This window comes from Nyctibius grandis, chromosome 24 (assembly GCF_013368605.1).
Source record: "Nyctibius grandis isolate bNycGra1 chromosome 24, bNycGra1.pri, whole genome shotgun sequence".
Lineage (NCBI taxonomy): Eukaryota > Metazoa > Chordata > Aves > Nyctibiiformes > Nyctibiidae > Nyctibius > Nyctibius grandis.
In genome coordinates this window covers 968,168-1,216,621 of record NC_090681.1, presented here as the reverse complement: position 1 = coordinate 1,216,621, position 248,454 = coordinate 968,168, and the positions used below count along the sequence as shown (strand labels likewise).

Below are 248,454 nucleotides of genomic sequence, written 5' to 3'. Positions count from 1 at the left end.
CTCGCGGTGCCCGACGGTCCCGGTCCCTGGGGAAGGGACGGTGGCTGCGCCCAGCACCCTGCGCAGAACCGGCCGCTCAGCAGCTCGCAGTTAAAGTTCTGCTTCGTTACCTATTCTGCGGCTCGCCCTCGCTGCCTTAGTGTGCTGATCAGGCGGGCTTGGAGATGGGGAGGGGGAAAAAAACCCAGAAAGGGAAGAGAAAGAGCAGCCCAAGGCTCCAAAGCAGCTGAGGTGTCAAAGACAGAGATTTAATGAATGTGCCTGAGGTTCACCTGAACAGATGAGCACAAGCTAGAAGGAGAGAAGGAAGAAAATGGAAAAAAGAAAGGATCATTTTTCAGATTGGCAGCTCCCCTCCCAGACATCTTTTAACAAGAGGGGAAAAAAAAGGCTTTAAAGGGCCAGCCATCTGCTTCCCTCCACCGCAGCGGGGACCGGGCACCCTGGCTCCCATCGCGGGGGTCCGGCTGGGTTGGTGCTGTGGCTCCCAGCCCCCCGGCCCACCTCGGGGACCGCCGGAGGAGCAGGGTGCTGCAGGGCCCGCGGCAGAGGAAGGGCTGCGGAGACGGCGGCGAGAGGAGGCGAACCCGCTGGCCCATCCATCACCGCGCCAGACCCTGTTTGAGGGCGAGCAATAAGCGTCTGCCAGCAGAATAAATCTGTGTGCTGAACAAGTTAATAAACAGAGGGGGTTGGCGACAGCCAGCCCGGGTCAGCGGCTCTTGTGCCATCCGGAGCCGCCCTGGCACACTGTAGGCACCTGCACGAACCCCAGCAGAGCCCCCCGGCTCCGGCACTTGGCCCTGCCTCGGGACGTTGCACGGGGGAGCCCGGGAGAGCTTTGGCTCTGGAGTTCCTTTGCAGTTTACCAAAAGAGAGACTTTCTGGGCAGCACCTTTTCCGTTCTTTGTAACCATGTCCCATGCATAAACTTACCCTAATCGGTGCCGTGTCCAAGCAGCTGGCCATGAATTTTAGCCAATGTTTCTTTTTCAAATGCCTAGAGGGAACTATTTTAATGAAATTGTATTTAATACAAATGTAATGTGTCCCAAGCCAGCAGCTTCCCTCTGCTCCTCCATCCAGTGAGGGAAAAATTAAAAAAAACACACAAGAATATCCCTTAGAAAAGTCACGGCCACAAAGGGAGTAGCTGGCTCGGGACGGGGAGCTGGGGCACCCCATGGGACAGTGGGCAGGGACCTGCTGCCACCGGGGCAGTGTCCCCCTCCGAGGAACCGGGGCTCTTCCTGAAGCCCAAGGAATCTCGGGGCGAGCTCTTCAAAACTGGTTAACAAGAAGCTCTCGCCTGTTCCCAACCAGCCCGGCTCCTGAGCGCTCCTGACCCACCCCTGAGCATCCCACCGGCGTGCAAACCAACCGGCAGCAGACTGAGGGCTTGTTTTCCCTGCGCCTCCTGCGGCCGCACGCTCAGGCACTGGCAGAGGCGGCTGGTTCGCAGGTGGCCAGTGCAGCCCCGCTCGCCCTCGCCCACCCTCCGCACGAGGACCAGCACCGCGCTGCTCACATGCACGTGGCTCCCGACCACCAGGGGCCAGTGGGAATGGGGCAGGAGCACTCCAAAAGGAAGAAAAAACCAAACCCAGCATGGCCCTGGTGTTCCTGTCCCTCCCAGCCGGTTGCTGGGGCCTTGGGGTCCCCCCGAGCCCGTCCCCGCTGCGCGGCCGGAGCTCGCTCCCGTGCTGGCTGCCGCGGTTACGGCTATCCGGGCTTCTCCGTAGCTGCAGGACAGCATTTTTGAAGGCAGGACTTTGATCTTATTGCCTAAGAGTTTCTCTTTCCCTTCCTTTTCATGTGTGCTTTCCCTGGGTTTGGTCTCATTACCCGGGTGCAGGCTGATGTCCCCCAAGGCGGCCGTGCCGGAGCCGCGGTCCCCACCGCAGCCTCGGTCGCTGCGACCCGGGGGCACGAGGATGGGGCATCATCCGTCTGGGAGGGAGCTTGTCCGGGGGCCTTCCTGGGCAGAGGCTGCCAATTACGCTCAGTAGGGCGAGCTCTGTCAGCTTGGGTTCTTGTCAGGGAAAAACGCCGCGCCGGGGTCCTTCTTCTCCCTGTTTTTTCTCTGTGGTTGCTTTTTTCTTGATGTTTTTAATGATTTTTCAAAGGAGCCTTAACGATGGAGATGAGGGCACTGCTCATGCGTCCCCAACTGCTGGCCCTGGGGACCGTCACCCGCCGGGCAGGCGATGGGAACAGGGACAGCCCCGCATCCCAAGGACCAGGCGGCCATCAGGAGGCTGCCAGCCCCTCGGGATGTGCTGGCTCGGCCCCACAGTATCCAAGGCAGTCCAGATAAATAAATAAATAAGTAAATCTTGTCCCCTGAACTTTACTATTTCTTCCTAAAACAGGCCCAGCCTTCTCGTAGCTGTAATCCTCCCCAACGCCAATCTCTGACTAAAACTCCAGTGTTGAGTGAGTCGTAATCCTTGCCACCTCAGGCCCATTTTATTATTTTTTTTTTTTTTATTTTTTTTATCCATTAAAACCTGTTTTCTCTAAATGAAATAAAACAGGGGCAGATATAGCAAAACTCATTGCTTTGTCATATATATATAAAAGAAAGAAACATTTTGCATTCAAAAAAAAAAGTTAATAAATGGCCGAGCCCCAACAGATGGGGGGGGGTGCGGAATTTGCATTTTTCAGATTAACATGCACGAGCGAAGATAGAAAATGCACTTGCCCCAGGGAAATAATTTGAGAAATCTTTGCATATTTTATTTAAAAGCATGCCGCGTTAGGCAGGGTAATAATGCAGAGCGATGGTGATTAGGTTAGGCCTGGAGGGATCGCAGCCTGGGACCCTCCCTCCTCTCTTGCTCTGGCTCATCCTCCCTCCGAGCCCCCCTCGAACCCTCGGTGTCAGCCCCCAAGCCCCCAGCCCCGTCGGGGGTCAGTGCGTCGGGGTGAGCCGTGCCGATAGGATTTAGCCCCCGGGTTTGGGGCAGCGAGGCACGGGCTGCTCCAGCCCCACACATCAGTCCCTTGAGGAAACCCTCCCTGTGCGTTCAGCAATCCCACGCGTGAGGCACCTCCCGGGGCTCTGCAGACCCCCTGGGCTGGGGTCCCAGCACCCCGATCCCGCGGGCTGCCCAGGGAATCCCGGCCACCGAGTCCAGGTCTGGCAGCACCGAGGTCCTGCAGCATTTGTGCCATCGTCTCCATTTGGGGTCGGGTGGTAAATCGAGGCTCAGCCCTTAAAGTGTGTCTCAGCCCGGGGACGCTGTACGTGCAATATGCTTTGGGAACGCACGGCCTTCGTCGTGGGGATTGGGGCGGCTCGGAAGAAATGGGGTGATGTCTCATAAAGTGCTTCCTGGGTCTGAAAGTGCTGGACAAAGGTGTTTTGTCTCCCATCCCGCAGCAAGGGAAGGCAGCAGGCCCGCAGCTGGGTGCCAGCAGCCCTCGGAGCACTTTCCCCCTGGGGCTGCGGCGATGGGCAACCGTTCCCCGCTCCGGGGTTTTGCCCCACGGCATCAGCTCACAGGGACTGCGCCGCTCCGGTCCTTGGGGCTTCCAACCATCCTTTGGGTTCCTCCCCGCTAATTAATACCTCGCTCTGGCAAAGGCGCGGGCAGATGGAGGTGCCCGTTGAGGAGCCCACCCCTGGGCAGAGCAGGGGCTGAGCCTCCGGAGGGTGCCGGATCCTCCAGCTCCCATTAACGCCGGCGGTGTGAGCTCGGGTTGGAACCTGCGGCGCACGAGTCCCCGCAGCTGTGCAGTGTAACGGGGTGATAATTGGGCAGCGGGAGGGGAAGGAGCATCAATGGGAGGCGCAGCAGGGCCAGGGGCTTTTGCACTGAGCTGGGGGGGGCTCAGCAGCTGCCCCTCCAGTCTGGGGGTGTCTGCAGGGTGGGGTGCTCCTCTGCTCTGCTCTTGCGGGACGGGGAGTGGGTTAATGGTGCAGATCCTACAGGACATCCGTTCCCAGGGCGCTTATCCAGTTCCTGCTGATGGAAAGGTACAGGAGGGAGAAGCCTGGGGGTCTGTCCTGCTTGGAGGGGAGCAGAGCTTTGCCTTCGTGCCCAGCTGGCCAAGCCTGCAGCCTCCCCCGGGGCCGGGGTGCTGGGCCGGGGCCGTGCGCTGCCCACCTTGCTGCCGGACGCAGCCAGACGCTGAGCAGAGCCCAGCAGCGAAGGCAGCCCTGAGATGGGCTCTGCACTCCTACCTGAAAGGGATAAAAGCACCAAAGCCAGGGCCAGGACGCTGCTTTAGCCTTGAAAAATCTTAATCTCTTCTTTAATGTGGGCCTCTCCGTTCTGGCATTTAAAGCTTAAGGTCTCGTTTGTCAGCTTTCTCCAGGTGATGAGCTCCTGCAAGCATTTAAGAAATTCTTCAGCTGGGGGCTGTGAGGAAGACTGTCCCGTGCAGTGCAGAACAGCCCGGAGCAGCCCTGGAGCAGCCAGCCCAAGAGCCAGAGCTGCCTGTCCCTGCCCAGCCATGTCGGGGAGTCCCAGGGGCTCAGCAAGCCTCGGTGCCTCAGAGCATCCCATCCCCTCGCTGCCCACTGGCAGCTTCTGCACCCTCCAGACCCACCTTGAAACATGGCAAAACCCCTCCCCGGCAAAACCAGGCCCTTGGGAAGCTCCTGCCGCTTCCCTGGCTCTGAAACCGGACCCCGAGCCTGGCTCGCTCCCTGTCTGCTCCCATCATTAATAACCTCGGAGGGCTCCCTTCTGTCCCTAATGAGATTAGTGTGATTTTCATGCGTTGCTGCAGGGCAAAGGACTGAAAAAGCGGCTGATCTGTAAACTAAAGGGTGCTAATCTATAGAGGGTGGGTCCCCGTTCTCATGGCCTCGGGCGCTGGGTGAGAGTAATCAATTAAAAGAGGGGATTAGAGGTGCCGTGGTCACCTACTTTATTGAGGTCACCCTGACACCCTGCCTGGGTGTGCTGTGCCGGGTCCAGCCCAGTCACTGAGGCTCTTAGAAGGAAAAAAGAGCCTTAATCACCAGCCACGTTTACATGCTGGGCCCAAAGGAGCAGTGGGGGAAAATCTGTTGTTAATATATTAATGGGCGCAATTTGCTTAGCGGGTCTGTCTGGGCTTTGTAAATTAATGCTAATTTAAAGCACAACCTCACATCCCAGCCACCCCGGGGGTGTCCCAGCCACCCCAGACGCTCAGGGCATCCATCGCCCACGAGCCGAGTCGTGCTTTCCATCGCGGATGAGCCGTGCCCTGACCTCAGCGGGCACGGGGTGCAGGGCTTGGGCAGCGGTGCCAGTTAGCGGTGCCACAGTTGTCACCCGCAGACACGACTTGGTGACGTTGTGCTAATGCTCACCCGCCCCGAGCGCTGGCGAGGAGCCGGTGGGACGTGTCGCTGCCACCGTAACGCGTCCCCCGACACCCCGCGGCGCCTGAGCGGGGTCTGACCCCCCCAGCTTCCCAGCGAGGACCCTCCGATGCTTCTCTCCTTGCTTCCACGCGCGAAAGGGATGTCGGTTTGGTTTTATCCCAAGCCCCGTTACTGTCTCGGTGATAGTTATGGGGTGCTAAAGGGATTAGCAGCCCGTGCCGTCTGCTGCGCGCCGGGCGGGCACGGCGCCTTGCTCCGGCACACAGCGCGGGAGTGGAGACTGCGAAAATAATTACCTTAATTTCAAGATGAACTGTAGACAGAGGAGAAGCCTGGTGCTATGGGGAGAGACGGATCCGTTCCCGAGCGCTGGGGTGAACGTCAGGCCCAGGGAAAGGAGCTTTTCTCAGAACAAGGGTGGGCAGCGTGCGCTGGGCGCGGAGCCTGTGCTGGGCACTGTGGGGCTGCGGGTCTCGGGGTGAGCAGGGAGAGGCGTGTGAACCCCACGTCACCGGTCCTGGCGGTCACAGGATGGCTGCTGTCGAGGGGCTGTGGCTCACCTCATCCCTGCCCTGGGGGGGGGGAAATTCCCCCCACCATATTCTTGTGTCGGGGCGGTCGGCGCCAGCTCCTGGTGCGGCACCGAGTCGGGAGCGCGGAGGCAACAGCCATGAGGGAAAACCAGCCGGTCCAGTGGCTTGTGGCACGGCCCTGGAAGGCCTTGAGTTGGGCAACTTAGCAGCTGCCCTTCGCTGTTAACACTTCATAGGATTCTGTGTAAGAACAGGAGGAATAAAGGATTTCTTTGGGACAAGCAATTAGAGGCCAGTTGTGTGTCAGCAGGGGCTGTGACCCACCATGACCAGCGACAAACCTTTATTACCCTGTGTCGTACCCGAAGGGCACCCACTGCCCATCCCACGGTGCTGAAAGGTCTCCCAGGAGCACGACGGGGCTGCAAATGGCCACGTCCTTGTGCACTTTTTTCACCCCTTGACGCAGCTCCGTGCAGTTCCTTTTCAGCTCGTTCATGTCTTCATGCTTTTTCTTTCTCCTGTGTGGCATCGACGGCCTCACCGTGGGTGCCCACAGATGGGCAGTAACGAACAGCAGCAGCCACCTGGGATGGGCCGGGGAACCCCTGGGTGCGGGGTCTGGGCTGTGGGGGGTCTGGGCTGTGGGAACCCCTGGGTGCAGGGTCTGGGCCGGGGAACCTCTGGGTGTGGGGGTCTCGCTGCAGGACGTGGCTGGGGCCGGATCCTGCTCTGCGGTTCCCTGGGCTGTTACAATTATTCCCCGGGGCCAGAGAAGCCTCTGGGGACATGGTGGCTCCTGCTCCACCCTCAGCATCGCTGCTGAGCCCAGTTGCATCAGTGGTTTTGCACCCACACTCGGCTGCCCCCGTCCCACCCCCAGCCTCCGTGGGGTCCGCACCAGCCCCAGCCCCTCTCCCCCAGGAAAGGGGGGCAGCCGTTCCCCCGCTTTGCCTCCTCTCCCACCTCCTGCATCAAGCCCCTGGGAGGGGATGGCCGCCCCGGAGGGCTCTTGCTGCCAAAAGCCCCTTCTGGTGGACCGGGGCGGGGACACGACGCCCCTCCAGCCCCGCTGCTGACCCCCCCCCTTGGCAGCAGGTTTAATCCGCGCAGCCCCGGTCCGGGCTGCATTGCCGTGGGCGCTGGATTAGGGCCCGGCCCCGCAGCACGCCTTTGTCCTCCCTATTGTGGAGCATTTTGCTCGCCTCTGCTGTAGCCCTTGTAACCATTTTGCTGCCTTTTAAAACCGGGCTGAATAGGGGGTGGGATGGAGAGGGGTGGGGGGCAGAGGAGCCGGGGCTTTGAGGCTGAAGAGAAGCATTCAGCCTGCAGCTGCCCCGTCTCAGCACATTCCCCGTGACCCCCACGGGCACCGCGGCGGCCACCGAGCATCCTTGGCAACTCGGCCGCGCCGGGACAACCCACCTGCTTGCTCGGGACAAGCACTTTCATGCCTGTTGGGATTAGAGATTTTAAGTGTCGTTCCAAATTGTGCGGATAAACAGTCTTGTGGAAACTTGTTATCGTGGCGAGAAGGCCCCCGCCGCCACCCTTGGTCCTGGCCTTTTGTTCGGGCAATTTTTATTGCCGGATTGGATTTGATGAGGTTTAAGGTTTATTCTTAGGACTCCATTGAAGAGCTGATCCTTTGTTTCCCGCCGCGGAGCGTGAAGAATATGAAACGTAGGCAAAAATAAATCTGCTTTTCACACACATTAGCCCCGGTACACGCAGGGACCACCAAATGCAGCTGAGAGCAGCAGAACCCCCAGCCCTCCGCCCCTCCAGGGTCTGCTCCGGGCTTGCCGGGGCCATCTCGGCTCCACGCCTTCTCCCCGAGTCCCCTTGGCCCCCTCTGAGCAGGGACAGACCCCACGTGGCAGGTGGCCACAAATGGATTTCTCCCAGTGCCCTCTGAACGGCAGGAGCCAGGTAGGGGTACGGCAATACCGATTTAGGGGGTGCCACGTCTGCAAAGAGCCCAGACTGCAGTGGGGGGAGATGAGAGCATCCCTCCCTGCCCACCCCCTCCAAAAAATTCCAGCCCCGCTGGCAGGTCAGTCCCGTAATCGCTTCATTTATCACCAGTCACTTCGGGAGAGATTAATCAGCTGGGTAATTCCCGAGGAGAGGTTGCTGCAGGGGCTGCCTCTTGTTCGAGAGAGTTTCACCTTTATCGTGGGGAACCTGCCCCAACACGCTCCACGCCAGCGCTGGGGATGATCCTGCACCCCGGGCTCCGTCCCCACCTCGACCCGCAGCCACGGGGCTGCTGCCGGGCACGGGGCAAGGCTTGTACCCAGGCTTTGAGCTGGTGGCTCCCGAGCAGCCCCTGGGGCAAGTTTGGCAGCTCCAGGAGCCAGCAGCAGGCGCCTGGCACGAGCTGAGAGGCAGTTTCTGGAGAACCTGGAGCCAGAGGCAGAAAATCATGCAAAACTTGGTGGATTGGGCTGGTTCCAAGCAAAAAAAAAAAAAAATAAAACCCCAGGGCATGTAAAACCTGCTCAGAGCTGAACCGGAGCAGGGCTGGCCTGGATGCAAGATGCCCTCGGTGGATACCCACTGCCTGGGACAGCAGAGGAAGATGGGGACAGGTTAGGGGATGCCCAAGCCAGTGCTGCAGACTCAGGACACTTCTTGTCACACTGTCCCACTGGGCAGCCCCGGGCAGGGTCAGCATCGTGCTGCTCTGGGGGGTGAGCCTGTCCCCCATCCACCACATCGCTTCCCACTCTGATGATTCCCGAGATACCCAGTGATGTTCCAGCTCCTCCTGTTTGGATAAAACAGCTGTAATTACACGCATGCCTAATGTGAATTATCTCCAGAGCGCAATCCTGGTGCTTTGGACCCCCCCAGCCCACCACCCCGCAGGTCCCTGCCCGTGCCCCTGGGCAGCGTTGGCTCCGCATGGCGGGTTTCGTGCCGTGCGGGGGGCTGTGCACCCCTCAGCAGCCTTTTGCTGTCACTTTGCATTATTTGCTCAACAAGAAGTGACTGATGAACCTTTCCCCTGCCTGCAAAGCTCCCAGTAGCTGCCCGGCATCTCCAGGGCGCAGGAGGGGGACGGTGGGTGTGGGGACCCCAGACCTCAGCATCCATCACTGCAGCATCTCAGGTACTGGGGAGGGATATTATACTGGGATTGAGAGGTGACATCTCAGCTGGGTTTCATGTCCTGATGCCCTCCGAGGGATGGTGCCCAGGTGGGGAGATGCCCACCCTACAGCTGCCCGCTGCTGCTTTTGGGGCTGAGGGTCCAGGCAGGGCTGAGCCCCTCGTCCATGGCACAGCAGCCCCCACTGCATTTCCCCCAACACTTAACTCGTTCTCCATTATTTCTGCCTTCCCTCCCTCCCCCTCTCAGCTGCCTGATGAATGAGGGATGGGTTTTTAAGCCTTTTTCACCCCCAAGGCCCGCAGCGCTGGCTCGGCTGCTATCGCTGGGATAAACGCAGGCTTTTCGGCCCGGAGCAGCGTCGGCAGAGCCGCGCCGGGTTATCAATCCCCGCTCAGCATCGCCAGTGCCAAGCTGGGTCCTCTCCACTGGGAGCCCTTTTCCTACCCTCTGGCCACGAGAAAGACCAGGGTGGCTTAATTCTGCACAGTATCAACACCAAACAGACTCAGCCCAACGCTACTGGCTCCTCTTAATTCGTCTTTGTATTCCTCATTTTTCATGAATTTTTAAAAAGTTCCCATTTCTCTCCACGCCTCCATCTCCTCCGCCAGGTTTGCCCGGGTGTGCGTGGCTCTGCACGGGCTCTGCAGCCCCCTCCTCACCCTCTCCGAGAAAACCAAGGGGAGGGGACGTCACCTTGGATCTCTCCACCCTGGGAAGTTTTTGGATGTCTTGAGAAGTAAAATCTCCCGCAGCTTGGCAGCTGGAAGGGCCCGTGGGGTGATCGGATCCACGCTGCACGATGCTCCCCCTCTCACCAGCATCCTCCCACCAGCACCACTCACACGTAAAGATACAGCTGGTGCCACTCGCAGGGCAGGGCTGGAGCTGTCAGAGGGAAGGAGGCTTCTGGAAGGCAAATTAAAATTATCCGAGCCCTCAACGGACTTAAAACAAAGCCAAATGCGTTTATGTGTTGTTTTGCTCTAGTGCAAAACGGAGCCTTCATCCATAGCTGGGAGCTGGAGCTGCCTTCTCCCTCCTGGCCCCATCCAGAGAGCGGAGAATTTAGGGCAGGACAGAGAAAAATGGAGACTCCAAGATGGAAAACACAGATAGAGCCTGTGAAGGCAGCCAAGCCAGGGGTTTGGTTTGGATCTAAACACAGATGAGCCGGAGTCTCCCTCCACCCACCCTGACCTGAGTCTCCCTCCATCCTGGGCAGCCCCCAGAGGGGTTGTCCCCCCCATCCCAGCCAAAAGCAGCTATCAGACCTTTGCGGCAAGTCCCGTTTGGGGCTGGGTGGGTGTTTCTCGGCCGTCCAAGCAGACCCTTTGTTTTTAAGCCCTCCATCAAACGCTCACAGACAGCTCGCGTGGTGCTTGGATTGTTGTCCCCTCAGAGGAACAGAGTGCAGCATCGAGGCTTCTGGGATCCAAACCAATGGTTCCAGGGCTCCAGAGCTTTCAGTGCTGATGCTCAAAGCCAGGACAGCATTCCCTCAGGCGAGACAGCCACTGCATCACGCGGGGAAATAATGATGTACAGCCAGCCTTGAGGTGCTCTGCAGCTTGATTGGCCTCAATGGCAGGAGAAAACCAGGAGTTTATTGCTTCTCTTCTAGTGATCTTTACTCCCAGCTGTTTCCCCACAGAGGCCTGGATCCCCGTGCCTCACCCGAGGAGGCATGGGGTGCTGGCAAGGTGCTGAGAGCAGCTGGTTCCCAGGACGGGGCTCTGCCATCGTGGGGTGAATCCCTGTGGGAAAATCCCCCCAACCTCTGCCCGAGGCAGGCAGTGGGACGTGGTGTCTTCATTTAGTCCACACCTGGGGATAAACACTAGCAGTTATTCCCCTCACCCAATGTCCCTTCCCCAAATGAGGAAGGGAATTGGGAAAAGGAGAGGGAGACTTGTAGGATGAAGTTAACCAGATTTAGTGAAATGAAGAAATCAATATAAATGACAACACAAACCAGACAAAAGTATACTTATCCAGAGAGCACTGGCAAGTTCCTCCAGCAATCATGATGAGGAAGATAAGGAAGGAGAGGAAGAAGAGCCCCAGCTCTTCTCAGCAAACCCTCTCATTTATACTGAGCTTGATGTCAATGATATAGAACACACCTGTGGGCCAGCCTGGGTCAGCGGCCCCGGATTTACCTGCTGAGAGCCTTGATCACCATGGCTGGCCATAGACAAACCAAATCCAATGAAACCAGGACACCTGGGCATGTCTTGGACCCCTTTTGCCCTCCTTCTGTGGTTGCGGCGAGCTCCTGGAGCAGCATCCAGCACCCCTGGCTCCAGCACCCAGCACCCTTGGCACAAGCACCCTTGGCTCCAGCACCCAGCCACACCGCACAGAGAGCCCCCGGCTGCTCGCCCCTCCGCACCCCATCCCCTTCACCAGCCCCTGAACCACCCGGGGTGCTGCACGTGGGCAGAGTCCCTATGACAGCAGCGATGCCCATGAGCCGATTTCTGCCACCGAAATCCTGGCTGCCTGGGTGGGAAAAGAGCATTTCCACGCAGAGAGGTGCTGGCGATGCCCCGGTGCCCTTTGCGGAGGGCAAAGGTTAGATGGTTGCAGGTGATTTTTTGTGTCCCTTTTCTTTCGAGGAGCCGTGCTGCAGATAGCCTGATTTCTACGATTTCTCGATCATTAAAATGTAAATGAAAACAGACACGAAAACAATCTGAATTTCCAGCCGAGTTGCTCTTGCTTAATATTCTACCCCGAAGGGGGATGTGCGGAAGCAGCAGCATTTCAAAGGGAATCATTAAAGAAGGCAGCTCAGACCGCGTTTCCATCAGATACCGGGGCAGAGCCGAGCACTCGGGGTCTTGCCCATCCCGACGCTGCTGGAAAGGGCGAGTGGGAAAGAGCTTTGGAAGAAAGACACGTCGGAGACACCTCCTGAGTTTTTAGGGACGCCCTGGAAGGGCAGCAGGGTTTTGCGATGCGCCCTGACCCGTCAGCAGCGCGGGCAGGGGAGGACCCCGACACTTCCCTACCCTGCCTGCACCCCCTGCCACCCCTCGCTCTCAGCATCTCACGCTTTGTTCTGCTCCAAGCAGGAGGCTGAGGCGACTATATTTATACCACCATTCAAATTAAGCACATTAATGCACATTAAGTGTGTTTAAAATTAAGTACAAAACATCAGGGAGTGAGAAGAGCCTGAAAAACAGCATGAATCTCAGTCCAGCCGCACACCGGAGCCCACTGCTCGGTGCCACGTACCCAGGGCTGTGGGAAAACGAAGCGTGGCTGGGCAAGGAGCATCTCTCTGCTAAGAGGCAGGAGCAGCAGAGGATCCTGCGCTCAGGGCTCTCTCCAGGCCGCCCATCCCACGGGCGATGCTCGCCAGGCAGGGGCAGGGCAGGTCCCCTCCTGCGCTGGACCTGGACCCCCCCCTTTTCCCCCATTGCCCCCATCCATGTGGAGGGGCTGCAGGCTCCGTGCCGGACAAGGGGCAGCGTGGAAAAGGCTCTCAGCTCCTGGCTTGGGTGCCTGCAGGCGGGATGGCCGAGCCCTGCCCTGGGCGCAGCGAGGACAGACCCCTCTGCTCCCACCACCCTCCCGGACCTCCCACGCAGCAGCAGGTGCTCCCGGCACTGTGGCACATATGGATCCTATAAGGGCTGAGATCATCTCTCCGGGCAGCGTCGCTCCTCCGTGCATCGGGGAGCAGCGAGGAGGGACGGTGGCGGTGGGGAGGGACGGTGGTGGCGGGACCCCGGGGCTGCCTGGGGGCACGGAGCCCCTCGCTGCGCTGGGTGCTGCCCGGGTGCAGTGTTTGGGGTGAGGGGAGCAGCCCCGGCTGGGCTCACCCTGCCAGCCAAGAGCAGAGGAAAGCCCTTGTCCTGCTGCACGCCGAACACGTGAGACCTGGAAGTCTCCGAGACAGGGGATCCCGGGCTGCTTTCGGTGTGTCCCAGTCTGGATCTCGGCGTGTTAATGGCCCAAGATGATTAATTTTCTTTTGTACTTCCATAGCATCAGTCATCACATCATTTGATTTTATTTTTAAAGACTTTTTTTAAGCCCACAAAATACTGGAACGAGTTAGAACGGATTCAAATTACAAGGTAAAATATTTCCCTCCAAAGCTTCATAAATATTTGATTTTTTTTTTTAAAATGCTCTTATTTTAACTTTCAAAGAAAGGCAACGTTTGCCAAATCTTGCTTTGCGCAGTAAAACCAGTCCAGTGTTACAGGGATTTAATATAATAATAACAATAAACTTTCAGAGGAGACCTTAAAAACAAAGGCCCCTGTCTGCTGTGCATGGAAATTCAAGCTCACACGCCCCAGGGTCCATAGCTGGTTCCCCCCCGTGCTGGGGGAGCGATCCCGTGTGAGCCCCCGCCCCGCACCACGGCCTGACCCAGACCCCGCTGGCGATGCTCCATCTCCCCACCGGCCTGGGCGGGTTCTGAAGCCAGAGCATCTCCTCCGAGCCCCCGAGCACCGCGTTACCCACCTGCGAGCTGAGGAGCCAGCCCCTTATTCACCAGGAACTGGAAATCCCTGAGGATGGGGATGTGCCCGGTGTCGGTCCTTGGGCACATCCCCGTCCCCAGCCCCGAGCCGGTGCCTGCCCGTCGCACCCATCCTGCAGGGGGGTCGTGGGGTTACAGCCTCCCAGAGGGGTCCCCGCTCCCCCCATGCTGGCCCGGGCTCAGCCTTGCAGCGTTTTGTGTCTTTATTGTTTTTTCCCCCTGCAGTTGGCCGGGTTTTTAATTCATTCCCAAATCTCATTTGGGCACCGGAGCTGGTGGGGGTGGAAAAAACCCTCTGTCTGAAGTTGATTTTGCAAATCAGCACTGGCCATCTCACAGCAGCTCTCGGGGCACAGGCGTCGGGGCTCCCAATACCCGAGGAGGAAGCCTCTTGCTCGCGGAGCAGATCCGCCGCTTTGATGTGCTTCCGCAGTTATTCTTTCATTTCTTGAGCAAATAATCTGGATTTTCACAATATTTACCTTGGAAATAATTATTTGTGTAAAGCATTTGACCAAGATAAACAGAGAATCGCTCGGTCTCTCTGCGGGGCTGGGAGGTCTCGTGTTCCCCCACCCGAGCGCGTGCTCGGCGGGCAGCGGCCGAGGTGGGAGTCGGGCCTTGAAGCCGAGCACACGCGTGTCCCAGCGCACCCCAGGGCTGGGGACAAACCCCCCGGCTGCTGGGCACCTACAGGGGTAGGAACTGCAGCCACTCTGCCCTCCCCAAACTGCCACCGTGTCTGTACGAGGGGCGGCTGAGACCCTGAATTCCCACAGAGTCACAGGCTGCAAAGAAGCAGGAGGGGGGGTGAAAAAAAAAGGTGAAGGAAGGTTCAAAGGCCTGTTACAGCTCCGGTTTTTCATCTCTGGTTAATCTCTGCGAGGCCTGAGGCAAAGTCACCTTTGGGTCAATACTCAGGTGTTTTTATCTGCCACCCCCATCTGCCCGGAGCTGCCTCCCCGTCCCTCCCGATCAGCCGGGGCCACAGGGCAGGGCGGGCGCCCCGGGAATCTGCTCCCCCTGCTTCAAGCCGGGCTCTCCCAGGGCGGGGGGTAAATCCTGCACCCGCACTGCACCCCAGCGCCAGCTCCCTGCCACCCACCACCCTACAGCCACAGGGACAGACGGGAGGAGCGTCACACTCGAGGTTTTAAAAGCAAAAAGGCTTTTAAATCGAGCATGAATTAACTGGTGGTGTCGGTGCAGCACGTCGCCGGCCAGCGCGTGCCCAGGGATGGGAGAGGGGTGCCCAGAGCCGTGCCCTTGACGTGCCGCTCGCCCACGCTCCTGCGGTGGGCTTGTGGAGGGCAACGAAGGCACAAATCCACACGGGGTCGGCTCTTTCCTCTCCAAGGCTTTTATTGAGGTGTGCGACATGCCCACGATCACACGGCGTGACACGACACGAGCAGGGCTGGACAGGAGCGCGCGGGAGGGCGGCGAGGGGGGGATGCTGCCGGACCCCTCCAGCTCCCAACGGGCCCCGCGTGCCCTTCGCCACCACAACGTCCCTTTCCAAGTGGCTCCTTTTTAATCTCTATTTAAGACGACTGTTCGCTGTACTCCGTATGCAGTCCACACCGGATAAAATGCAGATTAGAAAAAAAAATAATATTCTCTTTGCTTTCGAATGATAAATTAATATAAACACCCACAGCACAACTTTGCAAGCAGCTTCCTGATCATGCACCGTGTTAAAGCATCTCCCGCGACAGACAGATGTGCACATACACACAGTGGCTGTAAGGAAAAATCTAAATTAACTCTAATACTGAATCTAAAAAAAAATATATAGGATTTGAATCGGTTGACACATTTTTAAGCATTCTGAGGTCACTTTTCAGAATGATTTTTTTTCTCTCTCTCTCCCCATCTCTCTGCGTGAGTTTAGATCTCATCTGCACAGCTTGTGCCCACGCTTCCTTAGGCCGTGCAGGGGGTGAGTCCCCGGGAACAGCTCAGGACACCTCACACACCGACAGCGCAAGCAACGGTTGAGGTGGGCTTGGGCTTGTGCCCGAGCACCGCTGTAAAAGCTTCACTGCCCTGAGGCCCTTGCTGCCGCGGGGAGCTCCCCACAGGGCCCGTCCCGGCACACGTGTGGCTCAGCCAAAGGACCGTAAATCAGATTTAAAAGAGGAGCCTCGTCACCCCGGGCTCAGCAAACCCCAAGGTCTTGAGGTGCACCCAGCTCGACACCACACGGTCCCCAGAGTGGAGGAACACGGTGTAGAGGGAAAATTGAGATGAATGGTCTGGGGATGCTCAGCTGCACTGGGGAGAGATGGGGAGGGCAGGGTGGGCGCCCGGCGAGCGGCACGGAGATGCCACCAGCCAGCCCTGCACCGGCCGGGAGGGCGAGGGCAGGGACGGGGCAGTGGTGGCACCTCAGGGGCTGGGGGCGGCCGCGCCGGCGGGGCACGCCGGGCCGTGCTGCATGCGGCGGATGAGCTCCTTGCGGTTGTCCAGGATGGTGTCGAAACTCTCCTGCAGCCGGTTCTGCTGGTCCACGACCTTCTGCTGGAGGCCGTGGATCCAGCGCAGCAGGGCCAGGCGCCGGTACATCACCAGCTGGATGTGGTGCTTCTCCTTCTCCCGCTCCTTGAAGCGCTCCTTGTCCTGCAGGTGCTGCACGGCCTCTGCCAGCGCCGGGAAGAGGGTCCCCGGCTCGGGCTCAGCCGCCCCCGGCTCGGGCGGGCTCCCGGGGAGGGGGACAGAGGCAGGAGCATCCCAGGAGCTCCCGCGGGTGCTGTCGGGGCTGTCGATGCTGAGGGAGCTGCTGGCGTAGCCGTTGTCCTCCACGGGGGAGCTCAGGGGCTTGCCGCGTCCCCCGGCCGGCTCCTCGGCGGCGGCGTTTTGGCCCCCCGCCCCGCCGACCTCCGCTCCCTCGGGGGGGCTGCGCACCCCCTGCTCGGGGAGACGCGGCTGCGCGGCGCCCGGGCTCGGGGCGGTGTCCCTAAGCCGGCCCTCGACCATCTGTCTCTGCATTAATAACAGCAGATTATCGGACGGATTTGCCGTGTTTTCGCTCCGGCTGGAGCCCTCCTCTGGCGGGGACCCCGGCGCTGCCCAGCTCCAGTTCTCGTTGCTGTCACACACCTCCCCCACGAAGTTGGAGTTGGAGTCGTGCCCGTGCCCGGCCCCCGGGACGGCCGTGCCCAGCGCCGGGCCCTGCCGGAACGGGCCGTTGGCCGGGGCACCGGGCGGGCACACGGCAAACATCTCGCCGGTCTCCTGCCTGCAAGAGAGACGCGGAGCCGTCAGGTGCCTGCGGGGCACACGGGCTGGCACAACCAGAACTCCGATCAGCTACAGCGAGATAAAATATTCTCTTACTATTTGCCTCTCCCTAAAGCTGCTGAGCCCCAGTCACGGGCCAGGCCAAAACCCAACTGCTCGAGGCAGAAGGGCTCGGCCTTTCCCCGGTGCTTGGCCGCTGCTCTCAGCGTGTCCCCAGGCAACACCGTCCAGGGGCAGCTCCTCACGCGATGCAGAAGCTCGGGGCAGGCACCCCCCACCCATCCTCCTTCTCTGCACGGCTGGGACCAGAAAAGGAAAGGTTAACCCAGCATTTCTCGCTGGGTCATTGGCAGTGAGAGCCGATCTCTGAGCTCTCTCCCAGCAAGGCCACGCTCACAAGAATCCCATGAAGGAAAACCCATCGAGCGTCCCGGTGTCACCCCTGGAAAGCAGCACAGAGGCAGGAGGGGTCCAGGGCGCAGCGTGCCCAGCTCGGGGCGTGGGACACGGGCTGCGGCAGTGACGTGGGCCCAGCCAGCGGCAGGGAAGAGCCGTGTAGACACACCATGGTGTGGCACAACCGTGGTGCCACCGCCCCAGCTGTGCGCCCCATGGCTGGCTACGTGGGACATAGCCGTGCCCCGTGGCTGGCTGTGGCCGTGCCCCGTGGCTAGCCATGCCCCCCAGGATGCCCGGCGCAGGCCAGCTCAGCCCCAGACCTGCTGTTGGCAAGGGCCGGGATGGCACCAGCGAGAGGAGGGCGACAGCCTGTGCGTGGCCAGGGGCTCCCGACGGCCCGGCCCCGCGCCCCCCGCCCCGCAGCCCCCCACACTGTCCCCGGCCGCAGCCACGGCGCTGCCCAGGGCTGGTGCCACCGCCATGGAACCGCCCCCCACCCCCGCACGACCGAGGATGTGCCGTGGGAGGACGCGTGACAACGGCCGCGGGTGGGGGGGGACGAGCCGAGGGGCGGCGCTGGGTGCCCCCGGCCGAGCCGCAGCCGCACTGCGCCGGGGATCGGCGGGGAGGGGAAAGGCGGCGCTGGAGGGGGGGGGCTGCGACCCCCGAGCCCGCCCCGCTCCCCCCGCCCGGCCCCCGCACTCACCGCCGCCCGGGCCCGGTGCGCACCCGCCGCCGCCGCCGCCGCGGGTGGGAGCGGAAGAGGCCCCGCGTGGGGAGGGGTCACGGCGGCGCTTCCGACGGCCCCGGGGCCGCGCCGGGGGGAGGCCGGGGCTGGCGGCTGCGTGCGCGCCCGCGTGTGAGCCGGGGTGCGGGTCCCTACGTGCCGCCGTGGGCATCCGGAGCGTCCCGCGGGCGAGGCACGGGCGGGGTGCGGTGGGAAGGGGCCGCTGGGGACCGTCCCGTCCCACCCCCGGCCAGAGCAGGGTCACCCAGAGCACGTCGCACAGGGTCGTGTCCAGGCGGGTTTGAATATCTCCAGAGAAGGAGACTCCCCCCCTCCCTGGGCAGCCTGTGCCAGGGCTCTGGCACCCTCACACCAAACAAGTTTTTCCTCATATTCAGGTGGAACTTCCCGTGTCTCAGTTTTTCCCTTGTCCTGGCGCTGGGCACCGCTGAGAAGAGTCTGGCCCCATCCCCTTGACACCCCCCTGAGGTATCTGTGAGCGTTGATAACATCCCCCTCAGTCTGCTCTTCTCCAGCTGAACAGCCCCGCGTTCTTCTGCCCGGCCCGGGGGGACAAGGGGAAAATTCATCCCCGGCCAGGGAGAAGGGTGGGAGAGGCTCCGAGGGGGCAGGGGGCCGTGGGCTGGAGCCCCCCACCACCCACAGCCCCGGCGTGGGGTGGGAGCAGGGCCACGCGCTGGGCTGGGTGCATCCTGCCAGGGGCAGGGCGGCCACGTTTGGGACACGCCGACTCCTTCCCAGCCCCGGCCCCGCCGGTCCCGTGAGCCTCAGCAGGTCCCCGTGGGGACGAGGGGGACGGCGGGACCCGCGCTCTCAATGGGGCCTTTATTCCCCTCGCCCAGAGCCGGGGTGTCCGTGTGCTGGGAAAGGAACAGGCCCAGCAACATCAAACGGCTCCCACGAGCGCCGGGCCGGCATGGGGGGTCACATGAAGCACCATGAGTGTTTCGGGAGATAAAGAGGCTTTGTGGGGCCGGGGTGCGTGTTGGGGGGCGGGTGGGTGAGATGCACAGCGGTGAGGCTGGTGGCCCGGGGCTGGGAGCCGGGGTGGGGGCAGCTGGGGTGCTGCAGACCCCCTGTTACCCGCAGAGCTGCCCTGAGCCGGGATGGCCTCGTCTCCTGCTGGGTCCCACCAGCGTCCTGTGGTAGCTCTGGGATAGACGTGGCACAAGCACAGCGCTGTCACCCCAAGGGCTCCACAGCCCAAGCCCAAAGTGAGTCTCGCCGGGGGCTTGGCATCTCCCACCTGCCCCAGAGGAAGAGGAGGAGGGGATGAAGGTGCTTTCAGGGTGCACAAAGATCCTCTGTGAAGCTCTGGGCTGTTGGAAGTGGGACATGGAGAAGAAACACCGAGAGCAGATGTTCCCCCATGACATTGCAAGGGTTTGGAGCAGTGGAATAATGCTAATAAATGATAAATAAATTCCTTTAACTTCCCATCTGCTTGACAGGCCCTAGGCAGCCTCTCCTGCTCCGGGCCGCTCCAGCCCCAAAGGCTTCGACACCTCCATTGAGGAGAAATTGGTGGGGTAGGACCGAGAGCTGTAACTGGGACACTGGGGCTGCAGCATTCCTCCTAGGGAAGCCTGAGATTAAAGAAACAAAACCTTCCCGTCGCACCGGAAAGGCAGAAACTGACTCAGACACGTCTGTGAAAGGGCAGGAAAAAGAGTTTGGGTGAACAATGGGCTCAGCTCTGCTCTGCTCTGCCTTGAGCTGGGCGTTTGCTTGGGGCCTGGCCTCAAAGCAAAGCGAAATATTCGTCACTGAAAGCAAGGAGGAAAGTTTCATCCGTTCGGGGACCTTCTCGTGCAGTTAACTGAGAGGAGGCACCTCTGAAACAGGCCTTTGGCATCACCGGTTTAGGCATCAACAAGCAAAAGAAAATGACAAGTTCAGCTGAAGTTTGCAGGGGTCTGTCTCGCTGGGGTTGGTTTTGCACTGCTGGGACTCAGGATCAGCCCAGCACCCCCAGCCCCGGGATTATCTGTATCTGATGGAGACCAGGGGGATTTGCTGCTCGCAATGAAAACAGCTCCCTGCGAGCCAGCCGTCCCCGCAGCCCCGCAGCCCCCCGGCCCAAGGACACTGCAGGGGGACGGCTGCGGGGAACCCCGACTCGGGGCGCAGGAGAGAGGGGACGGGGGGACACGGGGAGGGCTGGGCTGAGCCCGCCAGGGGCAGGGGGAAAGGGGAGGTTTGGAGGTGGAGGGCGCTTAGCGATGGATTTCAGAGTCATCTTCCCCTTCCCCCACTTTGTTCCAGAAATAAATTAAAAGCTCTCCCTCCAGGAAATTAAAAATTATTTAAGAAGACTGAGCGCAGGAGCTGATGCGCTGGGGTTTCAGAGCTGGGTGAGATGAGCACAGTGCACCTCGGGGCTCAGAGGGGAGCAGGGTGCTGGGGTGACCCCCCGGAGCCACTCCAGGAGGCACCGGCACCAGGTTTCTCCACCAAACCAGCACCCTGGATGCAGCACCTTCCCCTGGGCTCAGTCTGTCCTGGCTGCGGGACACCCCTCGCACCCAGGGGTCTTCCATGGCCGTGGGGACCTCGCACCAGCAGAGACCTGGCACTCCCGCGGGGAAACGCCGGAGATGGGAGCCTGGCACTGGCCATGGTGGAAATCATCCTCCAAGCCCAGCGCGCGGCTCCCCGCTCCCCACACTTGCCCCATGCGCAGGGCAGGCCGCCGTCTGCTTCTCATCTGCCGTGCGTCCCGCTAACCGATGCAACGTGCCACGGGCTTTGAACAAAATTGGTCCCAGAAGGAGCCCTCGTGCTCGTCCCCGTGCTCGCGTGACGTCGGCCCCGTGCCCGGGACGTGCCGGCGGGTGCCCGACCTCTGTGCCAGGGAGGTGGCACCAAGGCTGGGCTGGGAGAGCGGGCGAGCGTTGGTGTGCGGGGAGGCTGGAGGCTGCAGCGCTACAAGGAAATGAATCATGGTTTTGGGGAGATTTCCACATCGTTTCCAGGCTCCCATCGGTTCCCATCTCCAGCCCTGTCCCGCGCGGGCACCGGCCTGGCTGCGCACGCCGGGAGCTGGGCAGGGCCCCTCGCGTGGGTGATGGCCGTGGTGGGGCCGTGCTCGGCCGCGCAGCGATGCTGGGATGGGCTCAGCCAGGCGCCTTCATGGCCGGGAGCACGTGGGCACCAGCCTGCCCGGGACACAGGTCACCCAGGAGCCACCGTGCTGAGATGGGGAACCCGTCCCGAAAGAGTTAAGGGTGAAACATCCCAAAAAAGAAAAAAAATTATAAAAGAAAGAAGTGCCCTGAACCACATGCGACCTCACCTCCCCAGCGGCTCATCTGAGTTTAATAACGGAGGAGGGAAATCTCCCAAAAAGCTCTCGGAGAAATTAAAGTAAACAGCGCGCTGACCTCCAGCCCCGCGCTGCCCCGGCACTGACTCGGCCCCGCTGCGGCGGGCACCGGCGGCTCCGCGCTCGGTGTAATTGTAAACACATTCGGGTAAATACGAGAGGGGGGTCGGGGGGTCTGGGGGGAGCAGCGCTCCCAGCACCCAGCACGAACCAGGGCCGAGCGTTGGGCAAAGACGTGGCCGTGGGGGATGGCGTGGGCTGATGGCCCCGGGCTGCGTGGCCGTGCCACGTCCCTGGCTGTGAGGGACTTTGGGTCCGACATCGCTGGTGGGAGCAGGAGCCACCGGGAGCGTCACACTGCCCTGTGACTGGAAAACCAAACGTCAGGAGCGCTGGTGGGTTCTGCGATGGAAGGAGGAGGAGGAGGATGCTGTAAAGGGCTTCTCCTCTTGGCCTCGCAAAATATAAAAACAATGCTCTTAATGTCATAGATCCTGGTCATTTTTGTAGGCTGAGGGAAAGAAAAGCAGCCCCAGGCTGTGCGAGTGCTGGTGCTCCTCTCCGGGGAGGGACCGGCAAAGCCACCGGCCTCCGAGGGGGGAAGCGGGAGCTGAGCATCGCTGCCAGCCTGGCACCCCCAGCTGGCACGCCAGCTCCAGCCCTCCCGGCAGAGCGGGACCCCGAAATCGCCGTTTCCTCTCGGCCTGTGAATCGCTAATAAACTCCAGACAGAAAGGTCTGATGAGGAAATTGTTTGGGAAATGGAGAGGAAGGGGGAGGGACGCCTCGGCCGGTGGCTCTGGGCAGCTTCATCCCTCAGTGTCACCCCCCCTGCGCCACGCGACGGTCCCTGCCCCGGGGTCCCCGCGTCTGCTCCGGCCACGGGCCGTGTCCTAAGCCCGGTCCTTGGGCTCCCCAAGCCTGGCCACGCAGCTCACCCGTGGATGGGTTTGTCTGGCTGCGAGGGTTTGGGGATGGAAATCACCAGCGCTTGGAGCAGCACCATCCTCGTCCCGTGCCGGTCCCCAGCCACCTCGTCCCGCAGCACAGACCCCAGGGCCGTCCCCTCCCTCCCCGCGGCAGCGCAGCTCCCCGTGCCCCCCAACTGCTGCACACTTGTCCCGAAGCACAAAGGCTCCACATTTGGACCTCATAACGCAGAGAACTTCAGGATTTCTGAAATTTCGCTCTTGGACACAAATCTGATACATTCCATAAATGCTTTAATTTATCCCTTTGTCACAATATTCGATAAAAGGTTTCATTTCAGCTGCCCTGCTTTGATTAATAACGGTAACAGCTTCTAACCTGAAGGAATCATCTTATATTGCATTCGTGGAAATTAAATGTTTCATTGCACATAGTCAGAATTTTCTGATGTGGAAACTGCTCCACTGGAGAACTTTGAACAAGCTCTAATCAAAGAACACTTTGGGTTTTTTTGTGTTTTTTTTTTCTCAGCTTCCCCTTCACCTACAACAAGTCAAGACATCTGTTAAAATTCAAGCAGAGCAAAACTGGCTGAAAAAAAATTAAAATTCGGAGTGTACAATTAAATGTCTGCCCACATTGCAGCCAGGTGGGACAGCGGCACGCAGGGTCTGCACGCAGGGTGCGGGTCTGGCCAGCACGGGGGCCACCGCCCCAGCCCCTCCTGCCCCGGCACCGGCTGCCGCCGCGCTCGTCCCTGTGTCACTGTGAGCTGCACGGTCCCACCGGCACCTACCGGGGACACCACGGTTGGGGACACCACGGCTGGGGTCACCACGACAGGGGATGCCACGGCCGGGGACGCCACGGCCAGGGACAATAGTGATGGCCCGCCGGCGGCCGCAGGTTGCCAGCCCCGGTGCAGCACCGGGAGCCGCTCGGCACGTGCCGGTGCTGCCCAGGTTCCCCCCGTTGGGAAAGGCCTTTGCGTCAGGATGTGCCTTTTGAGCCGAAAAGGCCGTTTTCCTCATGCTTGACGTCCTCTGCTTTGTAATAAAAATAGAAACACTGGAATTCCCGGGTTGGGGGCCTTTTCCATCCTCTTTCTGCCTTTTCCATGGCAGGGTGAGGGGTTTGAATTGCCCTGAGCCATGAGAAGAGGCAGAGGGATGGAAAGCAAGAGGGAAAACCAAACTCCCAGCGGGGTTTGGGAACAGGAGTGCTTCTCTGTGGGGAGGGTGTGAGCAGCCACTGCCTCTCGGTGCTAATCCCGGCCGCAGCCGGGCTCAGCCGTGCCGCAGGTGCCCCCGTGCCGGGCAGGGAGCGGTGGCACGTTTTTGAGGTCAGAAAGCAGAGTTTTCAGCAATTAGAGCGGCACGCCAAGATAAACCCCCGCTTCCTGGCGGGGCCGTTCCCATCAGCCTGGTTGGGTCCCGGAGAGGCGCTCTCCTGGCAGGGACAGCCCGGCACGTTCTCTCTGCATGGGTGACATTCCCTCCGCTACCGCGGTTGTTATCTCCGAACAGGAACCAGCAATATCCTTTCATTTAGGCACTAATGGGAACAACGTGCGCCGGCCGGGGGAGGAAGGGCGTGCGCTGCTCCGGAGCCTTTGAAAAATCCAGGCGGGAGCCAAAGCAGAGGGAAAACAAAACCCCGCGATGGTGCAAATGGCTCGGCGATACGGGGCTGGGGCTGGCGCTGCCTGTGCAAAGGGTGACGCTGGAAAGAGCATCCCCATCCCATCCCAATCCCCATCCCCATCCCAACCCATCCCATCCCCATCCCCGTGCCCGGTGGGATGCAGCATCCCATTCCCCCTGGCTGCCCTAGTGCTGGTCCCTCCTGGGCGAACGCCACGGGGGTCAGCAGGGGAATATGGGGGGATTTCTGCTCTATTGACTCTTAAAGTGCAGCCGTTATGAATACTCACACCCACGTGGGGAGAGCAGGCGCGTTCCCCAACGGGGATATCAGTTGGAACATCATCTAATTGATTACGTGGAAATCACTCCTGGTGGGAAGGGAAGCCCTCACCTCACTTGCCGTGAATTAATTTACCTTGTGCCGTTCTTCGCTGTGCTCAATTAATCTTGTTAAGGTGATATGATTTTAGCTCGCACTCCCCACACAGGGTATCAGGGGGGCTGATAATGACGGGAGGTTCATTACTGACGGGCTAATGGGGGCTCGGTCCCTTCATGCAGGAGGGACAGCGGTGGGAGAGGGGCTCCTGCCCCACGCTGCTGCCCCTCGCCCCACTGTGCAGGATCAGCCCTGGGACTGGTGGGACCCCGGGGTGCCATCCCTGCCAGGGTGCCGGGGCCACCGGGATGCTGGGTGCCGCGGTGGGGGACGTGCCCGGGCTCTCCCCAGCTCCATGCCGAGACAAAGAGCGTCAGCTCCTGCGGCCCCCCGGCAGCTGGTGCGGGGGGACGTAATCCCACAAAAGTCCTGCTCCGGGGGGATCAGCGGGAGAGGTGGGGGGCACAGCGAGCCCCCAACGCCCCTGCCCCTGTCCATCCCCGCCATTGACTGCCTAAACAGTTCTTTGGTGATTACAATGTAAATATAGCTTTTCATGGAGTAAAGGCCTTTTATGGGCTCCACACACACTTAACCACTTAACCCCGGCGACAAAAAGAGCAGTGAATGAGCTGTTTAGAGGCTGCTCGTGCAGAAAAGCGGGGCCTGAATAGGATTTGGGGAGCTCTGTGTATCAATTGCTATGCTTGAGGGGCCGCAACGGGGCTTTCGGCGTTCGAGCATGTGCCAAAGGGCTCGCGTGGATGGGGATGGAGTGTCAAAAAAAAAAAAAAGAAGAAAAAAAGCAGCTGCTTCTCTGTAATAAAACAATGATTTATTCATAGCGACTTGGGGAAGGGGCGGGGGAACACGGGGAAGTGCCAAAGCGATGCTCGCCCTGCTCCGTGCCTGGGAGAGGCTGCAGGGCTGAGCCCGCCTGGGGAGTGGGAGGCACAGGGACCCCCGAAACAGCCCATGGGGACCCCTGGAGCAGCCCAGGCGGCAGAGCTGGCTCCCACTGCAGCCCCAGCCACGTGGCGGGGGGTCCCTGGGGCTCTGCTCCCTCAGCCCTGGGCACCTTTTGGGGGGTGCATGAGCCAGGGGAGCAAAAATCAAGGGGTGCGGGGACCCTGACATGGCCCCTTGGCAGCGCCGCTCTGCGGCACCGGAGGGACACCAGCGGGTGCCGTCCCCTCCTCGCCAGGCCACAAACAGGACCTCGCTGCCGTCCTGAAGGGCTGACGAGGAGCAGATCATCGGGCTCCGGCCCTATTTTTAGGCCTGTGCAGATGGAGGGATGAAAGCGGAGGGGGAGGCAGGGCAGGAACGGGAATGAAAGACAAACAAACGCCGAGCAGATGTTGGGAGCGGGGCTCTTCCCCTCGCAGGATGCGTGTGGGGCTCCCAGGACAGCGGCCTCAGCCCCCAGAGCCCAGGGGGGGCCGTGGGGACACTGGGGCAGAGCAGGGAACAGTGTCCCCTCCTGCTCATTCCCCCGGGGCAGTGGCACCACATCAGCCCCGCGCCCTTGTTTGCAGCCCCGGGCAGCATCCCCTGGGAAAACAGTAATGAGAGCCGGGCTCATGGGGTGCCCCGGGGGATAATGGGGCAGATCTGGTGCCCAGCTCACCCCCAGGCAGCAGCCTCAGCTCTGCCAACGCCAGCACATCCCTGCCTTGCCCTTCTTTGATGCCTGATGGTTTCTCAAGGTCTTGCCAGAGTGAGGTTGTCACCAGCCCCACGATGAGGCCTGTTTTTGTATCTCCAGTTCCCATTCAAGCTGGAGACAGCAGCAGCGTCGCTCCCAGGCTTTTATCAGGTGCCACAGACAAGACGCAGCCAGGGCACAGAAAAATCCCAACCTCTCCAAACTTCAGTGTGATCTGGGGCCTCCCTGAGGGCTAACGAGCATCAAACCCAGCTCCTCCAGCCCCGCTTTTGGCCCCTGCAGATGTTCAGGGTCTTTGCCAACTGTGTTGACCCCATCTAATCTTTTCTTCCTTCCTTTTCTTTTTCCTTTCCAGGAGAAGGGGATGGGACGAGGCGACCGTGGCGGGTCGGGCTGGGGGCTGGCTGCAGGCGGGCAGCAGCACCTCGGGAGCTGTTATCATACTTGGGGGCTCATGTCAACCCGGCTCTGAAGATCACACACGCTGAGCAGAGCCGTAGGTGGAGCGAAGGCTACCAAAGTAAAGCCAGCTCTGCCTGTGAGATCATCTGCCTCGCTCAGAGCTTTGTACTGAGAGCGTCGCCCTCACATCATGCAAAATAGGGAACACAGGGCAGGTATAATTGCCTGTTGCTTTAATTACCTTCTTTCCATCATGGTTTTGCGTTGCCTTTGGTTGGAGCGTCTACAGCCATGGCTGGTGTGCTCATCACTGCTCTGCTACCAGAGCCGGGATGGGAAACGTCCTGGACACCAAAAACCTCTAGGTCAGTCTTCAAGGGGGCTGCTGCTGCGGGGCAGCTCGCCGATGCACCCCCACCCCACCAGCCAGCAGGCTCAGGGCGCCTCAGCGAGCTGTCCCACAGAGGCTTCAAGGAGCAGCACTGTCCCCTGCCATCACCGTGCCAGCCTGGAGCTGTGACTGGGAAAAAGCCACGCGAAGCAGCAGCCCCCGCAGCAGGGATGGGGATGCACGGACTGAGCACCTGCGCTCCATCGAGGCTGGCTGGGCTGGGGAACAGGAGGGAGGAAGGAAAAGCCATTTTTTTTTTTCTAATCTAGTGTTTAATTGTGAAGGGTTGGGGGTTTTCAAAGCCTTCCTTCAGGCTTCGTGTAAAACAGGAATGTGGAAATACCACCTCTGCCTACCCTGAGCAGGCAGGGAGGCGACGTAAGCGCCTCAGCAGTCAACTATTCTTCCTGCACAGAAATTGGTCTCCGTGAACTGTGGCTGCTGGAAATCAGGCAGTGCAGAAAGATGCTGCCGTGCTGGCCCGTGCCACCCTCCAGCCAGGACCTCACTGCAGAGCATGGCATGGCACAGAATGGCATGGCATGGCACGGTGGCCACAACCACCCACGCCAGGATGCAGCAGGATGCTCTGAGCAGCATCCCCCGTGGCAGAGGTGAGGGCTTGGGTGCTGCAGGCGGCTTTCGGGGTGCCGGGTGGGTACAAGGACACACGTGCACGTCTCGCCCTCCCACAGGAACACGCCTCGCGGGTGCTGATCCCCCATCCCCGCGTGCACGAGCATCATCAAATATTGAAAATCAACGAGTCGCCGTGAGGGAAGCGGCACGGAGCGTGTTGCATGAACACAGCCTTGAGGAGCAGAGAATAAAACATATTAGCTAAAAATAAAATTAATCTCTTGCAAAGCTGTAAGATTTGCTTCTCACCCCTCCCCCCTACGCTGCAATCTTTTATGTCATTTTCTTTAATTACAGCTGGTTTAGATCTCGCTGCCTGGAGAAGCGGAGCTGGAGGTAGCCATAAATTGGGCTTCTGGATGATACAAGAGAAAATAATAACCCCCAAGGACTGAACATCTGTCCGCACGGAGCACACGCAATAATTAATATTAATGACTGATAGTTAATATAGAATGAAACTTTTGCTTTCCAGGCCACCTAATAAACCCAGCCCCGCTGCAAGCATCAGAGCTCTTTTCCACGTCACAAGTTGGCCGGACCCTGCAGAGCCAGGAGCCGCCGGGCTCCTGTCCCGGGGGCAGCGGGACCCCCAGGGAGGGGGCGCTGCTTCAGGTGCAGCTCTCAGTAATAAAGCAGCAACCAAGGCATCCCCAGCAGGTCCTGGGGAGGGAAGGCCTCTGCTCAGTTTCAATTTCCCAATTGATTTCAGATCATTAATTAAGCACGGGCACCCGAGGGGTGCGAGGGCTGGTCTCATTGCATTTCTGTATTTCTCAAATTATCTACCCCGCTTCGGTGAGGCCACAGCCATTGCTGCTGCTCTGTCTTCTGTGTTTCCTTTTCTAATAACAGAGAACCCAAAGGAAAAGACGCTGAAAACATCACCTGATCCACTCCAAAACCAAGCGCAGGCCACAGACGTTTTCATGGGCCCAAAAACGTGCCCCATTCATCACTCCTGGAGAAAGGCTGCGCCGGCTCCAAGCACGGAAAGCCAGAGAGGGGAAGTAATTGTGACACGGCTGCTCTAGAAGACACCCCCCGTCCACCCTTGCGTGGAGGCCTGGGGGTCTTTTTGTCCTTTAACCCTCCTATCGGGTCTGGGACAACTGATTAAAGGTCCAGGACAGACGAGGCGCAGCAGCTCACGTGGTGAGCGCACAGCAGCCACGCAGCAACGCTGCTTCCCCTGTGTCCACTCTGACATAATTTTTCACATGTTGGAAATACAGATGATTTTAGCCTGGGTCCATCTGGTTTCCCAAATAACCTGTCTATTTGATAAATAACATAAATTAAATTAGACAAGACAAACAAATAGTTTTTTTTCTCTCCCACTTTCCGTCTCTTGGCAAAAAGGAAAAAAAAAAAGGAAAAGAAAACATAATTCAGTGACTGCCTCGAGCCCCCGAGGAGCCGTGAGGCCGTGAAAGCTATGATTATAAACGTGTCTGCAATGTTAACCTTTAACACGGACCAAATGCCATTCCTTCCTCTGCTTTTAAGTTCTTTTTTAATTTCTTTACTATCATTTAGCTTCCTCAGAGTTCATTCTCTCTACAAACCCAGCAGGTAATACTGCAGACGAGCAGCACTCCTCTCATTGAAGCTCCCAGGGTAGGATCAGGAGCTCAGATCCAAAAGGGTTTCTTCCTCCTCTCCCTTGTGTGAGTAGGAGAAACTGAGGCACGGAGACGTGTGCTAATTACAGGTGCCTAACGCAGATGAAAGCCCTGGTGTCCCACCAAGGAGCAGCCACTTTTGCATCATCTCATGCAGAGCTAAAACCAGACCTCACCGATCCCGACTCAGCCGTAACTGCTAGGAGTCAGCCCAGGATACGATTAGAGGGGAAGAGCAGCGAGCGAAGCAGCAGGAGCTCTTCCATCAGCCCAGGATGGCCCCACGGGGACCCTTGGCACTGCCCCAGGGCTGTGCACAGGACCCTCATTCCCACCCCCCTCTGCCTCCACCCTTAGTCACCCCCTCCCTCCCAGCCAGCCCGGCCAGCCCCACACCGCTCCTGGCACTTCCAGCAGCAACAAGGGGGATTTTTCTCCCCGTTAACACAGCGGCAGCACCTCAGTGCCAGGAGGGGTGAGCTGAATCGATACCTGAAAATGAGAAGCGGAAGCCGAGGTGATGTGCCAGACGGGAGGTGGGGTGGGGGCAGCCCTGGGGGAGCCGGCCAGAGGGGTGGGATGGGAGTCTGGCACAACAAGCAGCAGCAGCATCTCAGCACGTGTTCAACCCCTCCAGCTGCTGAGATTTCAGCTCCTACAGGACTCGCCCCTGGCCTCCTGCCCCTGCCCCCTCACAACACAGCACGGAACATACTCCCATGGAATGAATTTCTGGGGTGTGATGTAGTGCTTACCAGTGGCACTTAGCAAACCCCGAACTCCTGAAAGGTTGTTGTGGGGGAAACGTTTACTCTGAACAACAGTAGCCAGAAATCTTCCCATTCTCTGTATTTCAATTTATCAGCTCTTCAGGCCCAACAGTATTTTTCTACTCTTGGCTCTGGAACAAGCAAAATGTAATTTGAAGGGAAAATTCTAAAGGGAAAGCAAAACAAATGCCATCGTTGTGGCCAGCGTAGCCTGAGGAGAGGCTAGTAAAACCACTAGGACAAAGCCAACCCTCTAAAGGTGCTCCTCAAGCTACTACCTTCTAATGCAAAAACTCAGCAATTATAGGTCTGTGTAAATTTAATCCTTTGCACTACCATAGAGCATGGAAAACTGTAAGTTTCCCCTCGAGTCAAGCATATAGTTTAAGCTTTAATCGTTCTTCCTTCCCCTTGTGCTAGAGGAAGAGCACTCTCTTGCTGCTCTCTAGTGGCAGGCAGCATCAGCAAAATTAAGATGCTGAATTTTGCAGCTTCAATTGTTTTTGCCCAGTAAATCTGTGCTGAATTAGTACAGCTTACAAATCAGTGCAAACAGGGTGATAGAGAATTAACTGGATATTCAGATCTCTTATTTCACTCATGTTGTTCTTCAAGAAACATCTGATAAATGACCTTTCCTCTTTCATTCTCTTCCCTAAGCCTCTCATCCCAAATCCAGGTATACTAATTATTAAAATTACTAGAATAAACTGAAATAAGCACACCTCAAGCCAACAATAAAGGAAGTTTTGTCTAGGAACTAACAAAACCAAAACTAGTGAAGCAGTAAAAAGAAACATATTCTTAGGGCCAAGAATTTTATGCAAACCTAAGCAGAAGATGAGAATTTACACTCCAATACACACAGGGGAGGTTGTTTTTGTTGTATTCCAATATTATTGGCAGCTGTTCCTAGTGAAGGGCTTAGTTGTGGCTACAAAAGAAAAGCAGCAATGAAAAACAAAAGAGACAGACAAACATTTTGGAACAAAACCCCCCCATACAGACAACTGAGGGAAATCCTGTGAATTAATTCCAACTGCCTCCAAAATTAAAACCATGTTTTATTGTAAAGTTGTACTCCAATTAGTACCATAGTTCCTTATAAACATAATATACAGTAAAATATTTTACATGTAGCACACCAGGTGTATGCTTGTGATGTTACAAAATTTACAGTTCAGGATACTCCTCCGACAGAGTCGGCAACCTACGTATGTGACATCAGGTCCTAGAAAGATGTTTCCTCTTACAGAGGAGGCCACTGTCTTACCATCACCTGGCCTCTACTTTAACACATTCAACATATAATCAGAAATGTTGTATATTCTGCCTCAAGTTTCTTTTATACTATTTAGACTAGTTGTGAGTGATGGTTCCTTATCGTCTCATCTCCTCATTCTAGAGGAGGCCTTTCTAGCTGTGCAGAAATGGATAGTTTCCCTTGGATGAGTGCAGCTTGCATGAAAACAACGGAATGGATGATTTAAGAGAGTATTCAGTTGGGCAAACCAAACCAAACAACTCCCTCCTAAAAAAACAAATAAAAAACCCCAACACACCTCCTTTTCCTCTCCCACATTTGTTATTCACATTCTTCCCTCTCCACGCACACACATTCATATGCACGTGTAAGAATATAAAGACTAATAAAAACTTGGAAAGAAATCCATATCATACTGCCTCATAAAAGACTGGGACCTTTTTTAAAAGTATACATTTCAAATATAAATTAGAGCTCCTAAAAATGTCAAGCTGATAAATGCTTAACATTAGAGAAAATAGGACACTGGAGGAAGCCATAGCTACCTTCATACTGCAAGTGTAAACAACAGATGTCCTGCCACAGCCAACACTGCTTTCTTCTTACCCAAAACTGCAGAAATACCTCCTTCAGCTGTGCTTTAAGCTAACTGCTGCATTTCTGCGTCATACCTGTCACACAAATGCTATTTTCAGATGGAACTGATACCACTGAAACATGTGAGGTTCTGTGAGGACCCTGTGCAGTAGTGTAAGTTTTCTTAATGCTTGGCAAAGACCAAGTCAGCGTGTCATTCCAAACCAAGCATGGATTTTGTGCTCTCATTTGCCACGGAGCACTGAGAAAAAACAAAGGGGAACAAACAAGACCATTGCCTGGAAGTTACTGGAACTTGTGAATTAAGTGTCAGCACGAGAACGTACAGCAGTTTGTTTACCTTCCTGATGATTGCTGGCAGATTTGCAAAACAAACCGTAACTGGCAAAGAGGGGAGATACAACCCCTGGTCCTAGACAGAAATATTCAGCTCTCCAAGTACTGGAATATGCTTCGGCTTTGACTCGTTTCCTCTGTGCTGTCTACCCTGGGCCGCTTGGCCAGAGATGTTATCACTGCAGTAGGACCTCTTTTCTTCACCTACAGAGGAGTAGGGTACATTAAGAATACACAAAATCTCCAAAAAGTTTGAATTCTGAATTATCATAGAATTATTTGGCGTGAGAGCACATATTAGGAAATCATAGAGAACATTTAAAACAGCAACACTCTTAACTACTTGGCAGTGCTTAGTGCCTGTACATTAAATAATCTGCACAACTGGCAGCACGTGCCACACAAATCTTTACCTGAAGTTTTGATTTCTCCTTTGCCTCTTCACTCTTGTCTGGGGAAAGTGTATGAAAGACAAAATTCCTTGAATTTCGAGGTGCATTTGGATTAAGATCTGACATTGCTGCTAGTTTCTGAAGGACAGCTTTAGGCCTGTTCAAGAGAGACCCATTTTTTATCTGAAGAACAAAGAAACGCTGTGTTAAACCACTCACATGAACAAGACAGCTCTGTTAGTAGGTTACTCTCAAGAGAAAAGACTACTCCCTACTAAAATGTTACTCACTACCCTACAAACCAGAAATGGCCAGAATCTAGGGTCAGCTGACTGCTGCGTTCTACAGGTGCACTCTGGAAACACCATTTTTCAGAGCCATCACCAACCTGGACGTCACTGGCAGGTCTGAACGCTTCAAAGGGGTTCCTGGGTAATAGCGGTGTGTCTGGTACCACCACTGCTGGGCTTGCTAGAGGGGCAAAGAGGAGAACGTCAGTCTCTGAACTTCATTTGAGAGAATATAATTTTATATCAAACTGAAGAATTTAGAATTGATAACAGACTAAACACTGTAGGCAAGAAAAAATCTGCATCAAATTATACTATGAGCCATATAACTGATGGATGACTCTGGCAATTAGTTCTATCAGTCAGAAGGGAAATTTGGTGTTGAAACAGCTTTGCACACTTGGAGTCATGTTTTTGCTGCAACCAAGGAAAACTTAAATTTATTTTCACATTACATAGTTTTTCCTTAAGTAGCTAATATTTGAAGAAGCTGCTAGGCTGAATGACATTTATAGTCTACCTCGCGAGTTAAAGTCAAGCAAATGAAGAATGAAAGACTAAACAAAGATGTAGAGGGATTTATTTCCACTCTACAACATTTTTTTCAAGAAGTAGCATACTGTTTTATTAAGTAAATACACACAATTATCATCAACCTTGCAGCTGCATGTTTTCAATGCTGTTATACATTTAGCTTTTCAAGTTCTGGAAGACACAAGCTCAGACTGGTGTAAGAAAACTAGACACTGGAGTTTTCTGATCCATGGCCTGCTTCACGGGAGACCATGAGTGATGACAGGAAGTTAAACTTACTTTCTCTTATTTGATTGTCACTTCAATAAAAAGCAAGCTTACCTTTCTTCTGAAGGGACTTAGCAGTTACTTTTTTTGCTAGTTTCATGAACTGGCTGTCTTCACCGATTTCTTCCTCCTCCTCTTTATTTTTTTCCTTCTGTAGCAGAGAGAAGAGACTTTGTAAAACTGAAAAAGGTCTTATTAAGAATGAACATTTCATTCAGCATTTCATTTCCTTGAAGCTGTTACCTGCTCACGAAGCCACTGTTCTCGCTCAAATCGCTCTTTCCTCCATTTTGCTTCTGTCTCATCAAACTGTTCATTTTCATCATCATTATCTGAATCTCTCTGAAATAAGTCAATCTGTGAAGCATAATCTAGACAAAGAAAAAAAAATAGCTATCAATTTTAAGAGGCATAAAATATGCAGACTAGTAAAAAAAAAAAAAAACCCAAAACAAAACAAAGAACCCAAAACCAGAACCCCCCCAACCCAGTTTATTTCTGAAAGACTTTATTTACTTCTGAAGGACTACTAAGTGCTATTTCGTACACAAGCACTCTGTTTCCAAGCCTTCACCCCCATCTATTAACTACAGATCAGAAAGGCACCATCTATCAATTATGGATCAGAAGGGCACCTATGTTTTTCCATCTGAATCTCCTCACTCTGCCAGGCCCATCGCTATGCAGGTCGCCATCAATGAGGTATCGCTCCTGGTACAAGCGTAACTGACGCTTGTCATCATCCAGCATTGCCTTCCTATCAACACAGGAGAAAAAGAGGGTTAGACCAGGTTATACCCAAGAGCCATGACTTCTCACACACAAATATACACTAATACTGTCACTGACATGTGTAATTTCTGTACTTGATTTTCTAATTCCACTTCATTAGGGAGTTCCTCATCATTAATCTCTTCTTCATATTCGTTCAGGTCTTCACCATCATATTCATCCTCGCTTCCCACATCACTCCCTGACAGCTCTGCCTCATCTTCCAGGAAATCCTGCAGTTTTCTATAAAAGAACGTTAAAAAGAGTTCAGTTTGGTAGATCAATAATCACCACACAAATCTTCTGAAATCAAGATTTATCTTTTGACATAAAATTAACACATATCCTAAATGAGAAATTAGGATTCATCTTTATTTTTTAAAGGACTAAGACTTGAGTTCTTGCACATTTCCGTACAGAGCCTGCCAAAATACAAACCCCAAATTATTATCATCCACCAGATTCCTTGCCGGGTGCTTACCAAATGTGATGGCAATGCTAACTGCCAACTGGATGTTTTACTTACTAGAACAAATAAGGATCTCAAGACATGAGGAATGGCAGCAATACCCCTGCACTCCTGCAATTTTTGGTCAAACAAATCACAGAATGGACCATATGAACATTGCATTGCAATCATTGTGGCCTTTTGATTTCCATCTATAATGAAAATTATAATGGAAATCCTCTATAACCCACCAGCAACATAGTTAAACTCATGCAATGCGACAGCACCAAAGGAAAAAAGCAGCCACAGCCAACACTATATAAACATTAGCTACTAATGCTGGGGAGGGAATAATGATAGACTAAATTTCTAGTGCCATTAATATTATATTCTGTCTGGCAATTGTGATACAAAAAACATGTACTTACAGTTTTTTCTTCAAGCCCTGTCTGTGTCTCAGCAGTTCTTCTTCTTCATCATTCATTTCTGCTCCTTCAGCGTCACTATCTCCACTTTTTTCATCCTGTCAAAGAAAAAGTTTTCAGAAATTAAGGAATTTCTAAAAGTGGATTGCTTTGTAGTGACAGCTCCTTCTGTTCTTCAATCAATAAACACAGACTAAACCACCACAGATTTTTCAGAGGATTTGCTATGCTAAGATGCTTTATCCAGTATATCATAATATTAAGGAGAGATTTTAAATGATCCAAACATTACTCTTAAATGTTCTAGTAGCTTGTTCTGGAACTCACAATACTTTGCATCAATGGTTATATTAAAAAACTAAGTAGATAAATGGAGTTCTCTTCGTCAGAATGCTACAGATGCTTTGCTCCATCAGTTCGTACCTCTTCACTATCAAAGGCATTATCATCTGTTAAAAGCTGAAATTCACCAAGTTCTTCTTGCTCCTCCTCATCCTCCTCTTCCCTAGGGGAAAGTAAATGAAAAATTCACGTTTTCATTTCACCTCCCACGATGGCTTCACAATAATTCAAGGCAATATTTCAACCTTCATGATAGCTGGTCTCAGGTGATTATCTGTGAGTGTTCAAAGAGCTACAGTCTCTCAACAGCATTTAGCTTTAAATGCCCAAAGTCCCCATTAGCATTGAGGTTTTAATACCTCAGGTCTTCACTTGCAGAAACCATGGGGCAAGTATTAAATCCTGAGTTTGTTTCACTCTAAAATTCCTCTTGTACCCCCCCTAACATTCTCATTTGTTAAGCCTCATTATCCTTTTGTCAGGCAGCCGTGCACCTTTCCAGTTTAACCAATAGAGAAAATGCAAGTGCCAACATTTGGTTACGGTTCCTGTAGCCTGGCAACAGCCCAGAACAGAACCCAAAAGTCCTACATTCTAACAACCTTTTCTCAGTTTCATGAAAGTTCTTCAACACATCTTTCACTATCAGTGAAAGACAAAGAAGAATTTTCCTTCACAGTAGCTGTGGGAAACAGTATATGCTGCCAATTTAGAGAGTGATTGCTGAGCAATGTGCAATATTCCTCCCCTTCACCTCCAAAACAGACCACACCTCTGCTTACAGCATCTTGATGTCAAATAAGAAAACACATTAAGAGCGAAACAAGACAGCTACCACTATAAACTTTTGTAAATTTTAGGAAGAGCAGTGCTAACCTGTCTGTGGGAAAGGAGCCTGAACAGAGCGCTAGAGCTTCTGCCATTGGATCTTCTATGTCACTGTCTTTTTCTGCCTTGGAAGATACCGAAGATGCCCATGTTGGAGAACCTGCTACAAAAAGTATTAAAGATGGCAACTTATTAGACAGATATATTTCTACTCTTAAAATGTCAGAGAGCATCCTAGAAATGACACTTTGCATGCTCCCACAAAAGCAACAAAGTGTTAGAGCTCTCTGAAAACTCAAAGTTCCACATTCCGCATTAGTGCCCAGACCTAAAAGGTGCCTTAGTATAAAGCTTATAAATCAAGTAACCAGCAAAGCTGAAAACAGAATTCAGGACATACTCTGAGACACAAATTTTCCAGAACAAAGATTAAGCAATTCTTCCATGTTCTGCTTCTTATTGCTGCTGGTACTTGGCACATGTTCAGCTTGACTGCTAAACTGTCCAGAACACAAGTCCAGTAATTCATCCATATTGGCATCCATGGCATTCTCATCCATACTAGCCAGAGTCAGCTGATGCTTTGAGGACTGGTATTTATTCCTATGTTGTCCAACATTCAAGAACCTGAAAGAAAGCCCGTAGTTAGAAAATTCTTGCTCATCTGTATGTTCTACTTCTGTTAAATGGCACAAAATGTCATCCTTTACACCTATCACTTACCCATCTGCATCAAGCAGCTGGCTCTGAGTGTCATCTTCCAGAGAAAACTGGAAGTGTGACTCCCCAGCCCCTGGAAACAAACTCTTAGGCTCAGGAGAGGTATTATACAGGTCCTGGGAATCTTCTATGGGAAGAGAGGGCTCAGACGCCTTTCCTGAGCTCTAGTCAAAGGAACGTAAAAATACACGAGTTATTTGTTTTGCAAGCCTAGCAGTCAAAAGCAAGAATGGGATAAAACATTTCAGCTATTTTAAAGGATTAACACCACGCAGGTGTCGAGTATGTCCACACTGCTCTGATAAATCACAGGAGTTCACTGACATCCTATGTGTAAGCCCACGTAACTATGCTTAAAAAAAATATTTACAATGTACATATTTTAGATATCAAAACCAGTTATAGCATGTTTTCTTTGATGTTTTAGAATATAAGTTTTTATAATGTCATTTTTATCCATTCCAATGCAGAGACATTTTAAACTCCAGGGACAGTTTGCTTTTCTGAAATCTTACTCCTATGAAAGCATTTGGCTACATGCCTTCTTCTGGTGTTATTTTTTTGATAGATATGACAGTCAGGATAAAATACATTGATTCACTACCCACTGTGTTAATATACGACAGGAACAGGACTGAGAACCTTACCTTGGAAGCAGAGCTGACAAAGCTTGTTTTGAAAAAGCCTGGGGAAGGTGACCTGAAGCCTCCAGCTGCAGATGAGTTCCCTCCACGTGACATGTGTTTGTTAGAGGGCTGATATGATGGAATCATGGAGCCAATCAGCTCAAAGCTGCTGTTATGGCTATTCTCTTTTGCTGGTGTAGGTAGAGAAAATGAATCATCATCCTCTGAAAAGAAAATAAATATGTAAATACAGTGCTTAATTTCTTTTTTTTTTCAATCCAGTAAAACCTCAAGGTACTATTTTGCAACACTGACACCTTGCTAAAAAGTCATTATTTTGCCTTTATGTTGGATCTCTTTCATAGAGGATGCGCAGTACATTTTTTTACTGAATTTCATCTTATTGATTTCTGACTGTTTCTATATTTTTCCAGTAATTTTATTTTTATTTTCCTCTAAACTTTTATAATCACACTGTATAACTATACAGGTGATGAAATAACTAAAATATTGAACACCAATCTCAAACAGAAACTTCTATGTGTGCCATGGGAAAAAAATGCTGCCTACGATAATAGTTCTACTTTACCTAACTTGGTAGGTCCTTTATCTGCAGCTTCTTCCATTTCAAGTTTCTCATCAGGAAGAGAATATCTGCAATTCATTAAATAAAATGTATTTGCCAATATATACAAGATGAATTGCTATTGTCTGTCAAACCTAATTGCAAAAAACCAAGGTAACACACAAAAATACATCTAGTACACCTTGATTAATAAACAGATTATTCCACCAAACAACAATTTCAGTCATTAAGTTTTTTTAAAGAAGATATGCATGAATGCACATATGACTACTGGAACAAGACAGAAAAAAATACTTATAAAAAGTACTTTAAATCAAAACATCTATGTGTATTGATCGAATTTAAAATTGCTCAGGCACCATTTTTAAATCTTGGTTTATTTACCCCATTTTTGAGGAGCTGTCCTTAAAAAGCATCAATGTAGACTCTGTTGAAGGTGGTTTGGGAACAGAATCACAGTGCACAGATTTCTCCAGCTTTTCTCCATCAATTGATTCTTTGTCGGTTTCTTTATCACCATCTTCAACGTGTTTCTCTTCTGTATCTTCATTATCTTCCTCTGCTTCGTCAAGCAGAAATTCCACATTCTGAAAACCACCCCCCAACATAGCAGAGAGATGGTGATTACTGCTTTGATCTGTCAGCTTCCTTGCATACTTTTCAAGAGAATGTTTTAACATACAGAGGATGAAGCTGAGTGACATTCCCAGTTCTTACATGCACCTATTCCACTCTGAGACAACTGACAGAGGTGCTTGGGACAGCCAAGGTATTCTGATCCTTTTTAAAAAGGGAAGGCCATGGCAAACCCTACCCCAGATCAGGCAGGTGACCTCAGTTTGTCCCCTGCTAGCATTGAGCCAAGGACATATAAAAAGAGAAAGTGGCACCAGAATCTTTTATACATTTATATTGTTTTTAAAATACTGTTTAGACAAATAAATAAAATACTAATAAATTCAGTTTTAGACAATCCAAACGCTGAACATGCTAACTGTAGCAATTTTTTAGCTTCTAGGAAGAATTCTTGACAATTTCCCTAATATTAATAGTGTACAAAAGTCTAATTTCATTGGGTAGAAACCACAGAATTGAGAAGCTGGCTAGGTTATGTAAACATGTTGCACACAGACCTCATGATTGCTTTCTTCCTCTTCCTCAGATTCATCTGTCATCTCTTCCTCTTCCTCCTCCTCCTCTTCTTCCTCCAACATGTCCTCATTATCCAGTTTAAACAATGCTTGCCGCTTTTGGCGTTCCTCAGTCCTGCGGAGTTTCATGGCCTCCTGGAGTTTAGCCTTCAGCACTTGTAGCTTTTCACCTGGGTAGAAATGAATAAATTAATATATTAGATGTACTATAGTGAATCCTTAACTTCACTGCTTTCAAGCATTCAATCTCATGTAACTACATACATGAAAAGGGAATTAAAAAATTTCTTGTTTTTAAATGTTTTTATGAATTGATCTGCCAGCTGTAAGAGCCAGAGCAGTTAGTTTCAGTGAGCGCAGTTATGGACACCACACAGCCTCATGAATTATCAAGATTCCTCATTATCCATAAATTACACACACCAGTGCAGCACTCTGAATGAGAACAGGGTCTGCTTCTCCACTGCGTCTTTTGGGAACAAGAGCATCCAATTGAATCAAAAAGAATCAAGATTCTCTTTTAGAGAAAGGCTATCCACTAGAGGGAACGTACCTACTAATTTCACAGATGAAGATCCCTTCATCGGTATTTCATAGGGCAGCATTGGGAAAGGGGGAATGAGAGAGGAAAAAAAAGACAAAGTGTTTTCCAATTCAATCATCATCACTTCTTCTCCCAAACCAACCTGGCTTTGTGTGGACTGTTTCATCCAGGCTCTCTGCAGCTAACACTGCTGGTACCACATCTGCTTTCAGTTCCTCTTTCCCTTCAGATGTTGTCTCTTTACGAATAATGTTCATGTTTATGGTCCGCTCAACTTTGGATTTTGCCGTTCGAAGAGTGTGCTTCAAGAAACGTGCTTTCAAGGCTTCCAATTCTTTAAACACATATTAATTAAATTTTAAAATGCAAATTCAATTAATTTGATAGCATTTAAAAGCATTGAGTGTTAGTGTTGTATCAAGAGCAGGTCTTGAGAATTTTTTTTCAAAGGAAGTTAGTTAAAAACTCAAAATCTTTAAAATTAAAATACTTGCAAAACCATTCTATTTGACTAATAAAACAATAAACCATTACAGAATATTTTTGCTGTAATTTGTACTTAGTTGAGATTAGCTAATATTAAATGACCTTACCATTGACTATGATTTACCCACAAGACCTCAGTTCAGTTCCACTCATGCCTGACTGTTCTACCACCTAAACGTTTCTCAGAGATCTTCCAGTTAAGGTCAGATTAACTCTGCTCACTTGGACAGCTCTGACAGGCTTACAACAATAAAAGTGATACCTTTATTTGAATCAGATTCATCGAGGTTTATAAAGGATTCATTGCCAGAGCAGATTCTTGGCTTGATGGACAGGTCTATTCCCAGTTCACGAAGTTTATCCAGCTTGGACTTCCTCACTTTTTCAGGCTGTGCCACCAATGCAGGCCCCACTTCTTGATTGCTTTTTTCACATTGTAAGTCTGGCGCTGTTTCGTCTCTTTGCTGAAGGGCATCTCCTCCAACTGCTAAAGAAATTTCATTCTCTTTTTGTTCACTACAATCAGTGCTTAAGAAGTTAGAGTGCTGCTGTTCTCCTGTATTATTATCAGCTGTTACAGTCTTAACTGTACCAGAATCATCACTGTCCTGCCTGGGCATTTCAGCACAGTCTTCTGTCAAGTTCTTCCCCAGATCAGCGAGAGGCTTGGTCACAGTAGTAGCAACATCTCTGCCAAGGCTTGTTTCTGGTTCATTAGCTGCTGCTTGATCACCTTCTGTTTGCCCATCCTTGCAATCCGTGCTCAAGTTCTTAGTGTCTGCAGACTCTTCATTTAGCGACAGCTGGTATTTAGTGGACCTAACAAAGGCAGAAAGAAATATATCACCCATGGCTATTATGAAAGGGGAGAAGGGGTTGAGAACAAACTCAGAGAGAAATAAATCATTTTGTAATTGTTGTCATTAACGTGTGCGAAGAGGTGAAGGACAGAAGTCTGGAAAACTTCATTCTGAGGAGATAAGGAAGCAAAAGTAGCGTTAAGAGTTTGTACTAGTTAGTTACATTAACACAGTATAAAATTCCTGAGAGATTTTGTGACTACAGTAGTGTAAGTATTTTACTACACACTACTCAAAAGCAGAAATAGTCCAAGTAAAATGTTGTGGTCCAGTCTAAACCACATTAAAGTAACTTTGCATCAGCATGTTACTTCATCTGGAGTTACTACAAGGCCCTGATTACTTCAATAGTAGGACTGCATTGAGTGCAGCATTGCCTCATGGTAACAGTGACATACTCTAAATTTCCAGGTGTTCACAGAATTAAAGGAGCCTGAGAAAGTTTCTTAATAAAACTTTCCAGCCAAAGCAACAGCTAAAATTAAACCAGAAAAAAAGTTGTCACTGTACACAGAGCAAGTGTGTATGCCTCTAGCATGCAAAAGTCTGGTTATCCTCAAAAGCAAAGCTAGGATATCCTCAAAATTCATGAAAAAAATATGAGGAAGGTTTAAGTCCTTACTTCAGCAATGCCATGGCATTTCCTTGACATACTGGTCGAGGTCTACGCTTGAAGAAGTCATGAATGCTTTTGGTCTCAGGCACGTGATATGGGAGAGACACAGACGATTCTACCAGAGAAAGGAGACGAGAGAAAATTTAAAAAGTCATCCGAGGCATTTATTTGATATCTTTGAAATTCAAAGAAGCTTGACACAAGTATTTTGCAGCAAAGACATCTAACTAGCCCCAAACAGCACAGCTTAAATACAGCAAACACGGCTGTTTGGGAAGGAGTTCCAACAGCAACAGTCTTGAAGACCATACTTGCAACATGTCCATGGATTCATCAGGAAATGAACTGTGATGTTAATATCAGAATGGCAGGACCACTTTCAATTTTATTACATGCCTATCAAACTCTCTAAATACTGCAGTAACTTTACACAAGTTTACAGGCTCAAGTGTTTGCACAATTTTTTTTCATTAGTTACAAAGACATCTTTTAACACATCCTTGAATAAAAATGGTCTTGCACCTTTTCACCCTAAATAACCAATGCTAGGTGAAAGAAGGCTCTAACCTTTCAGCTAAATTCTTTCAATTTCTCCCTTCAATTTTTAAATAGTTTTCACCACTCTACATACAAAGAATTTAACTTTTACCTCTAATAAGTCGTTGGGTTTCACTGTGTAGCTGTTTAATGGCTTCTTTACTTAACCTTGCTGCTTTCCGCTCCTTAATGAAAGAAAAGAAAAGCTTCTGAAGTCAGAAAACAAAATATGGGACTCTAGCTATACTTTCTAAATAGCTTATTTTTCCCTTTCAAACAGAAAGTAGTCAGAATAAAGCAGCCAGTTAAAAAAAGCTTAAAAATAGCAAATCAACAAAACATTGGACAGTGTGCATACAAAAAACATTTGAGTCACTACCACAAACAACAGAGAGCTTTAAAAAGTAGCTTTAAAAAGGATACTACTTCACCTTCCTTTTCGGTTCTTTTAATACAGGTTCCTCGTTCTCCTCATCAAATCCATGTTTGTAGCCTTCACCCTCAGAAAACTGTTCTTTGTTCTACAGTGCATAAAGAGAGACTCATTTATTTGTCTAGATACACAGGCAGTACCAATGGCAAACAACTCACAATTGAAAAATAATTGTACAGAATCATCACTGGTCAGAAAACCAGCAAGTATTCTCTTAAACCAACACAAATCCCACATAATACTTATGGTAGATTTCCAAAACTCCTACTATAGCATTATCTTTATAACTTTCCAGGACAACAACCCTCTATCTTTAAGAGCAAAAACAGAGAACTATTCTCCCCTCTGTCATAGCAGAAGTGCACCATTGTCAAGAAGAGTTTTAGTACACACTCAGGTACAATACTTCCCACTATTAACCAATAAACTTGTATCACTATGAAATGTTACCTTGTATTTTTTTATTTTATTTTTCACTGCCGCTCGTATTGATTCTATCGACTCTTCATCCTCTGGGAGGCAATCGTTTTCCTCTTCTAAGCCATTATCAAAAAGTTCTTTGTTATCAAGAAGACATCCGCTGTCGTTAAAAGGATACCTTTCACCACCATCTACCTGCTTGCCATAAGAATAAACTATTTGTGTAATTAATTTCAGATGGTCCCCTCCAGTCTTCTGACATTAATTTAAGATTATTGTCAAAGAAGTTAGAAGTACATGCCACCTTTAATCTAGCATCTTGTGTGTCCTGTAAGCCAGTCATATTCACTTTACAGCACTGCAAAGCTGACCAGGTAATTCATGGAGCAGTGTTTCCCATGTCTATGATAAGCAGTGAATTTCAGTAATTACTGAAGACCAAAATGGCTCAGAGAGAATAAATTAACACTTGAAATACACATTTTATAAACAATATGCAACCTCCAAAGCAGTGTCTTCGTTTAGCCTGCACCTGGGGCTAGACAATAAGCAGTTATTCTATCACCCAATGTCTCTTCCCCAACCAAGAAAGGGAATGGGGAAAAGGAGGGAGACTTGGGGGTTAAAATTTAAACAGATTTAATAAAATAAGAAAACAAATATCAATGGTAATACAAAACACACAAAATTATACTTAGCCCACAGCGTGGTGGCAAGTCACTCCAGAGACACCAATTGTTGAGAAGAAGAAAGACCGAAGGCAGAATAGGACAGAACAAAAAAGAACCCACCCCTGCCCAGCAAGCCCTCCCTTTTGTAGTGAACCTGACATTACTGTTATAGAATACACCTGTGGGCCAGCCTGGGGCAGCTGCCCTGGGTTTAATTGCTAATGGCCTTGATCACCATGGCTGCCCACAAATTTAGGTTAGTTGAGAAAACATCTGAGACTTTCTGCCAAAATATATACCTCTGCTCTAGGCTTCTTTTCTTTTTTCAGCTGTTTAATGGACTCAATTCTTCTCTCCTTCTCCTTTCTTCGTCTTGATTTTCCGACAGCTTTTTTTGCTGTCTCTTCTTCAAAACCATGTTTATGTTGTTTATGTTGTCTGTACTTCTTCCCAGATTTTAGGGGTCTCTCCTCTTCCAACTCATTCTCAGGCAAGCCAGGCTTTCTGCTTGTTTCAAGGTTTTCAATCTGCAATCGGTCACCAGTGTCACTGTCATCACTATCTAGCAGACCTTGGCGAATCCGACGAGATTTCTTGTTCCTCTGGACAGGGACATTTTCTTTTTCCTCTCCATTTTCCTTGTCTCCACCCAGAGTATCGTTCTGCACAGAAGAGCCACCATCCTCTCCATCTTCGCTCTCACTGTCCTGAAGCACCTTCTTGCTTTTTGCTTTTTTACATACAAAAATCTCTTCCTCTGAATCTAACAAAGTATATCAAAAGAAAATAAATTATGTGTGCCACAGAGAGGAAAATTCCACAGGTTAATTAACAAACAACCAGTTAAACAGAAAGTTACATATCTGTTAAATTTCACAGATGTCAACATCTATAGCAAATTAGCTTGAACTCAAGTTTTCAAAATCCATTTCTGCTGTAGTGCAGTACATAATTGACCCAAGCTGATGTTACAGGTTTTTAACCTTTAAAAAAAAAAGGCAAAGCTGAAAATCTTTCACTGATAATTAGCAACTTGCCTTGAAATTGTAATAAAACACACAGTAAGTAAATAAGCAAGTACATAGGTTAAACAAATCATAAAAAGAAAGGAAATGAGCAATTAAGACACTCACATCCCATTTACTATTTCCCTGTCTGTACCTCAAAAAACACTTTTCAGAGATTTACAGGTGTCTGCTCACATTCCAAGCAACAAAAAAGGCAGCTGGGATTCCTACAGGTCAAGCAATGACAACATTGAAGGCAATGACCACGAGGCACAATTCATGGAAATATTACAGACCTCTGTCATCAAGAGACGCTGTCTCCTTGCTGATGTGACCAGGAGAGACTGTTCCACAGCTGCCCTGTCCGCTGTCAGAGTCACCATCAAGGGTTTTCTGCAAGTCTGAATTCAAATCTTCTAATGGAAACTACAAAGCAAAATGAAATTTTCCTTCCTGTGATAAGTGTTGTTCATGTAGTAATGACTCTTGGTGTCTAACTTCATTCCAAAACCATGGCTAACCCCTTACACACAATTATAGACACATACTTTATCACTATATTTTAAGAATTAATTGGTATTTACGTGAAGGGAGAGTACATTAAATCAACTTTTATTAGTATTTAAAGGTGAGCTTGTGCACAGGAAAAAAGAGCATCAACATACTGGCTGATCTCCACTGATTATTATTCAAAACCATTAGAATTAAAAGAACAATAAGAAACATAAAATTTTATTCTCCCATACCGGCATTTCACATAAATTAATTAAATAGGAACCAGAGGCACCCGTGTGGGGCCCCTCCCGGCATGCCCCGCGCCCGCCCGTGCCCGCTCCGCCTTCCCAGCATGCCCCGCGCCCACGGCCCGTGCCCGCACCGCCTTCCCGGCATGCCCCGCGCCCATGAGGATAGGCCGAGCGCAGCCTTCCCAGCAGGCTCCGCGGCGGCAAGGCGGAAGGGCGAGCCGCCGGGCATGCTGGGAAGGGTAGTCTGCGAAGAGCGGAGCGAGCCCGGTGACGGCGCGGTGCCGCCCGGCCTCACAAGCGGCTGAGGAACTATCGCTGCCGTTACTGCCGCCACCACCACCACCAGCTCGCTCGCTCGCTGCCCCTCGCTCTCTCTCCCAGCCCTCCACCGCTCCACGGCCAGAGCAGCCCCAAGGCCGCTGACAGGTCGCGGATCGCAGCCACCGTCAGCCAGCCGGTTGCGCGGAGCTGTAGGACTCACCTCAGCGGGGGCCGCCGCCGCCATGGCCTCGGCCCGCCACAGCCCCAGCGCTCCCGCCGCACAGGAAACCGCTTCGAGTCTTCGCGCGCTGCCTCAGCCCCGCCCAGCCACGGAGACAGCCAATGGCTGCCCAGGGCTGCCCCGCCCAGCCCCTCGCCTTTTTATTGGGGGATTGTTCCCCGTAGCCCCGCCCTCTCCCCCTGGCCCAATCACTGCTCGCGCTTCGAGGCCACCCGCACGCCTTATAAGGCCGCCCTGTGGCAGCGCCCTCACTATAGGCGGGTAGAGCGCTCTGGTGGTGGGGGCCGTGTGGGGGCGGCTGAGGGCGGCTGGAGGCCCTGGGCTTGTGCCCGGACCCCGGGGGCCTGGTGGGCGCGAGCAGGTGTGCACAGCCCTCCTGGTGCGGCACTAGGCTGCGCGAGTGTAGCAGGAGTCTACAGGCCCGGCTTTCCTGAGGTACGCTGGCCCCACAGAGCTTGGGCTGGGCCGTGTCCTACCAGGGCCTGTGCTGTGAGGGCAGCTGGGCCCTGCCTCCTCAGCCAGTGTGAGCTAACAGCAGTGCCTGGGGCTGCGTCACCTGTGGGGGCCGCAGACCTGCTCCCGGGCGTCTTGCAGACATTTGCTAGTGGGAGCACAAAAGCCTTCCCCTTGTGATTGGGGCTGGTGAGTATGGATGACTGAGCAGAGAGAAGTCTCATTCCTCAACCCATTTCTCTACATCTGCTCCATATAAAGTGCTGCTGCCATGTGACACCACTAAGCCTGTGGTATGTAGGGCCCTAATTCTGCCAGTGAGGGGAAAGGATGGCAGGTTGAGCTCAACCCTGATGCTCAAGAGGCTTTTCCACAACTGTAGGAAGTTGTGGAAAAACACAGAATGGTTTGCTCAGGTTTAAGTGGTCTGTGAGGTGTGTGTCACCTCTTCTTTCCCTCCCCAGAACTTGGAACTTCTAGGGGTGTCTGCAACCCATATCCTACTGCTGACAGCTGGAGGGAGAGCAGGCAGCTGGGGTGAGTGCCAGGGACCTTGTTCTGAGCTGGAGTTATGGGTGTTTGGCACTCTTTCATCATTACGTTTGCTTTGTAGAACGTACTGCTACAGTAATGTTTTTTTCTTCCAAGTCAAACAGCAGTAATCTGCTGTCACTGAAGGCAAGCCTAGAAAAAAAATGTGTGTTCTGGAGTGTTTGGTACCAGCCACAGTTTTGTGGGGGTTAAGGAGCAGATGGACTAATCTACTATAATAGTTCCCATAGAGCCAACGAGACTGAGAACAGAAGTGAGAAAAGCAAATGTCCCTGAAATCCACTGGAACCATCACAGTACGATTCTGTTTTCCTGTAGCTGCTACAGGAGCATCAGTAATTCAATAATTATTACTTAGTAATGGGGGGGACAGATGCTGGCTCTACAAAACCACCATTAATCCATATAATTAAGATACTGCCTCTAACCTACTACATAGAGTCAGAGAAATACGAGAAAAAACAATCCTCGATTCTAGTAACAAACAAAATTACCTGCTTTTAAAAAAGGTGTTCACTTTTGTGAATAAATAAAACCTTGGTGTTTTTAGACTGTTGTGCAAATGTAAACAAAACATACTCAGCTACTATTTAAGGCTATCTGTCCTTTTTCTGCAGAACACACTGTTCCTTGCTGAAGAAGCAGTAACTGTGCAGAGCTTTGCTTCCTGATGCTGTTCTCCAACTGGTAACTGGCCGTGCAAAGAGGGTGGTGGCATTGCACTGGGAATTCCTGGAATTTGGGGATCTTTCTAGGTAGTCTGCCAGTAAAAAAAAAAATACGAGCAAACAGTTTATTGTACTCACTCAAGGCTGTCATCTCATTGCTATGTTAGGAGTAGTTTTGAGAGTCAGCTGGCAAGAAAAAGGTGGTAAAAAGCTTAGCTACCTGCCCTAGGAGGTTATTTCTGATCCCGAGTTCTGTTACAGCTGGCACAAAGGCAGTTTCACGGAATAGGTAACTCTTGGTAAACGTTTGCCATTAAGGGGATTCTAAACTAAATTCAAGCTTTTTTTTTTAGCACTGGATAAAGTACCATATTAAACCAGTCATTTTTTAAAAGCTAGTTTGTTAATCTATTTTTTACTGAATAACATACTCTTTCCACAGCTTCTAGCAGGCAAGATGTTTAGAAGCAAATCTTCAGAACTGAGCCTGTCATAACTATTTTCTGTCATAACCAAATTAGGTCTCACCACTGGAAACCCGTAGCTGTTTTCAATGTAAGGGGGGGTTAACATATTGAAATAAGGTTCTGACTGCTTGGGCAGTCAGGGTGCCTCAATGTGTACATAATATTTATCAAGTTAATTGCTTTGCTGACTTTTTTGAATTTATAATGCAGTAAGTATAGGCTTGAGTTGTCATACTCAGCATCTTACAGGACCAAGCCTTTGTATTGCAGATTTCTTGAGGTAGAGATTGTATCTTTGTTTTTTTTTAAAGTACTATTTGCGTAGCTCTACATACATGGTTTTTATACATAGATATGCTGAATAATAGCATGGAAATGTTGCCAGACATCATGGGGTTTTGTTACTGGTCTTGTAAAACTGGTGTTTTTAAGTGTCCTTAAACCCTTAAGTGTCAACTGGTGTCAGGCAATTGTATGGGAATCTCGGATTTCATTTAATTTTAAAACAGGGTTTTGATGTTTCGACTTCGAAAATATCAACCCTGCAGGTTAAAAAAGGCAAATAAAATGGACTCGGCATTTATTATTTATAAAATGTTTTTAACTTCTGACCTTCTTGTGAGTCAGCTGAGAATTGTTGGCTAAACAGAACCTGAGGGGCGTGAAGGGAGCAGCTCACTAAAACAGCATAAGCTGCTTAAAAAGGCGAAAAGTCAGCAACTCCCTTGTTTAAGGGCTGTTGGCTTTTTTTAAAAAAGACAAATTTATTGTCTGTGAGCCCCCTCCTTTGCCGGTGCTGGTTGAAACCCAGCCCAGGGCGAGCGACCGCAGCGGGAGCAGGGCCCGTGGTGAGGTGATGCCCCAGCCCGCGGGGCCGTGCGGGTCCAGGTCAGAGCCCTGAGGTGGCCCATGTCCAGCGATTCGCCCGACTTTCACAAATGCTGTATTTTCAGGTGGTTTAAATCGCGTTAGGGCTGGCACAGGAAGTTGTTCAGGCGGTAATTAATTAATTAAGCTGGGCGAGTTCCCCATTTCGGGGCTGGAAGGCGCCCGCGGAGCTGCTGTCGCGGCGCGTGCCCGAGCTGCCCGTCACCGCTCGGTTAATCATTAAACCTGCGAGCAGATGTCGGCTTCTGGGAGCGGGGAAGAGAAGGAGGGGAGCGACCGGCACCGGGGGAGCGACCCGGGCCGGGGCCGCGCCTCCCGCCGCCCCCTGAGGCGCGGGGCGGGGCCGCGCGCGGGAAGCCGCCGCCGTCACTGTCACCTGTTGCCGCCGCGGGGCCGCGCCGGCGTGGAAAGGGTGCGGGCGGCGTGCGCGCCCCCGCCGGCAGGGGGCGGCGCGCGTGCGCGAGCCGGCGGCGCCGGGCAGCGTGGAGGGGCCTCTTCCTCCTCCTCCTCCTCCTCCTCGGGCGCGTGCTGGCGGCGGCGGGGGCGCGCGCGGGCACGGCGGCGGCGGCGCAGCGGGGGGATTGTTTGCGCCGCCGCTCGGGGAAGCGGAGCGCGGGGACCGCTCCCCGCCGCGCCCCCCCCTCCTCCTCGTCCTCCTCCCCGCGCCCCGCCGCCGCCGCCCCCGTTCCCGCGTCGGGCCCCCACCCCGGAGCCAATATTCCCGAGATCAAGCGCTACGCGGCGGCGGCGGGGCCGGCGGCGGGGCCCGGGGCGGTCGTCGGGGCCGGGGGGGACCGCAGCGAGGCCGCCGCCGCCGCCATGGAAGCGCTGGGACCCGGTAAGAGCCGCGGGGGCGCGGAGGGGGCGGCCCGCGGCGGGGGGGTGGCCCGGCCGGCCGCGGCCTGGCGGGTCCCGGTCAGCGCCGGCCCTGTCAGGCGCGGGCCCGGCGCCGCCGCCGCTGACCCGGCTCCGGGCCCGGCGGGCCGTGACAGCGCGGGGAAGGAGGCGGCCGGCCCCGGCGGGGGCTGACCCCGCCATCCGCGGGCGGTCGCGGCCGGGCCGGCAGCCGCCGCGGCCTGGGGCGGGCGGACCGGGCTGTGCCGCAGGCCGGGCCGCGGGTGGCCCCGCAGCAGGCCTCCTGCGGCGGCTGACACGCGAGCGGGCTCGGAGGCGTTTTGGCAGCCGCCGGGCGCTTCCCTTTAAAGAGGAACTGCAGCAGGTCGCTGAACTTGCCGAGAGATCTGCGTGTGCCTGGAACGCGCCTGCCGAGCTGGTCGCTGCCTGCGGTGGCAGTGCCCTGCCCGGGCTATCGGGTGACTTGCCATCCCGGCAGTAAATAGGACGCGGCCTCGGGGGCGGCGGGGCTGGGCACGGCTGGTGAGCGGGACAGGGCAGCGAGGAGACGGGGAGACACACGCGTGTCTCCAGATGTACACGGCAGTGTGCTCCCTGCAGCTCCCTCCTGTCAGCTGTGCGAGAGTAAGTTTTATTTTTGACATTGCGCCGTTATTAAGAGCTTGAGGTGATGCTTTCTGAAAATACGGACGTTATTTTTTTAGCAGACTTTGGTTAAATATTGGTGGTATTTCACATGTGCCATTTTCCTATTTGTGTTTTATTCCATGATTGTTCTATCAAATATCTGCAAGATATCACTTGACCTAAGTGGTCTGCATATCTTATCCAACAAGTTGCCGTTCAGACTGCTGGTGTAATCGAAGTAGCGCTAATTTTGGTGCGATAGGAAATGTTTATTGACACAAAGGTGCAATTCCAGAAGAATCCAGATTTTAAGATAGCGGAGGGCTGACTCGGAGGGTCTGCTGTATGTGTGTGTGATGGAGCGTGTCCTCGCTGACTTCCAGCTGTAGATCCTCTTTTAGTTTTGTACAACTGCTTCCTGTCTGAAGTAACTTGGTTGAGGGTGCTTGGTACATAATCGACACAGAGTAGACGAAAGAGTAACAGCACATATAACCTGAGTCAGGCTGATGAAGTAAAAATCCTGATAAAATCCGTGTGACTTGCAGGGCAGCCTGGCTTCAAATGGGAAAGCAGCTCGTAGCTTGTTCTCTGGAATCCGCTGAGAAATAACTTTAGGAAGGAGATGATGTCAGGTTTTTCTCCTTTGATCAAAACAGACCGAGGTCAGCGTTGCCATGCCTGTTTACAGAACTTGTCAATACCGAGGGAGGAAAATGGGTAAATATAGTTGTCATTTAATCTCTTGCAGGAGGTCAGTGCCTGCACTTACTTCAGACTAATTAGCACGGGATTAATGGATCATCTCTCTAGTATCCAAACAAGCACAGCAAACTTTGATTGCCCTTGATGCTTCACGCTTGTCCAGACAGCTGTAGTTTTTTACAGCACTAACTGTACCTCACAACCGGTTTCACTACGGCGTCGCGAGCTCCTCCTGGATGCCTGCGATTAGTCAGGCGGGCGCGGAGCCCGTGATGTGCCGCGTGGGCTGTCTGTGGCCCCGGCAGCCACCCTGCTGCTGCAGCTGTGGGCAGCTGACGTGTGGAGTGGGCTGCAGCTGCCTACACACTCTGAGCGTTACTTCTGCTCAGATGTGTTCTGGAGTTAGTGTCCTCAGGCCGGTAAGTTTAACTGGTAATGTAGCCTTTGGATGGCTTGTAAACCCAGTGTAGGAGGCTCCTTGGATTTGGTCCTGGGTTTAGTTTAGGATTGTGTTAAAAGTTTATTGCTGCATCCTAAAGTGTACCCAAGTAGGAGTTTCATCTTCCCCTTGTCTACCTCTTCCCTCCTGGTATAAACTCTGAGCCTTTGACTGAAATGGGTGCTGGCAGGCTGACACAGTCTTGTGATACTCAATTTGCCCTAAGTTTTATGATTGCTTTATTATGGCATTCTTGTGTTGTAATACTTTTTCCCCCTCCTTTGCTGCTCTACAACAGAGGGAAGAAACTTAGATCACACCAAGCACTGGCAGATACAGACAAAACCCATGAAAATACACAAATTCAGTTTGCTTTATGTGCAGTGTCAACGGAGGCTGTGATAGTTTTTTTTTAAAAGTGTTTAATCTTATTAACATGTATCACAAATCTTAACACTTTGAGGAAGTTAACTAAAGACTTAACTAGTGATTAGCTTGCATGTGAGTACTTTTTTAAGCCTCTTAATAATTTCCTCCTTAGAACTGTTCCTGAAGCTCTTACTTTTGTCCAAATAAGTTTTCTCCACATCTGTTAGGAGTCTGTACCTTTCTTTATACTTTCTCCCATACTCTTCTGTTTAGAAGAAAGCCTAAACCTTTCCTCCTTTCTTCGTGTTGGAATTTTAAATTGGCTGAAATTGCACTCTAGGGGAAAAGTATTTCACTATTAACAAAAGTGATGTGTTCACAATGTAAAGGAAACGACAAAACTCTTTTAGCTTAGATTCAATACGGAAATATGTTTTTAATTTAGTTTAGAATAAAAATATCCCTTACCCATTTCCAGGTACTAACAATTTTCAGATAAAAATTGGGGATGTATGTCCTAAGTATGCCAAGAGTGACAATCATTAACATCTGAACTTTAAGCCTATAGTGAAAACAATGAAAAAATGTGGCTGGTGTGGCTGGTTGTAGAAATGGTGGTAGGAATATATTTATCTTTACATTACATAAAAATACATAATATGTAAATGGTTGTACCCCATCTCAAGGACTCTCTGAAGTTCATAACCACAGTCGTGAATAAATGTCACTAAAATTTTGAGAATGAATATGTGCTTTAGGGGACACGTTTTTTTTTACCTGGAAAGTCCAAGCAGCTGGAAGGCTGAGCCACCTGGAACACCTCCATTTGCAACCTCCGAAAGCTACTGAAGATTTCTTTCTGCCCTGTCAGAAAGTCAGCTAAAGTACACCTGGAAGGAGACGGCACTGAACGATCAATTACATCTCATACCTGTTTGTTTGACTTCCCTAGGGCCCCCGGCAAGCCTTTTCCAGCCACCCCGTCGCCCAGGCCTGGGAACTGTTGGGAAGCCCATCCGCCTCCTGGCCAATCATTTTCAGGTTCAGATCCCCAAGATTGATGTTTATCACTATGATGTAGATATCAAACCAGAAAAACGCCCCCGAAGAGTGAACAGGTATGAGTTGTTTAATAAAAAAAAATTAAAAAGTGAATGTGCCTCAATTTAAGAAATCTACATCCTCGAAATTCCCCGTCTGCTGAAGGCCAGGGGAGGTTTGTGCTCTGGGCAGCAGTTGCTTTTCAGTGAGCTATAATAGAATATTCTCCTTGTTTCACCTGTATGGTGAAACTTAGGTGTCTTAATCTGGAGGAGACTTTTACAACTCCTGATGTTGACTTGTTGTTTCTCCTACCTTGCTCATTTAAGAAAATGTGAAAAAGGAATTTTAAACTGTATCAGACTGTTGCTGGATTTTCTGTTCTTCAACCTAACTCGATAAATCCCTCTGTAGAGAGGTGGTGGATACTATGGTGAGACACTTCAAGATGCAGATATTTGGCGATCGGCAGCCTGGATACGATGGGAAACGGAACATGTACACTGCACACCCCTTACCTATTGGCCGGGATAGAGTAAGTGTTACTATAAGCAGCTTTAAGTTTCTTTGGGAAACTGTCACAGTGTCATTTGAAAAGTGTTCTTTTCTTGACATAAACCCAAAATACTGTCACGAGTTTTAGTATAGTCTTGGAACTGACAGGCAGTGCCAGTCAGGGATCTCTAGGAGCTTACTGGTGTTTTACTGAAGTTTGTCATCTTTGGGTTCTGGTTGTTGCTGGTACAGTGCCACGAGGAATGTGTAAAATGAGTTCACGTTTACGCTTTGGGCTGATGTGGCAGAATAATCTCAAGGACTGTGTTAGAACTCTGAGATTTGTGTTTTCCTTTTTGACCAAAAGGCTTTTTTTTGCCTTCCCGTTTGGTTCACAAGATGTCTCGCTATTAATTGACTGACTTAAAAAAAATGACTCACAGTTTTCCAGAGCTTTGATGTCACCGTACTAATTACTGCTTAAAATTTACACTTAAGGATACCTCAGTGCAGTTTCTCAGATGACTAAAGCTTTTGAAATCCTAAGGAGACCATCTGTAATATTTTAAGAGAATTACACAAACTAATTGTCAAAAATAGAGATTCAAAGGATACCTAGGAGGAAAATTTAACGTTGCTTAGTGTTGTGATAGTCTGCAATCCATAACAAAAGCTTGTGCTTAATTCTGTTCTGGCTCTGTCAGGTGGATATGGAGGTGACACTTCCAGGAGAGGGGAAGGACCAGACGTTTAAAGTATCCATTCAGTGGGTGTCAGTCGTCAGCCTTCAGTTGCTGCTGGAAGCTCTGGCAGGGCACTTGAACGAAGTTCCTGAAGATTCTGTACAGGCGCTTGACGTAATCACACGGCACCTTCCCTCCATGAGGTGGGTACAGTCGGTGCCTTCCTGACTGCCTTAATCTCATATCTGTCTTAACGTTTATGTTGGTTATTACTTGCTGCTGTTCTACTGCTGTTGCACTTTCTTGCGGTAGAAGGGCTGAGGGACGTGGTTGTGTAATTCAACGCCTGCCTTACAAATTTGCACTAGAATAAGGAAATCTGATCCGAACTCAGGCCTTGTATCTGCTGGTCATGTTTCTAGCAGGAATTTGCTATAGCCTTTCCAGCTGCACTGTTGGTAAAGGCTTTGTGTGCTTGCCATGAGATAGCTCTAACAGTTCTAACGTGCTGTAGAAATTTACTGTACTTTTAAACACTATAAGCATGGATGTAAAAAGGTGTATCAGGAAGGAATGACCAAAGTATTCATTGTCATATTTTTTTTTCAGGTACACTCCTGTGGGTCGCTCCTTTTTCTCCCCCCCTGAAGGTTATTACCACCCTCTGGGTGGTGGCAGGGAGGTCTGGTTCGGTTTCCACCAGTCGGTCAGGCCTGCCATGTGGAACATGATGCTCAACATTGATGGTATGTAGGAGATTGTCTCGCTAATGTAACAGAGTTCTTGCTGCTTCTAAATTAAATGTCCTCTTTTTTTTTTATCTTAGTGTCAGCAACTGCTTTCTATCGTGCCCAGCCTATCATTGAGTTCATGTGTGAGGTCTTGGACATTCAGAACATCAATGAACAAACCAAGCCTCTTACGGACTCCCAGCGTGTCAAATTTACCAAAGAAATCAGAGGTAAAGGCTTGTTCTAAAGCTGCTGCAACAAAATACTGGAAACCTGCTCATGTTACATTGTAATGAAAATTGGCAAAGCACTTGGGAAGCTGGCCTGTGCCTTTTTGCCCTCATCCTTCTCAAAGGTGACTCAGATGCTTGAATTTATTTACATGACACTTGTGTTGGGTTTTCAGGTCTAAAAGTAGAGGTTACCCACTGTGGCCAGATGAAGAGAAAATACCGAGTTTGCAATGTTACTCGGCGACCAGCCAGTCATCAGACGTACGTATACAAGCACTTTCTGGCAAATTTTAAAATCTTGAACCTCTTTGATATACTGGGTACATTGTTTATGAAAGAATAATTGATTCTGGAGGTGAAGCAGCTGTGTGGCTTTACAAGAATGTTTAGTCTTTGTGGAGTAGAGGAATAGTGTGGGTTTAGACCACTGCTTTATTTCCTTCAACACAGGAAAATTGAAGCTGTGTCCTGACTTTCAAACATACTTATCAAAAGCTATAATTTTAAAAATAGCTCTGAAAAATTCAGACTATAGTCTATAAAATCTTTTCATAAAGCACAGATCCAGTAGCTAAGGAAAATAAATGTTTCCAGCATTTCCAGTCTGGAATAGATTTTTCCATACCATTTTTTCCTGTTAAAAAAAAAAAAATCTTGAAAAGTCTAACCAGAACAAATGTCCTTTATAGGTTTCCTCTGCAGCTGGAAAATGGGCAGGCTATGGAGTGTACAGTAGCTCAGTATTTTAAGCAGAAGTACAGTCTGCAGCTAAAATATCCTCACCTTCCCTGTCTCCAAGTAGGGCAGGAGCAGAAACACACATACTTACCGCTTGAGGTAAGAGTCTCGCTCCCTCTGGCATCGCGGTGCATCCGCCGTTACACGGTGTCACGCCACCTCTGCTGTTCCCGTGTAGGTGTGTAACATCGTGGCAGGCCAGAGATGTATCAAGAAGCTAACGGACAATCAGACGTCGACTATGATAAAAGCAACTGCAAGATCTGCGCCAGACCGACAGGAAGAAATCAGCAGACTAGTGAGTGCTTTTTCCAGCTGAACAGTCTCCGTTTGTTGCTTCTTGTGGCTCCTCCAGAAGCATTGTAGCGTACGTGATGATAGCAGAATGACCAAGAACTGCAGAAGTTCAAAAACCTGACTGACTTAAAACAAATCCTTTTAAATAGAAGGCCTATTCATGGCAAAGAGGACAGAGCTGCCTGAAGCATTACGTGTGTCACATAAATACTTTTCTTGTCACCAGGTGAAAAGTAACAGTATGGTGGGTGGACCTGACCCGTACCTGAAGGAGTTTGGTATTGTTGTCCATAACGAAATGACGGAGCTGACAGGCAGAGTTTTGCCAGCACCAATGCTGCAGTATGGAGGCAGGGTGAGTTTTCCATCTTGTAAAATACCTCGTCCTGAGGTTATTTAAATTCATTAAGCACTCCCTGTGTCTTCTCGTAAGGCTTTCTTTGTATGAGCACTGTTCAGCTATAGTCAAAGCGACATTTTATTTTTAATTTGCCTTTGGTTTTTACCTAGAACAAGACTGTGGCCACACCAAACCAAGGTGTGTGGGACATGAGAGGGAAACAGTTCTATGCTGGCATTGAGATTAAAGTTTGGGCTGTTGCCTGTTTTGCTCCTCAAAAACAATGCAGGGAAGACTTACTAAAGTGAGTATTTTTTCTCTTTATTCAGGATACTTATTTCAAGGTTTATTTTCCTTGTATTTCTGGAAGGTGATACGCAATATAAGTTGATTCTAGTGCATCTAATAGTAAAAAGAGGAAATGACAGTTCTGCAGTGTCTTAAATGTTTACAGTTTGGGAGGAGACTACAACAAAGTTCATAAGCTAATTGGCCAGCTAGGAAAGGCATTAATTCCCTTACCACTGAGGCTGTGTTTCCTCCTCTGGAGACTGCATTCCGCTTGTATTCTGTTGTTTTTACAAATAACTGATGCTGGTAGTTCATTCTAAAACCTGAACTACTTTTTTTTCTTAACCTTTACTGCCTCCCAGGCAACATAGGCCACATTTTTTCCCCTGTCCTTCAAATTACTCTACAGAATCCTAAAGATAGAGGCTGTGTGAACCACTGAAATGTTCAGCGGAAATCATGGCTGCAATAATGCTCAGATAAGTTTGGTAGATGAGTAAAAACCTACCAGAGCATCAGTATTAGTTTGGGAATCTGTCTCAGAATGTTCAACTCGAATGTATGTTTTGTTTCCCCAAGACTTCTAAAATTCAGAAACAGAGGCATAGGAAATGTCCTCCAACAGGAGTAGAATGAGTTTCTTACAGTGATAGAATTGCTACAAAGTAATTACTGTAGTGTCAAATGGGAAGTGCTGTGAAACAGCTGAAATAGCTTAGATCTTAATTAACAGCAAAGTGAAACGTGGTGAAAAAGCCAGGACAAAATCCATTTGTATTTCATTGACAGGAGTTTCACTGACCAGCTGCGCAAGATCTCCAAGGATGCGGGGATGCCCATCCAAGGGCAGCCCTGTTTCTGCAAATACGCCCAGGGTGCAGACAGCGTGGAGCCCATGTTTAAACACCTAAAACTCACTTATGTTGGTCTGCAGCTGATCGTGGTGATTCTGCCCGGCAAGACGCCTGTGTATGGTATGGAGGAGAGGCTGTGAAGTGTTAATTAGCTGTAGGGCAAGTGGGCATCTTACTGTGCACTTCGGGGTAGGGAGCAGGCAGAGCAGGCAGTATGTTCTGTTTAAAAGGGGGTTTTGGAGATGGGTTTGTCAGGACTGGCTGGAGTACCTGTGTGTTACCAAAGGGCGAACCGAACCTTTGTTGGTGAACTTTTAAGGATCTGAATTACCATAACATTTGGGGGGAAAAAAAAAAAGAGAAAGCAGATGGAACTACTGACTGTTCAGGTAATGGGAACCACTAACTGCTTTTTCTGTCACAGCTGAAGTAAAGCGGGTTGGTGACACTCTTCTAGGAATGGCCACTCAGTGTGTTCAGGTAAAGAATGTGGTAAAAACCTCACCACAAACGCTGTCCAACCTGTGTCTGAAGATAAATGCAAAGCTTGGCGGAATCAACAATGTGCTTGTACCTCATCAAAGGTGAGATTAAATCTAAAGCTCTCCTTGAAGTCTGGCTTGTCAAGCAAAACAGTGTCATTTTGTTTTGTTCGCTACAATGATACCGTTCAAAATATTACGTGCTTTAGAAATACCCACAGTGTGAAGTGGACAGAGAAGGATGGTTCTGCATTCAGAACCTGCCTAGTAAGCCCTGTGCTGAGGATCATCGCTAGTGTTAGCGCCGTCCAGCAGCGTGTGTGAAAACAAGCTCACAAAGGCTTTTTTTTGCCATGTCTCTTTTTCCTGCCTTTGAATTCACTTAGATTGCCTTTTCCTCTTGCCACCTCCTTGAGCGTACTGTATTTCCTTCCAAATTGAAAGAAAAGGAGTGGATAAGAGTGACTTGTGATAAATGCTTGTGCCTTTGCCTTTGGTCCTTTCCTTTTCACTTCCTTGGTTGTAATTTTTTTTTTCCTTCCTCACCCCCCCTTCTTTGTATTATTATTGTTATTATTTAACAAACTTTAATCGTATTAAACAGGCCCTCGGTGTTCCAGCAGCCAGTGATCTTTTTGGGAGCAGATGTCACTCACCCTCCTGCTGGGGATGGAAAGAAGCCCTCCATAGCTGCCGTGGTAGGCAGCATGGACGGGCACCCCAGCCGTTACTGCGCGACGGTGCGCGTGCAGACCTCCCGCCAGGAGACCTCCCAGGAGCTGCTGTACAGTCAGGAGGTGATACAGGACCTGACTAACATGGTGCGAGAACTCTTGATCCAGTTTTACAAATCCACTCGTTTCAAGCCCACGAGGATCATTTACTACAGAGGGGGAGTGTCAGAAGGACAGATGAAGCAGGTATTGTCTGACTTCTTGTTGCTTGTGAAAAGGGATTGGCCCTTGAAAATAAATGTATTTATGTGGATTGCATTTCTTAAGGGGACAATTAACAGTTTCATTGAGTTTTCCTGGGCAAGCACAGCGTGCAGTTATCCTGTCTGATCATGTTCCTTACGAAGTGGCATTTGTACACGGAAAAAATGAAAATAATATGTACTGAATTCAGCACCTAATAGTTGACTTTTCTATTTCCAGGTAGCTTGGCCAGAACTGATAGCAATCCGGAAGGCCTGTATTAGTCTGGAAGAAGATTATAGACCAGGAATAACCTACATTGTTGTGCAGAAAAGGCATCACACCCGGCTGTTCTGTGCTGACAAAACTGAAAGGGCAAGTAATGTTGACTGCATAAGGAGGTGGTGATGGCAACAGGGAAGTGAGATTGTTTGGTTAAGTGGGGTGGTATCCATGTTGCCCGCTAAAACTGAATTAATCTGTGCGAGCAGTAGCAGTTCTGTGCAGTAACAGGCTTTCTCTACCAAAATAACCAGTTCCTCCCCTTTTTTTATTACTCTAGATCGAGTGGTCAGATGGAACAGCTTGTTCCCGGCCCCTTTTGGAGTAGGCGTACTCTGTATCCCTGTGTTTGTGTATCTGGAGCCATAGTCTGGGATTCCTGACTATAAACTGGCCTGGTTGTTCAGTTGGTTGCCTGTTCTGTCTGTAGATGCATCTGTAAGATTTTTCTGTGCCACAAAGCCATGAGCCAACTGAGGAACGTTTTTTTAGGAAAGTTCTTGATCTCAGGTTTGCTTAAAAAATACAGATCTCTGGGGTGTGAGTGCAAACACGGGTATGAAATAGATTTATTTCAGAAAACCTGCATTTTCAGATCCTGAATTACTTGTGTAGGCTTTATCCCACTCTGCCATTTTAATGGTACTGGCAAGTCTTCTGTTTTTCTCTGACACACCAACTGGATTTGGTGAAGTTTCTAAAAATGAACTCTCAGGGAACATTTTCTTTCCTCCTGTGTAAGTGACCTTAATATTTTTCCACCTTTTTGAGCAGTAAATTCTCAAACAGCTTTAAGTAGAGCCTACCTTACGAGGTATTTTGGGTCACTTCCAAAAAAACCCATGGGCTAATAATAAACTTTCCTCCATAGGTGGGTAAGAGCGGCAACGTACCAGCAGGCACTACTGTGGACAGCACGATCACGCATCCTTCTGAGTTTGACTTTTACCTCTGTAGCCATGCAGGAATTCAGGTAACGTTTCAGCTCTGCTGTGCTCAGGCTTTGGAACTAAACCCTTATACTTGTCCCGATGAGTAATGTTGCTCCTATTTATAGCTTGGCTTAGAGCCGCATCAGTTCAGGGCCTGGTTGGCGCTTGCTCTTCGGTGCGCTCATAGAGGGCACAGCCTTCGGGTGCCGCCTCTGTTTCTGTCGGTGCTCTCCAGCTGACTGCCCCTCTGTTCTCCCCAGGGAACCAGCCGGCCCTCCCACTACCAGGTCTTGTGGGACGACAACTGTTTCACCGCAGACGAGCTGCAGCTGTTGACCTATCAGCTGTGTCACACGTATGTCCGCTGTACACGGTCGGTCTCTATTCCAGCTCCTGCCTACTACGCCAGGCTGGTGGCGTTTAGGGCCAGGTACCATCTGGTGGACAAGGATCATGACAGGTAAGGAACTGTGCCTCGTCCTCTTGGTAGCCAGCTAGTGGACTTGAATTATACGCTGCCTGGCCCAATTGTTGATGATTCTCTGTATGTGTCTGCGTTTTTCCAGCGCTGAAGGCAGCCACGTGTCAGGACAGAGCAACGGCCGCGATCCCCAGGCTCTGGCAAAGGCAGTGCAGATTCACCACGATACTCAGCATACCATGTATTTTGCTTGAGAGCATCTGGGAAGATGAGGCAAAACCAACAACCCACGCAGTCCTGAAATGTTTTGAATGCCTACTGCTCTAGCCAGGGCCCGGTTTATTTCAGGCTGCCCACTACCAGCAGCTCTGAACAGTCGCACTGAATCTGTACTTCACAGCAACGTCTGATGCACCAACACAATTGAGCCATTTGTTTCGTTGTTTTATGTAATAGGAATTCATAGACTGTCTTTTCTGATGCATTGGACTGAATTTTTACCTCAAAGCGCAAAAGGCCGACCATCCTGAAATTTTTAAAGGACTTGGCACGAAAGGTTTCTATTGAGTATTTTGCTAGCTATCCTTCTTAAGTTATCTTCTCATCCCATTCGTTATCACGACGACCGGTTCCCGTCTTCGTGCCCTGCTTCGTGAGTATGCAGAGTATGGCAAAATGTTTTACTCCAGTTAAATGTAATTGTTCTATTGTGTGGGGCCATAGATTTTTTAATGGAGATTTTAGACTTCACTACTGTAAATGCCTTTTAACGAGCATAACTTTCACAGGTATTGCAGTTTTTTGTCGGTTTTACTAATTATCTTTTTAATCTCTGCAGACTTGGGCTGCAAAGCAATTGCACTATACTGCGAGTTCAAATAGGTGGTTCTTGTTCCGTGAATGTGTAATATAACCAGATAGTGATGCCTGTCAGTAGATTTTAATTGTAATGGTTACAAAAAATACTGCCATGGTATCGTAACAAGTACTGAACCATCGTTTCCCCCTCTAAAAATGATAAAAACAAAAAAAAAAAAAATTAGCTTTTAGGTATTTTGCAAACTTTTACAAAAGTGCCCACTTTATGCTGCTGTGTGGTTTGATAAATCTAAGTGATTTTAAAACTTTTTTCTCATAGAAGGTTTAACTTTGGCAATAAATATTTGTTTTTTAAGCCCCTCCCAACAGTGTAATTTTCTAGCTGAGGATTGTGCATGAGTTTAACCAACATCCTCGTGTCATTTTCTGAACACCCAATTTGGCAGTTTCTGAAACTAATGAGGAAAGACACACTTCCATGCTTTTTTTAAGAATTATTTTTAACTGTTTTATATTCACTGTTGGTGTCCTGTCTACAACATTTTTTATAAGCTCGGAAACTTGGTGTTAGGTGTAGGAAAGGCTTGCCAGTCTGTACAGTCTGTGTATTGCGTGACAGGCAACCTAAGGACTCGTACCAGCATTTTAAACGTTTTTTCCCTGGGAATCCAGGTTGCGCACACAACTGCATCGGCAGCATGTTTAACCAGTGTGAGTCTCGATTCTGATTCTGTCCCAGCCTAGAAATTAGGGTTTTTTAATCCGCTTGGCTTTTTCCAGCTGCAACGTGTAACAAAGAAGAGGGGCTTGGTTTCACTGAATGCTCTTGGAACCCACGAACGTAGTCCGTTAAGGCTGGGTTCCTCTTAGCGTTAACCCGAGTTAGGGCAGATTAAAAGCTTATTCCTAAACCGAGCAGAGCCAACGCCGCTGCTTTGATAACACAAGTTTGAGAAGTCCAACGATTGCACTGTGGTCTCTGATACTCGTGTGGGGTTTGCTGCTAAGTTGTCTGCTGTTCCAAAGCTTAGGAACCAGCCCCCTCAAAAGTTCAGCAATAGGAAATGCTGTTTCCTTCAGTCTTTAAGCTTGTAAATAAATTAAAGTTTACATTTCTAAATGCTGTTTTTTTCAGTTGTACCAGAGTACACTGAATGTAGTCTTCAAACAGTTTTATAACCTCCTTTCAAGTAGTACGTCTCACTAAATTAAGTTTAAACTTTTTCCTTTTCTGTTGAAAATGGGACTGAAGCAAACTCTGCTCCTGGCACGTACCGTGGACAGGTTTAGATTGGGGGAAAAAAAAGATTATTTTTAGTTTTTTGATTTTTTTTTTTTTTTTTAAAGAATACCTCACTTGTGTAATAAAATCAGGACATGTGGGTGGGAGACTGACCGCTGCTTCAGCTAGGTGGCTGCTTTTCTCAGTACTCGTTCAGGGAGAACACAAAAAAAACCCTTTTTAGAATGAACTCTGACTGACCCAACACACGTGGAGAACTTTGGCACCTTGAAAAGAACCTGAGCGCCCTTTTTAGGTTCTAGGATCAAAGATCGCTGTTTTGAGTTTGTGCACTAGGCGAGAATGTGACTGGTTTAATCCAGGTGCATAAGAAATGCTTAATTTTATCACCGGTTAGTTAGTTGTCCAGTGCCAAGCACTCCTAGTTCAGATTGAGTGAAGCGAGAGCTGCTCCTGCGTTTGCCTGTGACCAGACTGAATATTGAAGCTCAGACCAGGCGGATCGTTGGCCCTGGGCGAGCCCTGCGGCGCGGGGCCAGAACCCGAGCCCGAGCCCTGCTGCAGAGGGGGCCGTGCCGTCGCCTCGGGCGTTGCATGGCGGTGGCGGTGAGCTCGGTCTCAGCAGCGCCGTCCTACCCAGGTCTGAGCCCAAGTCTGGAGGCTGGGCTTGAGGATCTGGATTAACCCCTTGGGACTGACTGAATCGTGCTGCATGTGTCAATCAATGGGAAGATGTGCATTCTGTAGATGTAGTTCTTAGGGTGTTTTGTTTTGTTTTTTTTTTTTTATAAATACAGCCTGTTGGCCACCATTTAGTTCTGTGGTGTGAAAGATTTTAAATGTAGCAAAGTTTAAAGAGTTGGGGAAGGGGGGGGTTGACATTAAAAAGGCAGAAATCCCATTTTCAAACGAGTTCCGCTTGCGCTGTGACCAGCTGGATTCTGCACAAGCTCTGGCAATCCCTGGTTAGCCCGTCCCCAGCGTCAGAACAGCCGGGCTTTAGTGTTGTGAGCACCGCAGCTCAGCGCAGCGCCTGTCCCCGCGGCCCGAGGGCCCGAGAGGCGGCGATGGGCGGGCGACCGTGCTCCACGTCCCAGCCACACGCGTCGGAGCTCTCCAGCCTCCTCCCGCAGCTTGGCTCTTCCGCTGGGGAAGGGCCCCGTGGCTCAGAGCCGGCGTGTAACAAACCCACCCCCCAAACTGCCTTTGTGGATGTGCTGTAGGATTCTTCTTGCTCAATAGCAAGGGAGTCGCTCTGCTTTCATTTTCGGAAGGCAGGGTTTGGAGGGCATTGTATCAATACTGCTTCAACCGCAAGGTTTCTTCCTTGTGCACTGGAGGAAAGATCTTGTGATATCACTTACAGATTTTCTTATACCTTGCTATTGACATTTTCATATTTCTATGTCTAGAGGCTGAAACTTCAATGTAAAATGTTTGCATTTGTTCATTTTGACTTAACGATGTAATTTTTGTTTCTATATGGTTAGACTTGTAATGTTTAAAATTGTATTTTATTAAATCTGGACTGGATGTATGTCTATAGCAATACGAGGTACTCTTTCTAAACCGTTAGGGGTGGGTTGGCAGCCCCACGTTGCGATAAGATGCTGGTCGTGTACAACTTGCAATGTATTTCTTTTTTTGTTTGTTTTGTTTTTTTTTTTTTAGCCTGCAGGGATATTTTGTGTTCATGTGTCCAAAAAATAATAATAAAAAAATATATTGGCATTCTTGTGCCAAATGTTCTGTTTTTCCTTGTTGATGTCTAATAAATGCAATGTACAGAGTGAGCAACCGCTACCGCTGCCTGTAAACAAATGTCTTAAATTATTTAACTTTTAATTAAAACTTGTACACAACGTGTAACCTGTGGAGCTCATTGCCACACCATGTTTATTTCTGATGTGCCAGGACTCTGAAAGCGACAGAAGGCTGCAGGGGTGACATCTTCAGCGATACTCCAAGGGGGGCTTAAATTACCCGTTCTCTGGGGCCGTGCTGAGCGCGGGGATGTTCTTACGGGTCGGGAGCTTTAATGTTCTCAGAAATCCTACAGCAACATCTAGAGAAGACGTGGTGTCAACGGGGCCCTGCATCTGCCTGGAGAAGGGATTCGATATTAGAGTGGCAAATTAATTAATGCAAGAGCTGTTTGCTTATTCATCTTCTCTATTTCAGGTGAGGGCGTGTTGTTTCCTCCCACAACTGTACTTCACTAAAAATACTGGGGTAAGGACAGAAAAAGCTCTTGGACGAGGCCAGAACACGACAGCTCTGAACTCGGGACACGTGATTGCTTAAAATAACCTGCGTCGTCAGCAAACCCCAGCTTCGGGCTTGGAATTTTTTTTTCTTTTGCAGCGGAGACGGAGTGGATTTGGGAGCTGAGATTGCTCAGCCTCGGGCGAGCGTGGGGAGCCTGAAAGCGAAGGCTGACTTTATCCTAGTGCCTTCTGGATGTCATGTTAACCATCATCGGATGGAGCTGGAGGATCGCGGGCTGCAGTGGCACGATGGCTGCGAGCCAGCCCGTGCCCGGCCTGTCCTCGCCCCGGCACCTTCCAGCCCGGTGTCGGCAGAAGCGAAAATGCTTCAAGGGTTTGGATTTCTGTGGTTTCCCTCTGTTAATCCAGACCAGGATTACAAACCTGCTCCCGCTCAGCACCGCGCTCCGGGGGTTTGATTGAACCACAGTCGCGCCCCGGGGCCCGCGCTCTCACCGCGAGCTCTCCCCGGGGAGGGCACAGCCGGCAGATACGGTGAGAAACGGGGCCTTGCTGCCCGGTGTCGGTGCCGCGGGGCCCCGGGGGGCTCCTGCCCGGCCCGCGAGGCCCCGAGCGCCTTAGGGATAAACCAGCAGCTGCCCCCCCACCCCACAGCGCAAAATGAGTCAAAAAAAGGGAAAAAAATTAAAAAAAAACCCACGAAAAAATGTCTCTGGCGGCGGAGCGGGGGCCAGGCCCGAGCGCAGGCGGGCGGCGCTGCGCTGTGCCGCTCCCGGGCGGCGCCGAGGCACCGGCTCGGGCCCCGCCCCGGTCCCGCCGTGCCCCCCAGGTGCCCCCCGGTGCCCCCCGCCCGCCGGGAGCACCCCCGGGGCGGCCGCGCCGCCTCCCGCGGGCCCAAGATGGCGGCGGCTCCGGCGGGCGCCGCCTTTGTTGGTGGCGGGGCCGGGCGGCAGCGGCGGCGCGTGCGCGCTGGGGCGCGGCGAGAGGCGGCTGCGGCGGGCGGCGGTGCAGCCCCGGCCCCGGCCCTGCCCGGCCCTGCCCGGCCCCGGCCCTGCCCGCGGCCCCGGCCCCTGACCGCGGCCCCCGGCTCGGAGCGGCGCCCGCGTGGATGGGATGGAAGCGGGACCCTCGGGAGCAGGTGGCGGCGGCGGCGGCGGGGGACTGGGGCGCTGCGCGCCGGGGGGCGAGGAGCGTGCGAGGGGGTGTGAGGAGTGTGCAAGGGGGGAGCGTGCAACGGGGGGGCGAGACCCGTGAATGGCGGGGGGTTGCGGCGGGTAAGTAGCGTGCGGTGGGGGGCTGCCCAGTGGGGGCCGGGGGGGATCGGTAACGATGGGGGGGGCCGTGCAGGGGAGGGATGTGCGGCGGGGACACGGGGGTGCGGTGGGGGGTGAGAGGGATGTGCGGCGGGGGGCTGTGCCGTGGGAAGCAACGGGGCCCGGCGGTGGGGTATCGGGGGGTGCGGGGGGGTCTGAGCAGTGGTGGGTGGGGGGCAGAGGGTGCGGGGGTGCCTGTGTAACGGGGCGGTGCGGGGAACGCTCCCGTCTGGGCCTGCAGCCCCGCATCGGGGGGGGGGGGGCGCAGCAAGGAGGCGGCAGGTCTGTCCCCCCGGGGAGAAGCAGCGAGGGGAGGGGGCGGCGGAGGGGCCCGTGCGGGGCAGAGCACCCGCGGGGTTGGGGCGCGGGGCTGGGAGCGGGGGGTCCCCCCAAAGCGCGGGGCGAGCCCTGCGCAAAGGGCCTGTTTGGCACAGAGCAGCAGCATCCCCCGGCTCCCCGTCCCCCCCCCCGGCACCCTGTCCCCCCCGGTGCGGTGTTTCAGGGCGCTGGGAGCTGGCTCGGGGCCGGCGATGCTGCGCGCTGTGACAGCACCAAGCGGCTCCTGTCCCGGCACCGGGGCCTGCGCGGAGCCGGGGCTGTGCACAGCCGGCCACCGGTGAGGGGCTGCGGGGGCTGAGAGTCACCCCCGTGTCCCCCCAGCCCTGCCGCCACACGCCCGGCTGGGGACCGGAGCAGCCGACGGTGCTTTTGGCCCTGGCCCCTTCGCACCAGGCTGCTCCGCGGGGCTTTGGAGAGCCGCTCCCCAAAACTCGCCCTCCTGGCCGTCACGTCGGCAGATGCTCGCTCCTGCGCCCGGCGTGAGCGTCGCGAACTTGTGCTGCTCTAATTTGCACAATTTTGGTGCCTAAAATAAGGCAGGAGGAGGGGAGGGAGCGACGGGGACCGCTGCCGCCCGCTGCCCTTTTGCGGGTCTCGTGCTGGCAGGTTTGCTGCCCGTGATGAGATTTTGACATAAAACCTCTGCAGTCTTAGGATCAAACTTTGGTCCTTCTTTACGGTATTTAATTTTAAGCGTGGCACGGAGAGCTCTTGGTGTCTGCGTTACCGTCTGGCTGCCGGCGCTTTGTGTTTGGGGCTGATTTATTGGCCTCTGGGAGCCGTGATTTGGCGTCTGCGCGGGGGCATCGCGGGCTTGGCCGGCGCCTCGGGGCGATACGGCGCTGCCGCGTCGGGCGACGCCAATAACGCTGCCGGCGTGGCTGAGCCTCCGAGCGCCAGCCCTCACCACCTCTGTTAAGGTGCTTTAAAAGAATCTCTCGGATGGGATGGGGCCAAGCTCAGGGGGACGGGTTTGGGTTTTGCTCCCGCTGACGGCGCGGGTGTCCCCGGGGTGGCGGGGGCTGCGCTGGGAGCGGGGCTCTGATGCTGCGCTCGTGGGAGCTTCCCCTTTCCTCCCCAAATCTGGCTGAGGGGTGGCAGCTCCCTCCTGGGGCACCCGGCGTGCAGGGGAGACGGTCACCCCGTGTCGCAGGAGACACTGCAGCTCCTGCCCTGCCTCAGCATCCCTCTGCCTGCCGACGGACCCAGGCACGGGGCTGAGCCTCACGTATGAGCTTGAACGATGCCACGCTGCGACCTGCCGGGGTAATAAGGGAGAATCCCGGTGTGTGCCTGGATGTGCCCAACATGAAGATGCCCAGAAAGGCGGCGGGGGAGCCTGGGACACCTTCTCGGGGAGGCAAGCGTGTGTGGTGGTTTTAAAACTAAACTGTTTCCCCCCAAGTTTTAGTTTTCTTTATCCTTCGCAAACTTCCTACACACCGTTAATCTTAACTGTTGTCTTCCTGTGCTAAACCCCGCAAAAAAACCCCCAAAGCTGTTCCGTCTGTTGGATCTCTTTATCTTCAGGAAACATGAACTCACACATGCCTGTTTCTGGGACGGGATTATACCAAGAAACAAAGCTCGGAGAAGCACCTTGCCTGGAGACACTGCGCGGCTGCTTTATCTCGAAACCCCTTCTGCAGCCTCTCTAAACCCAGGGAAGAACAAAACAGAGGCAGGTTATTAAGATGGCAGACGTTAAAAGGAAGCCGGATGGTGGAGAAAAGCGCTGCTCCTCGGTGGGGGGATCTGTGGCGGAGCTGCCTGCGGGTTTTCACCTCCTCACCGGCTCTGCAGGGCTGCCCCATGGCACAGGGACACCGAGGGACACAGAGAGGAGCCAGTGTTGCCTTTGTCCCGTCCCCTCTGACGCTGGGGCTGCCTTTGTCTGCTGCTCCCGGCTCTGCGCGTCCCTGGCTGCTGCCTGGGCAGTCTGCGGGAGCGGCGTCAGACCGGGAGGGGTGCCAGGCTTTGCCAGGTCCCAGCGCCACTAACAGGGACCCCGGGCTCACAGTGTGGGGTCACACAGTCCGGACAAGCTGCCCGGTGCATTCGGCGGCGCTGGTGGCACTCACGGTGCTGGGTGCTTGTCACACCCTGTCAGAGGGACCGCAAAAGGGGGTGCGGAGCCGCTGGGCAGCAGGGGTGGCTCAGCAAGGCCACCGCGGGTCAGTTCGTGCCACCGCGGGTCGAGCCGTGTCTGTGCCGCTGGCGTCACCACACTGCTCTCCCCGAGCCAGAGCAGCTCGTTGGCAGTCCCCGGGCACGGGCGCCGTGGAGGTGGCGATGCTCTCGCTGCCGTTCGTTGTGCTCTCGCAGCATCCACAGCCCACGCCGGCGCGCGGGGACACCAGCCATGGCAGGGCAGGTTTTTAACTTGACACTTTGGAGCTCATCGCCCGTGATTTCCCCATGGAAAGCTGAGGTTTGACATGGCACAAGGACGCCCTTTGCAGCGCTTGGTGCTCAGTATCGAGGATACAAAGAGCTAAACTGCTTTCAGAAGTAAATACTGTAGTAAAACGGATTAGAGCCCGTTTTGGTGCATTTCTTGGGCGCAGCCACCAAAGCACGGGGCAGGAGCAGCGCTTGGGCAGCTCGGACTGATGGGCTCTGGGGCACGGGATGGGTTTGACACTGCACGTCAGGGGCTGCAGCCGGAGCCCTCTGCCCTGCACGGGGGGGATCTGCTGGCACTCGGTTTGGGGTTGGACCGACAAGCGCCTGCAGCTGCACGAGGCTGGTTGTGCTCGCGGCGGCGGGTGCGTGTCTGGGTTGGCAGAGGTGAGACGGTGCCTTTTGAAGCCTGGGCTTTGTGGGACGGCGTCGGTCCCCGCTTGGAGCCAGCGGGTTTGAGGATGTTGAGCCGGGAGCTTGGGAAAGCCGGTTCCCCCGCCGGCAGCTGCCTTTCCTGCGGGTGCTGCCACTCGCTTTGCCTCCTGGCGAGGGGGTTCCCTTCCCTGGGGGTTTTCTGGGGCTGCGTTAGGGTGGGACGTGGCTCAGGGTGAGGATGAACCGTGCCGTGTGCCCGGCAGCGTTCAGCGTGCCGCGGCCCCGCTCGCTGCTCCGGTTCCCGGCGGTGTTTTGGCGGGTCGGGCGCATGGGCAGGGGGCCGTCGCGGACCCGCCGCCGCCGCAATAAAACTCCCTTTTGTCTGAGCCCCGTTCCCGCGGCCCCTCGGCTCAATGCGGCGCTGGAGGGGATTGAAATGACATGGTAATTTCATGCCGTCCCACCGGCGGCTGTGCCCGGGCGCAGGCAGCTGTTGGGCAGCGGGTCGTGTTCCCCAGCTGTTACAATAAATAATAGAAACAAAGCGTATTCCAGCACTAATTACCCCAAACGGACTTTCGCCGCGGCGGTGCTGCCGTCGCTGCCCGCCGGTGCTTCGTGTGCGCCCGGCCAAGGGGCGGCGGTGGCGGCGATGCTCCCTCCGCCGGCGTGTCCCCAGGGCACGGCTTTTGTGTGCCAAAGTCTGTGATTTCTCCCGGGCCGCTGCATTGATAATGGCCGGCGGATTTCATCCCGCTCACTGGCCGCATTGTGCTGCAGGAACAACACTCGCCCTCCAGCCCCCCGGCCCCGGCGCCCACATTTACATCACAAAGTGGGAGCCTGGGCAGCTTCGCCATGGAGAGTCGAGGTATGCAGGAGCCCCCCTGTCTCTGAGCCGCTTTTTAATGAGGCTTCTTCTGCCGAAGGGGATCCAGCACGTTTCCCCACTCGCCCCTTTGAGCTGCAGCCGGGGGCTGCGGGCACGAGGTGCCCGGGGATGCCACGTCGCGCTGCTCGGGGTTCCCTGGCACCGCGTGCTCCAAGCCAGGCAGAGGGTGGCTTTCGGGAGGATTTGCCCCGAGGCAGATCGTGGGGGGACCCCGAGCGCCCCGGCGCAGGGACATGGTGCGGGAAGGGGTGAGCCCAGCCTGCCTGTTCACCAGAGGGCTTTGGGGTCTCTCCTGCTGAGGCCAGGTGAGAGCCTGTCTCGCATGCTGGAGGTGCTGGATGCCACAGCTCCTGTCGGGCACTGAGCATCACCCCTTGTCCCCCTCCCTGTGCTGGCTGCCCTCGTGTCACCGTCCTCATAGACAGCCGTGTCCTGGGCAGGCACTGCTGTGCCAGGCCCTGCGCAGGCACGGGGAGATAACGGTGTTTTAAAAATCTTTGGATATTGAAGTAATTTAGAAAGGAAAAGTCCTTATCGCTCCCCCCTTTGCTGGGCGAGCTCTGGGCAGGCAGCACGACCCCTGGGGCCAGGCTGCGGGGCGGCTGCATTCAAGGACCGTGTGTCTGAGGTCGCCAAAATAAAACCCTCTGAGTCAGCCCGGGGTGAACTTTCCCATCCTCAATGCTGGTCTTGCGTCCTGCCCTGGTCTTTGCAGAGCATTTCCCTCGTCGCGGCGCGGCTCCCTCCAGCCAGGCTGCCCGTTTATCTTATCTTGCGTTTGCAATTATCTCGTGGCTCCCATCAAACTCCCGAGCCAGCTTTGGCGTTGCTGGAGGCTGACTCCTTCCTCTGTGATTCGTGATCCTAATTGCGAGGCTTTGCGTTCGCAAAGCACCTGGTGATCCTCCTCGGACAGCGGGATCATCTCAGGGGTGAGAAGGTCCAGAAGAGGAGGAGCTGCGGGTGCTGGCCGTGGTGCGGTCGCGGGGAAGGCAGCGGAGGGCTGCTGTCCTCCGGCGGGTCTGGGAAGGGGCAGAGCCGGGACCGGAGGCTCCAGCAGCGCTGGCAAATACCTCTTTGATTGCAAACTATGGTTTAAAAATGCATCAGCTTGCAGCCAGGGCGCTGGTGATTGCCAAGAAATGTTGGTCATGTGGAGACACGAATTACACCGCGAGTAGCTCATCTGAAAATGGGTTTCTTAAAAGGAGCTGCCCCCGGAGCGCGGCGAAGCCGTTTGTCTCGGGGGTGCTGGCAGCCGCCCTGTCCCGGAGCAGCTGCGAGTGCCTGCGGGGGTCCGAGCCCCGCGTCGCCTCGGAGATCCCCGTCTTGCTCGTCGGGCAGCTCCGAGTCCCGTGTTGCCTTGTCTGAGGAGGGGCTGGGGCTGGCTTAGCCCCGGGCTCGGGGCTCCCGGTGGATTTTGGAGCTCCCGGGCTCCTGCCGCAGGGCAGAAGCAAGAGCAGAGGTTGGCTTTGCAGGAGTTAATGCCGCGGTTTGGTCCCTGGGTTCTCGCGAGGGTCATCCCGTCCCCTTGGTGTCCTTGTCCAAGGTGGTGGCCTTGGTCTAAGTCTGTCTTCGCTACTTCAGTGCACTGATGTCTCCCACGTGCTTCAGGCGAAGGTTGCTGCAGCCGCTGCAGACCCGTGGCAAGCTCTTGGCGCAGATACGAGGCTCTACTTGCTTTTTAAAACCAGGGCTGGAGAGTTTCTTGCGGCTGTTCTGGTTGTTTGCACATTGGGACATTTCTTGTGTGGAACAGAAGTTGAAGTGCAGCTTTGCGGCGGCGTAGCCGGTGCTTTCAGAGCTCTTTTGATGTGGACATTAGGTACAACCTGTCCTTTGGTGTCAGGAGAACCGAACGTGGCCTTCTGTCCCCGCATCTGGTCAGGGAACTGAGTTACAGGTGTCGCGGTGTACGCCAGGACATGGGACCCTTGTCCCTCCGAAGGTCTGTGCTCCTGCCCGCGTGGCCCTGGATGAGTTCCTGTCCCTAAGGCAAAGCTGAGATGATTTATCTGCCGGTGGATGGTTTGACATCTGCACAGCTGGTGGTGGCACGGCGGAGCGCGGGGTTTGGCACTGACCGTTGACGGCTCAGCTGGCGCCAGCCCTTGCCAGATGGTGCCCAGGGAAGCTGCGTCCAGCTGTGCTGGTCTGAGTTCTGCCACGGCCACCTCCTGCCAGGAGCGTGAGTGGGGGAGACCTCCTGGATCGGGACGCGGCGATGGAGAGCGCTGTGACTCGGCGTTGTCTGCCTGGGCTTTCTCCCAGCCCTCCTGACCCGTTTTCTCTCCCCGCAGCTGCAGGCGCCTACCTGCCACCCTTGCAGCAGGTATTCCAAGCGCCGCGTCGGCCCGGGATAGGAACCGTTGGGAAGCCCATCAAGCTCTTGGCCAACTACTTTGAAGTGGACATTCCCAAGATTGATGTGTATCATTATGAAGTGGATATCAAGCCCGACAAATGTCCACGCAGAGTCAACAGGTAAGGCAAGTATTAGAGGTTTTGGCACTCGTTCCCCACTGCCAGTTTCCTCGTGGAGGCTCTATAAGTGCCTGTCTCTGTCCTCGCCCGTGGAAGCCATTGGGGCGACGTGGTGGCAGGGGGCACAGCACGTGAAGTCATTCTGCCGAAGCCGATGTACCGAGCTGCAGGGCAAGGCGTGGGGCTGCCTGTGCAGGGGCCCTCCTGCCCCGGGGCGGGCCGGACTGTGCTCTCTGGTGCCCTGTGGCTCAGAAGTGCCCCGGGTGGGGAGGCTGGGGACTGGGCAGGTCGCAGAAGGAGCTGTAATGAAACCAGCAATATGAACCTTTCCCGTCTCTCCCCCTGCCCCTCTTTCTTGCCCCGCTCGCCTGCGTAGGGAAGTCGTGGAGTACATGGTACAGCACTTCAAACCACAGATCTTCGGCGACCGAAAGCCAGTCTACGATGGGAAGAAGAACATCTACACTGTCACGGCCTTACCCATTGGGAACGAGCGGGTAAGAGCGGGGCGACGAGCCCCGTGCGGGCGGGCACGCTGTGCCTCGTGCCTGGGAAGGACCAGCTGAAAGCAGCCATCCCCTGCGCCGGCGGGGCTGCCACGATCGCTCCCCTCCCTTCTGCACCCAGGTTGACTTTGAGGTGACGATCCCGGGGGAAGGCAAGGACAGGATCTTTAAGGTCTCCATCAAATGGATGGCCATCGTGAGCTGGCGCATGCTGCACGAGGCCCTGGTCAGCGGGCAGATCCCCGTCCCGCTGGAGTCCGTCCAGGCGCTGGACGTTGCCATGAGGCACCTGGCTTCCATGAGGTACCTGCACCAAGGGGCAGCCCGGCGGGGGGGCACCAGGGCGGCAGGGGCTGTGCCCCGGAGGGGACCGGCTGCCCTTGGCAGGCTGTTGTGGCTGGGACTGGCCGTGATGGCCTTTGGGAGGAGGCGGCCGTGCCTGCCACGCCGCTGGTGCAACCGCAGTGGGTGCTCCTGCAGTGCCATAGCCGGGGTGGTGCCGCTGGCGGGGCTGGCGTGCGCTGCCTGACGCGGTTTGCCCTGGTTCGCAGGTACACTCCGGTCGGCCGCTCCTTCTTCTCCCCCCCCGAAGGCTACTACCACCCCCTGGGAGGCGGCAGGGAGGTCTGGTTCGGCTTCCACCAGTCGGTCAGGCCTGCCATGTGGAAGATGATGCTCAACATTGATGGTGATGTATTTTTCATGCCGGGGAATTGCAGCGGTGGGGCTGGGGAGGCTGGGTCCGGCCGGCTCTCGGGCCAGGTCTGTCTGCTGGGAGAGAGCAGAGACGCATCGTGGTGTCTGTCCCGCAGTGTCGGCCACCGCCTTCTACAAAGCCCAGCCCGTAATCGAGTTCATGTGCGAGGTGCTGGACATCCGGAACATCGACGAGCAGCCGAAGCCCCTGACGGACTCGCAGAGAGTGCGTTTCACCAAGGAGATCAAAGGTAGAGCCCCTGGCAGCGCCGGGGACCCGTCCCCAGCTGGGTGCTGCCCCAGACACCGGCCGTGGCTTGTCTGCCGCCCAGCCCCTGCAGCGGGGTGAGGGGACCTGGGAGGTGCAGTTTAAAATGTCTCCTGGGGCACCATTGCCTCCCGTGGGCACTTCACAGGGCATCTGCAAGCACGTCTGCTCTGCAAACGGTTAATTGCTTAGGGCAGGCGTTGGCGGTGTCTGGGGGAGTTGGGTGAAGGGGAACCGCTCCCCCCTTTACCAGTGACCCCGCTGTGTCTCCCTGTCTTGCATCAGGTCTGAAAGTCGAGGTCACCCACTGCGGGCAGATGAAGAGGAAATACCGCGTGTGTAACGTGACGAGGCGGCCGGCCAGCCACCAGACGTAAGGCGGGGGGGAAGATGCCCTTGGACAAAACTGAGCTCTTCTCCCTTTTAGCAGCTGCGGGTGTCGTTAGGGAGAGCTGGCCGGGACGTGCCAGCCTGCCGGGGCACGAGGAGCTGTGCTGGGTGATGTGCAGCGGTGCTGGGCATGGCTCCGTGCCACGCGTGGTGAAGGCGAGCGGGATGCAGGGGAGGGCGGGAGAGCGGAGGATGCTTTGGCAGGCGGCAGCGGGCGGGAGCCAACATGCCAGGAATTGTCCTAGTTTTTACCTCCCAAGTTTGGTTTTCGTCTCTCTTAAAATAGACACTGCCAAAGCAGAAGCTTTGTTGGGGGATAAAGCAATTCCCTGCCTTGAAACTATTTGCATGTGCCTGGGAGCAGACTGGGGTGGGCCTGCTTTTTTTTCCTGTGGTTTTGGAGTGAGATGCACCCCTCCTGCCCCCCGAGCCACTGCCCCGGACCGGGAGAGGCCGGTTAACCTTGGCCTGGAGCTCAGCTCCGCGCCCAGGGAGGGCACCAAGCACAGGAGTCCTCCTGAGTGCCAGCGTGCCGTATTTATGTACCTGACAGCGGCATGCGTGGCATGTCCTGCAATAAACATTTGCCCTGATTAGCTGGATTAGTGAGGGAGAGCTTTATTTAGGGACCTCAGTCCCACACTGGGATCAGAGTATTCCTGACTCGATTTCTGAAAATACCACTGTTCTGCTTGTTATTTTATTTCACGGTAGCTGGGAGGGGGAGCCTGCCCGTTCCCTCTCCCCAGCCAAAGTCAGTAGTGCTTGAGGGCTGGAAGTGTCTGTTTTGAGTAGGTGCATCCTTCGTGTCCTGCCTCTGCCAGGTTTCCCCTGCAGCTGGAGAGCGGTCAGACAGTGGAGTGCACAGTGGCTCAGTACTTTAAGCAGAAATACAACCTGCAGCTGAAATACCCCCACCTGCCCTGTCTGCAGGTGGGCCAGGAGCAGAAGCACACGTACCTGCCCTTGGAGGTGAGTGTCGGCTCTGCCCGGCTGGGCGCCCCGGCTTTCAGGCACCGTGCAAGTGGCTTTGCTGGCAGATGCGTGGCAATATTCTGCAGCTGATGTGTCCTGGGCACTAATTGCCTCAATGTTGACCTTTAGTGAGGGAGGGAGGAGGCCACGCTGTAAAAATGCCATTTCCCTGCAGCTGCAGGCTCGGCACCTCCTGTTTGGGGCTGGCTGCGGGGCCCGAGTGCCGTACCCGCGGGGCAGCTCAGCTGCGGTCCCCCGTGTCTCGCCTGTCCCTAACACGTGGCTGCCGTCTCTCCCCTCCCGTGCAGGTGTGCAACATCGTGGCAGGCCAGCGGTGCATCAAGAAGCTCACAGACAATCAAACGTCAACCATGATAAAAGCAACAGCCAGGTCTGCCCCAGACAGGCAGGAGGAAATCAGTCGCCTGGTATGTGGCACGAGTCCCTGGGAGGGACGGTGTTGGGGCTGCGGCTCTGATGGCAGGTTACAGTGTTGTGTCTGTGATGAACTTTGTGGTCCTGCTCCTCAGCTGCTCTGCGCTGGAGAGCTGTGACCTGCTCTGAAGATGCTGGTGGGGTTAATGGCTTGGTTTTATCCCCCTGTTCTCACTGAATCCTGGTTCAGAGCTGCCTGCGTGTGTGTAACGGGCTGTTGCATAGAGGAGCCCAGCTCAAAGTGACCATGGAGACTCGTGTGCAGCTAATCCAGGTCCTTGTGCTGATGGAACCTGACCCAAAGGGAGCTGGAACTAAAACAGGAAAACAAATTAGAGAAATGACCCTGGCTCTGGGTGTACATGGGGATTGTGCGTTGTGGGGCTGCGGTGCGGGATCTCTGCTGGTCAGCCTGGGGTGAGCCAGGGGAGCGGCAAAGGCGGCTCTGCCAGCGCCGGGCAGGAGCTGGTTGTGGTGCTGGTGTTACCCGAACGGGTGTCTCTGGGCTTTCGAAGCTGGGGACGTTGGTCGTGCTCCCTCCCGTGACCCTTCCTTCCCTCTGCAGATGAAGAACGCCAGCTACAACCTGGATCCGTACATTCAGGAGTTTGGGATCAAGGTGAAAGATGACATGACGGAGGTGACGGGGCGGGTCCTGCCGGCGCCCATCCTGCAGTACGGAGGCAGGGTAAGCAGCGCTGCGCTGCCCGGGGCTGGGCTGCGGTGTGCAGAGAGAGACTTTCACACCAGGAAACTGTTTCTGAACAAAACTGGTGCTACCTTCAGGTTTGTAAGTTAGAGCTGGAATTTTTTATCAGAGCGCCTTGGGTGTGGGTTCTTTGGGTTTTTTGCAATATAACTGTTCTGAAAGCGTAGCCAAGAGTCATTCAGTGACAAAGTGAGCCAAAGGGGAGAGGGATGCTCCGGGCGAGGCAGCTCGGGTGAATTTTCCGTCACCATTGAGGAGCTGAGATCGTGAGTTGCCCATCGCCACACGCCGCGGCAGACCCTGGCAGGGCAGGGAGCTGGCTCCGGCGAGGGTGTACGGCTTTGTGATGGGGAGCACGACTGTGGCACGGGCGGGTGCTCCCCAGGGGCTGCCGGCACGGGGCCAGGCAGGCCACGGCAGCGCTCTGACCGTCTGTTTGCCTTGCAGAACCGGGCCATTGCAACTCCCAACCAAGGCGTGTGGGACATGCGAGGGAAGCAGTTCTACAACGGCATTGAGATCAAAGTCTGGGCCATTGCTTGCTTTGCCCCGCAGAAGCAGTGTCGAGAGGAGGTGCTGAAGTAAGGAAAGGGGCAGCCCGCGCGGGTGGGGTGATGTGGGGAGCCGTGGCGCGTGGTGCGGCCACCCTGCTGCCCCCAGCCTGGGGCTGCACGTCCTTCGTCGTTAACGCTGGATCTGAATTGCTCGTGGCACAGATTTGATCCAGGTTTGGACTGGGTGTTCAGTCTTGTTCCTGTTAGTTCATCCCAAGTGCCTGACTGTTTATCCTGGCGGCAAACAGTCCCTGAGCCACTGCAGAGCCTGCCAGTGAGCACACTGGCACTCCAGCACACGTGAGCTGACAGTCAGGCTCTCCTCGATCTGCTCTTTGCATCAAGTAGCTGCGGTATCGTGATCTGATCCTGCCAGCCCTAACGCTTATTGAACTCTCCTCAGCTGAGTCTCCTCACAGAGATGGGGTTGTGAGGGATATTTAATTAAAAGTTTCCCAATACCCTATCTGAAATAATGTCATTCACGTAGGAAGCATCCTAACTCGCCACGGGATTTTATTCCAAAGGAGTCTTAGGCTTTCTGAAAAGCTTTGGTAGCTTAGAGATTCTCTGCTTTGGTAGCAAAGTGACACAGAGCGGGGACAGTTTGATTTAGGGAAATGGTCACCTTGGTTTTGGATTCTGCTGGGGACTCGGGTTTCTCCTGACCGAGAGCGGGTGCATCAAGGTGAGCATTTTGTGTGCCTCCTCTGGGCGTTTGGCACGGTTAACGTCTGGGATGGTTTGGAGCAGCTGAGTCTCTACGTCTGCAGTAGCTGGGTGGAGGTGGGAGTGACACCGCACTCCTCTTGTGACCCCTCTGGGGCAGAGCTGGGAGCCCCGCGCTCCCTCTGGCTCTCCCTGCATCAAATTGATCCTCGGCAATCCAAAACTGCAGCGTGTGGCTGCGCACTCTGTGCGGTTTGGTGAGTGAAGGCTTGCATCAGCTTTGCAAGTCATCTGGACATGAAGCAGGTCTGCTTCCCGCTTCTCCTGCTTTCTAACGGAGAGCAGCTCGCAGCAAGAGTCGGTTCCTGGGTAAGAAGGTACCAAGAGGGGATGGTTCAGCTCTAACACGTCTTGGTCTTGCATTTCCTGTGCCGTGCACTTGCTGGATGCTGTAAAGCCAGACGTGGCGGTGTGATGTCCCCGTCTCTGTCCTGTGCCGTGGCACTCCAGCTGAGGGTCCCTTCTTGCTCAGTGGCTGGGGTGCGTGGCAGAGCTGCCGTGCAGAAGGGCTCAGGGCTGAACGCTTCTCCCCCCGGGCACAGGAACTTTACGGACCAGCTGCGCAAGATCTCCAAAGACGCAGGGATGCCGATCCAAGGCCAGCCCTGTTTCTGTAAATATGCCCAGGGAGCAGACAGTGTGGAGCCCATGTTTCGACACCTCAAGAACACCTACTCGGGGCTTCAGCTCATCATCGTCATCCTGCCAGGGAAAACACCAGTGTACGGTGCGTCTGGGGCAGGGGCGAGCGGGGAGGAGAGGGGCTTTGCTCTTGCTCAGCAGGGCTGGCTCTGCTCCTCCTGCGGTGATTTCTCTCCCCGTTCCCAAAGGTGCTGCTGGAAGCGGTGTGGTGCTGCTTGCCTGTCTGTTCACCTGCTTCCTCTGCCCACAGCTGAGGTGAAGCGCGTTGGGGACACCCTCCTGGGAATGGCCACACAGTGTGTCCAGGTGAAGAACGTGGTGAAAACCTCCCCGCAGACCCTTTCCAACCTCTGCCTCAAGATCAACGTCAAGCTTGGCGGGATCAACAACATCCTTGTGCCTCACCAGCGGTTCGTACAGCTGCTGCCTCGTGGTTTTGGGGCTTGTTTCCCAAGTCCCTCGTGGTGCTGCCTGCCTGGCTTCACCTGGGCAAGAGGGGGCCTGTGGGTGGCTGCATAATGTACCTGTTTGAAATGGGGGTTTGCAGCCTGTCTTGCCTTGTGATGAGCTGTTGGTGTGCCCAGAGCAGGGCCCGGGGGTCAGGAGATGTCCTCTGTGTGATCTGCTCGCCTCTGTTGGGCTGTGCATCTCCCTGAGATGGCTTCCAAAGGCTGACTGCTGCTTTCTCTTCTCTCCCACCAGCTCTGCCGTCTTTCAGCAGCCGGTGATCTTCCTCGGGGCCGATGTCACTCACCCTCCAGCAGGTGACGGGAAGAAACCCTCCATCACGGCTGTAAGTTCCTTGTCCAGGGCCAGGCTTAGTGCCCGAGAGCCCTGCAGGGACGCAGGAGCTGGAACAGGACTCGCGTGTCCATAAAGGGGCTGTGTCACTACCATCCCCACGATGACACTTTGCAGCGTGGCCCCATGCCCTGTGGGGTGTTTTGACCCCACTCCTGGGGCGGTGGGTCCCTGATCCCCTCCTGCCTCTGCAGAGGAGCTGCGGTTTTGGGGAGAGCTGGCAGCTGCCAGCAGATGGGGCTCGTGGTGTGCCGGACCCGGCCCTGCACTGCAGCCCGGGTGGGAGAGCTGGGGTTTGGAGATGGGGGAAACTGGGGTGACTGGGCTGCTTCTGAGCCTTTTGGGGAGGAGGATTTCTCTTCACCCCAAAGGAATAAGGAGCATCCGTCGAGTGAGGTGCCACTCACGTGCGGGTGAGGCCGGGCGGCAGCTCGCGCCCTTCGTGGGGCTCCGAGACGTTGCCTTGTGCTTGTTGCGGCGAAGGAGAGCGTCAGGTTCTCTTAGTGTCTGTTTTAATTAAGCACGTCAGCATTTTCCTGTTAAGTTCTTAACTTTCCAGGACTCATAGCTCAGGTTTTCCTTGGCGTGCAAATGCGTCTTTGGAGGAGTGTTTTTTTCTTAATTAGCAGGGGTTGGGAAATGCTTTTGGCTGTTTGCTGTAGGTGTGGGTGGGTCAGAACAGTCTGTTTCCTGGCGGCGGCGCTTCCACTCCGAGAACATTTTCTGTGGTTTTTGTACAGGACCACTGTGGGGGTTTTTTTTCTTAATTTTTATAAAAGCATTTTTGAAGCGGCAGGGGAGGAGAAGGGTCGAGCCTTCGGATGGCCTTGATCTTGTCCTTGGTCTGTTGTTAGTTACACAATAGAAGGGGGTCCACGACTGGGGCCAAACGAAACATTTCTGTGGAGCACATCGGCTCCGCTGGTGCAGCCCAGACCCTGTTCTTGCAGTTGTAACGCGTGGGTCTGGCTGTCTCTGTCGCTGCAGGTCGTGGGCAGCATGGACGCCCACCCCAGCCGGTACTGTGCCACGGTGCGCGTGCAGCGTCCTCGCCAGGAAATCATCGAGGACTTGTCCTACATGGTGAGGGAGCTCCTCATCCAGTTCTACAAATCCACCCGCTTCAAACCCACCAGGATCATCTTCTACCGTGACGGTGTTCCCGAGGGGCAGCTCCCGCAGGTGAGGACGCCTCGGATCCCCATCGGTCAGCGGGGCTGCACCGGCTCCCGCGGGGCTCCCCAAGGGTGTTGGCTGGGTGCCGGCGTGCCCCCTCACTCTGCGTGCCCTTGTCTCTCCAGATCCTTCACTATGAGCTCCTAGCAATCCGAGATGCCTGCATCAAACTGGAAAAGGATTACCAGCCTGGCATCACCTACATCGTCGTCCAGAAAAGGCATCACACCCGTCTCTTCTGTGCAGACAAGAACGAGAGGGTGAGCGCTGCGGGGTGCCAGGGCCGGAGGCGGTTGATTCATCCCTGGCCTTTAGGAAGAGCCAGCCCTGACTTTGCCGGGGGAAGGCTGACCCTGGCAGGCAGAGAGCTCTTTCCTGAATGAAACATGCTGCTTGGTTGACTCCTGCATCCATGCGGATTAGGCTGCTTCTAGAAACCCAGACAGCTGTGTGCTGTTATGATGAGTTACTGGGTGCTGATGATCCTGGTGACTCTCTTGAAATAGCCTCTGTCAGCTTGAAAACATCTGTTGTTTTGGTGATAGCTGTGGCCGCTGACGTGCCAGGATGAATAACCCCTTGCTTGCTCACAGCTTGTTCGTGTGTGCTGTGCAGTAACAGTGATTGCTGTAGCTTTTCCTAGATTTGATCTAAATTTCATGGTTAGCTCTAGTCTAACCAGACTCTGGCTCTACCTGAGCGTGAAGATTTAATCTTGGGAACTGAGGACAGTTTTTGATCAGGGTGCAAAAGCCCCAGTACCTCATGGCAGAGACTCTGGCGTACACCCTCTGCAGAGATCCCTGGAGTCTGCTCACTTAATCCTCATTTCTGCAGCAGGATGGGCCAGTGCCCAGCCCTCACCCTTCCTGCTTTCCTTCTGAGGCCGTTTGCTCTATCTCCGTGTCATGCCTGGTGTTGGTGCCAGCAGAAAATGCCAGCAAGTCTGTTCTGGCAGGGAGCAGAGTGGGATGAGCTGCTTCTGCCCCCCCTTAACAGGCACTTGGGGAGAGGGTCTTCATGGTGCTCTCAAATTGAGATGCTGAGATGGGGACCCTGCACCGTGGCCCTGGTGCAGGGCAGGTGCGTTACAGACGGTGCTCTGGGCAGCTGGAAATAGCCAAACTCTGCACTGCTTGGATCTCTCTTTCTATTCCCTGTAGATTGGGAAGAGCGGGAACATCCCAGCAGGAACAACAGTGGATACAAATATCACCCACCCCTTTGAGTTCGACTTCTACCTGTGCAGTCACGCAGGCATTCAGGTACCGCGCTGCCGAGCTGGCTGTCGGGATGCTGCTGGTTTCCTTCGGCTGTTGGTGCAGATCGCACTCTCGTGCACCTGACCCGGCCCTGCCGTAACCTCCCTCCAGCACCAGGGACGTGGGCAGTTCGGTCCAAGCCGCCGTTGTGGTGGTTTGGCGAGCAGGTGCTGGGCCGGCGCTGCTGCTGCGTTATGTGGCACGTACTCGATTTCTCTCCTGGAGCCGAGGATCTCTCCTCTGAGATTTTCCTCCTTCAGAGCGGCCAATTCAGCAGCTTGTCAGCTGGCGTCTGAGCGTGCCAGCCTCGCTGGGGCGCCTGGTTGTCAGCAGGGACCTGTTGTCTGGCCGTGGGCGGGAGAGCTGGGGCCAGCCGTCCCTGGAGCAGGCGGCTTGCTTTGCAGCTGCCTTTCTGCAGGCAGCCAAGATTAGTCAGAAACCATACTGAAGAGATTGCACTCATTTAATCTACAGCTGCTTCCGCAAGGGAGGCTTTTTGGCTTCCTCTCCCCCTGCAAGGACAGTGGGGAGCTGGTGCGATCCGTGATGCAGTGGGCTGCGTGGTGTCAGAGCCAGGGGCGGCAGCGCAGAAGCGCTGGCGGTGCCTGGGCACGGGGCAGCAGCGTTAATGGTTTGCATCTTGGCACTAAGGGCTTTCCTGCCTTGCGGTGCCTGTGCACGTGTGGGCTTCTCAGATTAGGGAAGCGCGGGCATCTCTCCTGCCCAGGCTGTCTGCCGGGTCATTTTGATCAGGGAGGGCGTGATGAGGATGCAGGCAGCACCTCTCACACTGCCCCTCTCCTTCCCAGGGTACGAGCCGGCCATCCCATTACTACGTGCTCTGGGATGACAACCGGTTCACCGCGGATGAGCTGCAGATCCTCACGTACCAGCTGTGCCATACCTATGTGCGCTGCACCCGCTCCGTCTCCATCCCGGCCCCGGCGTACTACGCCCGGCTGGTGGCGTTCAGGGCGCGGTACCATCTCGTGGACAAGGAGCACGACAGGTGAGGGGGCTCTGCCCGCGGCCCCGGGAGGGCAGACCCCAGGGGTGGGCAGGGGCTGTGAGCCCTGCCTTGGTGTTGGAATGTGCCTGTGTCAGAGCAGCGCTGCAGCAGACCCTTTCTGGGGGGGGAGACCTGCATGTAGCTGCATCCTCTTAGGTCCCAGCCTAGGGGGAATTTGGGGGTAAAGGAGGGTTAAATCCCATCCTGAGCTCGTCCCGGGCCTGGAGAAGCGTCCCTGGGGTGTTTGAGCATCACCAGCCACCTCAAGGTGCCGGAATCTCTGCAGTGCCAGGCACGGTCACCGGCACGCGCGGTGTCCCCGTACGCTGCGGTGAGATGCCTTCCTGTGCTGCCAGCGCTCGCGGACCCTGATCTCCAAGGGGGTTTCTCAGTGTTCCTGGGGGGGGACGTATGAAATAATTATGCAGTGATTTCCTTGATTTTCAGTGGCGAGGGCAGCCATATATCTGGACAGAGCAACGGCAGAGACCCCCAGGCCTTGGCGAAGGCTGTGCAGGTTCATCAGGACACTTTACGTACCATGTACTTTGCTTGAAAGCCTAACTTTTGTTACCTCACTCAAGAAAGCTTTCAGATTTGTAGGAGCCATACAAAAAAGGAAGCATTGGAACACCTTGTTTTTTTTTCCAATGAGATATCACTGCAGGGCAGGCAGCGTCGATTCGAGGCAGGAGACCAGCACCACGGGACAGAAAGATCCGACACCTTTGTAGGATTGGAAGAGACTGATGATTATTTTTTTAATTTTTCTGGCTTTGCAAAATTTTGACCTGACCAAACACATGAAGGCATTCAAGGAAAGGGATAAAACTCCCGGGAGGCGGAAGCAGGTTTTCATTTTTAAGATGCAATACTATAGACTCCTGACTGTGAAACGGCGGATTTGCTCCTCCGCTGCCCGCCAGGCGCTGGTAGGTATTTTTTGTGGGGGTTGGGGGGAGGGGATTTTTAGAGCCTTAAAACAGAAGACTAGATTTATAAAACTAATATTTTAGAATATGAGATGCTTTAATGGGTTAAGGGGAAAAACAACTAGTTTATAGGAGAATTCTAACACTAACAGTTCCCCACCCCCGAATAATTACCCCCGTATAATGTAAGGCACCCTAGCACTTAGCTCAGAACTGAAAACTGTCTTCCTCATGTTCAAAGCTAGTTAGCTGCTGCCATTTGAAGCAACAGTCACAGACTTTTCCATGGGTGAGTGCCTTACTATGATGCTGCAAAATTTCAATGTTTTTAATCTTGTAAGGAAAATAGTAACCTTGTCTTGATGGTGGTCCATATTTCCATCGGAAGGAGTTAATTTCTATGGTCCTAAGTTGCAGTTTGTGTTAGATCACGACCTCATGGTGGTTAAACTCCATTGAAAGATGTGCACTTTCGTACAGGACACGTTTAAATGGCTGCTGACCCATTTTTGTTTCCAATGTACTACTTGTTATTTAAAACTGTTTCTGACAAATGGGGGCATCTTCATCCCATGAGGACAGAAATCGCTATTGATTTTTTTTCTTTTTTTTTTTTTCTTTTTTTCCTGAATTTTTATGATGGACACCGGGATTTTTTTACTAAACATTATTTTTATACGATACCGAGTGTGTTGCCAAAATACACAAGTCATTAACACTCTCCGAGTTTACACCACGGCACTTCCCGAGGCTGTGCGCTCACGCCAGAGATCTCTAACGTTTTCTGTCCGATGAGTGTTACCGACCGCGGCCCGCGCGGCGCCGGGTCCTCAGCGCCCGTCTCCCGTGTGCGTCCGGCACACGCTGCCCGGGTCGGCTGCTTTCTGAAGTACCACGTACCCCGACTCCAGCACCTCCAAACTGTCACCCTCTCTGCTGCTAGGTTTTGCTGCTCTTTGTGTCGTGGTATCACTGATCTCATGCACAGGGTTTTTTTATTCTGAAAGCACACCAGGTTTGTTCCTTAGTCAGAATGATGAAATCCTTGTTATTGTCATGGGGGAAACTCCTCCTGGTTTGTGTCTGTAACAGGAAAGAAGCCTTTTTCCCAGCAGTAACGTAGTGACTGCTTCTCAGACTCGTTTTGCTGCGCAGCGGGGCAGCAGTAGCAGCTCATTGCCAATATTGTGGGCAGATTATCTGGTTTTTTGATACGAAAGCGCGCGCAGCGCTTCCTTCGAGAGACAGAATTACGTGCACACTCCTACCAAGCTCTTAGAGGCAAGAGCTCTGTTGTCATTTTACTGCCAACCGTGAACGCATGTCCCAGGCAGATCCACCACGAGCGCTGCCCCTTGTCAGTACGCGTGGATAGAAGCACACCTTTTTGTTTTGTACTTTCTGACGTTTAAACTTGCCTTGCCTTCATGGAAACCACGTTGGTCATGTTGGCCCCTTGATCTGTCCTAACACCGGGAATTCACTCTACCCGTTTTCTTTTTGGGCGACGTGTTTGTGAACAATGAAGACATCACTATGCTATGCAAACTAAGTGCTGAGCCCACTGATGTCACGTTCTGTGAAGATCCTACGTTTAGCACAGTCCTCTTTTTCCTCAAGACTACAGTATTTGGTTCATGTTCTCCTTTGCACCTTGTGTCAACCTCCACTGCTGTATATCTGCAAGGTGACGGGGAGGAGACCAGGAACTCTTCATGGTCAGTAGGGTAGTGACCTCTTAGGAAGGCTTTTAGAGAGTAGGGAGTGCATCAACACTAAGTGTCAACAGGAGGAGCCTACATTCCTATACACAAGTGCCTGCATAGTGACACAAATTCAGCACCTCTCCATCTCATCCTCAGAACTCTGGCTTGTGTTCATTGAAAGCAAAATGGTCGCAGAGGGGCTGTACCCGCTCACCTTGTGTTAGAAAGCCCCTCGTTCAGAATAACATCGGGGTTAAGGTCAAGGTTCTCTCTGCAAATCAGCTTGTTCACCAGCATTACCACGGAAAGCACCCGGCTGCTGTTCTGCAGTGAGGGGCACAGGTCTTTTGGTTTCTAGTTTTTATTTTAGTGTTTTAGTTGGGTCTAGAATTCTGAAATGTCTTTAAGTAGCTGTGGCATAGCACGTGCCATTTTTAACCATTTGAAAAGAGATAGTGTGGGCATTTACAGAAACAGCTTGTTGCTCTGTAACAATTTTTTTTAACCTTGAGACTTGAAATGTAAAATGGACCTTTAAGATTTGCACTCATTTGTAAGGTGGCTGTTCATAGAAAACTATGATTGAAGACTTGCCGATGTAGCACCTACTTTTAACAGCAATTTTAACTACACAAAAGCTTCACAGCTTCTGCAACTCTCAGCTGTTGACTTGCAGATCGTGTTCTGCCCTTGTTTCACCCTCTGCATTGGGTTTTCGTGGTTTTGACTAAATAAAAATCCAAACTCAATAGCTGCTGTGCCCTTTAAACCCTATGTCCATTTTGAAGAAATTTAGAAGGGGTTTGAGTTACCCGCATGTTTTGTATAATGGACTATGCACTGTACCTTCTACGCGGCTCCAGCATCCAGCATTTCTCCCCTTTTCTTGTCCGAGATGCAAACGAATAACTGCATGTTGAGGTGCTGTGTTTTGCTACCCATAGCGGATAGGTGTTAGCCCAGATACATATCAGGATTCGTAGTTAGCCACAAACCCCACGCGGACACCCCGAACGGCTCCCGGGTCTCTGCCTTCCCCCTGCGCACGTGTTCCTTCTGCGACTGGAAACATCGCCAGGTGCATGCAGCGTTGTGGGAAGAGCAGTAATGTTCATTCACCCGTCAGTTGCTGAAGGCTGTTTGTTTCCCTTATCTCTGAAGGTAACGGGGGGCGAGGGGGCAGGGCGGCCCTCTCCCCAGAGCCTCCGGGGCGGTCGGGGTGTTCTGGTGTTCGCAACCCAATGTCTAGTGTCAAAAAGCCCAAGGTTCAACGTTGCCTCGCGGAAGGTTTTCTTCTTGGGAAATTAGTGTGAACTAAAAGAACGAGATTGTTTCAGGAAGGGAAGCCAGACAGAAGGACAGCAATAAACAAGTGACATTCATATCTTGCGTGAGTGATTTGCACTTCAATAGTTGTGAAAGAAAATTTATGGGACTCCGGTGCTTTTGTGTTCAATTTCTAGCCCCTTTCGTACCTCCTTTATACGAGCAAGTGTTGAACTGTACATGGGTGTTTACAAGACACTCTGTTTGGGTTGTTATTTTTCTTGTGGGTTGTTTTTTTTTTTGCTTTAGCTTGAACTCTGTATGGTCCATTTGTTAAATAGACGTGAACAGTTGATGTACAGTGCTTACTAAACAAGCAGCAGCACAAAACTTATTTTATTAAGAAAATATGGCTTATATTTTAAAGGTTGAATATCAATTTTTTTTTTGTATGCGTGGAATTAAGACTGGTAAAGAGTAACAAAATCCTTGGATTAGGCCAAAAGAAAATACTGTAAGCTCATAACCACCTCTTTATTAAAGAAAATGGTATGATTAAAGAGCTCCAGAACATTGTATTTATATTTGATTTGATTTGATTTGATTGCCTTTGTGGATTTTTTTTTTTTGCCTTGGTCCTGATTTTTGCTTGCAACTTTGACTTTGCAGTCCCAAGTGTCTGTTACCCTGTAACTGTTGGCAGAAGACCTAAATAAAAGCAATGTGAATACGTTGGGGTGACACTCCTGAGTCAGATTGCGTGGGGAAGGTGTGGGCGCAGTCCTGGCCGCTCGCTGGAGAAGGGCCTGGGGACAACCAGTGAAATGCTGACTGGAGCTGAATTGCATCAGATACTGTGGAGGATCCAACAGCCCTCGCTTTCCAGATTTCAATTTGATGAAACACTTGAGCAAATATGTGCTTAAAACTTCTTGGAATATGGTAGGCAATTCCACTTTTTATTAAACCGTCATCCATCTGAGAACTGACTTCATCTGTGCTCCGTGGGGTATTGGTGTATCAGGAGCTCACATCACAATACGCTGCTTCTCCAGCTGCACCGCGTGCTCTGGGGGCTGCAGAGGGCTCTTGGCTCCAAGGTGCTTTAAGGACAGATTTCAGTCTCCTTTTGCACTGGGGTTAAACTTCCTGCTCTGGGTTTCTGTGCTGCGTCGTGTTTTACATTTCCCAGCTTTGGAATTCCTTGCACACGTCCTGCAGCTTATGGTTGCGTCAGGGTGCAGCACTGGAGGGTGTTTGCCATCCTCTGAATTCTTTGGATCTGCTTGTGCTTTACCTTGCAAACATGTATTGACATACCTCCAGAGGATGAATTATTTAGCAGTTGAGCTGTAACTGGGTTTTTGAATAATGCTAAGCAGTTCTAAGGAAGCACTTGCTAACGGCATGCACGAACTCGCTAATTTCCTTGCGCTGTAGCGTGCAGAATGTCTTGTACTGAAGTGAGCATCTACAGATTCTGCACGCATCCTCCTGCTGTTTGTAATATCACCATTTCTTTAAATCCTACTATATAATAGAAATCTTTTGCAGTTTCAAGGGGGCTGTTTCTGTGAGAGAAGTGTAACAGGCAGTTGTGCCCTGTGCAGCTGGGTCTGAAGTGCTGGAAAACAGGTCGGACTCCCTGGTCTCAAATGTTGGATTGGCATTTGAGCCCCGGCCCTTGGTTCTGGTTACAGTGGCCTGGGCTGCAGAACCAGAGCGCTGGCACGCCTCTGAGGTGTGTGCATTTTGCAGAGATGTCTCCCTCTGCCATATCTGCTTGATCTTGGTGATCACATTTCCCCTTCTCTCTCAGGATTCAGTTAAGGAAATACTCTAGTAGTTTACTTTTAATTTGCATGGGTTTAGAATCTTTACTGCGTAGCTTGCCTGATAACTAAATTTACACTTTATAAGACTAATGTAGCTGGCAGTCCCCAGGATGGTCGTTCTTAATGATTCTGAAATCTGGATTCTGAATCCCAAACTCCTCTTCTGCTGGCCCAAAGTTCCAGTTCTTTTGATGATACCTCCTCAGCTGTTCAGCTGGGGAAGTACCTCTTGCCACCATCAAAGGCCACATCGTTTCTTCCTAACGAGCAGCAGGCTCAAAGCTGCTGGGACAAGTCTCCGTGTACTGTTCTTACCAAAAAATGATCTTTTGGGGGAAGAGGAAATGGAGATGAGGGTGCTGCTGCCTGACCCAGCGCTGAGCCTGGTGCAGCTGAATCACTTCCCCACATACATTCGGTCAGCGTTCCTGGCAGCGCGTGTCCAGCGTGTTGCTGCATCCTATACATGGGGAAACACTCGCAGAGCGCTGCGTTCTTCAGCGTGACTTAGGCTGAGGGTTTTGCTCTGGTAGGTTTAGTGAGGATGAAAAAAACAGCAGCGTAACTGATTTGGAAGTGGGCTGGAAGCCCTGACGGCCCCTCGCACCCTGCAGCTGGCTGGAAGGAAGAGCAAGAACGCCGCAGTGACTGGTTCGGGTTGTGGTTGAAAATGCTTCTCTCGGAGATAGTGGGGGAAAATCCCAGCCCGGGGCTTTCCCGTGCGCGTCCTGAGGGCGCCCGTGTTCGGCCCCTCGGGTGAGGGCGGCAGGTGCGGGCCCGGCGTCCCGCTGCGGAGCTGGGGCGCTGCCAGGCCTCGTTCTTCCCGCACGGACACGCTCCGCGGCAGCCCTCGGTGACCGGCGGGCTCAGCCCGCTCCTCGGCTCCGTCCCGCTCCGCCCGGTCCGGCCCGGCCCTGAGGCGGCTCCGGCTGCTCCCGCCCCCGCCCCGTTGCCGAGCAACCCCGCCCGCTCGCGCCTCCGCCGCGCGCCACCCGCCACTTCCGGCCGCGCCTCCTTCCCGCGCGCACCCGGCGCCCGGAAGCCCCGCCCCCGGAAAGAGCGCGCGGCCCGGCGTGCGGGGGCGGGACTTCCGGCGGTTGGGGCGCGCGCGCGCGCGCGCGGCGGGGCAGAGCGGCAGCGCGAGCTGGGGCTGCGGGCGGCCACGCAACTTCCGCCCGGGGGCTCCGCGCGCCGCCGCCGCCTGAGGGCCCGGGCCGGGAGCTGCGGGCCGCTGAGGCGACGCGCCGGGCCGCGGCCTGCGGGGAGCGGGGCGGGCCGCCGCCCAGCGCAGCCCAGCGCAGCCCCGAGCCGGCCGCCGGGCCCGGCTGAGTGGCGGAGCCCGCAGCCCCCAGCGGCTGCGCCCAGCTCCATGAATGGAAATCGGCAGCGCAGGTGAGCGCGGGCGGCGGCGGGGCGGCCTGGCGGGGCTCGGCCCGCGGCGGCGGCGGGGGGGGAACGGGCACCGGCCCTGCCCCGCGCCCCCGCCCGCCGCTCGGCCGGAGCAGGGGCTCACGGCGCCTTTCACCCCCCCGGTTCCCGCCGCGGCCGAGCGGCGTGTGCTAAAGGGCTGGAGCGTTGCTGAGCTGCGGGGGGTCCGGGCTCGCCTTGTGGGCGAGCCGGGCGGGGAGGAGTTCTGCCCCGCCGGCCGGGCGCGGGAAGCCGCGGCAGCCCTTGGGGTAAAGCTCCGGTAACCGGGGGAGGCCGGGCACGCGTCCTGCTCTGCCGCCCGGTGTCCTGTGCCGAAGATAGCAGCGAATTAATTTTTTGTATTTCATAACGAGTGTTTCCCAGGCAGCGGCTGCAGGCCGGCTTGCATAATCCTGTAACTGCGGGGCTGGCTGCGAGGTACCGCCCGGAGAGCTGAGGCTTTACCCGCGGAACGGGCCGGTACCGGGGAGCGCTCGTTGCGGCATCTTGTGCCGGGCAAAGAGGAGCTCTTGGGCCCTTGTGCAGCGAGTCGGGGGCGCTGGGATTTGAAGGCTCATGGCTTGTGCCTTTGGGAGCGCTGCCGCGCAGCCACCCGCCCAGGATCGTCACGTTTTCGCCTTCAGTCGCTTCATCCTTTTAAATGGGAAGCACATGCTTAGTGCTCAAAAACTTTGTGTTTAAAATGTATTTTGAGAGTTGGAGAAAAACTGAAGCAGAAGTTCTATCAAAAGAATTTATTGTCGAGTCTGACAGAGAAGTGGCAGGAGAGTTCAGATTTGGGCAGTGTTTAATCAGATTTGGGCAGTGTTTAATTGGCAGTTCGTGCCGTAGCTGGATGGCAAAGGGAGCGTCAAAAGCTACCTGGAGTTCCCTTTCTGTCACTTCAGGAGGTGCCACAGCTAGTGAAAACAGGAGGCTGGAGGTGTTAATGCAGAACACGCGTTTTCATCTCTTCTTGTGTAGATACCTTTGAAACTTAGATGGAGATTTGAGTTAATGGTGGGTTTGGCTGGAAAAACTTGTCACCTGAGCTTTGTCCTTGCTTAGTGAGGTATATGGTGGAGCTGAAACCATTTAGAAAGATGCTGGATTTTAGCAATCTGGTGGAGTTCAGATGGGTATGTTCATAGTCTGTATGTGTTAAATAAACTTTAATTTGGGGCGCGGGTTATGGTGAAATCAAGTAAACTGCGGAATAGCAATAAAATGCTCACTGTGAAAAGGTGAAGTGAAGTAAAAGCAGGTCTCGGTAACAGATGAAATTCAGTGTCCTGCATCACACTTACACCAGGAGAGTGTTAAGTGAACTTCCAGAAGGCGGGTGTGTTAAGACAGGGCTGCCATGGGGCTGGGGATGCTCTGCCCCTCAAAGCAGGGTGCTGGGTATGTCTTCATTTACATTTCATGACTTGTTCCTTTGGAGTTCCCAGCTCTTTGTGTTAGGTGTCAGACTGGGTTTTCTTCACTCTAGTGTGGTATGTTTTCAACGAGGCACCAGAGACATCTTTACTCTTCTGTTCACTTTTCTATACAAGCTTTGGGCAGATAAGATTCTGAATTGCTTTTCTCTTTCTGCATTAAGCGTTTTGGGAGGACCATTGAAAGATACATTTTTGTGGGTGGGGTAGAGGAGGGAAGGGAAATGAATCATAAGTGCCTTCAAAAGTTGCCCTGCTCCGGAACATGTGTGATGGGGGTTACAGTGGAAGTTTTCCTCTGGAGTTGCAGTGGAAGCTGTTTGACTCATTTGAACTTTACAAATTGTTTCATCCTCGTAGCTTTACTTCCTTAGTGGTGAAGGTGTCGGGGTGTTTCTTGAGCTAACGTCCAGTATAAATTTAAAGAAATGACAGATATATAGGGGTTATGTGCCTTTCAACTCATCTGGTGTGCGTTTAAACAAGACTCTAATTGATCCTCAGTCTCCCGCTGTATCTTGCTCCAGCCAGTTTCTACAGTGGAGAGTTGAGAGTTTTGTTCTTAATGTTCTTCAGTCATAGTTTCTAATGCATTTTTCTGAAAATGATGAAATTCGTCATGAATTTATTGCTTTTAATTGTGCTCACGTGCAAAACTTGTTAGGATGTAACGTAGATTTTAGTATTATGTTTAAGGAACTTTTGTTTAGTAACTGCTAAAACTGTATTTTATTTTGCAAGGGGCTTTCCGGTAGCGTGGTTCTAAATTGAGTAACGTGACCGTGTGCCTCAGAGCTTACTGTTGTGCTCTTAGATATTTTTCAGACAGTAAATTGGAAAAAGGGGAACTGCTGGCATCTTAAATTTGAAACCTAAATAGCAGTAGATGGACAGCGTGTTTCACCCTCTCCATACCAGCAATTCAGAGTTAGTGAGTATGGGGGAGGAATTATGTAGTTTTCAAAACAGTAAATGTGAAACCAGGAAAATAAAAATGAGTGTGTTAAGAATTGCGTGTTTTCTTATAAAGTGGGGTTTTGGCTGTAAATGCAAGTAGGTGTTGGTAAAAGTTTCTTTTGGTGGCAAAACGTGGTGTATCTACACACACCAATAAAGACTCTGTCAGTTTGCCTTCCTGATTCTGGTCTGTGGAAATACCTTCGAGGGAAAAGCAGTGCTGTGTTTGCGTGGGTTCTCATGGTCTCTTCTCGTAGTTAGGTATTAACTTTGCAGTGTGCATATAAGCTCCTTTTTTGAGCTTGAAGTTCTTTATGATTAGATTTTTTTTGATGGTTCAGAAGCATTTGTTATCTTGTAAATGCTTCCAAAACACTTCGACTTCGTTAGGAAGGAACAAGTTAGCACACTGGTATTTACTCGTGCAGTTGGCTATCACTGAGCATGGCATGGAAATGTTGGCTTTTGATGAGTTTTAACATGACTTATTGTCTGCAAACCTTAAAAAAAAGCCTAAATTGCGACTAGGAATGTGCAGAAAACGTGGATTGCATTACTCATAAATAATGTAATGCCACCCAGCGAGGCTGCTGCTGCTGAAATAAGGCAGTTCATGATTTCTGGCATAAGTAAGGAGCTTGATTATTGAAACCAACATTTAAATATAATCTTCCCTATCTATTTTTTTAATCTAGAATTAACTTATTTTTCGGTAGTGATGAGATTTTCTTTGAGCTCCGCAGGCTGGGCCTCCGAGTCCAAGCAGAGGCCAGGGGCCCTCTGAAAGGGAATCTTTTTTTCCCCCCTCCCTCCATGGCGAGCTTTCTCCATGTGCCGACTCCAGCCTGGGGATGGGCTCTGTTAGACAAATCTGCCTCGTGTCACCGAGCCAGCGTTTAAATAATATTTTACCTGTTAAGTCCTCTAGCATGTGTTTAAGGCTGTTCAGTCACCCATTCAATTAGAGGTTTAGAACTGTTTTATAAACAAAAAGAAAACTATTAAGTAATCATCTGTTAATATTATTTTGTTTTGTAATGCTGAAGTGCACAGGAGGAAAGAGGATAATTTTTTGCTGGAAGCCTGGTACTGATGTCTCTCTCTGTAAGGAGGGATCATGTCAGGAAATCTGTATTTTCTATTAGCACCTTGCTAGAAATCAGTATTTTGCTTCCTGCTGTAAAACTGCCTTGCATGCCAAAAGCTTCAATTTTCCGTAAAATGGTTTGTTGAAAGTATTTGCAGGTTTCTGTGCTCATGCTCCCTCTGTTCAGGCTTTATTCCGACGAGGGCTTCGCTCGGTTGCTAGGTAGATCCAGGCCTGCGCTTGGCTGCGCGCCAGATGTGTTCTATACTGCCAGCTCTATTGCCATAGAAATTACAGTCAATTTTTGTTGTGTTTAATCTTTATTATAACATCTATAATGCCACAGAACAAAAGATTCTGGTTCAGAGCTCATTTAAACCACAGCGGTCTGGAATATGATCTGACTTTAACAGGAGTTTCCAAGTTGTGGATCTGAATACCGACAGTGCCAGTTCCCGCTGTGTTCAGGTTCTGTTGGAGTAAATGGTTCTGTTGGCGGAGGTGCCACATAATCACACTTGAAATTATTTTCATTGTCCATGTATTTTTAATGTTACTCTGAACTTCAGCTCTTTGAAAAAGTAGTATTGGTGTTATTTTTTTCTTCCACAATGTATTTCATAAACAATACGCTTGTTCTTAGCACTTTTTTTTTTAATGTTTTGAAATATTAATTTCCTCACTAAGCCCTCTAAAAGGGACAATTCCTTTTTCATCTCTTTTGGGGTTTTGTTGAAATATTGGATTAAATATCAGCAAAGCTCTTCAAAGTATTGTCCATCCCTTATCAGGGAGCCACGTGGTTATGGGCCGGAGGTTATTTGTCGTGTTACCCAGCCCGGTGGGGCAGGCACGGCTAACCAGCTTACGGTGCTGTGCACGTTGGGCTGGAGCAGTAACGTCCCGTATGTGCCCGTGGGAAATACCGCTGTAAATCCCCCTGTGAAATGCAACAGGGATTCGAGATACCTGCTGCTGAACGGGGCAGGGCGGCAGGGACAACCCGTGGTCTGTGTGCGCTGCTGTGCCCAGCACAGCCCGGGGCGCTGCTGGTGGAACTCCCCTGCTTTAGTGTTAGACTGTTTTGCAGGTGTATTGCAGGGGCGTTTGCTCCCATGGCTTCAGCAAATGCTGTGAACGTTAATTTATAAATTGATAAACATTTAGGTCCTGAAGAGTTGTGTTTTTTTTTTTTTTTCTAGCTTGGGTTATTACTGATTGAAACGCTTAGTTAAGTATTTTCTCTGCAGCTTTTTCCTGTATGTTTTCTGATGGGTAACCGTACATTCAGCAGGTTCAAGTTATTTAGTGGCAGATCTTGTATCTCCTTGAAACATACTCCCTTGCTGTGTGAAAGCCTTCCAAGAATCGGTCTGAAGTGTCCATTCCTATCTGTGTGTTCTTTGTTCCATGTTATAAATCAGTTGACTCTCAATGTTGGGGGCTTTCCTTAACTGGTTTTATGAATTGAATACTATCCTGGCACGCTAAACAGCCTTGGTTTATGTTTTTTCTTGGATTTTTAAGAACACACTGGGCATACATACATATCTGATGCTCTAATGGCAGAGTAGTAAGTTTCTTAAACACAAAGAAGTTTCTCTTTAAAGAAACCCTGCTGCAGTAATGCTTTTGCAAAGATCTTTGAAACCTTAACGACTTTGTTTTTGCAATGGTTAAATAACATGAAGGAACACGTCTGCCAATCGTAGCTATTCGGTGCTATTTAGACTACTACTACTTTTAGCGTTTTTGGTTCGCGTGGTTATTTCCATTAGCCTGACACAGGCCTTAGGCATGAGGCTGAGTGAGTCACTGATGTGATACGGGAGCAGTAGCTGTCCTCAGAGAGCATCGCTTGTTATTTGTGTTTTATTGGGGTTTGAGTCACCGGTTTGAAGGCAGTGACACAGACTTCCACAACATGCAATCTGGCAATTTTGTGTATTTTGAAAGCAGGGTATTCGGAGCGGGTGCTAGTGTGTTTGGACAGTGATAACAGAATTGAATAACTACGTACTCGTGTTTTTTAAGTTAACTTGTCCAAGGGAGCCTGTGTATCACACAAACTGAGAGCAAAATCAGCTGAATTTTTAAAAATTATTCCTGAATAATGTGTAGACCTGCACTTCTTATTCATTTATTGGTCACTTAATTCCTGTTTGCCAGAATCTGGGTTGTAACTTCTTCCAGGGTGAGCTGTTTCCTGAGGAGCCGTGTGTGGCACAGCTGAACAAGTGAGGCTAAAGAAAGCCTTTGTCTTAACAACTGGTATTTTCTTGTTTTGCTCACCCGTGTTTTCCAGGGAGCGGAGGTTGGAGGCCTGCTTGCATACTTGGCTTTGGCCAGAGCATTTCTTTTATGACCCAGGGTTTTGAAGTGCACTCTGCCTCGTGTTAGTAACTGAATATCAGTTCTGTGTTTCAGGTTTTTGCCCCTGTGCAGTTAATCACTAGGATTCTGTTATCTAAGCAAAGGGGTAAATAGGGGGTAGCATTGCCCTCGAGGGGGTTATCTCTGCTCCTGCAGTTGGGTGCTCACTTAAAAGTTCAACTTAGTGCAACTTCCAGAGAAGATGGGGACAGAGATTTCAGCCACACTGTATCTCCCTGTTCTGTGCACTTCACCTTCTTCCCTTAGCCTTCCTGAAGACGGTCTTCACACTGTTTCATCTGTGCTTACAGATTTTAGCAACTGTTTTTACTTTTTACATTGTTTTAACAATGGGGCGAGGGGAGACAGGGCAGACCGGACTGTAGCAACCTTCTTAACACTCCCTTTATTTCAGCAGGTTTGTTAGCATTTCCTACAGATAGGAACTGAATATAAACTATGGCATGGACGTCTTTGTAATATTAAAATAAGCTATTGAGTCATTTATGTCACTCAAATGTTTAGTAGTAACTTTTTGCATATGCTCATGTTCTGAAAATGTATCTGGAGTAAATTGTAGAGCTGCTTTTACTCACGTGACAGTATTTAAATGAAGAAAAAGTTGAAGAGAACAGATGCTTGGAACAAGTTTTGCATAAGCATAGTCTGTGAGGGTGTTTTGAAGGATGCTTCTTGGTTTATGTTTTTGGTTTATCTTATGGCTCGAAGCCAAGCCCGCTCAGAATTTTTTGGTAGGTTTCTGGGTAGAGCCAGGCAAATGTTACGGTGGAACTTGGCTTTGACGTTCACCTGTTCTCAATACACGCTTTCCTTCAAGATAATGCGGTTTTTTTTCCAGGAATGGTGGAGATTAATCAAAAGGCAAATAAGACATTTTTACCAGCCCTTGACATTTTGACTCTTCTATGAAAATGAGTGGGCTGGAGTTGCTGTCTGCGTCACTGAGTGGGAGTAGAGGGGAGAACTTTTAACGAACTTAATCGAATGCTCTGTAAATCATGACATTTGTACGATGAGTAATTTTTTAAAACTCTAGCTACAAAGCATGTTGGTTTTGTTGTTTCTTCACTGGAAAAAGCTATTTTTAAGTGGAAATACCAGTAGAAATTCTTGAAAGTGGACTACGTTTACTACTGTGTTTGGTTTTGTAAGGCATGAATAACCTTGAGCGGAGGGTTCTTATCTAAATGATGCAAAGTAAATTAAATAGATCACCAGATGAGAACGTAACGTATATTACTAGACAGGCATTTTTGACTGACTTTCGAAATACCCATCTCTTATTGAAGGTTTTGGTGGTTTCTCTGAGCAGCTGTGGATATTATTCTCTAAGTAATCAGGAGTTTTACAATCCTGTGTCTTAATCTGAGTCTTTCCTCTTCTGGTCAGTTGGCTTTGTCGGTGCAGTTAGACAGGAGGTAATGGTTTTACTCTTCATCCATTTTCAGCCAGCAAAGTTCAACAATAATCTGTCTTCCAAGAGTAAGCTAATAGTGGCAATAAAATTAAGAGTTCATCGCAAACAACCTACATCGTCCAGAACTGCTTCCATTTTTCTGTTGTGTGGCAATTTCGTTATTACTGGGGTGTTCGGAAGAGACTCGTAAAACCTTTTGTGTTCTAATGGCAGACAGGCTTTCCACAATGGTAAAGTGTTACAAGGAGAAGCACTCTTTTGTTGTTTGTTTAGGAAATCTCCTGATTTTATTCATGCTAATCACAGAAGCTGAAACTCATCAGTAAGAAAACAGTTTAGATGTGGGTGGCGGCTCATGGAGGAGAAATGGGCAAGTGTTCGTTTGGAATTTAATAAGTTAACACGCTGTTTGATGTGTGCTGGTTGATACAGCTCATTTTCCTGTCCTCCAGTGAGCTGGCTCTGGTGCCTGCCTGGTCGTCCTGTGAGCTGGTTCAGGGAACTGCCTTAGACTGAAAAAGGGAGCGCATTAGTAAGTCTCAACGGGAGACAAGTGTGTGTACCTGCAAATGCAAGGAGCCTTATGTATTTTTAAACTGCTGAAACGTAAGCAAGTAGTGCCTTTGCAGCACAGCTTGTCTGTTGTGCTTATCTTCTAACCTGGGATATTTTTTTCTTTCGCAGGACCCGTCGGGGCACAGCCCCTACTCATGGTGCCCAGACGTCCTGGCTATGGCACCATGGGCAAACCCATTAAACTGCTGGCCAACTGCTTCCAAGTTGAAATCCCAAAGATTGATGTCTACCTCTATGAGGTGGATATCAAACCAGATAAGTGTCCTCGGAGGGTGAACAGGTAAGAAGGTGAAATTTGTCTTGTAAATTATACTGATACTGAAATTTTTAAGCAACAGAGGGACCCACTGAAGTAAATATAGTCTCTGTGTAGCTTCAAATCTGAGCATTAGGCTGTGGAGACCTGTGTGCAAGTTCTCACAAACATCTGTGAGCCAGGTACAGAGCCTTGTCCAGGTTCTCTTCAGTTTGGTTGTGACCAGGTGCTATGAAGTGGACCAGCCATTAGTAGTCACAGTACTTTGTGAGCTGTTTGGCAGCAACCCCCGTTCTTCAGGGCAGAAATTAAAATTAGATTAAAATGGACTAAGGGAGACAAAGCTGTAAGAACTGTGGTAGCTCCAGCAGTTGCAGGCTGTGATTCTCTGTAGTTAGTTGTTTCCATAAGAGTGGGAGAAACTACAGATGCTTGAAAAGAGTGCATTTAAAATAAGTTGTTTTAAAAGAGCAACTAGATTTTATTTCAAATTTAAAAGAAAAAAAAAATCCCTTTCATGGTGCTGTTTGTAGGGTAACTTCAAGCTTGCTTCCAAAACCAAAATTGATGTTTGTCACAGCTTGTTTTAGTTGGTTATGCTTTAGAGAAATGCTGTGTCTTCTGAAATTTCAGATCATGTGGACAGACAAAAGCATTTGATTTGAGTTAGTAAAGTAACTCTGTGTGAAATGATCAATATTTTTGCTTACTTACCTAATAACGATTTCCTGAAGGGCGTGTTTGCAACTGGTACAGCTTTTCATGCCTTTTGTGAGTCTCAGATCGAGTATCTAACCGTTGCTTTTGACTTTCGTTAGCTTATGTGAGGGTTGGTTGTTTCCCAGAAGTGCTTTTTATAGACTGGAGTTAATTTTAAGTGCTTTTTGAGGTTTCTCATTTATAAATCTAATCATTGTGGTATAGATGTAGTTCAGATGCACGTGTAACTTTGTCCAGAAGCTCGTCAACTTTCTATTCTACCATTAAAGACACTGTCTTGCTTTTCCTTATTCGTGTGACTAACCAGTAGAAGCAGTCATCTGGTTTTTGTCAAGGTAAACTGAGAAGACTAATTGAACACAGCCAGCAAACCAACAAGTTGCTTTAATAGTCAAATATTTTCATATGAAAGACTAAATTTGTTTTCAAATTTGACAGCAAGTACAGTATATAAATTATGAATCCTAATATAAGCTGTAGTTTAAAATCTGAAAGCTGAGGATAAATCTTGCATGCAAATTGTTTTTTTCAGAGTAGGGAACCGTGAAATTGGTTATTTAAAAATACTACTACGTTACCAGCTTTCATGTGTGTAAAAAATGTGGCAGATGTTAGTTAAAAACTGCAAAAGCTTGTATAAATGAGCCCAATAAAAGAATATAGTATCTGCTGAATAAATGACTTTGGATAGTGTGCTGTGGATTAGGCAGAGAGGAATGGCTTTCATTAGTCTAAGTTGAAATCAGTATACTCAAATACCTGCTTTGAAGAATTTTCCCGAGGAATATATTTTTCCCTTTCCCTTGCACGCTGTGACAGTTATTTCTAAGTCGTCAGTGGATTTACAGAGACTCAGCTATTCTGAAATAGTTTCTAACATCCTGTCTGCATGCTTGTATTTGGAATAAATAGGGGGTTTAGTTCCTGAATAGTTGCTCTTCTGTTTAAATTCACCTGCATCTTTATGAGCTTTTAGCTGTAGGGAGGCTTTAAAATCTAGAGTGTCTTCTGTTTCCTTCTCACTTCCCTTTATAGCGTTGTTCTGTACGGCTGTTTCCGCTGTGTTGTAAGCTGGCGAGCAGAAGGTGAATAACGCTGCGCTTGGACGCACACCGGAGGTGTGAGATGAACAGCAGAGCTGCAGCTGAGGACTCCAGCACGGGAGCTGGGTTTTACAGAGCCTCTTGCTTTCTCCCTCCTGCTCCTACGCTTCATCACTAACTTTTATCCCTCTGCTTTTGCCACAGGTTATGTGACAACAAGGTGGCGCTTAGGGAGGTAGTTTCTTTTTGCACACTTGTCCCTGTGTGTGGTGTTCCAAGGGAGCAGAGGACCAGGCAGAGTGGGGTTTTCAGATAAGATGGGGTTGTGCAGGATTACAATTGAGTGCTAAGTAGATATTTTGAAGTTGCTTAAATATATTGATGTGCTTTTAGCCAGTGAAAGAGCGTGGATTCTCAAAGTCTAGTAACATGGAGAACTGTGAAATGGAGAATTTCTCTTCCCTTGCCCCAAGTCCCAGCTGCGAGGTGAAAGTACCGCTAACTTTGCTTGAAGAGGAAGTCAATATTTATCCTCTTCCTGAAGTACTTTAGGTTAATATTGCCTGGTCAGGAAATGGTGTACTGGTAAGCTGCTGCTTTGCACGAGTGCTGGTTTGCATGTGCTTAAAAAGAAAAGTGTTTTGTTTCTGTAGAGTAAGGGAATTATGATGTATCAAGTAAGACACAGTTGCTGTGCCACTGAAGCACAAAGAATGCCCGAAGAATTCCAATCCTGAAGGCATGTTTCAGTCAGAGGTATTGCAAAAGTCTCTTTGGATCTACTACTTCTATCAAGAAGCCTTTTTATATCAGATGAAAATTTTATGGTGTTTTTTTCAAGTGTAATTTCAGTGCTTGTATCAGGTTACTGTTTTCTTTATTGCCATCAACTTATAATAAAGCTAGTTGGGAGAATCTGTAATTGTGTGCAAATTTGGTCAGGCTTTTCCTTGATTTTGTTGTAAAAACTCAAGATTATTAAGTCTCAAGGACTTAAGACTCTGCTAGGGTACCTCATTTCTATATACGATGTAGACAGAATTCAAAACTCTTGTTATTTGAAGAGCGGATGAACTTTACTGGTAGCCAGTGCAATTAACTGTACTGCTTTCATGAACGAGCATAGCTTTCAGTTAACGAGTTTGTACTCGTTTTTCATAATACTAGCTTGTGGGTTTCTTTCAAGGTAAGTGTGTCCTTGCTTTGTGTAATAAAGGTTATACAAAGGCCTCAGTCTTTTCTGGGACTTTCTGAAATTATTTCAGTAACAATGCCTTCCAGTATTTGAGCATTTGCATTGATTCTGATTTTATTCTTTAGTCTTTATCTGTTATTTTAGTTGAAGTATGTGAAGCACCTTTGTGGAATATCAGTGGGTGTTCTGTAATTCACTTGAGTAATACGTTTGTTGAAACTATTTCAGCAAAACACAGGGTGTGTGGGAGCCAGTTGCAGTCTGATACTTCTTTGCAAGCATCTTCAATGTAAATATCAACTTTTCTAGGGAGGTGGTGGACTCAATGGTGCAGCATTTTAAAGTGACAATATTTGGGGACCGTAGACCGGTTTATGATGGGAAAAGAAGCCTCTATACAGCCAATCCACTTCCTGTGGCCACTACTGGGGTAAGATAACTGGGGAAAAAGTAGATATTTTTAATCTTAGGAAAGAAAAAGAAACAAGCCCAACTTCTAATATTGTTGAGTTCAGAAAAACTGGAAGTATCTTACAATATCTATACTGAAGTGGAATCCTTTTAATGTATTTTCTGCAAATTCCAATGTGTATAAATGTGCGTGTAATAGTTGCATTCAGAACCTCCCCTAGAATTTAGTAGCCTCTTTCTACAGCAAAATCATTAAATACTCAGTTTTACAGACTGTAATACAGTATCTTACGGTGAAGTACTATTAAAAAAAGTCAAACCACAGTTTCTTTGGAATGAAGAGTTTTCTGATTCAAGATGACAAAAAGTTACGTGATCCTCTTCTGCTCGGTGAGGACCCAGTTCTCTTTATTTTGTGCATTTGATAATGTACTTTTATCACATGTGCTGTGTCCTAAATATCTGAGTTTTTTAGTCTCTGGCCCAGTTATGGGAAGGAGTGGAAACTCAAGGCTACCAGACTGGAGATAACAGCTGCCTTTTTTTTCTTTTTTATTTTTCCTCCCTCCCCCATCCAGGTGGATTTGGATGTGACATTACCGGGAGAAGGTGGAAAAGATCGTCCCTTCAAAGTGTCAATAAAGTTTGTTTCTCGGGTGAGCTGGCACTTGCTGCATGAAGTTTTGACAGGAAGAACCTTGCCTGAGCCTCTGGAACTAGACAAACCTATCAGCACTAACCCTGTTCATGCTGTCGATGTGGTGCTACGACACCTACCCTCCATGAAGTAGGTTCACTGTCTTCCTGCAGTCTGTCTTTACCTGAAGTATCCCCACTGGGAGACCTTCATCCCTGTTTCTTCACAAGTGAAAAGAAAAAGTGATCATTTCCCTTACGCAGCACAGCTGGTTAGCTGAACTGGGAAGACTGAAGCTAATTATGTAGAAGGGTGTATTTCTGTAGACATGTAAACTCCAGAGCAGGTGATGTATTTGTTTGAAAAGATCAGGAGACACTTACAATAGGCCTTAATCGAAACACTGAGAGATTCCAGTATGCTGTAGCACTGCTTTCATGTTTTTCTGTTCAAGGTGAGCCAAGTACGTGTACTTGATGGCAGTGACTGTCTAAAAGCACGAGTCTTTTTAATCCGTTGATACACTTACAGCTTCCTGGTGCACAGAATTCAAAAAAACATAATGCTGTGTGTTATAAACCTTTTTATAGAGTTCTTTTAGCAATATTTTATTTTTGGAAAGCAGTAGCATAAACGTGTGGTCATCTTTTTCCCTAGGTATACCCCTGTGGGCCGCTCCTTCTTCTCAGCTCCAGAAGGCTATGATCACCCCTTGGGTGGGGGTAGGGAGGTCTGGTTTGGATTCCATCAGTCTGTTCGGCCTGCCATGTGGAAGATGATGCTCAATATTGATGGTATGTTGGGGTTCAGGGGTAAGAATAAAGATGATAACAAATGTGCCTCTAAGAATAAAAATGACCTCACCATTCGGTCATTTTACTGTCATGTGCTTGAGTTTGTGGTACCACATTTCTGTGTGATAACAACTTCTGGTGCCATCTGTGCAGAGGGATTTAGTAACCAGAAGCCATCTTGTACACTGATTTCTTAATTCATATTGTAAATAGTAAAGAGTTAAAGTAGCGTGGGGTATGTTGCTAGAATTTATATCAGAATAAGAAAACTTTCAAACTTTAATTGCTTTGTAAGCAAGAAGTTTTCACCTGAAAAATACTTGTGTCTCATTGCTCAGTTTGAAGATTTAGTAGCCGTCTCATGCAATATCCTTATGAAGCACAACATTAACTGTGAAGTCAGCCTACTGCAGAAGTTGTAATGATGATAGTAGAGTGAGATTGTAATAATGAAGTATGCATAATAATGAATAATGAAGCATTATGCATACATTGGCTTCCTGTTCAGCCAGTTCAGACCAGACCCATATGGCAAAGGCTAGCCAGCAACCCTAGTCTTATTTTCTGGGTTTGTCATCATGTCAGTGTTTGGGCAGAAATTCACCTGCTTAAAAAAAAAACCAACACCCTATGTAGGAAGCAAAAGCCTCACATAGCTTGTTTTCCTGCTTAATTTCTGTATTGGTACATCCACAGTGATACAGGCAAGCTGCTTAAGACGTGTCTCTGTGCAGCTGTCCCCAGTGGGTGTTGTTCAACACTTCCAAGAAAACTCTGAGATACACCACAAACACTTTTGTGACTAGGGCGAATTGAGGTGGGCTTTCTTATGCAAAACCAGGGCTGCTTTGCACCGCTTTATTAAGTCCTGGATGAATGCATCTGAGATCAGCTGGTGCGTGTGCCAGCCTCCCTGGTTCTGTAAGCGCTCCGAGTCTCTTTAGTTGTTAAACCTCTATTGAAAAACGTCAGTGTTTGAGCTGCAGGTGCTGCCTAAATTTTTCTCTAATTCACATTCTGTTCTCACTGTCTGTTTGAAATGCTTTGTAAAACCGAGGTAAATAGTCTGTCTTTTTTGCACTAGGTTAAGCACTCTAAATCACCTTGTGCTTAGCATCTGTCTTGGAGCATAATAAAATGTTGCAGACGATATTGAGCTTTCATGCTGAAAATTTGCAAGTCCGTGTGCTCTGGTTTACCTAAATTGTGGATGATATTCATGTGACTTCGGAGGGGTTTGTTCCTGTAAAATTGCCTTTCAAACAGCAGCTCTGATGTAGCTATTGTTTGAAAAATGAATTTAAAAATCTTCCCTGTCAGAGAAATAACCAGTACTAGTATCTCTGTGCTGGGTACTGAGCTAACTACAGTTCAGGTAGGACAAGAGTATTAATTTACACCAATTTATGATGTGCTGTGCTATTACTTTCTGTGAAGCAAGTTTTTCTTACCAGCATTAGAAAGCAGAGCACTAACTCTTGCAGTAGAAATTTTTCAGTCCTTTCTGTGAATGAGAAACTTAAGAACTGCGTAAGGTATGATTTACAGGGCAGTCACTTTATGTTGTGGTTTGAGGCTGCAAAGATAACATTCAAATCCCATCGCTCGATTTTTTCTAGTTGTTTAACTTGTACGAGGTTCTCTGCAAAACCTGTTTCTCTCTGTGTCGCTTGTGTTGCTGTGGGAGCCGAACCGCGCGCTGGCGGTGGCTGGGGGTGTGAGCTGTTTGTGTTCATTCAGTAATCTGCATCCGGAGGTGTTGGCCGGAGCGCGTCGAGTGAAGTTGGCAGCCTGCTGAAGTGACGCATGTCTGAAGAATGTTTCGTTGTATTAGCACAGAGATGTGGTGGTTTTGGTACACGAGATCTGGAAAACTAATAAAACGTTTGCCAAGTGTTTCTTTGCTGTTGTCGCCATTTAAAGTTTTAAATGTATGGAGTAGTTTGCTTGTGTTGGAGCTGTTGTAGTGCCACCTCACCTTTCTCACTAACAGGTATGGTTTCAGTTGCTTATGACTTTGTCAAGCAGATTGTTTATGGTCTTCCTTCCATGGAATGAGTCAACTGCCCGGTTTTAAAAACAGTTTGTTGTCACTTAATGTGATTGTGTCGCTAGTATGCAAGGAGGGTAAGAGATTTTGGTAGATCAAGGGTTGCACCCACCACTACACTAACATAATTTGTGTATAGACAAAATAGTGCTCGTGTTTCTACCAAATATCATTTCAATAATTGAGCAGATCGTATCATTGACAAAATTACATTGCATATTGAATAATCTCAGCGTTTCATGTTTCTCTCTTCAGTAGAGATGTATTAATACTGTCTCTGCTTTCATCTTCACACAGAGTCGAAAGGGAACGTCTCTCGGGGACATTACAGCTCTCTAGAAATAAATGTTATCTGGGGAAAAACCCTTTCAAAACTCTGAAATGCAAAGTAGTTGCAGGATGACTGTGCTGGAGACTGATGTGTCACTGGGGGCCCTGCGCTGGCGTTTGTGTACTTAGCTGTTGCAAGGCTTGCTAATCTATTTTTAAAAATGTGTGCTGCAGAGCGTTTACTTGAGGGTTATGTGGAATTTTAAAAAGCATTCATTTATATACTGCTTCACAACGTTCTGACTTGGGTTTTTTTACACTTAGTATTTTTCTCATTTTAGTTTCTGCCACTGCCTTCTACAAAGCACAACCTGTAATTCAGTTTATGTGTGAAGTTCTTGACATTCATAATATTGATGAACAACCAAGACCTCTGACTGATTCTCATCGGGTAAAATTCACCAAAGAGATAAAGGGTGAGTAGAAATCTATCTGTTCTGTCCCAGGTACACAGTCAAGTTAATTCTAAGGGACTTGTTTTAACTGGAAACCTGCTGGTTAGCATGGATCAGAAGGGCCCTGGAACTGCCAAGGGAATTGCAGTATGCCCTGGTTGTAGTTCTAGTCCTGAATGAAAGAATGCAGCTCTACAGAAATGAAAGATGAAAAATGAAGTATGTTCCCAGTGGCTTAAAGAGGGAAAGAGAAAGTGTATTGTTTGTTGCCTGAATAGAGGTGAGTGGCTGCTGCCTTGCTGGCTGGCTAACCTTTTATGAGCGAGGGTCACTGAGGCCATAGCGGTATTGTGCGGTAGGTCTCCCGCTGTTTAAAAGCTGAGGCAAAGTGAAAATTGGTTTCAAAGCAGATATCATTGATTCTTTGAAAGTATGCCGTTGCAGTGACTTCTAGTAACTTACTGCCTTATGGAAAAACAAGTACCGCTTGCTAACTTGCAGCTGAAGGCCAAATTCCATTCCAAAGGAATTGCATAAGCTGCTGGTTTGAGTAGTTTCACTCCATGTATGCTACTTTGCTTTGCATTTTCCCATATCTTTTCATGCCAGTGTAATTTGCAGAGAGAGAAGCCTTGAAAGAGCTTGGCTCTTCAAAGCTCTGTTCTTAAATGCTTGTGTTACTTGATGCAAGATTAGACTATGTTGAAATACTGGACAGCAAAAAAATGAATCTGAACTATAGTTGTAAACTGATGTGTTCATAAAATAGACATCAGTGAAAAAAAACCTTAAAGGAATTCTTTTGTAGCAGTCCTAACATGCCTCCTTTTTACATCTACCTGTCTGTTTTCATTCTGGAAGACAGGTTACTGGAGGATGAGAAGCTGTCTCTGCTTGATCTTGGGTGCCTCAGACACTTTGTTACTGTAGGCAGACACTATTGAAAGGTTACCTTTGCTGTCAATATTTATTTTTACTACTGTAGTATCTGGGAACTCCAGCCAAGGCGTTGTTATCACGTGTAGTGAAACAAACCCTGCATTAAAGAATTGGCAGCCTGAGCAGCTCTGTGGGAGGGTGGTGCCTTCTGTAGTGTCAGAGCAGATTAATGACAAAGCAGAGAATGGGTTCCAGAGATCTCTGTATTCACAGCCCTTTTCTGCTTGGCCACGGTGCTTCATGGGTTTTTTTGTTGTATTTTCTCTTAATGCTGTAGCAGGGCAGTGGTAGTTTATTTTTGATTATGCTGTCTTCTAAGTAATACTGATGTTAATGTTGCAATTAGTGTTGTCAGGAATCAATGAAGTACAGTTGATAGTTCTTTGGGACGTCTGTGTCCCTAGTAAACTAAACACAGTATCTGCTTTCTGGTACCTGGGGACCTGACTTGATGTGGGGTGTTCAGTCTGTGCTCCACACTCCACCCGAGCCTCGACAGGACAAGTCATCCAACTGCTTTCTCAAAAGCCTTTACTAGTAGACTGTAGCCTGAATCGTTTGGGTGGCAAGGCTCTGTTTTCAACTGTCTTTTCTTCTGTGGGGCTAGGGAAAGGCAGAGCAGTGTGTCGGTGCTATGCAGCACTTGTGTGATAAGCTCAGTACTTCCAGCAGATGTTGAGTCTACTCTCGATGTGCAGTACAGACAGTGCATGCACAGATCATAGCAACAGCCGCTGAGAGCCTCTTGGAGCTGCCATTGTTGTTGTCTCTATTATTGTGGATAGAGTCAAGTCAGGTGAGCCTCTGGTCTGTAGGCTGAGTGCTTTTAGATGAGATCTTCAGCTGCTCAAAATGTAAAGTTAAACTTGGTCAGTGAAATTAAAGAAAATTACAGGCTGAATGTGGACACAAAGCTGGGGGGGAAATGAACAATAAGCTGGAAATCTGGTTTTGCCATTTTAATTTCACTTATATTGGCACTGCTAGCTTTAAGAGGTATACAGCGTTAAGAATGAGAACAAAAGAATATGGTGAAAACAGCCGTCTGTGTCTGAGATTAGTCACATGCCTGTTAAATGAAACTGCTACAAGAAATTCAGATGGCAATGAACATTAAATATTATACAGTATGATTTGATTTTGAGGATAATACCTGATTAGTCAGAAATCAAATTATAATGAAAGCAAAATGTTTAGAGAATAATAATTTCTTATGTTGTGCCATTTGATGCTGACCATCAAAGCTGCTGGATTAGAACATGTTCTATTATAAGAAACCTTGTGTCTCCTGTGCAAAGTTTTGTGTAGTTCTGATATCAGGGTTTTTTGTACTTTTGTGCAGGTCTGAAGGTAGAAGTGACTCACTGTGGAACAATGAGAAGGAAATACCGTGTTTGTAATGTGACAAGAAGGCCTGCAAGTCATCAAACGTAAGATGCTTTTTGTCAGAGCGTGAAGTGTGTGATAGCTTAACGCTGAATGTGTAGCAGGACCTAATATTTTATTAGTTTGGGGGATGTTGATACTTGCCAACTAAGACTTCTGTATATTTTATTAAAATATGTCTTTTCAGCTTTCCTTTACAGTTAGAAAATGGCCAGACTGTGGAGAGAACAGTAGCACAGTATTTCAGAGAGAAATACAACCTCCAGCTGAAATACCCGCATCTTCCTTGCCTACAAGTGGGACAAGAACAGAAACACACCTACCTGCCTTTAGAAGTATGAACTTGTTCTGATAAATCAGCTTGTTATGCGTAGGCTGTGTCATTTTGCAAAACGTTAAGTAGTGCAAATTGCAGTACAGCATGTTTATGTATTTACATGTTCGTTATTCTTTTATTTCACTAAAGACTATTTACATTTTAAAAGTGCGTTACCGTTTAGAACTATATGCAGTTGCTTGAACACAGGGGGGTGTGTTGTAGTGATAGCATAGTCTTGTGTCCGTACGGTGCGTTGGGATCTGTTTCTAAGTGCTGCTGTTGTGTATTAACGCTTCTGATTTCCCTTTAAGGTATGTAACATCGTAGCTGGCCAGCGGTGCATCAAGAAGCTGACGGACAATCAGACATCGACCATGATAAAGGCCACAGCGAGATCTGCTCCGGATAGACAAGAGGAAATAAGCAGATTGGTTAGTTCTTGAATTTCAGTTCGGTGTGATACTACTCGCTAAACGACACTGGACTAGATTACCTTAATGCAAAAACTTCTGATATGACCAACCTAGTCCTTTCGTTCCTTCCTTCTAGCCCTTTAACTTAATAGATTTTAACTCCTTTTTTTAATAGCATTTATTTGAAATAGTTTGCAACAGTCTTGTACTTGAGATGTCTGACTGCTTTCCTTAGTACACACTAAATGTTTTCACCTGATAACTCCAGAATCTTTTCTTGATGCTGAATCCAGACATTCTAAACATCAGTGTTTTTTTCTGACTTGAAATATTATAGAACTTGAATATTTTTAGTTGAATACTCTTACAGACAGATAGTTCTTATTTGAAATGGTTTGGTTTTTGAGCTGACAAGTTAGCCAAAATTTTTCAATTAAAATAAGGCTGTTCTGGAAAATACAGAAGACATGAATATGCAGTAATAAAATGAATTAATTTGTTTAATCTTGGGTTTGCTTGTGTCTAAAGGAGAATGCTTTTTGATCTATCCTGTGAGTAAACAAAATGCTTTTGAAACAACAAATGAGCACTTGAGTAAGGGAACAAAAATAATCTCATCCAACGGATCTCATGGTATTAATTGTTTTCACTGGGGATAGGCTGATAGTGTTGAGCAGTTAAATCTGAGCCTTTTTCAATGATGAGGGGAATTGTTGTAGAACACTTCTGCAGCACTCCTGTTAGTCTTTTGTGTGTTTTATGTCTTATAATTAGATACTTCAGTAATATGGAAAAACTCTTCTAGGTGAGAAGTGCAAATTATGATGCAGATCCATTTGTTCAAGAGTTCCAGTTCAAAGTCCGGGATGAGATGGCCCACGTGACGGGGCGCGTGCTGCCAGCTCCCATGTTGCAGTACGGAGGGCGGGTGAGGCTTTTGCTTTTTCTTTTGTTTCTATTTTGAAGAGTGATTTCCCGCGCACACTGACCGTTGTAGTCAGTTCAGTTGCGTTGTGCAGTACAGGAGTCAGAGTTTGGCAGACTTGCTTTCATTATCCTGAAACTGAGAACAGCATAGGCTTTTTCTTCTTCACTCACTTGAGTATCTGTTGCTTTTGTTTCCACAGAATCGGACAGTGGCAACCCCAAGCCATGGGGTGTGGGACATGCGAGGGAAGCAGTTTCACACTGGCGTTGAGATCAAGATGTGGGCTATAGCTTGCTTTGCCACACAGAGACAATGCAGAGAAGAAATACTGAAGTAAGGCATGTCAGAGTTCAGGCTTTGGACTGTTCTCGTAATGAAGCCATCTTAGTGAAAACATGAACATAGGGCTTCTAATGAGTGTTTTACCTGGTTTTATCATCTAAGATGTTAGGGACAGAATCCAAGCTGTTTTGCTTCAAGCTACAGTCAAAACACCGTACCTAGGTACACCATGGGGTTTTGGTCCTGTGACATCGCTGCTTTCTATCTAGTTACTTCTAGCATCATGAATGAAGTACTAAAGGCATCTAAATGTTTTTTTTTCCCATTCTGGCGTATGATGTTTCAAAGCTGTACAGCCTACACGTAATGAACGTTTTTAAAATGCTGCTTTAAAAGCTATTTGGAATCATCTTCATTTGAGTAACACAGTTCTTCTGTCCCCTTCTGCTTTGGTTGCTGTGTGCTATTGCTACTGTGAAAATTCAAAAACCTTCTCATCCTCAGGGGTTTCACAGACCAGCTGCGCAAGATCTCCAAAGACGCAGGGATGCCGATCCAAGGCCAGCCCTGTTTCTGTAAATATGCCCAGGGAGCAGACAGTGTGGAGCCCATGTTTCGACACCTCAAGAACACCTACTCGGGGCTTCAGCTCATCATCGTCATCCTGCCAGGGAAAACACCAGTGTACGGTAAGGGAATAGCTCTGTCTTTACCTGTCTGGTCAAGTATCATTGTGAGAAATTTGCTGCCCAGCATATGTCAGAAAATTCTTCAGGACCATTCTTTACGTGTTAAAAAACAATGTTTTTGTGTCTGAAGATGCGTCTTAATTGGAAGCAGATCTGAGCATGCAGATAAGTTGGAGGTTATTTTGCACAGTATGCACGTTTAAATTATTGTGACTTATGCTAAGATCAAAATACAGTAATAATTTCAAATGTTGCATTCAAATATTTGCTTCTTAGCGGAGGTGAAGCGTGTGGGAGATACGCTGTTGGGAATGGCCACACAGTGTGTTCAAGTCAAGAACGTCATTAAAACATCTCCACAGACCCTATCAAATCTGTGCCTGAAGATAAATGTTAAACTAGGAGGAATCAACAACATCCTTGTACCACATCAACGGTAAGACTCTTTGTGGAGACTGATTTGGGTTTTAACAGATGTGGTTAAGTTTGATACCTAGCACCCCAAATTTAAATGCGGCCAAGTTTTAAGTTGAAATATTCTTCTGGTAATAGTATGTGATGTTTGTGGTAGAATTAAATTTCTTCTAGCATGGCCTCTGATTCTCCACTAGAATCTGGCAGTGTATTTTGGAATGACTGCTATGGTGGTTTCGAAGTTCACATCTTGTGCACAAAGATTTCATTGTGTAGGTTTGGCCGGAGTACCTGATAAGGCTTCTCTGTGCAGCTCAGCTCAAATAGAAACAAAACCCCATATTGAGCAATAACCTTGCACCAGCTGTTCATCTACAAGTGTGACTTAGCACTTTTTTCTTTTTGAAGACCTTCTGTGTTCCAGCAGCCAGTGATCTTTTTGGGAGCCGATGTCACTCACCCTCCTGCTGGAGATGGAAAGAAGCCTTCCATAGCTGCTGTAAGTTTTATTAAATTAGCATTGTTTTTTCATCTTAAGAAATGTTAGGATAGTAAATGCAACTCAGGGACTATGTCTATGTCAAATATCTTTCAGGGCTCATGCCAGTTCTTTGTAGACGCTTCCAATGTTATTAAAAATCATGTCTTTAAAAGAAAAACACTGCTTGATACTTCAGACTCTTTTCTTAGCTTTTTAATTTTTAAATCAAGGTAAAATGGCAGTCATGTTAAACAGTATATTTCTGCAAAAATATTCTAAAGGAAATAATGCAACTTTGTGATGTTAGTTAATAACATTTTTGTATTTTTAAAGGAGAAAAATGTAATTAAAGACCTGGTTTGGCAGGAATGTTTTTGATACTTCTTACCTTTTGTGTGGGTACAGTCCAGGAGATCAAGGTGGTGACTGGATGCTTGGTCAGTCCCTTTCTGTTTTGTCCCCTTGGTATTTTACTTGGCATTGATTGCGGTTATGGAAACTGCGTCCTTGTTTAAAGTAACTAAGGCAAACTGAAATATTTCTCTGTGTAAATGGTGAGAAAACTTCAAAGAAAAAAGTCTGTGTCTGCGTTATAAGAATATGCATTAGTGTGCTGTCAGCAGAGGGGAAGACTCCAATTCTGCAGATGCATTTTGGGGTGCTTGGAGGGCGAGTTTTATACCTCTTTTCAAAAGGTGTTAAACCTGTACCTACAACAAGTTCCAGTTAAAAATGTTACATGGTTGTTGTTTTCACGTAAGCGTTTTTTACCTGAAAATTGCTCTTCTTGGCTTTTTTGCTATTTTCTTTTTTTTTTTTTTGGTGTAGATTTGATCTTGAAGCCTTTACTCATGTAATCTTCCCCTGAAGGTTGTAGGTAGTATGGATGCTCATCCAAGCCGGTACTGTGCCACAGTGAGAGTTCAGCGGCCCCGGCAGGAGATCATCCAGGATCTAGCCTCCATGGTGAGAGAGCTCCTCATCCAGTTCTACAAGTCAACACGGTTCAAGCCCACACGTATCATCTTCTACAGGGACGGGGTCTCTGAAGGACAGTTTCGACAGGTTGGTTCATTTGTGGGTTTCTTGAGGGACTGTATTACTACATAACTCCAGTTCTCATATTTGAATAGCTGTACGGTTTGAGTTGCTTACATTTACACCAAGATACCACAAAATAATTGAGGCTTTTAAGGAGAGAATTTCTTAAGCATGTTGGGTAAGAAAAGTTGCAACTTCTTTCCTGTCTGGGGAGGAGAGGTCTTAGAACTTGGGAAACGATATCTTTCTAAGTACTTCCTAAGATTACTAATTGTGTGGCAAAGTTGCGCTTAGTGTTAACCATTTATTAGGTGGGCTGTGTGGAATACAATGGAAGGAAAACCTAAACTATTCTGTTCTTGTGCTTGTAGGTTTTGTATTATGAACTGCTAGCCATTAGAGAAGCCTGCATCAGTTTGGAGAAAGACTACCAGCCTGGAATAACCTATATCGTGGTGCAGAAGCGACATCATACACGATTGTTCTGTGCTGACAGAACAGAAAGGGTAATCGTTGCCCTCTCTCATAGTAGTCTTATGTGGAAAGCTTGATGTCAAGCTCTTATGCTGCTGGAGAAAATATTAGCATGGGCTTCTCTGTCAATCTGGTTGTCTTTGCATTCAGGGAAGATGTTGAATTGATAAGCACAAAATGTGGCACCACATCAAAAAATCATTGACCTTAAGTATGTTAAAAAAAATCCCCGTCAGGCTTTGTCATGTTGCACACTGATACTAGTCTTTGTCAGTGAAGTACAGCTCATGTTCATGTAACTACCTAGGACCAAGTCTACAGCACTTGTAACTGAAGAAAATACAAAGTGATGGAACCCTTAACTTTTCTGTTCTTCTGAGTGAGTCAGTCCAAGCTCAAGCTGACAGTTCTAAATACAAATGTATATGCACCTCTTCTGTCTTTCTGAGATGGGAAGTTCTGAAGTGCTGTAGGTGCCATGTTCTGTGTTGAGGTGGTAGAGAGCTGCACAGTGTCCTTGTCAACCATCCGAGGCTGCTGTATTGACGCATTCCAAACGGTACTGAGGCAGATCACTTGCTGAAACCTTGCATGGGTTGAATAGAAACTTGTATTTTTAATTACAGCTGAGATGTATAAACAGTTGTTAGCTGCACTGTTTAACAAAACCTTTTCTCTAGGTTGGACGAAGTGGCAATATTCCAGCTGGAACAACTGTAGATACAGACATTACACATCCATATGAGTTTGATTTTTACCTCTGTAGCCATGCTGGAATACAGGTACGATTGTGTCTTTGTAACCAAGTGTGAATTTAGAACATGTTGGTTTTCTCCCTTTTACGACATTTGTGTTTACAAACAGTTACTTAGTAGGGAAATGTCATTTAACTCAGTTTTGTCTGAGATATCACATTATTGTGGGACTAACAGTACTATTTGCTTAAGAGGAGGTCAGTGCTACACCTTTAAAACTTGCATTAATGGTAAGTGATGCTTTTTAAAGTTTATTTTAAAGAGGCCACTTTATATTGTACCTTTGTTATTTCTGAAAATAAAACTTGCTACTTTTAATATTTATAGCCACAATGAAATTAACATTGAATCAAGTTTTCAGATGTAAACAGTTTGAAAGACTAAAGGTGAGGATTGATTATTTGCTGACTAAATGCAGACTAGTGAATTACAGGCTGTGGAAATTAAACCCAACAGTGTGGTGGAGAGTCAACTTAATGACAAATAACGTATCAGGGTATTGCTTAAAAATGGACAAAAATTAACTCCTTAAATTTTTATCATGTGAGTCTGACCACATTGTCATAAGTTTTGTTTAGGTTGGGTGGGCATATTTTCATTGCAATGTTTTTTACTCAGGAGTTCAAAACGTCTGCTGCTTTTCTCCACTTACATGACTACCTTTATGCTAGGTCTGGGCAAGCTAGTTTGTGGCCCCTCGGAAAGAAATAGTTTCATTGTAAGTTGAAGCAGAAATGCCAGATGTAGTTGTAGCTCATTTTTGTAGCAAGCCACAAAGAGGTCTCAACTAAATTGATACTTTATGTATTTTTTTTAAAAAAAGAGAGACTTCTAGCCTGGCTAAAACACAACTATTGAGCTAATTCAGTTACACTGTGAGATTTAACCCTAGTGCATCACACCTTTTGTGGGGGGAAGCAGGAGGGAAGGAGTGTTCACTCCAAGAGAGTGTCTTTCAAAGTAAGTGCAAGTCAATCATTTAATAGAGAACTTGTGAGAGTTCCTAAGAACTGTACTCGGTACTTGTTAATGATCTATATGGAAACGATAAAAGTACTGATGGTGAAAGCATCTATCTGGGGCGAGCCTTGACACGAGTGACATGTGAAAACCTGATTCAGCATAATGCCAAAGAGCAGTGCAACTCTTGAACCTGTAGGAAAGACGACATTGTGTGGAGGTGAGGAAGCGTATGTTTTTGTGGAGAGTTCTATAGGTAACTTCTGAAATACTGGAGCCGTTTCTAGTGTTCATGCTTTAAGTTAGGGTGCTGAGGAATTGGAAAGAGTTAAAAGCAGCAGTTATTCCTCTGGGAAATGTGTCTTGGTGAGAAACAGTTTTAATTGAAGGTAGTTAAGAGGTGGTGTAGTCATGGTTTAGTCATGTTGGGAGCATGTTTTGATCGTTGAGGGCTATCTAGAAGGCATGTGGGGTTTTTCCAAGCAAGAATAATTAAAGTAACATAATCATGTAAATGTTAAACTTCTTATTAATCTGTAAATACATTTAGGGCTGACATAAGACTGAATTTTCTTTGACTGCTGTTACGTAGGCGTTCAGACTAGGTAGTCTGGCCCTTTCTGAACTTAAAAATCTGACTTGATTGTATGGAAAAGCCAGATAAGTGAATTGGTGTTCCCTTCTTCTTAGGGTACCAGCCGTCCCTCACACTATCATGTTTTGTGGGATGATAACTGTTTTACTGCAGATGAACTTCAGCTGCTGACTTACCAGCTCTGCCACACATACGTGCGCTGTACACGATCAGTTTCTATACCTGCACCAGCGTATTATGCTCACCTGGTAGCATTCAGAGCACGATACCATCTTGTGGACAAAGAACATGACAGGTAAATGAAAATGGGTGCTTAAGTTTTTGTCCCCATTGGTCTTTGCTCTATTGTCAGGCATAAAGTCATCTGACTATAGATAATTACTGCTTGTTTTGTAGTTAATTCTTTTAATCTGAGCATTATTCAGTAGAATCCACCAACCCACTCTTGTCTGGTCCTGAGCAGCAGCTGTCAGGAGTGGTTATCTTAAGACTAGTCCCAGAGGTAACAAAAATTAAGTTTAGTTTAATGAAGTATTCTGTTATTACTTTGACATGGTCTGAGGGACTCAAGCCATGCATTTAGTTTTTGCCTTAGAGTTAGTCATGAATGAAGCAAATGCTGCCTTCCACTTATCTAACTCTGCTTGGTACATCAGAAGTATTTTATAACCTTCAAGCCGTCAATCTATTTGTAACAGGCTTATTTTCAGATGAACAAACTGAGCAGCTAAGGTAACAGATTTGTCAAAAGCCTTGAGGTTGCTGGGTGAATAGACACGTAGATTTTTCTCAGTTCTATTGTGATTGCCGTGTTGCTCTCCTAAATGTTGAAGAGATGTGAAGGCGGCTTTTGGATCCGGATTAATATGACTTACAGCCCTGCTGGTCTCTCCTCATTTCCTTGCAGTGCTGAAGGAAGCCATGTTTCAGGACAAAGCAATGGGAGAGATCCACAGGCCCTCGCGAAGGCTGTACAGATTCACCAAGACACCTTACGCACGATGTACTTCGCTTAAGTCAATAAAATGGGAGCATACTCACTGAAAGGAAGAACTGAGAAATTAAGCCACATACAATGTATGTTTCCAGTGGGGTTGGTTTATGGGGTGTGCCTCCGATCATGCTGAAGTTGACACTGTGCAGGGGCAAGAGGCTAACCCTTAAATTGACACAAGGAAGATTGTTTACTTCATCGAGTAACACAGCACTATTATGCAATATGAAACCAGCCAACTGCTCATTTGGCGCGGTCTCCTGTAGGAAGCACCGCCATCATTTTTTTTTTTTTTTTTAATTTCTCGTAGTTTAACCCTCTTATGCCTTTACCTCAAGTTGCTCGGCAGCACAACTATCTTTGCAAAAAAAAGAAATAATAATAAAAAAATCAATGGTGTGATTTAAAAAAATAAAAAGCAAACCACCTTTATAGGAGCAATCACAATGATTGTTTAGGGGAGGGAAGTGTGCAAAAAAAAAAAAAATTAAGTTTTTTACCGCACCGTGTTGAGGAATCTTTCTCTCAATATTGCCATCAAACATTCGAATGTGAACATATCCAAGTACATTTGAATGTACAGCACTAGCTAGAAAAAATTGAGGGAGGGAAGATGTTTTGCACACTAATCCGATAATTTGAACATAATTTAGCCAACTGCTGCCTTTGTGTCTTTCTTCACAGCTTTGGAGTTCTCAGCTCCAACAGTTCCCTTTTAAAAGGCAAAGAAGCCAGTGGTGTTACGTGCAGGCAGTAGTGTTCCAAACTCTCCTTGCTCCCTCGTGAATTTACTAAAGCTGCTGTTTTACCTAGTCCAAAAGTTTCAATTATTTTTTATCTGGCAAGGCAAATATGGTGAAGCTTCACGTGAGATCAGATGTCCCAAGTTTTATGGGATTACATATAGTAAACACCAGAACTGAAACTTTAGAGCTAAGGTCTTTTTGGAAAAAAGAAAAATGCTAGTTTACTTGCTGCCTCTCACACCTTAATGTGATTTCATATGTACGTGTTTTTGAAGTTTAGCTTCCTTTTGTTTCTTTTATATTTATTAGAGTAATAATAATGCTTTAATTTAATTATTACAGAACATATGGTCAACATCAACTTTTATTTTTTAGAAATGTAACCATGTTTATTTTTAAAAAAACTGACAACTTGTTTTGCTATCTTTTAGTGCAATAAGCATTCTAAAGGAAAACTGTGTCCATTGAGCTGTACTAAAGCAGTGTTTGTACCAGTAACTGTGGAAGAATGGACACCTCCATGATTTTAAAAGGACAAAGTAAAAGCCTTAATTTTGAAAGGAAAGTTTTATAGTCAGAAGGAATCTTGAATTTTTCCTTTTTTAAATCAAAAAATAGCAAAAATGCTTCTAGAATTCTGCAAGCTTTACTTGTCACTGCAGTATTTTGATTTAACAAAGGAATTGGTTGTATTTTTGACTTTGAAATGTGGAGGATATTTGAATTAAATGGAAAGGGTTTTTTTATTAAGATCTAAGTTTTTACGTGCTTAGTCAAATCTATTTGACATCAGTAAAATGTTGGTAATAAAAGTTTTTAGGCTTTTTTTCCTCTTTGATAATGACTTTCCTTTTAAAATTAAGTTATTGGTGACTTCATTTCACTTTGCAAATAAAGAGGGCTGGGATAGTTCTATCATGTTAAATCACCGAAATGTGAAACAAATTTATGGGACTCTTTCATTCCACTTTAAAGGTAAAACAATATTTAAGATGTCGGAGATGAGCATTTATTCAGTGAGGGGACTGGGGAGTTTTGCACTTTGTAAACTCGTGAACTGCATTTTTGACTGTTTTTATTTGCACTGGTTCATAGTATATATACTGCAGATCGTTTGTATGGGCATTGCTGTTATCCCAGCCCTTCTGAACTCCACCTGCTCTCCACATGAAAACCAGTGGGTTGGTAGAAGTAGCTTATCTCCTGTCCTCCTCATGAAATCCGCTGTTTGCCAATATACTGTGTTTTGAGCCTAAAATCTGAGCCCGTTTTGCTTCAACAGGCGTGAATCTCTCCCCCGTTTTTTTTTCTGCCAGAAAACAAAAGTACTGTATTTTGTGCATTTGTATATTGCATTGGAGTGTACGTAGTGCTGTTCACAACACTGTCTCAAAGAGCTTTACTGAACAGTTAGTGTATATACGTGTTTTATCTCCCAGTATCGAGGAAGATAACTTTGCAAAGCTAAAATTGCACTGGAAATAGTTGTGACAGTGGGCAGTTGGCTGGTGGCTCGGGGGTCCCCGGAGAGGAGGTGGGAGGGTGAGCGAGGGAGGCTCCGCAGCCCCTGGCCTGTCTGAGGGTCTCGGGGGTCCTGGGCGCCGCGTGCCTTCGCCAGCTGCACCCGCAGACCCAGGGCTGGCCCGGCCACGCGCTGTGGCTGCTTCACGCACTCGCCTTTCAGCGCCTTCACATAAACCTGCTGTGGGGGCTGGTGTAACAGCAACGGGAGCAGGGTGGTTTCCGAGGAAGTCTCTCGAGTGTTTTTCTTGGTCTGTGACCTGCCAGTTTTCTCTCCGAAGCACTCTAGCTGGTATTTCTGTTTGTAAAAGGTTCAGGTGAGGCTTTTTACAGAAAATTGTTTTAAAATAGATCATTTTTTAAAAAAAAACCCTCTTTTACAAAGACTTCTTGTGGGTTTCTGGTGTTTAGATGAAAATTCCTTTTTAAAAAGTCTTTTAACGCTCCTTTCAATGACACTGTACGCTTCTCGTCCTGCCCACGCTCAGTGACTATGAGTTGAGAAGCTTTTTTTCGCTTGCTACTTTCACCAAAAAATAAATCAAAGAAACTTCATTGGGAAAGTGACTTAAATTACTTGCCGAGCTAGCATTTTACCTGGTTTTCATGTGAAGAGTATTTGGAAGTTTTAATCTCTGTTCTTGGTTTTGCAAATATCTACGTAAAGTGCCGATACTTATTTGTATTACGATATCAAGTTACTGGCGTTGTGAGGGCCACACATTTATGATGCTGTAGCTGCTATATTTATTTAAACGGAGATGGACAATTACTGCACTAAGGAACGAGGAGATAAGCAAGGAATCAAGGTTAGTTAGATATCTTGGTTTGTTTTTTTTTTTCAAAAGAGAATTAATGGTCTGAAATATCAAGTGTAACAAAGGGTGCTGTCATTTTAACTGAGATTAAATAGCCAGATATTCTTCCTTTGTTTAAAAACATATATATTTTGATGTTTGCAGTTTGGGGGCGGGGGGTCGGGATAAATGGTACCTCATCTGTGGTGGCAGTTTCCGGTATATTTTCAGAGTATATGGATTTCTTTTATTTTTGTACCTGCTCTCCTTTAAAAAGAAAAAAAAAAAAAAATCTCAAATTTTATGTGCTGTTTGGGGCAATCCTGCGTGGCGTACCAGCTCCCCCTCTCTTGCTGGGCCCTGTCTGTGTATAGTCCAAAGAGGGACGCGGGCGAAGGCTGACAGTTCTACCTGACGTTGCAGACGTACTGGCCTCGGTTTTATGCCTACCTAGAAAAACGGTTCCTCTCTCCTAGGACACTGTACCGAGACCTCACTTGTACTTAACAAGTGCCACTAATTGCTTCCGTGGTGGGAGCACGCACAAGGGCCCGGCGCTGGGCCGGGGAGGGAGCAGCCTTGGGGTATCGGCCCCAAAGCCGCAGCAGCGCCGGCCCCGAGCCAAGAGCGGGCACCGCTCCCCGGGCTGCCGGCACTGCTGCTCGTGACCCAGCAGAAAGCCTGGCCCAAACCCACGATCTGGCGACCAGCAGACCCAGATTTGGAGAGAAGGAGTGTGTTCTAGTTGAGGCGTTAGACGTGCACCATCTGTGAACAGAGCGACTGACTCCGCTGAAGGAGCCTTTCTCCCCTTGCAGGGCACTGCAGCCGGGGCCGTGTTACTCAGGATCGCTGTGTTACTGTTCAGGGTGGGATCTGGCTAAACGCATCCAAAAGCTATTTTTATAGGGTTCATTCTGGCATCCTTTTGGAAGTTTGTTTGGCCATACAAATGGTTTTCAGGAGTTAAATGGGTTTCTGGAAGTTGTCAAATTATTTCAAGATGCTGTTGGTCCTAAACTACTTTCACTTCTTCACTTTTGTCCTGTAAAATGCTCAACACAAGATACCAGATTGTCCTCTTCTGTACAAATTCCAGCTACGAGTACTGGTTTTCTACTAGTCTTGAAGTTCACTCTGGTGCAATTCCAAGCTCAGCCTACACTTTAAAAAGCTTGAGGCCTTTTTTTTACACTTACTTCATATCTTGTCCTCTTTTGATATTTTCCCAGTTTTGTGAACTGAGGGTTTAGAACCTTACTCAAAGCACTTTTATAACCAAGGAATCAAAAGCTCAGATTATGTACATTGAAACTATAAATTCAGTTTTCAGAGATCGTTATTTCTAAGTGGCCACCTTAGTCTCTGGTCACGCCAGGCAGATGCTCTGTCCCTTTCAGTGCTGCGGAGTTTCGTGGCTGCTACTGGCAGGTTGATTGGATCCAGTGAAAAAATCCGTAGGGATGTCAAAGGGAAAGATTCCTGTCTTTCTTCTCTACCCAAAGATGGTACTTTAGATCGATATGGGGTATTAGGATATAATTTTTCTTTTGGCACGTGTTTAAATAAAACTTCACAGCCAATTCACTCATTGTTTTTTGTAAACCTGAAAAAATAGTGGTTAGAGCTTGAGCTAATTGATGCTTTCTGCTAATAGAAATTTTTGTATTTTCAGTAGTTGAGGTATGAACGAGATGGGTGCAAGATCCTACATGTTGCCTCCCTAGCAGAGTCTCAAGAATCCTGATCTCTATAACACTAAAAGAAAACCAAGTTGTTGTCCCTGAGTAGGCAGAGGTGCGTATGGGGGGGAAGGAATTGCAAGGGAGAGGCTTGCGAGGGGAAACATCGAAGCATCAGTTTTACAGAAACAAGGGTGTTGATGGAGAGACTCCATCCACTTTCCATCCCACGTGCCCTGGCCTTTTCAGACCTTGTCTGAGGTACCCCCTCACCTAACACGGGTAGTTAACGTAGGGTCCTTTTACAACAAAGCAGTTCCACTGTTTAAAACTTGGAGTGATTTTTATTTTTTTTAAGCGAGACAGTCCTCAGAAAGTGCCTTTTTAGAAGATGGTGCTGTAGATTTTTATTTTCCAGTTGTACGTGGCTGAAAATTTAAGATAAATTATTGAAAATGCCAAGTGTGTGACGGTATCTTTCAGGTACTTTCAAGCATCAGCTTCTCTGAGTCAGGACCAAGAATAACCAGGAAGGTGTTTGCGTTTGGAGGGAGAGGCAGTGAGGAGCGATCACCAAATTCAGCTGGTAGGCTAGAATCGGGTTTGATTGAGTCGATGCAATTTACCTCTTCACGTTGAGGGGGTGTGTGGGTGGGGGGTGGGTGTAGGAGAAGCAACAGCACGGGACTCCTGGGGCGATGTGATTAGTGCTGAAAGGGAACCCATAGCTGTTGAAGGACGTCGTCTCTTAGATGTAGCAAGCTCCCAGAGATGAGGTAGGTGAACTGAAAGCTGTCTGAAGGCTTACGAGAGGGTCAGTCCTGCTGTGAGCAGAGCTCACGTGGGTTGTGATGTGCATGTACCAATGGGACTGCTAGTTCCTGGGAGATGGGATACTCTGGGTAGGAGCGGCTTGGTGGGGTGAGGGACGCTGCCCCGCTCCCACGGCTGAGAGGGTGTGGGTCCATAGGGAGTTTGGTGAGCATTCCTCTGGTCAGGAAAAGCTGTAGACTAGACTATTAAACACTGCACCTCAGTAACCTTGTAATGCTGCATAAAGTAATAATAATAGCAAAGTTCTGCGTTGATTACACTGTAATGTGCTTGCACATGCCGGCAAAAAATACACACTTAACTTTCATTTTTGTCATGGTCTTAATAGCAGTTAGCAGACTTTTTTCTTTTATGATGAACCTTGTTCTTTATTGTGGTGTTTCTGTATATTTATTGGTAATCTGTGTGCAGCTCATAGGTCTGTGTCTGGTCTGAATGTTGCTTTTAACACTTATTTTTAGGTGGGAGAAGTTTCTGAATGTTTTGCTTTTCTTCTCCGAAGTCAGCTTAACTAGTCACGTTTGAGAGGAGACTGAATAAAACAGCTTGATAGACAGACTACTTTAATTGGTACCTTGTTTCTTTAAGTTAAAAACTAAAATGACTTTGTGTTCATTTTATTACTGTTCATACACTATCGGGCATTTAAGATGTAGAATAACTTGATGTCAGTCAGGATAACTTGGAATATCAGGAGCTTACGCGCAAAACTCCCACTTTAATTGCAAGTGGTACCGTTGCAGGCATGTGTTCGTGTCCAGCCTTATTCTAGGAGCAGGCAGAGCTTTTTGACGTGAGCAACGACCCGTTGGGGTGTACGGCCCCAGAGCGGGGCGGCGGCCCCTGGTCAGGGGGGGGTCCCACACCTCTGGTGGAAGGGATGCTGTGGGATTAACGCGCGATGGAGCCCTCCCGCTTGTGCTGCCCGCAGAGGCGACGGATCGAGTCTCTCTTTGCTGTGTAGATTTCTTCTGATTCAAGTTAGAGAAATGAACTGATGTTTCTTGTAGTTTGTTACCAATTCTTTTGTCTTTACTACAGTGCCCGATGCCACTGTTGGTATTTAAGCTTGCAGTGATGTTAAATTATTTTATATTCTCAATTTCTTAATGGTATTAGGCTGGGATTTAGAAAGCATTTTTTCAGTCTAAATTCTGAGCCAAAGCTGTCTTCTATCCCTTTTAGTAGTAGGCGTTTTTATCTTTTAGACTAAAAAGGGCAAAAAATCTGGCACCATCAGCTTGTTTGCAGCAATACTCTCTATCTCTTCCCTTGCCTATCAACCAGTTTCTTTTCTATCTACATTTAGCTAATAGTGAAGCTGTTGAGATTTAGAAGGAAGTTTCTGCCTCCTCTTTCTATCAAAAGAAATGAAATGGACTTGCATCTGACAGTGCTGGTTTCTGCTGGGCACAGAGCTCTTCCGAGAAATCTTGCCTTGGTGATGATGAACTGTAGCACACGTGGGTTTAATTACAGTAATTCATTGGAGGGTGTGTGATGTTTTAAAGTATCCAATTTAAATACCAGCTAATAAACTGCTGAAGATGTAGACATGCTATTAAAATATTTCTAATTTAAAAAAAAAAAAATAACAAACACCAAACCAAAAAACACCAACAACCTAGTGCACATGGATAGTTTTAATTCATCCTCCCTCCTGGCAAAGTTTGAGACTGAGGATTTGCTGTAATAGATGCTACTCATAGTAGATCATGCTGGGATTAATCCTAAAACTGAAGTGACTCAGCGATATGTATTATGAAGAGGAGAAGCGGTAGTGGTGACTGTGCTATTAAACCAATAGTAGAAAGCTCTGAAAAATGTGGGAGGAAACTTGTCTTCATATTGAAAAGGCTGAATATACTGAAAAAATCTCATGCTGCTAGAGCCTCGTGAACTTGTATCTCTGCATCCGCAGTTTACCCAAAAAGACCTCACATGACTACTTCAAAAACTAATACATGAGGGGAAAAGCATTTTCCTGTATTTTTCCTGAGAGTGCCTGTTCACCTCCAAAAAGGACTGTGCTGAGAAGCAGGTGGCAGTGCCTGGAACAGCTGAGTAGTGAAATCAAACTGTGTTTTGTATCCAGATGTCGAAGCTACCTTACTTGGTTCAAAACAGATACAGGTTCCAGTAGATCGGTGCTATTTGAAACAACGGAGCCAAGGGGTTTTGTGAGCAATATCTGACCCCTCCGTAAAACGCAGATGCCCTGATAGATTTCTGGTTGCAATTTTCACGCAGTTCACGCTCAAGTGTGCCTGGCTGCCAACAAAAACAGCAGCGGGCAGCTGTAGAGTTAATTTTGCTGTAGCACTGCAGTTGCTCTGCTCTTCCTCAGCTCCTACCTCCCTCCTTGTTCGCTTACACGGGATCACTCTCCCTCCACTGCCTACATAGAGTTAGTCGTGTTGAGGACACTGTAGCTGTGCAGAAGGTGAATGGGCTCTGGGTGCGAGGGGTGGTGGTAGCGCCGTGGTGGGGAAAGCCGCTGCCTGTGGAAATAAAGGACTCGGTAGGAGCTGGGTGGGTGTCAGGTCAGCTGTGGTCAGCTCGAGCCCTGCAGGGAAACCGATGGGAACGTCAAACAGTAGCTTAGGTGTCCTGATCTGTTTGTGTTGGACTTGAACTCATTGAGAGCAAGCACGTGCCTTTTTCTGATCAAGAACAGAAGCTGGAAAAACTTGCGTTTGCATTGGTAGTGTGGTTAGAATTTTTCTTTTAACTGTTTTTAAAGCTTGAAGTCCTTGGTCAGAATGGAGTTGGGTTTGTGTTGAATTACTTAATCAAATTGAGCCCTGAATTATTTGTGAATTAGAACTACCCAGAGAGGAGAAGCTTTTAAAATAAGTGGTTTCTGGAGAGTAATGTCATCAAATAAACATACTTCCTGGTAGACTTGCAATTTTCTAAATAAAATTTAACCTTGATATGTTTCTCTATCTAATGAGAATCATTAATTCTGCCTTTATTTGAATGTTGCCTGTCCAGTAACGTCTTCACTCTTTCCTGTGCTCCTGCAGCTTTCCATACACTCCATTGCTTCTCGCCCCTTACCCCCCTTTGGTGGCTGTAAGGACATAAAGAATGTTGCCCAGTGAATGTCGGGGAGCCGTGCAGAGGTCTGGTTAAGTGGGAACGTGGAGGTGAAGGTTAAACATCACAGAGAATTCTGCAAGAACCAGTTTGCCAGCAGCTGAGGGTAGTGATGTCTGCATACAAAATCGTGTGGTCTCTTGGGTGTGGAAAGAGTGAGCGAAGTGGTACGAGGGGAGAAAAGATCCCCCCTCCTCTGACAGCGAGGTACCAGTAGAGGGGAGGCTGTTGTGGACTGTGTGCTGTGCAAAAGTAGGTGCCTGTGTCCTTAGATGCCAGTTTGGACTTAAAGCTGCTAAAAAAAGTGGATTTTCAGACAGAAATGGAAGAGCTTTTCAAATAGGTTATATTTTATGCAGTTTTGAGATGATAAGTTACCCAGTCAGGAACTCTGGTGTCAGCACTGGCTCTGAAATGGGTTCCCTCTCTGACCTTGGGTACATGATTCTGCCTCGTTTTTCACCCTGTCTAGAAAATGCGTATGACGATTCACATCGCCTTACGAGAGCGAACTGTTAGGTGTTCTGAGGATGAACCATGTTGTGGAAGCACTAAATTCTTGATACAAACCTGTGCACCTTCTTGCAAGTTTGCATCTTCAGTTAATACAGTTCTGTTTGGAGTCCGTCTCACGTGAGCCCGTGCTCTTTCCTTACATCTCATCGCAGCTCTGCCCGAGGAAGGCCATTGGGATTGGTCCCGTGATGTTTACCTGTTTCTTTCTTTTAAGATAATACATTTGTTGCAAAACAGGCTGTCAGAGGGCAAGTTTATTTAAATTAAAGGGTTTTTTTTTCATTGCTGAGAATTGTATAGGTCTTCCATTTGGCAGTTGGAAAATTAATACCTACTGTAATACTATCTCGCAACACAGAAAAATACGTTGAGTTCAGGGCTATGCTAGCCCATAAATCATAGGTCCACACCCATTTGAGTACAGGTGTGCAAAAAATAGCTATTAAAATAGTTCATTATGCTTACACTTGCAGATTCTTAAACGTATTCAAAACCAGTTTCTTTGGTAGAAAATCCACGGCTCGCCGGTTAGTGTTCACTCAGATGTAAGAGCAAAGTAACGCCCAGTGGAGCAATGCTAGATTTAAAGAACCTTTTGAAGTTCTTGAACCTGATGGTGTGCCAGCAAAAGTGGAAGCTCGAGTAGTGCTCTTCAACTGGTGCGGAAAACTGAACGCCAGAAAAACTCGGTGAGAGGAAGGCTGCTAGAGATGGAGTTTGTCTTCTGACTTCTGGCAGCTTTGTAGTGAAGAAGGGCTTCTTTTGGGTACTCGGTTTTGTACATCACTTTCCTTCTGTGGCTGTAGTTTTTAGCTTCCTTTGGACTTGATTTCTGTTCTTCATCGAAATGTTCTCATTTCTACACTTTTCCGTGTTCAATCTAGCCTTGAGGCAACTTCATGTTGTTTTCCTGTAGAATAACCTGCTTCTAGAAAGTTGCATTTTGTGTCTGTTTTGCAGGCGGTTTCTACAAGCTGGCGTCTGCGCAGCAGTAGAGTTGGCACGGCGAGTCCTTGGTCTGAAATGTTGATTTTACAGGCTCGTTGCCCAGCCCCTACTGCCGTGACCAGCGACACTGGTGTACAGATCTGCGTTTCCCAGGTTAGGTGATGCGCTTTGGGCTCGCAGGGTACAGATCCTCCTGTCTGTTACATCCTTGTTTCTTCCCGTGGTGTAAGCAGTTCAGCTTCCCCAGCTAGCCTGTTGGTGGGTTAACAATGTTGTTGCTTGTCATGGGGAAAAACTAGGCTGTTTACGTGGTCTGGAGGCACGTGATCATGGATAAGAACATTGTCTATCAGCAGGTATTATTTAAAGCTTTCATGGTAATTGGCAGCATTCAGTTATGAGCCAATAAGGGTATTAAAGTATCTTCAGGAGAAGGCGGCTCAGGTGGCATAGTGTGTGCCATAAACATTGCTAGTGATCGAGCTGTATTTGTTTAGGAGACTGCTGGAAGCAATGTCGTGCATATAAATTTTGCATATTTAATACCTTATGTTTAAATTTTAAAAAAAATATTGTGCTGTTTGGGATTCCTTTTCAGAATAAAATTCTAATAAACCAGTCCGGTGGATTGAGATTCCCTTCGATGTGTATGTCTTGCTCTTTCTCATACGCTGGTAACTGCTCCCCTCTCGTTTTGGTGTTACCATTGCTTAGGCAGGAACTGGAAGGTGTTCCCACCATGAGGGTACCGGGGGTTTTCAAAGCAAAAGGGAATTGTTTCAAGAATAAAGTAGAGCTGTGACTTGAGACATTGCACAAATAGATTGTAGACAGATGGCAAACAAACTGGTAAAAGCCTTTATTTTTACTTAACCATCTTGACCATGTGTGCCTATTTGTATCGCGGATGTGGGCTGCAACCGTGCGGGTGGGAGGGAGACCATGTGTCGGTGTGTTTTGAGATGTACTTGCTAAGCAGAACCGGTGTCCTCTGCCCGTTCTCCCTTTCCAGACAAATTGTTCTTGCCAAAATTTTCTACCTGTTGCAAGAGTTGCTTTCTTTCCAGCACAGTAAAATGTCAACTTCTTTCACTGTTCCTTCCCTCTCGTAGACATCTGTAACCTCTGTACGACTGTGTATAGTACACACAACAGTCATCAGATCTCTGCAGGCTTTAGATACCATCAAGCTGGGTGTATTGTAAAGGAACCGTATTCATTTGAAAAATAAAATTTTTTTGAAATGTATATGTGATACTTTTAATTTTTTTTTTTATACTTGCATCACGATAATTTCTTCCCAAAGCCATGTCCGCAGGAGTGGATGGAGACGGAGGTGTTGATGTGAGCTGCGGTGTCAGGAGCTGGGTGGCATCTGGAGGGAGGTACCAGGCACAGTTGCCAAACCTTTGCCAGAAAACAATTTTACTGTCAACCTTTTCTGTTTGATTTGATTTAATGCCATTTAATTTTTTTAGAAAACAGGGAAGAACTTCTCGAAAGGCTTAGATTGGGGTGTAAATCCTGCTGCTGCCTGCAGCGCTGGAGCCGCTGTGGGAACGCGATGGCCTCTGCGGGTTACGCCGTGTTACGCCGGGTCGGGGTTAGGAGCGGGCTGTGGTTCTGGCGTGGTGACGCTGGGTCCGGGACCCCCGACAGGACGCCCTGTCCGCTTGCGTTTGTGGGTTAGTTTGTGAGGGGGGGTTAAATAATAATAATAATGATATTATTAATAACTAGTTTTGGTGTTGCTTTGCCTCAGTTTGCAGTGTAACGTTCACTAATAGCTGTAACAGAAGGAGGAAAGAGCAGCTCTGCCCCCCGCCTGGCAACGGGCCGTGCGTGCCTGGCAACCGGCCCTGGGGCGGGAGTGGCCTTGGGGCAGTGAGGGGAGCGAGGCCTGGCCTGGGCTTGGGCCGGGCCGTGAGGGAACCCGGGTCTGGCGGTGAGGGGAGTGGGAACTGGGGTCTGGCGGTGAGGGGAGCGGGGCTGGGCCTGGGCTGGGTGATGAGGGGAGCGGGGCCTGTGACAGGGTCGGCCGTGAGGAAGCAGGAGCGGGGCCGGGCTCGGGCCGAGCCCCGAGGGAGCAGCAGGGCCCTGGCACGGTGGAGCTGGGGCACCCGCTCAGGGCTGCCTGCGCCCAGCCAGGGTGAGGGCCTCTCCCAGCTGGGGGCTGAGCCCCTTCCCTGTTCCCCTCTTCCATCTGGGGGTCAGGCCCCTGTTTCCCACAGCCCTCGGTGCCTTCCCTCTGGCTCTGCAGCCCTGGTGCCTGCGGGGCTTCCTTCCCTTTAGGATGGCTGTGCTCAGGGAGCTCTGTCCCAACTACCTGTGCCCGAGAGGAGTGGGGGACAGGCACGGGGTACAGCAGAGCCAGTGAAACTGTCTGCCCCAGGACTCCACCCGACGGGGGTTTTTGGAACCTGCAGCCTCCTCAGGAGCTGCTCTGATCCTGTTGAGTGGTGTCTGTAATTCCTGCCGGTTTTGCAGGGATGTGCTGGGTAGCAAGGAAGGTGGCTGCAAACTCTGCTGCTCCTGCAAAGCCTTCGAGTCCCCTGGGACTGCAGCCCTGGGCTGAGCCTCTGCAGCTGTAACAAAAGCAGAACCAGTAATGTAATCAGCCATTTTGTCCAAGCTCAATGAATACCATGTGGGAGATGGTGCTGTGAGCGGCTCCTTGTCCCTCTGCAAATAGCTCCATTCTCCAGGGAGAGACGGGAGGACAGGGCTTTCCTCCTGGCCCAGGGGCAGAGGGTGGCTCCGATAGCCTGTCCCGGTGCTTCCCCAGTTGTGTGGACATGTGTGTCTGCATTAGGCATGATGTCAGGTTAGAGCTTGCTGCTGCTTTTCTCTTGAAGAGCTTTCCAGTTTGTGGCTGCATCTCCGTTTCTGGTGTATTTCCACAAATAAACACAAAAATCTTCCGCTCCCTTTTAGTCACGTGTCAGTGAGATGACCACGCTGCGTGTAAAGCCAGGACAGCGGTTCACCTTGCAGGACTGGCACACCAACTCCCATCTCATCTCGGCCAATGCTGAATGCCGGCGTTCTGCTTCCCACCAAGTCCGGCAGGAAGCCCGAGCTCTCCGCAACGAAACCAACAACCAGGTGGGCCTTCTGGCAGCTTGGCTGCTCCTGGGATTGTCAGAGTAGCAGGCTGAGGGGTACGGGAGAGGTCTAGATCTGGGTGTATGGAGGAGGCCACAGGAGAAGGCTTTACCTCTACAGAACCTGCTAAATATGTATGTTTGCTTCCTGTAAACCCACATGCAATGATGTGTCATGAAATCCCTGGGTGTGATTCTCATGTCCTTTGCAAGTTGTATTGTTTTCTGTGCTCTTCATTTGTGTAGATGGCAATTAGACTAAATGGCAACATGTCGTACTCCTGTGAGGGGTCAGTCAATCCTGAAAATGGGGAAAGGCTTCAGCAAGATTCACAATTGCAATTTAAAAAAGAGTAATGGCGTTTCTCCTCTAATTCCAGACTAAATGGGATGAGCATGACAACCAAACCCGCCTGGCTGAACGTATCAGCAGCGTGAACAGATGGAAGGAGACCCTGGACAAATGCCTTGCAGACATAGATGTGGAAATCGATGCCTTAGCCAAAGTATGTTGGGAAGACAGATGGCTGGAAAGCAACTTACAGTCTCAGCATGGGATGTTAAATAATTGAGGCTTGTCTTCTGCAATGGGCAAGCCCATATGGAGGGGCTTATCTCAGGCATACAGAGATCCACACCTGATGAACTGACTTTCTGGAAAGCAAGCTACTGTGTTCTTGGCTGAGCCAAGCCATTTTACGGAGCTGTGCATTGCATGCTCATGTTTGGGTTTCTGGGTGTTTTTTGTTGGTTTTTGGTTTTGTTTTTAAAGCTCTGAAGGATAATGAGAAATATGTTAACACCATCATTCAAAAATGTTTGATTTTAAATAGAGTGCAGTGGGACATCTCTGATTCTTTTAGTTCTAAACCTGCTGGCTGCTGCTCCTGGAGTCATTAGACCGTAGCCAGGTGTGATTCCCAAGGCAAATAGCAGATGTAGAGGACTAACATCTTTGGCTCTCGCAATTTTCATTCCAGACTTGCTAAAAGGTTTCAGAATTGTAAAGACAGGCAGTGCGAGACCCTCTTAACAAGGGTATCAGTGTGTTCTCCTTCCTTCTTCCTCCTATCCCTGAAGGAGACTTCACACACACCCAGCTGGCTTCTTTCTCCAGGTGAAGGAAGCAGCAGAACGTGCCCTCCAGGCAAAGAACTTGCATTTGGACGTTTCCATTGAGTGCCTGACGCTCCGCGAGAGCCGCCGTGCCATCGATGTGGTGAGGGACTATGTGGAGGAGGAGCTACACACAGAGGTGAAGATGATAGACAAAGCCAAGAGAGTACTGCAGCAGAGAGTGAACGAAGCCTTCAAACAGCTCTGGTGAGGCAAATGACACAGCTTTTGGGCGGACTCTGCCCTCCTTGCGTGGGCCCAGCAGTTTCATGAGCCTCTAATGCCACGCTGAGATGGGCAAGCAGGCCAGGTGTGGTTACCCTGGGGCAGTGGGCCACTCAGAAGAGCCTTTGTTGTCAAGGCCTATGGAGTTTGGGGGTCTGTAGGGGAGAGCACATCAAGGGAGACTTCATAAGCACCCTTGGAAACTTTTAGCCCGGACAGACATCTGGTGCCACCTGCCCTGGTTCATGAATCAGTGACCTGGAGGTGTTAAAGCTCCCAGGCAGGCAGTAAAGCAGATGTGGGGCCCAGTTCACTGGGAGAGCAGGAGCTCATCACTCATTTTAAAAAGGTGACTGAGGTGGTGATGAAAGTGTTGGAAATTGTGAGCCCCTCTCCCCTCTGCGTGCTGCCTGCTTACTCCCGCCCTGCTTTCTGCAGCCTCTTGAAGGAAGCTCGCCAGCAGCTGAGCCGCGACCACCAGCACAAGGTGGAAGCACTGGAGATAGATCGCATGTGCTTATCCCTCAACGTGAACTCTCCCAACATCTCCTTCAAGGTCAACCCAACAAGAGTCCCAGATGGGTAAGGAAAGAGCCTGCCCTTGTGTGGCCAAATCCGTGCTGGTGTTTGAAAGAGCCCTGGGGTGCTTTTTCCTTCCGTGCTATATCCTGGCTTGATGGATGCGGTTTTGGGGAGAGCTCGGGACAGGAGTTGGCTGCTGGGGTTTGTTGTGGCTCTTGAATTGTGAAGCCACGGACTTTTGGGAGTTACCTAAATTGTTACCACAAGAAGAGAAGCTAGCTGCCCTGCCTCCCTGGTGCCTGGCTGTAGGTGACACTCAGTAAGTAGTGTGGTATCAGCCTTTGGCACAGCTTTTGGGGGAGTTGCTGCACATTTTCACTTGCTTGGCATTTCATGGCGTGGTTTGGATGTGTCCCCAGTTTAAGCAGATGTTGGCCTTGGTGCAGGAGCCATGGGGTGGCAATCTCCAGCTGGTGCAGTGAGGAGCTCAGACAGGATGTGACCTCCAGGATTCCTGGATCATTTTGTACGGCACAAAGCCGCCTGGGCCTGCAGCAGGTGGTTCCTTTTGAACTGTCTTGCAAACACTCAACTTATTTTCCCAACTGCTGATTTGTTCACAGATCAACTGCACTTCATCAGTGGGAACAGAATAGCCAATGCAACAAGGACCGTGCTGAGGCAGAAATGAAAGCCTCAGCTGGGCTCCGAGAAGCAACAGCGACTGCCATCGCACAGGTAAATCAGCCTTTGGCTGTGAGTCGGTGGTGCAGAAGTTCTGGATCCAGTGTGGGAGAACGGGCTGGCGTGTGCTGTGGCCAGGGGAAGGGAGTCTTTGAAAACACAGCGCTGTCCCACGGGCGCTCTCCTGGTTTAAAAGGGGAGCGTGGTTATGCTGCAGAGCTTGCAGCAGTCTCAGCAGCCCCGAAGACACGTACCTGTCCGTCGTTCCCTGCCTTTTGGCTACAGGGGGGTACATGAACTGCACACGCGTGACGTCTGCCAGAACCCAGCTGGTTCTCTCACAGGCTTGTCCCAGCCTCACAGGCACCTGCTGGGAGGGAGCCACCTTCCAGATGTGTGTGACTGGAGCCTCTTCTCTCTTCAGATAGACAACGAGCTGGAGGCTCAGCGTGTAGCTACAGAGTTTGCCTTGCGCAAGAGGATTAAAGACCTGGAAAGAGCCTATGATGAGCTGAAATGGCAGGAGCAGAATGTAAGTGTTGCTTCTTTGGTTATCAACCACAACAGTGGGTGGGAATTAAATCCAACAGGCTGTTTGTCATGTGGAAAGCTCCTTGGCCTGAGCGCGGTTTCCGCATGAGAGCTGTTAAGTGGCACATGTGTGATCCCTGCAACATCCTACCTCCTTCCGCTATCGCAGTTGCTGCTCTGGCATTTCCCAGCAGCAGTGCCAGGTTTTGGCCTTTTTATTTCACTCCTGGTCTCAACCGCTGTGGCCACAGAATGCCAGCAACACCATGCCTGGTCTATGTGAAAAGCCCGGTCTATGAGCAGAGGGGTTCAGTACTCCAAAGCCACCAGCCCTTGTTTAAAATCCATTCCCAATACAGTAAAGGCCCAGGATGGATGGGGGCTGGTTTCCAGTCTGTATCCCTGGCTGTGCCTCATGGTATGTGTCCTTTATCCTTAGACCTTGGAGGAGATTGCTGAGATGGAGGAGGACATCCGACGCTTGGAGGAAGATCTTCGAGGGAAAATACAGGATCTGAAAGTGGCACACACCCGCCTGGAGACCCGCATGTGTCGGCCCAGTGTGGAGCTCTGTCGGGATCAGGTACCAGCCCCACCTGGCACACTCCCTGCCAGGAGGGACGGGGGCACTGACCGGGCTGGGGGCTTGCGTGGGTCTGAAAAATGTGGGTGCACTTTGGAGAAAACTACAGAGGGGATGAGCAATGGATCCTACAGTCACATAGCAAAGCAAGGAAATAAATGTCATAGCTGGGCTAGAAAGGGAGCGAGAGAACCGTGGCCTTTGTAAACCACCACTTCAGCACTGTTAACTGCTGTGCCCTTCTCCCTCCCCGCCTCGCAGGCCCAGTACGGGCTCACCCATGAGGTCTACCAGCTGGAGGAAACGATCCGTGAGCTCCGACAGAAGCTGGCCGAGTCACAGTAAGTCTCCTGCTTTCTGGGGCAGAGCAGTGGCCCAGCATTGCCCACGTGAGGGATGTGGCTGTGTGCAGCCCTGGGCCTGGCACACCTCCAGAACCTGCATTTTGCAGCTCGTGTCTGCTCAGATCAGGAGTGGAAATAGCCTTTGGGCTTGGTGGGGAGCAGGACGGGGCAGCAGGGTGCAGGCAAGGCATGAGGGGTCTGTGCGGTGGGAGGGTGAATGGGCTTCCCACGGTCTCTGCTTGACTCTGACTTCAACCAGGCACGGATAGTTAAAATGGGTGAAAAGCAAAGGAAGAAACAGCAGCGCTGCTCTGGGCTGGCGTGGGCTGCCAGGGCGCACATCTCTGCGCCGCGCTCCAGGAGCGGCACGTGGGCTTGTTGTTCACAGCCCCCAGCAAGGCCGCTGCTGTGCACCAAGATATACCTGGTGCGTTTGTTCTTCGTACAAGGGCAAAGGCTGCACAGATATTTTTGCTGCCAGAAAGTGGGAAGTTGGGTGTTTCCTGTCCAGCTCGGGAAGTGAATGCAGTGCCTGAACCCAGCTCCTCTCCTGCTTATTCCCAGGACTGCGCTGGATGCCCTTTACAGACAGCTCCACCGCATTCAGACAGATATTGGCTACAAAAGCAGTTCCCTGATGCTGGACAACAAGTGTCTGGACAGCCGGAGAAAGCTCGTGGTCCCCGCCAAGAAATTTCTGCCAGCGGTCGACACTTTGAACCCGACCATGAACCACCCGCCCTTCCCGCCGAGGAGCGGGCAGCTGGAGCTGGCTTAGTGCGCCGGGGAGTGTTGTGCAACAGCCGCACCGAGGAGAAAGCTGCCAGTGACTCAGTTCCGTAGCAAGGAAAGCAGACATCTGTGTCGTGTTAGGATAATGTCATTCTCCTCCCTCCTCTGAGTTTGTTATATAACTCTCTGTCCCCTCCTCTGATGTTTATAGCCTCTTGCACTCTGAGGAGCGTTATAAACAATAAAGAGTCTGTCCCCAAGAGCAGTTGTCATCCGACCGTGTTGGAAGCGTTTTGCGGTGATTGAATCCATCTGGGCCTCTTCGTGTTTTAAGTCCTTTAAAGTGCAAGGCAAGTGCTCTGAAAAGGGACTCCGTAACGGTGGCAGCGGGCCAGATCTGCTCGGTGGGCGTACAGACTCAAATCCGTGCGCTTTAACGATTAAAGTCTGGGTTGGGATTTCCCCGCGCCTGCGGAGCGAACAGAGCTACAACAGCAAGAGCTGGGGTCGCTTCTGGCTCTTGTGGCCACCGACTTGTTAAAATCGAATTGCGAGCGCTTGCGTTCTGCTGCCGGTTTGTTGTTTCTGTTCCAGGCTCGCTCCCAGCGCGCTGTTGACGGGACCGAGCCTGGGCCTGCTCCTCATCCCTGAGGCGGGAGATCCATGGCTCGGTAACCGCCCCGGTGGGAAGCAGCCTGGGTTTGACTCCTGGCTCTCTGAGAATTTTGAAATTCTGAGAATTTTTGAGAAAATCTGGGAAATTTTGAGAATTAAAAATTGAGGGGGGCAAAAAAAAAGCAACATTTTATTTTGCTCCAAGTAGGGAAATCAGGCAGCAGCTTTTTCCTGCCCGGGCCGCCAGGGGGCGGTGTCCGCGGCAGCGCCGTGGGCGCTGCCGCGGACACCGCCCCCTAGCGGCCCGGAGGAGAGCGGCGGGAGCGCCGGAGAAAATGGCGGCGGCGACGGGATCGGGCTCAGGAACGGGGCGGGCGGCGGCGCGGCCTCGTCCGGGAGCCGCTCGGTTCCGGGGCTGTTTGGCCGGGGCGTTGTTAGGTGATTGCCTGGGTGCCGTTTTCGAAGGCAGGAGCGTCGTGAAGCTTTGCGAATTGCTACGTTTCCTCCGAGGCCTGGAACCGGCGTCCGGCCCGCCTGAGGCGGGGGAACCGGCCGGCAGCGCCTGCAGAGGTGGGAGGAAACCCCGGGAAGGGGAAGGGGGGTCGGGCCCGGAGCACATCCCTTTCCCCGCACCCAGCCCTGCTCTGGCGTGTGCCCCCCGCGCTGCGGGGTCTGGGCCACCCCCCCCCGGGGCGAGGGTGACCTTGCTGAAGCAGTGCCCAGGTTGTGGCTCCCCCAGGGAGTCCTGAGGCACATGTGTGGAGGGGTGTGTGGTTTGCTGTGCTCAGGCTGAGAGAAGGCGGGGTGTGTGGTGTGCTGGGAGCTGGGGAGTCAGCAAGGAACAGATATACCAAAAAACAGATAAGGAGCAGAGTAAGAGAAGCACAAGAACGGTTATTTAACTCTTAGCAAGCAACGATGATTTGTGTTGGGGTTCTGAGCTGTGCAGCAAGCCCTGTAAACCCTTCCAGTACGATCTTGAAGGCACTTGATTTTGTTATGGTCTTGTCCAGAACGGCAACTGTGCTTTCTCTTGTCTGCTTGTCAGCATGTGCTGTAAACTCCTTGAGAAAGAGTCTCTCACTTGTCCAGATGTGTTTCTGCATATCAAACATTTTCTCTTGGTTGTTATCAATCTTGAAATGCTTTCTGTCTCATTCTTGCTGTGGATACATCTCTCTTGCTCTGCACCTTCTTGCTCTGATGACCTTGGTTAGTGATGAGCTTAAAGTGCTGAGGAACTTCTGGTGATGTTTTAACTCTGGCTATACAGGTAGTTAGGCCTTGGAGAGTAGGGAAGTTTGCCCCTGGATGGTCACATTGTGTTTTGACCTTGTGTTTTAGAAACGCTTTCCTACACGGACGACACAGCCATGAGCAGGTCGGTGGTGCAGTCCCTGCTAGCCAAGCGGGAGTTTGACGAAGTCGATATGGCCAAGAGGTAAGGAGAGCAGCCAGCTCCGGAGGCCAGTGTGCTGGCATTTACTGGTGAGGGCAGAACTTCCTTAAGATTCAGCTGTCGCTGTAATTTCCTGTGAAAGGGGACAGAGGCTAAAGCAAGGGCATTATTCATTTGTGGAGGAAAAAAAATGAGAAAAGTGATGGCTAATCCTGTATTTTCTTGTGTGCTTTGCACTGTGCTGGAACATGCAGCAGCGTTAGCTTTGGTGTGGGTTCAGAGTCTGCTTTGAAACGAAGCAGGATGGGACATGCTGTATTGCAGCCGTGTCTGGGTATTCACCTTTGTGGAAAACAATCCTTAGAAATTCCAGAAGCATTCCCTTTCGTGTTTATTTGTTGCTATTTATGTTTGTACTTCCCTTAATTTAGTTAGGGAATATTGGTGAGGTCAGCTTCAGTTTGTTTATGATCCATTTCCCTTTTGAGTCCACAGCCCTGGTAGCATTTGGTTCCACTTAAGGGAGAACATTTATTTGTTTAGAAAACTCTTCCATTGAACTTGAACAAAAGACTTTCTTTGTGGTTGTGACCCACGAAAATGTTTCCAGTTTGCTTCTATTTCAAGGCAAAGTTGAGAGGGAAACAAGTGGGCTGTGAAAGGTGATGTTTGTACACCCCGTCCTCCTTTCACACCAATTTTTGGGAATTCGATTCTTTCCCTATAGAACTGAACCACTTGAACCCCGTCACTGAATTATCCATGTGTTATTAATTCACTTCATCACGTGGCTTTATACAACCTCTTTACAAACTCGGTCACAGACCAAATACCCCATGTATTTTTTCTCCCCTGCCCACGCCAGGTTTGCTGAGGAGTACAAGAAGGAACCCAACAGGGGCTATGGGATGGCTGTTGTCAATGTCTTCAAGAAGCTCCTGAGCCCCAAGTGCAACGATGTGTTCGAACCAGCCAGAGCCCAGTTTAACGGGAAAGGCTCCTACGGCAACGGCGGTGCCATGAGGGTGGCAGGCATCTCGCTCGCGTATTCTGATGTCCAGGATGTTAAGAAGGTACCAGTCTGGGCTCCTCTGGGCACCTCGGCTCTGGCAGTGCCTGCTGTCGGGCCAGCCTCGCCGTGATCTCTCGGGCAGGTTTGCTAACAATGGGCTTTCATTCGCAGTTTGCGAAGCTGAGTGCTGAGCTGACCCACGCCAACTCCCTGGGCTACAACGGGGCCATCCTGCAGGCCCTGGCAGTGCATCTCGCCCTGCAGGGAGAGCTCAGCAAGGAGACCTTCCTGGAGCAGCTCATCAGCCACATGGAAGATGTGGAGGCAGATGATAAGTCTCTTACTGACGCCCGAGCGTAAGTAGCTGTGAGGAGCACTGACTGCTGTGTACAGTTTATGCTGGTTTTGCATTCTCCCTTCCTCATTGAACTCTTTGTTTCCAGGCTGGGGTTTGAGGATTTACCATTTTCAAGGCGTCTAAAGAAAATAAAGGAGTTTTTGGAGCTCAGCAGTGTTCCCAAAGCAGATGTATTGTTTGAATTAGGTAAGTACCTTTCTTACCACAAGTATTAGGCAAGACTTGGAAGCAGGACTAACTCAGCAAGCCTGGCTGGTGTGTCCTCCCCCAGATTGCCACTTCGGCCTCTGCTGCCTGTCAGGCACTGAATGTGCTGGAACAGCTGCCCTTGCTCACCAGTCAGTAACGCTCCGAGTCTTCCCCCAGTGACTCCCTCTCTGTATTGGTGGGGAAAAAAGTGTCTTGCTAAGCAAAACTTATCATGAATAACATTCCTTAATATTCTAAGATCATCTCTTGTCTTAATGGCTGTCAAGTTGGCTGGGAACAGGTAGGTGTGTGTTGCCAAACTGTACTGGTGTAGCTGGGAGCTGGTCTCCAGGATGTGAGTGGTACTGGGGAACTATGGGGAGGTTTCTCTTCTGAGATGCAAACTTACTCATTGTGGTAAAATCAGGGATATCGGTGGTGCAAGTAACTGGCAATAGGAAGGTGCAGTTAGAAGGGCAGAGGCACTTCTGCGAGAGGGAAGACACGAGTGTTCTGCTGTGCTGAAGGTGCTTGGTTTCGTTAACAGGCAATGGCATCGCCGCCTTGCGGTCTGTCCCTACTGCAATTTACTCCTTCCTGCGCTGTATGGAAGCTGACCCAGATATTCCTGATCACTACAACAACCTGCAGAGGACCATCATCTACTGTATCTCTCTGGGTGGAGACACAGACACCATTGCTACCATGGCAGGAGCCATTGCAGGGGCTTACTATGGAGAGGAACAGATACCCCCCAGCTGGGAGCAGAGCTGTGAAGCTTTTGAAGAGACACAGAAGCTGGCAAATAGCTTGTATGAACTCTACTGCCAGCGGCTCTGAGCATCCCAGGGAGCGTGTGTTCTGAAGGCGAAGCGGGTGCTCACCTGTGCTTTTCCAGGCAGCAGTCTGGTGGTGGGTCCGTGCTGTCTGCAGGCGCCAGGGAGCCTCCCCCCGAGGACGCCTGCTGCTGTGAGCTGGGCGCTGGAAGCACGAGCTGCTTTGGAAGAGAGGGGACGGACCCTTCGGTAACGGTTCAGCTGGGAAGTGGCTGCATGTGGCGCCTTGGACAGTGGGTGCATCTCCTCTGAAGTGTACAGGAGTGTCTAGTTTTTCATAAGGTTTCTGCTTCTTGCTTTGTCCACCCTTGTGCCATTTTATCATTACAGTTACTCGGTGGGTGTCTGAGCCCACTGACTTTCTTGCTGTTTTCCTCTACGCCTGTGTGCTGTGGCCTGTCCTGCCGTGGCTTTGATAGGCTCCACACCCCTCTTCAGACACCAGTTCACACTCAGATGACAGGGGAAGGGGTGTAGATGGGAGTCACAGAGAGGCACAGCCCTGCAGAGCCTGGAGGATGTCCTGCGTGGCGGCGCGGGCTCCCACCTGCACCGTGGAGTGAGGGTGCTGCAGGGTAGACCTCCCAGGGAGGTTTGCTTCCTTAAAGGCAGAATGAAAAGTGCCTAAGGTTGGAGAAGGGATTTCTTTGCATTGCCAGTGGCATTGTGAGAAATGCCTTTGGTGCAGGCAGAGGAATCCCAGCAGGCTCGTTGTTGCTGGATGAGGGTGTGACTAATTGCTGCTCCTTTGGTGTCCTTTGCTCCGCCATCCACCTGGCACCACCTCGATTGATTGCATTTTGTGTTCCCTTACATAGCTGGCTCTCACATTGCTGTAGCCACTCTAGCTACTCCTTTGTTCCTAATCTGTGCATCCTGCATTTTTAGTGCTGTCCTGTGTATGTCCAGAGCACCAAGTGAGATTGCTGCTTAAGTCTGTGAATGGAGATAGTTGTGAAACCTCATGTTACACAAGGATTGAATTCCTGGTGCTGCTGCAATCAGTGACAAAAATTACTTCAGCAGGAAGCAGGAGTTACTTCTCAACAGTTGTAAAACTCTCTACTTGGTAAGAATCATCTGAACATAAAGGGAAAGGTAGGTTAATTGGGGGAGAATTTATCAAAGTCTAGAAGAATTTGTGCATTTGAAGCTGGTGGCCAAGAACATTCTAGCAAAGCTGTGTTCTTCCAGAGTTTCACATTTAAAACCTTTGCCCCGTGGAGCTGGTCAAAAAGGGAGTAACAGCTTGGGTATGGCATGTCGACAGAGGGCTGAAAGCTTTTTAACAGTGGAAAACAAAAAGAAAGAGGCAAGCAGTCATCATATGGAAATGTTTATAAATTTGAATGTGACAATGTAATTCTCTGGTATTTCTTGTGACACCGGGCAGTGGCTGTTGTGCTCAGACGGAGCTCGCTCCATGTTGGTATCCCACGTGGTGGTTGTGTGTGTCCAGCTGTGTCATGCACATGTGGAAAGCCTGGCTGCGACAGGTCGTTACGGTTTTTCCTGTAGTCTGCTTCCTTCAAGTGCCAGTCTTCTGTGTGATGCTTTCATGGGCTTCCCTTGTGTACATGAATTGTCCTGAGAACATGTGGCATTTGGCCTGTTGTATATTTATGTATTGTGCTGCAGATCCGAGATGTAAAATGTCAGGTTTTTCATGTTATTCTGCCAGAGGTGTGAACATACAGAATTATTTAAAAGAAGATACTTTCCTTTTAAAGCAGCTTTATAATTTTAAATGTTTGGAACTCATGAAGAGTCAAAGAGCTCCTGTTTAAAAAATGTAGCTCATTTTAGGCCAGAATTTAAATGTGTACTAAAATATTTAGCTCTGACTTTCTTGGAAAGAAATAAAATCCCTTAGTTATCTTTGTTAATTGGCCACTGCTCCTGTCTTTTCATTCAAGTCATGAAGTTGTGCTTCTACACTAGATGACAAGAGGAGCTGTGTGAAAACCCCTGGGCTATTTCTCCCCACCCCATACCTCACTTTAAGACTCAGCCTGGACCTACTTTGTTACGGCTTCTCGACATCTCTGTAGGAAGTAGAATGAAAGTTGTTTGGTGCTGATTAGAGATGCTCCGCGTGTAGCTGAGACTTGTGCTTCATCTGGGGTGGGTTTTAGCAGGGGAAACGTGCTGTAAAAACTACTTGCAGGTGGCTGCTCTTGCCTGCGAGCAGTAAGGGGTAGCTGAAGTTAGTAACAGCCCAGTAAGTCGTTCTGGTTTAGTAGCAGGGTGCGTTGGAAGCATCGATCACGTGCGTTGCAGGGAGGTTCGCTGGAGAGGCTCTTTGCTTTTGCTGGCTGTGTTTGCAGCGAGGAGCAGCGTGTGGAAGGAGTTCAGCTGCGGGAGGCCAGTGTGTGAGGGTCATGCGGAGACCAGGGAGCTGCTGGGTGTCCCCGCGACCGGCAGCAGGAGGATCGCTTGTTCTTCATCGTCAGCTTTGGAAGGAGTCTGCCAGGAAGGCTTCTCTGGAGGTGTTTCACCTGTAACAAGTAACGTCTCCTCTTCCAGATAAGAGACCAGGTGGGAAAACATGGGGTTTTTTTTCTCTTTATTCTTTTTACTTTTAGCCTCTGAAAGCGATTTGCTTAGAGGTGATTCACCATTTCTTCTGCGTGCTGCTGAGCTGACGGCTTTTGCTGCTCGGGATGCGGAGCTGGCTGTAGACAAGGTTGTGTAATGCAGCAAAAAAAAAAAAAAATCAATGAAAAAAAAACAGAAAGGAAAGGGAATCCCCAACACTTTGACTTAAATTCCTCAAATTAATAATTGCCAGTCTGGAAGGGTCCAGATTTCATCCTGCTTACATAAGAAGAATTATTAATTAGCAAGGAAATCTGCTGGACTGCAGGGAACAAGTGAGCTGGATTTGAGAGAGTGCAAGAGGTGTGTGGGGATGGTGTTACTGGCGAGGCTGAACACGCCCATTAACCACAGGACAAAGGCACAGCTGAGCCCACCTTTTCTACCATAAGTTTTATTGATGTTTTGTCAATACAATCAAGTACTGCAGTTTTAGTTCTGAAGAGAAGGCCAGTTTCTGATCACAAAAAGAGTGCATTTTAAACCAACTTTTACTATGACAGACAGTGCATGTAATAAGTATTTACAAAACTAAAAACCTCTATATACTAGGTTAGAAATGAGGATACTAGAGGCAAATTTAAAAAAAATAGTAAGAATTTGTATATAAAAATGCACATTGTAATGCAGTTTTCATAATTAAAAATAGACATACTTCATCCAACCCAACCTTTTTTATTATTGTGATTGAAACCAAAATCCCACGCGCTCACTCACACGACAGAAAACAATCCTTTCTGCTGGCGAACATCACGTACTCAGTACTCCAGAAAAAAAATTCTGCCTGACAGTGTCCGGTTTAGTGACAGCCTCCCTCGTCCTGTGCATCGTTTTTTCTAGCCTAACTATGTGCGATACAAGCAATACCTTTGCTTTTCAATTGCTGTGTAAATGGAACAGGTTATACAGCTGCAGAAGGTGGTTATGGTTTATGCTCTGCACGTGAAGGGAAAGTGAAATTGCAAAACAATATCTACAGCGCTGAAGGAGCTCATGTCTCGGCGTGGTTATAGCGAGTAGTTCTGTCATTGCTTTTTGCCAGCTAGAACGAGAAGTTTCGAATAAAACAGAACAAAAAGAGGTGGAATGAGGGTTAGAGAACACTATAAGTCGCTACGCTGAGTAACAGGGTGAAGCCTCTGCCCCAGCGCCGCGGTGGGAGCCAGACCCGCTGCCGGCGGGGCCTCGGCGGCACCCGCTCGAGTCCGCTGCTGTTCTCCCTGGGAAAGGTGCTTCAATGAAGGAGACACAGGCCCCCTCCCAGCACCCTCCTCCCAAGCCCGGGCTTGAAGAAAACATCTGAGCTTCCACTTTTAATTTTAGGGACTCTTTTTGTATGGCTCCTGTTCCTGCGGGGAAATAACCTGTTACGATTGAAGCCTGAATGGCCCTGACACCCCCTTGCCTTCAGCAGGTAGAAAACTCCCGTGGGATCAGACACTGGGGCAGCCTTTCAGCTTGAGGAGGTTTTGTCTTTGTGTGACACTTGCAGCTTTATGTGGAGAAAATCCCCGGGCGGGGGAGAGGCCTGCCCCAGCCCCAGCCGGGCAGCAGCTGAAGTGCTGGCCTTCCAACTGTAAATTTCCTTTTTGTGTTTCTTAATTTCAGGGATAGGTGTGTTTTTAAAAGGAAGCCCTGGATGGCAAGAGGCAGAAACACAGGACAGGCTTAAGGAGAAAAACATACAAAACAGAAATAGAAAACAGAAAAGCTGTTTAAATATCCTGTACAGTCCATCTGGAGAACAATCCCAAGTCCCATTCTTGCTACGTTTCTTTTCTTTGGCCATAGAACAGGCTTTAGGAAAATTTCAGGGTAACAGTTGCTCAGCTGGTGACCAAATTGTTGTGTTTTCTCAGGGATGTGCCTTCGCAGAGGGACGTGCGGCGCCACGCGTGTGGACTCCCTTCAGCAGCGTGCTACTCGCCTGGGGTGAGAAGAATCGCTTTACTGTAAGTGCAAGTGGCAACCACTATTCTACCATGGGAAAATCTGCACAGCAGCAGGGTTCAGTTCCTCCCTTTCGCAAAGGACAGAGCAGCCCAGTGGTCAGCATCCGTGCATACCTTTCCCAGAACCTTGTAGCTCATATTCAGGTCAGCAACATTTCCAGCGTTAGTGAGACAAAGTGGTAACAGCAAACAAATGTGATTATTTTTTTTTCTTTTTTTTTTTTTTAACCTACGTCACAGATTGGCACCTGGCTGGTGCACTGTTACAGGTACATATTGCACTAGACTTGTAAGTAACATTGCTAAGTAGATAATAGCACCGTTGTAAAATGACTGAACGGAAGGTTAGAACGAACACTATTTTTTCTTAGTTAAAAGGTCCCCAGAGAACGGGGGGATGCAAAAGTTTACACATCCCGAAACAGTGAGACAGTAAAAGCAAGTTGTCCGTAAGTGGCACTTTGAAGAAAGCGTAACTAAACCTTCTGTCAAACCAGGCTGGAAGCTCCGTGAGCCGGGCTTGCAGTGCCATCCTTGTGTTGTCAAGGAACAAGATGCTCACGAGGCCAAGCAAGTCTTTGGGCTGCAAAGAGACAGGGCAGAACTAGCCCTTGGACTTGCCAGTAGGTGAATTAACCCCAGAGAGAAGATCCTTGTTCATCCCAGGGGTCCCAGCTTCCCTCAGCGGCTTTGGGTAGGTCGTCTGTCCTCCTCCCAGATACCAACGCCTGGATGTTTTTATTCCTAACGGTGCTGGGGGGAAGGGTTAGAAATAATATTTACTTCTTGTAAGAAGGTGCTTATGCGAAGTGTTCCACTTTCTATGATTGTAAATCCAACCGCACTGAATCCGGAGTGAATCAGGGAGACTGCCTCAAAGCACAGTCTGGAAAAATAGGCATCAGTGAGACTGGAACTCGGGCATCTAATGGTTTGGGAGGGAAATTTCTCAATCCATCATGGATCTTTGCAGCTGTACAGGTTTGTGTTAAGTGCCTAGGACCCCTGTGCTGGTTAGCAAATATGCTGTCCGTTACAACAGCTGGATTTATTTAACTAGGACTCAAAATGGGCAACGAGGGCACTTGATTATAGACCAGAAGGGCCTGGTCTTCCAGATGACCCTCTCTGGATCGCAGAGCAGTTGACTGCAGAGCCAGATCCTTGCCATCCCAAGTGTGTTCCTGTGTTTGATGTACAGTCACTAGGGTAAAATTTATTCCAAATAGGCTTTGCTGAGGAAGTCACTCCCCTCCCTCCCTTCTCCCTCCCCCAAAAAAGAAAGACAGACAGACGGATGTCTCCTTTCTGGTTACCCTCTTGACTCATGGATCAAACAGCATGAAGCAAGGTCCCACGACAACGGCTTGCGCGTTCTTCCCAGTGATTCTTCTTTTTTGTATTAATTTTAAAAAACTTTTTTATCAAAAAAAAAAAAAAGACAGTTTATGGCTAAAGTGGGTGAAAAGGAAACGTGCCCAACAGCCGTTATGTGGGGCAAAGCAGGAACCCGGAGAAGGAGGAGTGGATGTATTCTGTGGAGTACAACCCGTTGGCCTGGTCTGAGGGCATTTGTACCCAGACTTGGTCGTTCTCCTTGAGTTCAAGCACGGCACTGCCCGAGGCCTGGTCCAGGTAGCCCTTTTTGTACTCGTCGTAGGTGTAGGTGGCGGGCACATTGTTCTTATAAAGCGCCACCCAGACGTTAGTCCCTTTGACGTGCACGTGGTAGGCAAAGTAGTAGATGCCGGATACGGGGCAGGTGAATATCCCAGTGACCGGGTTGTAGCCGTTGTGCCCGTTATACAAAGTCCGGTCAAACTTCACTGGCATGCCGGACGCCGGGAAGGGCGAGGTGAGGATGGCGGTGAAGGCTGGCGCGATCCGGGCAGAGAGCTCTCCTCGGCCGAACTGTGGCTTCCCCGGCTTGCCGTTGCCCAGCACGGCGCCCTCCACGCCGCCGTCCGGCAGGTGCAGCCCCGCGATGCCCGTCTCGTCGAACACCCCCGGCGCTCCCGGTGGCCCGGGCGGCCCCGGTGGGCCCGGCGGCCCGTTCAGCCCCGGCGTTCCCGGCATTCCCGGGGGGCCGATGGGTCCGGCCATGCCGGGCTCGCCAGTCTTGCCCTCACCGGGAACCCCAGGGAGCCCGGGCTCCCCCTTCAGCCCCGGTAGCCCCTGAGGCCCCATGGGACCCGCGGGTCCTTGCAAGCCCGGGATGCCGGAGGGGCCCCTCAGCCCCGGCTGCCCCGGGATCCCGCCGTCCCCTTTGGGCCCGGGGCCGCCCGTCAATCCTGGCACCCCCGGGAGGCCGATGAACCCCGGTTCTCCTTTGGGGCCCGTTGGGCCGGGGGGTCCCTGTGAGCCGGGCAGGCCCCTTTCTCCCGGCACCCCCGGCTTCCCCGCGAAGCCGTTGGGGCCCTGGTCGCCGCGCATCCCCGGCATTCCCGGGGGCCCGCTCGGACCCACGTCGCCTTTGGAGCCGGGCAGCCCGTGCTTGCCCGGCAGGCCCATGGAGCCCGGCGGGCCCGGCGGCCCGATGATGCCGGCAGGGCCCGGCTCGCCCGGCTCCCCATCAGCACCGGGTTCCCCCTTATCGCCGATGATGCCCGGCACCCCGGGCTGCCCGCGGTCTCCTTTCAGGCCAGGCAAGCCCGGCTTCCCGTAGCCCGTCGGGCCCGGCAAACCAGGGAGGCCGCGGATGCCGGGCTCTCCCTTCGGTCCCATGGGGCCCTGTATCCCCGGCACCCCCGCGACACCCGGGACACCGATCCCATCGATGCCGGGGGGGCCGCGGGGCCCCATGGGGCCGGGCTCCCCGCTGACGCCAGGCCCGCCCGGAGGGCCCATGTCGCCCTTCTCCCCCGGCGCGCCCGGCAGGCCATCGAGGCCGGGTTTTCCAACGCCGACGGGCCCTGGGGGCCCCGCAGGGCCGGGAGGGCCGCCGTTCCCCCGGGGCCCCGGTAACCCTGGCTTCCCCACGCCGTTCTCACCCTTCATCCCTCGCTCTCCGCGGGGACCTGGCTCTCCTTTTGGGCCAGGCTCACCCCGAAACCCGGGCAGGCCAGGGCCACCCTGGGGGCCCGGCTTCCCGTTGACGGAGATGCCGGCTGGCCCCGGCAGCCCTGGGGGGCCAGGCAGTCCTCTTGGCCCTTGCTCTCCTCGTATGCCGGGCTCGCCCTTGGCTCCGGGCATCCCTTTCATACCCGCCTTTCCAGGGAGTCCTGGGATGCCGGGTTTCCCGATGCCCGAGAAGCCAGGGGGCCCAGCAGGCCCGGGCTGGCCGTGCATTCCCGGCTTCCCCATGCCCGGCTTTCCTGGGTAGCCGGGGGGCCCGGGGGGTCCGCGCGGGCCGGGCTTCCCTGGAGGTCCTGGCTCCCCTTTGAGGTCCATCGGCAGCAGCGGCGGCATGTCTGTGGAGAGAGGAGACAGGGAGCTTTACTGGGGTTGGTGGTGGATGGAGGAGCGTGCGTGGTGCCCTCAGGGCGTTAAAGCCAGGGGCGTCAGCGCTGCCTGGGTCTGTTCTTGCCAGAGTGCCCTTCTCTAGAGCTGGTTTTATTTAAATGTGGCCACAGCGGCTTCCTGGGCCACTGCATCAGCAGGACTGTCTTGAGGCAAGACCTTGGCCAGAGCCCAGGGTACTAATTCAAGCCTTACTCCATCCATCCCTGCGCAGAGGGTGTCAGCAGGACCAGCAATTGCCGTCGGCTCTGGCAGTGTTGTTTCGTGATGACCCGCTGTGGGGTTTTTTTAGGAGCTGGCTTCAAACCCCCCACTGCCTCACTTCCCAGCAGCCTCGAAAGCACCGTGGGATTCAGTCGCTCCTGCCTGGGTTCAGCCGAGAGAATGGTGACAGAGCGAGCCAAGACTGAGGATAATCCCTCCGCACCATCCCTCGAGTCCAGGGCCTCGGGAGACCTTTAATCCTTTTGGATTGAAAAGAAAACTCTTGGACATGTACTTGAGAGATTGAAGAGGTGATTCGTGTGTGGGTTAGGACATGCCCACGGTGCTCACTGGCTCAGCTCCCATGTCCAGCAAGGCAAAGAAAAACTCACCAAAAAGAGAAAAAATGCTGAGGCTGGAGGAAAAGCCAATAGCTTCAAGGGAAACGCAACCTCAGTTACGTCCAAATGAGTCAGCCCCGCTGGGAATAGGCCGTAACCACTTGACATTTTAAGAATTTATAGAGGTCTTTTGCAAACGGATATAAGAAAGAAACTAATGGGCTGAAAGACTACAAAGCCGAGGAGAGCCAGATTACACGCCTGCCGCAGCTCGGCACTTAAAGCGCAGACGTGAGCATAAATAACGCCTCGAGGCCGGCCCAGGCAGGGTGTCGCTTCCCACGTGACACCTGGAACGGGGGAGAAAGAATAAATCTGACACACTCTTTTTTGTGAAGCTTGAAATCAAGGAAATAACTTGGCAGTCGCATGTACATGGGACTATGATGGGAAATGCGAAGGGCAGAGGAGAGGGCCTTGATACCTTGGGCAAATTTTAACCAAATCTGCCCAAAGTTGAACATTCCAGTCAGGAACAGATCTGTAGGGGCGAGTTCCCGGGACGGGAATGGATCCTGTCTGGGATGGAAGCAGAACACGAGGCTGTGAGCCCCAGCATGGCACTGAGGAGGAGGCAGGGGGGTCCCCGAGGTCTGCCAGCCCAGCCCCAACCTGGGCACCCAGCGAGCTGAGCCGGGACACCTGCAGCGTTGGATCCGCCACACAGAGATTTTCTCAGTCAACGGGAAAAGATTAGGGGAGATTTGAGACACGTGAAAAGCATAACTGCGGCAGCAGCCGGCCCTGTTCCGGGCACGCTGGGGCAGCGGCACCTTTCTGAGCGCAGCAATTAGCTCTGGCCGTTTCCGAGCCTGGTGCCTGCTTGTTTTGCTTTGGGTCGTGGAAACATTTGCAGAGCTTATCTCCGTATCAAAGCCTGGCCCGCATCCTGGGCTGTAACAGGGGTCACTTGGCTGTGGAAGCTCAGGAAATACTTGTCTGTCATGACATTGCCACTAGATTTCTGCAAACCTCCTGTTCTCACCCCAGAAAATGGTGTGGGAAAGAAGGCAGGGGAGATGTGAAGTGTTGCACTAAAGCAGATTTCTGGGGCCTGAATTCTGGAAAAATTTTTCTCCAGAAAATCATTTCAATGTGTTTTTTCCCCTTGTCCCCCCCTTTTTTTTTTATTCTTGCAATGGTTTGAAAAGAATTAGTTTTCTAGGTCATTTTGCATGGAATCAGAATAAGGATCTACAGCTGAGCCCACGAAGGAAGGAAAAAGCACACACACACACACACACACTCTCACACAAGGCAGCGAAGAGAAAGGCCAGGCGAGAGCTGCCAACTTGCAGGCGGCCAGAAAAGCAGACGGGAAAACCAAACCGGGGACGTTAGCGGAGAGAAACTGGGCCGTGGCAGCCCCAGCGGTATCCGATTTCAAAAGACCGTGTCTTACCACAGCCGCATGTCTCGGAGCTCTGCGTTTCACAGCAGCAGCGTGGGGTTATGTGTTCCCCTCGAAGCATGAACAAAGCTGCTGTGAATGCGAATGCAAGGAGCCAGCCGGGGCGGTGGGAAGGAGCAGGCACGGCCCCTGCGAGCTCTCGCCTGGGCACCACCGGGCTTTCCACCTCCCGAGGCACATGTACACGTCAGGGCAGGTCCTGCAGCCCCGCGGGAGCTGCGTTCGTCCCGGTAAGGACCCCCGCACGCCCGGAGGAGGGACCCGCAGCGTGGACAGGCTGGCAGAGGAATGATCCAGCGAGAGGGGAAGCGGTTCCTGGCCACAAGCAGCCAGCAGCAGGTCTGGCCGGCGCGGCCGGATGACACTGTAGGAAGGAGAGGTTGGCTGCTCCATGGCAGAGCCTGGCCCAGCTCCTTCCGGCGCCGCTGCCAAGCCCTGTCCCGTGAGAGCGAGTTTCACAGGCAACAGGATGTCGCATGGGACCAGCGTTACCGCGTCTCTCATCCCACCTTCCGTTGCAGCGGGTGCCCCGAGCGGGACCCAGGCGCAGCCCTCGCAGATGGAGCTGCTGTGCAAGGGGATGGCGGTGAGTGGAGAGCAGATTGCAGAAAGCAGCAGGGAGGCAGCAACGTTTCCCCGTTAGCAGGAGCTAAGGGACCTGGGGGCCTCTCGGCCACGTGCAGCAAGCAGCAGCCCCGCTGAGTCTCTTTAAAAGCAGCAGGACTTGTGGGCCACCTGCTCTGGGGACCTGGGACAGCCCAGCCTGGGCGCTGCCCAGCTGCCACTGTGCTCCTGGGGAGTCTGAGGGTCAGAAAAGGTGTCTGGCACCCTGAGGAAACCAGCCCTGCCTCTCACTAGATGGCACCCGCAGGGCGGTGGGACCCCCCTCAGCCCCAGGGCCTGCCCTGGCCCCCCAGATGGGGGTCCCAGCCCAGGGGCCAGGCTGGGGCAGCACGGGGGGGCCCCACACAGCTCCCCGCCGACTCGAGGGTAACCCGCAGGGGCACGGCACGGCCCTGCGCCGTCGCGGCGAGTCAGCTGAGCTCCCCGAGCAGGGCAGAAGGCCAGCAGGGATTTTCCTTGCCAAAGGAGAGGTTAAGCAGCGATGGGAGCTCGGGGGGATGCAGGAGGCACCGGCTTCCCCAGCCACCTCGGTGCAGCCCCGTGGCCAGTGGCTCAGGCTGCAGCTTCCCCCCCTGCCCGCATCCCCCTGCCCATCTTCTCTCCTTTCCAGGGGTTTTAGGAGAGCGATGTCCAGGGGACTCCCATGCTCTGCTCTGCCTCAGTGTCTCCTCGAACCTGTGTCCAGTCTAAAGCAAAGCTCACACCCAAACTGCACCTTGCAAAGAGCCCAGCGCTCTCACTCCTCTCTCCACGGTTAGCAGGCAGCGCTGCTCCCAGGCGTAGGAAGAAGGGGAAAAAAGGAGGAAAACCAGCAGGGAGATACTTGAATCCAGTCCCACCAGCAGCTGAAACGTTCCTGCGCTACACTGGAAGGTTTTGTCTCTGGCTGGGGTTCAGGGAGCAGCTTTACAACAGCTGGGAAGGGGGCAGGGAGCTGGGGGGGCTCGTAGCACGCTTCGGCTCCAGGTTGGGCTCTGTGTTTTCTGACACGCGTGCTGAGCTGACCTCCTGATAAGCCATTCAGCCCAGCAGTAAATCAGCTCCCGGCAGCCGAGCCTTCTCCAGTTTCTCCTCCCAGAGCCAAGACTTGCGCTCCCCGGAGGGTCCAGGGCTGTGCGAACCTGCGGGGAGGGCTCCGGCGGCTGCTGAGCACCGACCCAGCCCCTCGGCGCGGCACGGCGCTCGGTGGGGAGCGATTTAACGCGGGGGGGGTTTCTGGTCGCTGCTCTCCCAGGGAGGAAACGTCTCCCTCCTGCTCTCCCCTCCCTCGGCGGGGTCTCAGCTCTGGCCTTGGCCCTCTTTCCTTTCCCAGCTGGTGTGAAATGCAGACAGGGAGGGTGGAGTAGGTGGAGGGGTGGAAAAAGCCTCGCCGGGACGGCTCAGGTTTAACAGCAGCAAGAGGGGGAGAGGGCGAGTGCCACGGCTCCCCTCCAAGCTGCCAGCAGATGCCGGGGAGGATGGGAGCAAAAGGCTCGTGGGTCCCCTTCATGCAGCAGATCCCAGCCTGAGCACCCACGGGTGCCCACCCAGCCTGAGCAAAGGGCTCTGCTGAGCCTGTGCCCATCCTTGTCCATTAGGGAGACCTGCACGGCCCCTCCGTGCTTGGCCAAAGGTGCATTAGAGAGCAGCACCCTCGGCCGTGCCAGGTGGCTCCCTGGGGGCACCGACCCCGAGGGGGTGGCGGGTGCCCGATGGCTGCGGGATGCTGCCACCGTGCCAGCAGCTCTGCCAGGCGGCCGCGGCCCCGTGTCCCCCCGCCGAGCGCGGCCCTTACCCAGGTACTGCCCCTTGCCTTCGCGGAAGGGGGGGCCCAGGGGTCCCTTCACCATGGGCTGCAGGTACTTCACTTGGGCGTAGCCCGCCGCGCCGCCTCCTGCCGCCGAGCCCAGGCCGACCACCATCACCACCAGCACCAGCAGCGCCGCGGCGTCCGGCACCATCCTGCTCCCCACGGCTCCTGCGGACAAAGCGACAGTGAGAGCGGGCACCGCGACCCCCGTCCGCACCCTCCGCCCCGCGGGGATCGGCCGGGACCCCGGGAAGGATCACGGCGCGAGCCGCACTCGCCCGAATTTGCCTTTTTCTGGATCACAGTTGCCCAGAACACGTTACCTCACCCGGCCTGCACCATGCACAATAAACACAGGATTTATGAGCAATAACCAACCACGGGCGCCCAGCAGAGCCTCTCAGCAGCTGCCCCGGTACCTGTTTGTCGGGGGTTATGCCCATGTCAGTCTTCTCTTCCGTATTTTTAACTTGTTTAAGAGGGGGGAAAAAGGCAGGATGAAAACCCCGGCTCGCTGAGCCGAGCGTTGCTGTTGTATCTCTCTAACAAAAGCCGTGTGCGCCCTGGCCGTGGCTGCCTGCGCCGTGCCCTCCTTGCCTGCGCCGTGCCCTCCCTGCCTGTGCCCAGCCCTCCCTGCCTGCGCTGTGCCCTGCCTGCCCGGGGAGTGGCTGGGGGGGCTGCGTCTCCCGGTAGGTGCCAGACCAAACCCGCGGTGCTGGAGCCCGAGCCTCGCTGCGTTCGTGGCTCAGCTGTGGCACTTCTGCAGGCAGCGACGGGAGCTCGAGGGCCGGGAAAGCCCAGGGGAGGGCTGCGGCGCTTGGGAGCAGCAGCCTCTGCCTTAAGTGCCTGTTTATTTAAAATAAACACCCTCTATAAACACACCTTTCCTCTAGCAGCTTCTTCTGCGCCAGCTCCACGTGCGGAGCTGCAAACAGATTGATTTGCAAAGAACGTTTATTTTTGGAAGCTTAAATAACACGTGATACCAAAGAGCTTTGCTGGTTTTCCTCCTTCTCGCAATAACTGACCCGTGGTGGTTATTAATGAGAATTAAGCTCGCTGCCTCTCCCGCCGGGGAGCAGGGGCAGGGCTGCTGCGTGCCGGGACTCGGCCGGGGTTTGCCGTGCCGGTGCCGTGCCGTACCCACCGCGGCACCCTCGGCTGGGCTCGGGCAGGCACAGCCAGGGCCACGGGTGCCAGCCGCCCCCAGCCTCCCCAGAGGGCCTTGCCGGCGTTACTGTTTTTCTGTCTTCGGGATCGAGAAGAGGAACGCTTATTTTTATGGAGCATTATTTTACAAGGATTTGTTTAAGGGAAAAAGAATCCCATTTTAAGGGATTGCAGCTGTAAAAATACAGTTTCTGCTAAATAGAAGAGGAGACCAAAGCCCTGAATCAGCTATTTATTTGTTTTCCTTACCTGGTGTGACCCCTGCGCCTCCATCCCCAGCTCCCCCCTTCCCAGCTCTCCTTTCGCCCACCTGGGCATTATTCACCCCGCTCCTCCCCTCGACCGCGGGTGCCTTCACAGGATGCTGCTCGTTGCTCCCACGAGCCCACGCCGTGGGAGCAGCACCCTGGGGTGGCTCAGCCCCTCGCTGCTGGGGGCTGCGGAGCATCGGCGACGTCCCCCCAGCCGAGGTGGCCATCTGTGACCGGCACCTCCAGGCACGGGCTCAGCTCCTGCCCCTTCTCCCTTGGCGCAGACGGGTCGTTCCACCTGCCCCCACTCTCCCAAGGGGCAGCGGGGGCCATGGGGGGGGTCTGGCCAGAGACCCCCAGGCACAAGTCTCCGTCCCTCAAGGAAAAGGGGTCTCTGGTGCTTTGCTGTCCCCCGCGCGGTGCCCGGCACTGGGGCAGGAGGCCCCGCGTTACCCGGGCTCTCCAGGCGGTGATTTAGCAAGAATAAAATGGAAACATCTGGAGTCTCGTATGATGGATAAAGTGTGCACAACGTGTCCGTGAAGAGGCTCTTTCATGCCTGAAACCTCCTGCGTTATGAAATGATAATTAATCACGACGAGCCACCGTGCAACGATCGCATCTCCCGGGGCAGGTTGCAAATGTTGGTGGGTTCCCGGTGCGGCCGGGTGTCACCTGCCCATCCCATGGGGCCGGGGGCCGGAGCCGCTCTGGGACAGCCGGCAGAAATCCCACGAGGAGTCACGTTTTTCCTGCCCGGAGCAGGGGAGATGCTCTGGGGGCTCCTGTGTGCAGCCCCCCCAGCCCCAGCACTGTGGGACAGGGCTCACCCCGCTCCGCTGCCTGGGCACCGCGGTGCAGTGCCGGGCTGGGCACCGTGGCCAGCTGGGCTGCCGTCCTTCAGGGACAGCTCCAGCCCTCGGCACAGCCCCGTAGCTCGGCCACAACCGCTCCGTGCAGAGAAGCCAAGTCAGCAGGAGCAGCTGGGCCAGGAGGGCTCACACGGGGGGAGCGCTCGCGGGGGCCAGGGACGCGGTGCTGCTCCCCGGTGCGGGGCCGGGGCTCGGCAGCACCACGCTGCTGGGCTCCGGGGGAGCGGGGCTCGACCCCGGCGCAGCTGGTGCGGCGGCGGCGCGGCACGGGGACCCCTGGCACGGCTTCAGAGCTGTGCGAGCGGCTGCTCCCCTGGCAGGCGGAGCGCAGACGTGTTAAAAACCCCTGGCACGCAATGAAAGCGCCGGGAAAGGGGAAAAACATCTCACACTTCCAGCATGAGAAAGGAGACAAGAAATGGCACCTTGTTCTCGCAGGAGCGCGGGGGCTCGGGCAGCCAGAGCCCGCGCCGCCCCCGTCGCTCCAGGAACAGTCCATGGCTTGTGCTGGTCGGCCTGGCGAGCCCCCGGCACGCTCCCGGCGTGCTCCCGGCTGTGCCCACGGAAGGGGGCTGCCATCGCCCCGCGCCATGCCCCTCTCCCCGCAGCACCCGTGTCGACACTCCCGGGCACGGCCCTGCCCGCAGACCCGGTGACTTCCCTGTGAGCGACGCAGCCGCGCGCTTCCCCCGCCGCACAACCGGGGCTTGTTCGCTGAGCTGCAGCTGAGTTATGGCCCCTGTCATTTAAATATTAATTATGGGCCTGGCAGGCAGGCACTGCGCCTGCTCCCTTCGAGGCTAATTATTTTTTAAGTCAATATATGTGATCCACAGGGGATCCGCGACTGCGGCTGAAGGTCAGTAGAAGGGAGAACTTGTTTAAGCCCGGCAGTAAAAGCGCGCCCAGGCCGGCCCTCGGCCCCGCTCCAGCCCTGCGCCAAACCCGCTGCCACACCGGCCCCTCGGGGCTCTGCTGGGGCGCAGGGATGAGCCGGGATGGGGCCTTCGACGTGCTTCAACCATGCACCCGGGCTCACTGGCGTGGCCCCATCCCCGTCCCCATCCCCGTCCCCGTGCCGCACACCGGGAGCACGGGGCACGGGCACCACCGCTGCAAACCGCGGCAGGAGCTCGCCCCGGGCTGCCGGCCAGCAGCCGTGACCCCTCGCGCGGGTGGACGCAGCACAGACAAAGCAGCCGGCGCGTGTGGGTGGGCTGGAGCCGCGCGGGTTTGGACGCCGCCGCGTCCCATCGAGCCGCTCCATCCTCCGGTCATTTACAATAAAAAATAAAGCAGGGAGGTTTTCCAAGCCCAACACGGGGCTGGACGGGCTCCAGCGGGAGGGAGATGATTTGGTTTGCGCTACACATGCTTTAAAAATAATAATAAAACGAGTCGAAAACGAGAAGTGAGCTATTGAAAGGGAGAGTGAGCGCGTTGTTTCCGTAGGCCGGGCTGCGACAGCCAAAGGCATCAGGCAGCAGCTCGGCTGAGCAGCGCCGGGGCGCGCGGGGAGAGTCTTGGCACGAGCCGGTCCTGAAATGCACGACACCTGATCCGCTCCAAAAGCTGCTGTACGCGCCGCACGGCCCCGGAGCCTCGCCCGCCCGGCAGCGCTGGGAACAAGAAAACATTTTCCTTGACGAAAGAAAAACACCCCACCCCATCTGCAGGCAGGCTGCTGGCACCCCTGCAGCGCCCGCGCCAGCCCCTGCGCCGAGCGGGCTGGGCACGGCATGGCACAGTGTGGCATGGCACGGCATGGCATGGCATGGCATGGCACGGCACAGCACGCGCTGCCCACAGTGAGCACTGCCCGGAGCCGAGCAGCCCAGGGTCCGGTGGCGGCGCTGACAAGGTCGGTGCCGCCGCTTGCTCCCGCAGCGGCCGGGTCAGGGATCAGCTCAGGCGGATTAAGGCCCCTCCGTGTGTGTGCCGGGAGCGCAGCGAGGCGTGAGCCTGCCGCGGGTCACAGCTCAGGGCTTAATCCCTCACCTCCAGCTGTCACAACTCCGGTGCCGAGCGCGGGGGAGCCCCGGCTGATCGGTGCCGACGCGCGCGGCCGCAGCCGGAGCCGAGGGTGCGCGCGGGGGCGAAGCCATCCTTGGGGCGCTGCGCGTTTGGAGACCTGGACAGAGGCCTCCGGGTCTGCACCGGTGTGGAGCTGGGTCAGGGTGGAAAACCCCGGCCTGAAGGTGCAGAAACACCGGGTTTCTCCGCAGGGCATGAGGCTCAGCCCGGCTCACCACAGGCCCCTCGCCGGAACACGGCTGGGGTGGGCCCCGCTGGGCACACACGGAGGCGAGCGGGACCCAAGGGACAAGTTCCACCCCTCGCCCCGGCGGAGGGTTTCAGCGCCCCGAGCTCCCGGCCCTGTCCTCACCCCTCGCCAGCCCCACCGAGGTCCCAGCCCGCGCAGCATTAATAGCAGGGTTGCCTGCCAGGTGCATAGTTTGACCAGCCGGATCACACACGCCAAACCACAGGTATTTTATGAGACGTTTCCTGTTATGAAGACATTTTTGTGGGGATTCATTTTTTGCTTCCCCTCTTCTTCCCCTCTCCTTCTCCTCCTCGTCCCGGCGGGACGGTGGGTGCCCGGGGGCAGCAGCAACGCCGTCCCTGAGAGCCAAACGATGGAGCAGAGCGAGAGCCGAGGGCCGGGGCTGGGTGTGGTGAGGACGGTGGTGCTGGAGGGTCCCGTGCCCTCCGCCGCCCCGCAGCCGCCGGGCAGGGTCCGGAGCCCCTCTCCTGGGGTCTCAGCGGTGGGGGCCAGGCTGGGCAGGGTCCGAATTGCCGCGTGAGCCCTGGCCTGTGCCGGGACCTGAGCACAGCCCCTCGCACACGAATCCTGGTGCAGGATGTGGAGCGTCTGCCCAGACGCCGCGGGGAGGGCCAGTGAGCTGCGGGTGTTGGGGCATCGCTCCCCGAGGGACCGTGCCGGCGGGCTCAGCCTGGCTCCAGGGACACCCGGGCACTGGCAGGGAGCAGATGGCATTACCTGGGGTCTGTGGTCAGGCGCCGCTTTGCCCCCGCAGCCCCTGCGCAGAAACAGCGTCCTCTGACGCAACGGGTGTTTTGCAAAGAAATCTGCTCAGCCTGGAGGGACCCGCGGAGAGCGATTCCCATCTCGGGGAATTTGCGGGCAAGTGGCCATCAACCGCAGACATTTAAACTTCCAGCCCCGTGCTGGGGTCACTGGCTTAATTATAACGAGCTGTGGTCCAGGCCAGAGCCTGCTGGGGCAGGGGTGCTCGGAGAGGCCGGGGCAGCTGGCTCGGGGCGCTCCTGCCCCCACCGCAGGCTGGGACGTGTGGGGCAGGGATGCCCCGGAGAGCTCCTGTGTCCCCATCCACACTGTCCCTGCTGAGAGCCGGGGCGATGGCGCAGCACGGAGCAGCCTGGTGCTGCTGGAGCCCATCGCACCGGCGCTGCGGGGGGACGTGGTGTCTGTGCCCGAGCGAACGCTGCGACGCCACGGCTGCTCCAGCCCCGGCCACACGCGTGGAGGGGACGCGGGTGACTGAGGAGCAGTGGGAGCCCACAGCAGCACTGGGGGAGCCGCTGCCGTGGGGGGCTGCTGGCGAAGGCAGGAGCCCTGCGCTGGCTTCAGCTCCCTTGGGGGGACCTTGCCCTGAGCTGGGCACCTCCCCCCTTCTCTCCGAGGCCCCGCGGCGAGCGCAGCAGCGTTTTCAGCCACTTCCTCAGCACCTGACAATCCATCACTGGGGCCCAGCCCTTGGGGACTGGGTTGGCCACACAACGGCGTGGCCGCCGGTGATGGGGACCTGCCCTGGAGCGGTGCCGGGACCCGCAGCCCTCCCGCCCCGGGAGCCAACCCGGGCAGGTGCTGTGCCACCAGTGGGGTCCGGGCACAGGGTCCCCCCACCGCCGCCGCTTCCCCGAGCCGGCCGCTGCGCCGCTCCTGGGGTTAGCAGGGGAAAGTATTGTTTGTGCTTCTCTAATATCTGCCTTCTGTTTTGCATTTGCCGTTTCTTCAAAGATGGGAGCCGCCCCTGCCAAGATTCCTGAGGAGATATCCGCAGCAATGCCGACCACGCTCCCGCCACACTCAAAGAAAACAAACGTCAGGCCAAGGATTGATATGAAATAGTTTAAAAATGAGAAAAAGCTGCCTTAGAGCTAGGTTTACATTAAAATAATTTTCAGGAGCGGGAGCCTCGGCTGCGTCCCTCCCCGGCGGGCGGCGCGGGGGGATAGGGTTACCTGCTGGGCACAGCCGGTGCCACAGCCTGAACCCTCCCCATCCCATCCTATCCCATCCCCATCCCATCCCATCCCATCCCGTCCCCTGCTGCCCCCGGGGCCGTGCACCGTAAGGAGCTCTCCTGGCCCGGCACCGGAGCTGCTCACACACATTCACGCCCCGCCGAGGGGCTGGAGCACACGCTTTTCAGGCAGAGTTTTAGTTTATGTTATTTAATTTAATTTAATTTATGGGAGCTGATGCGAGATCCCAGCAAGCCTGAGGTGTTCAGTGGAAACTCTGACAAGATGCTACCATACCCCACGCTCCCGCTGCCCGGCCGGCACTGGCCTCACGCTTCAGCTTGGGTTTCAGCCTTTCCCCCGTGCCCTGTAAGGACCATTTCGGTGGGGCCGGTGCCGCGGTGGGTGCAGCCCTGCGAGGCTGCGCTCCCGGGGCTCTGCAGCACCGCGGGGCTCCGTGCGCCCATCCCACGGGCAGCCCCTGCGCCGCCCCCAGCACGTGCCTTTCCATCCTCGCGGGTTGTGTAAAATCAAGCTGATTCTTTCCCAGAATTTTGTTTGGAAAAAATTTGCCCGACGCTGTCACAAGATGTTTCAACATCGCTGAATCAGCTGCTTTGATTTTTCAATTTGAAATTTTTATAGTTTTTTTCTTTAGTTTCCACATTTCCTTTGTCTCGGAGCCGAAAGCCTCACAGGGCATTCCAGCGGCCCCGCTTGCCTGGGGATTACGCCAAACCCCTGCTCCCCGCGAGCCCCGTGGCCGGGGCGGCAGCGAGTCCCACGGGGCAGCTCCGCTCCCTCCTCCCCGGGGCTCCCGGGGCTCGGCCAGCCCGGTGCCGCGTCCCGGGGCACACGGGAGCCGCTCGCCGTTCCCACGTGCACCGTCTCTATTTGTCACAAACAAAGAGCTTTCAACCTCAGCTCATGCCAAGGCGCCGCCACCCGAAGCCACGACCTTATTCCCAGGCTCCTCATTTCCAGCACACCCAAGTATCTCATTCAACCTGCTTTAAAGGGTTCCCGACGCCTCTGCCTGCACTCTGCCAAGCAAAAATTGGGGACCTGGAGTTCGAGCACCAGTGGAAATCAGTGAAGAATATACAGAATATTTTCTTAGTGGAACTTATTTGTTTCTGTTAGAGCTGCCAGCCCTCGGCCAGCGATGCTCAGGGCTGTCCCCGTGTCCCTGCAGGCTCCCGGGGGCACGTTTAGCTGGAGGCAGGGATGGAGCCTGCAGCGGTGACGGCGCAGGGCCATGGCCCACGGGCCCGTCCTGGGAGCACAAAGTCTGGGAACGGCTCCGGGGGAACGGGCAGGGCTGTGCCGGCCACTGTGGCCAGCAGAGCCGGGGGCCGAGCCAAGGCCAGGGGACGCACTTATTACAAAACCTTTTGTTTAGGCTTCAAGCTGGAAAAACATCCAGCTCCTCTTTTCCAGGCAGAGTTTTCCTCTGGGCTGTGTCATGTGGGAACCTCCCTCCGTCCCCGCTCGGGACCTGCTGCCCAAAGAGGGGCTCATCCCGCCCTGGGTCTGCACGGGGGCACCCACTTGTTTGGGCACAGGCGCCGGGAGGCTGCCGTGGTGCTCGGGAGGGGGCTGGCACCCAGACCCCAACACCGATCCCGATTGTCCCCCCGCACCAAGGAGCAGACCCGGAGCAGACCCGACCCAGGGCAGGCACTGGCACGTTGCTGCCTTCTAGGAACTGGCGGGCGCGTGGCAGCCCTGGCTCGGGGAGCACCGGGCGTCTGCTGCGGGTGCCACACTCCCCTGGCATCGATGAGCCTTTGCGTGTGGCGATGAAACATGGGGAAAAAAATAAATTGACCTATTCACTCCATTTTTCTAGAGGACAATTATAAAAAAAAGAAAAAAACAAAAAGAGAAACCCAAGAAACACTTCAGCCTTCAACCCGGGAGCTGCTGGGCAGGAAGGGAGCAGGGATGGATGGTAGCAGGCAACGTATCCATCCCTGCCTGGGGAGGGTGACAGCCCCCCGGCCTCGCTCCCCGCGGGAAGGTCAGGGTGTGCCCCAAACCTCTGCACCAAGGGGCTGGTGGGACCCACCCCGGGGACGCTGCTGCAACGGAAACAACCGGAACACGTGGCCACAGGGACATCCCGGAGAGACGCGGGGCTCGGAGGGTCCCAGCCCAGCCCCGGCCCCTGGCCAGCGCTCAGCCAGACCCCAGCACGCCCACGGCGCGGCCAGGCTCCCGGGAGCCTTCCTGCACGAGCCCACGGACATTTTCCACCTCATTTACAGCAAGAGCATTAAAATGCCGTTTTCCGAAGGCGCAGCACGTCGAAATGCCAGGCCCCGGGTGGGATTTGGCCGGGGCTCGGTGGGAGGACAGCTCTGGCTGCGGCTGGGCGCCAGGAACCCCCGGGCCATGCTGGCCCTTGGCACGCCGCAGCCAGGCCCAAGGGAGGCACCAGGGTCTGCACGGCCACCGCCACCTCCATCCCTCGGGCAGGGCTGGCAGGGCCGAGCGGAGGTGGCCAGTGCGAGGAGCCCTGGACGGGGTCCTGCTCCAGCGCCGTGTCGGGATGTCACGGCTGCCCCCTCCCACGGCCCCGCCGGGCTCTGCCAGCCTGGACCGTGGCCCCAGCGAGCCAGGCTTCCTCCGCTGGCACAAAGCAAACGCAGCACAAGGCCAGCATCCCACGGCCTCCGACCACCCGTGCCCACACTGGGCCAGCGCCGGGTGAAAACACGGCGTGTGGCCAGGCAGCGCCGGGCACGGGAGGTGAAGCCACAGAGCCAGCGCTCTCCTCCCAGCTCTCCTCCACCAGCCAGAGCCGGCCAAGGGGCCGTTTTGCCGCAGCCGATGTCCCTCCCGTGCGGTGCCCAGCACGCACCGTGCCCCAGGGATGCCCTGCTCCCCTCCCAGTAGCGTGGCATCAGGTCCCCGCCAGCGCTGACCCCCCCTTTCCACAGCCGAGGTGTCCACAGGCACCCCACGGCAAACCCAGCCCCGGGCACGGCTGCCACCCGCTGCGGGCTCCTGGGGCGTCCCTCCTCGCCGGGGGACAGCCAGCCCCGGGGGACATGTCCCATTGGGAGGCTGGTGGGAGCAGGGACACATCCCGTCCCGGTGCTGCCCGAGCGGTGGGTGGTCAGGAGAGAGACCCAGGGGCAGCCGGGATGGGGGTCAGGGCCGGGGGGAGCCCCGCTCCCACACCCCGGGGCTGCCTCTGCGAACGTCCCGGCCACGCGCCTTGGCGAGGCCGCAGGGCTATTTCGGGAGCTTTCAGCACCACCCAGAGAGGTGTCCGATGCTTTTATTTATAAACCCCCTGGCTCCTGCCCAGCTCCAGCCGGCTCCGTGCAGGAAAAAGCCCAGCGGAGCCAGGACGGAGCGAGCCAGCAGCATCCCCGCACGGCAGGAGGCAGCGCCGGGCGGACGAGGATGCTCCGGCTGAACCGCCTGGCCCTGGGTGGCCCTTGGGACACGCCTGGGGACACACCTTGGGACACACCTTGGGACACGCATCGGCACCCTGGCCCCAGGATGGGCTTCGCCAGCACACGGCTGCAGCTCGGTCTGCGCAGCCGCCCTGGGAGGACCCCCCTGTGCCAGGGCTGCCATGGGGCAGGTGGGGGCTGCCAGCAGGACTCGGGGGGCTGCCTCCGGCACAGGTACCACTGCTCAGCACCAGGGACCAGCCTGTGTGGCACAGAAGTGCCCGTGTCCCACTCGGGCTGCTGCAGAGTGGGTAACCTGCCCCGGGGCACAGAGGGGTGCAAGCTCTCGGGTGGCCAGAGGTGAGGGCGAGGGTCCCGCCCCATCCGAGGGGGCAAAGGGGCTGCCCCACGGATGGGCTCCCCCCTGGCACTGGCTCCAGCCCCCGGCAGCGTGGCAACAATTGGGTTATTGTCAGCATTGGGCTGGTGACACGAGTGTGACGGGAATTCAACAGACCTGGCACTTTCCACCCATCCCCGGCTAATCCCCTAAGATGCCCCGTCAGCACAACCAGGGCCCCGCAGCCTGCAAGGAGGGATGGCGGCTCCCGGCCCCCCAGCCCCCATCTCCCCCGGGCACCGTCCGGGGGGCTCCCGTCGTGCCCAAGGTGGGCGCAGACAGAGAGTGCCGCTCCAGCCGCATCGGGGACGTGGCTAACGGGGTCCATTTGCTGGGGAGTTCTTGGAATAACAAATGGGATCATCCAAAACAGCAAAACCACAGCAGAGGATCGGCTCGCAGCCCGGCTCACCAACGCCCCTTGTCTGGAGGCCCCCGCGCCCCCCAACCTCCCGAAGAAAACTCCATTTAACCAAAGCGAGCGGCGCGCCGGGCCCTGCAAACCCCGGCAAACCGTGGGGCGACGCGGGCTCAGCCCAATCCCACGATCGGGATGGGGGAGGATGAAGGGAGGAGAGTGAAACCCCTTCCCCGTGGGGCTGCCCTCCGTGGGGATTTCTGGGCTGTTCCTCCAATTGGGATTGGACCCCAGGGAGCAAACCCCATCCCATGCCAAGGACCCCATGGCAGCCGGCCCCGGAGGGGTCTTGCCGCTGGAAAGGTGACCCCGCCAGCCTCCAGCTGCCCCGCAATAAGGCGGACAGAGACCTGCTGCTCCCACAGCCCTGGTCCTCACACCTTCCCACACAGGGCAGGAGCACCCAACACCCAGCCCTGGCCAGGCACCCCCAGCCCCAAAACTCACAGGAATTATTTACAACCTGTCACCCGAGCAAGTCTGCTCAGCTCCCAGGCCAGCTTTCATCGCCCGAGCAGCCCCCGCCAGCCAGGGGACTCACAGAGACCGTCTGTGCCGCCCCGTCCCACGCGTGCAGGACGCACGTGGGCGCTGGGCTGGGAAATAACCACGCTGGCATTTGCCTGACCTTTGGGGACAAACGCGCCCCAGCTCCCATGTCCCCGGGGAGCACAGGATGCGAGGGGGCGGCCGCCCGAGCCCCGCACCCGGCTGCTCCGGGATCTCCCTTCTTCCCAGCCCGATGCCCGGAGAGAGCCGCGGGCAGCCGAGCCCCGGCCCACGGGCGACCCCGCCGCCACGGCTCACCGGCCGCGGGTAATTCTCTGCCTGCCCGGCAGCGCTCTCGCCGCATTCCTGCCCTAAGTACCGCGGATTTGCTGTGCTTTATGAAAAACGAAAAGAATGCTTTAAATGAAATTAATTCTTATGAACCCAAGATTTCATAAAAGTGCTGCCTGGGCACGGTCTGGCACCGGCCCGCCCTTGTTCGCTCTATTCGCCTTCCTCTGGGGGGAGGAAAATGCTGGGCTGGGTATAAAATAATTACAAACTCATCGCATAGCTCTGCTTATAACTGCTCAGGGGAGCCCTGGGGTCTCACCCTAGCTCGTAGTTTATGTTTGGCAGCAACATCGCACGTGGTCTTTGGGAAACAGCCATGGGAGAACACGGAACGGAAAGAAGCATCGGCAGATGTGCCGGAGGAGCAGTGCCGGACCCCCGGGCATCTCACACCCGGCGTGACCCTCAGAGACACGTGGGCACACAGCGGTCACTGGGCTCCGGGACCCTCGTGTCACGGGGGATGCCCCGGTCCCAGCTGCACCCGTGGTGCTCAGGCATGGCCCCGCATCGCCCGTGCTGGGGTGGTTTGTGCTCTGCTCTGCTCTCGCTGCCCAGGCTGCTCCCCCCAGGGGGGTCTGTGCCCGCCCAGCTGCAGCAGGCGGGTTATCAGCCCGACCCAAAGCATCTGAAATTAAAGGCAAAGAAAAGACAAAAGTATCGCTGCTGTAATCCAAACCCGGGACCCTCGGGGATCTGCCCGTGGGTTGTGAGTGCCAGACTGGCAATATCAGGAAATATGAAGCAATAGCAATAAAAGTAGGTTTGTTCTCTCCGCTGGCTCACAGGGCACCGGGGCAGCTGAGAAATACCTTTCTGCAGTCATTCACAATGCATGTTTGAGGCTGAAAATATGCTTCTCTGGCAACAGCCCACATATTTAACCCCGGTGGTCACCAGCAGCTCACCCCGTGGGTCCGGGAGCGGGGCACCAGGGAGCAGCGGGCACCACAACCGCCCCGGGCACGCAGGCGCGGGGGGGATGTCTGACACGGAGCTGCTGAGCAGCGAGCAGGATGTGAGGACGATAAGTGGCAAGTGTTGAAATTAAAGCCACACGGAAAGCAAAGGAGCTGCAGCAGGTACCCTCCGTGCCAAGCCGCCCATCGCCGTGTCGGTGCTGCCCTGGGATGTCTGTGCTCTCCCGACACATATTCTCTTCACAGCGATCCGTATCTCCTCCCTTCCACCTGCAGCACCCCAACGCTGCAGCCCTGATGCACACCCTGGATTCACACTCTCGCCCCTCGGAGCTGAGCCTGGAGCAAAGCCAAAATCTCCAAAGAAAAAATGCAGCCAGAGCTTCCAAGCTTCGTGGTAAACCCACATGATTTTGATGGGAAGCCATAAATCAGTCCCAGGCGCTCTCAGCCTCCGGTGACTTCTTAAAACAAACCTGGGCTGAATTTTAGGACTTGTAATGAAATCTGAAAGCAGGTGAATGGGCCGCAGGCTTTAAGCATCCCTACAAGCGCTGTGCGCAGAGCGGGCTTGGCTGCTCCGGACGGCCCCGATCCTTGGCTGAACGGGCTCAGCTCTCCTTTAAGGATGGGGCACAACCAAAGCACCTTCCACCTCCTGCAGGCGTGAGGTTTGTGTCTCTTGGCCCGAGAGCAGGAGAGACGGAGACCTGCCCGGCCCGGGGGCACCCCACCAGGCGGTGGGAAGGGACCCACCCCGGCGATGCGACGGGCAGGGTCCTGCCTGCAACCGGGGCACGGGGGATCTCACAGCGAAAGGGGTAAATCCTCGCGTGGCTGCGGGGAGCGGGGCAGCTATGCGAGGTGGTGTGGCTGCAGGGTCTTGGGTTTCGGCACAGAACAAAGAGAGGGCTCTTATTTGGCTAATGTGCCTCCGAAGAAAGGCTGTATCCTTGTTTGCTCCCACTGCTGCATTGTCTGCGGATAAAGACAGGGGATAGATCTCATCTGGTACCAGCAATATCATCTCATCCATCTGGACGGGGCTCTTTACAAGACCCTGCTTTAGAATTTAGATCCCTGGGAACTTGGAAGGCAGCACTGAAACAAAACCCTCCGCGAGAACAATAAAGAGGCTCTCGGCGACGGCCAGAGATGTGCGGGGCGGGCACGGGCAGCGCCGCGAGACCCCCGAGGTTCGGCACCGAGGGTTGGCAGCAGGTTTGCAGAACTCTGCTGGTTTGGGGGAACTCCTGGGGCCGCGTCCTGCTTGTGCTGGGAGCGCAGCACTTCGGTGCAAGAAACAGGGACTCAGTTCTGTGGTGCAAAGTATCCAAGCTGGGAAAGCCCTCGCCTCCGCCTCTCCGCATCCACCGCAGGTGGACATCGAGATCATTGTCCTCCTCCCTGGCTGCTCCTCGCCAAGCCCTGTCCTGGACAGAGGACAAACGTCTCCAGATGGGCCAGAGGGACGGGCTCGGCCCCAGGGAAGGTCGCGGAGATGGACCCGGCTGCTCGGCAGATTTTGGCTGCAGTTTCTGCCTATGAGCTGCAGCTCTGCTCCACGAACTTGGCTGACGCCGGGGACAGGGGCCATCGGAGCGCTCTGCATTAAGGGGCTGAGGGTCTCACAGCTGCTTTTGGCCCCTTTTCTCTTCCACCTCAGTTTTTATGGCACCCACCTCCTGCCTACGGCACCCCAGCCACGTTCGGGAGCTCTGCGGGGAGCAGCAGCCAGTGGGAGCCGTGGGGTCCCTGGTGGGATGCTCCTGTGGGGACACGGGGGTACGGGGCAGAAGGTGGCCCTGGCCAAGGGTCTGGCTCCTGCAGCTCCTTGGGAGCAGCCGAGCGATGCCCACGGGTGAGCCAAGCTCAGAGCAGAGCAGAGCATCCCGCCGGCCGTGCCAGCCCCTGCACCCCCCTGCCCTGCACAGACATTTCCCCGGGGTGCTGCCAGCCAGCTGGGGGGACCCTCCTCTTGACAGTTAATTAGCCTCTCTAATTAGCCGGTGACTGAGCACACGGGGGAGTGGGGAGGCTCAGCGCCCAGCACGTGCTCAACGGAGCTGACAGCCTGTGCCCCCTCCCACAGGGAAGGGGCTGGGAGGGGAAACGGGGGGAAGACAAATGCAATTCGGTGTCTTTTTATCCCTCCCCCTCCTGAACTATTAGATTTTTATGGTCACAGACATTTTCCTTAGTGCAGGGGAATGGAAACTCCGCTCCTTCCCAGGCTGTGGACAAGCTGAAATAGGAGAGAATGACAGAGGGGGTGTGTGAGGATGGAAGGGACCAGCCCCGCACGCCCTCGCCACCGGGGTTAATGCCTTTTGCAGGTGCCGTTGCCCACATGCCCTCGACCCCTGACTCAGGAGGAGCCCGGCTGCTGCACGGGGAGAGGGGGGACGTGAGGGGCCTGAGGCCCCGGCAGAGACGGTTTTATCCCTCACGTCTCAGATCCCAAGAGGAGACAGAACATTAAAACCAGGCGTTTTTATCCCAACCTTCGCAGCACAGGCTGCGCCGCCCGCCAGCAGCCCAGCGCTCGGATGCACCACGCAGCGCCCGCGTCCCGTGATGGATCAGCTCTCAAAACAACACCCTGCTAATCTTCCTCCCCAGCAGCCATAAAACTGTCTTCCCAGTTCCTTCGGAGAGGATTTACAGCAACTCAAAGCATCCTGGAGTGGCTGGCGGAGGCGAGAGCCCCCCGCAGGCGCTGGCCCCGCACCCGGGGTGCATCCTGGCAGCGGGGCGATGGCCCCGCACCTCTCAGCTCCCACACGCTCTGCCTCAGTTCTCCCCAGCAGGGCCTTGGCAGCCCCCCCGAAGCAGCTCAGTGCCCCCAGGGCCGTGCCTGACCCCCGGAGCCTCTCGCCGGGGTCCCAGCCTGGCTGCCCCAGGGAGGGGAAGGGGTTTCTCAGCACTGAAAGGGGCAAAGCCGCCACGGAGCAGCCGGCGGAGGGGCACCCGCTGGCGTGGGGCGTGTGAAGCCTTCCCGCAGCTCCTGCGAGGCAGGGATGCTCGCGGGGCCCGTCCCAGGCTGGGCGGGCGGCCCGTGATGGGGCAGACGGGGCCGGGCTCTGCCCCGACAGGCACAGCCTGCGGTTTTGGCCGCAGCCTTGGTGACCGCCCCACGGGTGGCGAAACACGAGGGGCCGCGGCTCGCCCAGGACACGCTCACTGAGACGCGGCAGCTTTCCAGCCCCGGGGGCTCTCTGGGCGCGTGACCCACAGGGATCCAAACCCCCGTGGGGCCGAGCGCTGGGGGCCACCCCGCGACCCCCGGGCACAGCCCATGCCAAGCTCCTCCAGCTGCTGAGAAAACCCCGAGCAATGCCCACAGCACTGGGCAGTGGGAGTGAGAGGGCTGCCCCGCGCTCCCCCCGCACCGTACCCGAGTGGGAAACCAAAAACCCGACACAAGGCGAGCTGTGCTGAGCCCCTGCCAAGAGCCACGGACAGAAATATACTTGATTTCACCAAGGTGTGAATAACTTTTGACACTTCTAGGGCTTATTGCCTTAAAAAAAAAAATCCCCCAGCAGTCCCCATTCACACTCCACAGGACTGTGTTTCATATGAATGGAATATATGAATCACTGTAAAGAATTTAAATGCTTCCCCGTACAAAGAAAAGCTCCCTCCCCGCCTCTGCTAGAGCAGCCAGGCTCTGCACAGCCTAAAACAAAGGCATGGCAGGAGACGGGGCAAACCCCAGCCACCGAACCGCTGCTTCTGCAGGGCAGCTCGGCGGCCAGGGGCACCCCGGGCTGTCGGTTGAGCCGGGCAGCTGGGGCAGCGCCGGGCACCCTCCACCCCTCCAACCCATAACCAACACCCCTGACTGCAGCACTTGTGATTTCCAAAATCCCGGAGAGCTCCTGACAGCTCCCGGGCTCACGTCTCCGTGTGCCTTCCACATTTCAGCTCAGCACTCACCCCTAAACCCCAGTTTTCAGACTGGAACAAGCAAATACTTGGAAATAAATCACTTTATTTCCATTCCTCTGCCCAAACACGCCGGGGCAATGCGCTGCCCCGCTCTCAGGGGATCGGGTCAGCCTGGCTGATGGAAACCGAGCGATCCTCCCTGCGAGAATCTCTCCCGTTTTTTAGCACTTTGGGTTTTGCTGCTTCTTTTCCCCCTGGGCAACCGGGTGAGGAGGAAAAATGTAACTGGGAGGCGGGCACAGCCTCGCCGGGTTCCCAGCTGGGATGTCTCCCCTGGCATCACCATCTCAGCTCTGCACACGCGGTCACGGCCGCAGCCCCGGCAGCACGAGGGAAGCCACGACGGGTCCAGGCACCCGCTTAATGTTGGGTCCCTCAAAGAGCTGAGGCAGAGGCAGAACACCCAAGCACGGCCGGGGATGGCCCCAGGAGCCCCATCTCCCACTGCCCACCACGGCACTGCCCCTGCCCGGGGGGGCTCACAGCCGCCAGCGCAGTGTCCTGAATTCGTAGGATCGGGCTCTGAAAGGAGCAGCTTTGTTTTCCGTGTCCCTCGCAGACGGATCAAAACTGCATTTTTACAGAAGCAATAAAAATCCCAGGAATTCACCGGCCTTATGATTTATTAAACATGTTCCTTATAGCAAAGCTGCCCATAGATGAGAAAATATCTCCGGTACGTTATTGCCTCGCCTGGGGCTACCGTACAGGGGGGATCTCTCCTGGCTTATTGGGAACGCTCAAAGCCGCGGAACCTGGTAGATCAGGAGCCAATTAACAGCAACGCTCTTAAAAAAACGAATAAAATCAGCACCTTGTACGTCCCAAGGTGGTTGTGGAAGGAGCCGTGGCAACCTGCCCCGATCCCGCTGGTGCTCGGGCACCGTCGGGTGCGGATGTTCGCGGGAAGGGACAAGGTCCCGCGGGGCACCGAGCCACCCGCCGTGCCAGCAGCGGCCAGCCCAAAGGGCACAGCGTTCTCCCCCAAACCACTTTTGTTCTCTCAACCATATTTTGTAACAGCAGAAAGAGAAAGGTCTGAACGTGCGGGTCCGGCTCGGTCTGCCCGGCTCCCGCACACGGCGAAGCCTCCGGGATGCATCGGAAACGGCCCGGGATGGAGCGGGTCGGGGGAAGGAGGGATGGGGAGAGGGAAAAGGGATAAAGAGGAGCGGGCAGGGCAGGAGCTCGCCTGGGAGGAGGCGTTGGAAGCGCCCCTGCGCTGTTCCTCCCTGCACGGGGAAAAGTCATCGGAGAAATTAAAGCGATTTTCGGCCCTCGGGGGACGCGCAGGTGAGCGGGGGGAGAGGGAGCGGGGACCGGGGGCAGCGGACCCTTACCTCGGCGGAGCGCGGCGCGGGCACGGGAGAGCCGGGGAGCGGGGGGACGGGCCGGGCCGGGCCGGGCTCCCCCGCCGCGGGGCGGAGCGGGCGGGCGGGGCGGGGCGGAGCGGGGCCGGGAGGTGCGGGGCGGTGCGGGGCGGTGCGGGGCGGGCAGCGCGGCCGGCGGGCACTGGGCTGAGCCGGGCCGGCTGCTGCGATTTCTTCATTTCCCCTCATTTTTCCTTTTTTTTATTTTTTTTTTTTTCTTTTTTCTCCCCCCACCCCGCTCCCGGCGGTCCCAGCCCGGCAGCGCTCTCCGTCCCTCCTCCCCTCCATCCCTCCTTCCCTCCATCCCTCCTTCCCTCCATCCCTCCATCCCTCCATGCAGGGGAGGGAGGCTGCAGGCAAAATAACTCAGCCATGAGCCCTTGGGGACAAGGAGGCCGATGGTACCAGGGGTGCATTAGGCAGAGTGTGGGCAGCAGATCGCGGAGGTTCTCCTCCCCCTCTGCACTGCCCTGTTGAGGCCACACCTGGAGGAACTGGGTCCAGTTCTGGGCCCCCCAGTTCAAGAAAGACAAGGAACTACTGGAGAGAGTCCAGCGGAGGGTACGGAGATGGTCAGAGGGCTGGAGCATCTCTGCTACGAGGAGAGGCTGAGGGAGCTGGGGCTGTTCAGCTGGAGAAGAGCAGACTGAGGGGGGATCTCATCAACGCTCACAAATACCTTAGGGGGGGTGTCAAGAGGATGGGGCCAGACTCTTCTCAGCGGTGCCCAGCAACAGGACAAGGGGCAATGGGCACAAACTGAAACACGGGAAGTTCCATCTGAATATGAGGAAAAACTTCTTTGCTGTGAGGGTGCCAGAGCCCTGGCACAGGCTGCCCAGGGAGGGGGGGAGTCTCCTTCTCTGGAGATATTCAAACCCGCCTGGACACGACCCTGTGCAACGTGCTCTGGGTGACCCTGCTCTGGCTGGGGGTGGGACTGGATGATCTCCAGAGGCCCCTTCCCACCCCAACCTGCCTTTCCCAGGCACTGCATGCTGCCCGTTCCCGAGGCAGGGGAGTGCTGGCATCCTGCTGGCAGCGCGTGCCAGGCACAGCCGGGACACCGCCAGCGCTACCGCCCCTGCTGGGGTGCACGGGCCCGGGGGTGCAGGGCCCCGGTGAGCCCTGGGAGGAAGATTAGGGTTGCTCAGGCAACGGGCACGGAGAAAGCCCATCTGGATCGAGGCCGCCGGGGCGCACAAGGGTGTTTGTTTTCTGCATTAAGCGCCTGAGCAAGGGGGGGCATCAGACGGCTAATCCCCCCTCAATGCCTTCCCTGGGCCAGCGGGCGCCGCGGGGCCGGGCCCTGCTCCCAGGAATGCTGATGTGCTCTGCCCCGCGCGGGCCGATGGGGCTGGGGCTGGGGGTCCCCTCTGTGCCCCGAGCAGGTGGGGCTGGGGGCCCACCCAGAGCGGGTCCCTGCCACAGGCCACGGCGAGCAGCTTAGAGCAGCCCGGAGGCTGCTCCTGGCCACGGCTGAGCCCGGCTGCACCGCGGTGCACCGTCACCTGCGGCTCAGGGACCGCAGCCCCAGCGGGACGGCTGCTGGTGGGAGCTGCTCCGCCACCCGCTTGGCATGTGCCCGTGCCCCGGCAGTGCTGGCTCTCCTGCCCTCGTCCCCGTCCCACCTGCAGCCCCCGGTGCCGGAGAGCCCGGGTGCGAGGCAGAGCACGGAGGGGCCCCACCAGCGCGGCAGCTCCCGCAGAAACGCACCGGCCTCGTTTAGCCGGAGCTCTCATTGGCGAAGCATTTCCTCTGCACGCAGACTCGTTACCCAGCACAGACATTCCTCTGTCCCACAGAGCGAACCATCGGCCCAGCCCCGCTCTGTGCCGGCCTCTCCCGCCTGTCATCGCTCCTCCGCGGCCCCCGCACTGCCTCCTCGCCGGGACAGACCCTGGGGTGCAGCCGTGCCGCCCTGGCCATGCCGCCGTGGCCACCCTGCCCCACCTGGCCACGCACCGGCTCCTTCCCTCTGCCCGGCTGTGCCAGGGCACCAGGAGCACTTGCTCTGCGCTTGGTGGTGTCCCCACGGTGCCACCCCAAACGGTGCCTGTGGGGCACTGGGGACGAGCGTGCCTGCGAGGGCGCATGTAGCCATGGCTGCCGATGGCACTGCCATCCCCGACACGGCTCAGCAGCGCGGGGCTGGGTGCCGGCCGTGCCGAGCCGCTGCTGACAGCTCTCCTTCCCGGCGGGAGAGGGAAGCCAGGCTTAGCGCGGGATTTATCGGCTCTGCTGCCTCTAACCTCTGGCAGCTCCTCGCCTGCCCGCCGTGCCAGGGCTCCGTGGTGGCCCCGGCGTCCCAGGGAGGTGAGAGACGCCGCCTCCATGCCCGGCATCGAGCTCACCGTGCCAGCGGCTGTGGGTGAGCCGGCGAGGGCGCCGGTGCCACAACAGCACCGAGGCCTGGGTGCACGGGAACTGCCGCGCCCGGGGGCTGCTCGCGGGGTCCCGGGTTCACTGCCCCCCCCAAAGCCCCGTCTCAGCCACCCTGCTGCTCCGCTCAGGAGGAACGAAAGAGGGGGAGGAGAAATAATTCAATCTAGGGCTGAAAAATGCCTTAACTTAATTTCGGTGGGTCACGGACGTAATCGAATCAGCCCCGTGCGTTGGAATATCGGTTCCATGTTTCCACGAGACGGATAATTGTGCCCTGAAAACCAGCAGGAAAACGTGCCGCGGGGGTGGGAGGGGGCCAGGGGCAGGGCTGGGGGCCGGGGGCCCACGGTGCCTCTGCTGAGCAGAGCCCTGCCGTGCCGGTGGCCGCGCACCGCGGTGTCCCCACGGCTGGGGAGGCTGAGCCCCACCGGCCGCGTGTGCCGGGGTGCCCGGCTGGCTGGCAGGGCTGTGCCAGGCAGTGCCGTGCCAGGCAGTGCCATGCCAGGCAGTGCCGGGCTGTGCCGAGGGCAGGGCTGGGTGCCCGGGGTGCATCGCCACAGCTCTGCAGCGGTGACAAGCAGGTGAGCGGTGCCCCGGGCGGCGAGCGGCGGTGCCGGCCCAGCGCCGGGCGAGCCGCGGCTCCGTGTGGAGTGCGGTGCCAGATCCCAGCCTTTGGGAACATTCAGTGATGGATTAAATGCAATCTGACTACCACTGTGGGAGGTTGGAGAGAATTACTTCATACAAATGCACTTCGGAAAGTATTCAGAGTCAAATTTTCAAAAGCCCCTGAACGATTTAAGAGCCAAAATCCCATTTTCCAAAGTCACTTAAATGAACAAGGAAAGACCAGTACCGAACACACGGCGGCCAGCCGGGGCCTGGCGGGGAGCACCCGCAGCGGCCGCTCCGCCGGCGAGGCGCGAGGTGCCGGTTCAGCCACCGCAGCCGATTGCTGGGAGACACAAGGACACATCAGCCCCCAAAAGCATCCGCTGCGTTTCTGTCCTGGGGGTTCAGCCCAGGCTGGGGACAGGTCCCAGCGGGTCAGCTTGCAGGGGACACCCCTGCCAGGCTTGGGGACAGCGCCTGGCTCTGCACCGGCAGCAGCCGTGGGGACGCCGTGGCCACCGCTGGCAGCGCCGGCTCCGAGCGCGGACCCCGCCGGGGCAGGGAGGGTCCCCGGCTGTAACGGGAGAAGGCAGGGCTGCAGCTGGGAACCGCATGGCTCCTTCCCTTACCCCACAACCGCTGCAACCTCCTAAAAGCATCTCTGGTTCCCTGTTCAGCATCCTAATGAACCGCAGGGGCGGCTGGGACCCTCTGCGGCAGCAGCCACCGAGACGCGACCCCCCCAAAGAGTAAATCCCAAAGCAATTAGCTGTGCGAGCTTCGGCCGGGCTGGTGGAGGTTCCACATTCCTCGGTGGCTATAAAGCTCTTTACTGGGATTGTTTTCCTGCGTAAGCCCTGCCCGGGGTACACAGGGCCGTGGCTCCGGCTCCCAGCGCCTTTGGTGCGTGTCATAAAAAAAACACTCTCCGCACGTTGACTTTGCTAGAGAGAGAGAGAAGCGGGTTTATACGCTTCCCCCCGACAGAAAGCATAAAGGATCTGAGGCAGAATTCTTGCTCCATGATCCTTTACAATTCCTGGAGGACATTTTTGGAAAGGGAAGGGTTGTATTTACTTTGGCAGCTGACTCGGCTCCTATATACATACGCATGGAAAAACTGCCCTCACCTCCCGTCGCCGCGGCTCCCCTGTCTGCAGCGCCGGCCCAGGTGGGAGCTGGCGGCCCCAGACCCCGCTGGGAGATGGCACGGGGAACTGAAAGCCACGGAGGAGCTGGAGGTCAGACTTCTCCCCTCAGCAGCCCCAGAAGCTGCCGGCCCTTCCCAAGAAAGAGCTTGCCCAGAGCGAGCGGGCAGAGGTGGCTGAGCCCCGAAATGCTGCTGAGGTTTGGGGGCAGGAGGAGGAGGAGGAGGAGGAGGAGGAAGAGGGCTGATGGGCACTGCTGGCGAGTGGGAGCAGGAGCTGGAGCAAGAGCAGGAGCAAGGGATGACTTGCTGCCTGCAGCCCTGCCGATGGACACCCTCACACACCCATGGATGCCCTCGTGCATCGGGCTCCGTGTCCCGTCAGGGCAGGTGGGGAGGAGGCAAACAGAGCTCCTGGGGAGCGGCAGCGTCTGGGAACGTGAAATCAGCTGGAAACCGCGCTCCTCTCCAGGCACCACCTCACCCACACCAGCTCCCTGGGATGGCAGCGCTGGAGGGGATGCGGCAGCCCCGGAGCTCACCGTGGCTCGGGGTGATGGGGCTGGCACAACCAGAGCAAGGCACCGTCCCCGCGATGCCCTGTGCCCGATGTGCCCCACGTGCCACCCGCCACCCTCCTCCCCGAGCACCTCCCCCTGCCCCGCGCCTCCAGCCTCTCCGTGGCTGCTGTGATTAATGCGCTGACACCGGGGCAGGGATAAATCCACTCGTTGGCACGTTGTAAATTCATCACGTGCTGGGGGCACGCGTTCCAGCCCACCATAAACACCCCTGCCTGCGAGCTAGTAAATCTGCCTCCAGAGCTGGCGGGTGAGCAGAGTGCCGGGGTCCCAGGGGCTGCCCCATCCCGGTGACCCTGCAGCACCCAGTGTCCCTGGAGGGGGGGGTCAGGAGAGGAGCCATCGGGAGCAGACTATCACCCTCCCGCTTTGCATCCCTCCCCTTCCTGCACCAGTGACGGGTGGGTGCTGCCGCCTGCACGCTGCTCCCGTGGGTGCTGGGGACCCATTCCATGGGACGAGGGCAGGGTCCCACAGCCCATGCAGGGGCTGCCCCGGGGGTCCCACGACCCACCTGGAGCACGCAGCAGCACGGGAGGAGGTTTGCTGCTCTGCTGTGCTGCTGAAACATTTATGCAGTGAACTAGTTGTAAAAGAGGGGGGAAAAAATGTTTTATTAAGCAGCAAACGGCTGCTGCTTCATTTTATGGAGAGTCGGCTGCAGGGCCGGGGGTCCCTGGGCATCACCAGGGGCTGGGGTCCCTGCGTGGGGGTGAGCATCGATGGGGACAGGCAACGGTGGGGACGTGTCAGCCCTTGCCCTTGTGCTCCCCTTCCTCTTCCTCCACCACTTGTGCCCCCTTTGCCCGCGCAGGGCTGGGGCTGCCCTGGGCCGCAGCTTGTGCCAGCGCCGGGGAGGGGGCGCGGGGGGCTGTGCTGCCTGCCCCAGCGCCGCAGCGCGGCCGGCCCGAGCGCTCCCGGCAGCCCCAGCCCTCGGTGAAATAATTTGTTATTTCAGTTGTAAAGCAGCAAGTGGCCCCTCTCCAGGGGAGCAGCCAGACGAGCCCCGCTGCCGCTAGCGACCGAGCCCTTCAGTTGGCACGGGCAGGGACCTGCCGGGGAGCGGGCGCCTGCCTCCCCCGTGCACCCTGTGCCACGGTGCCACGCTGCCACGGTGCCACGCTGCCACAGTGCCAGGTGCCACGGTGCAGGACTGGCTGCTGCTGGGAGCTCCCACTGGAAATGCACACCAGCACTGGGTCAGACTGGGAATGCAGCCCCCGGGGTGAGCAATGGCCACCCCACTGGGGAGGAAGAGGAGGAGGTTTAACCCTTTCCGTGCCCAGGGATAAAATCTCCCTCCCCTCCGTGCGGTTCGTGAGGGCTGGTCCCGCTGCGGGGTGGGCAGCGGGGCCCTGTGCGGGTGAGGCGGGACGGCTGCCGTGGGGAGCAGTGCCCGAGCAGGGCAGGGTGCAGGGTGCGGGCGGGGGGTCACAGCTGGGGCTGATGCCCCCCCCAGGTGGGGGCTGCCTGCACACACCCTATATAAGGGGCCAGAAGCCCAGGCTGGAGCTGGCTGCATGGCTGGGGCTGCTGGCTCTGGGTAAGGTAGGGGCTCCTGCTGGGGTCTCTCCTGGGGCTGGTGGGGGCTGCTTTGCCTTTTTCTTCCCAGGGCTTTGGGGGTGCCCCCTTCTAGCCCAGCTCGGTGCCGGTGGCCTGGGCAGGGCTCAGCCCCTGGGCTCAGCCTGGCTGGGTGGCTGCAGCCCTGGCTTGGCTTTGCCTGTCTGGCGGTGCGTGGGGAGGTGGATGGGGGGCAGCTGGGATGGCGCTGGGATGGGCGCTCTCCTGGGAAGCGTTCAGGTGGGGACCCCAGCTGGGCACTGGGCTGCTGGGAAGGGCTAACTGGGGTCCTGGGTGCTGGTCTCTGTAAAGCCCAGCCCAGGGCAGGAGCTGAGGACCCTCCTTCACAGGGAGCTGTGCCTGAGAGGGCGTAAAGCCCAGCGCTGCCTGCACCCAGACACCCCAGTCCTGGCCATGCAGCACCCACCACCCAGTTCCCAAACCCAGGTGCCCTGCAGGGCCCTTCCCGAGTGCCAGGGAAGGGGGGGCAGTTCAACAGCTGACGTAGCTCAACTCTTATCCTGGCCCAAAATGAACCTGGAGACTCTTCTGCAGGCACCTGGGGCCGGGTAGGGGAACTGTGGTGTGGAGAGGGTCTGTCCCCGGGTCTGTTCCCACCCCAGCAGAGCTGGGAGCTGCTGCCTGGTTCGGGGGGTGCTGCAGCAGGCAGAGCACCGTGCCGGGTGTGGGATGCACCTGCCTGAGCCCTGCTCAATTAACGTGGGCTGGCAATGACTTTCTGCTGATGGGGCTGTAATGTTCTTCTGAAACCAGCACCCTGACATGTGCCCTTTCCTCTTCCCAGTGTGGACGCAGGGATGTGGCTGCTGCAGCCCTCGGCCCCGGGGCTGGACCTACCCCACGGACACAGGTGGGTGCTGGCGGCGGCTCCTGGGCGCGTTTGCTTCATCCTCCCTTTGAGAGGGGTTGGGGAGAAACTTGGGGCCAGGGAGAGTAAAACCACCCAGGACTCAGGGATGGGGGGAGACCTGAGCTGCCCCCTCCTGCCGCTGCGAGCGGGAGCCCCAGGGGTGCAGTGGGGTCTCAGCAGGGCCCTGCGCAGGGACCTTGACCCCCCTCAGCAGAAACAGGGCTGGCTCTGCGTGCCAGGCACAGGCAAAGGGCCCGACAGAGCATTTCCCTGGGGTCGTCCCGCGGGGTCTCGCGGCGATGCCCGGCTGTCGCTCCTGGGCTGTGCTGGCAGCACCCCTCCCCGCCGTCAGGTTTTAAACTCGAGTCCTCAAAAATGCAAAAAATGCAACGGGAATCAAGGTTGGCCTGGAGATTTTTGATCTTTTCGCAATTGCTGCAGCACGGCTGTAAGTACATCCAGATGGCTGCAGACCACACAGCGGCAGCGCGCACCGCCGCCAGCACGGCCACCTTCGGGCCACCCCGTCCCCGCTCTCCTGTGATGCTCAGGGACCTCGGGGGCCTTTGGGACACGCCAAGGGGCAGCGCTCGAGGATGCAGCAGGTTGAGCTGTGTGTCGTGAGGGTTAATGGTGACGTGTCCCCCAGGGTTGGTGGCTTGTCATGTGGCTCTGAGGGAGGTGGCAGCAGAGCAAGGATGTGACCTGCAGCAAAGCCCTGTTGCTAAATGTAACAGGGAGCTGAGTGTCGTGTAGTTGGAGCTATGGATCAGCTGCTGAGAAGTGATGCTAAACTGTGTCTCGAAACCCCTGGCTCCGGCTCCCAGCATGATCCTGGCCGCGGTGGGTTCCCGGTACAAGTCGCTGCCTGGCTCCGTGAGCTGCTTCCCTCTTTATTTGGCCTGAGCGCTGCTGTTGCTGAAATATCAAAGGGGAAGGAAAACGGTCGGTGTCAGTTATTCCAGGTCAGCTGCTGTGCCGCAGGAGGCCAGGGCAGGGCAGCCCTGCCTTGCTCTGGTGCTGTCGCTGTGGCTCGGGGCTGAGCAGGAGGGAGGGATGGAGGCTGTGGCAGCCCCCAGCAGGGTGCCCGGCCTCGGGCTGCACTCCTGGCTCTGCCTTCTGCTCTTGTTCCTCGCAGGAATGAGTTCACCCAAAGCTTTGCTGATTGGGGAACAAACCTGCAGTGCCTTTCATCGAAAAGCAAGAGCGTTTCCAGGGAGATCAGAATTTCCTTTCCCAGAAGCCAGTTCCCATGTAGAAAAACATGTTTTGACCAAAAACTGATGCTCGGTTCTCTTTGTGGTCTAGCTGAGAGCAGCAGATAAAGTGCCAGTGCTTTGCCTGGCTCTGGTCTTCCCCAGGGCAGCCGTGCCAGCCAGGGTGCCCTGGTGCAGGGGGGTGAGGGGCTGCCCCTGCCCACTGGCCACCATCACCCCAAAGCCACGCCAGCTGCCGGTGTGAGGCTCACGTGGTACCCGGCGGGGATGCTCCCAGCACCCAGTGCGTCCCTCCTCCTCTCCCATCGCCCAGAGGAAGGTCACGGTCCCGTCCCCACTCCCCTCCATCTCAGCTGAGCACCGGGGCCGCTGGCCGTGCTCTCCCTCCCCGCCGCTGCCCACCAAACCGAGGAAGTCGCAACCGCAGAGCTCTTGAAAGCATTTTTTTGGTGGAGACCACCGGTACTGAGATTAAAATTGCTGTTGTTTCTTCCATTACTCAGCTTTCCTGAATTATGGGGTGTAATACTCAGGGAGTGGGAATAATTAGGGGAGAACAATGGCAGGCTTGAAGGCTTGAGCGCGCCTGTGTGGTACTCGCAGCCAGTCCAGCCTGCTGTCACATTTCTCTAGGCCTCCATTTTCCACAGCCCGTGCCAAGCCGTTCCCACTACGGGTACCCGCTCCTTGGCTTCCTCATTCCTCGGGCTCCGCTCCCCGGCCCCGCTGCCCCGGTTAACGCTCCGCTCCCCGGCTCCCGGCCAGCCAGCACCCACGGCACGGCTCCCTGCGCCCTGCCTGGCCGGGATGCTGGAGCCTGGGGGTACAGGAAGGGCTGGGCAGGGGGATGCTGGATCCAGGGGGATGCAGGAGCTCAGAGTAAGGGGATGCTGGAGCCTGGGGGGATGCAGGAAGGGCTGGGCAGGGGGATGCAGAAGCCCTGGGCAGCCCCTGTCCCCTCTTTGCTCCCTCCAGGCTCCTCCGTGCCGGGCAGGCAGAGGTCCTGCCAGGTTGTTTTGGTGCTCTGTGCTCGAGGAAGCCGCCAGGTTTCTCCCCTCCATGGGGGATGCCCCTCCGGCTCCTCGGTGGCATCTTGCTCAAGCGCCTTCCCAGCAACTGCTCGCCTCTGTGGGGCCAGGGGAGCAATAACGGTGGCCGGGGAGCTTGGGCAAGAGGCCGCGGTGCCAGCACTGGCCCCGGGGCAGGTCCTGGCTCCAGCCAGGGCACAGGGGTGGCTGCGGGGAGCTCCCTGCCCAGTGGGGAGATGGGGATGTGGAGCCACAGCCTGGGGCAGAGCCAGCCCCATGCCTGGCAACTTCTCTCCAAGCTCTTGGATGTCAGCACTAGCACCAGTCAAAGGAAAATCAGTATTTGTTTGCTGGAAAAAGACATTGCTCTGGCGAGCACTTTACCCGCGTGAGATCCCGTGTCTCGGCTGCCCGCGTGTGACAGGCAGGGATCCTGGGGCTGAGATGAAAGTCTGGGGCTTTCAAAACAACCCCCCAAAGCCAGCAGTGCCGGGCTCGGGGAGGGTCACCCGCAGGACTTGAGCTGGGGTGATGTGCTGACCCCATGCCAGCGGCTGAGCAACCTCTGGTGTCCCACAGCTCGGGGCTGCCTGGGCATGGGGGGCTTCAGCAAACCCTGCGAGGGGAGACGGTGCCTGTGCTGGGGAGGCAGGAGGGAAGGGGGTCCCCGAGGCTGCCCCTCGCAGCCTGTCCCTGGGAGCAGCCAAAGAGACACCCCACGTGTGTCCCCCGGGAGCCGTGCCGATGCCTGCGCCCAGCTGCTGCCCAGATGTGCAGGGCTGGGTGGTGGCTCCCAGGGCCAGCCAGCACCCTGGCAGGGCTGGGGCTCGCTGCTCCTCTGCCAGCACTGGCTCGTTGCTGCATGGACAGCCAGACTGATGGCCATAGGGAGAGGGGGAACCAGCAACTGAGCCGCCCTCCCCGGGTGCTGCTGCAGGTTTGAACCGGTGGAGGAGAGATTTACTCTGGAAAGTGGCAGCTGAGCAGGGGCTGGGTGGCCTGGGGTGAGGAGGGAAGCTCCAGCCCTGCGTTTGTAAGCCCAGGTCAGCCCAAGTGCAGCGGGGATGGGCTGTGAGAGCAGCTCCTGCCCCGGGACAGCCGATGGGCGAGATGCCCTTCGGAAACCCGGCTTGTCGTGGCTCAGGGAAACACGGGCCGTCCCAGCAGCTCCCTTCCCTGGAAGCCACAATTAAAACTATTTTAAGAGAAAACAAACGTTTCTCATCAAAATGCCCGTCTGTTCCTGGCCTGCAGCTGAAGGTCTTGTCAGGGGCCAGGGCTGCTTGACACCAGCAGCTCCCTGAGCCGCCTCCAGCAAACCCACCCGAGCTGGGCTCGGTGTTTCAGTTGCGTTTGGTCACTGGCCCTTGGAAATGTTGTGACTTTGTTTCTGGGGTGGCAGCGAGCTCATGGCCTCAGTGTGTGTTGTGTGAAGCGGCTGCTGGGCCGTACCCCGTCCCGCGGGCACCGTGCCCCCGTGCCGCATCCTGCGCTGCCAGGCAGCCCGCGATGGCTTCTGGAGGGGAAGGGGCTGCGGGACAATAGCAGCTGTGGTTTTAATTATTGGGGTTTAGTTGTTTGGAGCAGAAAGAGAAACCGAGAGCAGCGAAACCGCAGGGAGAAAGGCTGGTCCTTGGCCGGGTGCCTGATGGGAGGCGTGGTGGGGGCGGCCGGGGGCACCGGTGTCCTCGCTGGGTCATGGCGCGGGGCAGGAGTGGCGGCTCGGCCTGTGTCAGTCTGTTTCCCTGTGACTCGTGCCGTCGTCCAGGGCCGTCCCTTCCCCTCGCAGCCCGGCGTGAGCTGCCGCTGCCCCAACAGCCACGTACGGAGACGAAGCACCGCGTGGTGCCACGGGAGCACGGACCCGACTGGGTGCAGGGGGACACCGGGATGAATCCGGTCCCACAGAGGGTCCCTGCCCCAAACACCCCCATCCCCGCGTGTGCTGCTGGGGCCGGTCTGTGCCTGCGAGCGGGGACGTTTCTCGTTGCGTTTCCCTTCGCCCAGCACTTTAACAGTCGCCGTTGCTGCAGCGCTGGCGTTCGAAGGGCTGGATGAGCTCCACAGCCGGGCAGAGCGTGGGAGGAGGGGGCCTGTCCCGCTTAGGAAACACAAAACAATAAAAGAGGAACAATGGAGCCTCCTTCCCTTCACCCGAAATACCAACCGCCACCAAAACGTGGCAGAGCTCCGAGCAGCGCTGCTGGGGCAGCTCTTGAGTCCCCCAGTCCGAGGAGGGGAACTGCGGAACCTCCTCCTCTTCCTCGGCCCTGGTGAGGGCTCTGCAGGAGGGCGGGTGCCAAAGGGCTGCCCTGCCCTGGCGCCGTGGCCAGCGGGCATTCCCAGCATTGGCAACCCCGTGTGGGCCAGGGCAGGGGGTTTGCAGCACGGCTGTGACTTGGGGAAGCATTTTGTAAGCTGCTCGGGCTTCCTGGGGCAGCTGAGTGTGCTCCCCAGCTGGCCCAGGGACCCGGGAAGGTTTGTAAAAGTATCCACGTACCCAAACTTGCCAGACTGTTCTCAGGCAGAGAACACATTCATTTGGTACCCAGGTGGGGCCAAGCGCAGGGAGGTGCTCGGCCAGGTTGGGCAGAGCTGGGAGCCCTGGGCTGGGGACGGGTCCGTGCCTGGCTGACCCCCAGACCCCGAGCATCCCCTCTCCTGGCCCTGGTGCTGCCAGCAGCCTTTCAATGCGGGGATGCGGGGCTGGAGCACCCTGAGGGGCTGGGGCTGAGCATCCCACACCTGCGGGGCTCGAGGGGGACGTTTGTTGAGCTGTGAGTGGATGGTGCCAGCCCATCCCCACCAGCACTGCCCACACCTCGGCCGCTCAGGGCCGCCGGCACCGTGCCAGCCCTGTGGAGGAGCTGCCGTCCCCGGTGCACGAGCCCTCTCGGGTGAAACATCCTTCGCGCAGCCCCAGCGAGCGCCCGGCACCCCGGCCAAGCACATCTGGCTGAAAGCTGTGGGAGCTGCCCCGGCAATGAGGACACCAGTCTGGAAACGCTTCCCTCCCAGAGAGATTCCCCTGTCCTGTCCGGGCTCCTCTCCCGGCACCATCCCTGCCCCACCAGTGGGTGCTGGGCCATGGGGCAGTGCCCAGGGCTGCTGCCTGCCCCTGGTTTGGGTGGCAGGAGCAGGGCTGGTCACTCTGCTTCCCACCAGCCAGGGGAGAAGGGCTGGTGACAGGGTGGGAGCAGGGTGCTGTTGGCACAGGCCAGCATGAGGTGGTGTGGAGTGTGGCCACGTGCATGGTGGGGCTCACGGTCAGCTCCGCTGCAGCCGGGGTGCCCCCAGCCCCGTCCTGTGCCGTCAGAGCAGGGCAGCAGCGAACTGCCCTTGCCCGCTGCCCGCAGCAAAGCAGGTGACAAACCCTGAGTGAGCCTGGAGCGGGAGCACCCGGGGGGTGAACTGGTTTAAACCCTCCAGCTAGACCCTGGTAAGTCTTGCGTGGGGTGGGAGTTCAGCTCCCACCAGTGCTCACCGTCGGGCACCTCCGGCTGGGCACTGGCCAAAGGCCAGTGCACCCACGGGAGGAACCAGCGCTCGGGGAGGGCGAGGGCTGGACAAGCTCCTTCTGCTCCCTGCGGGCAGCTGGAGCTCCCATGAGCCTGGGCCGGGGATGGAGCCAGAGCACGGCTGGGACACAGGGTCTGGGCGAGGCAGGGCCCGTGGGCTGGCAGGGGCTGGGCACGGCGGGGGGCTCGCCCCACGCGCCGGGGTCCCGCAGCATCGCTCTCCGGCAGCGCTCCCGCCCTGTGTCCCGCGTCCCCCCTTGACTTGTTGCTATTGTCATCCCTAATATCGGGCAGAGATATGAAAGGCTGGAAGTCGCCTCCTTTCCTGCCAGGTTAAATCGTTCCCCAGGAATGTCTGTTATTCCCACAAGTCAACTTTCCCCTTCGCGGTATGTGTCCAGGGGTCAGGCCTGGCACCGCATGAAAGCGACGGGTATTCAATAACCGAGAGCCGTGGAAAGGCTTTAGTCCAACTCCAACCATGTTCAGGGTTTTATTGATGCAGCATGCCTTTCCCCATTTGTTTCCTATAAACAGCACATGGTAATATTTAGTAGGTTTCAAACAGAGCTTTTTGCATATTCTCCCTTGTCTACAATGAGCTCCTCGGCCGTAGACAGTTTTAATTTACTTAATGCGATTTTTGCTTTTTGTTCTTCCAGAGGGTCTGGGCTGGTTTTGACCCAGTTGCCCCAGCAAATTACTGCACAGCTCTGTAATTCCTGGGGGGGCGGCGGCAGTGGGAGCTCAGGACCCGCTTCCCGCAGGGCTCCGTCCCCTCAGACCCCCTGGGAGCCCAGCGCTGTCCCAGGAGCCGGGGGTGTTTGGGCTCTCGCTGCCGGCCGGGCAGGCGGCATGTGATGCTCACCAGTGCCAGCCAAAGAGAAAAAGCCACTTCATTGCAAAAGCTGCCACTGCCCCGTCCTCTGGCAGGGGCCAGGGTGCAGCCCTGGGGGGGCTCAGTGCCCCCCCGGGGCAGGGGGATGCCCACCGGCACACGCTGCAGGCTCCTGGGGAGCGTTTACACCGTTTATAGAAGCAAGGGAGGCGTGAGCTCCTGCTCCCGCAGAGCCAGCTGTGGCCACTCCTCGCCTGCACCCTCCCGGCCGCAGCACCGCATGGCCGACGGCAGCGTGGAGCTGAGCTGGCACGGAGGGCACCGATGCCTCCCGAGGTGATGTTTTGGCACGAGGAATGACCACAAAGAGCGTGTCTCAGCTCTCTCTGGAGCAGATCGCCTCGGGCTGCCGGCACCGCGTCCCTGCTGATGCACACGCTCGGGTATTCGCGGGGCAGAGAGAGGCCAGTCCACCAAGCAAACACGGACTGTCTGGTTTCCCAGCGCTGCCCCCAAGTCCCACCCCCCGCCACAATCCCTCCGTGGGCTGAATACCGGGCAGGTTTCCTTCAGGCAGCAACTTCCACAGGCGCCAGCAGCCAGACATTCTTGGTGCGGTGCTGCCGTCGCCCTGCCAGCCCCGCTCAGCCGCTGCTCCGCACCAGCACCCGCGTCACCAAGAAAAAAAGCAAGAGGAAACTGAAGAGTTGACACCGGGATTCTTTTAATGCAATTGCTTTTAAAATGCAGCCTTAAAATGACTTAGAATGGTCAACGACGAGAAACGACGGATCTTTTTCATCTCCGCAACGTGACTGCGCAGCACCTCTGCCTCCAACACCACCCAACCACCGCTGCTCTGTGTCGTTCTCTGACTCGCTGCCCCATCCCAGGACACACCACGTGGGGCATCCAAACGCTCCCACCACAGGGACTCTTTTGGGCAAAAAAAGGACGGGGTGAGCCGCCCAGGGGACCAAACATTCATCTGGAGAACCTAAACGAATGGCAGCACAAGCGGCAGCTTTCTCTCTCACCTTACACTCAGGCATAAACCTACAAAGGTATCTGAGCCACCAGCTGCTGTGGAAGCCAGGAAGAGCGATCGACTTCAAGCTCCTAATTATCTCTGCAGATCTGTGCCTTCATGCTATGTAACGTGATTTGAGAACTGAACGCCTGACTGCGTTTTCTGGCTGAACGGGACGGCAGAGGAAGCGGAGTTTCCAATATCTTGCTTTTTGAGATGTAACACTACTTTGTGTATTTATTTTACAGAGCAGCAGGTGCCACAGACTGCCGAAGCTTGCCAATTTAAGTAACGGGAAATTCTGCTGTAGCCTAAACATCTGTGAGAATACACCCCAGCACCACCTCCACGCTGTGCAGTGTTTATACGCCGTAACAAGAGAACACGCTCTACTTGCTGAAATGCATTTCATACCTCCCAGTTGTTCCTCTGAGTTTTGGTTTTCGTTCTGTGGACGTGCCACGCAGCCCCTGGTTCTCCATGTAAAATATTCACTGCTGCTCCAGCGCAGTTGATGGGTCCTTCCCTTCCAAGAGAGGAGCCAGGAGGCTGCTTATCTCAGAATGAATATTAAACACCTCTTTTAAGGACAGCATTTAACAGTAAATCAGTGGGCTCTCATAGCTCAGTCTCCAATTCTGGCAATAAAACACGGACTCAGATTTGAACAGACTCTTCCAGAGTTGGAGCAGCAGTTCTCGCACAACCAGTCATCACAATTAGAAACTTAGCATAGAAAGAGTCCCCAGGGGAATAGGAAAAAGACATCACCTTATGAAAAAGCTTCAGAATGAACCTGTGAAATAAACAGCAACCAGACAATTGTCTTCTACAGAAGATGGAAGTAACAGTAGAAGAATATAACATCATCTTAAACAGTCAGTGAGTCAGTCTGAATGTACAGGGGCACCAAATCCCTACGGACCTGTGACAACAAGCGCTCTATCCCTACAGACCTGTGACGAAGCTAATGGCCAAACCCAGCTGGTCCCGCCAGTCCCGAAGGGAGACTGGGCTGCGACTCACTCTTCACCAGCTGGAAGGTTGTCTTCAATCCGCCTGATGAACTTCATTCTTATTTCTGTGACGCTGTCACCCTTCAGCGTGTCCTGGACAAATTTTACATCTACGGCCATCTGAACCTGGGTGGTGGAAGAGGAAGAAGAGCTGTTATCTATCTCCCTTATAATAGCAGCTTCTCTAGGAACCGTCTGATCGTGAAGCACCAGCTTAAGGACGCTGAGGGCATGACATGCAATGCAGAGCTCTACGGAAACAGTCATTATTTTCCAGGATCACACCGTCCTTGTACATTGTGGCCTACATGGCAGACAGCAGGTACCTCCTCCAGTGTAACTGGGACTCCCTGCAGAGACAGAGCCCAGTTAACCCTATCGCTCAGGGCTGCACGTCCCGCTGCTCCACGCATGTTCCTCAAAAATTTCAGCCAAGCAAGGTAATCAAGCCTAACTACAGGCTCCTAAATTTGAGACACGGCTGTTCTCTTGTTCCAGCCAATTTCCAGCCAGGGCTCAGAGCAGTTACAAACTGAGGATTTTGAAGCTTCATGAAAATTCAAGGAGATATTAGTGCTTGTACTTGGGTCGTAAGATGAAGGGGCTTGGGCAGCACCCCTGGGACTCACAGCTGCCAGACGCAATAGCTCTGCTCTCCTCCTAGGAATGGATTTCAAGTCCAAAGCAAACACAGAAGTCACAAACACAAACTAGACATTAAAAGTATCTGCTGATACCTTGGCTATTCATATATCTGTCTCACTGGAAGAGAGATGTTGGCTCACCATTTCCAGGGCACCTCGCAGCACTCCACACAGCAAGTTGGAATAGATGAGAGATGAGTGGTTGTCAGGGAGCTCAACAAAGTCCACCAAGGGGTTATTTTCCAAGATCAGGGAGAACTCATCGCCTCCAGGACTCCAGTTGGTGATGCTCGGAGTGATGCCCAGGTACATTTTAAATGCTATCTGTTATGTCAAACAGAGTATGAACAACAACACGTCCCATGAAGCGACAGCACAGCTCTGATCTTTGTAAAATTACTAAAGGGTTTTGGAAACACCACGCCCTTCTCCCAATCCCCACCAGTCAGCAGCACTCAGGGATCCAATTCTCTCTTTTTCCTCCCCAAAATCTCAGTCAAACTCTCAGAATAGCCCTGTGAGTAGCAAACACTCTATCCTCACATGCAAAACCTGACAGAGCTGTGCTTGGATGATTACCTTTGCAATAACATCTGCAGTCTCACGGAAATCGTGGCATCTTCCGACGTTGGACCGGGCAAGGAAGTCTTCTATGAGCCGAACACCTATGTTGTAACCCCTGTGAACGTACCAAAGAGCAACAGCTACAGCGTGCGAAGAGCGCAGCTTGAGAGACAGCCAAGGTTTATACAGAAGATAGCAGAGGGACAAAAATTAAATCTGGGAAATATCAGTATTAAACACAATGCAGCCTGCCAGGCTTTTATTCCCAGAGCAGCACACAAAGATGTGCTGTGAACCCCAGCTCCTACAAGGCTCCGCTGCAGCAGATCCACTTACATTTTGTCAAGCTGCTTGTTGACATCCTCGTCGTTCTCATAGTCCTTGCACAGCTGGGTGACCAGAGCGCCGTACGTCAGCGTGAAGAGCTCCGAGTTCTAGACAGAGCCAAAAGGGGTTTAGTAGAAGCCAGAGAGAGAACTGACTGAGCACTGCTGCATCTGCGTCCAGCGCTGCTTCCGTTGGCCCGGAGAGGGGGAACAGAAACCTGCTGTCTCAAAGGAATTTGCTGCTTAATAAGGAGGGATCCCAGCTCACATTTTGGCAAGGCAACTTCAGTCTCCTTGGAAAGAGAAATCCTCTTTGACTAGGAATGACTGAACACTTTCTTCCTCTCCCTCTCTCCACACACACAGTGCTTCCTACTAACATGTCCTGGATCTGACCGGAGGAGGCAAGCCAGGAGGCTGCTCACGCTCTGCAGCCATTCTTAGCTGCGCTCATCAGCTGCCAATTAGTATCTCTGCTTTAATGAGCACATCCCCAGACAACTAGAAGGACACCACCAGGTCATCTGGTGTGCTACCGACCACCTCCTGGATGGCTAAACGTGCAGTTGCCAGGGCCCTGAATTTATTTCAGCCACTGACCTAGAGGTGAAAACCGGCTCAAACTGTTCTCTGTGCTCCGTGAACGCGCTGCGAACGGGCAACACTCGCTAGGCTCCATTGCTGGTCCCTTCAGCAGGACAAAGGATGCTCGTCCATTCGCAGATTTATTACATTCTGCTACCAAGAAAAAACAACTCATCTGCTCCCTAGAGTTATCTAGGCACATAATTTGCTTCATACATTAAAATCAGCTCCTCAGACCCAGAAGAGGAACACCACGGACGATTTCAGGTCAGCTCAGCAGATGTGAGCTGTGCACATGCACTTTCTGCGCCTGGCTAGGACCAAAGTTACTTGGGCTTTCTTTGCACAGATGCCAGACACCAAGGGAAGAGGTCTCCTCTCCCAGCACCACCGTCACCCATCCTCAACCTGAAGCAACTACGTCAGAGTGCATTTTCCTGGGAGCCGTTAAGCCGGTCAGTGATTAACACGGTCATTAAAGGCTGCAAAACAAAAAGCTACAATAGGCTTTAGCTTTTCACATAGCCTGAAGGAAGTGTTTTCAGGAACAAATAAACCATCATAACTTATTTCTGCTTTCAGTTTTAGCATTCAGAAACATCACAGAGAATCTAATCTCAGATTAAAAGCCTATCACCTACCATGAGATGCATAGATGCAGAAGGTGAAATGAATGGCAAATACCAATACTACAGAATGAAAGCAGCAGGCAGGCAGAGAGGGAGGGAAAAGAGAGAACATCAGAGTTAAGTGACAACACTGATCGCGCTTCATTCTGAACAAGTTTACACAAAGCCAAGACAAACATAAGGAGGAATCACTCCCAAAGGGCAGCATTCAACCAACAGAAACTGGGTTTGTTAGAAGACAGGGGGGAATTCCACCTTGTCATTGTAATTCACAAACTCAACAGCAATTAGCTACCAAAAGGCTTTCAGCACCTGAAAAGCACCACTCAGGCTCCTCGGTACTTTTGCCCAGTTTTAGATCTAAAGAGCTGACACATTCTTTAGTTTTTTTTACTTGCAATCCTGCTTTCCTCTTGGAAAGACAAAGGTTCCATCACTCAAGAGCGAAGGACAAGGTGGAAGTCTCCTTTAGCTCAACTGGCAGAGTCAGACACTTGGCAGAAAATTTAACAAACATGCAGAAAAGGTTACGCTGTTTTTAAGGTTTCAGTAATTTTAGTAAAGACAGGGCTCAGCAGCTGGAGAGAGAGGGGGTGAATGGATGGCGGAAATCCAGCTGTTCCCAGTCCAAAATGGTGTCATTTACTGTGTAAAGCCATGAAGCTGTCACCTGCTGTTACCAGCCCCGAGGTGTTGGTCAGTCATTGCCTGCAACGCTGCTATTCAGGTAAGTTTAAAGTGTTATAACAAGGCAAACTTCTAAATCCGTATTTGTAAATGAACACTTCATTTCCAGCCCATCTAATGGAATTAAAGTGCCCTGTACTTTTCCTATTATTTATATTTTTTCGTATTGCAGACTAGCGTGTCGTCTCAACACTATATAACCGTTCTGTGGCTACAAACATGTCAGAATCCTAATCAAGTTACACCAATTCCTTCAATAAAAATCGTTGTATTTAAGGCATTGAACCCCTAGAAAGGAATCCCTCGCGGTGCGGAGCAGGCAGCTGCTGGGCCTCTGCTGAGAGCCTGAACCAGCCCGTCAACATGGCCAAAGAGGGAGAAAAAACAGGTTTTATTTTTATTACTGGCTTTTAAATGCTGACACTGCATCAAAAATGAATTAATTCGATCTGGTTTGAGCAGAATTAACCGCAGCTCTGCACTTTTGTTCTCCGTCTCCCATTCCCAGCCCAGGTGCGCTGACAACACGGAACCGGGTCAGGGAAGAGGAAAGAGACGCCAGAACAACGTGCTTCGACTGCGGGTACCGGACGCTTTAGGTCGAGCCGGGCTCCAAGCCCCGGCGGTGCCGGTCGCGCAGCGCCCGCCGCCCCGCACCGCTGCCGAGCGCCTGGGGCCTCCGGGGCAGGCGGGGGAAGGGGCAGCCGGTGCCCGCCCCGCAGGTGACGGCCCGGAGAGGCGAACCGAGGCGGGCAGAGCCGGGCCCTGCCGCGGGCCTCGACCTGACAGCCGGGCCGGGCCTCCGCCTCCTCCGGCACCCCCCGCCCCGGCCCTGCCATCGCCGCCGGGCCTGTCCCCGCGGGCGGGCGGCGCAGGGTCCCGGCCCCTCAGGTGCCGCGGCCCCGCCGTTACCATTTTCTTGCTCTCGGTGCCGCGGCCGGCCTGGCGCGACATCCTGCCCGGCCCGCTGCGTCCCCGGCCCGGCCCGGCCACCTCCCGCACGGCCCCGCGCCGCGCCGCGGGTCACGCCGGGACTCGCAGTCCCCGCCGCGCCGCCGGCCCCGCCACGCCCGCGCCGCCGAACTACGCATCCCAGAGCGCAGCGCGGCCGCCCCGTGCGCATGCGCGGGCCGCGGCGGGCGGTGGCGGCGCTGTCCCCTCCCCGGCGTGCCCCGCCCCACGTGACGGAGCGGCGCCTGCAAACCCCGGAGGGCGGGGAGGGCGTGCGCCGCCAGGGGGCGCCTCTGCCCGCCGGGCCGGGCCGGGCCGAGCCGAGCCGAGCCGAGCCCAGCCCAGCCCAGCCCAGCCGCGCCGAGCTTAGCCGGACCGGGTCGAGCTGTCCCGAGCCTAGCCGAGCTCAGCCGGGCCAAGCCGAGCCTAGCCGAGCTCAGCCGGGCCGAGCCGAGCCAAGCTAAGCCAGCCATGTCGCGCCGAGCCGCCGCGGGAGCGGTCATGCCGGGGCTGGCGGGGCTCCGGGCCGCCGCCGTGCTGCTGTGCGCGGCGCTGGGCGCCGGGCCGGGGCGGGCGCAGCCCCCCCGCTTCCCCTTCCAGGACCCGGCGCTGCCCTGGCACCGCCGCCTCGATGACCTGCTGGGCCGGCTGAGCCCCGCCGAGCTGGTGCTGCAGGTGAGCGCGCGGCGGGGGCGGCCCCGGGACCCCCCCGGGCTCCCCCGCTCAGCGCCGCTGGCCCGCAGGTGGCGAGGGGGGGCGCGATGGGGAACGGCCCCGCGCCGCCCGTCCCGCGGCTGGGCATCGGGCCCTACAACTGGAACACGGAGTGTCTGCGGGGCGACGCGGAGGCGCCCGGCTGGGCCACGGCCTTTCCCCAGGCGCTGGGGCTCGCCGCCGCCTTCAGGTACCGGCAGCGGGGACGGGGCGCCTGGGGCTGCCCCCGGGGCTGCGGGACATGGCCCTGCGAGGCGCCCCCTCCCGCCTCACCCCCGCGCTCTCCCCGCAGCCCTGAGCTCGTCTACCGGGTGGCCAACGCCACCGGCACGGAGGTGCGAGCCAAGCACAACGCCTTCGCCGCCGCCGGCCGCTACGGGGACCACACGGGGCTCAGCTGCTTCAGCCCCGTCCTGAACATCATGCGGCACCCGCTGTGGGGCAGGAACCAGGTGCCAGCCCGGGGGGGGTGCTAGCCCCGGGCCCAGGGCACGCAGGGCCCTGGCTGAGCGGCGGGAGGGTGGCAGCAGCTCCCCGGGGCGCTGGCTGCGGGGTTGGGGGTCCCGGCGGTGACACCCCTGCGCCTCGGCCAGGAGACCTACGGGGAGGACCCGTTCCTGAGCGGGGAGCTGGCCCGCAGCTTCGTGCAGGGGCTGCAGGGCCCGCACCCCCGCTACATCAAGGCCAGCGCTGGCTGCAAGCACTTCAGCGTGCACGGGGGCCCCGAGAACATCCCCGTGTCCAGGCTCAGCTTCGACGCCCAGGTGAGCGCAGCGGGATGGCAGGGCTGCGGGGTGGTGGGCAGCCCCCTGGGCACTGACCCCTCTCTGCTGCCATTCTCGCAGGTGCTGGAGCGGGACTGGCACACCACCTTCCTGCCCCAGTTCCAGGCGTGTGTACGCGCTGGCTCCTACAGCTTCATGTGCAGCTACAACAGGTACCAAGCGCGGCGGGGGCTGCGCAGGCTGGGCCGCCCAGGGGGTGGCCAGTGCCCAGCCAGCCAGGCTGCCCCATCCCCTCTCTGACAGGATCAACGGCGTTCCCGCCTGCGCCAACAAGAAGCTGCTGACAGACATCCTGCGTGGCGAGTGGGGGTTCGACGGCTACGTGGTGAGCGACGAGGGGGCCCTGGAGCTCATCATGCTGGGGCACCGCTACACACGCACCTTCCTGGAGACGGCGGTCGGTGAGCTCGCGGGACGGGCGCGGGGTCCCCGGGCATCACGCAGCCGTGACGGGCGGTTTCCCTTCTCACCGGCCCGGCAGCCTCCATGAACGCCGGCTGCAACCTGGAGCTCTCCTACGGCATGAGGAACAACGTCTTCATGCACATCCCCCAGGCTCTGGCCATGGGCAACATCACGCTGCAGGTGAGGGGGGGGGGAGCGGGGCTGGGGGCGCGGGCAGGGAGCCGGGGCTGCCCCCGCCGAGCACAGCCGAGGTTTTGGTGTCGGGGTCTTCACAGATGCTGCGCGACCGGGTCCGGCCCCTCTTCTACACGCGGATGCGGCTGGGGGAGTTCGACCCCCCGGCCATGAACCCCTACAGCGCCCTGGACCTGAGCGCCGTGCAGAGCCCCGAGCACCGCAACCTCTCGCTGGAAGCTGTTGTCAAGAGCTTCGTGCTGCTGAAGAACGTGCGGGGGACGCTGCCCCTGCGGGCCCAGGACCTGCCAGGCAAACGCCTTGCGGTGAGCCAACAGAGGCGGGCAGGGGGACACGGTGACCCGGGGGCTGCTGGCTCTGTACCCCAGGCATGCAGGTGTCCCCTCCTTCGGAGAGCTGCAGGCTGCGTGGCACAGGGCTGCCGGTGCCCACCCTCACCCCTCTGCCCTCCACAGGTCGTGGGTCCCTTCGCCGATAACCCCCGGGTGCTGTTTGGGGACTATGCGCCGGTGCCGGAGCCACAATACATCCACACTCCCCGGTGAGGCAGCGCGGGGCTGCCGTCTGTCCCCTGGTGCTGGGCACTGCCTGGGGCTGCTGCCAGAGCCGCTCAACCCTTCGCTGGGGGCCGGGGCAAGGGGGGGCGTCCCCAAGGTGCACCGACCCTGGGGCACAGCAGCCCCTGTGCCCTCTGCTCTTCTCTGGTGCAGGAGAGGGCTGGAGACGCTGCCGGCCAACGTCAGCTTCGCGGCGGGCTGCCGGGAGCCGCGGTGCCAGCAGTACTCGCAGGCGGAGGTGGCGGCTGCGGCGGGGGCAGCCAACGTGGTGGTGGTCTGCCTGGGGACAGGTAGGTGGGAGCGGGGAGGGCGCTGGGCAGGCACAGCATGGGCAGCTCCAGGAGAGGAACGGGTCCCCATCGCCCCCCGAGGTGGTTGGTGCCCCTCTGCCCCGTCTGTCTGTGGTGCCCAGGCAGGGTGTAAGGGGCTGTCCCTTGCCTGTCCCCACGCAGGGACAGATGTGGAGACGGAGGCGAAGGACCGGAGGGACCTGTCCCTGCCAGGCCACCAGCTGGAGCTGCTGCAGGACGCTGTGCAGGCAGGTAGGGGCTCTGCGGGGCTCAGTCCTGGCCGCAGCAGCGCTGGCGCCTGGGGCCTGATTGGGGTCCCAGGGGTCAGGGCCAGCCCAGAGGGGGTGGCGATGGGCTGGGGCGCAGGGAGGGGAACCACAACCCCCCAGGGGTTCCCCATCCACGGGGCACCCTGGAGCCGTCTGGGCAGCGCTGGTGTGGGGCTCTCGATGACAGCGGTGTCCCCACAGCTGCCGGGCGCCCCGTCATCCTGCTGCTGTTCAACGCGGGGCCGCTGGACGTGAGCTGGGCGCAGGCGCACGAGGGCGTGGGGGCCATCCTGGCGTGCTTCTTCCCTGCCCAGGCCGCCGGCCTCGCCATCGCCAGGGTCCTGCTGGGCGAGGAGGGGGCCAACCCAGCCGGCAGGCTGCCGGCCACGTGGCCAGCGGGCATGCACCAGGTAAGGCCGGGGCAGCTGGCAGCACCCGTAGCCCTTCCCTGCCTTGGTGGCCAAGGAGCTGTGGGACGCGGGGCTGATGTTTGACCGTGCCCGCTCCACCGGTCTCGCGTGCTGCAGGTGCCACCGATGGAGAACTACACCATGGAGGGGCGGACGTACCGGTACTACGGGGAGGAGGCCCCGCTCTACCCTTTCGGGTACGGGCTGTCCTACACCACCTTCCAGTACCGGGACCTGGTGCTGAGCCCCCCAGTGCTGCCCGTCTGTGCCAACCTCTCCGTGTCCGTGGTGCTGGAGAACACGGGGCAGCGGGACGGTGAGGAGGTGAGCACGGCAGCTCCGCACCGATGCGGCCATAGGGGGTACGGATGCAGCCAGGGTCCCTCCTGCCAGGGGGGAAGCTGAGGGGGTCCCGCTGGCGCTGACTCCTGTCCCTCCGAGCAGGTGGTGCAGCTGTACCTGCGGTGGGAGCAGTCCTCCGTGCCCGTGCCCCGCTGGCAGCTGGTGGCTTTCCGCCGCGTGGCCGTGCCGGCGGGCCGGGAGACCAAGCTGTCCTTCGAGGTGGCGGCCGAGCAGCGCGCTGTGTGGGCGCAGGGCTGGCACCTCGAGCCTGGCACCTTCACCCTCTTTGCCGGCGGGCAGCAGCCGGGCCAGCAGACGCGGGCGCCCTCGGAGGTGCTGAGTGCGCGGTTCACCGTCACCGGCGCAGCCCGGCCCCTGCGCGGGTGCTAGAGGTGGGGGCGGCCGTGGCACCGGGCAGCCCGGGGCGCTGGCAGAGGGAAGGGGCCGTGGGGAGCGCGGGTGTCTGCCTTGCAATAAAGTGCTGGGTGCTGCCCCGCGGCGGCTGCAGTGGCCTCCCCTGCTGTCCCGTCCCCCTGGCACGGGGCTGGGCGCGTCCCTGCAGCAGGATGGCAGTGCCCCTGCCCTGCCCGGGGCTCTCGCCCTCCTCCCTGTTCCCGTCCCACCCCGGGGTGCCACTGCAGCCCCACGCCGGCCAAGGGGCAGCGGCTGCCCAGACCCACGTGTGCCCCGGCCAGCGCACGCCTGCGCCTCCCGCTCTATTTATAGCTGCCAGGGCCGCTCCGGCGCATTCCCCGGGCCGAGGGGTGGGGGACCTTCATCCCCAGCCTGGCGGGCTTGAGAGGGCCCAGGCAGGGTCCGTCCCCAGGAGTGTGGCAGCCGTGCAGCCAGCCGGCAGGGCCAGCACGGCGAGGGGCAGAGCTGCGGCAGTGGGAGCCTCCAAGCCCTGCAGCGGCCGCAGGGCTGGATCCAGCCCTCCAGCAGCTCGGGTGCTGCGGGCAGGGGTGGGATGGGGGTCCAGCAGCGATGCTGGCAGGGAGCAGCCGGAGCTGGGCAGGAGCTCCTCGGGCCGGCGTTGGAGGGCCAGGATCTCCCTCAGCTGCTGAGCAGGAGGCCAAGGTGGGGCTGGCGGGGAGCGTGTGGGGCTGCCCAGGCCTGACACCGTGACATCAGGGCACTAATTACAGATGCGGCCCAGGGTAATTACAGAGCGGGTGAGGGCTGCGGCAGGGCAGGGCTCGGCTCAGCCCATCGCTGGCCCATTTGTCACCTGCACCCGTGGGGAATCGTCCCGCAGCAGCAGGGCTTGTGGCTGGCCACGATGCCAGCCCCATGGCAAGATGCTCAGGGGCTGGCGGCTGCCCCAGCACCCCATGGGCGATGGGCTGGTACCGCACTGCTGCGCTCTGGGGCAGGATGCAGGGACAGACCCTCGCCCCCAGGTTCCTGCTGGGTCACTGCCCCATGGCTAGTGGGGGTCACCTGGAGCATTTTGGGGGCAGGGGTTCAGATCAGCCCTCCTGGCCACGGTACCGTGCTCGGTGCTGGCCCTGCGTGGCCACCGAAACCACCCGCGTGGAGCAGCAGGGTGGGAGCAGCCTGGAGCAGGGGCAAAGTCCTGGGGCCGGCGGAGGGAGGTGTGGGGCAGAGGAGCAGGTGGGCTGGGATGTCCCCCACGGTACTTTGCCCAGAGATGTCGGTGGGGTTGTTTGCCGTCCTCATCCCTGTTTGCTCCCAGCCTCCCGTGGCGTCGACTCGTGCTGGCAGGGCAGTGGCTGAGCCACAGCTGTAATTGCCCTTTGATTTTGGGGTGCTTGGCACCCCGTTGGCTCCCCTGTAATTGTACTTTGATTTTGGGGTGCTTGGCGCCCCGTTGGCTCCCCGCAGGCAGTGGCAGGGCCAGGCGCTGGGCACGCTGTGGCCGGGCCCCAGCCCGCCGGGTGCAGCCCCCTCCCCAGGCCAGCCCAAGGGAGCCGTGGCAGCGTTGCCCCCTGCGCCGAGGGGCTGAGGAGCTCGGGGTGCGCAGCTGCTGGGGCGGGTGGCATTCTCGTCATGAGCTCATCGGATTTTCCATCAGCGTGAGGAGGGCGGCTGTTCCCAGCACCCGCAGCAACGGGGGGGCTGCACCCAGGAACCCCGACGCAGCAGGGCTCTGCCTGCGGCGGAGCCATCGATCCACGCTCTGCTTGTTGTATAAGCCCATCGACTGGGGCTGGCACGGCAGCCAGGAGCCCGCTGCACCGCTGCCCGCACTGGGAGCTCAGCCACAGGCCCTGTACGCCCGCGACTGCCCCTTCCTCACCGTGCCCCCTGCTCCAGGCTGGCCCCGGGGTGGGGAGATGGACCCTGGGCATGGCTGGACCTGGTGCCCGGCTGTCCCAGAGCCTGGGATGCTCATCTGCTCTAGCGATGCTGTGGGGCCGTGGCCCCAACAAAAGGGCTTTGGAAGCCATCCACTGCCACCCTCGGAGCAGGTCATGGGGTGGCCCCAGCCCCGCTCGGCCAGGTCCCTTGTGTGCCATGGAAATGAGGGGCCATGGGGCTGCCGCAGACCCCTCGGAGGCTCAGCCACGCGGACGTGCGAGCAGGGCTGTTCCCCTTCCCTGTCCCGGGGTGTCCCCTGTGTTTGTGGGTTCACTGGGACACGCTCCTGAGCCATGTGCCCTCCTGTGCCCCGCCATCCCCCCGGGGCTGCCCAGCTCCCGGAGCCGTGGCTCGTCCGTGCAGCATTCCCCGGCAGGGAGTCAGCCGGCGGGTGAGGCTGCTGGAGTTTCGGGGTAGTCTCTGCTCTGGCTGAGCCGGGCGAGCAGCCGGCGGTGGCGTGGCCAGGGGCTGCGGGAAGGCGATGGCTCAGCCGCAGCATGAGGCTCTGGGGTGTGTGGGGCGGTTTGGGGCGTACAGCTACCCCTGCAGTGGCACAGAGCGGGGCCGCCCTGTCTGCTGAGGAGCCCTCCTGCCCGCTCCCCATCCCCTGAGTCAGAGGAACGCGCTTCCGGGGGAGAGGGCTGGGATTTTGGGAAACCTGTTTGCCTGGTAGGCGAGGGAGGATGGGTGGCAGGGGATCTCCTGGCCCTGCGGTGACATCATCCCCAAAACAGGCATCCCTGATAGCTCTGCTCACAGAAAACTGAACCTGTTCATCAACAGCTCCCGTGAACCCAGAGACGGGGGCTTTGCGGGGTGCCCAGACCCGGCCGGCCGTGCAGTGAACGTGTCCCTGGCTCCTGCTGCCCATGCAAAGCCTGAAGCGGTGTTTCCCCCTGGGCTGCTGCTCCTGCCCGCATGTCCCCTGCCCTTGGGGGGTGCGTTTGCTCCAGGATGCTGCGCAGGGCAGGGACCGGGGCTGCACTCCTGGCCCACCCCTGCTTCTTGCAAGGCCAAGAGGAGTTTCACCCCCTAGCAGGGCTGAGCTGAGGCCTCTGCTCCTGTCCGGGGAGCAGGAGAGGCCTCTCGTTATCTGTCTGTTATCGAGGCAGGGTGTGATGTGTGGCAGCGAAGCCCTCGCCCCCGGGAATGGGGGGGCGGCTGGTGGCGGTGACGAAGGCTCACGTGCGACGGGTGGCTGGTGGGGGAAGCAGCTGTGAGGCCTCACAAGCAGCCGAGGTGGGGCTCGGGGACGGGAAATCAGTGTCTCTTTGGGGTGCCTGGAAATCGGGCAGCTGATCCGAGCGGTGCTGGTCAGGGGGTGTCCACTGCAGGGCCAGCGCTTTGCAGGTGACCGGAGCATCGTCAAACGTGGGGAGTGGGAAGGGTGGGTGCAAGCCCCAAAATCTGTGAGAGGAGGGGATGGAGATGGGCGAGTGCCCGAGCAAGGCTGGTCACAGCAGGGCAGGCCTGAGGCCGTGGGGATGGGCGGGAGGGCACCCAAGACCCCGGCGGTGGGAGCCCTGCGGAGGGGCGCAGAGCCGGGCCGGGGTCGCGTTTGAGGCAGGGGAGCGGCGAGCCCGGGCAGAGCATCCCCCGCCTGCCCGCTCCCCCCAGCCCGGGGCCGCGGGGCCGGGCGGGATGCGGGGCCGGGGCGGGGAGTGCCGTGCGTCCTCCCCCGCCGGGCCGGGGGGAGCGGGGCGGTGCGGCGCGGCTCGGCGCGGCTCGGCACGGCTCGGCCAGCCCTCTGCGCCTGCCCGCCACGCCATGGAGAGGAGCCGCGCCGGGCGGGAGCCCCAGCCCCAGCCCCAGCCCCAGCCGGCCCAGGGTAAGGCTCCGCGGCGGGGACCGGCTCCGGCAGCGGCGGGCGCCCAGGGCCCTGCCCGCACCGCGGGGCCGCGCCGGAGTTGGGGTGCGGGATGCGGCCTTGGGGGAGGCGGGAGCCGGGCCGCGGCGGGGAGCGGGATCCGGCCGTGGGGGTGCGGGAGCCGGCCGTGGGGGTGCGGGAGCCGGCCGTGGCGGTGCCGGCGGGGATGGCGCGGCGGGCGGGCGCGGGGAGCTGAGCCGGGCCCGGGGGATGCGGCGGGGCCGCTCGGGGGCCCGGGGGAGGCGGTGGGGGAGCCGGAGGGCCCGGGGGCCGGGGCAGGGGGGCAGAAAGCCCGGGCACGGCTCCTCCATGTTGGGGGGGGCAGCGCCGCGCAGCCCCGGCCCCGCCGCCGCCGGGCGGTGCAGGGGGAGCTGCCCTTGGGGAGCCCTCCCGGGGGCGGCCTCGCCGTGGCGGGGGAGGGGGTCCGGGGCGGCGGCGCCTGCCCCTGCCCTGGCTCTGCCTCGCCGGCCCGTGGGCGATGCCGGCCTGGCCCCGAGCCCCCCCCGATGCTGCTGCTGGGGGTCCCGGCGGGCAGGGCCCCGCTGCCGCGTTGGTGCCGGGTCCCGGCGCCCTGGGGGTGCCTGCCAGGGCAGCCCCGCTCCTGCTGCGGGGCGTGCGTGGCCCTGCGGTCCGCGCCCTGGTCGTGCCGGGTCCCCGCCGGGCCGGTCCCGGCGCTGCCCCGGGGTGAACTCTGCCTCGGCTCGGCTCGGCTCGGCTCGGCGGGGCGGGCGGCGGGGCCGAGCCTCGGGGCCAGGGTTTGTGTTGGCTCTTCCCTGCCGGGCGCTGCTGGCCCCGCCGCGGGGCTGTGACTAAGCAGGGCTCGGTCATGGAGCCGCTTCCCACCGAGGGAGGAAGAGGAGCGGCAGCTCCCCCCGCTCGGCCCCGCCGTGATTCATCCCGGGCAGGCGGGGAGCGATGGCTGCCGGCTCCCAGCCGGTACCGGCGGCTCTCGGACACCCGGCGGCGGATCCCCGGCGGCGCTGCGGACATGTTGTGCGGGTCCCGGCAGCCTCCCGGGCCGGGCCCGCTGTGCTGCGAGCGGAGGAGGATGGCGGCAGCACCGGGGGCTCTGCAGCACGTCCCGCCCCGGGGAGCGTCCCCCGAGCCTCCTCGTTTGGGGGACCTGCGGAGTCCCCAGCCCCGGCTGCGCCCTGCCTCGCTCCCCAGCACGGGTCGGGGCCCCCGGCCCCTCCAGTGTGCCGTGGCCTGGCACCAGTGGGGCCAGGGTTGCTCTCCAGGGACGGGGACCCGCTGCGGTGGGGGGCAGGAGGTCACAGGGTGCGGAGGGGTGAGGACCAGGGTAGGGAGCAGGTAGGGGTTCACTCTTATCCAGGTGCCCCCTCGTTTCTCCAGCCCTTCTCCCTCTGGCATGGCAGAGAGGGAGGGTGCAGGGCGAGCTGGGTGCCAGCCAGCGCCTGTTTGGGAGCAGGCGGCTCGGGAGCTCGCCCAGCACAGGGATGCCAGCAGAGCCACTGCTGCGAAACCGTCAGAGCAACGTGATGCGACGTGCGGAGCAGTGATGTGACAGTCCCGTGGTGCCATGTCCAAAATAGTTAGCGCAGCTCTCGCTTGTCGGAGGGCTCCGGGCAGGGACGGGCAGCAGCACAGGATCCTGCACGGCCCCAGCCCCGGTAGGTGCGCACATCCGCGCTGTGAGGCTCGGGAGCCGTTTTTCGGAGGTGCTGGGCAGCTGCTCCCTGAGGCCAGATCCCGGCAGGCGTGGAGCCCCGTGCCCTGCCTTCGGGCCTGGTTTCTGTTTTCCCAGCGTGATGCTAGCGGACAGGTTCTCAGGAGCACGGCTGGGCCGGCTGCCCTCGGCGTTGGCAGCTCTGCGCGGGTCGCCCCAAGGACGAGGGCACCTCCTGTCGCCGCTGCCCAGATGGATGGCAGGCAGGTGCTGCCTGCCCCTGCCCTTGGGCTGGTGGGGGCTGCGCCGTGACTGCAGCCAAACGGAAAGTTTGCCGTGGGGGTGCCGGGGTGCAGCAGCAGCTCAGGCTCTTTCCTCCACGTGTATTTTAAACCCTGGAAACCCCCCAGCTCTGGCCCTGCTCTGGCCACGAGATCCCGGCTCCCAAGTTCCCCTTGTTGCTCTCTGGCTTGGCACGTCACCGCCGGCTGGGTGCTGAGCCACAGGAGCTGGCGTGGTTCCCCGTGGCTGCCCCCACACGCCCCCGTCCTGGTGCCTCGGGGGGGGGTATGGACCCTGGGAAGGGGGTCTGGTCCTCTGTGCTGGGGGGGGTGGGCAGCGGGTGCAGCCCCCTCCCAAACCAGCCCTTCCAGGAGTGGGTGCAAAGGGAGTGTGGCCCAAGCCGGGTGGGCAATGACCTGCCATGCCCCTTCCTCCTGCCTGGCACCTACCATGGGCATCCGGCTGTGCCATCCCGGCTGCCCTGCTGCCTGCGCCCCTCCTGCCCTGCTCCTGCCTGGCCCTGCAGGCCTGTCCCCGAAGCGGGGCTGCGGGCAGCGTGTGGGGCACAGTGGGACGATGCCTGACCTGCTCCGGCGCTGCCGGCTGCGTGTCGCTGGCTCTGAGCCGGCAGGGAGAGGAGCCAGCCTCGGGCTACAGCACCCGTGCTGCCCGGGGCCAGGGTGCGGGTGGCTGCGGGCAACAGCACTACGGGACCCCCCGCGGGGGACGGGGTGTCATTGCCGGTGGCGGCTGCTGGGGTGACACGGTGCGGGGCTGCTGGCGCTTGTTCTGCGCATCGCCCGCGTCTCCCTGCCCGTGCGTGTGAGCCAGGGCTGAGGGTGTGCGTCAGCGCAGCGCCCGCGGCCGGGACGTGCCGGGGACGTGCTGGGGACATGCCGGGGACATGCTGGGGACGCTTGCTCACTGTCCCTGTCATCCAGGTGCGAGGGGTGCTGCAGCGCAGGGGAATCCCGGGAGCTGGGTGGGACAGGGCAGGGCTTGGCTCCAGAGCACATCTGAGATGTGGCGAGGCGGGGTGGCATCAGGGGCAGCACCAGGGCTCCGGGCACCCCCAGGGCTTTGAGCACCCCACTGTGGCACCAGCACCTTTGGGTGCCTTTGCAGTGGCCACCGACGGGCCCCCGCTGTGCCCGCCAGCCCTGCCCTCCTCTCCTCCCGGGGCAGGGGTCAGCCCCGTCCGATGCCCCCAGACCAGGGTGGGTACCACACGCGGAGCAGCCCATGGCGAGCCTCGGCTGTGCCGCAGAGCAGGTACGTGAGGACACGGCGGACGGGGGGAGCTGAGGTTAAAGCGCGGTGAGTGCCCCTCGCCCTCGCGGGAAGCGCCCCTTGGGGGTTCGTGGCGGATGGTTAACGAGGGCCGCTCGCCCCCTGACCGGAGCTCCCCGCGGGGCCTCCGTGTGCTCACGCTTCACAGCACCGGGGGATTTGCCTCTGCCTGGCTGAGCATCCCCGGCCACACGCGGCCGTGGAGCAGCACCGCACCGGGCAGTGCCAGGTGGACCCACGAGAGGAGCCGGGCTGGGACGGGTGCCCCCGGCGTCGAGGGGCAGCACCTCGCCCCGCGGCCGTGGCCCGCGGCTGGGCGCAGCGCCGTCCTGGTGCCAGCAGCGGTGCTGGTGCCGCGCAGGCTCACCCGGGCTGGGGGCTGCGGGGGAGCCGTGCCTGTGTGTCTGGGGGGCCGGGAGCTAATCCCCTGCGGAATGCCCCGGCCCGGGGAGAGGGGACGCCCGCCTGGGCGCAGGCAGCGTTGGGTTTCAGGGCAGCTGCTGTGCCGGAGCAACGACAGGGACAGATGGTGGCAGGGCTGGCCCCGGCCGCGCACGGGGGTTTTGGCTGTGCCCAGCAGCCTGCCCTGGCCACGGGCGCTGCCGTCCCTCTGGCCAGTGGGGCAGAATGGATCCTGCCTAGGGCTGTGCCTGGGGCTCCATGTCCGGTGGTGTGGGGTGGCAGGAGGCACCCGTCGTCCCCTGCCCCGCTCCCCTCATGGCCAGGGCTCCCGGAGGTGTTCCCGTCCCAGAGGGTTTCGCTCAGCTGGCAGCGCCTGGCTGTGCCACCACAGCCCTCCCGGGGGTCACCCCTCCCGGCCAGGACACGTGTGGTGCCACCGCAGAGATTGTCCTCAGAGCTGGTGCCCGGGGGCTGCCCAGCCCCGCTGACTACAGGTGCTGATCTGGGGGTATGGGGCAGCGGACCCCCTCGGCTGCAGCCCTGGCACCTTCCTGGCTGCACATCTTCACGGCCACTTCGTGGGGTGCAGTGATGGGGACACGGGATGTGCAGGATCGGGGCCAGGGGATGGGCCGGCTTCCTGCGGCAGAAAATACCCGGAAGGCTGCGCCGGTCTGGGGGGGGCCCGGGCTGGCTGCGGGGTGGGGGTACCCTGCTGGCACGAGCCCCGGCCTGCTGGGGTGCCCCAGCAGGACCCCCTGCCCCTCCCCAGGCAGGTGGGTGCTGCTGTGGGTGCTGGGGGACCATGGGACCTGGGGTGCACCCCTGCCCACAGCGCAGGGCGGGCTGGTGGTGCCTTCCCTCGGTGCCTGGGGCTGCCCCCGGGCTCGGCAGGCTCCGGCGCGGGTGGGGGAGCGGCGCCGGCCGTGTTTGCCGAGCCCACACTTTGCCCCTCGCCGGAGATTGTGGAGAGCTCTGCAAACACGGCCGAGCCGGTGCGTGACATCACCTCGCTGGGGCCGGTGGGTGCCCGGCGCTGGCGTCCCCACTGTCTCACACCACCGGAGCTGGGGCCGCTCGCTGCAGCGGTGCCCGTGGTGCTGGCGCTGGGCGCCCATGACCTCACAGCAGGTCAGGCATCGTTCCCGGGCAGAGGTGACAGCGGTGCCGGCTGCGCGGGGACCAGGGCTGGGACCCCGGCGTGTGCCCGGAGGTGCGTTTGCAAAGGACTGGTTAAGGGGGCCGGGGGGGATCACTGGGGGCCAGGGGGGTCACTGGGGGCCGGGGAGGTCACCGCTGCTGGTCCCCAGCACCGGGCGTGCGGCGGGCACCCTGCAGTCCCCTGCCACCGAGCTGCCGTGGGGCTGGCCGGGATGGGGGGGGCCATTCCCCAGGGCTGCTCCCCTCGGGGTGCACAGAGCAGGCACCCCCCGGCGGGGCAGCGGGGAGGGGGCTGCGTGCTGGCGGCGGCGGCCTCGTGTGCATTCCTGGGCCGTGAGTTCATGGCGGCGCGGGCATGGCGCGGCTGGGGGACAGGGGCCATGGCGGTGACGTCAGGCCGCGGGGCCCGCGCCCATCCTGCCGCCGGCCGTGCTGCCCGCGGAAGCGGCCCCGCATCCCCCGGGCGCGCGGCGGGGCGGCGCGTGGGTCCCCGTGCCTGCGTGGGGTCTGCGTCCCCGCGTCCCCCCGCGGTGGGGCCGGGGCGGCAGCTGCCGGGGGAAGAAGGGCGGCTTTGTGGTGGTGGTGCCTGGCGGAGCCCCGGCCGGTCCCGCTGTGCTTTGTGCTCCCGGCGCCTGGCACCAGCGTGGGGCGGTGTGGGTGCCCCCCGAGACGGGGGCGGCAGCAGGGCTGGGGTGGGGGTCCCGCTGTCATCCCCAGGGGGACCTGGGGACCGGCCCCGGCCCCTGCGGCCAGGGACAGCCTTGCTCCCGAGGGCTGGGTTGGGGGGACGGGGCCCCCCCACTGAGTGACCCTCCGTTCTGCTCTGCCTGTGTTGCAGGGAAGCCGCCATCCCCGATGGGAGACAGCGTGCCCCCCGCCGCCTCGCCGCCCCCCTCGCCTGGGGACGCCCTGCAGGGAGAGCGCACCCCCCCGCCGCGGGACCGACCCGTCCCTCCAGCCGTCACCCGCTCCGGGCAGCCCGTGTCACACGTCCCTGCAGCCGTCACCCCCTCTGAAAAGACCGTCTCGCCCGTCCCTGCAGCCATGACCCCCGCCGGGCAGCCCGTCTGCCCCGGCCCCCCAGCCGTGACCCCCCCTGCCGAGAGCAGCACCCCGCAGCGGGACCGGCCCGTCCCTCCAGCCGTGACACCGTCAGCACAGCCTGTCTCCCCCATCCCTACAGCCGTGGCCCCCTTGGCGGAGAGTGTCCCCCCGTGGTGTGACAGGTCCCCCCCTGGGGCCCCCCAGCCCCCTGCCATGGAGCACCCCAAAGAAGAGGCATCTCCCCACGCTGCCAGCCAGCCGGTTCCCGTCCCCGCTGCCCCTTGCCCGGCAGAGATGCTGCCCCGTGGGAGCAATCCTCCAGCCCCAGCGGCCAGTGAAGGAGCCCCCTCCGATGCCAAGAGCCCCCCGGGTGGCATGGCCGGGCCCTCAAAGGACGCGCCGCCCCGGAGTGGCCGCACCACCCCGGCCGCAGCCTCACCAGCTCCCACCGCCAGCCCCAGGCCCAAGCAAGGTGGGTACCCGGGGGGGCTGGGGGTGCTCAGGGGATGCTGGCACCCTGCGGGTGCTGCTTGGTGCCTCTGTGCTAGGCTGGTGCTGGCACGGCACCGGGGCGGGGGGTCCGGGCGCTGCGCTGACCGTGTCTCCCCGCTGCAGATGCCCAGAAAGCCCAGGCGAGGCACAAGCAGGCGAAGGAGCGGCGTGAGGAGCGGGCCAAGTACCTGGGTACGGGGCTGGGGGAGCAGGGTGGGCCAGCGAGCCCCCGGTGCGGGCCGGGAGGGAAAGTGGGAGGCGGGGAGGCAGGAGCTAAGGAGCTTTGCGGGGTCACGGGCAATCCCATTAGCTGCGACGAGCTGAGCCCGGGCAGGAGCTGCTGTGCCGGCGGCTCTGACCCCCGGCACGCCGCTGTCCCCCTGCCACGCTGCTGCCGCTCTCCCCTGGCTGCTCCCCGCGGTCCGGGTGCCCCCCGGGTGCCCCCGGTCTGTGCGGGTGCTGCCAGCCCAGAGCCCCAGCAGCTCGGGCTGGCGGGCGAGCGGGGCCCCCGCGCCGCGCATGGGGCCTCCTCGTCCGTGCACTCTTTCCACCCTCATTCCCCCATTGTTCGCTGGCTCGGTGCGGCTCGGCGGGCTCCCGGCCTCCCTTTTGTCCTCGCCCAGACCCCTCCCTCGCCGGCCGGCCGCGATGCCGCCTGCCCCGCGCGCCCGGGGAGCCCAGCCGCGTGCCCCTGCCACCGCCAGCCCTCGGCCCCACGCCACCGGCACGGGCACGCGTCCCGACCGCGGGGCTCGCCGGGGCCGGGGCTGTGCCTGGGGTGTGACCCCGCTGCCCCGGGTCCCTCCTGCAGCCGCCAAGCGGGTGCTGTGGCTGGAGAAGGAGGAGAAGGCCAGGCTGCTGCGGGAGAAGCAGCTGGAGGAGCGTCGCCGGCGCCTGGAGGAGCAGCGGCTGAAGGCGGAGAAGCGCCGCGCGGTCCTGGAGGAGCGGCAGAGGCAGAAGCTGGAGAAGAACAAGGTGGGGATGGGGGTCGCGGGCGCGGCGGGTGGGGGGCCGGGGCAGCACGCTGGCCATGTGCTCCCTGGGGAGACCCTGTGGCTCCAGCAACCCTTCAGGAGCTTCCCACCGTGCCAGTCCTCTGTGGTGCCCGTCCATCCTTGGTAGTGCAGAGCCCCCGTGGTGCCCAGCTCCTTGGGCACACGTGCCCTGGCCAGGGCGTGTATCACTGCCCCGTCTCCCTCGAAGCATCCCCATCGCTGCGGTAGCCTCGTGCCGAGAGGCTCCGTCCGGTCCTGGCCCCGTTCCGCCAGCCGCCGGCCGCAGCCTGTCCCTCTCCCTCGGGCAGGAGCGCTACGAGGCAGCGATCCAGCGGTCGGCCAAGAAGACGTGGGCAGAGATCCGGCAGCAGCGGTGGTCCTGGGCTGGGGCCCTGCACCACGGCTCCCCCGCGCACAAGGACGGTGAGTGCCGGGCTGGGCGAGGGCGCCCGGGGCCCCGCGGCTCTGCCGGCGGCGGGGGCGGCTGGGCACGGCTCTGGTGCTCTGTGCAAGGGGGGCGAGAACCCACATCCCAGCTCAGCCCCACTCTGCTGTGGGGTCATGCTGCCGTCACCCCGGGCTGTGCCGGGGCCCGATGGGATCCCTTGGCTTTTCCCTGCTCTTTTGGGGCTGGGGTGAGCTGGAGGCTGTGCGTCACGGTCACCGTTGTGCGCAGGGATGTGCCTGGGGACAGGCCCGGCTGCCCGCGGGGATGCCGTGGCCTCGCTGCCCGGGTCTCCAGCGGCCGGGAGGAGTCAGGCGTGGGTTGTGGCACCGTGCGAGGCCGTCGCCGTCTCTCGTTGGGGTCTGTGCTGCGGCGTGTCCCCTTGTCCCCCGGCTGGGTGAGGGCAGCGCTTGGCCCCTCCAGCTCCAATGTGGGGGTGACAGTGGCTGTGTGTGCCCCTGGGTGTGCGTGGCTGTGCCGGGCCTCGCCGTGCTGTGCCGTGTCCCTGTGGCGGCTGCCGGAGGCTCAGCCATGCCCGCTGCCCCGCAGCTGGGGCACTGAGTCCAGCTGGTCCCTCTCCTTGGGGGCTCCTCAGGGACACCCTGCGGGGTTCGGCACCGGGGCTGGGCCTGTGGAGGTCTATCCTGTCCCCTGACCGCCGAGGGGACAGGGCTGCACTGGCACTGCCTGGTGTGTCTGATGGCAGGCTGATGGCATAGAGGGGAGCGCTGTGCCCCTGGCGTCTTTCTGCCCCGCTTGCACCATGGGGTGGCTGTGGCAGCCCCGGCTGTGCCTGGCCAGGCTGTGTGTACCGGCACTGTGTGTGTGGCACCACGCGTGTCCCGGCGCTGTGTGCCGGGCTGTGCGTGGCCGGGCTGTGTGTCCAGGTGCCGTGGGTCTGGCTGTGGCTTGTGGTACGCGCCGGGACAGACCTGTGTGTCCTGGTGCAGTGCCTGGCAGGGTCTGGTGAGGGGACACCTTCCCCTGCCACCTCCCGTGCTGCCGGAGCTGCCGCCAGCACTCTCACTCGCCCGTCTCCTGGCTGCCCCTCCACCACAGCAAGCTCCCCTGGCCATTTTCTCCGGAGGAGCCTGTCCAGGGCGGAGGGATCCCAGTGCCCTGTGGAGGTGCTGCCGGCCACCAGCACCCTCCTGGCACTGCCATAGTGACCCAGCATTGGTGTGAGCCTTGTCCCGTGTCTGTCTGGACCTGCTGCCCTCAACCTGCTCCCCCGGGCTGGCTGCTCGTCCGGTGCTGCCAAGGTCCCCGGCCACCCGGCTCCCAGTTCCCAGGACTGTTTTTGGGGACGCTGGCGTGGCGGGGCCCAGAAGCCGCCCCGGCTCCCTGAAGATGAGATCCCTGCATGATCCCAGCATGATGCCCCGGGGCTCAGGCACCGTACCGTGCCAGATGCCAGCGCCGTGTGTCGTGTCCCCTGACACCAGCATCTCCTGGCCCCATTCTCTGTGCCGTGTCCTGCTCCTGCCCCAGCGCCCCGGCACGGCCGTGCATGCTGCATGCGGGGGGCCCAGCCCCGGCCCCGGGACCTTAATGCCCTTGTGTCTTTTCCCTCCTCCAGGTGCGAGCCGGTGCTCGGTGTCCGCTGTAAACCTCCCCAAACACGTCGACTCTATAATCAACAAGCGGCTCTCCAAATCCTCCGCAACCCTCTGGAACTCTCCCAGTAGAAGTAAGAGCCCTTTGCGTTTGTCCCAGCGCAGGGGGCACAGCCTGGCCCCTGCCCAGCGCTGGGGACTCCCGAGGGCAGGGTCCCCCGTCCCCAGGCCCTGCCTTGCAGCACGGTGCCCGCGGAGAGAGGAGAAGCCATTTGCTGTTTGTGGGAGGAGGTTGGAGCCGGCTGGTGGCTCCATGAGGCTGTGTGGAGGCTGGGAGGAGGAGGAGGAGGAGTGGCTGGGTGGTGGCAGCCCCGTGGAGTGCCAGAATGGGGACCGGGAGCCCTGGCTCCCTGCCCCGGGGCAGCTCCAGTAGGTGCAGATGCAGCCGCAGAGCGGGGCTGCCTGTCACCAGACCCTCCTCGGGGCTGGGCACGGTGCCGGTGCCCGCTGCCGTGACGCCTGTCCCCACACAGGCACCCGGGGCTGGGTGCCACGGAGCGCCATGGGCGCGGTGCTGCGTCGGGTGCTGCGAGGTCGTCCTGGCCCTGGGCGGGCTGCCCAGGGCTGCCGGCTGCGCCGGAGGGATGCGTCCAGCGCCGGGGCTGCTGTTGTGTTTCGGGGTTGCCTGGCGATGGGCGCGCGCGTTCCCGGCCGGGTATAAATAGCCGGAGCAGCTGACGCGGGCGGCTGCGGGCGCTGGTGACGCAGGCGGCTCCCACCGGCCCCGCGCTGGGGGCTCAGCCCGGCCAGAGGCACCCAGGGGCCGTTGCACCGCCCGGGTGGGAGCAGCATCTCCCTGGGCCCAGCGCCCTGTGCCCCCCGCTGCGCCCGTGGGTGTTTTCTCCCTCCTGGCAGCGTGTGCTGCCCCAGCCTGAGTGGGGACGGGGCAGAGGGGCCCTGTCTCTGTGGGTGCTTCCCGTGCGCCCGTGGGTTGTTCGGTGCCGGCGATGTGCGCTGGAGGGCAGCCAGTGGCAGCCCAGTGCCCGGCTGAGCCGGCAGCGTGGCCAGGGCCTGCCGTTCCTCAGGTGCCATGAGCCTGGCTCACACAGCATGCCCAGCGACTTGGGCACAGCTCCCCTGGCATGGGGGCACCTGCGGTGTCTCTCCAGCAGCTGCAGCGTGCCAGGGGCTCGGTCACATTGGTACAGGGACGTGGGCAGGGTGCACGCCAGCGCCGGGCATGGGAAGGGGGCCGGGGTGGAAGGGGCTGCTGCCAGCAGGACTGCACCCTGGCACGGCGGGTGCTGCTGGCTGGGGGTGCACCGCAGCTGGGGTGTCCGCGGGGTGCGCGGACAGTGTTGTCATCGTGCCGCAGTGCCGTCCTGTGGGTGCCTGGCTGCCCATCCACACCCGCACAGCCCCGTGTCCCACCTCGGCCAGCCACGCGGGGCACCGGGAGCCCTCCCCAGCGCGGCCGAGCCGCGGGCACTCCCGCGGCCACACACGTCCCGGCCTCGCTGCAAGGCTGCTCCCTCTTGGCGCGTGGCCGCGGGGCCGGGGCTGGGGGCTCGGGGGCACGCTAAGGGCCCCTCTCCCTCCCCAGACCGGAGCTTGCAGCTGAGCCCGTGGGAGAGCAGCATCGTGGACCGGCTGATGACGCCCACCCTGTCCTTCCTCGCGCGCAGCCGGAGCGCCGTGACGCTGGCGGGGAACGGCAAGGAGCAGGGTGAGCACCCGGGGTGGGCACGGGGCCACCCGGGTCCTGGCACAACCAGGGGACTGGGAGGGGGGAGCGTGATGCCAGCGCAGAGCCGGCGCGGGTGCCATGCCGGGTCTGTCTGACGGTGTGGACACTCCTACCCCCAGTGCCCGTGTGCCCCCGCTCAGCCTCCGCCAGCCCCCTCAGCCCCTGCCACAACCACCGCCTGCAGCACCGCTGCTGGGAGAGGCGGAAGGGCACCGCGGGCAGCCCCGACGTGACGCCGCGCCGCAGGACCGAGCCCTCACCCGTGAGTGCCACCTCCCACGGGGACACCTCGGTGCCAGGGTGGCTGCGGGGCACGGCGCGGCTCCTGGCGGAGCCAGCACCCGGCGCTGACGCTGCCTCTGTCTCTCCCTGTCCGGCGCAGAAGAAGAAGGAGAAGAAGGAGAAGGAGCGGGAGAACGCCAAGGAGCGCAGCGCCCTGTCCCGCGAGCGCAGCCTCAAGAAGCGGCAGTCGCTGCCGGCGGCGCAGCCCCGGCTCCTGCCCGCAGCAGACGGCAGGTAGGGACCCACCGCCGCGGGGGCTGCCCGGCCACCCCGCGCCGCCGCGGGGGCTGCCCCAGCCCCGCTAACACCGTCACTCGCTCCGTTTGCAGCCCCGGCCCCAAGAACCGTCCCTCGTCCCCTGCCGCCCCCAAAGCCCGTCCGGCGTCCCCCAGCCCGGCCCTCAGCTCTCCCCACAAGCCGCCCCTGCCCCGCAGCGCCCACTCCTCGCCCAAGGTGCGGGCCAGGGCCCGGGAGGAGCGGGGGGAGCAGGAGGGCCAGGCGAAGGCGCACAAGAGGAAGGAGGAGGAGCGGGGCTCGGCCCCCCCGGCCCTCCCCGAGCCCCCCAAGGTGCCGGCAGAGCCAGCAGCAGGTGGGTAGGGGGTGGCTGGGGGGGCGGCGGGGCTGGGGGAGCGGGAGCAGCACTGACGCTGTGTGCACCCCGCAGCCCCCCCGGCCCCTGCAGCCCCCGGACCCGTGCCGGCCACCCCCCCAGGCAGACCCCCGGCCGGCACCACGGACCGGGAGGAGGCTGCCCGGCTGCTGGCAGAGAAGCGGCGCCAGGCCCGTGAGCAGCGCGAGCGCGAGGAGCGGGAGCGCCGGGAGCAGGAGGAGCGGGAGAGGTGGGTGTTGCCCCCCCCGACCCCCAGCCCCGGCTCCCCACCCTGCTGAGGGTCCCCTCCCCGCAGGCGGCTGCAGGAGGAGCGGGCACAGGAGGCAGCGGAGGAGCAGAGCCGCAGGGAGGCCCTGGCACGCCAGCGGGAGGAGGAACAGCGGCTGCAGGAGGAGCGGGAGGCCCAGGAGAGAGCACGGGCAGAGCAGGAGGAGACGGAGCGGCTGCAGAGACAGGTCTGGGGCAGCGGGGTGGAGGGGACAGGGGAGGAAGAGGTGGGATGGGGGATGAAGGCAGGGATGGAGGGGGAAGGCAGGGATGCTCTCCTGTGGTTCCCACACCAGCGGAAGACAGGGGCAAGGACCAGCCCAGCCCCTCCATGCCCAGGGTGGCAGGAGGGGACACGGGCCAGGGCTGTGCTGAGCCACCCAGGCAGCCTGTCCCCACTGTCCCTGTGCCACCCCGTCCGTCTCTGCCCTGTCTCATCCGTCCCTGCCACCCCGCTGTGCTGCAGAGGGAAGAGGCCGAGGCAAGGGCGCGTGAAGAGGCTGAGCGGCAGCGCCTGGAGCGCGAGAAGCACTTCCAGCGTGAGGAGCAGGAGCGGCTGGAGAGGAAGAAGGTGAGGGCTGGGGGCATCGCGGGGCACATGGCACAGGCTTCCCCTGCGAGGGGTCCTGCCCAGCACCCCGGGCAGGTCCTGCTGGCGGGGGCATGACGAGCCCCTCTCTGCCCCGCAGCGCCTGGAGGAGATCATGAAGAGGACACGCAAGTCGGACACAGCTGATGCCAAGGTGGGTGCCTGTCCCCCGTCCTGAGGTGCCTGGGGACACGGGGGACTCTGCAGAGCCCTCCTGCCCCTGCCCGGAGCTGCCACTGCCCCTCACAGCTCTCCTCTCCCTGCAGAAGAAGGAGGGCAAGAAGGTGGTGAATGGGAAAGTGGCCGAGCAGGAGGATGTCCCAGGTACGTGGCCCCTTCCCACAGCCTGCTGCACCTCCAGGGTGCCCGGGGTCTGCGGAGCCACGACCCCGTCCTGCTGCTGCCCCAGCCGTGCTGCCGTCTGGGGCCATGGCTGAGCGGGGGCTCTGCCAACATCCCCAGGCCGTGAGAAGCGTGTGGGGCCGATGCCGAAGGAGGAGGAACTCCCCGAGACAGAGACACCATGCATAGGGACTCCGGGGGGGCCGAAGGGCCTGGCAGGCGAGGGGCTGCAGCCAAGGTGAATGCGGGGCTGGCCGGGCGGGCTGGGGGGTGGCAGGACACAGGCTGACGCCACCCCTCCCGCCCCACAGCTCCCCGGCCAAGGAGGTGGCGTCCCCGGCGTCCCTGGTGAACGGCGTGCAGCCCGGCAAGCATGAGAACGGCTTCTCGGGCACAGAGGGGTCGCAGGAGCTGCTGGAGCTCTCCCACCATGGCAGCAGCCCCGGCACCATCATCCCTTTTGGTGACAAGGAGCCCTTCCTCAAGCAGGCTGTGGTCAAGCCCCCCCAGGTGACAGGTGAGAGATGGGGGCGTGCGGGGGGCCAGGGCGATGCTGTGGCTGCCCAGTCTCACCGCTGCGCCCTCTCTCCTCCCGCAGAGGTGCTGTGAGGGCCAGGCCCTGGCAGATGTCCCCGCGGGGCCACCGCACACGTCCTGACTCTGGACATCCACGCAGAACCGTAGCTGTTGTCAGAAGAAAAACCTCGCTGCTCCCCCCCTGCCCCCCTGCTGCGGGGGGCCCAGGTGGTGTGGGACCCCGGCAAGGCAGCCGCCAGCCCCCTGCCCGCTGCGGGGACGCCTCATTTCTCTCTTTGTTCTTGTTTTTATTTCGTTGTTTTGTTTTTTTTTTTTTTAAATATGCACCTTATCAGACTGACACCCCCGCCCTAGCAGCCTGCCAGAGCCGCCCCAGACGTGTGGTGTAATAATGTAGTTATTTAACTTGCTGGGTACAATGTATGTGAATACTGTAAATAGAGCTCGGCCAGACACCGGGGACGCTCGCCTGGCCCAGCCCTGCAGGGTGGCAGGATTCGGGGCTGCCTGTCCCCTCATCCCTGTGCGCGCTGGGTGCCTCTGGAGCGCGCGCCCGGGACCCGGCCGGCACCACGCTGCTCCCCGTGCCGTTGTGACAGTGTTATGCATCCGGACAACCTTTGTGAACAATAAAAGCGGACAACTGCCCTTGCCTCGCCTCGCTGCGTGGGGACCGCGCTGGGCTGGGCTGGGCTGGCAGCTCTCCTGGCCCCCCGGCAGCAGGGGGCAGGTTCACCCCCATGGCAGGGCTCGCCCTTGGGGCCCCCCCACCCCTTCAGTGACCGGCTGCTCTGCGCCCTCGCTGCCCTCCCGGGCGGGGGAAGCAGCGGGGAGCCGGGCGGTGCGGGAGGAGGCTGGGCCCGGCCCACACCGGGGGGGGGGCGGCCTGAGCCCATGTCACGGCCCCCGCCGCCATTTCCCGGCCGCGGCCCCGCCCCTCCCCGCCGGAAGCTCCGGCCTCTCCGTGGCGCCAGGGGCGGGCTGGGGAGGAGGCGGAAACCACGTAAGACGCCGCGCCGAGCCCGCTGGGAGCTGTAGTCCGGCCGGCGCCACCAGCCAATGAGCGCGGCGGGGGCCGGACTGCGGCTCCCGGCAGCCCCCGCGGGCGGGCGCGCGCGAAGCGGAAGTGCGTGCGGAGGAGGTGGAGGCGCCTGGCTGCTGAGGAGGCCGCGGGCGGAGCGGGGTCCGGTGAGTGCGGGTAGGCCCGGCCCTGCCCGGCCCGGCGCTCCGCCACGGGGCTCTTATTTTCCCCTTCACTACTCCCGCTTCGTACCGAGGGCCCTCCGCGGCCGCGCCGCTCAGCCCGACCGGGCCTTGCCCGCCCCCTCCCCGGGCCTCAGCGCGGCGCTGCCCCCTCGCCCCCCGGCGGCCGCCATGTGCCGGGCGCGGCCCCGCGTTCCCCCCGGGTGGGGCTCGGATGCGGCGGGGGGCGCTCCCGGGGCCGCCCTGGGCCCGGCCTGAGCGGGGCCTCGTGGCTGGGCCGGGCCAGGCCTTGCGCCGCCTCCTCGCGCCCCGGTGGCCGTTTGGGCCGGGCCCGGGCCTGTCCCCGGAGGCTGCCCTTGTCCCGCTCGGGCCCGGGCCTGTCCGCGGAGACTCATCCCCCTGTCCCGGCCCAGCCCGTTCCTGGAGATTCCCGTCCTCCGTCCGGGCTTCTGGGCCCCATCCCCGGAGATTCCTCCCCCGCTTCGGGCCTTCGGCCTGTCCCCGCAGGTTTCCTCCTTTCGCCGGGGTCACGGGCTGTGGCCGAGGTCCCCGCATGCTCGCTGCGGCACGGGAGGCGCGGCCTGTATTCCCGAGGGCGGCTGTCGGGGGTGCTGGGCCCGCGGGGCTGGGCGAAGCGGCAGCTTGCAGGGGTAGCGACTCGTCCGGGCGCAGCCATGACCCCGTGAGCTGGCGTTGAACCCACGATGGTGCGTAGCTCTCACAGGGCTCCCGCACCGGCGCTCGGCACCGTGTGCTTCTCGGTGCAGCAGAGTGTTCAGTCGCGTTCCGCTCTCTGCATTTTCTTGTTTAAAAGGGAAGTTTGGTGGTAGAACCTCAGGTGATGCGGCGGAACGGGCTTTGTAGTGGCACAGAGGCGTGTGTGAGTCCTGAATCTTCATTTTCACCAGGCTGATGAGGGCTTGTTTCCCTAATTCTTGTTGTTTTGGGGAGATTAGTGTGTTTGAGGTTTCTGTAAATATATTTCAAAGTCTCCACAAGGTAATTGCCACTGTAATTGCCTCCTGAATGTCTTTCTGAGTGCATTTACATGCTGGAAGATGATGTGATGAGTTTGGAATAAGCAGCACTCCATGTAGCAGCCTTGGGAGGTGCAGATTCACTTCTGTTTGCTGGTGTGTGTGAGGGCTCTGTAGACGTGGAGTGGGGGGTGGTGTGTGTGCAGCAGCACTTCCTTGGGACTTGTCAGAGGTGGGTACTCGTTTTTTAAGTATACAGTGATGTGTCTGCTGCCGTGGCACAAGAACAGATTTGTTCATTGAAATAAACGATATGTAAAACCGTTTGGAAAACGTTGTAGGTTGTGTTATGGCTGGTGGGGGGAAGGAGAAGAGCCTTTAGCCGCTGCTTCCGCGGCAGTGTCAGCACAGAGCGCGCGTGTGAGCGGCTGCAGGGTCACATCAGCAAATGGATGTTTTCAGGATGCTGTTTCCGAAGAGCACAGACAATTAAATCATCCAATTACTCTCTGCAAAGGACTCTTGCAGTGTTCCTTCCCGCTAGTAGCGAAGGCAAGTAGTTATGTCAATGTTTATGGCAAGGCCAACGTGACGTTTTAGGTGTGTTTTTACTGTGCCTTTTGTGTGGACGCTGCCCTCAAGTGCTGCGGCTGCGGAGGGGGTCTGTTCTTTGGGCTGGTATTGCATAACCTGATTTCCATTCCTTTAGAAAGAGAGGTTTTGGAGCTTAGCCTCTCAGATTGCCTTTAAGGGAGCGTATTGTAGAGGCAGAAAAAATGAGGATTTAAACACAACAGTGCCTTCTCCTGGGGCGTTCAGGAGTCTGTACGCTTGCTCTGGCACTTTGCAGGTGCCCAGCACCGAGTGAGGAAATGGCTGACTTTGTGAACTGCGTTATTAGTTACACAATCTAACAGCAGGTAAGAGGATAAAATAAGGCAGTTGTTGTAAAGAACTGTCTAAAATGCACATTCTTGTGACATAGGATCCTCTGTAGAGTCTAGGGCTTTGTGATTATGTCTGAATTTTCTTTGGATCCTGCTATATATTTTTGTTTCACATCCTCCCTACTGCGAATTAGTTGTTCCTACTTTAGTAGGGACAGGGAGGGGCACGTATGAAAAGTAAATTTTAAGAGTTATCTCTTAAACCCCCTTGAGCACCTGACATTGCTGGTTAAAAGTGCCTCTCCCAAGGCAGCAGTCCAGCAGATGGGCCTTAGGGTCCCGAGGCGGCTTTTCAAAATGGGTGTTGATAACACAGGAGAGTTTTTGCATTTTTGCATCCTTGTTTAGTCAGGGATCAAAAGGTGAAACCTTTTACCCGCCAGTTTACTGTAAAGAAACGACCTGGCCGTGGTAAGGCGGCATCTATCGCAGGGTCCACCGGGTATCTTTTTGAGGTGCTGGCTGTAAACGCTTAGAGGAGCCGCAGCTCCTCGGTGTCCGTACGGGCTGTGTGTGGGCCGGTGCGTGTTGCCATGAATCTGTGCCCATGTTCTGTGTGTCGTTCTTCGTCTGCACAAGTCGTGCCTGTGTTTCTGCTGAGTTATGCTCTGGTGTCTTCCTGCTTTTTTCCTTCCTTGCCAATTCCATGTCTCTCCGTGAGCTCTGTATTGCTGGAAAACATAGTTCTGCTCTTAGTGCTTCAGTAAGAGGTTTCCCTGTGTGCTGGGATTTCAGAGCAGCCATGTGCCCCAACATTAACTACTTAACTTCTAGTTCTGTTCTGACTAAATCTTGTGTATTGTAAATTAAACAGGCATTCTGCCACCAGGGTTGTGATAATATCATTTAGCTGTCTGCTGGTTTCTCCAGCTTATTTAAGCCAGGAAGCTTTGTAAACTATTTAAGAAAATAGTAATTTGGGTCAAGCCAGGCCTGTGTCCTGTGGGTTCACGGTGAGGTGTTTGAGATTGGCATGCTGCAGAAAAGCTGGTGAACACCTTCTAACATGGTTGTTGCTATTAGAAAACAAAAACATTACATGTATAAACCACCAGGATATAAAATAGGTGACAGTCCATGTGAGTCATCAGATTAATTTTTTTTTTTCCCCTACTCCCACTTTCTCTACTGTAAAAGAAATCTAGCTTTAAGAGGCCTAGGAAGTACCGAGCTGGACTGGGTAAGCCTGAGGATGCTTTTCGTTGTAAAACTCTGGTATTCCCTTTGTGGTTGTATCACTAGCCCCCTAAAGGAATAGTGCAGTTTTGCCAGAAGCTTGATTATTTTTTTTGTAGCTCACTTGGCTTTGTCTTTGCAAAATGACAGTTTGCCGTGTCGGAACTTGTTAATTGTTTAAGCAGCCGCAGAGCCCTTGAACTTTTTTTCCATATCTGGAAAAGTTTACAGTATACTGAGCTGCGTTTAATGGCTGCGTGTGCCAGGACAGTAACGTGGGGTTTGGGTCGTAACGTTTCCGCTGAATTACGATGGTACAGAGAGTTCCTCTGTGTGGCAGGATTCCTGCTGTATATTTAGCCGTACAGTTTGGGCCGTGGGCACTGAGAGAGAGAGGAATAGTGGTGTTAATTGCAAGAGCTGTGCTGGCTCCCTGGAGAGCTTGTGCAGGGTAATCCTGCGAGGCCGCATAAACAGCTACCGGTGGGCACTGGGGTTGTGCTGGTTTCCTTGTGCTTAGCATACCTCGTATTTGTGCTTTGAGCTGACCCCTGGGCCTGTACTGGTGGGCTCTTGGTCAGCAAACGCTCATTGCGGGGCGAGCCTGGGAGCGTGGCTTGAAAGTGCGTTGTGGGCTTTGTAAGGGGTCCCAGGATGGGGAGGTGGTGGTAACTTTAGCACAGGAGCTCATCTGGCCTCCTCTGTTCCTGCTGGAGTCGTGCCAAAGCGGTGCCTGGGAAATAGTAGATGCCATTTTGTTTCTGGATGAGAGGCGGGTTTTGTAGGTCTGGACTCTCTCTGACCATAAAGGAAAATATCCTTCCCCTCTGCACAGTGAAACAGAGCATTAGCAGGGGCTAAACCCCTGCTATTAGGTTTGAGAAAGTTAAGAGTTCCTGCTTAATTTAGCTTTACCATGTCACAGCTATGAATAGTAAAATCATGGGATTACATTTCATGCCAGCTGAGAATTGTGTTTGCGCTGTTTCACTCCATGGTAACTGGAAGCTCTTGTGTCCATTAAAAAAAAAAAAAAAAAGAAAATAATGGCACACAGAGATGACACCCGGCCTTGCTGCGGGAGCGCTGGGTCCTTGGCGGGGATGTAGTTTCCTACCCCAGGAAGAGTTTTCTGTCAGTGCCTTTTTTCCTATCACTGAAAATACTTTGTGCGTTTCTCCCCTGTTGTACAAGGAGGCCTCTTTGCAAAGCCCTGCTGGTAGCTACTCCTTTGATACAAGAGCGAATGGGCTGAGGATAAGTTCATCTCTAAATCCGTCAGCCAGCCATTTTTAGCCTGCCATGATTTACAGTGTAAGGTAGCTGTACAAACCCCAAAAAAGCCCCTGCTGTGAGGCGAGGGGTGCTGCAGCTTGCTCAGCGAGCCAGCGTGCGTCCTCCCCGCTGCTGCCTGCGTTTCACTGTTACCTTTGGTGGAGTGGAAGGAAGAAAGGAAAGCCTGGCAAGTAACCCTGTAGGTTTCTCTGCTCTGAGAGCACAAAAGGTGGTGGCTTAGGGGGTGTGGGGGGTGTTACGCTGAAATTCTGTTCTCAAGGGAATTAGGCTCAGTATTAATGCTGTTAACCTGTGCCTTAACAGAGGGCTGTACACGCAGTATCTTACATGGGCTGTGCACCTGGGTATTTCAGGCCACGTGTATCTGCGTGAATTAGAGTTAACTGCTCCTATAGGGCCGTGGATGAGATCGATTTCCTGAGCTAAGGATCTGTGTGGGCGCTATCTGATTAGATTAAGTAATTTTGACAGCCTTTTTTTACTGGGAGATGGTGCTGGGGTGAATGGCTAAAATCAGAATCCTTTCCTATGTTTGTAAAATGTGAGGATTTGCCAGTACTTTGATTGGTTTAAATTTGGTTTTCCCTTTTTTACTTAGGTGAGAGCTCAATCACTTCCAATAAAGCAGTATTCAGAAACATAATTGATGGGAGACTTGTACAAGGTACGTAAACATAGCACTGAAAACCATCTCTTCGAATAAGCTTATTCCATACATACAAGATTTCTGTGGACAAGCACTTACCTCTGTTTCGTAGCCTAGCAGAGTGTGGGGGTAGCCTGTTCTGATGACTTGTGCTTACAATAACTCCATGATTTGTAATTTTTTTTAAAGAACTTTTAATGTTATACCAAGTCATGGAAATCCTTTTCCTTGTTTTCCCTTACAGTGATAAGATTCAAGTTAAGGTAGAGATAAATCAAGTGCTGGCTTGAGAATAACTATGTGAATGGTTTTGCTTTTTGCAGCTTATAAATGAGAGTTACTGGAGCTTCTATTTTCATAGGTTAAATGTATGAAGAGTAGTGATCCTTTAGGACACATTCAGTCTTGGCTGTAACTGTACTGTGTATTTCAGAAGATACTCCAAAGAGCCCCAGATTCAGTTGTTTTTTACATTACTTGCTGTTTCTTTGGAAGCATAATTTCCACATTTTTGTAAGCATGTTGTGGTCACTCTAATGAAGGCAATCCTGGTGTGCAGGGTCTGGTTTCCAGACTGCAGTGACCTGAGAGGGTTGAAAGCTTCACTGGAGCTCACAGTTAATTCTTCCATTGCTGCATGGGGAGAAGCACAATAACTTCAGTTATGCACAAGTTTGAATTCTTTTGGTTAACTGATCTGTGAATAGTTTTCTTATGTAAATTGGACCATTTCTTGCTTCTCTTGGGGGTTCTGAAACTACAGGCACAAGGATTCACAGACCCCCAACAGTTCTGACAAGGGTTCAGTTCATATCCAAAAACTGCACAAAACAGTAGGGCTGCACTGTGAGGAAGCCATTAATTTTGAGAAAGACCTGAGTTTTCTGCATCTCTGTTCCCAGGTTGTATGGGTTTGGAAGCAAAAAGCTGATGAAATAGGTTTCCCCCCCTTTTTTTTATTTAAATTATGGATGTTTTTCTTCTGTGTTTAACAGAAAATCCAGCTGCCTGACTTTTGTAACAAAAACATGCAGATTTCTAAGGAGCTTTTTCTTGGATTTGTTTTCTTTGAGCTCCCTGTCGATAAACTTTCTGAATAACAACATAAGACTTTTTAAGCTCAAAAATATGTAAAATAGTTTTTAACCCAGTAACGAGTGTCAGAATTAAAGTCACCAATTGGTGTTTGTAGCTGGTCTTATTATTTGAAAGGGACTGTTCAGCACTGCAGAATCAGTCCTTTTTGGAAGAACCTGTAAGTTCTCTTCCAGCCATTCTGTAGAACCTGCTTCTAATTATCTGAAACCACGGCTGGAGCTCAATGTTAGACTTCTTCAGGGATTAGTTTAATTGTGTGAACCCAAACATGCCTGAGTGAAAATCTTAATTTTGAAAGCATATAGACTAGAGAGAAATTGGAGCTGCTATTGACAAACTAGTGCTGCACTTGCCATGGCAGAATAATCTGAACTTTTTTTTCCCCCAAGAGTGTTTGACATGCATTAAAGTAGAACACTCTGGTTTGGGTTTTTCTGTTGTTTTTGTTTTTAGCAGTGTTGTCCACGAAAATTTGTGGTTGAGTAGGTTGGTAGGTGTAGTTGTAGGCTTTAGTTTAACTTGTGTCATTAATCTCCTGAAAGCATACACTGGATACTTGATCTAGAAAGAGGAATCGTTCTGCTTTTTGTTACCCTAATGAAATTTGAACTGGATGATTAGAAATAGCATTTTAATTTGCATTCCACCAGGCTGGCAGTGGGAGCTATGCAGGTGGCTCTTTTTCCTTCCACTTAAGTGTTCTGTTGGTATCAAGAGCACACTTAATATTTGGTGCAAGACCAAACCTTAGCTTGAAAAGGAAGAATCAAGTAGAAAGTGAGATCATTAGACTTTGATTTGTGAACTGGTGAAGCCAGCGTGTGCTTTCTGTACTCTGTACATTACTGCTGGCATTTCCAGTGTACTCTGACATGTAGATAGCTGCAACTTTTTTTCCACTTCAGTTAAGTTCACAGCAAAATCTCGTGCAGCTGCAGCACAAAGCTTGCTGGGGAATAGATTTTTACATAGCTGTCCTGCATAGCAAGGTTAATTTATCATGCCTCTGGACTGCTCTTTTAGAAGAGGGGCTTTAGTTCACTTCAGTATATTGATGGCTGTCAAACTTAACTGATTTAGGAATATTATTTTCAACTTTTAATCTAACGTAGGAATTTGTGATAGTCAAACTGCTCTGGTCATTATTCTGATTTCCTCTTTGGTAAAACTGGTAGATCTGGGAGCTGCAAGGGCCGAGCGGGTGTCACGTGTCTCTGTGCTACCCGTGGCTGGGCTGACGGGAGGCGGGTTCCGGGCTGTTCTCTGGCTCTGTCCCTCTGCACGAGCCGCCAGCGCGCTGTGATCCCCGCAGCAGCCTCGACAGCTGCAAGTGCCAAGTGCTGCTTTCCAGGGGATTAATGCGCGGTATGAAAAATACCCTTTGGGGGCAATTGCTGCCGAAAAAAAAATAATAGCTCCTCTATTCTTTGCCAGCTACGTGTCTAGCAAACAAAGGTTGCTCTGATTTGACGCTGGTCTCAGGCTGCTTTTATTAAGTGTATTGAGCCTGAGTGCAAGAGGAAGTACTAAGGACCCAATTTATTACAGTTCTACGTGTGCTATGTTAGCCCAGTACCTTGTGTTTCGCTTATTTTACCAGTCTCTTCGTATCGGTATTATTCAGTGTTCAAGTAGCAATTTGGTGTTGGACATAATGCAACTCTTGTTCTATAGAGAGATAGATTGAAACAAGATCGTACTGAAATTGACTAAAAGATGGTGACAGTTGTTAGTTACTGTTGTGTTTTATTTGACGCTTTTTATTTCCTATGTTTTGTCATTGTATCTTAACTAACGCTTGGCAGTTCTTAACAGTGGTATTCTTACCCAAGTCTTCGACGTATCTACAGATGCCACCTACCTCCTCTGCTTCTCTGGGAGGCAGATGAATTAAAATGCCCAGAAGTGGTGATTTTTACAGGGTTGGGAATTACAAGATCATGTATAGGACTGGATTTTTAATTGCTTGATCAGATTTTCTGCCTCTGTTAGGCCTGGATTTAGGTGATTACTATTGTTTAAGTTTATAAATAGCTATTTTCTTATTTTCAATGCTTTCAAAAGAACCCAGTGCTGACATTTCTGTTCATGTCAGCATTTTCAAATATCTCTGATATCTTTGTAGAGTATGAATTGGGATATAGTGTCAATTAGCAATGAATAATTTTTATCTTCTGCAGTTTTAAATTGTAAAGAGGCAGTTTCTTGGCTAGGACAAAGGCTGCCACAGTTTAAATTGATGTAAGCCTTTCAGATATCTTATCCAAATGTTAAAAAGCTTGTTTTGTGGGAAATTAAACTGTTTTTTCACTATGTAGTTCTGTGACTTTTTTATAAGTGTATTTCTGTAGTGATTGCTGTTGCCTGTATAATAACACAGAGTACACTTTGTAAGATGTTTTGTACATTGTGGGGGCTTTTTTTTTTTTTTAAGAATTAACTAATCTTGTTTGAGTTTTGTGGCTCAGGATTATGAATTGTAGAGTTGGCTGAAGGAGAACGAATGTTTTTTTCCCTGGCAATGAGGGCAGTTGTGAGCAAGTGAAGTAGCAGTTCAGCTGTTTCGTCCCAAACCGAATGTTTGAGCTAGCGAACACTAAATGGATGACAAGATGCCCAGGCAGGAATGTTTTCTCTAATGAGGTGCTATCTTGTTTCGTTTGGGTCTTACAGCAAAATAAACTGTAACAGTTTCATTAAATGCTGGCCAGAAAGGAATAAGTAAATTTTTATTTTCCTACCACAATTATATAGACCTTTCTACAAATTTCTTTTACAAAATATTTAATATTTGCAAGTTAATGTTTTGTAAATACTGTGTAATAAACTGAAACTACTGTAACAAGTTTTGCAGCACTGTGCACACTTCTAAGGTATGCACATAAGCCATTTCACTTGTTTCCAAATGTTCTTCGTGTTTATGCTCACTGTATTATAGACAGATATGAAGACAAAAAACCTGCTGCTTTTGGGAGGGACATATCTGCTGTGTTTTTCTCTCTCAGCTGGCGAATTGTGGTGCTACGTGGTGTAGCAGTCCTCGATGTGCTTGAGATGGAGTGATTTCAGCTGTGACATTTTGTTAGATGGATTTTCTGTACAGGGCTGTGGTGGTTCTGTTCTGCTTTAACATCTGTGAAAGGTCTGAAATAACGATGAGTACTGCTTGAAAGACTTCAAAAAAAGGAGCGGAGGATGGAAAGAGACAGTCATCAAAGCAGTACAGGCCAGTTGGAAATAGGACACAAATTCCTGGAAAAAGGCATTGTGAAAGCTAGAAATATTCTTCGTTTGACCCATATCTTGGCATATAGAAATGTTCTTTACAGTGTTCTGGAATACGACACTCCTGGACTGTGATTTCTGCTTCAGCAGAGAGTGTTGAGCACGTTTCCTACTTTCCTTTCCATATCTGGAAGAAAGGTTAGCTGTTCTTTCTTGTTGTGTGTTGTCTTGGTTCATTTTTTTGTAGTAGTGCTCTAAATATGAAAACAGTGTTCTTCTACAAAAGATAATTCAGCCAGCTTTTTATCTGGATGACACCAAGTCAAAACCCAAGTGTTTTATCACAAAGCAGGAAAAAATGATTATGGCAATTTTTTTTTTCTGGTAGTCACTATGAAAGGCTGAATGTCCAAGGTCTGTGTGAGGTAAAAGGCAAGATTTCTCTCTTTCATGGACATTTAGATGGACAGACATGACAACAGTAAAAATAAAAAAGTCTGATGTGGTGTTCTTTGGGTTTTTTTTCAAAGATTGGTAGGCGTGATTTGGAAAACACTAAACCTTGCAATACAACCTTCCCTCTTGGGTGAGAATGTGATGTAATTGCAATTTCAGAGAAAGTATAATCTTCAAGTAGCCTTGAAACGTTTTTTCAATGAAGTAAACAAGAAATGAATAGCTTTAGAGAAGGTTATTTTACAGTTGAACACAGAGTAAATGACATTCCTGCTGCTAGATCAGGGGTTTAATAACATGGAGTAATTTACGAGGTTGTGTTTACTGTTGTTTTCTTTTTTAAAATTTACACCCCTCCAGCAGTGCATGGAAGGATACTGAAATGTAATTGTAGACCTGTCAGAACAGCTCACAGTGGACTGGTGGCACCCTTTGAACACGGCGATATGCTGATGGATGAATTTGTCAGGAAAACAATTGTTTCTCTTGGCTTGTGGATTCTCTTTAACAATATGGGAAAATCCTTAGTCCTGAATCCAGTAAGACCATACACATGAGCTGAGAGAAATGACTCCAATACGGCTGTACCGATGTATGACAGCGATTAGTATGTATACAACAGGAGATGGGATGGGAGGCAGGGGAGGTGGAGGAAGGAAGGACTAAGTAGACTTAAAATTTGGAAAGCTTGAACAACCGCTCTAGAAACTGCATTCTTCATAAAAGTACATGGAAGAATTCATGGTGAAGTGGGCGATGAACTCTCGCCATGTATGCTCTGGGCTAAAATACTTAAGATACGATGAACATTTTGGGTCTGTCACTGGATGATAGCTGAAGGAAGCTGGATTCCTGTTGACTGTTGGTGGCAGTAAGCACAACAATGTACATACAAAGATGCTTCAATGGGTTTTCTCATTTCAGGTTTGCTTCCTGATTTTGTAATTGACAAAGCTGAGACGGTGAAACCTGGCTGTTGAAGCGTGCAAGGTGTGAACCGTCTCAAGCAGGTAGGCACAGAATAGAAAATAAAATCTTCAAAAGTGGTAAAACTGCCTGCCTTGGGATTTGGAATATGCCTCTTATATCCCTTTTATCCTGCTCATAGTGAGAGATAAGCTGTATCGGTTGAATTCTTTTTTCATTGTTACTCTTGCTGTGCAAAAAGGACTATACAGGTTTTGACAAAAAAACTGAGCCTCACATCTTGGAATGTTGTGGCCTGTCTTTCCAAATAGCTGGTAAATGTAAGGGTGAAATAGAACAATTTGTGAAATAATCTTGGATGTCCTGGAAGAAGTAGTACCTTTTTTTTTTATACTATGTTGAGTAATTTTTGGATTGACACCCCGGTGACTTCTGTGAGAAAAGGAGTGCTTCCCCTATATACCTTAATTGGCCAGATTTTTAAATGTCATACTGACCTAAATTGTTAAACCCCCACATTCTGCCTGCCCCCTATCTCCCCCCATTTATTCTTTTTGCTGAAGCGCTCACTGATTTCAGTCAGTGGCCATAAAAGTTCTCCTTAACTGTTCTGTGGTACCTAGGGGAAGTGTGGAGTAGTAAGAGACTCTCGACACTGACTTTTTTCATTGCTGTGGAGCAGAGTTGAGCTGTTCTTTTGAGTTCTGTCAGGAGACTTAAAACAGGTAAAACATTAACTTCCCTGTCACTGTTTCATGACAAAAGTTTGTCTTCTGGGCAAAGTCCGTTGTGGTGGTTTAGCAGGAGCATGCACTCTGCCATTGTTTTCACCCCTTGGAGTGGCATGACGGATTGCTGTGAGGACAAGTCTCCCTAGCACTACGTAATGCTTCTCCTGCAGTCCCCACTCGGAACCAGACACGTTTTACCTTCCAGTGGTTCAAAAGCAGCATCCCCGCTGTGAGCTAGGTGAGGCTGTGTGCATGTGTGTGCTGTGGGGGCACAGCATCATGTGCAGTGGGAAAAGCTGAATGATAAGGTGAGTGAGCAGCCACCACTGCTCTTGCAGTTTGCCTTTGCTTCATTTACAGGCATCTCTTCCTTCAAAATCAGAGCAATCCTTAGGATGTTTTATAAGAATAGATTCTTTCAGAACACTTTTTTGCTTACCAGCTGAACACATTTTATCTGAGTCAGTCATTAATTCTTAGAACAACTAAATGTATATTGCAATAAGTTTACAGCTGCAGTGTTTAACACCGGGGAGCTGAAATGACTCCAGTATTTAGTTTGTTTAACCTTTTGAGTGCTGACAGAGCATAGCAACTCAGTTTCTATTCTAGTAGGAGTTACCTCATGTGTTAGGAATGAATCAACTTTAAAAATATTGACAAAGATAAAAAAAACCTTCTAAGACAAGAGACCTTTTGGCACACATCATACATACCAAACTAATGTTTGGCTAGTAAGTGCTGGGGATCAAAGTAAAACACAAAGACTCTTAAACAGTTCAAAGCAAGTAATACTTTTAAAATCTATTTTGGGGCCTTCTCAGGACTTACTGAGAGCTGTTGCCACTTTTACTCCACTTGGTCAGTCAGCTCTAACCATGTGCTTTTTTTTGGAAAATTATTTATTTCAGAAGAGCTGTGGTGAAAGCTGTTTTAATTATATCAGTCTATTAAAATATTTCAAGCAGTACAGAGTTCAGTGTAAATAAAAGTAACTTCCAGGTGATAGTATGTTGAAGTGTAGTTTGTTCTTGAACTATAGGGCTGTCATTTAGTAGAGAGCTATCCTGAAGTTACACAGGTTATGGGATACATTTGTAATCTCCTTACAGAATGTAGCTTTGTTTCTGGTTTTATTGTATGAAAGCCCCTCAGAATTCAGGTGGGAGCAGCTCTCTGATACTGAGAGGCAATTTAGATCATCTTCCTATATTTTCTAGTAGTTCCTATTACCATTTGTTTCTTCTGCTTCTCTTCCATGTTTTGGTTTACTGTGCTAAACTTTTGATTGTGTTGGCCAACAGACTAGGAAATGTTGCTGTTTCAACAGATGTATTTAGTAAATTAAAAGGAAATGTTTATAAGTGGTCCTTTCACACATTCTTTCCCTGAAGAATGACCATGCATAAGAATGAACTTTGCTTCCTCAGTGGCAGTGCTTTTTGATTTTCATCCCTGCTGCCTTTTTTTACCTAATAGAACAGAAAACATTAAAATATTTTTGTTTTCCTACATACTTTCTAGTGCAGAATATATTAAAATACTGCAGTTGAATTGATGTAGCATCTTTAGTATAGCGACAGGGAAGAATGGGAACATGTAACATGATTTTTAAAATAAAAGCCCACTTCCCATTTCTGGAAAGCACCAGCTCTCATGATGAACAACGACCCACTTTCCCAGCAGTTGCTCCTGTGATGGGCGTTGTGCTGTTCCTGAAAGTCCCCTGGCAGTAGTTGGAGTATTTGGTAACCATATATGTAATTTGGCTTTGGAGAGTGATGGAAAGTGAACACATTGGAATTTGCTTAAAATGGATACAGCAGCAGCAGTACTCAGTCGGTTGTGTTTATATACCTACATGTCTCTATTTTTAATCAGTAGGTGGAAAAAAGGCCAAACTTGTACCAATGTAGTTCCTTTTTTCTTTCTGGCTCTTATTCATTAGTCACTTTTGCTAATTTAAAGCTGAAGTGCTGATTACATATTAGAAATAAATAAGCTCTAATAAAAATCCAGCTCTTAAAAATGCATGTGTTGTGTTTATCCAGTAATAAGTTTTTATTAACACAGTTAATTGCAGTTGAAGTGTCTGCTTCATCTGAAGCACCTAGAATTCTACTTCTAGATTTATTACACTGCAAGGCCCTTAGACATATCCTGGAAATGCAGGGACAAATTTGAAATCTTTATAGGCGTGCCAGCTCTACCTGGAGCTGGGATAACTTAGTGACCTGCCGGTGATGCTTTTGAAAGGTTGAGGATAGGTCACAAATCCTAAGAGGATAGAAGAGTATAATAGCAAGTTGCCTTTTCAGTGCACTGATTAAACGAAGGTCAGGTTTCCTTGCAGTCTCATTGGCAGCCTTCATCTTGCTCATGTGGGTGTTGCAACCTACAGCTTCGAACGAGAGTGAGTTCCGTTTTCCTGACTCAGGGTGCAAATGGACAATCTGCAGAGAAATCGATCAGATGTGATCGAGCATGGATGAAAATCTCTGAAACAAGCTCTGCAGAACTGAGAATTGCTTCAGTATTCTTGTTTGCTAACACTGGGGATGTTTCCTGACAAATAAAAAATATATTCAGTTGTGATCTGGCAGCTGTGTGTCCAGACTTTTCTCTGCTTTTAGTATCATTTTTCATGCGTTCTGTGTAAAATTCCAAAACATCAGTAACACTGTGTACAGATTCACTCTGAGTGGTAAGTCAGTAAGGTAAGAAACTTTTTCAATAACTACAATTTTGCTGTTGAACATGTGTAGATACAAGCAGAACTGTAAATCTACCAGTACACTGATTTTTTTTTTCTTTTTTTTTTCTTCTGCCCAAATTACTTACAGCTATGCAATATTTTACTAACTTTAAGGGGGAGAAAAGTGTAATTTATTGTAGAAATTCCTAAGGAATTCTGTTAAATGCTAAATAAATTGTTTCTGATGTTGTGAATGAAACTTTTGTCTTTTTTAAAGAGAGCAGATTTTCTTCTCAGCTTTGTCAGCTACCTCTGGAATTGCAGAGTTCAAATCTTGATACCAGCTGCTAATGTGGAATACTTGGCAATCCAAACATGTAACTCAGACTAGCACTTACTCCCTTTCCCAGCCCACTACTGAAACCTCCAGTTTCTAGGAATGGAAATGGAAAGGAGAGTGGGAACTTAATCTCAGGAGCGAAGGAGTGGAGTCCGCTTCCTCCTCGCCCCGTCAGGGGCCAAAGCATTTTCCATTTAAGCTGAAGAACTATGCTGGAACCAACAGGGATTCAAAAGCTGGAGCGTATTTTGTGCCATGATCAAGTTTTAAATTGTAAGGAATTTTGTTTGTGGCTGGATACAGTGATTAAATAGGTCAACAGTTACTACAGTAGAGGAGCGCTGTAACAGCTGGACAGAAAAGGCCCTAGAGCTCTCCCGACCAGCCTCTGCCACGCTGGGTTTGCTTCCACGGCCCTCCGTGGAAGGCAGGTCACGAAAGGAGGCTGTTGGTAGCATGAAGGGGAAAGTTTGTGCAGGGCCCTGTTGGAAGCTGCAAAACTGTTGTGTTACACCTTTGACTTTTGGATACTGACAGGAAAATCTGACCAGCTGAAAGAAAGAATCAAAGCCAACCTGTATCAACCTTCAAATGTAAACAATCTGCCACTCACCCTCTTAACTTAATAGTCCTGAATATTCTTCTTTCCCTGGAGGTAAGAGATGATGAAATCCTTCAGAAAATCTTGCTCATTGATACAGAGTTGATGCTTACAAGAGAACAAGTCAGGCAGTGGTGTAACTGAAACAATTACATGGTCAGACTGTATTCCCTGAAATGTCTTTTAAGGGACTCTTTACCTGGATGCATTCCTGAAAATAGCCCAGGTAATTCATAATTACAGCTATTTTGAGTCATTTAATGCTACAGTGTAATCTCTTCTGTCTTTAGTGTTTGAATGACTCTGTGAATATTTGGAAGGACGTCTGAATTATTTTGGCTGCAACAGAACTCCTCACTGGATGATACACGCTTGTAACTGATCATAGCAACTGCATAAACTGCACAAGCAGACAGGACACGTACGTCCAGGATTTAACCTGAGCGTTCACAGCGAGGCAGATCTGTGCAAATGGCCTTATATTCATGTATCTTGGATTATCATTTTTGTTCGTGATTCCTTCTGAAAATTTAGAGACTTTGGGGGGTGAGGTTTTTTTGGTTTTTTGACGGTAAGCCTTTTTATTTCTTTGTTGTTCTTTAAACCAGTGACAGCTGGCTGTATTGATAGCGATGTGACTGAAATGAAATGGTTTTTCTCTTTAAAAGTATTCTTGCTTAAGCTAGCAGCATGGCCTCTGCCTGTTCCTGGGTTTTGCATTAACTTTCTGCTTTCAACTGTGGCACTCAGATTTGTCACTACTCTGGGTTGAAAGCCTTTAATTCTTTTTGCAGATTTCCTCCTTAGACTGAAATAAACCCTCTGTTCTGAGCCCAACACCATTCACCTGTTATTCGGCAGCCACTCCAAACAATCACGTTTCCAGTCTTATCGATCTCCATGTCACTCTGTAGTTTGTCAGGCTGCCAGATGTTGCCTGTTCTCTCAAATCTGCCCCATGACTTCATTTTTCAAATGCTTTTATTTCCCCCTTTCCTTCAGGTACAACTGACAGGTGCTTGCAAAGATGTCTAAAACTAACAAATCAAAGTCTGGATCCCGTTCTTCCCGTTCGAGGTCTGGATCAAGATCACGCTCACGCTCCTTCTCCAAATCTCGCTCCCGTTCTCGTTCTGTCTCACGGTCAAGGAAACGCAGACTTAGGTAAGTGCGTGCAGCTCTGAAGCCAAAGGGTGTAACTGTGTTTTTCCTTTCTGTCCCGTTCAGATGGTTTGTCACTTAGTTCTTTTCCAGGGAAAGACTTTGATTAGATTCTAGGAGAGATAGTGTCCTGTGTCTTAGGCTGTTTCCTGCCAGCCTGAGTTGTTTTGAAGTGCTTTCAATGAGCCAGGAGAATAAATTGTGATTGTTTCTCCTTTTGAGCCCTTAATCTGGTCTCTGTAGCATGTTTTTTTGTTGAACAATAATTTCTCTTTTCTGTGCAGGTCTTTTTCCCCTAATATAAATACTAACAGGTACTCTAATGTACAGTTAAATCAGAAGGTGGTTTTGTTACTATAGCTCATTTTGTTAGGTCCATAGCAAAATGTGCTCCTTTGTTTTGTTAAACGTCTTTGGCTTTTTTAAGCTTTTAATTTAATTGATCCCACACTCGAGGAGCCTTTGCAGACATTGCATGCTTTTCCCCTCTTTCTAAAAATTAATTCAGACAAGTTTTAATGTCAGTTTAAGATACTGCTATGGAAGGTAGAGGCAATTTTTGTTGTTGTTTCCCTGCCCCTCCCCTCAGCATACAGGAGTCAGTTAACAGAAATGATAGTTCTGGATGGGTAAAGTAGATAAAGTTAATTTCACTGCAGTGAATTGCTTCTGATCAGGCCATTTAAAGGCTCATCTCTTCCCTGGATATCAGGATATCTGTGTTTTTGTTTTCTTTTGGCTAAGCATTTTGTATCTGGCAAAGACATTCCAGTTGGACTGGGTATAATGATGTTCAGCTGCTTTTTCACTAATCTTAAATTAATAACATATTCTGAAAATCGTTAGGCTGTAAAAACATGCAACTGCTAACAGTTAAAGAGACTGTTGAAATGCAGAGGCTCTAATAAATGTACAGTTGGAGAGAGAAGGACATGACAAAACTAAATTAGAGGCGGAGACTTGAGTCAAACAGTTCTTTGCAGAAGGAAGCTGGAATGCTGGAAGATACGTGGTCATTTGGGAATATCTGCCTAGCCGTGAAGGAACTTTGACAGCTGAAAACAAAGGCACCCTGTGCAGACATGATTGTTTCTTCTGTGCTGCTGCTGAATCTACTTGTTCTTTGCAAATAACTCCTTTTTTAAAAAAGAATCAAAATGGAGGGAGTTAGTACAGACAAGCCATCTTGTGTGGCGTTAGGATATGCTCTGAGGTAGGTCTTGTGGTATCTTGGCATAAAAATCCATTATTGTGTACTTCAGCATACACCACAAAAATGGCTGTGTTGCCACGTTGGAGTCTGCCTAATGTTTCTTGCTTTCTTTGTGACTTTATTTTTCATTTTTACCTATTGTAAAATGGTAGGTGCTTGAGAAGTGGAGCAGTGTGTATCAGCTGACTGGCTACAGGGGTTGGTAGAGCTGGGAGAATTATTACTTGCGGTGGTTCTTTTGCATAACATTTACTCTACAAGAAATCTTTTTAAAAAAATAAATGGTCTCTGCAACTTTTGGAGTGAGATTTTCCTGGTGCACGCCTCTCTAAAATCATAGAACAGATTTTGGAAGCGGTGTACAACAGGTCCCGTGCTGGTAATTGATCACAAATGCAGCAGTTGTCTGAAAATGTGAGCGTGTGTGTTCTTAGTGCTTGTGATGAGGGCTCCTTACAGCTGGTTCTTGCCGTCTGCCTCTGTGCTTTTCCTTCTTGTTGTTGTTGTTCAGATGAGGAAGTGTCTCAGATAAGTTGCGTAGGTTTTTTGGTTGTTTGAAGGAAAGGATGAAGCATATGTTAAAATAATCACTGTTTGCTAGCAGTGACTATAGTATGAGTAGATTGTTTCCTGCTAAACTGTAATGTCTTTGATAGGTGGAAAAAATAAAAACAGAACTAAAGTTCATCCCTGCATGGGTGCACGCTGATCTTGTAGGAATTCCAACGGCAGCGTTGTATTCCCTTGTGTTGTGGGGGTTTGAGGTGTGAGTGGAGAGGAGGCAGCAGCGAGTGGTGTATTGCCAGCCTGTAAAAGAAGTACATGTCTATTGGAGTATGAGCAATGGGTGTGTTAGAGCTGCCTGGCTCTCTCTTAATGTAAGAAGGGACTGCGGGAATAGGTTCAATGAATATTATTTACTAAAATTCCATTTGGAAAAATCTCTTTTCTATTTAAACTTACTAGTTTGGACACTTAACAGTTACACAACTGCCTATTGGAACAATTAACCCTTAATGTTTTGCCACTTAGATCTGTATTCTTACAGGCTTTGTACTTGTCTGGGGTTCAGTTCTGTTCCTTGTGAGTGCTCGTGCACGGCGCGGGGCGAGCAGAGGGACACCGAACAGTGCCATCTCGCGGTGTCGGGCTGGAGGGCGAGCACACCCCTCTGCTGTCCTGCCTGTGCGATGGAGCTCCAGCTTTGAACTGTGGCGAGGGGCCCCTTTTGAAACCTGAACTATAGAGCACTGCGCTGTTTGCTCCAGTACCGCTCTTCTCGTGTTGAGGCGTAGCAATTTATTAACTCGCCTGGCAAAGAAGTGGGGTTTCATCTTATCGGCATTTCAGAAGCACATGAGAGAACTGAGGGACACTAGAGGAAGATTTTTAATCTGGTCCAATAGTGGTAGCATGACCTGCATAAAGAAATACTTCTTTGTGAAGGAGATCTAAGGTGAGGCATAACCTTGGCCTCCAGCTGTGAAGGGCTGGAAGTTTGAGGTATGTCACCTTTGGTGAAGCTGGGAAGCGGCCATGTTCATCCCAGAAGAATGGAGAGCAGCGTGTACTCATGGCCTCTGCAGTGATCCTGAAGTCAAATATTTGTTTGGCAGTATCACAGGCACAAGTTATTTCCACTGCAATTTATTGAGGGCAAAGTGTAATGCCTCAGCTGGATGAGCATGAACCAAATAAATTACTTTTAAAAGCTTAGAAATTAATTTTTCTAATTCTTTTTTTATAAGGCTTCAATTTATGTTGTGACAGAAGAATAAACTTTAAAATATTTGTGTAATTGTTTTCTTTTATCAGTTCTAGGTCCCGTTCAAGATCCTATTCTCCATCTCATAACAGAGAAAGGAACCATCCGAGAGTCTATCAGAACCGGGATTTCAGAGGTCATAATAGGGGATACAGGAGACCATATTATTTTCGTGGCCGAAATCGAGGGTTTTATCCGTGGGGCCAGTATAACCGAGGAGGATATGGGAATTACAGGTCAAACTGGCAAAATTATCGCCAAGCCTATAGCCCTCGTAGAGGGAGGTCACGCTCTCGTTCGCCCAAGAGAAGGTCTCCTTCACCAAGGTCTAGAAGTCATTCTAGAAATTCTGATAAGTCATCTTCTGATCGGTCAAGGAGGTCTTCCTCTTCCCGATCTTCCTCAAATCATAGCCGAGTTGAGTCTTCCAAGCGTAAGTCTGGAAAGGAGAAAAAGTCATCTTCCAAGGATGCCCGGGCATCTCAGGCTGCAGGAGATAATCAAGGTGATGAGTCTAAGGAGCAGCCATTTTCAGGAGCAGTGGCTCAAGACGTCAAGGCATCTGAGGGATCGAAACCATGGCAAGATGTGACCACCTATGGTACAAGTTCAGCGTCAAGAGCTTCTGTGTCTGAACTTAGCCCAAGGGAACGCAGTCCTGCGTTAAAAAGTCCTCTCCAGTCTGTTGTGGTGAGGCGTCGTTCTCCTCGGCCAAGTCCATTGCAGAAGTCGAGCCCTCCACTGTCCAACCCATCACCAATGAGCTCTGCTTTACAAAGCAGCAGCACCTCCTTTCAGGCAGGCTCTCATCAGAGTCCGTTTGACCATGGCTCGGCAGGTTTGAGCCCAACAAGGAAGAGCCCTGTGTGCAAAAGTCCAACACCAGTCAGCTCCATTTACAGTACATCTCAGAAGGAGGAAACCACAGCTCCTGGAGGAGGAGCCTTCTCAAAAAGGCAAGTGACGTGTTTCCATGTGCTGTAGTACTTTGCCAAGCCAGCTTGTACGTGTAGGCGCTCTCTGTGAGCGCTGTAAGGGTTCTCGGTGTGTGTGCAGGGTGCCATGCTAGCAACCTGCCAGCTGTTTGGGTCTGGGGCTGTCTGAATTATGGAACAAAACAGACCTGGCCCTGTGTTGTAGGAAGTTGGGGTTAGTTTTGTGACTTGGATAGTTCTAAAGTTTGCATAGGTTCCCTGCAAAAATGTTCAGAGCTCGTGAACACTTGCAGTGAGGATGTGCCCGATGGCATTTCCAGTGCACGCTGGAAGCTTGTGTTTCTAAGCTAGTTACTTTTCAGTTAAAGACATTTTTTCATTCTTGAATTGCATTAGATACTATAAACTAGCACAATTTAATTAAATCTTACTGCATGTCCTGCTGCAAGCATCCTCAGGCAGGTGTGGTTGCAGTGCTTGTGCCTGTGTATGTGGGTAGTACGAGAAACTAAAGCACCAAGATCATCACTAAAATTAAGACCTCCTTTACACAGAAGGCATCAACTTCCCGTGTTTCTGCTTGGTTAGTCCACTGCAGAGTCGTGCCTGAAGGTGACACTTTGTTTTAAAAGATACAGTAGCATTCACAATGTCATCTTTATTATTTTAAAAATTATTTTGGACTTACTCTGTATCAAGGATGTCTGAAATAGAAAAAGGGAAAAAAGAAAAAGCCGTAACTCTTGGGCTTCTCAAAGCACTGAACTAATGTCCGTGGGCTTTACTGCTGGTTCTCAAAGCTGGGGTTTTGCTTGTTGACTGCTTTAAAACATAGTTCTGATGCTTTAAACTAAGTTGTGATAAATTGTTGCTCTCACTAGAAGTGTTTTGTCTTCTCCCAGCAAAACAAATATTCTCCTCTGTTAACCTTTTGCTTTTATTTGTATTTACAGTCGGTCATGAAATATTTAGCTTACCTATGAAACTTGCATCCAAAATTTGAAGTAGCTTTTGAGGCTTTTATTTCCAGTGTGTTGTTTAAAGCAGAACAGCCCAGTTTGAAAGTTTTGATGTGTTGTTCTCCTGAACCAGGTTTGTAAGTAAACAAACTGACTGGGTAAGATGTTACTATTTTCCTTAAAATGAATCTATGGGTAAGCTGTTTTTTTATTTGTTATTAAGCCTCATTTCATCAGTTCTGCATATCCATTTTCTTCTACATTTGCTGAATCTATTGAGAACTAAAAGTCTAAATCCAGGCTGAGTAATCTGCTTTACATTTTAACTATTTTAGGGCCTAGAGACAGCTTTCTGTACATGCATAGCTTGGTGTTCTCTAAAATTTGACTGTTTTCAACTGAAGCATTAACCTCTGATTTTTAGTAAGAGAACTACTGTAATGTCTGTTTTATGAACAGGTATCTGGAAGAGCAGAAGACTGAGAATGGGAAAGACAAAGAACAGAAAGTAACAAATGTCGAAAAAGAAAAAGCTAAAGAAAAAGGGAATTTCTCTGAGTCGGGATCAACAGACGGAAAGGCAAAATCTGACTCCTATGCCTCCAAAGCCGACTCGGAGAAGGGATACCGCGGCAGCCAGTCGCCCAAGCGCTACAAGTTTCGGGATGACTTTGACAAGCTGAAGGCCCCGGAGTTCCACAAGGAAAGTCATTATGGCAAAGAGGAAACTGATGATCAGGAAAAGAAAGACAAGGCAAAGGGCCGCAAAGATTCGGAATTTGATGATGAGCCCAAATTTATGTCTAAAGTCGTAGCAACTTCAAGTAAAAGTCAAGAAGAGGATAGGTCAGGAAAGTGGGAAGGCGTGGTGTTCTTGCCACCTGGAAAAGAGAAACAAAGGAAACCTGATGAAATGGAGGAAGAAAGCTATGCTGAAAGATCAAAAAAAGAAGAGAGACCAGCATCCAAGAGAGCTGAACCAGGTCACAGGGGGTTTGTTCCTGAAAAGAATTTTAGAGTGACCACTTACAAATCAAGCCAGGAAAAAAGTTCCTCCCCCCCACCAAGGAAGGCTTCTGAGGTAAAGGAGAAACCTGGCACCAAAGGAGAGGGGCTAGCTCCTGGCAAATCCTCCTTTTCCATTACTCGTGAGGCCCAGGTCAATATTCGAATGGATTCCTTTGATGAAGATCTTGCACGGTAAGTATTTGCTATTTTTTGAGAAGTCTAAATAGTGATTTTTGCCTGTCTCTCCTCCTGAGATCCTCATATGCTTGCCAGGTGTGAGGAAGGCTGAATAATACTCTTGCTGCTAGAATATTAGTGGTACGGTAAAGTTACAGTACCACTTAAATGGCAGTTGATTCTCTGGAGTGTGTTTAACTGCTCTTATTCTCAACATAGCATTACTGAAACTCTAGGAAGCTCTGGGAGCCGCTTCAGCATTGCTTCAAGAAATGTTAAGACAGTAAAAAGTTATTCCAGAAAATTCATTTGTACAGCAGTAGCCAGTAAGTGTCAACATGCTCTGTGGCGTGTTAGAGGTTAATCTAGAATTCAGGAACAGTAGCAAAAGCTCACAGCCAGCTAGTGGTGTAAGAGTGGGCTTGTGTTTCACAGGGTGTCAGTGTTTAATACCCACACAGCCCTCCAAATACAGTATAACAAGTGACCTGAATTATTACAGTAACCTAGATCAGTGTATTTTAGAGGTTTGAAGAAGCGTCCTGCTCGTGCTGTTGAATGTTCTTAGGTGCCTTCATAATACTACGTAAAAAATGCAGCCAGCTTCCAGCTTCTGAAACGTTAATCATCTTAACCTGCTTCCCTTTACCCTGTTCTTCTATTTCATGTGGTCCGTTCTTTTTCTAGTCCAAGTGGCATATTGGCTCAGGAGCGCAAGCTGTGTCGTGACCTTGTGCACAGCAACAAAAAAGAGCAAGAATTCCGTTCGATTTTCCATCATATTCAGTCTGCTCAGTCTCAGCGCAGTCCTTCTGAACTGTTTGCTCAACATATAGTGACCATAGTCCATCATGTAAGAGGTAGGTCACAAGTCCATGTACCCTCAGATGAAAGTTCACTCCTCTCTTGCTCAAACAAGTGGTTTCATGCACTCAGTTAATGCTCAGAGTTGTTTTCCAGCAGCTGTGCCATAGATGAGAATAGCAACCTCATCATGAGTCATCTTTATTTACATAAATAACTTTCCTTCTGGAAAGGCAGAAGAGGCATTCTTGTTTTTACCTGAGCAATATTCAGAGAGACTGTGACTTAGAATTTGTGTGTTCTAGTGCTTTTGTGACTCCAATGAATTGTTAGTTTCAAGACTGAAATTGGCGTCTTTGAGCAGCATTAGTTAGAGCTCATCACCAGCGTGCTTCACCTGTCCTGCACCTGAATTTGCCCAAGCTGTAGGACTGATGTGCTTTGTCCTTTTACAAAAATGGTATTAATATTTTGGCCTTGTTTGCTCAAACCCCCAACAGAGCATCACTTTGGGTCTTCAGGAATGACACTGAATGAACGCTTTACCAAATATCTAAAGAAAGGAATGGAACAAGATGCAGCTAAAAACAAAAAGAGCCCTGAAATTCACAGGTTGGTGCCATTAGACACTGTCTAACGTTTCAGGGCTATTTCAGATTTCCTTCTCTTAAACTCTGGGATAATTCTGGAATAATTCAAGTATATAACTAGCTTCAAAAAAATGGAGAAATACGGGGAGTTTCAAGTACCTTTGGAAATATCGGTCTGCTTTAAATTACATTTGATCTAAAAACCTCAGATCCTTCTTATGAGCAAGACTATCTCTGTGTACTTTCTTTACTTCTAGGAGGATAGATATATCTCCCAGTACTTTTAGAAAACATGGATTCTCTCAAGAGGAAACGAAAAGTTCCAGAGATCCTGGCTTCAAGGTGAACTGTTACTCTGATTAGTTTAATTCAACAAAATGAGTGCATTGGGCATGAACTTAACAGTGATGTTTTTGTTTAAATTACTCTCTACTTAAGTTTGTGTTTTTCTTTTAAGGATGGGCATAATTCTAAAAATGAACTACAAAGGGTTAATTTTTATTAAAAATGTATCAACAACCTTTGTGAAGTGGTTAGACTATGGTAAATGACCCCAAAGTCAATTGAGGTGAGCTTGAGAAAAAAGAGAGGATTTTTGGAACAAGTGCCCATGATGAGAGAAGAGACTTTTTGTGATATTTTTCTGCTTGTAAGTATTATTAAATCAATTGTATACATGCAATATTTCCAACCATGTTTTCAAAAAGACATGCATGTCAAAAAGAGGAAAGTAAAACTAAATACTTATCTAAACCAAATACACTATTAAGCAGATTATAAATTTTGTTCTAACAACTTACTGTACCGTTTCTGTTGATTGCTGTTACTTTAACATTCAGCACTTGTCTTAGTAGATCCAGACCATTTGGCATTTAGTGTATTAGCTTTTCTGAGTAGATGAATGTTAAGCCATTGCACTCACTGTAAACAATCATAAAAATGGCTTAAGGTAAAATGTTTCGGATTTTAACCGTTGTTTATTCACCTTCATACATATTTACGTTGAACGTTGAAGAGATTTTAAACAGTCCTGCTGAAACCTTACTTGTTTCATATTTGTTTTCGATTTTTTCCAAACACACTTGTGGCTTGACATGGACGATGGTGAGATGGATTTGATGGGCCTGAACTCTGAGCATCAGCTTGGCAGAGTGTATTATAAACGTGGTTTCCAAACAGCTCGCCAGCCTTCCGTGAAACAGACGTGCCCTCACAAACCCAAATAGGTGTTTGCTGTACCACATAAGGGAGCTGCTGATGATTTTGTCACTTATCTGTCATCCATCGTGTTGGGAGCAGTTTTATTCTCAGAGTAGAAATTAAAGCTCTTTGCCTGGGGAAAGTAGAAGAGCAAAATACCAAAACAAAACGCCTGCTCTCACTCCTGCGTTATTTGACATATTTATTTAAACAAAAAAAGTGTTTAGAAACTCATGTAAGTAAAAAATTTAATAGCTAGAGAATTACTAATCCTTTTGTATTTAATTCAAGACGATTAATGTGATGTATGTTGCATATCAAGTCATACGGTTCCCAAGATTAGTACTGTGTGAGTAAAGTAGCAGTTGTTGAGCCCAGCCATGGAGGCTGTATGTTGTTGGTAGCAACACCGTGTACAGGCTGACGCAGACGTGCTGCTGCTCAGTTAAATGTTTGTCAGAACCACAGCAGAATCTCATCCCGATACCACTGGTTTTAAAGTATACACAGGTAACACAGCTTCTCATTTCCCAAAGAAACTATCTTAATCCATTATTTAAGTAGCCATTTAAATAGAACTCAAAGCAAGCATTACCAGATTTTTTTAAATTAACTATGAAAAAAAATGAAAGCTGGTTGTTGGTTTTTCATACAGCTGGTTGGTTTTTGCTTTGTGAAACACCAGGGTCAGCCTGCATTAGCAGACTTCTTAGGGTTACGTGGAGAAAACCCACACTCCATCTGTGGTGGCTTCTTGGCCTCTTCCACATGGTGCCTTCCAGGCGAGGGGAAGCAGTGCTACAGGTGACGTCTGCCACAGAGTAAATCTTGACAGACGTGTTAAAGGCTACATGTCAGTGGGACGTTGGCACTCTCCCAGATGCACTTGGTTGCTGCATTTCAGTGGCCTCCATCTCTTACCCTTTGATCAGCAGTCGCTCTCTCGGGTATCTCGAAGCAGCAAACAGCTTTTGCTTCTGCCTAACTCCTGCTTCCAGACCTGGTGATTAAAATTCCTTCCACCCTGCTAGATGATGTCTGTCAGCAGGACAGCGAGCGTGCTGCTGTTCAGTAACAAACGGCCGCAGGCTGTTAGGCAGTTTTGACACACGGTAGTTCTGATACATAATCAGCTGGATTGGATTTCCAAGTTGTTCTCGTCTCTCACTGGCTGTGGTGTACAATAAGTGTCAGCTTCCATGTTTCTCCCTCCTCTATTACCAGGATATTTATTCTAATACTGTTTGAGAGGAGAATAGAAGTTAAAAAAGCAGTGATCTTAAAAAGCAGTAGGAAAATTGAATTCTGACAAATAAAGACTCATTCTAATAGTGCATAATTTTACACCTTAAAATGGATTATTGATTAGTATTCAGATAAACTCCTGTTCTCCAGAATCTGTGCAGTCAATAGCAAAGTAATGGTGCTGAACTAGTGCACTGTAAACCTTCGTATTAAACTCTTCCCTCTTCCCTGCATTTGTAGGCCGAAGGGAAATATAAGGATGACCCTGTTGACCTGCGCCTTGATATTGAACGCCGTAAAAAACACAAGGAAAGAGATCTTAAACGCGATAAATCCAGAGAATCGGTGGACTCGAGAGATTCAAGTCACTCAAGGGAAAGATCAACTGAGAAAACGGAGAAAAGTCACAAAGGCTCAAAGAAAAAGTATGTAGGAAACCTAGTAGCCATTTCCTTCTGCCTTTCATGTTTCTGCTGTTAAGGTTGGAGACGACATCGCGTACATACAGTTGTACACCTTTTGACATAACTGCTCCAGTGGCATGAATTATTCCTCTGCGTGTCGTCTTGATATCATTATATCTATCTGAAAGGCTAAATAATTGTTAAAAGTAAATGAGAAGGCTCCATGTGTCGGAATGGGTGAGTCACTTTTCCTTCTTGTTCCTGTTGTGTTATAGAGAACAGCCGTGTTTAAATGACTTTGCTTTAGTGTTAATTTGATCCTTTTCTATTAGCTTAATTTTCCATTTGACTAAACCAGCAGATGCATGCTTATCTCATAGTAGATGGTGTAAACACCTTGGGAAGAAGCAACAAGTTATTTCTGGAGAAGACTTGGAACCTCTGTTAGGTCTGCCTGTTGTACCTGATCCTGAACTCTTACTATGGCTTTTCCTCTTCGTAGGAGGAAAAGGAGAGCATTGCATTGATAGGGGAGTGGGAAAGAAATGGTTCTGTGGCAAACAAGTCACGGCTGAGTTATTAACCCTGTTGGTGTGCCCCTCACCTCTGTTTCCTATCACTGAAACAGGAAACACCGAAGGGTACGTGAGAGATCCAGATCCAGTTCGTCATCGTCACGGTCCTCTCACTCAGTCAAAGCGGAGGAATATCCTGAGGAGACTGAGGAGAGGGAGGAAAGCACCACAGGCTTTGACAAGTCCCGACTTGGGACTAAAGAATTCCCTGGTCCAAATGAGAGAGGAAGAGCTAGAGGGACCTTTGTAAGTGTTCTCCACCCTCCCTGCCCCAAGAGTCAGTTCCCAGAGTGGTCAAAAAGTGGCTGTTGTGTGTTGCTCTTTCACAGTTAAAGCATACCGCAAAGGAGAAACCCCAGAGACATTATCTGGTTGTGGATGATGAGCCAGAGTATGATCGCTCCGGGTGTGGAGCACAAACCAGGGTGCTGAGAATATAGTCTGGGCAGTTGAACTCAAGATGTACGGAGCAGAATCAAGCCTGGAAGCTTTTGTGCATTAGTAATTGCTGAGCAACGCCGACGGGCAGCATGACGTGCACCAGTCAGTTGGGGTTAGGCTACCCAAGTGACTCATCTGGTCATAACCACGCTGATTGTTTGCAGTTCTTACGCCTTAGTTACATGGATGTCTTATGTGCACATTGTGTTTGTCAGATGCTTTGTCTTGGATGCTCTGGAAACGCCTCTACATGATCTTAAACAGCTTTATAGAAACTGTGATGCTGTGATCAGATGAGCTAGAAAACCCTAAAATGTAGTGAGCTCTTAATGATAGGCTGAAGGTGTTCTTGGGTGGTTAGAGAAGTGATGGTGTATCTCAGTGCCCTGGGGGCGGGAGGGCACTGCCACTGCAACCATTTTATTTTTCGTCCACGTTTTGCTGTTGCAGCAGTTCAGAGCAAGAGGGAGAGGATGGGGCAGAGGCAACTTTTCAGGCAACAATAACAGCAACAGCGGTGGCAACAATGACTTCCAGAAGCGAAACAGAGATGAGGAGTGGGATCCAGAGTACACACCGAAGAGCAAGAAGTACTACTTGGTACGTGTCGTAAGTACTGGAACACATATGTACACTCCAGGTGTGTCTGGTCTTAAATACTTCAGAGGGGAAAGCAGCAGCTGTCATTAAACTATCTGATCCACCAGGTGAGGCTTCATGTGACAGTTCTTCACAAGCAGCCTCTGGCTCATGACTGAAGAGAACTTGTTTCTGTTCATTGTAGAGTGGTTTGCCATTAAGTGAAATCCTAAAGGCCAGTTAGAGAGCACGTGTTTCACAGTACTGTGGAAACACAGCTCAAATCTGTTAGCCTGTGTGCAGATGGGTCACGTTTCTTGGTTCTTCTGTCCCCATAAAGCGTCCAGCTTCCCGGATGGGTTAGTACTGTTCCTTTTTCTGTGACAGCAGTCTGCCATACCAACAGGCATTGATCTAGGAGAATCCTGTCAGGGTTCTTTGAAAAAGAGGTGGTTTTACACAGACACTAACTCATTTTTTTCTCTTCCTGATTTGGAGTACTTGAGATCCCTGATCTTCTCATTAAATAATGCAGTATTTCAGTCTTGTGCCTCAAACAAGCAAGCCTTGATTATTTTTTTTACTGCATTTTTCTTTGATCTCAATGAAGGCAGAATTGTAGATTTTTGGGGTATACAGTCTCTACGCTGCAATTTATGTACAGAAATGGATCGATTTGAGCCCAGTGACACAGCCCATGTCAGCGTGTACCCACTGCCTCTGCCTTAGCTCACACAAAGCATTCCTGACAGCGGCGCTACCAAACTCCCTGAGTACCCAGCAATAAGGACTGGAGGTGCCCAAGTGGTTTGATTGGCAAGAAAATAAAGGGGAAATGTGTAGAATATCTAAATCATGGAGTTTCAGAACCAGCAATGGTACCCCAGGCCTAGACACCCGTCCTCTGCCCACCCCTAGATGTTCCACAGAGGGCTTCCTGTCAGCGAGGAGCGGTCGCCGTGGCCAGAGAGCCTGTGTAGCGATGGCACGTTCATCTGCTGCCTTGCTTCCCCAAAACAAGCCCGTGTTTCTCTTTAGATGGCTGCATTCACCGTGCCATAAACATGCCAGGCTGGTTCACGCTGCAGGGTTACGTGTCACAAGCCAGAGCGTACGCTGTGGGTAGTCAGTGTGTTTCAGCTGGTGTCCTTGGCTTCCTCCTGTGCAGCACGACGACCGCGAGGGCGAAGGCGCGGACAAGTGGGTGAACAGAGGCCGCGGTCGGGGCGCTTTCCCCCGAGGAAGAGGTCGCTTCATGTTCCGAAAGTCAAGCACCAGCCCCAAGTGGGCTCACGACAAGTTCAGTGGGGAAGAAGGAGAGATCGAAGACGACGAGAGCGGCACAGAAAACAGAGAGGAAAAGGACACCTTGCAGACGACGGCCGAGTAGCCGCAGCGCCGGCGTGTTCCGAGGGCCCTGGCACGGGGGGAGGGTTCACACAGGGCTGGAGATTGTCAGGGCGACCCCGAGGCGCTGCGCAGAGCCCGGCCAGGAGCCCTGAGCAACCCCCAAGTTAACCACGTTCAGTTCAGCCTCCCTAAGCGTGGACTAGAACCATAAACCATTTATGCTTGGATCCACTCGTGGAGTATATCTTCCCAAAGACTTACCTTCTGGACTGAGTAGGGTCAACTACGGGGTGAGATCCTCTCCTTTCTCTCGTCTGTGACCTTATTGAATGGTCGGTTATTTTTTTTGGTAACAGGCTTTGAAGACGATGCGGATTTTGGTTTGTGCCCACCTTAACCCGGTAGTCTTGACATTTTTGTTTCTCTTTTATAATTTGAAATAGTAAAGGTCGGGGCTAACTCACCAGTTCAAATTTTTCTCCCCTATTTGTGTATTCAGTTTTTTAAATCCATACTCTACTTATTTTAGGCCTTTACGTATGTAGTAACATCAATTAAATGATAATTTTGGAAGCTATTTTTGGTTCTTATAAATAAGAAAACAATGAAGCATGTGAATAAACATCTGAATGTTAACTTGTTGGGACCAAACTGCTATGATTTTGTTAAAAAAAAAAAAACCTTTTTTTTTATGTAACAGTTTGAGTTTAGGGCCTTTTAAAAATGATTGTTTTCCTTTTATGTTGAAAGTTAACAAAATCAGCATGGTTTAAGAAAAAAAAAAAAAAAAGACACCCTACTCTCGCCACTGTTTGTGTACACTGTTAGGCCTGGTGTGTGCTGGAGTCCCAAACTGCTTGTAGGCATTTTGTGTATCCTCTGTGCAGCTGGTTGTGAACCTGAGTGCTCTTTCCAAGGTAACATAGTTTTCTAAGAAACTTCAGAATTCTACTACGTTAAAAATATAAAAGGAGATGAGAATTTTTCAATATTTTTTATTAATCTTTTTATAAAAACAAAAGGCAGATCCCTCCTGTGCTGGTTAAGGACGGCCATTATGGTGTATTTCTTTTTATCTTCTACTTAAAAGTATTCTGAAGGAGTTTGCAAATAGTTCCCTGGCCGAGTCAGTGAGAGGCACGTCCGTGCGCCCACGCCGAGTGTGTGTGTGCTGTAAGGCCACCGCTCCCCCTCTCCTCTCCGTCTCTGCCTTCCCTCCCCCAGGATTGCTGTGCTGTTTCCCCACACACACCAACTAGAGTTTGGTTTGTTTTGACTTGAACAGTTCCTGTTTAGCAAAGCCCTGAAGTTTGTTTATGCAAATAAAATACAATAAAATAAGTAGTAGGTGTAACTCCGCTTTGTTTTGTGTCCTGAACTCCTCCTGCAGCCAGCCACTTGCCTTCTGAATCATTGGTGAGGCCAGCAGAACCCCACGCCCGTGGCCAGCACCCGCTGCGGAGCTGCGGAAGAGCTGCTGGGCAGCGAGGCTTCAAACACGCTGGTGCTGGAGGAGAGGCTGGACCCCGCAGTGGTGGTGCACGGGGCAGCTCAGCCTGGTGCCTGTGGGGCTGCCCCCGCTGTTAAAAAGCAGCGGTCAGGAGCAGTTGCTCTCCCGGCACGATGCACGAGGGGTTCCCGTTGTGTACGGCTCTGCCTGGCAAACAGAAGCTGCCCTGGCAGGAGCAGAGCCCCCCACTGCCCAGAGCTCGCTGGGGTTGTGTTATTGCCGGTGGGAGAACCGGGCAGCACCGGGGTCTTTGTTTTACTACTAGCCTGACTGCTCTCCACCTTAGTTGCTAAAAGTAGCTAACTGCTGTTTTTTTTAAGTGGTTAATAGACCTTTTAGCCCCTTTCTTAGCAGCAGTTGCATGGGGGAAGGGGTGACAGCCCTAGGCCGCCCTCCCCAGCCCTTGTGTCACTGGGGAACAGGAAGGCCAGCTCCATCCACGCTCTAAAACCAAACTCCTCTGAACGCCAGCGCTGGGCAAGCGCAGACGAGTGAGCTGGGCCAGGCAGTAAACACTTTTCCCTTGCTGCCCCCTCCAAAGGTCACTCCTCGCTGTCTGACACCTCCGCGGTGGGTTTAGGGGTCTCTGTGTGCGGCAGAGGTGTCCCGGCCTGGCGTTGGTTGGTGGTGTTGGCTAACAGCAGTTGAGACAGTCGTGTGGGTTAACGGTTTGGGTTTCCCTTCACGCTTGAGTTTGAGCCCTTGAATTTGAGCCCTTAAGCCGACCTGAGACAGCAGCCCCCCGGTGTTCCCGGTTCCTCAGCCTCCAGGGCCGAGCCCAGCTTCCCGTGCCGCAGCAGCCACCTGCACGGTGCGGCTCCTCGGGCCTCTCCCTGCTCCACGGCTCGGTATTGCCACATCAAATGCGTTTGATCTAAAGGAATATTCGTGCTGTCAGCCCGGACTGAGTGCTGGCCAGGACCAGACAAGGAGCCCTTGGGCCACTAATGGCCCTTCTGGCTGCTGCACCCTGCAGAGGGACAGCACCGCCATGGCCATGCTGGCACTGTGTGCTCGCGGTTTGTGGTTTTGGCCCCTCTGTGGTTTAGGTTTCACTTCCCCTCTGCTCCGTAGGTCACACAGTGAGAGGCGGGCGGCTTTGAGCTGCCTCCCAGGGCCAGGCGCGGCTCCTGCCTCGGTGCTCGGCTGCTGCCCGCGTGTGCAGCTCGGGTAGGGACGGTCTGTGTGGACGGTGCCAAGAGCTCAGCCAGGGCTTGGGGCTCCACTGCGGCACGGAACCCCCTCCTCGTCCTCGCAGGCGCCCGCCCCGACGGCGAGGCCGAGACGCCGCACTGAAGCAGATGCCGAAGCCTTTCCCAGTGCTGGAGGAGAAGGTGGGTGGGGGGCTCCGTGCTGGGGGCAGTTTGGGACTCAGGGACACGGGGCTCCGCAAGCCTGTCTGGGAGCCAGGACCCTCGTGCCCCAGAGGGTCGCCTCTTCCGCAGGCAGAGCCATGGCCGGTGGCACAGCGCCCAGCACCCGTCCTGCCACCAGAGCCGGGTGAGTCCCCTCGTCCCCATGCTGTGGGCCGGGGCCCTGCCCTGGGGGTGCACAGCCTGGGCTCGGGGTGCTGGGGGGTCCTGGGGAGGAGCCAGACCCCACGAGCCCCGTCCTGCCCTTCCCGTGCAGAGCAGGAGCCGCAGCTCTGCCGGGCCCTGTTCGACTACGCCCCGGCGCTGCCCGACGAGCTGCTGCTGCGGCGGGGAGATGTCGTCCGGGTGCTCAGCAAGGTGAGGGGGCACGGGGACAGGGGCGGCCCCGAGGCTGGTCCCGGCGCTGACGCTGGCCCTGCCCGCAGGAGACAGAGGCCGAGGGCTGGTGGGACGGGCAGTGCGGGCACCGCAGAGGGCTCTTCCCCAACAACTTCGTGGAGCTCCTGCCGGTGCCGGTGCCCATGGTGAGTGGAGGCCGCAGCGGAGCCACCCTGTCCGTGCTGCCCCGGGGCTCGTGTGGCCAGACCCTGCGCCCCGGTGGGCTCCACAGGGCCAAAGCCCCGTGTCTGTGGGGCTGTGCCGAGGCAGCCGGCCCTGCCAGGTGCGTGCTGGTGTCCCGTCCTCAGCCAGCCCCGCTCTCCCGTAGCTGAAGCCAGCGATGCCATCTCAGGATGGGGAGTCCGGTGAGTCTGGCCACGGTGACTGTCCGGCCCCGGGAGCCTCGGTGTCCCGCCAGGATGGCTGGGTGCGAGGTGGGTTGGGGCAGCCAGGGGCCCGGCTGTGCCGGGGCGCAGGAGGAGCTCTGTGGGGCGCAGGGATGCGGCGTGGACCGGCACCGAGGTGCTCTCTGCTTCGACTTCCTTCCCAGCGCGGAGCCGATTTCCTCCGGCGTCACGTGCGCGGTGTGGGGCCGTGGCAGCCGGGGGAGCCTGGCACGGCACCGCACCCCACGGCCTCGGGGGCAGCCCCGCGCCCGCAGGTAGGATGGAGCGGCCGCGGCTCCGGGGGTCCCGTGCCCAAGGACCATCCCCGTGGCAGCACCTGCATGGGGCCACGCTGTGCCCGGTGCCTCTGCCCCGGGAGCCGGGGGAGCTGCCGAGGAGGGGCAGGGGCTGGCGGGACACCGGGCAGCTCTGGGCACCATCAGCCCTGCGCTGCTGGGAGTGATGGAGACCCGGGGCCTACAGAGCATCTCCCCATGCCCTTGGGGCCAGGTGCCCTCATCCCCGTCCTCGTGGCCCTCGTGGCTGCAACTGGCTCTTCGGGTGGACAAAACCCGCAGGCATTTTTGGTGCCCGCGAGGCCACCACAGCGAGGGCCATGCTGGTGGCGGCAGGGACCAAGCAGCATCAGGGCTGCTGGCCCGCCATGAGGTCAGGGTGGCCCGCCACAGGGTCAGGGTGGTCCATGGGCACATGCCTGTGACCTGATGTCCCATACCCCGCTCTGCCGGGGGGGCCCGTCCCGGTGCGACCCCGGGGCTCAGTGGCAGAGGGATGCTGCTGCGCCATAGGCGGTGGCGGGACCGCATCCTGCCCGGGCCGCGGTGCTGGCGCGCTGGGGGAGGTTTGCAGCCGCCTGCTCTGCCGCGCACAGAGGAAGCACCGACCGCAGCGGGGCCGGGTGCGGGGCTGGCGGGAGGGGCGGCTGCCCCCAAACCAGCAGCCAGGGCCCTGGGCAGAGCCGCCGTGGGGCTGGTTGGGTCCTGCTGAGCATCGCTGCCGGCCCTGTGGGGAGGGGGCTGTCCTGCCCGGCCGAAGGGTCCCTGGGAGAGGGGCCACGAGGAGGGTCCTTCCCCAGCGCCTGACAAGCCCCTTTGCTCCCTGGCAGCCAGTCAGACAGCGAAGGACGAGGAGGGGGAGCACCCAGGTGAGTCCTGGGGAGGGCAGGAGGGAGGGATGGGGACTGGGGACGGGGATGGTGACAGGGATGTGCCCAGGACAAGCCCCCCGTGCCTGGGGCAGGTCCCCGGTGCCGGGGCATGGCCACGGCCGTGGCTCTGGGGCAGGAAGCGCTTCCTGCCCCGCTCTGCCCCGCTGTGCCGCCCCCAGCCCCACTCCTGCCCCCTCCCCAGCCCCAGCCCCGGTGAGGATGGAGCCGGCCAAGCTCCCCACCAGCAAGAGGATGGCTCCCGCTCCCCCCGTCCCCGCCAAGGCCAAACTGGCCCCCACGCTGGCGAGCAAGTAAGCCGTGCCGGGGCGTCTGGGGCCACTGCGGTGCCCCAGGGCCGTGCCAGTGTCCGTGCTCGGTCCCCGCAGTGGGGCTGGCGTCTCCCCACTCCCAGCAGGGCTGAGCATGGCCCAGCTCTGCCGCTTCACCCCTCTGCTGTCCCCAGGCCCGGCGGCCCCCAGCCCTGCGCCTTGGCCGACGTGGAGCGGGGCAGAGCTGGCGACCCAGGTAGGCGCCGTGTGCCGGCACCGGGGCAGGGCCGTGGCGGGGCCGTGCCCTGCCCCTACTCTCTCTTTGACAGATGCTGACGGCTTCAGCGCGGTGCCGGTCACCACGGCCAAGCTGAGCCACCCCACGGCCACGCGGCCCCGGGTGCCAGGCCAGCGGCCGCCCAGCCTCGCCCCGGGGAGTGCAGGGGGTCCCTACGAGGGAGAGCAGCCCTGGGGGCCGCCCCGCGCCGGGCTCTGCGCCCCTCTCGCGGGCACGGGGCAGGCGTCCGGCCCGCCATGGAGCACGGAGGGGCCGGCGGCACCGCGGCCGGAGGAGAGGCTGGCCCTGGAGGACCTGAAGGCCGAGGTCCGGTCCCTGCACATCCTCGTGGACCTGATGCGAGTCCAGCACCTGTGAGTGGGGACGGGGTGGTGGTGGGGGGGCGTCCCCAGTGGGTCTGGCCACGGCTGAGCCATCCCCGTCGCGTTGCAGGCGGGACCTGGAGGAGCTGCGGGTGGAGGTGAGCCAGGAGCGGGCCAAGTGCCAGGCGCTGCAGGTGAGTCCGGGCAGGGGCTGCCCTGTGCCAGGGTCCCCGCCACACCCTGATGCTCACAGCCTCTCCCCGCAGGTGGAGATCGAGCGGGTGAGGAAGGTGCTGCCCTGCTAGAGCGGCCGGGGGGCTGCGGTGCCCACCCCTCTGCGGTCCAGGGGGCGTGGGGCAGGTGGGTGGCACGCGGTGCTGCTGGTGCTGTGCCCAGTGCCCCACAGCCCCGCTGCCCCCAGCCCCAAACCTGTGTCTGCACTGATCTGGGCACCAACGCCCACCCTGCACCTGGGCACTGCTCCCCGCGCTGCCAGGGGGCCCCGAGGCCGCAGAACAGCCCCCCGGGGGTACAGAGAGCGTTTAAATAAACTATTTTGGGTACGGAGCGCTGCTGGGCTGCCTGGGGGCTCTGCGGGGGCGGGCAGGGCCGGGCTGGTCCCGCTGGGGCACAGGGGGTCCCGTCACGCACAAGGGGTCACGCCAGGGCTGGCTCAGTGCGGTGCCAGGGCTGCCCAGGGCAGGAGCCTGCGGTGCTCAGCCCCAGGTGCCAGGAGAGAACGTGCCAGCGGTCACGGGCAGGGCTGCAGATG

At 53.7% G+C, this 248,454-nt stretch overlaps 12 protein-coding genes and 1 long non-coding RNA gene across 28 annotated transcripts; 9 read left to right on the top strand and 4 right to left on the bottom strand.

Moving 5' to 3' along the window:
* Positions 1-14,850: 14,850 nt before the first annotated feature.
* On the bottom strand, positions 14,851-17,872 carry C24H1orf216 (chromosome 24 C1orf216 homolog). Its single transcript, XM_068417853.1, has 2 exons — positions 17,842-17,872; positions 14,851-16,734 (listed from the first exon to the last, which is right to left on the bottom strand). The coding sequence occupies exon 2, from the start codon at positions 16,716-16,718 to the stop codon at positions 15,885-15,887; it is 834 nt and encodes a 277-aa protein (XP_068273954.1). The 5' UTR covers positions 16,719-16,734; positions 17,842-17,872; the 3' UTR covers positions 14,851-15,884.
* A 12,895-nt stretch (positions 17,873-30,767) lies between these two features.
* CLSPN (claspin) lies at positions 30,768-46,112 on the bottom strand. The gene is made up of 25 exons (XM_068417854.1): positions 46,038-46,112; positions 45,107-45,236; positions 44,103-44,566; positions 43,163-43,330; positions 42,711-42,800; positions 42,392-42,464; positions 41,749-41,857; positions 40,529-41,085; positions 39,923-40,114; positions 39,219-39,406; positions 38,470-38,672; positions 38,089-38,153; positions 37,521-37,723; positions 36,877-37,037; positions 36,554-36,780; positions 36,202-36,316; positions 35,407-35,488; positions 34,987-35,081; positions 34,189-34,353; positions 33,975-34,096; positions 33,583-33,710; positions 33,394-33,490; positions 32,637-32,719; positions 32,270-32,431; positions 30,768-32,060 (listed from the first exon to the last, which is right to left on the bottom strand). The coding sequence occupies exons 1-25, from the start codon at positions 46,059-46,061 to the stop codon at positions 31,947-31,949; spliced, it is 4,017 nt and encodes a 1,338-aa protein (XP_068273955.1). The 5' UTR covers positions 46,062-46,112; the 3' UTR covers positions 30,768-31,946.
* A 3,511-nt stretch (positions 46,113-49,623) lies between these two features.
* LOC137673193 (protein argonaute-4) lies at positions 49,624-64,749 on the top strand. The gene is made up of 18 exons (XM_068417846.1): positions 49,624-49,924; positions 53,034-53,199; positions 53,537-53,657; positions 54,322-54,503; positions 54,910-55,046; positions 55,127-55,261; positions 55,438-55,525; positions 55,954-56,101; positions 56,181-56,300; positions 56,526-56,654; positions 56,810-56,943; positions 57,720-57,904; positions 58,209-58,368; positions 58,871-59,186; positions 59,424-59,558; positions 60,337-60,438; positions 60,658-60,857; positions 60,964-64,749. Exons 1-18 carry the CDS (start codon positions 49,906-49,908, stop codon positions 61,070-61,072), a joined length of 2,586 nt encoding a protein of 861 aa, XP_068273947.1. The 5' UTR covers positions 49,624-49,905; the 3' UTR covers positions 61,073-64,749.
* A 1,413-nt stretch (positions 64,750-66,162) lies between these two features.
* Positions 66,163-87,700, top strand: LOC137673195 (protein argonaute-1). 4 transcript variants are annotated; one of them, XR_011049702.1, is made up of 20 exons: positions 66,163-66,246; positions 72,731-72,914; positions 73,291-73,411; positions 73,542-73,727; positions 73,976-74,108; positions 74,233-74,367; positions 74,670-74,757; positions 75,599-75,746; positions 76,058-76,177; positions 76,750-76,872; positions 77,341-77,474; positions 78,719-78,903; positions 79,069-79,228; positions 79,521-79,611; positions 80,607-80,801; positions 80,921-81,055; positions 81,959-82,060; positions 82,867-83,066; positions 83,514-83,998; positions 87,640-87,700. XR_011049702.1 is itself a non-coding variant. In XM_068417848.1 (19 exons), exons 1-19 carry the CDS (start codon positions 66,222-66,224, stop codon positions 83,620-83,622), a joined length of 2,574 nt encoding a protein of 857 aa, XP_068273949.1. In that variant the 5' UTR covers positions 66,163-66,221; the 3' UTR covers positions 83,623-87,700. The 4 variants fall into 4 exon arrangements, 1 of the variants encoding a protein (XP_068273949.1); XR_011049701.1 differs by having other exon boundaries at positions 85,527-87,700; XR_011049700.1 differs by having other exon boundaries at positions 84,340-87,700.
* A 2,415-nt stretch (positions 87,701-90,115) lies between these two features.
* On the top strand, positions 90,116-128,083 carry AGO3 (argonaute RISC catalytic component 3). 2 transcript variants are annotated; one of them, XR_011049699.1, is made up of 20 exons: positions 90,116-90,197; positions 98,191-98,362; positions 101,606-101,726; positions 102,286-102,494; positions 103,002-103,138; positions 105,800-105,934; positions 108,195-108,282; positions 108,426-108,573; positions 108,869-108,988; positions 109,776-109,898; positions 110,098-110,231; positions 110,685-110,869; positions 111,146-111,305; positions 111,692-111,782; positions 112,635-112,829; positions 113,177-113,311; positions 113,960-114,061; positions 115,685-115,884; positions 116,497-121,915; positions 128,036-128,083. XR_011049699.1 is itself a non-coding variant. In XM_068417847.1 (19 exons), the coding sequence occupies exons 1-19, from the start codon at positions 90,179-90,181 to the stop codon at positions 116,603-116,605; spliced, it is 2,583 nt and encodes an 860-aa protein (XP_068273948.1). In that variant the 5' UTR covers positions 90,116-90,178; the 3' UTR covers positions 116,606-121,965. The 2 variants fall into 2 exon arrangements, 1 of the variants encoding a protein (XP_068273948.1); XM_068417847.1 differs by lacking the exon at positions 128,036-128,083 and having other exon boundaries at positions 116,497-121,965.
* A 1,595-nt stretch (positions 128,084-129,678) lies between these two features.
* Positions 129,679-134,914, top strand: TEKT2 (tektin 2). Its single transcript, XM_068417851.1, has 9 exons — positions 129,679-129,834; positions 130,214-130,339; positions 130,951-131,156; positions 131,613-131,756; positions 132,320-132,434; positions 132,805-132,912; positions 133,351-133,494; positions 133,756-133,835; positions 134,403-134,914. Exons 1-9 carry the CDS (start codon positions 129,679-129,681, stop codon positions 134,614-134,616), a joined length of 1,293 nt encoding a protein of 430 aa, XP_068273952.1. The 3' UTR covers positions 134,617-134,914.
* Positions 134,915-135,508: 594 nt separating this feature from the next.
* On the top strand, positions 135,509-140,865 carry ADPRS (ADP-ribosylserine hydrolase). The gene is made up of 6 exons (XM_068417852.1): positions 135,509-135,755; positions 136,530-136,626; positions 137,450-137,657; positions 137,768-137,952; positions 138,040-138,140; positions 138,691-140,865. The coding sequence occupies exons 1-6, from the start codon at positions 135,521-135,523 to the stop codon at positions 138,981-138,983; spliced, it is 1,119 nt and encodes a 372-aa protein (XP_068273953.1). The 5' UTR covers positions 135,509-135,520; the 3' UTR covers positions 138,984-140,865.
* Positions 140,866-141,380: 515 nt separating this feature from the next.
* On the top strand, positions 141,381-157,834 carry LOC137673201 (uncharacterized). The gene is made up of 3 exons (XR_011049703.1): positions 141,381-141,517; positions 143,437-143,529; positions 157,717-157,834. It is a non-coding gene; the product is annotated as an uncharacterized lncRNA (long non-coding RNA).
* On the bottom strand, positions 144,920-151,564 carry COL8A2 (collagen type VIII alpha 2 chain). Its single transcript, XM_068417850.1, has 2 exons — positions 151,403-151,564; positions 144,920-146,939 (listed from the first exon to the last, which is right to left on the bottom strand). The coding sequence occupies exons 1-2, from the start codon at positions 151,527-151,529 to the stop codon at positions 145,018-145,020; spliced, it is 2,049 nt and encodes a 682-aa protein (XP_068273951.1). The 5' UTR covers positions 151,530-151,564; the 3' UTR covers positions 144,920-145,017.
* Positions 157,835-183,725: 25,891 nt separating the features above from the next.
* On the bottom strand, positions 183,726-189,507 carry TRAPPC3 (trafficking protein particle complex subunit 3). Its single transcript, XM_068417865.1, has 5 exons — positions 189,412-189,507; positions 186,609-186,706; positions 186,288-186,387; positions 185,850-186,032; positions 183,726-185,190 (listed from the first exon to the last, which is right to left on the bottom strand). Exons 1-5 carry the CDS (start codon positions 189,451-189,453, stop codon positions 185,071-185,073), a joined length of 543 nt encoding a protein of 180 aa, XP_068273966.1. The 5' UTR covers positions 189,454-189,507; the 3' UTR covers positions 183,726-185,070.
* Positions 189,508-189,751: 244 nt separating this feature from the next.
* LOC137673208 (uncharacterized) lies at positions 189,752-193,988 on the top strand. Its single transcript, XM_068417864.1, has 14 exons — positions 189,752-190,125; positions 190,194-190,354; positions 190,457-190,616; positions 190,758-190,928; positions 191,010-191,101; positions 191,193-191,350; positions 191,431-191,534; positions 191,630-191,854; positions 192,005-192,090; positions 192,260-192,396; positions 192,559-192,648; positions 192,867-193,075; positions 193,193-193,399; positions 193,520-193,988. The coding sequence occupies exons 1-14, from the start codon at positions 189,922-189,924 to the stop codon at positions 193,805-193,807; spliced, it is 2,292 nt and encodes a 763-aa protein (XP_068273965.1). The 5' UTR covers positions 189,752-189,921; the 3' UTR covers positions 193,808-193,988.
* Positions 193,989-197,439: 3,451 nt separating this feature from the next.
* On the top strand, positions 197,440-211,922 carry MAP7D1 (MAP7 domain containing 1). Of its 3 annotated transcripts, none has more exons than XM_068417746.1 (18): positions 197,440-197,567; positions 203,207-203,884; positions 204,028-204,096; positions 204,716-204,879; positions 205,208-205,322; positions 206,924-207,034; positions 208,504-208,626; positions 208,767-208,909; positions 209,030-209,163; positions 209,259-209,518; positions 209,594-209,768; positions 209,835-209,994; positions 210,273-210,377; positions 210,496-210,549; positions 210,662-210,719; positions 210,858-210,975; positions 211,049-211,254; positions 211,336-211,922. In XM_068417746.1, exons 1-18 carry the CDS (start codon positions 197,507-197,509, stop codon positions 211,344-211,346), a joined length of 2,745 nt encoding a protein of 914 aa, XP_068273847.1. In that variant the 5' UTR covers positions 197,440-197,506; the 3' UTR covers positions 211,347-211,922. The 3 variants fall into 3 exon arrangements, with proteins under 3 accessions (XP_068273847.1, XP_068273849.1, XP_068273848.1); XM_068417747.1 differs by lacking the exon at positions 197,440-197,567 and adding an exon at positions 200,571-200,787; XM_068417748.1 differs by lacking the exon at positions 206,924-207,034 and having other exon boundaries at positions 197,441-197,567.
* Positions 211,923-212,395: 473 nt separating this feature from the next.
* THRAP3 (thyroid hormone receptor associated protein 3) lies at positions 212,396-243,339 on the top strand. Of its 10 annotated transcripts, none has more exons than XM_068417627.1 (15): positions 212,396-212,462; positions 217,472-217,537; positions 221,623-222,040; positions 222,662-222,905; positions 223,223-223,308; positions 228,595-228,756; positions 231,782-232,687; positions 234,085-234,825; positions 235,498-235,670; positions 236,115-236,226; positions 236,462-236,546; positions 238,890-239,074; positions 239,682-239,874; positions 240,520-240,669; positions 241,817-243,339. In XM_068417627.1, exons 6-15 carry the CDS (start codon positions 228,620-228,622, stop codon positions 242,036-242,038), a joined length of 2,904 nt encoding a protein of 967 aa, XP_068273728.1. In that variant the 5' UTR covers positions 212,396-212,462; positions 217,472-217,537; positions 221,623-222,040; positions 222,662-222,905; positions 223,223-223,308; positions 228,595-228,619; the 3' UTR covers positions 242,039-243,339. The 10 variants fall into 10 exon arrangements, with proteins under 10 accessions (XP_068273728.1, XP_068273729.1, XP_068273725.1 ...); XM_068417628.1 differs by having other exon boundaries at positions 222,659-222,905; XM_068417629.1 differs by lacking the exon at positions 212,396-212,462 and adding an exon at positions 216,952-217,051.
* The last annotated feature ends 5,115 nt before the right edge of the window (positions 243,340-248,454 follow it).

What these genes read in the sequence shown, in the direction of transcription:
- CLSPN (XM_068417854.1), bottom strand. Translation starts at nt 46,061, where the DNA reads ATGGCGGCGGCGGCCCCCGCTGAG. An exon ending in AGCGTCTCTTGATGACAGAG is followed by an intron (nt 44,567 to 45,106) that starts GTCTGTAATATT and finishes ATACTTTGTTAG; the next exon opens with ATTCAGAGGAAGAGATTTTT. An exon ending in CAGGGCTTGAAGAAAAAACT is followed by an intron (nt 34,354 to 34,986) that starts GTAAGTACATGT and finishes GTTCTTTTATAG; the next exon opens with AAAACTGCAGGATTTCCTGG.
- C24H1orf216 (XM_068417853.1), bottom strand. Translation starts at nt 16,718, where the DNA reads ATGTTTGCCGTGTGCCCGCCCGGTGCCCCGGCCAACGGCCCGTTCCGG.
- LOC137673193 (XM_068417846.1), top strand. An exon ending in GTGCTTGTACCTCATCAAAG is followed by an intron (nt 58,369 to 58,870) that starts GTGAGATTAAAT and finishes CGTATTAAACAG; the next exon opens with GCCCTCGGTGTTCCAGCAGC. An exon ending in GTGCTGACAAAACTGAAAGG is followed by an intron (nt 59,559 to 60,336) that starts GCAAGTAATGTT and finishes TTTCCTCCATAG; the next exon opens with GTGGGTAAGAGCGGCAACGT.
- MAP7D1 (XM_068417746.1), top strand. Translation starts at nt 197,507, where the DNA reads ATGGAGAGGAGCCGCGCCGGGCGGGAGCCCCAGCCCCAGCCCCAGCCC. An exon ending in CTGCCCGCAGCAGACGGCAG is followed by an intron (nt 209,164 to 209,258) that starts GTAGGGACCCAC and finishes CTCCGTTTGCAG; the next exon opens with CCCCGGCCCCAAGAACCGTC. An exon ending in AGCGGCTGGAGAGGAAGAAG is followed by an intron (nt 210,378 to 210,495) that starts GTGAGGGCTGGG and finishes TCTGCCCCGCAG; the next exon opens with CGCCTGGAGGAGATCATGAA.
- COL8A2 (XM_068417850.1), bottom strand. Translation starts at nt 151,529, where the DNA reads ATGGTGGTCGGCCTGGGCTCGGCGGCAGGAGGCGGCGCGGCGGGCTAC. An exon ending in AGGCAAGGGGCAGTACCTGG is followed by an intron (nt 146,940 to 151,402) that starts GTAAGGGCCGCG and finishes CTCTCTCCACAG; the next exon opens with ACATGCCGCCGCTGCTGCCG.
- TRAPPC3 (XM_068417865.1), bottom strand. Translation starts at nt 189,453, where the DNA reads ATGTCGCGCCAGGCCGGCCGCGGCACCGAGAGCAAGAAAATG. An exon ending in CTGCAGATGTTATTGCAAAG is followed by an intron (nt 186,033 to 186,287) that starts GTAATCATCCAA and finishes TTGACATAACAG; the next exon opens with ATAGCATTTAAAATGTACCT. An exon ending in TGCGAGGTGCCCTGGAAATG is followed by an intron (nt 185,191 to 185,849) that starts GTGAGCCAACAT and finishes TCCACCACCCAG; the next exon opens with GTTCAGATGGCCGTAGATGT.
- AGO3 (XM_068417847.1), top strand. An exon ending in AAGAGGAAATAAGCAGATTG is followed by an intron (nt 108,989 to 109,775) that starts GTTAGTTCTTGA and finishes AAACTCTTCTAG; the next exon opens with GTGAGAAGTGCAAATTATGA. An exon ending in AGAAGCCTTCCATAGCTGCT is followed by an intron (nt 111,783 to 112,634) that starts GTAAGTTTTATT and finishes CTTCCCCTGAAG; the next exon opens with GTTGTAGGTAGTATGGATGC.
- LOC137673195 (XM_068417848.1), top strand. Translation starts at nt 66,222, where the DNA reads ATGGAAGCGGGACCCTCGGGAGCAG. An exon ending in CGGCCGGCCAGCCACCAGAC is followed by an intron (nt 74,758 to 75,598) that starts GTAAGGCGGGGG and finishes TGCCTCTGCCAG; the next exon opens with GTTTCCCCTGCAGCTGGAGA. An exon ending in TCCTGCAGTACGGAGGCAGG is followed by an intron (nt 76,873 to 77,340) that starts GTAAGCAGCGCT and finishes TTTGCCTTGCAG; the next exon opens with AACCGGGCCATTGCAACTCC.
- THRAP3 (XM_068417630.1), top strand. Translation starts at nt 228,620, where the DNA reads ATGTCTAAAACTAACAAATCAAAGTCTGGATCCCGTTCTTCCCGTTCG. An exon ending in GGAGGAGCCTTCTCAAAAAG is followed by an intron (nt 232,688 to 234,084) that starts GCAAGTGACGTG and finishes TTTTATGAACAG; the next exon opens with GTATCTGGAAGAGCAGAAGA. An exon ending in GAAGAGCTAGAGGGACCTTT is followed by an intron (nt 239,875 to 240,519) that starts GTAAGTGTTCTC and finishes TTGCTGTTGCAG; the next exon opens with CAGTTCAGAGCAAGAGGGAG.
- LOC137673208 (XM_068417864.1), top strand. Translation starts at nt 189,922, where the DNA reads ATGTCGCGCCGAGCCGCCGCGGGAGCGGTCATGCCGGGGCTGGCGGGG. An exon ending in TGCCAGGCAAACGCCTTGCG is followed by an intron (nt 191,855 to 192,004) that starts GTGAGCCAACAG and finishes TGCCCTCCACAG; the next exon opens with GTCGTGGGTCCCTTCGCCGA. An exon ending in GGCCAGCGGGCATGCACCAG is followed by an intron (nt 193,076 to 193,192) that starts GTAAGGCCGGGG and finishes CGCGTGCTGCAG; the next exon opens with GTGCCACCGATGGAGAACTA.
- TEKT2 (XM_068417851.1), top strand. Translation starts at nt 129,679, where the DNA reads ATGACCACGCTGCGTGTAAAGCCAGGACAGCGGTTCACCTTGCAGGAC. An exon ending in GAAGCCTTCAAACAGCTCTG is followed by an intron (nt 131,157 to 131,612) that starts GTGAGGCAAATG and finishes TGCTTTCTGCAG; the next exon opens with CCTCTTGAAGGAAGCTCGCC. An exon ending in CAGAAGCTGGCCGAGTCACA is followed by an intron (nt 133,836 to 134,402) that starts GTAAGTCTCCTG and finishes GCTTATTCCCAG; the next exon opens with GACTGCGCTGGATGCCCTTT.
- ADPRS (XM_068417852.1), top strand. Translation starts at nt 135,521, where the DNA reads ATGGCGGCGGCGACGGGATCGGGCTCAGGAACGGGGCGGGCGGCGGCG. An exon ending in ATGTCCAGGATGTTAAGAAG is followed by an intron (nt 137,658 to 137,767) that starts GTACCAGTCTGG and finishes TTTCATTCGCAG; the next exon opens with TTTGCGAAGCTGAGTGCTGA. An exon ending in AGATGTATTGTTTGAATTAG is followed by an intron (nt 138,141 to 138,690) that starts GTAAGTACCTTT and finishes TTTCGTTAACAG; the next exon opens with GCAATGGCATCGCCGCCTTG.